The sequence below is a fragment of the Sus scrofa genome, chromosome 12 (assembly GCF_054392235.1).
Source record: "Sus scrofa isolate SSC_HxYL_T2T_F1_AM1 chromosome 12, Sscrofa_HxYL_maternal_Yorkshire_Landrace_v2.0, whole genome shotgun sequence".
Taxonomy (NCBI): domain Eukaryota; kingdom Metazoa; phylum Chordata; class Mammalia; order Artiodactyla; family Suidae; genus Sus; species Sus scrofa.
This window is the reverse complement of record NC_139394.1, coordinates 17,464,413-17,689,609: the sequence shown is the minus strand read 5'-3', so window position 1 is coordinate 17,689,609 and position 225,197 is coordinate 17,464,413. Positions and strand designations below refer to the sequence as shown.

General features: G+C 41.5%; 2 protein-coding genes, 1 long non-coding RNA gene and 1 pseudogene across 10 annotated transcripts; 1 reads left to right on the top strand and 3 right to left on the bottom strand.

Annotated features, from left to right (window-relative positions):
* Positions 1 to 4,308: 4,308 nt before the first annotated feature.
* NSF (N-ethylmaleimide sensitive factor, vesicle fusing ATPase) lies at positions 4,309 to 169,470 on the bottom strand. 4 transcript variants are annotated; one of them, XM_013980864.3, is made up of 22 exons: positions 169,334 to 169,470; positions 135,666 to 135,751; positions 134,349 to 134,448; positions 131,691 to 131,730; positions 125,458 to 125,624; positions 121,501 to 121,608; positions 120,962 to 121,037; positions 117,439 to 117,594; positions 80,808 to 81,007; positions 64,774 to 64,939; positions 63,820 to 63,894; positions 63,534 to 63,721; positions 55,849 to 55,944; positions 52,071 to 52,227; positions 47,517 to 47,650; positions 36,326 to 36,392; positions 33,546 to 33,625; positions 11,124 to 11,258; positions 9,663 to 9,776; positions 6,421 to 6,476; positions 6,162 to 6,261; positions 4,309 to 5,963 (listed from the first exon to the last, which is right to left on the bottom strand). In XM_013980864.3, the coding sequence occupies exons 2-22, from the start codon at positions 135,746 to 135,748 to the stop codon at positions 5,961 to 5,963; spliced, it is 2,301 nt and encodes a 766-aa protein (XP_013836318.1). In that variant the 5' UTR covers positions 135,749 to 135,751; positions 169,334 to 169,470; the 3' UTR covers positions 4,309 to 5,960.
* On the bottom strand, positions 158,134 to 158,247 carry LOC146398078 (U2 spliceosomal RNA; annotated as a pseudogene).
* A 1,067-nt stretch (positions 169,471 to 170,537) lies between the features above and the next one.
* Positions 170,538 to 202,063, bottom strand: LOC102165973 (uncharacterized). The gene is made up of 3 exons (XR_002337071.2): positions 201,869 to 202,063; positions 172,183 to 172,252; positions 170,538 to 172,087 (listed from the first exon to the last, which is right to left on the bottom strand). It is a non-coding gene; the product is annotated as an uncharacterized LOC102165973 (long non-coding RNA).
* On the top strand, positions 180,512 to 195,908 carry ARF2 (ADP-ribosylation factor 2). Of its 5 annotated transcripts, none has more exons than XM_021066045.2 (6): positions 180,512 to 180,581; positions 180,785 to 180,970; positions 182,910 to 183,076; positions 185,392 to 185,502; positions 192,223 to 192,347; positions 194,149 to 195,908. In XM_021066045.2, exons 3-6 carry the CDS (start codon positions 182,929 to 182,931, stop codon positions 194,308 to 194,310), a joined length of 546 nt encoding a protein of 181 aa, XP_020921704.1. In that variant the 5' UTR covers positions 180,512 to 180,581; positions 180,785 to 180,970; positions 182,910 to 182,928; the 3' UTR covers positions 194,311 to 195,908.
* Positions 202,064 to 225,197: the final 23,134 nt, after the last annotated feature.

Sequence of the window (225,197 nt, the reverse complement as noted above, 5' to 3'; positions counted from 1 at the left end):
CTGGCCCCAGTTAAGGTCATTTCCTCTGTTCTCCAAGCAGGATCATCTGAGATGTCCTGCACAGTAGGTCTCATCTACGAAAGGACTTCCTTATAGGCTTACCTTGGTCTAAATCAGCTTCTAACAAAACTTCCAGTTTTAGAAAAAAGCAATTTGGGAGTTCCCACTGTGGCTCAATGGTAATGAGGTAACGAACCCAACTAGTATCTACAAGGACTGAGGTTCGATCCCTGGCCTTGCTCAGTGGGTTAAGGATCCAGCGTTCCTGTGAGCTGTGGTGTAGCTTGCAGGTGCGGCTTGGATTTGACCCCTAGCCTGGGAACCTGCAGTTGCCGCAAGTTTGGCCCTAAAAAGCAAAAAAGAAAAAAAAGAAATGAGCAATTTGGGTAGTAATTCATTTCATAGGCTCCAGCACGTCTAATGCACAAATTCATGTCATAGACACTCAAAGATACGGCTCGAGGCCAGTAGACCACGGGATTGGCCACTGACTTAATCCCTTTCTAACCCATGTTTTCAACTCCACTTATTGGGAAAATAGGATTTGCTCTACTGAAAAGGAAACTTGACTGGAAGTGGCTCTCCCCACGAGCTCCACCTGGGAGCTTCGGAGGGGACAGAGTGGCTGGAAAGAAGAAATGATGTGCCCTGGGCTCTGGGGGCCTGGAACAGGTGTCATTTGAAGTTTTAGATGGGTGTGGGCAGAAGGACCCACCCACGGGCATGCTTCATGGAAGGGCGTGCTCCCCTCAGACTGATGCTTCAAAAGGACTCACCTGACGCTTACAGGTAACACCTTTTCAACAACGAGATGGCTGTAACTCCGTTTCACAACAGGCAATCCTTTGGTCTTCAGACCTACCCATAAAATGTCACCTTCAGTTTATTTGGCACAGGTCACATGTTTTCCTTTTTCTTTCTTCTTATTTACCTTAATTAGAAATAGGTAAATTCATCTCACTTCAGAGGGAAAAAAAAGCAGAAAAATAGAGGGGTCTGCCTTGCGAGGTGGAGAGGGGCTGCCTGTGTGCCCTGACCTTCCGTTAGGGTGACCACTAGAAGCTCATGAACTTTCTTTTGCCCATGACATGTCTTTATTTAGTACCTGAGAAGCTGTTTCCGCTGTGCAGTGAATCAACCATGGAAAGGGTCGAGCTCTCCCCATCTCGCAGAGCTGTTTGGCCTTGTAGTTTACGTAAGGCTTAATGCTCATCTACTGCACTAGCTCGGGTACTTCTTTTTCAACATATTAAACTGCCAAACATTTAGGAGTTCCCGTTGTGGCTCGGCAGAAGTGAATCTGACTAGTATCCATGAGGACGCAGGTTCGATCCCTGGTCCCGCTCAGTGGGTTAAGGATCTGGCGTTGCCGTGAGCTGTGGTGTAGGTTGCAGATGCGGCTCAGATCCTGTGTGGCTGTGGCGCAGGCTGGGGGCTACAGCTCCGAGTCGCCCTCTAGCCTGGGAACCTCCATATGCTGCAGATGTGGACCTAAAAAGACCCCCAAAAAAGAAAAAGTAAATTGTCAAATTTTTAAATGGTCCCTAATCACACTCACCAAGGCCATTTGTAATCCAGTGATTAATTCTATGATTAAAATAGTTGATAGCAGTGCTTGAACATTAGGTTTCTCCAAAAGTGCAAGTACTACTAAACATCTAAAAACAAGAGGAAGATCACCCTAAAACATCCAAAAGAAAGAAGAGATATTATGGGAAGATATCTTTTGGGAAGATATCTTTCAAAGCAATATTTTTTTTCTCTTTTTTGTCTTTTCTAGGGCTGCCCCTGAGACATATGGAGGTTCCCAGGGTAGGGGTCTAATTGGAGCTGTAGCCACTGGCCTACACCACAGCCACAGCAACGCAGGATCTGAGCCGTGTCTGCGACCTACACCACAGCTCACGGCAACGCCGGATCCTTAACCCACTGAGCAAGGCCAGGGATCGAACCCGAAACCTCATGGTTCTTAGTTGGATTCGTTAATCACTGAGCCACACGGGAACTCCTCAAGGCAATATTTTTTTATGAAGACGGAAACTATGAGAGTGTTCAAACATGAGGCACAACCAAAGGCAAAAGAAGCATAAGCGAAGGGAATGATGATGGTTAGTTTACGCTAGGTGCATCTGACGATGCTGTCCATTGAGCTCCCCTGGCCCTGGGGTGTGGATGTGCTATTGTGTACAATTGGCCAATGCATTATTTCAGCAAAATTATGGCTGTTCTACGTGTCATTATTTCTCCCAGCTCACCAAAGAACTTTCTAGGATGCAAAAAATTACCTTACCATGAATCTTACACTCCCAAAATGGTGTAACCGCATTAGCTGTATGGAGACTGTAGGCTGGGAAAATTTTAAACTTCCGTCTGCCTTGCAAACTGTCTCCACTCCTTGGGATTCTTGCCTATCACAGGCGCCATCTCCTGCATCTTAATGTCACGGTGTCCGCACAGCACACGCCCTCCGTGGGCCCAGCTCCAGGACCCAGTCTCAGCACTGCTTGCCAGCTGATGAGAAACTCTGGATCATTTTGCAATAACTTCTGAAATTTACATGCTTTTTTGAACTCTCATACACACCTTTCCCAGTCATTTCTTTGAAGAGGCTCATGGATCAAGTTGCCGGGGCAGGAAAATGAAATCTTGCTTTTACCTTCTGTGTTTGGGTTGGGTTGGTTGTTTATAGCTGACTCAGTGCTTCAAAAGTTCTGTTTACCAGGATTTGATTAATTTTACACATGTGAATCTACTTCATGACTTGTTGCTGAAACTCAGGGGAGGCTCTTCACTATAATTTTTATGGTATAAAAAGTTAGCCTTAAAGGAAAACACATTTTGGGTTTAACCACCATTATCCACTTTTTCTGTTACATTAAAAAAGAGTTGGGTGTTCCTGTCGTGGCGCAGTGGAAATGAATCTGACTAGGAACCGTGAAGTTGTGGATTCAATCCTTGGCCTCGCTCAGTGGGTTAAGGGTCCGGCGTTGCCATGAACTGTGGTGTAGATGGCAGGCATGGCTCGGATCCTGCATTGCTGTGGCTCAGGAGTAGGCCAGCAGCTGTAGCTCCGATTGGACTCCTAGCCTGGGAACTTCCATGTGCTGCAGGGGTGGCCCTAAAAAAAAAAAAAAAAGTATTTCAGTGAAGTTGTACAGATTTAGAAGGGATAAAATAGCATCCTTTTGTGAGGTTTTAATGACATCTTTTTTAAAATTTCTAAATTTATTTTTTGCTTTTTAGGGCCACACCGTCGGCATATGGAGGTTCCCAGGCTGGGGTCAAATCGGAGCTACAGCTGCTGGCCTACACCACAGCTCACAGCAACGCCGGATCCTTAACCCACTAATCGAGGTTGGGGATCGAACCTGCAACCTCATGGTTCCTAGTCGGATTCATTTCCACTGGGCCACAACGGGCACTCCTAATGACATCGTCTAACCAAAAAACAGCCTGTTAACAGTTCAGCCATAGAAGAAATCTAAGCAGCTAGGGAGTCTCCTTTGTTCCAGGCCAGGCTGCGCTGTAATCTTGAACGCTCAGATTCAAGATCTGAGCCCAGCATCGGCTTTGAGGAGCGCTGGGATGGCTTCAGCCTCTGCCTTCTCACGGCTGTGCAGGGACCAGGTTGACCTCAGGGTCATCCTCCCAGGAGGGTGTGGACACTCTGAGGTTGACCTCTCCCCACAGGCCTTGCTGATGTTCTGAGTGGCCTTTAGTCCTAACCTGAGCCACCTCTAAGGATCAGGGTTTAGGCTAAAAGATCTGATAGCTCAGAAATAAGCAAAATGGATAAAGGATACCAAAATGAACTATGTGAAGAAATCCCACTGAAAGTGTTTGAGTCCCTTGGTTTGCACGTGAAGGAGTAATTCTACTTGAGGAACAGGTTGTCTTCCTGGTTTATTACTAACCCACTTATGGCCTTAATATACTTGTGATTTTAATAAGGGGAAACAAGTAAAATAGGTGTAAAGATTCTTGTTGTACATTAACTCTGTAAAATCAGCTATTGAGCTGTTTTTTTCCTTTTGGCCACACCCATGACATGCAGAAGTTCCCTGGGCCAGGGATCAAACCTGAGCCTCAGCAGCAACCTGAGCCATGGCAGTGATGCTGGATCCTTAACCTGCTGAGCCACAAGGGAACTCCTGTTTTTCTCTTAAATTAACAATGTCTTCTAAATAATTAAAATCATCCACCTCCTCACACTAATAACAAAACAAGGAAGGGATTTTCCAAGCTCCCTCTTCATCCATTCATATCAGTTATGTATGTTGTTTGTACAAAATACGGGTCTGTAGAATGTTTTCAAGTATATTTACTCTTTATTGCATTCCTTCATTTGTATTAAACAATATAATTATATTTTTCAATATAATTTTGGACAAAACACAGAGACATAAACCTCATTTAACAGGAGACATAAGTTAATACAATGTGTGCTGCTTTCATGGGAAGAGAAAAGAGGCAAGCTCTAAAACAGGTAAGGGAATCCAGGCTACTGGCCACCAGGAATCACAGAATTTCACAATACAATCCACTTTAAAAAAAAAAAAAAAAAAAAGCCACAAAATAAGCTTGGGATGAAAATCCAAAGAAGAAAGTAGATGTGACATACAAGTCTACCAAAAATATACAGATAGTAAGATCTGCAGATAATTCACCTTCTACATGGGGACAGATGGCAGAGCGATACCCAAGCACACGGGCAACGAGCCTTAGGTAGCGTTAGGTACCTTCAGGTGGCTTCTGATTGCTTGTCCCTGAATTTTAAGCAGCAATGGGGAGAGAGTGGCATGTTCCACAATTCTCATCACCACACACGACGCGACCTAATTAAACTTCTTCAAAGGCAGCTGTAAGACAAACCACCGTTCTCTTTCCCTCGGGAAGAGGTGCGTGGAGGGAGAGGAATGCGCTTAGTGTGCTGGAATGGACGTGGAAGGACTGAGGGCTAGAAAGTGGTTTTTGGTTTTTCTGGAAAATGGTGTTTTATTTAGCGGCTAGAGAGTACAGATAACTTAAAGGAAGGCTACATGGTAAGTGGTTGGGCTAAGGAAAACAAAAGCGATGCTGAATAAGCCTTTGACATACACTAAGGGATTGCCCCATTTAGAGTTGGACACTAATTAGTGCTGCGAGGGCGGCAACTTACTTGGGTGACTCCTTTCTGTTTAGGGGTGTCAGCTTTTTCCACACGGAGCTTTCACACGTTTCTGACATCTACCAAGTGGTAATGATGAGCGCATCTCCTACCACACAGCCAACCACTTACACTAAGGGAACGTCACAGCCAGCACAGAAATACTGCGATTTTCTATTAAGAAAGATCTTCTGCTTGTAACATGGGAAACACCTCTGAAAATGATTGAGAACAGCATCTTAGAGATCCAAAGCCCTGTTTTTTTCAGGCAAAGATAACCAGCTTCCTGGGAGAACGTTTAACCAAATATCCAGTTGTCTTAGCGCAAGTATGGGGGAGGGGGAGTGGTAAGATAATCCCCTTGGACCCATACCTCTGTTCACTGCTCCTGGTTTACAGGTAGAAAGTCTTCCTTCTAATAGGCCAACTGTTGTTTTGCAACATCATCACGTTTGCTGAGCTTCTGGGTGGTGACGGCGGGGGCAGGGAGCTGAGAGCGTGTAGTGTTCACCAGTACAGTATGCTCCTACGTTTAAAGACTGAGGAAAGAAGAGTCAGCTTGCAGGGAAAGGTAAGCGCGGCATCCTAAGGCCAAGTTATACCTTCCACAAAATAGCGGAACATCTCAATAAGCACAAGGAAGGGAGTTTTATTGCACGAATCATGCAGAGTGAGCATGTGGTGAAGGTGGGGAACATTTCACTTTGTCCAGTATCTTGAGGAAGTTGAGCGAAGATCCCAGGCCATCTTCACCCTGGTCACTTCTCTTGGTCACTTTGCGTTGGAAAATAGTTCATTTTCAAAGTCCAGGGGGCTACTGAAAAAAATACCCAGAACACACACAAAAAAACAGATGAGGGTCTGCAAAAAGCTGTTGGTCACAAAAAAACACTAAAAAGCTTCTTAATGGCTTTTCTACATTTTTCTCTATGCATTTGCTATTAGATGTGCATTTCACAAAAGAAAAATGGTCACAGCTCCATGCATTTAAAAGCAGGTTCCAATAAATATGTACCATTGAGCTTTTTCCTGCACTGTGACAAGGCAGTTTTGCGAAGCAGGACAGGGAGAGCAAACCAACAGTACAACCCATTTCCTTGCTTGGTCTCTCAGACCTACAACACAGCGAAGAATTCTAATAAATGCAAACAAAGTTGTCCAAGAGAGGTTGCGAATTCAAATTCATGTGTACTTTATAGCACCTCTTAGAACAGGTGCTTGGACCTGAAAGGTCCGTAAGTCTGGCTGCTGGTTTTAAATGTTTATGTACTTACGCTCCTTCTTCTCTTAAGAGGGCCAAGAATTTTCTCACACGGTATTCAGGGTCCATCTAAATACATCAGAAGAAATAAAAAGGTTGGGTTAATGGTGCCCTCCAACTATGCGCTTACTTCCTGCCGAGAAAATGACTGGTTTCCTCTCCCGCTAGTGCTCTGCTGAGTCACAGAAATGCGTGGCCTGCTCCCTGACCAGTGTTCTGATAAACGGCCAAGCAGACAAGATCACTCGAGGCGAGTGAGTGGAGTTTCCTCGCGGAGAGCATTGTGGTTCCCAAAGACTCAGCTGGTCAGTGCTCCCAAGCGTGAGACCAGAGGGGGCCATTCCTGGGGGCGCAAGTGACGCCCAAGTCACAGGACTCAGCGAAGGCATAAAAGTGAGACCAAAACTGAAGAAACCAATTGATGTTGATTCAACCTAAAATAGTTTATTAATGCTATATGTGACACTTCTGGTTTTTTTTGGCATCGGTCTCCCTTGCATGGTTTGTTCTTTGCAATTAATGAAAAAAAAATGTGCTGAAACCAGAAAAAATGAACAGTGGGGCTGATTCCTCTGCCACGCTCTCTGGATAACCCGGTCTCCTGTGACTGAGAACGGCATCATGAGTCCCTGAAAAGATCGGGAAGTTAGTTCTGATTCAGGCTGTGGGTTCAGGTTGTTATTATTAATTATTCAATTTCATTCCATTTTCATATTTCTACTAATTTGTGTAATTCTATTTTATTCTCATTGGCCACCAGAGAGATGAAATTATGTAAAAAAAAATGATCATTAAAAACGTCTTTAATTCCTTAAGTTGATTTTTTATTGTAAGAAACACACCTAACTTTTAAAAAATGTTCCAGGGCAGGAGTCTGTTTCCCAAGAGGGAACTCCCTGCCCTCCAGGAATACCTTTCAAATGCTCAGTGCAGCTGCGGGTAAACGTGCAATTCGATTCCCCCCTCCAACCACTTTTTAAAAAAGATTTCTTCTCTTTTATCCCAGAAAAACTTCCAACAGAAGTTTCAAATGTATCAAAGTTAAGAGGTCAGACTACAAAGGACTAAGAAAAAGTGTGAATAGTTAACAAGTGAAACATTTTTCCTTTTGGGGAATAGAATTACATATGAATCAATTGTCAAGTTCTTTAAAAAAAAAAAGACCTGGCTGGAGCTCCGCTGTAGTCCGTACTTGCAGGTCTCTGCCCATTAACTCTATTTAATATGTGTGAGCAACGACTTACTGACTTGCCTGTAGCTATGGAATTAAAAGTCAAGAGAAAGGGAGGAAAAAAGTAATCTAGATAAATGACTTTATTCCCTCAGGTGACATCCAGTCAGAGCAGATCCTCAGCGCTGTGCAAGTTTTAACAGAATTGTGTATAGTGAACAGAGCGGTAACATGACTTATATTCTGCTCAACTACATGCCGCTTCACTTAGGCTCAGTCTCTCTAAGGCAGATCTAAAGAGAATTCACTCGGCTGCACGAAATCCGTTTGACATGAAGAGCTTCAAACTCAGAGGCCTATGAAGTGTCAGCCGCTGAGATGCGGCCTGAGTGCCCCGCTCTCACTTTCCACCCTCATCCACGGGAGGCATTCACGCCGCCCCTGACCTGCAGGCATCAAAGGAGGAGGAAGGGGTACGGATTGAGGAGAAAACCCCACATGGTGTCTTCTGTGCAATTATTGAAAAAGAAACTGTGCTGAAACTTAAAAAATGAAGAGTAGATGCTGACTTATTTGACAGATTTATCTTTTCCAAGGAAAGAGCTAATACATCTGTATATGCACCATTTCCAAGCATAAGCCTAAGCAAAGTGAGGCGTCTGTAACTTTAATTTACTACATAATGAAACATAAGTAAATCGGCTTAAAACAGTCCAGGTGAAAGTTCAATAAATTAAACTTTAGGTATCTGAAAGCCACAGTGTCATTTTAAAATAAATTTACCAGCAAGATTAAAAAGGATGCATTTCATGATTCCAAATTGTTATTGGTCCAAGAGCCTATTTCAGAAGTAAGTGAAACTCCAATTTCACCTCTGCCACCCACAAGTCACACTGATTGAACAGCAGGACTGAGCAGAAATACATAACCCTCAGAAGGCAGCCAGTCTGTCCGCCTAGGACCTGGGAGAGATGCATTCAACACAAGTTTACTGTGTGCCCTCCTCTGTGTCCAGCTCTGTTCGAGGGGCTGTAGATTCAATAGTGAGTGAGAGCCAAGGTCCCCGAACTCACAGAGCTTGGAAGGGATGCCGTTATTATCTAGCAAGTCTGCCAGGTAAGAACAAAAGACAAGGTGGGCACAGGGAGGGGTAAAGTTGCAAAAAGAAGAAAGCTAAGTTGCCAGAGGATGTGAGAAAGTCCCAAAGAAGCTTCATCTGTTTTTGCCCAGGCAGTAGCCTGGGGCTTAGTTTTCTATGTGATCCTGGACAATTCAACCCCGCAGCAGTTTGCCTGAAATTATGAGGAACCCAGCCAGGGGAAAATATACAGAGCCCAAGTCTAATCCATACAACTCACTTCCCCTGGCCCTTGAGGCCATCTCCAGGGCCCTTCTGGTGTCTGTGCAGTAGCTTCCTGACCTCTGATGGACAACGCCATCCCCTCTCCTTCGACAACTGGCAGTGACCTTGGATAACTCACTGACAATCTGTGGGACACTCAATAACCTCCCTTCTAAAATGAGAGGCAGCAGAACAATTGTTCTTTCAAGTCTTTCCTAGTTCTAGGATCTAATGCTACCTACACTAAAACTTAGAGTAACTTTATCTTTTATTTATTTTATTTTTGCTATTTCTTGGGCCGCTCCCGCGGCATATGGAGGTTCCCAGGCTAGGGGTCCAATTGGAGCTGTAGCTGTCGGCCTAGGCCAGAGCCACAGCAACGCGGGATCCGAGCCACGTCTGCAACCTACACCACAGCTCACGGCAACGCTGGATCCTTAACCCACTGAGCAAGGGCAGGGATCGAACCCGAAACCTCATGGTTCCTAGTCGGATTCGTTAACCACTGCACCACGACGGGAACTCCTATCTTTTATTTTTGCATTTTAAGAAGTGGGAAAGCAAAGTACCAACAGGTTACTGTTTGATCTCAGAAGTGGGCTCCTAACACTGACTTGAGTTTGGAAATAACATAAGGGAATTATAACTTAATTAAAACCTTTGTGAGAGGTAATGATAAAACCTCTCTGCATATATCCTGAAGCTTCTATGTCTGAGCCACATGGCGAAGGCAGCATCTTACCTGCAGGGACATCTCGATCAACATTAGTAACTTCTTGATCCCGATCCAGACCTTCTTCCCTTTGACTTGCTGTGCAATTGTGGTACGTTCCTTATCCTTGAAGTTGCCCAACAGCTACGTGAACAATAAAAAAACAAAAAACGAAAGCACCTCTATGAGTGCCTCAACGGCAGTAGTTAATTCTCATACTTACCCTTGAAAGAGGAGTGCTAAGAACTACCTGACTGGTTCAAGCTGATAGAATTCTCTCAGAACTTTAAAATCCAACCTGACTTTTCTGAGTCCAGTAGGTACAATTCTGAAAATGAAAATTGGTATCCTAAGCCCTGTTTTCCTATGGACGGTCATTATAATTTAGAGACATATTTGCTGGGGGAAAAAGAGCTCCAATCCTTAATAAATATCAGTTAAAATTCTTAACATTCCTTTCTAGGAATAATCTGTATGTGTCAAAGCAGAATAAATTTAATTTCTCTTACTCAACTCCAGCACAAAAACTGCACAAATAGGTAACCCAAAGACATATATCATATGGATTCTCTTCCTTTCTTTCTCTCTCTCTCTCTCTTTGCTTTTCAGGGCCACACTCATGGCATATGAAAGTTCCCAGGCTACAGGTTGAATCGCAGCTGCAGCTGCTGGCCTACACCACAGCAACACATGATCCAAGCAGCATCTGTGACCTACACCATAGCTCATGGCAACACCAGATCCTTAAGCCACTGAGTGAGACCACGGATCGAACCCGTGTCCTCTGGATACTAGTCAGATTCGTTTCCACTGTGCCACGAAGGGAACACTCGATAATTTGCTTCGTTGGGTGTTTGCCCCAACGGTATAGGTCTTGAGGATTTTAAGAAGTTCCTGAATCTACCACAGCTGAATAGTCACTGGATGTTTGCTAACAGATCTGATCAAGTCATTTGTACACACTGATATTAATGGAAAGTTTAATAAAGGACTTTAAAAAAAAAATTTAAAGACTCATTCTCAAAAAATGTGAGCAATCATTTCCATGTCATGAACTTGTTAATAAAGGTCTTTTTAAGAAGTTTCTAAGGTTTTAATTGTTATTCCAATGTATTAAACACAAGTAAATGGGCTGAAAGCTAGTCTGAATAACTGAATTTTCCATATATTGATTACTTGACTCCCCTTCCTCTATTTCACATTTCTGGTTCATGTCATCTATACATTACTCAGGCTGGGCACGAGACTATTCATTCCTGGCAGTTTGTATGCTGCTGAAACTGAGGAATGAGAAATTACTTCCCTCTCACTTACATTTATTTCTTCTAATTCCTGAAAATGATTCTGGAGGTACACCCTCGGTTCCATGTTCCAGGTTAACACAGAAACTGAACATCAGGTGCTCAGTTTGAAGGTGCCCAACACTTTAGCACTGATTCCAGCCTCAACTCCTTTCTTTAAACAGTGTGCAATCCACTGACTCATCCTCACCTCCAAAGCCTCTAGCAGCTGCTCTCCCGTGGCGATGTTGGGCACGTGGATGGTGGTGCTGAAAGCGTTAAGCATCTCCATCTCCTGAAGGACATCTTTGCGGCTAGTGGTCCCGATGATAAGAAGCTTGCGGCCCTGATCATGGGGAGAAAATGTGTTAAAACACACAGGAGAAGACTGGTTAGGAAACTAGAGTAAACCTGAACAAGAGTCATTTATTTAATTGCAGAAATGTGAATGATTACACAAAAGAGAAGGAAAAAATTCAGAATTTTGCTCTGGGAAATCTAAAAGTATCAACAACGTGACTCAGAAAGAGCATCGCTTTCTTCAGAACTTGGTCCAGAAAGAGGCAACTGCTCTTACTCCTCATTCATATCAATAAAATAATGGATGAGTAAACCAGGAAGACACACAAACCAGATAGAAAGATACCTTAGCATATGTTTGTAATTCATGTTTCACAGCGAATACGGTATATGTATGGCTGGAAAAAAAAAATGAATGAATGGAAAGTCCACGCCACCCACTTAGCAAGGCTTTATGCTTTTTAGAAGGATTAGGGTAATAATAATATATTTATGCAACAGTTAACTGTGAGAGGCACAGTGCTAAGTGCTTTACAAAATTGTCTCACTTAATATTTTAAAATTGCATTTTAATTTTTAACCCCCAAATAGTCAAGAAATGTTTAAAAACTACACCTGGCTTAGGCCACCATTCCTGCTTCCCTCTCTGAGAGGGAACCATTTTCACCTCTTAGTTTTTCTTCTTGTATTTACTTCCTGATCTTTAAATAACAAGGTTATAGTATTCTATGTAGATTTTTCTTTTCAGTTTAAATGTTATTTCCTGAATTCCTGTTATGGAAGATGGAGATTTGATATTAATTTTGCACTTATCCCCTATCTCCAATATGTCCCTTTTCATGTCCATCCAATATAGTTATTTCAGTCTTTGGTTAAATTAATTAATTAATTTTCTGCTTTCTAGGGCTACACCTGCGGCCTATGGAGATTCCCAGGCTAGGGGTCTAATCAGAGCTACAGCCACGGCAACGTGGGTTCCGAACCGTGTCTGTGACCTACACCACAGCTCACGGCAATGTCCAATCCTTAACCCACTGAACGAGGCCAGGGATCGAACCCCCAACCTCATGGTTCCTAGTGGGATTTGTTTCCACTGAACCACGATGGGAACTCCCTGGCTAAATTTATATGTAGTATTTACGATGATAATATAAATATGACTTATGGCCAAGCCATGTAGTGTACTATTAAATTCCCTTTCTTGGGCAACACTTTGTTTTTATTAGAGTTAAGAATTGCCATTTCCCCCTTTGCTTAGTTTACTAGGTGCCTATCACAATTTTATCCCCAAATAAATGCAGCCATAATATCCTTTTAATATGTTCTAACATGTTAGGGGATTTTAAAGTTTTGGGTGTTTTTTCTTGAAGACAGCCTCCTCTTGGAGGCCTCTGTTCTCCAGGCCTGGTGCACAGCTGTTACTCTAGAACTTTCCTCTCCTCTCTTACATACCCTTTATCTTAGCCTTCCTTTTTTTTTTTTTTTCCCCCCACTTATCCCCTCTTTTCTGGGGTACATATACTTCAAAAGCTTCCTGAGGAAGGGTGTATGGCAGGTGAAATTAAGACCTTACATGTCTGGACATGCCTTTATCCCACCCTTAATACTGTATATTCCCTTTATACTGGATAGTTTGGCTTGGGATAGAGAATAGGTAAGAAATAATTGTCCTCTCAGAATGTTCAAGGGCTTATTCTATTGTCTTTTAATTTTCAGTGTTGCTGACTAGAGGACTGATACTATTCTGATTTTCTGACTCATTGTTTCTAACTTTGAAAAAAGATTTAATTTAAAAGAATCTTTTCTTTATCCCCATGCTATAATTTCAGTTATGAACCTTGAGCTAAGTCTTTGTTTACTACTTTTGCTGGTACTAGATGGATCCTTTCTAAACTGGAAACTCCAGGAAGTTCCCACTGTGGCTCAGCGGGTTAAGAGCCCAACACAGTGTCCATGAGAATGTGGGTTCCAGCCCTGGCCTCACTCAGTGGGTTAAGGATCTGGGGTTGTTGCAAGCTACAGTGTAGGTTGCAGCTGCAGCTCAGATCTGGGATTGCTGTGGCTGGCAGCTGCAGCTCTGATTTGACCCCTAGCCTGGGAAATTTCATATGCTGCAGGTATGGCACTAAAGAGAAAGAAAAAAAAAAAAAAAAAAGAGCAAAACCAAAAAACCCCTGGAAACTCCAGTTGTTTAGTTCTAGGAAATATCTTGGATTACTTTTTGAAATTTCATTTAGTCCCCATAGCCCTGAACATCCATTAGTTGGATACAGTTCTACTAAGATTTTGCTTCTGTGTTTTCTAATATAAAATTTGGGTCAGTTTCAACTTTATCTTCCAAATTGTTTATTAACCCCTTTCCATAATTTATTTCTTTTCTTTTTTTTTTTTTTTTTTTTTTTTTGTCTTTTTGCTATTTCTTGGCCCGCTCCTGCGGCATATGGAGGTTCCCAGGCTGGGGGTCTAATCGGAGCTGTGGCCGCCAGCCTACGCCAGAGCCACAGCAACGCAGGATCCGAGCCGCATCTGCAACCTACACCACAGCTCATGGCAACGCCGGATCGTTAACCCACTGAGCAAGGGCAGGGACCGAACCCGCAACCTCATGGTTCCTAGTCGGATTCGTTAACCACTGCGCCAGGATGGGAACTCCCCATAATTTATTTTTAAAAATTACATCCTATATCTATTTCATGAACACTACCTTATTGTAGATCTCTGTGAATACTATATGTTCTATTTTATTTTTTTAGGGTTGCACCTGCAGCATGTGGAGGTTCTCAGGCTGGGGTCTAATCGGAGCTACAGCTGCCAGCCTACACCAGAGCCACAGCCAGGTGGGATCTGAGCCACATCTTCGACCTACATCCCAGCTCATGGCAATGCCGGATCCTTAACCTCTGAGTGAGGCCAGGGATCCACATTCAAGTCAGGTTTGTTAACTACTGAGCCACAATGGGAACTCCAATACTATGTATCAAAAAAAAAAGAAAAAAAATGTTTTCTTCTTTTCTCTGCTTTGTCTTTGTTTCCTCTGAGTACCTTCGCCTTTGTTCCCTGGTGGTTTTCCTCCACCAATGCCTGGTGATTATTGGATGACTATTCATGTTTAGGAGTTGAACTAATGACTGGAAGCTGAGTCTGAGGGCGTCATGACAGGATGACCAGATAAGACTTGGCTGATTACTAGGGGTCCCTTAAAGGTCAGGGTGTGTACATTCTTCCCAGAGAAGAGTCTTCCAGTCTCCTTCCTGAGGCTATACAGTCTCATTTCCAATATACTACATGGGAGTTGATGGGGGAAGAGGTCTGGGTACCTCCTCACTCAATATGGAAACTTCCACTTATTCCTATTTGCAGTGTGGCACCTCTTCAGACCAATCTCTCATTCAGTGTCCATTATAATCCTGAAATTACATATCAGTATTATTTCTATTTTACTGATGAAGCTATTAAGTGTCACAGATTTAACTAATTTGTTCAAGGTCTAATAACTAATAAATGATGGGGCCAGGGATGGAAATCAGATCCAGAATCCAAAATTATGTACTGCCTTTTGGAGTTCCTGTCGTGGCTCAGTGGTTGACAAAGTGGACTAGTATCCATGAAGATGCGAGTTCGATCCCTGGCCTTGCTCAGTGGGTTAAGGATCTGGCATTGCCGTGAGCTGTGGTGTAGGTTACAGACAAGGCTCGAATCCCGCATTGCTGTGGCTGTGTCGTAGGCCAGCAGCTGTAGCTCTGACTCAACCCCTAGCCTGGGAACCTTCATATGCCACGGATGCGGCCCTAAAAAAGACCAAAGACAAAAAAAAAAAAAAAAATTATTATTGTACACTGCCTTTTTTCATGAAGAAAAACAAAATTTTAAAATGTTTACTTGAAAATGTAAGAGGAATGAATTTTAAACTATGTCACTAGACTAATGATACATACTCATTCCACACCTAAGCCTTTAATCCTTAAATCTATTCACAGATCTTAGAAACTCAGGACATTAAAATACATGAGGAAACAAAAAATTATTATGTGAAAAGATTTCAAGAAATTGAAGATCAGATCCAAAACAATTTCTATTTGGGTTTGGTAAATGTCAAACCACTACTGTGAGTAAGGCATGCTGGCCTTTCTCAGTCTTCCTCATTGTTTTTGTCCATCTATTCTGCCAAGAATGGATGATGCGCCAACATAAATGGATGATGCTACCAAAGAAACAAAGCGGAGGCCTCCTGGTATAATTAGTAACTGGCATAGCAAATGCCTGTGCGAAGGCTATGAGACAGAGGTTTACCTATGAAGTATGTAGACTAAAGGTAATTATTATTCAAGAAATTGACTAGCAAAAAAATCAAAGACATTTGTCCGCACACCTTTACCAAGCTCCTCGGTGAATATGGAGCAGACCTTGTATGCAGAGGGAGAGGGCAGAAGAGATGAGTGCAGTCCGGTGTGGAAGGTGGAGGCACTGCATGCAGGGTGTCACCGCAGAGGGCAGAAACAGCTTCTCCGGAGGAGCAAGACCCGACTGAGTCTTGAGGAGTGAGGAGGTTGATTAGGGGATGAAGGGGCAGGACATTCCAAGCCAGAAGGAGCCGAAATAGATAAACCCAAAACAAAAACTGGGGTGGTGGGGTGATTACGAACACGTAAAGACACATAATAAACAGTCACAGAAAAGTGGTGCTTTGACACTCAAGCTATTTTCCAAGACGAAATTCTAGTTGTGAACCTAGGAACACATCCCCAAAGCCTCGGAGATGCCAAAAGCCACGCAGAAGGGGACGTCTTCATTACAATGAAAGGTAATGGCTACTCCGCTTTTTCTCTTGGGTGGGTTTTCAATGTTCCACGGTCCCTAATTCAAACTCCCTCATCGTGCCCCTCGCTTCCGGAGGGCACTGGCTCTTACTCATCCCAGAAAGCTGGAACCGCCGCTTTCCTAGTGATCCTTTCTTACGTTACCACTGGCTCGGCTCCTCAGAGTGTTGAAAGACTGGGAAATGTAGAGCCACTTATAATGGAGACGCTAATTTATGTTTTGCTTTTCTTCTTGTTTAACGAGACTGCAGACGCTGCGGAGAGGTCATGACCCAGGCAGGTTCAGGCCTTGACGTGTAAGCCTCTTCTTTAAGAAAAGACCAAAAAACATTACCAAATAATTAAATGGCGCTGGGTCATTCTGTATATTAATTAGTGGTAATACTTGGGAGGAAGCGTTCATGGAAAACCAACTCTCAATATACTAATATATCACATTGGAGAACATTTTGGAGAAAAAGCTGCCAGCAGCATGAAATGGGAAGGCCAGCTTTCAAAATAAAAGTAGAGGCATTCCTGCCGTGGCTCAGAGGTAATAAAGCTGACTAGAATCCATGAGGATGTAGGTTCGATCCCTGATCTTCGATCCCTCAGTGGGTTAAGGATCTGGTGTTGCTGTGAGCTGTGGTGTAAGTCACAGATGCGGCTGGGACCCAGCATTGCTGTGGCTGTGGTGTAGACCAGCAGCTGCAGCTCCCATTCGACCCCTAGCTTGGGAACTTCAGTATACCTCGGGTGCAGCCCTAAAATAAATAAGTAAAAAAATAAAAGTAGAGCTCCATCCAAGAGGGGAATGGAACGGCTACTAGCCTGAGTATGTTGTGCCAAAACATGCCCCTTGATGGAAAGAAAAAAAAAAAAAGGCAGAATGGTAACTTTACTTGGAAAAAAATTGTTCCCAGCAGACTCTTTACTGAGATTTTCTAGTCTTGATGCAATAAAGAAAAGGCCTAAATAAAATGACTATCTGCCAATCGGATTATGATAAACATTGTTCCAAGGTTAAATAAGTATTAGTTAACTAATTCTCAGTACCATAAGAAACAACTCAGGTGAAAACATTACCATGAAAAAGGCAGGGCTCAGTCAGGTGTTGATCCTTCAAAAAAACACTTCTTTACATGATGAAGAATGAACCAAGTACTAAGCAGTATCTAAGCCTTTTGCCACACAAAGGACTAACCAGATAATCCACACCCTTTCATAGGTCCTGTCCATTCATTGGTCCTAATAAACTGATTTGTAACAAAAGTTCATGTGGAAGAAAGCTTCCCCCCCTTAAATAAAAACGCCACCAGTATAATAATGCAGTGAAATGGAAGGACTGATTTTAACCTGCTAACGAAAGTAAAGTCAGTTATGCAGTAGAGAAAGGCCAATTCTTTCCATATCACTGAATATCCATATTCAATGCTAAGCAAGTGGCAATACATCCCTGGGAAGAAGAATGAACTGTGAACAATTGGAAACCCTGATATGGATTAAGAAGTAAGTTTAAAAGTGTAACTCACAACTGCTGTGTGCTGGGGGCCTTAAACTTTATTTTCTGATTGTTAGAATTGGAGGCTTTTGTAAACGAAATTGAAAGTTTTCAGAATTTAGAATTTATAAGCCCCATTAAGCAAAAGATCAAGTAATTAGCTGATCAGACCACTAACATGAATGGACTCTGCTCAGGTATTTTATGGAATTATGAGACTTGGTTTGTGGCTCCAAAGTGAGTACAATTTAGTTGGGGAGAGCAAATAAATATTTAGGGACCGCTACCAAGAAACTCGCCGGCAAATACAAACAATGGCTGAGGGGACACTGCCTGTGGAGGCAGCTTCATCAGCGTGGGGCCATCTAGGAAGACTCCTGTGGTACAGGAGAGACGCTGACAAAGAGGAGGCCCTGGAAGAGAAGGGACGGGTCCCCTACCTCCTAATTCCTCTGTGGGTGGTAGAAGCAGCAGAGCTAGAGCACTCAGGGCTGAAAATTAAATCTTTTCAGAGAGATGGGGAGTATGCAGCCCATAAAAGCAAGACTCAGAATGCTAAACTAAGGAAGGAGATTTAGTATAAAAAGCAACAGGAAACTAAAGACGGTGCTGGAGGAGGAAGGACATGATGAAGAGAAAGATGATCCTGACAGCCTCATGCTGGGCGGTCCAGCGCTCGAGAGAAAGTTGCTGCCGGAAAGACGCGGTCTCAGGGTGAGTGCGCCCAGCGAGGATCTGCACCTCTTTGCTGCCCACGCTGTCCTTTTAAGTGCAAGCCCCAGGTGGGCAGAAAGCAAGAGAGGAGAGGCAAGTTCCCTAATGGACAGGTGGCTTTTGGTGCCACAGAGAAAGCACAGGCTCCATCATTCATAGCTGGGTGGTTTGGACTCCATTACTGAACTTTCCAGCACCAGTCTCCTCCTCAACCATAACAGTGGGATTCAAAATCCTACCCACCTGTCAGAATAGAGCAGGAGATGAAGAATGCTGGGGAGGAGAGAGCCTTTGCCGTCGCTGTCAGAGGAGGCAGGAATGAAGGAAGTGAGAGCCTTGAGAGGAACCTGAAAAACCGCGCGGCCTGGGATGTCAGGAATGCATGGCATCAGGTCGGGCACCTGAGAACTCCTCTCTTCCCAGCAACGCAGGGCCCTGGCAGCCAATGGGTACAGACGGCATGTTCTCCCAGAGGCCCAGACTCCCTCTGCCACAGTGCTAGGAGACGAGAGCGCCAATCTGCAGCTTCACCAGGCCTTCGGCGAGGCCTGAAACTAACGATCACACACCCCTCGGAAGGAGCCAGGCGAGAGTGGGGGGCCTTGGCAAGAGGCGGGGGCCTCGGAGCAAGAAAGCAGCTCAGGGCTGAGGGTGTGAAGCTTTCCTGGTCAGAGGTGCTTCAGACCATCCTTGATCTTAGCTTCATTTTTGAAATGGGAGTAGTAACGGCTCATATTTTTACTCAGTGTGGTGATTCAACGCAGAGAAAAAAAATTCTGTCCACCTAAGACATTGTGCAACTTTGCCACTGCATTTATTTGCAAGTCTGAATCCTATTTCTAGTCTATCAACTCCCTGGGGGCAGAGCCCATGTTTTCTTCATCTCTGTCCCTGCAGTTCTTAGCACAGCACGCCTGGCGCACAGCAGATCCCTCCCTCTGCCTGGAATGTTCTTCCCTTGTACGGCTCTCTGCCTCGGTCAGGGCTTTGCTTGAGTGTCGCCTTTCCCACCAGAGCTACTCCCACCCATGTTTAAAAGTGCAACACCCCCTCCTCATCTCCCTTATCCTGCTCTTCCCCCCAGAGTATGGACTACCTTTCAACATATTATGTCTTTTTTTTTTTTTTTTGCCATTTCTAGGGCCGATTCTGCGACACATGGAGGTTCCCAGGCTAGGGGTCTAATTGGAGCTGTAGCCGCCGGCCTACACCAGAGCCACAGCAACGCTGGATCCGAGCCGCGTCTGCAACATATACCACAGCTCACGACAACGCTGGATCCTTAACCCACTGAGTGAGGCCAGGGATCGAACCCGCAACCTCATGGTTCCTAGTCGGATTCATTAACCACTGAGCCACGACGGGAACGTCCCTTTCAACATATTACATACTTGCCTCATAGTCTTTTTTCTTTTTTTTCTTTAGGGCCACACCTGTGGCATATGGAAGTTCCAAGGCTAGGGGGCGAATGGGAGCTGCAGCTGTCAGCCCACATCACAACAACCCCAGATCCGAGCCGCCTCTGCGACCTACAGTGCAGCTTGTGACAACCGCCAGATCCTTAACCCACTGAGTGAGGCCAGGGATCGAACCTGCATCCTCATGGATGCTAGTTGGATTCTTAACCTGCTGAGCCACAACGGGAACTCCTCATTTACAGTCTTTATTTATTTATTCTATTTACTGCTGGTCTTCCCTTAAGAGTACAGGCCTTGGGTCTGGTTTTATTGATGTATCCAGGGCTAGCATAATGCCTTGAACACAGTAAGAAGTTAATACATCTGTGTTGAAGGAATGAATGCATAGTGATCTCGGCTACGCGGGTTTCAAGGGCAGCAGATCGCCCCTTCCATGTTCCATTTTCTCTTCTGGCCCTGGAAACATGCACATGAGACCAAACGTTCATCTACAGTTTCAGAGAATCTGTACCTCTGAGCCCCAAGTGCTGAATGTTAAGATAACAAGTCAATAAGGCTTAAAGTCAATCTAGAACGAATAGTATGTATGATTCATTTACTATATAAGAGACAAAGGCTGTCCTATCTCTTTCTTTTAGCTAGTCAATCACTAAGCTATTCATAACTATTCATAATAGAGACTTCTCTAACAGAGAAATGGTAAGATTCATTAGAAGCCATTAATTTAAGCTAGAGAGATAAGTATTATAAGCATCTCCTACAATGCTTGGTTTCCCCAAACCAAGGGAAAAATTTGACTCCTGTTAAAAACAACCAGGAGTCTGGACAGTGAAAGGAGAAAAATGGGGTCTCTGAAAATGCTGCATGCATTTCTGATTTCTCATGCTCAAATGTCTGTGACTTCTTCTTCTTCTTCTTCTTTTTTTTTTTTTTTTTTGTAGTTAAATGTTTAAGTTGAATACCAAAGGAAGGATGTTTCAAATAAATCATGCTACAACGAGGCAGACAACTACACTTTAACTCTCCATTAGATTTTACCCTGAAGCAAATTCTTAGTCTCCCGTCTTTGTAACCATCCTCCTGGTGCTGCAAGCAGGGCAGAGGACAGTAAGGAGGGGAATTCATGATGCAGAAACTTCGCCCCCAATAATTTTTTTTTTTTGGTCTTTTTGCTATTTCTTGGGCCGCTCCCACGGCATATGGAGGTTCCCAGGCTAGGGGTCCAATTGGAGCTGTAGCCACCGGCCTACACCAGAGCCACAGCAATACGGGATCCAAGCCGCGTCTGCAACCTACACCACAGCTCACGGCAACGCTGGATCCTTAACCCACTGAGCAAGGGCAGAGACTGAACCCGCAACCTCATGGTTCCTAGTCGGATTCGTTAACCACTGCGCCACGACGGGAACTCCCGCCCCCAATAATTTTAAGAAATTACTATAGGCAAGAGCAGACCACTCTGGGATATTAAAGAACACGTGAGTACCAGTTTATGAAAAAGACACAGAATCATCAGATTTTTCTCCTCAGAGTAGCTCTGAAAGCTTACCTAGTTCTCTCCTTCTCCACCCCTCTCCTGCTATTTTGTAGGTGAGAAACCAGGGTGAGCTCTTGCATCCAGGCAGGGAGCTGAAACTAGAGTTCAGGCCTCTGACATTTCTACTATGCTTTGCTGTCCATTCTAAGTCATGTAATTTTTAACTTAGATAAGCCATGGCTGATCTCTTAATTATGAACTGGGTAGATATATCACCTAGAAATTATGACCTTTGAGTTCTTAGGAGAAAAAGGTTAAATAAATTAAGAAAATGAAGATGTACTGACTGTGCCACAGTATTCTTAGTGCCCAAAGATTTTGCAGGTGCTCTCTCATTAGAAACTTAACCAAGATCAGCAAATCCAAACTCCTTGGCCTGGGACTCCCAGGAGATTTTCCCTACTTCCCTCAGCTTATAGCTTGATTATTTTAATGACCCCGTGGCTCTAATCAGGTCAATTTCTTCTTTCTCGTTTGGTTTCTACCTGTACGACTTTTATCCAGAGCATTCCTCTTTATTAAAATGTTTTCCAGAGTTTCCTACCAATTTGCAATTGTCTCATATGTTCAAGACATTTCAAAACGTGCCTTCTCACCCCATTCTGCCCTCATTTGACCCCACATGACTCAGTTTATTCCTTGAGGCGCCAACCTCTCAGAACATGGATTCAATGTGCCCAGTTAAAATACTTCACTTATCTGGAGGCCAATTTGCTGGACAATTTCAACTATCCAGAACATAGCCAAGAACTAAGAAACACGCAAAAATTCTCTGACTTCTAAAATTCTCTAACTTCTAGAAGAAACCAAATAAATGCGGCTCAAATGACTTTCCTCACAGGTAGGGCCAACTTATCCATTAGGCACAGTGGGCGCAGAGGCCAGGGCCACAAAAACATTCTAATTTCTTCTAAAGTCTTTGGGAGTTCTGTGGCTCAGCAGGCTAAGGATCTGGCATTGCCACTGCAGCAGCTTGGGTCACTGCTGTGGTGGGGGTTTGATCCGTGGCCTGGGAAATTCCACATGCCATAGGCATGGCCAAAAACAATCAGAAAAAGAAAAGAAGTTTCAGGTTGAAGAAAATATTTTATTTTTTTATTTTTATTTATTTATTTTTTTTGTCTTTTTGCCATTTCTTGGGCCGCTTCCACGGCATATGGAGGTTCCCAGGCTAGGGGTCGAATCAGAGCTGTAGCTACCGGCCTACGCCAGAGCCACAGCAACATGGGATCCGAGCCACGTCTGCAACCTACACCACAGCTCATGGCAACGCCGGATCGTTAACCCACTGAGCAAGGGCAGGGACCGAACCCGCAACCTCATGGTTCCTAGTCGGATTCGTTAACCACTGCGCCACGACGGGAACTCCTATTTTTTTTTTTTTTTTGCCTTTTCTAGGGCCGCTCCCGCGGCATATGGAGGTTCCCAGGCTAGGGGTCGAATTGGAGCCACAGCTGCCAGCCTACACCACAGCCATAGCAATGCCAGATCCGAGCTGCATCTGCCACCTACACCACAGTTCACGGCAACGCCGGATCCTTAACCCACTGAGCAAGGCCAGGGATCGAACCTGCAACCTCATGGTTCCTAGTCAGATTCGTTAACCACTGCGCCACGACGGGAACTCCCTGAAGAAAATATTTTAAGTACCAAGGTTAGAAAATAAAAATTTTTAACTTTTTATGGCGAAAAAGACCCACCAATGTCATAATGTGGTCCTGCTCAGAGGAAAATGCCTCATCAGGGCCTAGTTATTCTTACTTTATAGATAACTCAGGAGGCCTGATGGTTGCCTGTTTTATTCCTTAGTTCACAGCTGACAAGACGCAGCAAATTAGAAGAGGGGGACTGTCAGAGGCAGACAGGCTGGCACAACTCACCTGGATTCTGCAAGTAGAAGCTGATAGCAAAAACCATTAAAAACGAGAAAAAGCACCAAAAAACCCTCAAAAAACAGGGCCCACTGGGCCTACTTAATGACCGCCAGGGCTGAGTCCTCTACATTCCAATAGTTCCTGCATAATCGCCGTGTGATTATGGTTGTAATGATGATCCTGACTCATTACCATAGTGCTTTTCATACTTTGTTTCAGACACCAAAGATGTATGTAGCATTTTTCCCTCTTAAAAAAGGCTAAAGTATAACAATTGATATTTAAAGACATTAAGCTTCACTCATTTGGAAAAAATGCAGCCTTTGATTTCTTAGGAATTCCTATTCCTCCCTCCAGTGAAAGTGCACATGCCGTATGAAGCCTAAGATGAGTGACTGTACACAGAACATATCCTTAAATTCCCAGGTATCGGTTCCTATGTACATAATAAGCATGTTCTAATTGTGGTGCAGGCATATCTTTCACCATCTCTCCCCGCTGCTGCAGAGCTGGAACTCATCAGAGGACAATGGTCCTGACGACGCTCCCTTTTGCTCATCTTTCCAGACCAAGAACTACTATTTGTGAAATATCTGCAGATTTTTCTCAGGTAAAATGGACCATACTTTCCTCTATATTCCACTGGAACTCACATAACTTATAAAACCTAACTACATATATCACTGTCTCTACACACCTTTCTCCCTCTCTAGAAAGAGACACCAACTAGCCTGCATATAAATGAGAAAAAAAAAAAAAAAAAAAAAAAAAAAAGCCCTCCTAGGTGGATGAATCAGAAAAAAGTAGTCTTCTGGGTCCATGTAGCCACCCTTGTCCCCATTCCCTAAAGCTCCAGCACTTCATATGAGTGAAAAGGGACCCCTTTCCCTCTTTCTCAGGGCTAGGGTTGCCAGATAAAGCCCTGAGTGTAAGTATGTCCCAAATAGTGCATGGGATATACTTATACTAAAAGAGTATTTGAAATCTTTCTGAAATGCAAATTTACCTAGGCATCCTGTATGCTTATCTACTAAATCTGGCAACCCTACTCAGCTGGGCAGTTTCACACACTAGGGTTCTCACCTCATAGGATAAGCAGAGTGTGGGCTGGATGTTAACCCCCACTTGCTACTTGACCTTGGGCATAGCTTGTGCCAAAACTGTACAACTGGATAGGCAGTCCTGGATTATGAGCTTTTTGAGGACAAGTACCATGTATTATTCATCTTTGTTATTTCTATCACGTAGAACAAAGTTTATTAACTGTACATCCTAATAAAAGCATATATTCCTTTTTTTTTTTTTTTTGTCTTTTTGCTATTTCTTGGGCCACTCCCGCAGCATATGGAGATTCCCAGGCTAGGGGTTGAATAGGAGCCGTAGCCACCGGCCTATGCCAGAGCCACAGCAACGTGGGATCCGAACCGCGTCTGCAACCTACACCACAGCTCACCGAGCAAGGGCAGGGATCGAACCCGAAACCTCATGGTTCCTAATGGGATTCGTTAACTACTGTGCCACAACGGGAACTCCCTAAAAGCATATATTCCTTAAAGAAATACTTCAAACTTTTATTATTATTTCCAAGGAAATACCTTTGGATAGAAAAGTAACTTCCCATCTCCCTCCATGAAGCTTAATACAACTGTCACCACCTATCTTGGTCAACCTTGGCCACACTGGCATCATTCTACCATCCTAAGTCCAGCCTGGAAGCACAGCACTGAGCTGAAGGCCAGGTGGATGTCAGAGGACAACTCAGAGGGTCAGGAGGCATTTACAAGCTTTTCTTCTCAGGACTGCAGGGTGTTTTACAGACCAGATCTTAAATTAAATCAGTCTTAAAAGACAAAATAAGCTTAGATACAAAGGTAGATTCATTTACCTGTTGGGCAAGCAGGAAATTAATTGCAAAGAACTGGCATTTTGACAGTTATGCTGCTGAGTTAAAAATGAAAACGGTACATACGGTAAGTTTTAAGTTTTTCCTGATTATAAATAAATGCTTGTTACAAGAAATAATGAAGAAAAACCCAGCTATAATCATACCGTCTAAGATAGTTGACATTAAGATGGAGAAATAAAAGAACTTCCTTTTACTTTTGTTTTTAATTCCCCTCTTTAAAAAAAATCATTTTTTGGTACATTTTAAAATAAACATCAACTTATGGACTAATAGGAAGTTCCTGTTGTGGCTCAGTGGGTCAAGAACCTGACTAGTATCCATAAGGATGCAGGTTCCGATCCCTGGCCTCGATTTAGTGGGTTCAAGAGTCGGCGTGGCCACCAGCTGCCACATATGTGGCTTGGATCTGGCACTGCTGTGGCTGTGGTGTAAGCAGGTGCAGCTCCGATTCAACCCCTGGCCTGGGAACGTCCATATGCCAAGGGTGCGGCCCTAAAACAAAAACAAAAAACGCTTATAGGATAATAAATGCATTAAAATACTGGGAAGATGAGCTCAAATTTCTTTTTCTTTTTTTTCCCAAAACATCTGGAGGCCACAGGTATAAGGGGAACCACAGAAAACAATCTTGGGAGTTCCCATTGTGGCTCGGCGGAAACAAATCTGACTGCTATCCATGAGGATGCAGGTTTGATCCCTGGCCTCACTCAGTGGGTTAAGGATCCGGCGTTGCAGTGAGCTGTGGTATGGGTCACAGATGCAGCTCGGATCTGGCATTGCTGTGGCTGTGGCATAGGCTGGCAGCTATAGCTCTGATTCGACCCCAAGCCTGGGAACTTCCATATGCTGTGGGTGAAGACAAAAAAGACCGAAAAAAAATTTTTTGGGGGGGCATAAATCCTCCAGTTCTTTTTTCTTTCTAACTGAAATCACACTTGGAAGGATTAAGTGGAAGGTGATTTGATAGTTATACAGGCAGTTTCTGACACAGGCTGAGTTTATATAGAGAACAGGTCACTAGCTGGATGGCCCCAGAGCTTTTCATCTCACTGCTCTCACTGGTACTTCTCCCCGTCCTTCTGTCCCATTATTCCTCCTTATTCTGGGAACTGGCACCCTTCTTCCACTTGCTCCAGGGCTGGCCCAGGCAGGGTCTGTAGGAGCAAGACTGCAGGCAGCTGGAGGGGAGGGAAGGGAAGCTGCTTTGCCCTTTCTTGCTGACATTTCTAGGGCTGGTTTCTTCTTCAGCAGCTGCCTGAGTCTAGCTCTTTTGATAAAGGTTGGTTACTCTGTTGATTTTATACATTTTTGTCAAGAGTTTTCTTTAAAGTGAATAAGAAACTAACAATTGAGTTGTGATTTGCAATTTACAAAGAATTATAATCAACATTTATCTTATTTCTCACAATGTAAATATTAGTTAAATATTACTGCTGTTCCTGTTTCACAAATGAGAAAATTGAGGCTCAGAAGTTAAATGACTAGATTCGAATCTAAGTCTCCTAACTCCTGGGCTCTTATTTACACTGCCAGTGCCAGTTCTATGTGTAGTTAAGACCCATCATCTTCGAGATGTCCACTCAACAGATGTTATCATCTGCATGTTCTAAAGAGGTCTGGAAAGAGAAAGAAAGGGCAGGAAGGAGGGAGGGAAAGGAAGGAAGGAAGGAGGAAAGGGAGGGAGAGAGGGAGGGAGGAAGGAAAGAAGGGAAGGAGGGAAAGAAGGAAGGAAGATGGGGCGGGAGGGAAGGTTGGTCTAGGCAGATTATCTGGAGCTTTCCTTGTGAAAGGCCCTCTTTCCATTCTCCAAAGCGGGAGGTAAGCAGGACTGTCAAGACGAAAACATGGTTACAGACCAAGTTGTGACTTAAAAAGATGATGGCCTTCTTCCTTCTACATTCCAGTAACTATCAGGACAATTGAGGGACTGTTCTGGACCCTTTGTTGGCTCAAGTTCCCCTTGTCAGGTCTTCTTACCCAATGGTTGTTATGCCACATAGCATAAGCCCCTAGGAATCTCCAACCATCTGTGTCTTTGTTTTGGGGACAGGAAGGTAGGACAGAAGCTGTGAAATGCTACTCTGTTCCACCTTAATTTAGAAAAAAAAGAGGCACTTTGGTCACAAGCAATGGGTGGCTACAGGAAGAAGGAAGCAGGTGGTCCAGTGCCCGGAGGCTAAGGACAAGTGTAACGGGTAGTGTCCTCGGGGTCTCACAATGGCCAGAAGCCCCGGCCCTCTCTCTACTCCTCACGTTGCTGAACTCTGAAATTCCTGTCTCTACTTCATTCCCCCTTTTACAACGGGAGCTCCAACCCCATACCAGAGTATTTGTCTTTGGATTTAGGAAGCGTCTACATTTCAGGGAATGGGAGATGAAGAATCAGGATGTCCCTATTTCTTTCCCCACGACTGCAAATGAGGGAAGTTGTACCTGGACCTTCCAACTTGGACCTCTGAACGCACTTTCTGTGGAAATTTGCCACATACAGTAGTTACATTCTCTAGTTTTCCTATCTTACAGGCTAAAAAGGTTCTGTGGACTATCTAAAGGCACCTCTTTTCTTAAAAACAACAACTGTGATTTCCCATTTCTAGTTCTGTACAACAGACTTAATAAAATACTAACCCTCTAAGAACTTTGAAACAGTAATAAAAAGGAAGAAATAGAATCTTAGATGTCAATCTCTAGGCTCCAAGCAATGGGAACAATCAAATCACACAGGACAAATGTTCACCATTTTTTTAGGATAGGACTCTATAAACTGATTTTTTTTAAAAATTTATTTTTTTGTCTTTTTAGGGCCGCACCTGTGGCATATGGAGGTTCCCAAGCTAGGGGTCTAATCAGAGCTGTCTACGCCACAGCCATAGCAATGCCAGATCCAAGCCACGTCCGCAATCTACACCACAGCTCACGGCAATGCTAGATCCTTAACCCACTGAGCAAGGCCAGGGATTGAACCCACAACCTCATGGTTCCTAGTGAGATTCGTTTCCGCTGCGCCACGACGGAAACTCCCGGATTTTTTTTTTTTTTTTTAAATAAAATGATTCTTTACAAATGACATTCTCTGTGGACAACAGCATACTCCTACTTTTCAGTAACTATGCTTTTCACTGTAAGGCATTAATACCTTCTATCTGTGCAGTCAACAGGCTTACAGAGAGCTTAGGTTAGCTGGCTGTCAACGGGGTAGTAAGGCAGGAGGAATTATCTCCATTTTACAGATGAAGAAATAGGCACAAAGGTATTAAGGGACTAGTTTAAGGCTATAAAGCCAGAAGATGTCTCAGCTAACAAGGTTCTAACTCAGGTTTTCTGCCTCCAAGTCCAACACACTGAGTAAACGGTATAGAGAGGACACTCATAACTGGATTCCCAGCCTCATGGACTCTACTGCGATGGTGTAATCAAGACTTCTCCAATGCTGACGTCATGTCATGGTAATATTTTTAAGGCAGTGAGAGAATATTTTGTCTCAGCACCATTAGCATTTCTCTATGCTTAAAGTTTAGATATTTAATTCTGAGTTATCTGAAAATGACGTGTATATATGTATATATATCCATGTTATAATTTTTGTATTAATTAATATGCATTATTGATGTGCTCTACCAAAAAACAAGTCACCATGAAAACATGGTTTTATTTAGCAGATACTTTAGCAATATTTTATAAAAGGACCTGTCAAATTTCTTTCACCGTTTTTTTTTTTTCATGTATTTGAAACTATCCTACACACACACACATTCAACTTACATAGAACTTTCTGAGATAATCTATGAAGAAAAGTATACTTCTAGAGGATTTTGTAAAATATAGTGGCCATCTAATATCACTGACTTAATAAATGGGAAAACTGGGCTATAAACTGCCAATCATCACACAAATTTCAATAAAGAAGTCTAATGCAAAAATCACAACATCAGTGATTACAATGAATGTGTCTGGCAAAATGACTACACCTCTTTCCTAAAGTGGTTATATATCTTATTGAGTCATATTGTAGTCATTAGCCAGAGTTAATTTTGAACAGATAGACAGAGAGATATTCATGTTTAGGCCTGCATGATTTGGAGTCTCTTCTATTATCTGCTCATTTTGCCAAAACAACCTAAAGCCTGAAGAGTTGCTTAATACCCTCAAGACTTCTTAATAACATATCTCAAGTAAGACTGCGCTGAGGTGTCATACAAGGATTATAGAAAAAGCAATCTTGGAGTTGCTGTTGTGGCGCAGTGGAAACAAATCCAACCAGTATCCAGGAGGATGTGGGTTTGATCCCTGGCCTCGCTCAGTGGGTTAAGGATCTGGCGTTGCTGTGAGCTGTGGTGCAGGTTGCAGATGTGGCTCAGATCTCACATTGCTGTGGCTGTGGTGTAGGTGGGCAGCTGTAGCTACGATTTGACCCCAGCCTGGGAACTTCCATATGCCTCGGGTTTGGCCCTAAAAAAAAGAAAAAGCAAAAAATCTTGAAACCCATGGAGAAATAAAAACGTCTAAGTTCCAATAAAGAGCTTACTAACAGTCTTATTGGTTCACATGTTACATACCTTTTTCACTCTAAGTCCTACTTCTTTTTTACCAGGTAATGTTCCTAAGAGCCAGAGCAGCGAGGACATTGTTTTTTTCACCAACTTTATTTTTAGCTAAAACTCTAACAACTGTTAGATCGGAGTTCTATCTTAGTAATATTGCTATGAATCTGGAGCGATATTCTTTTGTAAAAGTTTATAGTTTCCCAGGAGTTTCCCAAGTGGTATGCTATGAATAAATGATAAGTTTTCCAAGATACCAGTTCTCGTCAGCCCTTGGGAAGGCTGGGTGGCACTGGTGTGGCTGCACCTCTGGCCAGCTGTGAATGGCCTCATTCATTTACCCAAGTACATCATCAGATGTTATTTTCTAAATGCCATGACAGGAAAAAGGCTGGGAAGCACTGAAGTGAAAAAGGAGTAGTTCTCCCTAAGTTACAAGATTTTTCTGGTGCATATGGATGGCACGGTCTTCCAAGCCGGTTCCCCAGAGTGTCAGGTAAACCTAGCATGAAAGCAGTCAGGTGAATGGCTTAACTACTCTCACACTTGAGGAAACTGGGAGTTCCTTTTCAGGCACTTTGTCTCCCCCCCCAAAAAAAACCCAAAAAACAAAAAACAAAAAACAGACGGTGCCAGAAGAGACCTATGAGGAAAATAAGAAAGCAACTGGTGCTGCAGGTTGCAGGAAGATTTACCTGGCCTCCCTGCTTCCCTACTGCCTCCTCCTTGACATGAAGACTAAGGCTTTCATCCTCCTGATCCTGAAAAGCACATTCCCCTCGACTTCCATAAATCTGCACAACTTGAAAAGAGCCCCAGTGTCATCAAGTAAAAGAGATGGCTTCAGGAATCTCACTGGAAGGAGGGGTGCCTTCAAGCCTCTCACTGCTAAGCCGGACATTTCCTAACACTGGACAAATTGTACGTCCAGCTCAGGGAGGGTGAACTGCAGTGGTCTTTTACCCTCCAAGCCAATTGTTAGCTTTTCACAGGAATCAGCAGGGAAGCACATGTGAAACCTCTGTGGTGACGGCAAGCACCCCCATGCCTTGTGTGACTCTGCATGTAGATGAAGCAGGCTGGGAGCTTGCTAAGCTACTGCTGCTGAGTTCTCAGAGCAGCCCTTTTCTCCGGCGTGGCTCCCTGCTGGGACAGCCCTTTTCAATTTTTCTATCCCCCCTCGATCTCTTCTCCTGCAGAACACAGGGAAACTTGATTGAAATAAAGACCTAGGGAACATGTTTTATTTTCTCCTGTTCAATCCATTTTAGAAAAGCTTTTAATTGGTTTTAAAAAGATGCTAAACAAAATGTGATGATGTTTTTCAGTCTTCATGAACTACGGATACCACTTTTTATACTTTCAAAGGGCTAATAAATCAATCATGAAATTAACTCTCAGCTAAATTTAAAGCAAATCCACTGAATACCGGGTTCATTAAAAATCTATGCATTTACTTAGAAAAATTTAAAATTCAAAGAAAATTATCCTAGTGACTGAAATCTGACTTGCATTTTTAGTCCTACACTGAAAATCCAAGACCAAAGCTATCACAAAGGGAAAAAAGGAAGGCCTGTGAACCAGTTTTAATAAGCCAATTTACAATGAGGGAGGGAAACGGAGGAGGGGGAGAAGGAGAAAAGAGAAGATCTTGATACCTAACAACATGGTGTCCCTGAAGGGCTTCTTTTCCTGAAGCATGTACACACACGCACACGCAGCTTTTCTAGGTGAAGGCTGAATTACAACAAATGCGAAACTAAGGATTCTGTGACTGATATGATTACTGCATTGCACGCATGTACAGTTCCTCTATTTAAAGAAAAATACCTACACCATTGCTGTCTTCTTGACAGCGATAACCTTAGAGCGTTCCACCAGTCTCTGCGTCTCTACCACATTCATATACCTTTAATATTTAATTGAAAACATCTGAAAAAATCTACAAGCTAATGGTTTGGTAAAGTGAATGCTTCTACTTTAGAATGACAAACAGCCATGATATTGGAACAGCCTGAAAATTTTCCCCTTATTTTCCTGAGAGAACACAAACTACTTTTAAAAGCAAGGTGGTAAAGAGAAAGCACATTTTTATTGTGGTAACTATATGCCAATTAGAAATACTTTAAACATTAATTTCTTCCGCCACTCACTCACTTATATAGCAGGTCGTGTAGCAGTCCCGGTCAGAGTACCAAATTCTGATTAATAACAGGCTGGTAGTCTCTGAACAGAGAATCCCTGCCATCTCCAATCAGTAAGGCGGCCAGATGTTTTACTTCTTACATATTCCTCCATCCTTCCTTTCCAATACTTAGAGAAATTTGCTCCACATCCCTTTTTAATGATCCAACTCCCATTTCTAAGATTTTTTCCCCAAGCTGGGCCACGTACCTTGTGTGCTCACTCCTTACATCTAGCTCGATTATCGAATCCTCCTTTCATCATTTAAGTAGCTTCCAAGACTATCTATCCAGCTGTCTTTCTATCTGTTTATTTTTGGCAACACTTTATTAAGACATAATTCACATAACACACAGTTCACTGATTTAAAATGTACAGCTGAATGGTTTTTAGTAGACGGCAACCACCACCACGATCAATTTTAGAACATATCCATCATCCCCAAAGAAACTGGCAGTAGACACTTCTCATTCTCCCTTTCGACCCCTCCAGTCCTAGGCAACCACTGATCTGCTTTCTGTCTCTATAAATTTGCCAGTTCTGGATATTTCGTATAAATGGAATCGTATGTAATATACGATACGTAGTCTTTCGTGACTGGCTCCTTTTACACAGCATGTGTCCAAGGTTCATTCATGTTATGACATGTATCAGCACTTCATTTCTTTTCTCTTTTTTTGGCTGTGCTTGCACACATGTAATTTATTTATTGAGGTTATTTACTTTTATTCCAACAGCTTGAGATATATCTATCTACACATTTATTGAAGGAATCGGAAAAGGAAAATTATAGTCATTTCCCTAATTTCAGCTTTAATATAAGCTAAAACTCCAATGCCTAGGAATGACAGTTCATAGAAAAATAATTATAAAATATCCTTTCACAGTGCTTATGTGCAGTAAATTTTCAAGGTTGTTGTAGGTTATGTTCCTTTTCACTAGTCTAGGAAAAAAAAAAAACTCCTAGAAAATCCTGACCTCCTAAAAATTCTTTACCTTCAAACACACATATAATTTTAGCTGTTGAATTAAAAATTAGATTCACCAGCTTAACATTAAATATTTTCCATATAGCTTAGTTTATATCTCTAATTTCAAATATGAGATTCCCATACAGACATTAAGATGTTTTTTAAGTTAGTGCTTCACTCCTTTGTATCTGCCTTTGATTGGCATTTCTTCAAGGGAGTAGAACACAGAACCAGTCAAGAGAATTTGTGTCTTGTGTCATAGCCAAACATGCTCTGGCAGCCTCTACATAATTAGCATTTTTAACCAACCCTCATAGGTTAGTTTAGATGTGTTATCAAAATCACCAGTCACCAACAACCACATCAGTAAAGATGTAACCACACAAACCAAGATCCTAGATATAAAAACTCACTCTTCAAAAGTGCCAAATGACACAAGAAAAATAACTTAAGCTCATGTGTAAAAATTAAAAACAAAACAAAATTCCCTATAGGACATAAATTTCCCCAAATACAATTCTTAGGAAAACCTAAAAACAATAAATGAAACAAATGGAGACATGTTTAATCCTTTCCACATTAATATCATGTATTAATTTAATATCTCTTATGAGAGATGGAAGTGGGGTAGGGGTGTGTAATATGGTGGTGAAGTTATAAAACAACAAAAGAGAATACTAATTGAAACTGGGATTTTGAGATCCTCAGAAAAGGAACGAAAAACTTCTCTGATTACTTTTAAGAAAATCATTTACCTTAAGACAGAAGGCCAGATCAGATGACCTTTCAAAATCCCTTCAACATGAGAGTTTTACATGCTTATTCAGAGAGCGTACCAATGTATAATTTACTGAGAAAACTCTGTGAAAATGTTCCTTATATTATTTTTACCTGAGGAGGTGCTTTTTTCAGTAACACAAGAAGAGCCTGCAATACCAGATTAGAAAATCGAGGGCCAATAGGGACATAATCTGGAAGAGAAGCATTGTTATTGTTTAGAAATTCAATATATATGTGCACATATTCCAAACATTCAGATTTTTCTGCATCAACAGTCCTAAATAACAGTCATGCAATTAATGCTCAAGAAAAAATATCACCAGGAGTTCCCTGGTGGCCTAGTGGTTAAGGATTCAGTGTTGTCACTGCTGTGGCTTAGGTTCGATCCCTGGCCTGGGAACTTCCGAATGTCATGGGCATGGCCCAAAAAAATAAAAATAAAAATAAACTTTTTTTTTTTTTGAAAGAAACATCCTTGAACTGAATCTCAGCCGCAGCTGAGACCTATGCCACAGAGGAGGCAATGTTGGATCCTTTTAACCCACTGTGCTGGGCTGGGGAGTGAACCTACATTTCTACAGCAACCCAAGCTGCTGCAGTCGGATTCTTAACCCCCTGGGCCACAGTGGGAATTTCAAACACACATTTTAAAAAAGAAAAAGATCTTCAATAACTTAAATGCTTAAAATGATACATAAAAACTCTTACTGGTAAAAATTTTTTTTAATTTAATTTTATTTTTTTGTCTTTTGTTGTTGTTGTTGTTGCTATTTCTTGAGCCGCTCCCGTGGCATATGGAGGTTCCCAGGCCAGGGGTTGAATCGGAGCTGTAGCCACCGGCCTACGCCAGAGCCACAGCAACGTGGGATGCGAGTCGCGTCTGCAACCTACACCACAACTCACGGCAACGCCGGATCGTTAACCCGCTGAGCAAGGGCAGGGACCGAACCCGCAACCTCATGGTTCCTAGTCGGATTCGTTAACCACTGCGCCACGACGGGAACTCCTGTTACTGGTAAAAATTTTTAAAGTGCTTCAACTACCCATTTTGAGTTCATGGAGACATCTTTGTCTGATATTTAGAGACAGTTTTTTTTTTTTTTTTTTTTTTTTTAAGGAGGGAATACATCTCCAGGTGTACTTACTAAATATTTCCAAGAAATTACTACAAACCGTGGCAATACAGTAAGTGCACAGGTAACAAAATATGATACTAGGCAAGTAATGATAATGTAAGGAAGGTGCTTCAATATAACTGAAATGGTGGTAAAGGCACTAAGACTGGTCCTCAGAAGGTAAAGAACAGTGAACTTCTCAAAGAACTTTCTACTTGTTAAACTTCAACCAATCCTTCAAGATTCAACACAGTTGACACCTGCTTAGTCTTCTCTGCATGTTCCATATGCATCCTTGCTCTGTGCATAGAGCTGCTGTCAAAGCATCTGCCTTCTGAAGTCAAAAACGTTCCTTCCCTTTTCTGAATATCTAGAACACATGGCACATTCTACTTTGTATTAATTTTTGTCAATGTATGTGATAATGACGGCATCTTACTACTTATTTTTCTGAGCCGCTAGTAATTCTAGCACAGTGGTAAGGGGTCAGCAAATGCTTACTGAATAAATGAACAAACAAGTAAAGATAATAACTATTCACACAAGTGAAAATATACGCAGAGGGCACACATTCCTGACATAGCAGTGTTGCTATGACCACACATCTCAATTGTGTTTAGATAAAGGAATTTACACAGAGCTATGAGTATGTGCCTAAAAGCTTTTAAAGAAATAATCCCATAAACTGAGCTAAAATGTATCAAAAATAGCAAACCAAAAACTCAGGTCACTAGATAAAACTATCAATTTAAGAAGAACTTACAGATATACCTGCTTTGCTTTATAACAAACAGTGTCTTAGGAAGGAGGAAATAAATAAATAAAGGAGGATGTAAAGCCAATGTCTGAAAATCATGGGAAAAATATAGCAAGAATAGTTAACGTGCAATCATTACTAGCGCATTCCGGACCCCTTAGAAGGGGTTAGCTGATCAAGTGTTGGCAGTATTTTATGATGTTTATTAAGTTAGCAGATGAGGTCTATTTCAATCCAGTTGATTACAACACCTTGAGCCACTGTTACAAAGAATTTACTCCAGATTTATTTGGGGGGGGGCGATGAAATAAAATGTAAGTGTAACGACACTGTTCTGGCATTTACTTGTAGAATCTATCTTACAAGCTGAGTATACGAACTGTCTTCATCCTTGCTGTCTGCAGGAGTACACTTAAACTTAGGAGATGTTTAACAGACGTTTTTAAAAATTACTGAAGAGCACTTTTAACTTTCAGAGTGTTTGCAACAACATTTACCTCATTTTTGTCTTCACAATTACTTTGTGGGATAAGTAAGGAAGAAAATACAGTCTCTATTTTATATGAGCAGAAACTGAGGTACAGAGAGTTTAACTTTTGCTCCAGGTGTTACAGGCAGTCTGTAGATTTTACCCACTCCTAAATCCTTCTTTCTTTTGTTCTATCAAAGTTTATAAGTAGAAGCTCTGTAGAGGTAGTTCAGAGATATTTTATCTATATAGCAAATATATCCTTTAAAGAAAATCATTAACCATTTATTATGGGCAGGGAACTCTGTGGAAGATACAAAATAACGTAAGACAGGGCCCTTGTAGGAAAGAAGTTTATAACCTAGTTATGGTCATAAGATGTATATAAATGTATTTATACATTTATACATGTATTTATAAATATCATTGTTGACTTCAGATATAAGGTTTTTCTACTGCCTTACTGTTTATAAACACCTGTATTTTTCTCTTATGACACATTAGCTGTAATGTGACAAGGACGGAACCAATGGCAAAAGTTATGACTCACCAAGCAGCCTCTCAATGTCATCCACAACTACACAACTGAGCTGGGATTTGTATGCATCATCGAAGATCTAGAAGAAAGCAAAATCATTTATTATCTTACTGTCCGCCATAATTACAATTTCCAAGAAGAAAAATTTAGTTAATGCTGACCAACCAACGCTCAAATAAAAGATAGTAAAACACTAATTATTTCAGACTACACAAAATTAGAATTTGATATTAGGATTTCAGAATGTAAAGAGTGCTTTCACAATTTAAAAATGAGTCAAATGAGGCTCAAAGAGGTTAAATGACGTGCCCAAGATGTCACAGTTGGATCATGGCTGAGCAAGGAGCAGGGGAATGCTGTTTGCAGCTCCAAGAGCTGGAAGTGTCACTTTGGCGCATGCTGAGGAATAGCAGGAATTAATCAACTGACAAATCCATCAAGTTTATCATAATGGTCTCTCCCGTCTACGTCAGGAGCATGTCTTCAGTGCTGTGACTCAAGAGCTAGAGAGAGCCACAAGTGTCGTGTGGAATGAAACTGAATATCTGAAACGGAATATCGTCTGATTATAAGAATTGTGGCCTTGTCAAACAGGAATAACACTGAAAACACAGAATTCTGTCAACTCAGATCAAACCATAACAGCCAAAGTGTTTACAAAAGAATTAAAGTAAGGTATAAAGGATTAGATAGATGTATCTTTAGAACTAGACAAAAGATAATAGCACCTTATCTTAAGATAGCAAAGAAATGCAAATTCCTTTGTGTTGAAAGGCTAGGTTTTAAATTGTATAATTCCAAAATACTGAATTTTGATTTTGTTGACCTCCCAATTAGATACACAATTAGATATTTTCTATGTTCAAAAAGTCATTCTCAAAGGTGAACAATAAAAAAAAAGCAAAACAAAACAGCAACTCATGCTGACAATCTAGATGGTAAGTTCTTCCCCCAAACACTGTCTATTAAGGTAGGAATCGTCTTCCTTAGTATTCGGTTTTCAGGGTCTGCTGTCTTACTGGTGCTTAATAAATATTTGCTGTATGCATGAACGAATGCCTCTAATTGCTTTCCTTTGCACCTCCCAATTGTGTCAAAAATCTCATCTACCCTTTCATCTGTGGCTGTCTCCTCACTGGATTGTGAGGTAGATAAAAACTTTATTCATGTTCTCCCCGGTACCCAGCATAGATGAGTATTTAGTAATAATATTTGCTCAATGGATTCAATGGTTGAAACAACACAAGTTCTAATTCCATTTGGCCATAAGTCACTTGTCTCTCTTCTTCAGTATAGCATTTTATATATTGATTATATATTATGGATGCACTGTATTCTTCCCTATATTATACTAGATTGTAAGCCCTTTGAAGGCAAGTACTACTGAATTCATTTCTGTATGCTCATATCACTTAATATGATGCCTTATCAGAAAGTAATCAGCAAATACATACTGAAGGAATAAATTTAAATTTACACATTAAATTCAAGTAGAAATATCAAGTAAGCAGCAGACGATGCAGTCAGGACACGGAGATCATCCTCAGGGGATGACTGCTGAAAATGAGACGGATGAGATTTTCAAGGAAAAATGGTATAAACGGAAGAATAAAGGGCTGAGGACTGAATCTTGGAGTGTTGTCCTATTCATTCATTCAGCAAGTATTTTCAATTCCTGTTATGTGTCAAGCACAAATGAAGGCAATGGAGACAGTAATGAATTAATAAGCCACAGCAACTATAATAAAGCCTGACACTTTTATGTTTGAGGAAACACAAGATGATGTGGTGTTGACAGCGAGGCAGCTGTGGTAGTCACTGGAGATCCCATGCACATCCTGGTTCTCTCTCCGGCACACAGTAGGACTATAGCTCCTTACCCTCTCTTAAGTTAGCGATGATTATGGGGTTTTTCTTTGGTTAGTGAAATATGAGTGGGAATATATCACTTTCTGAAAGGAGTGCTGGATTCACCATACGTCCTCTACCCTCCCTTGGCTGTCATGGAATCACATGTGAGATGTAGCCTCTATTCCCTATTAGCTTGAGTCTCAGGGGAAACTGCAGCAGAGTCTCCCCTCTGAATCATGGCGGACATGTAATGAGAGCAAGAAATAAACTTTGCTGTACTGAGCCCCTGAGACTTTTGGAGCTGTTCATTATTGCAGCATAACTTAGCCTATCATGCCCGATATAAGAGCGTATGAAGTCAACGATGGTCACCTAAATTTAGGAAGTGACATTTAAGCTGAGACCTGACGGATGAACAATTCAGTAGAAAACAGCTGGGAGCAACTCAGTAGAAAACTGCTTTTTCTAAGCAGACTGGTTATTAGGAGGCACAAAGATGAGAAAATTCAGGAGCGCTGCAGGAACTAACACACAGTAAGAATAAAATGAAGAGGTGTCAGTGCCGGTGCTATGTGTACAGGGGGTGGTAGGTGAGAGATGAAATGGAAGAGACAATGGAAAAGTTGAGAAGCAGTTCCACTGTGGGTTCTTTGCTATTTTTTGAGGACTGGACCAATACAGTAGCCAGTGTATTATCTTACAAACGGAGGTGATTTCAAGGAGTCACTGAAAACAATGCTTTGCTCCTTAAAACATTTGTTAAGAATTCTACCAAAGGCTCTGGTGTGAGCATAGGATTCTGTCAGGCTGTAATATTGTGGATTAGAGCCACATGGGCCCAGGACATCATGGACTGGCTACTTGGAATAGTTCTACATTTTTCCCAAATCAGTCTTTCTTCCTTTCTCAAAGCTTGTAGAGCTTACTGGGCATTGCTGAGGTCTAAACTGATGATAAATTTGTTTGTAATCTCACCAACTTATCTCGGATACTGTGATTCACAAGGCATTACAAATCACTTCACAGCTGGCCGCATGGCCTACCTATAACATTTTAGAAGAAAAATACCTACAGCAGCCATTTAAAGCAGTTTTTTTTTTTTTTTTTTTTTTTTTTTTTTTTTTTTTTTAAAATAGACAGCTCTTAATGTACTCATTACTACCACAGGGAGAGGAGCACTCACAGCTAACTCTCTTAACAACATACTAACCATGACAAAGGCTATGCTATTCCAGTTGTAACTTGACCAGTTTCAGTTGACTCTGCTATAATTTAAATACACACACACCTTTCACTCCTTACACACACATTCTTTTCCATATGTAGTCACTAGTGTAATATAAGGTCATCACTCTTCCCCCGAATCCATGATTTCTGCCTAGTCTCCTCAGCCTCTTTCATTCTAAATAAGGAGATATTCAGATTCGACTGGCAAGTGTATGCGATTAGCTGTCAGACTAAAATCTAAGTGAGATATTTACATACTGAGCTAGGAAGTTCTACCATAACTTTAGGTAGATAAACCCAAAAAGGAGGAGAGGTACTAGAAGGAAAGAAGCAGAAAAAGTAAAACTATACAAACTGCCCCAGCTAGAATACAACTCAAGTGTCAAACTTGCCATTAGCAACAGCACACAGCAAATATGCAGTGCCTGCTCCAGACCAAATGCCAAAGCAACATTTAGCTAGGTGGGCCGAAGCTGGGGCTCATGGTGGTATCTCACAGACTCTTTAAAAAATTAACTTAGGAGTTTCTTTTGTGCTGCAGCGAAAACAAATCCTACTAGGAACCATGAGATTGTAGGTTCGATCCCTGGCCTTGTTCAGTGGGTTAAGGATCCAGCATTGCCGTGAGCTGTGGTGTAGGTCACAGATGTGGCTCAGATCTGGTGTTGCTGTGGCTGTGGCACAGGGCAGTAGCTGTAGTTCCGACTTGACCCCTGGCCTGGAAACCCCCATATGCTGTGGGTGTGGCCCTAAAAAGTAAAAAAAAAAAAAAATTAACTTAAATTCTGATCCTTTCATTTAGTGAGACTGAAGTATAATTGATGCTCAAGTCTTTTCTTGCTGGAGAGGTTATCAGTAGGGGATCAGAGAAGTTATCACACGAACTAGGATCCCTGAAAGGGGGGAGCTGTTAATAATCACGTTGGGACAACAGGTAAAAACCATGACTGCACAGGGCAAACTGAAGTGTATGGTCATCCAGGTTCTATCAGGGTATTTCCTGTACAGCAGGTAAAATTATCAGAATACACACACATATTCTTAGAGTCAGGTGAGAAGGCTAAAGGAAAAGACTGGGAAAAATGGAAGAAAGAGTGTGGAAAAGAGCGACATCAAATAAAAAAAAAAAGAAAAAAAAAAGAGTGACATCAAATAAATAAATAAATCAAAGAGTGACATCAGGGGAAAAAATGAGAAGCCTATCCTAGAAGATGAAGAGTATCTCTAGAAGATAGACTTGCCTGGTCCATTTCTAGCTGTGGACATTATGAGAACTGGTGCCTCCCCTCTTATGTGCAAAGGCAGGTAGTGGGTCATCAGAGACCCATCAGGCTCAAGCGGAGCCTGGGCTTGAGGCAGGGGGCATGCCAGATGCACGGTGAAAGGAGGTGTGGCGTTCCAGCCTCGGGAAGCTTAGGGGCAGCCTGACTGTGGTCCTCAAGGACTCCGCAAGCTCTCAAGGCACACAGCCCGCTTCTGGGCTGGAGACCACCCGTGTGGAGAGGTGGGGTGGCAGCTGCAGACTCTGGAGCCTACATGAATACACGTGGGTACAGGCCAGCATTAGCTCCACGTTAACCCCAGCCTTTCAGAATCACAAACCACAGCAACGTGTGTTCTAAGTAGATCCTGTCCTCCATTTTCTAGCACCTCTTTAGGGCTCTGAGATAAGTGAAGCCGAATTCTCTGGTTCTTTTGGGGCTGAAAGAGTTCATCTCCGTTCTGAAGGGGCTGGCATGAAGTACCTAGTTAGTAGGAATCTGATGACAAGAGGAATGCGATGATTTAGAAAATCTCTAATGTAGTTAATCTGTCAGCAATTAGTTGAAAACATACTCTAATCATATTTGGTAGCATATAAAAACGTAAACGAGCAAATTCAAATTGGTGCTATCAGTAATAATCTCGAGTTTCTAAAAATAGCTTGGGAGTAGACCAAGCCAACATTAGCTGTCTTCTAGTGAAACTGCCTCGGGAAGTGGACCTCAACTTTTGGCAAAATCCTAAAGCTTCCTGGAATGACCTTAATATCCCTTATTTGTTCTCCCTACTTTTCAGGAAAAATTCTTACATTTTCATGTAACATGAGCCACAGAATGGGGTATTTTTAATAATATAAAAAATCTCAAAAGTCTAAAAGTTCTACTAAAGATCTGCACCATTCTCCTTTGTGTGCCAAACAGATACAAATGTCAAAAGATAAAGTGTATTAAATAAAAACAACAAGTGCTCACCCCCCCCCACCCCTGCCCCAGCAGTACAGGGGCTTGTGGTCACTTCCGGGGTGTCCCCTTTTCTCAGTTAATAAATGCACCATCTTCAACAAATCAACTACATGATATATTAGGATGTTAACCAAAAACATCCAAATTCTGTTGCTTAGTAACTGCTGTCAAAAGATCCAATTTCCAGCTCTGCTCTTTGTATGGACTAAACCATGAAAAGAGGAGGATTAGGCACCATGATTCTGTTCTGTGCAGACTACAATTTGCAGTGGGATTTACAGGAGGATATTCAAAGAAGATTATTTCTTTCTTGCAAAGCTAGTGGAAAGGAAAATTTCTTCCATTAATTTTTAGTCCTTTAAAAACTATATTATATTATTAATGGGTATATTTTTATAAATCATTGATATTTTTACTTAATTTTGTTCAAACAAGGTTGTTGCATCAGATTGTTCTATTTCATCTCTGTACTGACTGTATACTCAGAAAGCACCAAGACAAGGTAATTAGTTAAAATCGAATTCTACTGCTTTGTTCTTTTGTTCATTTAATTCCATTAATAGAAATAGTGAAATAGGTTTTTTTTTTAAACCTATCGATGCAAAAACAGATAAAGGAATTAAAGTTTTCAAATAGGATAAAGTCAGGGTTACAAAAAATAAAATGGGGGAGAAGAGGAAGCTCTGTGGATATTCAAATATCTTAATGGAACACATGGTATGCCTCCCAGAATGTAAGAATAATACCTCATACAGACTTTGGTGGTGTTGAGGAGTTTATCTATGGAGAAAGGATTTATTGAACAAATTAAGAGAAGTACAAAGTGAATTTTAAATTAATTGAGAATAAACTACTTTCATATATATTAGCATTATCTGTATGTGAATAAGAGGCAACAGCTTAATTATAATTAAATCTCAGATACTTATTAAAGCAAGCCTTATGTCTCTCTCTACTGACAAAAACTCTTCTCTCTTGGTTTAAGTAATAAAATGGTATATAAAGATATTTTATGAAATTAACTATTCAGACCACCTTTCTTTTACCAAAATTTAATGTTATAATATTTCTGAGTTCCACAAACTACTGCCATTTCAAAGTATTTTGAAAAATCTTTAAACCTGAGCATTTAGTTATTAAAATGTACCTGAAGAAGGACTTCCTTTGTGGCTCAGTGGTTAACAAACCCGACTGGTATCCATGAGGACGCAGGTTTGATCCCTGGCCTGGCTCAGTGGATTAAGGATCTGGTGTTGCTGTGACCTGTGGTGTAGGTGGCAGACATGGCTCGGATCCAGTGTGGCTGTGGCTGTGGTGTAGGCCGGTGGCTACAGCTCCGATTGGACCCCTAGCCTGGGAACCTCCATATGCGCGAGTGCGGCCTTAAAAAAAAAAAAAAAATGCAGCTGAAGAAATAATTAAATGCCCATCTTTTACCTACCAAGTTTGCAAAAAATATCTTAACAACATCAAGTGTGGGTGAGAGTCCAAGGAAGCAGTCCTATATAATGGGACTGCAAGTGTAAACTGGCACAACTTTTCATATTTATAATTTTTTTTTCTTTTTCAGCTGCACACACGGTATATGGAAGTTCTTGGGCCAGGGATCAAACAAGATGGATCATTAGCCCACTGTGCCACAGTGGGGACGCCTCTAAAAGATTTTTAAACCATTAATATTTGTACCTTAGCAATCTCAGTTCTGGGAATTTATCCTAAGGGAATAACTAGAAATGTATGTACAATAATAATGACTGGTAAAAATAACCACTATACATTATTGAGCACATATTATATCCCAGGATTTATTGTACATAAATCACCATCTCATTTAATTGGTATTAATATATATATATTTTTTGTCTTTTTGCCATTTCTTGGGCTGCTCTCGTGGCATATGGAGGTTCCCAAGCTAGGGGTCTAATCAGAGCTGTAGCCACCGCACACCACAGCCACAGCAATGCGGGATCTGCAACCTACACCACAGCTCACGGCAACACCAGATCCTTAACCCACTGAGCCAGGCCAGGGATCGAACCTACAACCTCATGGTTCCTAGTCGGATTCGTTAACCATTGCACCACGACGGGAACTCCGGTATTAACATTCTTTTCATTTTATAGATGAGAAAACAGAGGCTTACAAGTTAAGGGATTCAAATTCAGATCTTTTTGAAAGCCAAGTCCAAATTCTCAGTAATTCGTGATGCTACTTTAAGAAAAACATAGTAAGAAAATGGCGGCAGTAATTGGCAGTTCTGCTGAATATTGTTTATAATTGTGGGAAAAAAAAAAAACTGGAAACAACCTAAATGTTCAATAAAAAGAGAATGTTGAAATGGATATTATACAGCTATTAATTTAACATAATACTGAGATACATTTTAATGACAATGAAAATTTTTCATAATATATTAAGTGAAAAAAGCAGGTTTAAAGGGGTATGTCCATTGTGATCCTCAATACATAATGTGTGTATGTGTGTCTGAGTTGAGAAGAACACTGAAGGACAAATACGGACTTTCTTCTGTGTTCTTTTCTGCATTTTCTAAGTAATTTTTGAAATTAGGAAAAGCTACATTTTGAGGGTGGGAGGGAAACACTCAAAGAAATGTCTTTTCCAAAATAATAAAAAAATTATAAATTACTTGTTCATTGGGAAAAAAAAAATCTTCCCACCCTCACAGTAAACAACAACAAACAAACAAACAAACAAAACCAGGAAGTGGGAAGTTTCTGTTGTGGCTCAGTGGTAGCAAGGAGTATCCATGAGGATTCAGGTCCAATCTCTGGCCTTGTTCATGAGGATTCAGGTCCAATCTCTGGCCTTGTTCAGGAGGTTAAGGATCCTGTGTTGCCATGAGCTGTGGTGTAGGTCATAGATGCAGCTCGGATCCTGTGTTACTGTGGCTGTGGTGTAGGCCAGCAACTGTATCTCCAATTTGACCTCTAGCCTGGGAACTTCCATATGCTGCAGGTGTGGCCCTAAAAACAAACAAACAAACGAAGGGAAGAGAATAATGGTGGGAGGTAGACTAGAACCACTAAAGAATGACATTTATATTTCATTTTCAAAAGCAAACTGAGAGTTAGCACCTTTAGATGGGTTTGAGCCCTCAGGCTTTTGTCAAGCTATCATTAGGCAACAATGTGAAAACTATTTGCAGGGAAAGATTTTGCAGTATTTCTAATATATTTCTAAGACAACCTGTGCTTCATTCTTTGTTCTGTTCTATAGTCACAGGGAATAATATTTTTCCCCGAGGGAAACTAAAAAAGTCTTATTACGAATTTATTATGCTGCTGAAGCAGAAATAATTTTTGTAACTTTAAGGGTGCATGGATGAATCCAGACAGTGAATCATGAATCCAACTAATTTTAAGTAAGCTTGTTGTAGACACTTATTTTTATATTCCTTAGCCTTCCACTCATCTAAAACCCTACCTTGAAAGCCTTCAACAATTTAAAGATTAAATCATAAGTTATTAAACCATTAATTTAACCATTTAAGCCTCTAAAATCAGCACATATTACCTTCCCCCCTTAAGTCAATTTGCAAGAGATTGAAATAATAAAAATGATAATATCTCACACTTATAAAGCAGCTTTGATGTGCAGGAGCCTAAAACACTTTCAAAAAACTTTATAGAAAAACTAAGACCATCCACCCACAACTCAGAGTACATCTGAGGTAGAAGCTGGCAGCTGGTGAAAAGCAATGGAGTAATTTACCACCTGCACAGAAGACTACTTACTACTTTTGAACAAGCATAAGCAATAGATGGAGTTAGAAAAACACAAATAGAATCAGCTGTTCAGTTAAATGGTAAGTCCAATGGCCACAGATTCCAAGGGCTATTATTTAAATTTTCACCAGAGGAAATGATTGAACGACTCCCTTCAGAGGAAAAAATAGAAAAAACAAAGAAAAGCAACTTCTAATCTACATTGGGGGTTACTGGTCCTCGTGATTCTGTCCAAAGTTTCCAGGGAAGGAGAGATTACTACTGGTTTCACCAGTAGTAATCTCTCTTTTTTTTTTTTGCTTTTTAGGGCCACACCCTCAGCATGTGGAGGTTCCCAGGCTAGGGGTCGAATTGGAGATACAGCTGCCGGCCTACACCACAGCCACAGCAACGCCAGATTCGATCCTCGTCTGCAACCTACACCATAGCTCTCGGCAACATCGGATCCTTAACCCACTGAGTGTGGCTAGGGATTGAACCTGCAACCTCATGGTTCCTAGTCAGATTCGTTTTCACTGAGCCATAATGGGAACTCCTGGTGTGTGCTTTTTTAAAAAGTGTCTTTTTCTCTTTGATCTCTTCCCCAAAGAGAAACTGAGGTAACTTCATCCTACATCTTCATAAAGTGAGGGTCTAGAGTAAGGTAAAAGAATACCTGATCTGTCTTTACTAGAGAGCAATTCGATTCTCAAGAGTCTTTCCTCTTATCCTAATTTTCTAGGATCTTTTTAACTTACAGTTGGTTTTTATGCATAAAAGATCAAGCATAAAAAAGTATGCTTTAAGTAAAGTATTCCTTTAAGCAAAAGGAATACTTTAAACTAGATATATAAAAATAATCTTTCTTCACTGTCTGGGAGTATACAAAATCAGAATATCTATGAAAACACTCAAGTGAAACAGCCATTCAGAGTGTTCATCATTGATTTTTTTACTGTTGTTTTTAATAAGCAACCACCTACTATACTAGATGCCTTACATACTGGCTTGAATGTAAGAGTGATGATCAGATGCTCTGAGTCCTTTCAGTGCTAGAATTCTATTCTATGTTGTTCTAACTTTCACCGAGGGTTCAAAGTAGTCTTATTAAGAAAGTGACACGGAGTTCTGGCTGTGACACAATGGGATTGGCAGCATCTCTGGAGCACTGGGACACAGGTTCAATCCCTGGCCTGGCATAGTGGGTTAAGGATCCAGCCTCGATGCAATGGTGGCACAGGTCACAACAGCGGCTTGGATCTGATCCTGGCCCAGGAATTCCATAGTTGGTTGGCAGGGTGGCCAAAAAGAAAAAAAAAAAGTGACAAATGGTACCTTCAGAAAGAGGCAGAAAGACGAGGACTGCACTAAATTGCCAAGCAGACTCTGATTAATATTTAATATGCCAACGTCTTTTTGTTGGGGGTTTAAGAATATCTTTCCAGTGATATACCTCTGTTCTTTCCCCAACTATACAGTCAACTTAATTGACCCCCCCAACAGTCTGACTTTGTACACTGATGAAAGAACTTAAAAAACCCCAAATGAATTTGTTCCACTCTATTCACACATTGTTTGTTTTGTTTTGTTTTGCTTTTTAAGGCTGTGCCCACGGCATATGGAAGTTCTCAAGCTAGGGGTCAAATCAGAGCTGCATCTTTGGCCTATACCAGAGCTCACGACAATGCCAGATCCCTGACCCACTGAGCAAAGCCAGGGATCGAACCCACATCCTCGTAGACACTACTCTGATTTGTTTCCACTACGCGACAAATGGAACTCCCTACTCAAACACTTTTAACTGTGATTTTCTTTCAACCAAGACAATACAAATGGAAGAAATGAAAATTAATAATATATTAAATAATATATATTATATATTAATAATATGTACATAATATATTACATAATCACACTAAACACAGCACCGTTTGGAAGATAAGGGTACTCTAATAAAAATATATTACAAAGTTAAATACTATATCTAAAACAGGTGCTGTCTTCCCCCAAATTCTGCTGATAATTCTATTTGTGAAGAGCATAATCGCAAAGGCTCTTATAATACACACACGGACATATACATGTGTGTAAAGATACGTACCGACACCCATAAACACACGCACATGCGTACATCTAAGAGATAGGAAATTAAAATGAAAGTAAAAATCTCGATACCTTCTTCATGGCCTGACACTTGGCTGTCTCAGAAAAGCCAATCATCTTATCAGGAGAACAGATCTTAATGAAGGGGAAGTTGGATTCCTCTGCAATCCTTGCAGCTAAAGCAGTCTTCCCACTGTGAGGAGGGCCTGCATAACGATACGAGCAAGTCAGGGGAAAAAAGCCAACCTAAGCAGAAGGGAATAAGACAAGTTCAAACTTTTATCCACAAGGTACTGAAGTCCCAACTAGTTGCTCATTAACATTTCCTGACACAATTTCATGGCAGACATGTTTTCTCTTATTTATTAGCAACTAAATTTAATGAACTGATTAGCATTTTGCAAAAGTATGATGAAATACATTCCTTCTTTCTTTCTCACATAACCTTAATTTTTCAAACTTCTGGCTAAATATATACAATGCAAGGGCTCTGCAGATACCGACTCACAGACTTTGAAAAACTTATGGTTTCCAAATGAGACAGGTTGGGGGTTGGGGTATGCACTGAGGGTTTGGGATGGAAATGCTGTAAAATTAAATTTGATTGTGATGAGTGTTGTATACCTATAAATGTAATAAGATTCATTAATTAAAAAAAGAAAAAAGTGCAAGGGTTCTGCTTCTTTAAAAAAAGAAAAGGCATTCAAATGTATATCAGTACTTATTAGTTTTATCAAATCATTTGTCTGACAAAAAAAATACAATCTTCTTAGGAGATGATATTGGGGGCAGTGGAAACTGCCTCATAGAAACAAATGTGATTTAGAGAGCTGGAATACTAGGAGTTCCCATTGTGGCTCAGCGGATTAAGAATCCGACCAATATCCATGAGCATGCAGGTTCAATCCCTGGCCTCGCTCAGTGGGTTAAGGATCTGGCATTGCTGTGAGCTGTGGTGTACGTCGAAGACATGGCTTGGATCCTGAGTTGCTGTGGCTGTGGGGTAGGCTGGCAGCTGCAGTTCTGATTCAACTCCTAGACTGGAAACTTCCATAAGCCGCAGGTGTGGCCCTAAAAAGACAAGAAAGCTGGAATACTAAAGACCCAGACCTTCTCATGAAGGAAATCAAATCTACAAATGTACCTGTATTTAGACATCTCCTCCTTCCCTTCTGTGTAATAAAGATGTGCCTGTCTTCCACCCGTAAGCCAACCAATCACTTCTGAGCTTCTCAGGAACCTAACATTATTATTATTATTATTAGGTCTTTTTTACAGCCACACCTGTGGCATATGGAAGCTTCCAGGCAGGCCTACACCACAGCAATGCCAGATCTGAGCCGTGCCTGTGACCTACACCAAAACTCATGGCAACGCCAGATCCTTAACCCACAGAGTACAGCCAGGGATCGAACCCGAGTCCTCATGGATAGTAGTTGGGTTACCACTGAGCCAGAATGAGAACTCCAGGAACCTAACATTACTGATTGTATCCTCTTCTCCATATGATCCACCTGTTCCCTGAAGCTACTTCAATAGCATTTAAACATGCTCTAATCTACTGAGAGTTTAATAAACAAAACAAACAAAAAAACTCTTGCTGGACTTCACACCCCTCAACACTACTCTGTCTTCTCTCCAAAATGGAACTTCTCTAAATAATCATCTATGCTGGCTTCCTTTACTCCTCACCTTCCACCCATCCTCAAGCAAACCCTATGGCTTCCATTCCCATTACATGCAATAGGCTCCCATTGGGGTCACCAAATCCAACAGTTTATGTGCTAGCCTCTTGGGAGTATTTGATCATTGACAACTCTCCTTTCTTTAAAAAGTTCTTTTCTTGGCTTTGTGACAGCACCTTCTGTTTCTCCCAACTCTCACCTCTCTGGTTACTCTTGCTCAATCTCCTTTGTCAACTCCTCCTGCTCTACTTAGTCCTTAAATGTTGACATACCTCAGAGGTCAGTTCTAGGCCCCCATTTCTTTTCAACCTACCCTTTCTGTAAGTGACCTCATCCATACCCATGGATTCAACAACAGCCTACACACCGACAACTCATGACTGCATAGGGCCAGCTAGACCTCTCTTCTGAGCACCAGACCCACATATCCACGGAGCTATTCAACACTTCCAGTTTGATTATCCTATAGGAACCTTAAACTTAACATGTCTAAAAGTGAATTCATGATCTTTCTTCCTGAAATGTACTTCTGCACTAGTGCTCCCAATCTTAGTCAATAATACCATTTACCAGCCGTGAATACTAGAAAGCTGGGGATCCTGTTTGTTTGATACCACCCCCCCACCATTCAATCTAGTTACTTACTAAGTTTCAGCTTCCTTATCTACAAAATAAGTATAACAGCAGCATCTACCTTCACAGGATTGAAGTGAAGTTTAAATAAGACAGTATATATAAAGTGCCAGTTGAGTGACTGGCAAACAGTTAAGAGTTCAAAAAATGTTGTCTTAATTATGCTTAATAATTAATTAATAATTATTATGGAGTTCTCTTGTATGTAGCACAGTGGGTTAAGAATCTGGCATTGTTATTGCAGCAGCTTGGGTTGCTGCTGTGGCAAAAGTTCTGTCCCTCGCCTGGGAACTTCCACATGCTTGGGCATGGCCAAAAAATGTAAAAAAAAAATTATAATAATAATTATAAAGTCTCTTTAATTCTACCTCCTAAATATCCCTCAAAATGATCTACTTAGTGCATCTCTCCTATGTTACTTCAAACCATAACCAGCTCTCATTAAGACTAATGCAACTCTTTCTCACCATTGGCTTCTCCTGTATATATTTGCCACTCCAATTCTTTTTTGGTTCAGAATTCTGAAACATTTAATCAAAAGAGAATCTGGCCTTTTTTTTTTTTGGCCACACTGTTGGCATGTAGAAGTTCCCAGGTCAGTGATCGAACATGCACCATAGGTGCAAGGTACAATCTGTGCCACAGCTGCAGCAACACCAAATCTTTAACCCGCTGAGCCACAAGGGAACTTCCGAATCTGGCATTTTAAAAGTCAGGTTTACAAACTTGACACATTCTCAGTATCAGCAATTTATCTACACATTGCTTAAGAAAATAGAGTCTATGAAGATATCAATAAGACATTTAAAAGTTCATTAAAAGCTACAGCAATTTGCAAGTAAGTATCCAGTTTTACTTAACAAATCCACTGAGAGCAAATTTAACTAAGTATATGAAAACAATAGTTACATACAATTCTCTGGAAATATACACTATACCTACAGCTGTTTTTACAGCTAGAGTCTTACTCCCTCGCCCCTTCTTAATTCTCAAAATGGTGAACCACTGTATGGTCCTGGATCTCCAAGCTATAAAACTGAAATATGTGTCTCTAGCATAGCAGATGGTGACCAGGAAGGCAGATCACAAAACAATCGTGATGTTTTGAAGATATAAATCTGATCATGTCACTTCACTGCTTAAACCCTACAAATGGGCTCCTCATTGCCCCTCAAATAAGAGTTTAAACCATTAACATGGTCTACAAGGCTTTGCATGACTGGCTCCCACCTACTTCTTCAGTCTCACGTTTTAGCCTATCTCCCTTTCTGGTTCAGTCTCCTTCCTTCCCAGGGCTCGTTCACAAGCTGGTTCCTCTGCCTGGAACATCGTCCCTGGCTACTCTGCCCAACCAGCTTTTCCTCATCCTTCAGGTCTTGGCTTAATGTGTTCCTCTCAGGGAGCCCCCACCCCCAGACCTTTGGAAAGGGTTGGATTCCTTCGTCATGTGGATTCATTACATTTTTTTTGTCTTTTCTTTTTTTTAGGGTCTCACTCGCAGCACATGGAAGTTCCCAGGCTAGGGGTTGAACTGGAGTTGTAACCACCAGCCTACATAGCCATAGCAATGCCAGACCCGAGCCAAGTCTGCAAGCTACACCACAGCTCACGGCAATACCAGATCCTTAACCCACTGAGCAAGGCCAGGGAATGAACCCGGGTCCTCATGGATACTAGTCAGATTTGTTTCCACTGAGCCACAACAGGAACTACAGGGATTCATTAAATTTTGCTGTTGTTCTACTAATTATAACAGAATAAACAGCTAGTGAACAGAATGTCCTTCTTTTGTCTACTTGGTAAAATCCTAACTGATCCTTCAAAGTTGAAATTGAACATCACCTCCAGATTTCCTGACCACCCCTGGGCACAATGACTTGCATTCACATACCCTTACACATACACACGGTAGTTAGGTATTTGTTTACATGTCTTTTTCCATGAACAGACTGAACTCTGTGAATGTCTTTGTATCTCTAGCAACCAGTTCAATGCCTAAAACATAGTAAGCATTCAGTGAATATTTATTTAACTGAACTGAGTACTACCTGGTATCATAGTCTTTTATGTAACATAGAAATTTAGATACAATCCTACAAGAAAACTAGTTGCTATCATTCATCAGTAACATTCTACTCCAAGAAAATTTAAATTTGTACGCAATATTGGAACATCGGCTGGATTACTATTTTCAGTGCATGAACAGGTTTAGAACTGAAAATTGTTCATTCTTCTGGAATGTGCTAAATGCTTTTATAAAAGTGCTCTCTTTTTTAACTTTTGATGCCATCTCATCATTTTTTCTCACCTTCTAAAAGGACGCTGACCAATGGTGTGCGGTCACTGTTTTTAGTCTGTTGAACCAGCAGCTCCCCATCTTCTAGAACTCGAGTAACTGGATCACCCCATTTGATGATACCATTCATTATGTAACTTGCATAATCCTCTTGGTTTGTGCCAAATGCCTATGAAGGAAAAAAAAATGGTTTAAAGCATTTTGAGACAGACAACAAGGTCTTACTTAATAGCACAGGGAACTATATTAGATCCCCTGAGATAAACCATAATGGGAAGAAATATTTTTTTAAAAAAGAATGTATATATGTGTATAACTAAGTCACTTTGCTGTACAGCAGAAATTAGCACAACACTGTAAATCAACTATACTTTAATGATAGAGAGAACAAAAAAGCATTTTGAGGATTAGCATTAAATCAAATATTTAAAGATATAAAAGATGAGTAATAATTCCTACACATGAGTGCTGTAGCAATATCCCATATTAAGCAAAACCAAAACTGTTTTGTAATTTCTCATTTAACTTTTTACCCAATGGGGAGAAAAACTGCTTTATGTGACTTAATGGAACAAAATAATGGTTTCTAGGCTCAGATTCTAAGAGAGCCCATGCTCTCATAATCCCTGAGAAAAGCTGTGTTCCAATGTGCTTGTTTCTGTAAGGGTACATGGGTTGTGGCCTTCTGTTAAGAACAAAAAGGAAAAAGAGAATATGGATTTAGAAATCAGAAGCTGTTGGCTCAGCACACAAAGATACTATCCTAACACTGGCTGTAGGTGTCAGGGATTAAAATGGGACTACGCAATGGTAATAAGGAGATCTTGTTCACATTAGCTTCGTGGAAGGGACTATAAACTGAATTGCACCAAAGTGTGTGTGTGTAAATGCAGGATTTAGAATGAGGGAGAAATGAGCTGAGGTAATGAAAGGTTAGGAAAAGGAAAGAAAAGTAATTGCCACATATAATAACTTCATTTGTACCATATATTAGGGCTTAAATCACATCCCTCTTCATTTTCAATGTCTAATCTCAAATTGTAACTCCCATCAAACCAGCTACCAAAAGTAGTCAGAAACTTTAGTACTTAATTGAACTGCATTTTAGAAGGTTAAACAGGAGAAAAAATGAGTAGGAAAACGTGACCCGATATAATGTAAAGGTCGTGTGTCTTGAGAATTTCAAACCTTAAAAAATCGCCACATCCCTCAAGTTAATTGTCCATTCCCCCATGTGTGGAATGATTTTCACAGTTCTTTAGAACCTGGACCTCACAGAAAGTCATCCTGAGTAACACCATCTCTAAACAATACACAGTGGTCTCATCAGTCTATGTTACTTTGCCACCAAATCGTTTTTCAGACCACTCTTTAGTCCTTGCATACACTAGTGCTTTGATTCATTCCTGAGGACAGAGTAAAATCCTTATTCCCTGGTCTGGATATGATAAATTCAGTGGCCCTATAAAAAGTTATAAAGGAAAAGCCTAACAGATAATGGTTGAAAGGCTATTGTAGGAAATATGTAGACCGGCTGGTTTTTGTCTTTAATTATCCCAGTTATATAAACTTCAAGCTTCACAGCAGCAGCTAAGATACCTGAACCAGAAAACAGTGACCCTCCCAAGCTACATAATATGGATGAGTCATCCTTACTTGTCCTGTCATCTCATTTTTTATTTTATCTCCCAGACCCTTAGAATAAATAAAAATAAGTTACTGCTTACTTAACTAAGTTACCTTAGTTGCTCCTTCCTTGTAGCCAAGTTATTGGTCACTAAATTTTTTTTAAAGAGATTGGTTAGGCTAGGCTCTAGTATTTTTGGTAACTATTACAAATAACAGCAAAAGATTAAACCATTTCCACCACCAAGTCACTTTGGAAAAGTAACTATTGTATGTTTAAAAGTCACAATAGTCATAATAAAGCAAAGAGGGCTAAAACAAGCTGATTTTTGTGTTTAAAGGAAATGCAACAAATAATTATTGTCATGGGTATAGAAGGAACTTATACAGATCATATAAAAATAAACAATACAACAGAAAAATAGGCCAAAGATATGAATAGCATTTCATAGAAGATACTCATATGGCCAATAAACATATGGAGAAATGCTTAATTTCACAGGTAATCAGTGACATGGCAAATCAAGACCAAAAGGAGATCCCATTTTATATCCAATGGAATGGCAAAAATTAAGTCTGACCATGCCAAGTGTTGGAGAGGGTGTAGAGAAAAAGGTCTCTTTAAGATTATTGGGGGCAGTGTTTATTGCTTCAACCATTGGAAAATGGTTTGAAATTCTTTAGTTTGAAATTTAAAATTGGACATTCAAAAACCCAACAACCCAGCAATTTTATTCCTAAGTAAAATTTCATTCTAGGAAAAACTCATTCAAGAATGCTATAGCAGCACTTGTCTGTAATAACAGAAAACTGGAAACATTCTAACTGTCAGGAAAATAGATAAATTGTGGTGGTCACACAGTAGTATGCTATCCAGCAATGAAAATAAATACGCTATAGCTACAGGAAATCATACAGATGACTCTTGATAATAAAATATGTAATAAAATAGCAAGTCTCAGAAAATTAATATATATATCATATTTTATTTTATTTTTATTTTTTTTGGCTGCAGTAGGCAGTGCACTTAGTGTGGGACTTCAGTTCCCAGACCAGGGATTGAACCCAGGCTGCAGCAGTGAAAGTGCCAAGTCCTAACCACTAGACCACCAGGGAACTCTAATATATACCATATTTTATTTTTACACACTGTAAACTGATGACAGTATGTCATGAATTAAAGATTAAGAATAATCCAATTCTGTGCACTCAAGGTCCATTAAGAAAGAAAAGCAAACACACATACCTTTTTAAGAGGCCTTTCTACAATTTATTTTTGTACTAATATAGGACTCCAAACAATGGTTACTCAAATATGAGCGGTAGTTTTATAGGAAAATGGGTTAATGATCTTATACTTTGTTCTAAAACGCCAACTATGACTGCTGGGGTTTTGAGTACATTTTAAGAAAACCGATACTTTTTAGAAAAAAGGGCACAGGGGATGGTGAAAAGTTTTAGAAACTATAGCAGTTAGAGGAACTAGAGGTACTGAGAAAGAAAAGAGGATGTCTTGGAGGAGAGGTTGGGGAAAGGCAGAGAAAAAGGAGACTGAGTTAATTGTAAATACTGTAATCACTAACATAAGAAGGCTGGATGAATTAGGTTTCTGTAGCTTCAGAAGGCCTAAGAGCCAATGAGAAAACTAATTCTAGTTCAAAATAATTTAAGAATAATTAGAAAGTCTCAAAATTGAATGGTCTGCCTTCTATAAGATGATGAGCTCCCTATCATGAGAAGTATTTCAGTAAGTACTGGTTAATGACCCAGCTATTGGAGTCACTGCACAGTTTCCTGTATTGTGTACACTTTTTGTACTAACATTTCTGATTTTTTAAAACTACATATGGTCTAACCTTTCAAAATGCTGGGTGACATATGGAGGTTCCCAGGCTAGGGGCCAAATCGGAGCAGTGGCTGCTGGCCTACACCACAGCCACAGCAACACAGGATCCGAGCCGTGTCTGCGACCTACACCACAGTTCACGGCAACGCTAGATCCTTAACCCACTGGGCGAGGCCAGGGATTGAACCTTCGTCCTCATTGATGCTAGTTAAGAGTCTTTTCCACTGAGCCACGACAGGAACTCCAAAATGGCACTTCTTTTCCTCCCAAATTATTATAATTTTTTTGGCTTATACATGACTCAATATTCATACTCACTGGTTTGATATCGTTTTCCAAAGAAGCAAGGAAGTCTCCTCTTGTCACCTGTAGGCTCTCTGCTTTCTCCATGTCCACTTCTACTTTAGTACTGGCCTAATTAGAAATGGAAACAAAATGTAAGGACTTTTAAGATTTAAGAATATTTTCAGCCTAAGAATGTAACACCTGAGGATTTAAAAAGCATATTTCCACAGATTAAAAAAAGCCTCATAGTCACACACATACTCTTTGCCTGAACGATTCCACTTTCAGGTGTTTATTCCATGAATACATTCACGAATGTGTACAAAGTAGAACTAGGGTATCTACTACAGTAATGTGTAATAGCAGAGGACTGAAATGTCCATGAAAAGAGAACCAGTTAGGTAAATTACAACACATCTTTACCAAAAAACACTGGATAGCCATTTTTTTCAAAATGAGGCACTTGGCAGAGAAAATATATGGAGAAGGTCTCTAAGAACAGTGGTTCTCATTCTTGACTACGTATCAGAATAACCTCTAGAGTCTTTACGGATATATACAGATGCTCAGCCCCACCCTTCAGGATTTTGATTAAACAGGTCCAACAGAGGGTCCAGGCATTTATAGTTTTGTTAAGTGAACAGGTGCTTCTAATGCTCAACCAGATTTGTAAACCATTATTCTAGGGGACCAAAGACCTACAACTTTGATTTTTACTCATATTGTGTGCTTGAGAATCTATGTGCCCGCTCCAAATATTCTGCTTACTGCACCTGGAGCTAACACTTAGAAGAGACATCTGGAGAAGCATCAAGGCCTTTATCAGCACCTGGAGCTGCCTGGACCTGATGAGTGATTGAGATACAAACGCACTTTTTAATTCGATTGGGCTCACTCCCAATAGCATCAGGCAAGTGAGTCTAATTTTTAAAATGGTACTACAGGTTTTTAAAAAACATATCTTCCAAAAAATCTGACTATAAAACAAAAGTGTGTTAAGCAATATCAACCTTCCAAAGATTATTATAAAATATGAGTCATGTTCCTTTAGGAACTTACTGCTGAGACAAATAAAATGACAGACATTTTGGAAAAAGTCAGTCTCGCCTTATGAGATAAAAAGAACTCGGTCAGAAAACTGGATAAAGATGGCAAACAGGACACATTTATCTCCCTTCCTGCTCCCCATGAAATGATAGAAAGTGAGAGAAAAAGGCTAAAAAGCATGGAACATATACCTGGAAGTTTTAAAGTCATCTGGAGAAAAAAACAAGAAAAGAAGAAAAACATTTTTCTACAGTTGAAGAAAGGTGTATCTCTGCAATTTAAAGGTTTCAGTGAGTGGTCAGGGTCAATGCAAAGAAACCCATATCTGCCTAGACACACTGCTGTAAACTATCAGAGTACAGAAGGTGAAGAGAAATTTTTAGAACCTTTTTGACAGACAAAAACAGGTCACCTGCAAAGGAACCAGAATAAACACCAGAAACTAGAAGACAATGTAACCTGTAACCATGTCTTCAAAAATACTTCTGGCTATCTACCACAGAAAAGGATTCTCATATGTACACGGGAGGCACAGGCAAGCATTTTCCTAAGAGTGTTATGAAATATTATTATGACTTTCTCTTAGAGTGAAGCTGAATTCAAATGACAGAAACATAGAAAATGAAGGGGAAATCTTGTCTACCTTTCAACATTTATCAAAAATTATGATAGGAGTTCCCGTCGTGGCACAGTGGTTAACCAATCCGACTAGGAACCATGAGGTTGCAGGTTCGGTCCCTGCCCTTACTCAGTGGGTTAACGATCCGGCGTTGCCGTGAGCTGTGGTGTAGGTTGCAGACGTGGCTCAGATCCTGCGTTGCTGTGGCTCTGGCGTAGGCTGGCAGCTACAGCTCCGATTCGACCCCTAGCCTGGGAACCTCCATATGCCGCGGGAGCGGCCCAAGAAATAGCAAAAAGACAAAAAAACAAAACAAAACAAAACAAAAATTATGATAGATTTCAGGACTGAAGCTAGTATGAAACTTTTTTTTTTTTAAACTATTAAAAAAGGACTCACTCAATGAATTAAAGTGAACTAAGATGGCTAGGGGATAATTTTTTTAGAGTAAGTTTTTTTGGACACTCCAGAAATTTTCAAAGTTACCTAATTGTAAATAATCAATATTAAAATTACAAAAATGTCCTGTGTATTCATTAAAATAAGTTTTCTGACTTCTCTTAGTTAACTTTTACAATTTTATCAAGATCATAAAATCTTATTTTAAAAATACCTAATGCTGAATTTTTACTTCTTCAGAAAACTTTTACTTACTTGCCTAAATTAGTGCAATTTGTTCCCACATTTTATTTATAGCAGCTAATCAATATAGAAGAGGCAACATCTTTCAGCTTATACCTGCAGAAACTAATAAACTTGTATTTCAACACCAGCAAATATCCAGTGGTCACCCTTAAATTTCATAACCTTTTAAATCTGACCTTTCAAAGTTCTTATCATTCCTCTCAAATTAAGGGTAGAATGACCTTAATCAATCAAAATTCTACTGAAAATAAGAAACAATTTTATTGAAATTCTACAAACACAAATCAACTTTGATTCGGCTGTAACGTGTGCGTGTGTGTGTCCTCAATTTATTTCCTTATAACAAATTAGAGCAGAAGAAATTTGGGTCATGAATCTTCTCTACCTGAAGCATAAATTGCTTTCAAGATAAAAACACCCAAATGTCATATGAATTTTGATTGACCACAAACATGGTTGTTCAAGCACAAATGACTTGGACATCAGGTGTTTATGAGTGGATTTTTCCCCTCGTTTCAGAAAACCTGAAAAAACAGTTAAAGGGGGAAGACTTGTTTGACTTATCCCACCTGACTTTAATTTCTTTTAAAAAGCAAAACATCACTATAATGGCTTTTTATAGTACAAAGAGAGAGCATCATAACAAACACATGAATGTGTGTACAGGTTCTATACCGATTTAAAATCATACATTTCAAATCAAATACTTATTCAGCAATCACTACTAATAAAGTTATGAACATGTACAGCAACGAGAATACCAAAACTGTGTGCCTTTTGTTCATCTGAGGATGAGTCTTGCAGGGAAAACAGTATTTAAAGACCTAGCCAATGCAGGTTTTGTTAAAATACAGAAAAGAAAGTCAATTCTCTCTTTCTCTCTCTTTTTTTTTTTTTTTTTTTTTTGGAAGTGAGGTTATTAGTATCTTAGACATCTTTCTCTTCCCTGAAGTGCCCGCAAAATCCCCTTGCATTAGACATTCCATAGATACTCTAAAAAAATTAAAAGCTGTTTGGGACAAAAGGTGTTGATCACAAGGCTGCATGCATCACCTGAAGTTTAAAGACAACCACATGGAAAAAGTGAGGGAAATAATAATAATAATAATGTCCACTATTTGTACCACTTCTTACTCTGTACAGTGGTAATGAACACTTTAGCTTTTTTTTTTTTTTTTTTTTTTTTGGCCACACCCACGGCATGTGCAAATTTCTGGGCCAGGGATCAAACGCAAGCCACCGCAGTGACAATAGCGGATCCTTAACCCTCTGGGCCACAAGGGAAATCCAACATTTTAGCTTTAAATTAGAAAAATTATAACTGGAAATAATCAATAGAGATCAGAAAACTCAGAAAAGGATGTATATGATATCTTAAATCAGCCAATAATAATAAAATCGCAATAACAATAAACATTTATATAGTTTGGAAGGCACTTCCATAAATAGTATTTGATTTCATTTTCCCCAAAACTCAATGAAACAGATAGTTATTTCCCCCTGACAGATCAGATAAAAAGAAAAGAGAAGGAACTGTAATACATATCCACACCTTCTAACTACAAAAATCTGTGACTGTTCCACTGTTCCATACTGCCTCATGTGTATATAAATCTAGCACATGCTTAGTTTCCTAGTGAGACAGTGGCTTAGAGATATTTTGGGGGTAAGATTATTGTGATAAAAATAACAAATGACTAAATAAGAGAAAAATCCAGTGGTCAATGCACATGAAAAATCTGGTAACTAATAAACTAGTTGTTGTGGATTATAGTATCAAGAAGCACTGATGTGGTCTGAGGTAAAAGATAGGTATGGTGGAGAATAATTTTCACATCATTTATATAATATTTCTTGAAGTCACCATCACTTTTTTTCTTTTCATGGTCGCACCTGTTGCAGGTGGGAGTTCCCAAGCTAGGGGCTGAATTGGAGCTGCAGCTGCCAGGCCTACGCCACAGCCACAGCAAAGACGACGGATCCCAGCCACATCTGCAACCTATGCAGCAGCTTGCGGCAACACCAGATCCTTAATCCACTGAGTGAGGCCAGGGATCGAACTGTATCCTCATGGACATTATGTCAGGTTCTTCACCCACTGAGCCACAAGGGGAGCTCTCACCATCACTTCTTATGGCATGGAGAAAGAATGGCTGAACGACAAGAGTGGATCCACCCTATAAAGGATCCAATGCCATATTTCCCACACTATCCAGATCTTTGGCATTCTTCTTCCCCATGCAGTAGTACTAGTATCCTCCTTCCACTGGGTCTCCAGTATTTTAAAGAGGTTTACCCCCTTGTCTAAAGTGGCCTCTTCCAGTATGACATTCTTAAGCAAGATCAAAGTCAATTTTATATGGTGAAATTCTGACTTAGAGATGGTTTGATTCAGCATACACATATAAGTTTACTAATTTGAAATATTTTCGGCTTTGTGGGCCATGCAGTCTCTGTTACAAATACTCAACTCTGCCACTGTAGCATGAAAGCAGCCACAGACAATACATAAATGAATGGGTGTGAGTGTGTTCCAAAAAACTTTATTTACAAAAACAGGCCACAGTTTCCCGATCCTTGGCTTAGAGCCATTGACAGGCTGTATCCAAATAAAACATACTCAACCCGACTGTTCAGGCTGTTATTATTTCCTTCATGAATTGTCATACACGTTCCCCTCTCTTGCCTTGTGTCACCAACTTCACTCCCCTAAATACTCCACTCGACACAGCTGCCAGCATGAGCTTATGTTTTAACACTACGTCACTGCCATTCCTGAACCTCTTCAATGGCTCAGCACTACTCACAGAAAAGAGGGCCATACTTCTTAGTGTTGCAAAAAAGGCTCTTTGTGCTCCACCCCCTGCTTTAGTCTCCTGACTTATCCCCACATCTCTACCTCCCCTTCCCTACATTTTATGCTGAAGCAATACTGAATTGCCCTAACATACCACGCTACTGCGTGTCTCTGCTCCTTTGCATATGTTGTTCTTTCTGCCTAAAATGCCTGACCCCATGAGGAGACTCATCCACCCAGAAATTCCTCCATGAAGGCTTCTCTCACCACACAAGTTGATTATACTTGACACCTTTGCACTTTCTTACCTTGCTTGTACTGCACATGGAGGATCAGATTGGGAGCTGCTCAAGGGCAGGCTCTGTGCCCTGGCATACTGTCTAGCATATAGTATGTGCTAAATAAATCTACTGAACCAAAGTCAATAGCAGGATCATAAATGATATATTACTATTTCAAGAAGAAAAAGAATACATCATTCTTGAAAGGGAGAAACAGAAGAAATTTAAATAAAGTATTGGTACATGAGCCAGGCATTGACGAGATAAATAAACATGGAGGGTTAAAGATTGTGGGTGAAGAAAAAAACAGCAACAGCAGAGAAGCAGAAAAATACGTTACTATCTGATGACAGTTTGGCTAACGTGTATGGAGAATATGTGGAAAGGCCAGTTTAGGGTCAGACCTATAGAGCCTGGTGAGTCACGGCAAGTGTCTGAAGAATAGAATGGGAGGAAACAGGAAGATTAATAAAACAGAAGACAGGTAGTAGCAATTAGAACTGAAAACTACTGCCGAGACAGAATTGACAAAATTTGGCAAATAGCTTGATGTAAGACACAGTAGAGTGGTAAAAATCAAAGATAATTTTGGAGTTTTAAGCCTGGGAGATTGAGGTGAACAGAGAAGTAGGGACAGGAAAGAAAGTAGTTTTTTTATTTTTACTTTTTAAGTGAATTTTGTTTTGGAATATGAATTTTTGAGACCAGGGAGAGATATGTGGTATATAAATCAAAAAGTGGGAGAAAGATACATTTAAGAGATGAGCCATAAATCTGAGAGTCATTTATCTATAGGTGGTAACTAAAACCTGAAGAGAAGGCATGGTGAAGGATCAAATGAACTTTATCAAACATCTACCAAAATAAAAGTACCTTGGTTTTTTTTTTTTTTTTTTTTACTTTATTTATTTATTTATTTTTGTCTTTTTGCTATTTCTTTGGGCCGCTCCCGCGGCATATGGAGATTCCCAGGCTAGGGGTCCAATCGGAGCTGTAGCCACCGGCCTACGCCAGAGCCACAGCAACTCGGGATCCGAGCTGCATCTGCAACCTACACCACAGCTCACGGCAATGCTGGATCGTTAACTCACTGAGCAAGGGCAGGGACTGAACCCGCAACCTCATGGTTCCTAGTCGGATTCGTTAACCACTGCGCCACGACGGGAACTCCATTTTTTAAAAAAGAAAAAAATTTATATTCCATAAGCATAATGACTGGCTCAGATATGGTCATGTGACCCAATCAGAATTAATAAAAGCCAATTCTCAGCTTTCAGCTGGAGTAACTGCAGATGTATTCTCTCTCTCCTGCTGTTGCTGAGACATTATGGTGTTGACTTAGAGCAGCCAGTGGCCACCTTAGCACAACTGAGTGGCATCTGCCTAGATGCAGCCCATGCAGGTGAATGAAAGATGAAGAAAGTCACATGGTGACATCCTCTGAGTTCCTGGATCCAGCCACATCTAAAGCAAAAGTACCAACCCCACTTCAAATCTATGACTGAATAAAATACTTGGTTTACTTAAAAAAAAAAAAAAAAGTGCCCTGGTATGTATTTCTACCAAAGTATCAACACATTATTGTACTAATTTGCAAACATGTCCATTTCTCTGACTCTGTACTCCTTGTGGGAAGAGGTCATGCTTTATTATCTTCATGTCTCCAGCTTAATACCTTGAAAACAGCAGGTATTCAGTATACATTCTTAATGAAACAGCCCCTATAATGCTAGCATGCAGAAAATCCAGCTTCCTATGATATGTTGCACGGCAACACAGCACAAGTGTTTAAAAAACTCTTCCGGAGTTCCCGTTGTGGCTCTGTGGTTAACGAATCTGACTAGGAACCATGAGGGTGTTTGATCCCTGGCCTTGCTCAGTGGGTTAAGGATCCAGCATTGCTGTGAGCTGTGGTGTAGGTTGCAGACGCGGCTCAGATCCCATGTTGTTGTGGCTCTGATGTAGGCTTGCGGCTACAGCTCCAATTGGACCCCTATCCTGGGAACCTCCATATGCCCTGGGTGTGGCCCTAGAAAAGATAAAAAGACAAAAAACAAAACAAAAACAAACAAAAAAAACCTTTTGTCTTCACATGTCTGTATCAAACAGCATCAACCCAAGGTAAGCGGGTCGGTGGTCACCAGGGAACAGATGCTACCGTTATCTCTTCTCCAGCTACTCTGAAGATTTAGCAGTTGACAATGAATCCCTGTACCTTTAACCACGACTATTACCCTAAGCCTTTGATAGTCGGAAAGGAAAGAGAAGGAATCCTGGCATGGCATTTATAGGGCTGGAGACGTCTAATCTGTTAGTTGATTTCACTGACCTTTATGTGTCTGTTCATGGCAGTGGACTGTGCTGCTCGCACCAGACCCTCCAGTTCAGCGCCGCTGAAGTTCTTGGTCTCCACAGCCAGTTCTTTAATGTCTACGTCAGCAGAGAGTAACTGATGCCCTCTCATCCTTGCTGTGTGGATGTGAAGGATCTGTAGTCGACCTTTCTCATCTGGTAAGCCTGATAAAATTGAACATAAAATACAGAGCAGTATAATCCTAGTATTTTTCTGGTACGTCCTCAAGCATGTAAATATCTGCTTCTCGTGATATACTTACCTATTTCCATTTTAACTTCCAGTCTTCCAGGTCGAAGGAGAGCCTCGTCTATCAGATCTGGTCTGTTGGTCATTCCTGAGCACAGGCGTTAAAACAAAACAACAGACAAATGATGAGTTCAAAAATAAGCGTTCCCGTCAGGAGTTCCCGTTGAGGCTCAGTGGTTAACGAATCCGACTAGGAACCATGAGGGTGTTCGATCCCTGGCCTCGCTCAGTGGGTTAAGGATCCGCTGTTGCCGTGAGCTGTGGTGTCAGTCACAGACGTGGCTTGAAGGCCAAAAAAAAAAAAAAAAGCCCATCTTAAAAAAGACTTGAGCACATAAAGCCGTGAAAAAAAAAAAAGAAGTTATAATAGGGATGCATGATCTGAAGCTCAATCCTAGGCCTACACAGCCCTGAAGCACCTCTGAGGACCTCTGGAGGCCTACAGGACTCAGTTTGAAAACCACTGCATTACACTGTGCTACCTTTTTCATCTGTGAGCTCTAAGATTATTAAAGCCATGAGTCACTAAAACCCATCTTTCATTTGTCCTATTTTTTTTTCTTTTTGGGGCCATACCCAAGACATATGGAAGTTCTGAGGTTAGGTATTGAATTGGAGCGGCAGCTGCCAGCCTACGCCACAGCCAGAGCAACGCCAGATCCAAGCTGCATCTGTGACCCACATCACAGCTCATGGCAACACCGGATCCTTAACCCACTGAGCGGGGCCAGGGATCCAACCCCTCTTCTCATGGATACTAGTCAGGTTCATTACCACTGAGCCACAGTGGGAACTCATTTGTCCTATTAAGACTAGACATTAAAATAGTGAAACTCTTCAATATCACTTGATTCTAATTTGGAAACACCGGCAAATAATATAATTACAAGCTACACAAACTTTAACTCAGAACCTATTCATCTAATGTTTTTGAAATCACAGTACTTTTTAAATTAAGCAAACATACCAATGACTAAGATGTTGTTCAGCTGCTCTACCCCATCAATTTTGGACAGCAACTGGTTGACGACGGTATCATGAACTCCCGTGCTGCCAGCCATGCTCCCTCTCTGCTTGCAGATGGCATCAATTTCATCAAAGATGATGATGTGCAAACCACTATTAGCACCAAGCTAATAAGGGAAGAAATTACATTAAAGGTCATAATTTGAATATATTATTAAACTAACCAAAAAAGCTAAACAAATCTTTCACTCCATTTGACTAATAAATATATCAAGAATAATCATGGTTGTTGCTCTCCCAAAGATGTTGGAAGCCAGTCTCAGAATCCTGCAAACTGAAGAGGCATTCTAGAGCTTCATATTTAATACACACAAAACAAAAATACACATCATATGCTGATAAAAGAGAACAGTTCATCATAACTGACTACTCATTCACACACATTTCCAATCACACTCTTTGATACAATTCTTAAACACTTCTTAAGTCAATGAATGGCAACTCCTTCCCATTTTCCTTGAGTTTGGGTGAGCGTATAGCCCCAAAAATGGTAGGATTAATGTTTGTCCTATTATACAGCTAAAGAGTAACCCCACCCAGAGGCGGACTGGGTATTGGGCAAACGGGAGAAGGTACTGAACTTGATTCATATTCAGTTATACTATATGAAAACAGATCACTTCTTCTGAAGAGTAAAATAAGAACAGACACAACTTATAAAAAGAACATAGGGAGTTCCTGTAGTGGCGCAGTGGTTAACGAATCCAACTAGGAACCATGAGGTTGCGGGTTCGATCCCTGCCCTTGCTCAGTGGGTTAACGATCTTGCCATGAGGTGCGGTGTAGGTTGCAGACGCGGCTCGGATCCCGCATTGCTGTGGCTCTGGCATAAGCTGGCAGCTACAACTCCGATTAGACCCCTAGTCTGGGAACCTCCATATGTTGCGGGAGCGGCCCAAGAAATGGCAAAAAAAAAAAAAAAGAACACAGTCAGTGGAGTTCCTGTTATGGCTCAGTGGGTTACAAATATGACCAGTATTCATGAGGATACAGGTTCAATCCCTGGCCTCGCTCAGTGTGTTGGGGAATAGGCATTGCTGTGAGCTGTAGGGTAGGTCAGACAAGGCTTGGATCCTAAGTTGCTGTGGCTATGGCATGGGCCAGCAGCTGCAGCTCCAATTTGATTCCTAGCCTGGGAACTTCCATATGCCACAGGTTTGGCCCTAAGAAGCAAAACAAAAAACAAAAAAACCAAAAAATCCCCAAACCACATTCGTAGTTACCCTGCAGCTCAGCAGGTTAAGGATCTGGCATTGTCAATGCTGCAGCTCGAGTCACTGCTATGGGATGGGTTCAATTTCTGGCCCAGGAACTTCTACATGCCATGGGTGAGGCCAAAAAGAAAAATGTATAACACAGTCAAGCAGGTCTGTCTGTTTGTATTTCTTTCCTTCTTTCTTCCTCTCTCTCTTTTCTTTCTCTCTCTTCTTTCTTCCTCTCTTTTCTTTCTTCCTCTCTCTCTTTCTTTCTTTCTCTCTCTCTCTTTTCTCTCTCTCTCTCTTTTCTTCCTCTTTCTTTCTCTCTCTCTCTCTCTTTTCTTCCTCTTTCTTTCTCTCTCTCTCTCTCTTTCTCTTTCTTTCTTTCTTTTCCTTCCTCCCTCCCTCCCTTCTCTCTCTCTGCTTAGCGGAAATGAATCCAACTAGCATCCATGAGGACGCAGGTTCAATCTCTGGCCTCGCTCAGTGGGTTAAGGATCTGGCATTGCCAAGAGCTGTGGTGTAGGCCGCAGATGCAGCTCGGATCCAGCATTGCTGTGGCTGTGGTGTAGGCCAGCAGCTATAGCTCTGATTCAACCCCTAGCCTAGGAACCTCCATATGCCATGGGTATGACTCCTCCCACCCCACTCCCCCCCCCCAAAAAGAAAGAAAACATATTTTTACTATTTAAATAGCTAACATGATTGGCTTTTATTTTTATGATGTTTTCCATTACTTTTACCCTTAAAATCCTCCCCCATTATAGACACTGGCGGTCACCCAGATTTTCTCCTCTTGTCAATTTTTACTTTACACAAAATTCTTTATTCTATCTTGAGTTTTATTTCTGTATATGGTATAAGTGAAGCAAGAATCCAAGCAGTTCTTCAAAGAGATAACTGATTCAACACTGTTGACTAAACAATCCTTTCTTCATTGAGATGCCATTTCTTCAGGCTTTACACTGTCACATACACTAGATGACTACACTACGGACCACAGTCGTGGTCTGGGCAAGTTCTTCCCTCTACACGGTCTCCTTTTATATAACTGTCTTGTTTACTTCTGGGTGATTATTAGAATCATTCTACTAAAGTAAAAACAACCTTCCCAATTAAAAACAAAAAAAAAAAGTAAAAAACAAACAAAAAAGCCAAGTTTGATTGGGATGACATTCAATCTCTAAATTAGTTTAGGAAGTACTAACATCTTTATAGCATATTCAGTTCTTAGGAAGACTATGTCTCTCCAGTTATTCAAGTCTCTTGTGCCCCCAGTAGTTTTGTCATTTTGTCATATGAATTCCTTTATAAAGATTGCTGGGAGTTCTCATCGTGGCTCAGTGGCTAACGAACCCGACTAGTATCCATGAGGACTCGGGTTCAATCCCTGGCCTCACTCAGTGGGTTAAGGATCTGGTATTGCTGTGAGCTGTGGTGTAGGTCGCAGATTCGGCTTGGATCCCACGTTGCTGTGGCTGTGGTGTAGGTCGGCAGCTACAGCCTGAGTCGACCCCTAGTCTGGGAACCTCCATATGCTGTGGGTGTGGCCCTAAAAAGACAAAAAAAAAAAAAGATTCCTAATTGTTTGTTTTTTCATTGCAGCTGTACATTGGACTTTTCCATTATATTTCAGAAACCATACAGATGAAGAAATGATATTAATTTCTGTATATTTATTTTATAACTGGCTACTTTACTCTCATTTCAAATATCAATGTTTTTTTAGTTGATTCCTTTGAATTTTCTATATAGACAGTCATATCATCTACAATACAACTTTGCATCCTCTTAAATAACAGGTATAATTGTTTTGGGGTATGAGATATTATTCCCAAAAAAAAAACATATAGAAGGAGAAAGAGAGGGCCTAAAAAATAAGAATTCAGAAGCATGAAAAATCACTTCAGCAAAAGGCCAAGAGGCAATTCAGGCCCTATTAAAAAAAATGAGAAAATTTACCTAAGATGAGAAACAAAATTTATAGTACTGTCATGACAGGGACCGAAATCCAGAAGTAGGCCTTTCTACCGAAACAGAGAAAAACCACACACATAAAAGTTGCAAAAGGAGAATGTTCTTTATATAAGATGATTTTAACCCTGACTTTAGGATGGAAAAAGAAATGTGTAGCTGGAAGGTCAGGGAGAAACAATAGTATATAAATGAGGTAAACAGAATCTGTAAGAAAGTTTTGGTGATGGAGGTGCTGATGAATAAAAAACAAAGTCCTAGGTTTGATTACAGCCTGCAAGTGGAAAGGGGAAGTTACAACAAAGATAAGAAATGTCTTTGTAGGCATGATAAGAAAGCTGCAGAAGGGAAAAGACAGAATGGAAATTTTTTTTATAAGTTTCTGCCATGAGATTAAAGTGTTAATAGGGCATCTAATCTAATTAGAAATGTCCTCCAGAGAACAAGATATAAACAACTGGACAAAAAAAGGACAGAAACATAGATTTGAAAATCATTTACAAACAGTAAAGAAACTAAACATTTACAAACTGTAGCAAACAAAATTCTGTAGGAAGATGACTCACATCATTAAGCTGGAAGAATACAAAAGCAAGACAGATTCTGTGCTACAATAACAGAAGATGACGCCAATAAAGGCCACCCAAAGAAAAGGGGATCAAGAAAACAGGACAAAGACAAAAGATGAAGTAGGAAGAAAAATGGTTCTAAAAATTACATGAAGGAAACTGGATTTGATCTAAAGTCATCTAAATATATAAGGTTTTTTAAATTAAAAAAATACAGATAAAACACTGTATGATCAACTAATTTCACTCCTTGATTTATAGCAGTTCTGCTCATAATTGCCCCAAACTAGAACAAATGTCAAATGCCCTCTAGTGGGTGAGGAGATAAAACTGTGGTACATCCATGTCATAGGATACTATTCAACAGTAAAAAGGGACATTTGATACATATGACAACTTGGATGAATCTCAAAGGCAATATGCTGAGCCAGTCTCAAAAGGTCACATACTATGATCCAATTAATATGACATTCGAAAGACAAAACTATAGGGATGGAAAACAGATGAGTAGTTACTAGGAGTTATTAGCAAAGGGACAGAATGAGGGAACTTGGGGAGGGGATGTAAACATTCTGCATCTAGATTTTGGTGGTGGTTACATGAAACTACACATATGTTAAAATTCATAAAACTGTACACCACAAAAGTCAATTCTCCTTCATAATAATAAATAAAAGACAGATACTGTATCTTACAACACTTCTATTACTTATTACTTGGAATAATGTTCATTCTTTAACGCATTCCCATGTAAGATGACAGTCATGTGTATCAAGGTTTCCAAAATTTAACTAGATTTCACTGCAATTTTTCCTGAACATAACTTACAAATTGCTCTTTCCACAAATGTTTTAAAACTAAATTAAAATCTGAAAAAGTCTCAATATTATCATATTTATTGAACAGATGTCTGATGACAAAAGCTTGCTGCTTATAAAAATTCAACACCAAAAACTATGCACCTTACCATCTGTGGAAAAGATAGAGGTGAGGAATTGGAAGTACAACCTTAGCTTTGCCAAACCTTTTTTTTTTTTTTGTCTTTTGAGGGCTGTACCTGCGGCATATGGAGGTTCCCAGGCTAGGAGTCTAATTGGAGCTACAGAGCTGCTGGCCTACACCACAGCCACAGCAATGTGGGATCCGAGCCACATCTGCGACCTACACCACAGCTCATGGCAACGCCGGATCCTCAACCCACTGAGCAAGACCAGGGATTGAACCCGAAACCTCATGGCTCCTAGTCAGATTCGTTTCCACTGCGCCACGATGGGAACTCCCTGAGTCGGATTCTTAACCCACTGCACCATAGCGGGAACTCCCTTGCCAAACATTTCTACATAGTAGAGTATTAATTCTTGCCATCTTCAGTGAAAAACAAGGACATTCCTGTTTGTGACTGAAAACCTATTGAGATGCTATATTATTTTTAATTCAAGGTTGTCTGTCAATTAGCATAAAACAGAAAGTTATTATAATGTATGAATTTCTCTGTCAATGTGCCTTATGTTGCCACTGGAACCATGACTTCCTCCTCAGTCCAACCTCCAAAATCATCTAGGTGGATGGGAAGCCTCGGACAATAAGAACTCTGTGCTTGATTTAATGATCACAGAAGCAATCTTCCCTAAACATAATTCAGTACAATTCTGACCTTTTCAGAACCCTGCTAATCTTGGGACCTGTCATCAGGTCCCTTCCCCCAACCTAGTGAGTACAATAACACCAATTTCTACAGGTGTGTTACTTAAATAAAGGCAAGTTCTTACTGCAATAAATTAGGAATCAGGTGAGGAAGATGTCAAGATTAATGTTCATGGATTAATAATGCTGAATCATCAAAAAACCCTTTACCAAAGAGTTTAAAGTTCCACAATCAGTCCTCTTCAACTCACTGACTTCTAGCTCTGCTCTTACCATCTGCAAAGTTTTTCCCTATAGAAACAGAGCTGATGCTGTGGAGCCCCTGGCAACAGCCTCAGAAAATGGCTGTTCTATATTTAACTAGTTTGACCTATATGCAAGTGTTCATCTTTGTCAGCCTGGACTGTCCAGAGCCACAGAAGCAATGCTTTTCTGTATTATGTAACACACATATACTCTCCATGGGGTCATTAGCTGACTATACCGAGCCATTTCTAGATGTAAGGACTGAAAAAAGTGTATCAGAAAAAGCTGGCTATGATTAATATCTACCTAGAAATTCTTTGCCAACTCAGTTTTATTATTAATAGTGTCATACTTAAACTGTCTGCAAGTTTAAAAACAGTACCAAAGATACCAATGCAGCCATGTGGAAACAATCACCAGAGATTTTATAAAATGCTTCTCATCTGCACCTAATGTTTAATCCTCAGTATACCATCAGGGTCTATTAGAAATACAATTCCAGTTTTTAATTTTGTTAAGCAGTTTCAGCTATTTATAAAGACTGGTATCTCATGATTTTTTCTTAGAAGTCTTTCACAGGAACAAAAAAAAAACATATTTTTTTTAAAATAAAATAAAATTCATTCTATCTTGCAACCAATATGTGGGTCCACTGGATCTTTTTATAAATCTAAATATTATACCATTTCGACAGTCTAGAAATTATGTCGACATTACTCAATTATTCCTATCTAGGCTAAAAAAGATTAGCAAAATTAAAAAAATGGAAGAATGGTGGAATTGCTCTGGAGAATGATGCAATAGTGAAATAAATATTACGTGACATCACCTGTCAGTTTTCTTATTGTTTTACCCAAAGTATTGCATCTTCTCTCAAGAAGGTATAAAAGAAGTCTAGAGATACCATACATCATCTTTGTTGTCCAATTTTAGTTTTGACTGAACACAGGTGAGAATTTAGATTTTCTTTGCTCCTTGGCCATAATGGCAAATAAAAGACTATCAACAGAGAATATTTCACAATTATTAGGTGAATCCAAAAACGAATGCAAAGAGATAGTGGCATTTGAAACCAATGAAGATGGTGAACTGGATCTCTATAAGGAAAATCTCAGACTATGTGCCTTCAGATGTCGGTACCATATTTGAATTTTCTCAAACTCAAAAATGATTGAGTAATATGTTTCTAAGGACAAAGAAAAAATATAGAGTTTTCATCTAGTTACTTATTCAACGGAAAGTCTTCATTGTGCAATATTTTTTGAGGAGTTCCCATTGTGGCACAGTGGAAATGAATCTAACTAGGAACCATGAGGTGGCGGGTTCGATCCCTGGCCTTGCTCAGTGCGTTAAGGATCTGGCACTGCCATGGGCTGTGGTGTAGGTCGCAGACATGGCTTGGATCTAATGTTTCTGCAGCTGTGGCGTAAAGCCAGCAGCTGTAGCTCTGATTCAGCCTCTAGCCTAGGAATCTCCATATGTGGCTAGTGTGGCCTTAAAAAGCAAAAAAAAAAAAAAAAAATTGACCAGCTAGGCTATCTCATTTTTCTAAAGATGAAGACAATATTTTTTATCTTTTATTTTATCTATGCATCAGAATTTCCCTGAATAGTATCTAGTCAACAGATGTTGAAGGCAGGTGTTAAAGGCAACAGGTGATATAGACATTAAAAAAATCAGATTGGATATTCTAAAAGATGTGTACAAATCTAAAACGGAAAATATTTTGCAATTATGGAGTGTCTGATGGCCATCTTAACAAAATTATAAGCCAAAGATTTTTTTAAAGAAAAAATTTCAAAATATTGTCTTGATGACGCAAATAGAAGCAGCAGAAGTAATAATAAGCTGGAAAGTATTATGGATGTATTTGAAATTTAGAATTGGTACAAGTTCATGCATGACACCTGATGAACAGTTATACATTCAGAGGCTCCCGCCCATTTTGGGTATATATCTATTGACTGACAGATCAATTGATAGATATCTTCAAACCCAGGAAAATACGGAATAAAAATTTGGTTTGCCATATTTAAGCTCTTATTAAATATTTTTGTAAATGATTTGTAAATCAACTTAAATGTAATATTTACCAAGGAGTTCTTTCAACCCAGATAGTAAACGGTTAGTAATGACCTTTTCTTGGTATGCTGAGTGGTAAAAAGATATTTGAAGCAAAAAACAATGTAGAACTAGGGATGAACTGTAAAACTGAATTGGTTCTGGGACTGTCTGAAGAGTTGTGATTAGTTATTAGACTAGCACTAAGCTACCAGGGCCCAGTGGAGCTGAGGTGGCTAAAGGTCTGAGCATGAACAAGAACTTAATGGGATGTAGGGAAGCAGGGGAGAAAACCCCTTTGTGTTGAACTAAAACGATAAAGCTCGTGACAAGTAGATTTGCAGTAGAAGGATTGTTATAAAGGAAATGTTTAACATTTATTTTTACCATCAACAAAAATAAGAAAAAGTAAGAAATGACAGGGTAGATTAGATTTAATAAAATTTACTAGATTAAAAAAATAGATATTGTATTTCTGGGTGTTATTCATGTTGATCCATATAAACCTACTATTTATTTTATTTTATTTTATTTTATTTATTTTTATGGCCTATGGAAGTTCCTGGGCCAGGGATTGAATTGAGCGGCAGTTTGAATCCGAGCTGCAGCTGTGATCTAAACCACAGCTGTGGCTATGCCAGGTCCTTTAAGTCCACTGCAGGTTTCAAACTTGTGTCTCCCTCAGTGACTTGAGCCACCGCACTGAGTTATTTTTTTTTTTTCTTTTTTAGGGCTGCACCCTTGGCATGTAGAAGTTCCCAGGCTAGGGGTTGAAATAGAACTGTAGCTGCCGGCCTACACCACAGCCATAGCAATGCCAGATCTGAGCAGTGTCTGTGACCTACACCACAGCTGACAGCAATGCCGGATCCTTAATCCACTGAGCAAGGCCAGGGACTGAACCTGCATCCTCATGGATACTAGTCGGGCTCATTACCACTGAGCTACAATGGGAACTCCTGCAGTGGGATTCTCAACCCACAGAACCACAGCAGGAACTCCTGTTATTCATTTTAATGTCTAAGATGATATTCCATTTTCTACTGAGAAGAATCAGAACTTTTCCCCCCAAAGTGGAGCAATCAACATTCTAGTACATGTCATTTTGTGCACAAGTACAAGAGTGTTTCTCTAGGGTAGCTGTCTTGAAGTAAAACTCATGGGCTTTGTGCACGTTAATTTTTGTAAGATGTTACCAAATTAATCTGCAAGACATTGCCCACTTGGTATATTTTTCTAATTTATACCATGACTAGTAATACATATTAGGCCCCATTTCTCCGCAACCTCACCACTTTTAGTGTTTACTAGCCTTTGTATATTTTATCAGGCTGTTTATAAGATGATTTCTCTTTCACTATGCATCTCCCTGAGCACTGTTTCAATTGCTTATCTTTACCTGGGTTCTTCCTCTGAGAACTGCCTATTCACATCCTTAGCCAGTTTTTAAAAAAATTACAGTGTTTGTCTTTTTCTTATTATTCAGGAGTTATTACATAGAATTTACTATAGAAGGTGCCGATTCCTTGTGGATTATATGCACTGCAAATATCTTCTCTAGTTTGAGGCATTTGTATTTAGTGTAACTTGTCTGAGAGAATTTTCTTTATATTAATGTAGCTGAATTAACATTTTTTTTCCTTTCATGGGTTTGATTTCTATATATTAATAAAGAAATTCTTCCCTAGCTTCAAATCTTAAAGGCTTTTACCTTTTTCTAAAATTTTTTTTTCTAAAAGTTTTAGTTTTGTTTTTTGCAAATCCATTTTGTAATTCTGTACAAAGTGAGATAGGCCCTGCATTTAATCTTTTTCTGAACAGAGAGCCAATGATCTCAGCCCCATTCATGGAACAGCATATTATTTCCCCTCTGATTTGTGTTGTCAGTTTTCAGATAACGAGTTCTTCCTGTGCTCTACTCTTTCCTTGTTCTGTTTTCACATGAATATATAAAATTGTCTAAATTAGTACAGCTTTCCAGCAAGTCTTGATCGCTGATGAAGTAAGTTTTCATTATTCTCCAAAATTTTCACGACTCTTTGAGCATAAAAAAAAAAAAAAAAAAAAAAAAAGGTTGTCAAATTCCGTAAAATTCCTGTTAGACTTGATTGGAAAAGCAATGAATTTACAGATTAGTACGGGCAGAACTGTCATTTTCATCATGTCGGTATTCCTGTGCGAACATGTTCTAATTTATTTATTAGCTTTAAAAAAAAGATTTTCAAAAATGTTTATAATTTTCTCCTTTAACTTTCCTGTTATATTTAATTCTAGGTACCTTACCATTCTAACTGCTATTGTAAGTGAAATTTTTTTTAAAAAGTTACATTTTCAGTGTCTTCACATTTTGAGTCTTGTTATTCCTTTTTTGCCTTCTAAAGTACTTGAGTTTTTTCATTCCTTCCACAGCTCCTCCCCATGCCTTAGAAAAGCTTGAGAACTACACACACTTTTTACATAAACATTTGACTTAAAGTTTTATATTAACATTACTATCTTCTTCCCAAATAATACAAGGGTCTTACATGGATTCAACCCACTTCCCATGTTTTGTTCCACATTTTAGTTCTACCTTAAAAAAATACTATTGTTATTTTGTACAGTGAATGCTTATTAAATTCACCTCTTTAAAATTGTTTGTTTATTGCGAAATACGGCATACATAGAGGGAAAGTTCGCCACACGTGAATGTACATCTCCAGGAACTGTTACAAAACGAACTTCCATGCAACCATAACGAGAAGCAGAACAGTACCAGCATCCTGGCAGTGCCTCCTCCTACCCTTCCCAACACCCGTCCCCGCTGTGGCCCCAAAGCAACCACAATCTGATTTTTATGGTAATTATATCTTACTTTCCTTTATAGTTTTACCAACTGAGAAGGATGTATCATTAAACACTAACTACATTTTAGTTGAGCTTTATATAAATGGAGTCATATGGTATGTAAGATCCTTTCTTATCTGGTTTCTTTTTGCCCAACATTTATTTGTGAATTTCACATCTGTATATGGCCATAGTCTGTTTATTTTTATTACAATGCAGTACTTTATCATATATTTACATGACCATGTAAATTCTAGTTGACAGTTATTCTCTTTTGGCTCCTTAAAAATGGCATTCAACCAATTTCTGGTTTTCATCATATCTGTTGAAAAGACAGCTGCCAGCTAACTGTTGCTTCTTAGAAGATAATCTTTTTTTCTCCAGGTGTTGTGAAGATTTCTCTCTCTCTCTCTTTTTTGTTTTGTTTTGTTTTCAATTGTTTATCAAGGATTATCTCTAAGTATAGGATTCTTTGGTACTTCTCTTGCTTGAGGTTCACATCACTTCTGGAATCCATGGATGAATGTTCATTAGTTTTAGAAAGTTTTTTTTTTTTTTTTTTTTTTTTGTCTTTCTGCCATTTCTTTGGGCCGCTCCTGTGGCATATGGAGGTTCCCAGGCTAGGGGTCCAATCAGAGCTGTAGCCACCGGCCTACGTCAGAGCCACAGCAACGCGGGATCCGAGCCGCGTCTGCAATCTACACCACAGCTCACGGCAACGCTGGATCGTTAACCCATTGAGCAAGGGCAGGGACCGAACCTGCAACCTCATGGTTCCTAGTTGGATTCGTTAACCACTGCGCCATGACGGGAACTCCTAGTTTTAGAAAGTTTTAACCCCTTCCCTCTTCAAAAATTGCTTTTGCCCCATCCTCTTTCTCCTGACTTTCTGGAAATTTAAATAGGTGTATTAGACCTTCTTGTGGTATTCCTCTCTCCTCATTACTTTCATCTTTTATCACCAGTTATTTTTGTCTAAAATCTTTCAGTTCACTAATTCTTTCTTCAGATATGTCTAATCTGTTGTTTAAACTTGAGTTAATGTACTGAATTTCTTGTTACCAGAATTTCCATTTGATTTTTTTGTTTCATAGTTTTGTTTCATAGTGCTCTGTCAAATTTTTCAATCTTGGATCTCTCTGAATGTGACAGTTACAGTTATTTTAAAAGTCTGTGTCTGACATGTACTCTGATGTTCATTGCAGCACTATTTACAATAGCCAAAACATGGAAACAACCTAAATGTCCATCAACAGAGGAGTGGATCAAGAAGATGTGGTACATACACACAATGGAATATTACTCAGCCATTAAAAAGAACGAAATACCAGCATTTTTAGCAACATGGATGGACCTAGAAATTATCATGCTAAGTGAAATCAGCCATACAATGAGACACCAACATCAAATGCTTTCACTGACATGTGGAATCTGAAAAAAGGACAGACCGAACTTCTTTGCAGAACAGATGCTAACTCACAGACATTGAAAAACTTATAGTCTCTGGAGGAGACAGTTTGGGGGGGTGGGGGGATGTGCTTGGGCTGTGGGATGGAAATCCTGTGAAATCAGATTGTTATGATCATTATACAAGTACAGATGTGATAAATTCATTTGAGTAATAAAAAAAAGTCTATGTCTGAGAACTTCAATATCTGGATGCCCAATTTCTTTTCTTTTTCTTTTTTTTTTAGGGCCACACCCATAGCACATGGAGGTTCCCAGGCTAGGGGTCAAATAGGAGCTGTAGCCGCTGGCTTACACCACAGCCATAGCAAGACCGGATTCAAGCCGTGTCTGTGACCTACACCACCGATCAAGGCAAGGCCTGATCTTTAACCCACTGAGGGAGTCCAGGGATTGAACCTGCTAGTCAGATTTGTTTCCTCTGAGCCACGATGGGAACTCCTGGAGGCCCAGTTTCTATCATCTTTTGTTTCTCTTTTTGTGTTGTTAATGTCTTTATGTATCTGATTGCTTTTGATTATATGCCAGGCATTGCATTTGCAAACTACAGAAACAGTCTATGGCCTTGCATGATACTACCTTCCTCCAGGAAGGAGCTACAATTCTGCCTAGGACCGCCGGCAATTTAGGAACTCTCAACCTAATTTTAAAAAATGATTCAAAACTGCTCTGTAGCCTCTGTTAAGAGCATGTCTGGTTCTGGTTAACCCTTGCTTCTATGGTACAGCCCTTTGAGGTCCCAACTCAAAATGAGGCATGTTCATCAGGTGTCCTCTCTTTGGGTGCCATGGGCTTTAATTTTTGTTCTCCTTACTCCAACTAGCCTGTTGAAAGGGCTGCAGAGCTGTTTAGCAGCTCCCTTCAAAAATGGCTAATATCGCTAGAGGAACAGTGACCCCATATACTGGGAACTTTTTTTCTGGGCCTCCATTCCATTCTCTCCCTAGATCTTATAAACTCTTTGGCATCTCCAAGCCAAAAAAAAAAAATTACTCACTGAGCTTTTCTGGTAATCTTCAGCGGCAGGCATGATTCAAATTACCTATCTGCCACTGCCAGATGTAGAATTTTCAGATTTTATTTACATATTTACAAATTTCATTACTCACCATTGTTTCTTACATCCACTATTTCCTTTTGGGTTCAATTTCCTTCAGTCTCAAGTACATCCTGCTTCACATTCTTCCAACAAGCTTCTGTGACTAGTTAATTCTATTAGACTTTGCCTGAAAAAATACCTTCATTTCATCTTACTTCTGAATGAGAATTAAGTTGGGTATAAAATTTTAAGTTGACAGTTATTTTCTTTCTTTCTTTCTTTTTTTTTTTTTTTTTTTTTTTTTTTTGTCTTTTTGCATTTTCTAGGGCTGTACCCACAGTATATGGAGGTTCCCAGACTAGGGGTCTAATCAGAGCTACAGCTGCCGGCCTCACCACAGCCACAGCAACACAGGATCCGAGCCAAGTCTGCGACCTACACCACAGCTCACGGCAACGCCGGTTCCTTAACACACTGAGCGAGGCCAGGGATTGAACCTGCAAGCTCATGGTTCCTTGTCAGGTTCGTTAACCACTGAGCCACGACAGGAACTCCTCATAGTTATTTTCGCTTAGCTCTATGAAGATATTCTTTCACTGTTTTCTGCTCTCTTTTGTTGTTGTTGAACTTTACTATCAACATAATGGAAATCCTTTTGGATGTCATCACCATTTCTTTTTCGTTGATGTTAAGATGTTTTTCTTTGGCATTCCAGTTTCACTACAGTGGGTATGGAAATAAGTTAATTTTTTTTTGACCGCACCCCCCAAAATGGAGAAGTTCCTGGGCCTGGGATCGAACCCCTGCCACAGCTATAACCAGAGCCATATCAGTGACAATGCCAGATCCCTCACCTGCTGAGACATGAGGCAACTCCAAATTTCTATTTATCTCATTTGGGTTCATGGTGCTTCATGCATCTGAGTATTCATGGGTTTTTAAAAATCAATTCTAGAACACTCTCAGCCATCCTATCTTTGATTACTGCCTCTACACTATTTCTATTTGGACTTCTCATTTTAACTCTGTTATCTCAATTTCTCTCTCACGTTTCCTATCTCTATCTCTCTGTGCCACATTCTGGGTGATTTCTTTAGATCTACGCTTCTGTTTATCACTTCTCTCCAACTGGAACTACTGCTTATGTTTAACCTAGTTGCTGAATTTTAAATTTTGATGATGACATTTTCCATTTATTGAAGTTATTTTAGCTTCCCCTGTGAGAATCCTTTGTGGCCTGGGTTTGTTAAAGTATCCCTTGGGGTTTGCTTATCTCTAACAACCCTAAGTGTTATCATTAGCCTAGAATTCCTTTTAAAATTAATTTCTCAGTTGGGGTGCCCCAGACTACATTGATGCAGTGTGTATATGTGCATATTTTTTTCCAAATGCTAAGCATGAGTCAATAATCCATGGTTTAGAATTCCCATGGGAGATTCCTCAGTTCCCAGTCCAAAACCCAGACACATAGTTAAATGGTTCTGTTATTTCTCTGTGCTGGTAGGGAGATATTTTCTAGTCATTCTTTTCATTGATGATACAGCCATTCTGAAGTTTCCAGTTCCTAGACCACACCTTCAGTAAGTTCATGGACTCATTTTATGCCCCCTAGTGGAAGCTAAAACCCAAATGCATATACTACCAGAACCAAAAGCTAAAGTTTTTTATTTTTATCACTCTAATTTTTAGGTTTTTATTTTTTTATTTTTTATTTCTGAAGACTTCCTTTTCTTTCCTGAGAGCTCACTTGTGCATTTAAAACTATTTTAGTCATATTTTACTCAGCATTTGGTGATGTTTGTAGTAGGAAGGAAGATTTTTTTCAGGTTACTGAGTCAACTCTATTGCCAGAACCAGAAATCCCATGTCACTGTTTGTAAACTTTCCTTTAATGAAACAAATATGGTAATACTAGGGTATTAGTCAAGGTTTTCCAGAGAAAGAGAATCAAAAGACTTATAGCTCTATTCCCCTGGTGCCTGAAAAAATATAGAGATCTATCCATGTATCTATCTGGAAATTAATTGTAAGGAACTGGCTAACACAATTATGGGGGCTGACAAGTCCCAAGATCTGAAGTTGACAAGGTGGAAACAAGGAGAGCCAATGGTGAGGTTCCAGTCCAAAGGCCTGTAAGTTTGAAAGCCAGGAAGAGTGAGTGTTTCAGTTTGAGTCTCAACACAGGAAAAAACTGATGTCCCAGTTTAAGGCAGTCAAGGCAGTTGGAAATTCCCTCTTATGCAAGGGAGGGTAAGTCTTTGTGTTCTATTCAGGCTTTCAACTGACTGGATGGTATATTAGGAAAGACAATCGTTTTACTCAGCCTATAAATTCAAAAGGTAAACACAACCTACCCAGAATAATATTTAACCAAACATCTGGGCAACCTTAGGCCCAGTCAAATTAACACATATAATTAACCATCACAATTAGTAAACTCTGGTTTGGTTTTTAATTAACCTTACTTTTTTCTAAGACCCAAGTCAAGCTTTCCTTTAAGACCTAACAACTTATACCTGTCACTCTATAGCTGAGCTGACTTGGTGGTAAGTCAGCTAGCTTTCTTCACATAAACCTTACATATATATAATTCTGTAAATCACTTTATGGACTTAATTTCTTTCTTTTAGGATAAATGAATTCAAGTCTCTAGAATTATTATGGGAAAAAAAGTGTCACTTAAAATACATTCATGATCTGTTCTGCAAAACCTTTGGCTTATATAATCATCATCTGTGTTTATATTATAAACATGTGGGTACTGACATCTGCTCACAGCAAGTAAATCTCCCATAATCATAGTTTGGTGGCAGAACTCAGTTCAAAATAAATTTTACCTGAAATTTTTTTCAAAATATAGATCACAGTAACAAGCTTTCCACCAAACTCTGGATTTCATTCATCCTGTAAGTGATAACAATAACAAACTTTGACAAAATTATATTAACATTACCCTCCTCTGCTCCTCTTCAGCATCAGCAAACAGTTTACGAATATTAGCCTCTGATTCTCCCACATATTTGTTGAGGATTTCTGGCCCATTGACCACTTTGGGTTCTCTTGCATTCAACATCTTGCCAATCTGTCGAGCCAACAGCGTCTTACCACAACCTGGAGGCCCATATAACAGGATGCCTTTAACATGTTTGCAACCTAAAAAGGAAAAGAAAACAGCCAAACATCAGCTACTAAAATCCAAGAAAGATATCAAAGTTTTCTTTCTTCTTTCTTCTTCATAAGCATGTTAGGAAAAATAGAGCAACAGCATTAACATATATTAATATTCAGGTGCCATAAACAGAACTGAACTCTTTTTTAAATAGAAAATCCAGAAGAAAATTCCTACACGAGTACCAATAGCTGAAGGGGAAAGCTGCCAATTAAAGGTCTTTGGAAAAGTATATTTGAACTATCATTTAGTACAAATACTTTTAACTCTGAAAATGTCTCTTTGACCTAAATACCTAATTAGGAACTATCACTTATTTTTTCATTATCCTTTAAAGTCAGGGGGAAAAAAAAAGAGATCTGTTTTTAGGCAAATTTAACCCAATGCAAATCTATTATGATACAACAGGCTATGGAAACTATGTCTTAGTCACAGAAATTACAGGTCTACCTGTCAATACAAGCACTTGAAGAAAGAGCAGACATGTCTGAGTTGGGTGGGTATAGTGCAATCCATCGGATCCAGATGGATATTACTGACTTTGTAGATAAAGCGGAATGTCCTATTTCATGTGACTATGCCAAGCAGGGCACATGCTTTCTTAGAGTCACGTGGATGAAAATGAAGCTTCAAAAGAATAGCATTCAGTTCTTCTTCTAGGAAAGCATTGCTAGGTGCCTTAAAGGCATCATTAACAATAGCAAAATAGGAGTTCCTGTTGTGGCGCAGTGGAAACAAATCCGACTAGTATCCATGAGGATGAGGGTTCCCAGGCCTCACTCAGTGGGTTGGGTATCCCACACTGCTGTGGCCGTGGCATAGGCTGGCCGCTGTAGCTCTGATTCGACCCCTAGCCTGAGAACCTTCATATGCTGTGGGTGTGGCCAAAAAAAAAAAAAAAAAAAAACCTGGCAAAATAGCAAAACTGATGATTTAGACTCCTCAGGATTTCTTTAGCCCATTCTACAGAAGCATGTACTCTATTTCTTCAGATTAGGATGAACGTTGGTTTCTGTTTACTCACTCTAGGAATTTTTATCTAACAGTTTCACATTTAAGATGCATCACTGAAAAAGCATTCTGCGAAATAATGATTTCCTAGATTTCGAGTTTTACACTCAAAACTACAGGTGCGGAGTTCCCGTTGTGGCTCAGTGGTTAACGAATCCGACTAGGAACCATGAGGTTTGGGTTGGATCCCTGCCCTCGCTCAGTGGGTTAAGGATTCGGCGTTGCCGAGAGCTGTGGTGTAGGTCACAGACATGGCTCAGAGCCCACGTTGCTGTGGCTCTGGTGTAGGCTGGCAGCTACAGCTCCGATTCAACCCCTAGCCTGGGAACCTCCATATGCTGCAAGAGCGGCCCTAGAAAAGGCAAAAAGACAAAAACAAAAAAAAAAAAGACAAAAAAAACAACAACTACAGGTGAAAAAGAAAATTTCTGGAAATGGAAAATAGTATGTTTTCATGGAAAATGTCCTCATTTGGAATGAAAGCCTTAAAAATTATACCTTTATGAGAAAATTATGACAATACATTCAATGACTCATATAAAGGAAATCTTAAAAGATGCAATCGACTCTACTGGGAATTTTAGATTCTGAGGAGGGAGACCCTTGGGTTGCCAGTACCACCATCACTTCTGTCTTTATTTCCAAAAAACAAAAACAAACAAAAAAAGCCTCCCTTTTAAATCCTTGAAAGTAATGAGATCAGTGCTTATGATTAGGTTTGTAGTGACAAGGGGAACTTAACGTAGCTGCTGGCCTATGCCAAAGCTCCAGCAACGCAAAATCTGAGGCGAGTCTTCAACCTACACCACAGCTCACAGCAACACCAGATCCTTAACCCACTGAGCAAGACCAGGAATCGAACCTGCATCCTCATGGATGCTAGTCAGATTCATTGACTGTTGAGCCATGACAGGAACCCCAAGGCTTAGAGTCTTAACCTTTCTCATTACAGAGTAAATTCTTGTCCTACGAGCTGTGGCTCATAACATGTCTCTGTCCTTTTCCCACCCTTGGAACATGAGGGGTAATGAGCATAATCCTCGAGCTTCTCCTAGAGGCCAACACCACCAAGCACTGTCAGCATTCAAGCCATTGGGTCCTACCTGAGGAGGACTTTGGACTCTGGCTCCTAATCTTCCTCTCCAGCTACTATTATGATTCAAAACTGTTCATATAAATCATAGCAGAAGCAGGTGGTGGGGAAACAGGCATGAGGAGAAGAGAGCCAGAAAGGAGAAAATGAAGACTTACTGAGTACCTACGAGTACCAGGCCTTAGACCCCCCCAGTCTCCTAACCTTTTCCAAGTTTATCAACCTTCCAATCACACTTCCTTCCACATCAAGCCATACTTTCTTTCAAAGACTCACAACTCCTTGGCCTTCTTATAGTTCTGTTAAACCTACCCCATGAGCCCTGAACACAATATAGCTTTATTGCACTACACATTGGCCGCAGAGCATGACTGGAGAAAATTACACCACTGTGCCGACTGACAGCCTAACAGGCTCAGGCTATCCAATTTCAATTCTACCCTCACTGCTTTCTCAATACTGCATGCCACCTACTTGTTTCTCTTCTCCGTAGTAACTACCCAGATCGTCACTGTTCTCTTCTCAAGTGCTATCCCACACCACAGTTCTTAGAGATGATCTAGATTCCTACTTCGCCTATTTTTTTTTTAAAAAAGGAACTACCAGGCGTGAACTCCCTTCAGCTCCCAGCTTCTTTATCTACAAATTTATCTTCAGACCTCTCCATTTTCAACCTCAGCATTAATTCTCATAGGAGGGTTTTCCTTCCTCTTTTCCAAGGTTTAAATTGTAATTATTTGTTTATATACCTTCCTCTCCATTAGACTGTGAACAACCTCAAAGGCAGGGACTGTCTCCTCAATCCTGAATCACAAACACCCAGCCTAATGCCCAGCACGTAATATACAGTCAATAAATGGCTGAATAAGGAAATTGTTGATTCTTTTCCTACAAAACTCATAGAAAATGAGAAGACGGTTTATAAAAAATTATTTGAGGCTCTTAATTTATGAAGTGTTTACTTTCATGGCTGAATTATTTAAATACCCCCCAAAATACTGGCTCAGACTTTACAAATTTGGCAAGACAAACTACATAATATATAAGTACTAGAATCTTAACTCTGCAATTGTTTTTATAGGTGAGAAATGCTTGATTTAATGTGTTTTGACCACTTTATAAGACTCAGATCTTATAACTCACAAAACATTACCATTAAATTTGAGAGAAAGAGATAAAGTGCATATCCATGGAACGTACACATAATACAGATCTCTGAAATTACAGAATCTACTCCATATAACATCAATAGGATTGCCCTAGAAGCTCTAGTCTGCATTAAAACCATAATTACTTCAGGATCTCAAGAAAGCACATCAAAAATACACATTGACGTGAAGATTTTCAAAACCCACCTCTATAAAGGAAGCAGTTACTTGAATAAGCAGTGGAAATGGGACTTTGTTATTACTATTATTATCATAGCCTCTTCTGACTTATTAAATAAGCGTTGGCCTCTAATTTTAAATGAGTCATAAAAACTCTTCATAAGTAATTCCATTCAACAAAAGTGTACTAATCTCCTGTTTGGACTAGGCATGCAACTAGGTGTTCGGGATACAAACATGAAAAAGACAGTCCCTACCTGCAGGGCATTTCTGAATTAGCAGGAAAGACAGAAATAAAAATAGGTTATCTACAATATGATATGATATTATCAGAGATACGTACGAAATGATTGTGGAACCTAGCCGAGAGAGACTGATTCTGCCAGGGTGATGGCAGAAAATTAGCCATGGACAGGGGAAGGAATAACATTCAGTCTGGGCCTCGAAGGACAGGTAGAGGCTCCTGGATAGGAAAGAGAAGGGAAACAGGGCCCTAAAGAGAGAGACTGGCATGATCAGAGGCATAGATATGTGGGTGTAGAAGCTGTCCTCTCAAAACAGCCAGTAGTCACTGACTGTGGCTGGGAGCCTTGGGGGTGAGTACCTGAGGAAGAGGCACTTGACATCATGCCCAGAAGTTTTTAATTTGTTTTGTAAAAATCCCGAGATTTTTAATCAAGAGGATAAAGAGGGATGTGTTTAAAAACTAACGCTGGCGGCAGAGCGAGGAAGGACTGGAGAACCAAGATCGGAGGGTGGAAGTGGAGTTGGAGGAATGCTCTTAACCTTTTTCTGGGGACATCGTCTCACTGGCTGGCTCTGAATTGTTGCCAATTAAGCTTTCATATCCCTCCGATTTCTTTGGAAGCACAGGACAACTGGGTCCAGAGGCCACAGAAGGCCCTCCTACTGATGTCCCATCTTTCCCCCAAGCTTTGCCAGGACATTAAGGCCTAGCTCTGATGCTGGGGAGCCTCTGATCTCTGGCTGCTGGACTGTCTGATTGCCGAACTGTACTGATTGCCATTATGGTTTTTTTTTCTTCATGTCTTACATGCCCCCTCACTATTTAGAGATCAGGTCCCTGGGTTAGGGAACAGCAAAGGGCAGGCACAGAAGGAGGAGAAATAAGTGGAACTGACTTGTTTAAATTGTCATATTCTCTCATTCTATCTCTTATTTTCTTTCCCGTGGAATAGTCTGATGGACCTCCCTCGAAAAATATCCATGTACAAAAAATTTGCATGCAATTTTGAGAACATTCTTAGAGGTCCAATCATGGAATTCAAACTAAAATTCCCTGAATGTGGAGTTCTCTTGCGGCACAGCGGGTTAAGGATCTAACGTTGTCACTGCAGTGTCTTGGGTCACTGCTGTGGCATGAGTTCGATCCCCAGCCCGGGGAACTTCTGCATGCTGCAGGTGTAGCCAAAAACAAAAACAAACAAACAACCCCCCCCAAATCCCTGAATGTATTACTAAAATAATCCAGAGACCAAGAATGGAAAGATACAGTAGATCATAAGAAACAGTAGGAAAAGAAAGGAAGACGTGAGATAATAGAAACCAAAAGAAAATAAGAGAAAGAGGAGTCAATGATCTAGATCTAAGGCATTTAGCCTGAAAACATGGGGAAAATGATTGTAACCTCAGAAAATAACCAAGAAGTTAGCAAGAGGAAAGTAGAGAGAATCATAACTTTGCTTTTGGCTTCATGGTATCAGGCAGTGATGCCCATTAAAAAATACTTGTTAAGGAGTTCCAGTTGTGGCTCAGTGGGTAAAGGACCTGACATTGTCTCTGTGAGGATGAGGGTTTGATCCCTGGCCTCGCTCAGTGTGTTAGGGATCTGACATTGCTGCAAGCTGCAGCATAATAACTCACAGATGTGACTCAGATCTGGCATTGCTGTGGCTGTGGTATAGGCCACAGCTGCAGCTCCAATCTGACCCCTTGGCCTGGGAACTTCCATACGCTGCAGATGTGACTATAAAAAGAAGAAAACAATAATAATAAATAGTTGTTGAAAGCTCAGAAAAAATAGTATAAGAACTATTGGTTCAATATTTTTGAATGCCTGCTCTGGGCACATGAAAAGCCTCAAAAAACTTTCAGCAGAGGAATGTCACAATAGGGATAAAGGCTCCAGAGACAGAGGATGAGGCTGGGAAAGAGAACATTGGATTTAAAAACCAGGAAGTTTATGCTGATCTGGGTCAGATCATTTGGAGTTGAGGTAGGAGAAGGAAGTGAAGTAGTGTAAGTAGGAACAGACTGAGATCATACTTTCAGGAACTATGGCAACAAAGAGAAGGGATTTAAGGAGATAGCTACAAGGAAATCTCTTCTTCTGAGACTAGTTAAAGTAAAGGAGAGAAGAGGAAGTGAGCTGAGGTTACATCTGTAGAGTTCTGTTTACTGTGTGAAGTAGGGGCTCAGGTCATCTACTGTGGGGTATGGAGATGATATTGGGAAACATGATAAAGGTTTGGAAAGATGTGGGGAATTGGGAAAATATGTGGGGGAAATGGGCCTGAGCAGACAGATGCCATCAGGTAAGCGAACTCAGCAGATGAAATCCAGGTCACCGAGGGACTACTGTAATTATATAGCAATTTAGAGTGTTAGGTAAGCTGCAGGTTCTTACTCAATTCTATAAATGTAAGCTCATCAAAGCTGCCATTAAGCATCTTGATTTTCGTTTGTTTTAACCATCTCTTTTTTTCAAAATTCAATCTTAAAGTCTAGCCACATGAAGTAAATAATAGTATCAATTTAATTTGAAGTCAACATATTTATAGCTTGATTCCATCACCTAATTTTCTATCCAAAAGGATCCAAAACTATCACATTTTCCCTCCACTTTCCACAAAGTTTGAGGGTTTAGTCTCCATTTCTAAGGCATTTGCATCTTTTCTCCTTCCTCCATAACTTAAAGTTATAACTAGCGTGGGCTAATCAAATATAGTGCCAAAGCATTTCTTCTTGTCATTTCCTGTATTCAGTTACTTCACTGCTTATTTTTATTAAGTGCTCCTGTTAATCATCTTCTTAAAAATATCTAATTTTTATCTGGATGAGGTACAACTATAACTACTCTGAGTTACAGTAACATAAAGGAAAATAAGTAGTAGTGAAAAGCATAATTCAAAATGGCCAAAAATGGCTTTAATATATTTGGTTTTCAAATTTAAGTTGCTAATTTTATTTGACTATAGGAGTAAATGAAGGTCTGGGATGTCATATTCTTTCATTCGTTCAACAAATGCTACAGTTGGAGGTGGGAACATGAGGCAGTTCTCTCCTGATTATTTCTACTTCCTGAGTGAAATAAAGATTCCAGATCATCAGTGGGGAGTGTAAGGATGGAGAAAGGGAAGAGGTGGTGTTGGAGGTCCAAGGAGAATGGAGATAAACTGGTCATCTCAGAGAGCAGGGGAGGAAACAGACTGACTGAAGGAAATAATCGCTTCTCAGCCCTCTTGCTAAAATCAAGTGTAGCCTAAGGACATAGAAAAAGAATGCCAGGAAATACAGAATCCAAGAACTACTGAGGGCTTGCTTGAGATGTGGCTCTTAAATTTAGAGACATCAAACACCATGTTTTTGTATTTTTCTTAAGCTACAGTGAAGGGTCTGGGTCCTGATACAGAGTAAGCAGATAGCTGAGAAACACGACACACAGAGAAGAGGAGGAGCAAGGCTGTTAAGGGAGGAGGTGAGGAGGGTAAAGGTGGTAGACCATGGACTCTAACCTTGGTAAAGACGACAAAACGGCTGGGAAGTGAGAGAGTAAATTAATTTGATCTCATGGGATCATACTTGCTGGAGTTAGGGCAGGGAGGGCGGTGTTGGAAGAAAGCAAGGGAAAAAGAGAGAGAGCTACAGAGAAAGATGCTTAAAACTGAGATCCCCAAAGTGGTTGTTACTGGTAATGGCAAAGTCTTGAGTATGACCAAAGAGTGAGTGGCTAGGATGGAGTGAAAGAACAGTTAAGTGGAAATGGGAACTCCAAAGAACTGGGAAGGTGGATTGTTGAGCAAATCACCAACCAGGATACTAAAGTCACCAGAGAAACAGAGATAAATGAAACAATGAAGATTAGAGTTACATGGGCAAGTACACCAGACAACTTCTTTATCTGGATCCCCTGTTCAATGCTCTCTAGCAGGGTTACTCTTATTCGCTTCCATTTTGTTTTCTGTGTTAGGAACAATGAAAAGTATTCATTATCTATTACTGAATCATTATGTAACAGCTATTAATAAAGGTATAAATAACATTAAAAGCTAAAGAAATAAACATAGAAAGTGGTAATGCAATAGTTTACTAAGGATTTAAGTGAACATGACATTGGAACCTCACTATAAGACTACAGTCTGTAAATAATTTTAGCAGAAGGCTTGTTTGTCTCTCATTCTAGAGCCCTTGTCATCAGGTATTTTAAATGATTTCCTAAAATATGAACCACAAAGCTGCATTTCAATTATATTTCACAATAGATATCTGTCAAAAGGATGAAAGTATGACTTGTGGTCAGGTGCCAGATAGGTGAGGACTGACTGGATTAAGTATATTAGGAAATAAATCAAGTGAAAAACCTCTAGAGGAGTTCCCATCATGGCTCAGTGGTTAATGAACCCAACTAGGACTCATGAGGTCACGGGTTCGAACCCTAGCCTTGCTCAGCGAGTTAAGGATCCGGCGTTGCTGTGAGCTGTGGTGTGGGTCACAGACACAACTTGGATCCCGCATTGCTGTGACTGTGGCCAGCAGCTGTAGCTGTGGCCAGCAGCTGTAGCTCCAATTCAACCCCTGGCTTGGGAACTTCCATATGCTATGGGTGTGGCCCTAAAAAGACAAAAGACAAAAAACAAAAAAATCTTCTAGAGAACACTAAAAATTACTAAGAGTCCGGGAGTTCCTGTTGTGGCTCAGCAGGTTAGAAACCCAACTAGTGTCCATGAGGATGTAGGTTCAATCCCTGGCCTTGCTCAGTGGGTTGAGGATGCATTGTTCCCATGAGCTGCGGTGTAGGTTGCAGACAGGACTTGGATCTGGTGTTGCTGTGGCTGTGGCATAGGCCAGCAGCTGCAGCTCTGATTCAACCCCTGGTCTGGGAACTTCCATATGCCATGCATGTGGTTCTAAAAAGCAAAAAAAAAAAAAAAAAAAAAAAAGCTACTAAGAGTCCCATTTTTCTGACTGGTGATTCTCAGACTTAGATTTCTAAAACTAGCTAAAGAATTTTTTTTTTTTAAACTGGAGATTAGTGCTATCATTAGGTTGCCTTTTTTTTTTTTTTTTTGCCACACTTGTGGCATATGGAAGTTCCCAGGGCAGATACTGAATCTGAGCTGCGACCTACACCACAGCCACGGCAATGCTGGATCCTTAACCTACTGTGCCAGGCTCAGGATTGAACCTGAGCCACCACAGAGACAGTTTCAGATCCTAAAACCACTGCATCACAGTGGGAACTTCTGGATTGCTTATTTTGCAGAGTAAAGGTTTTTTAAACAACAACAAAATCAAATCAAACCTGACATCTTCTATCACCACCATTTCATATAAGAATATATATGAAGAGTTCTCATCATGGCTCAGTGGTTAATGAATCCGACTAGGAACCATGAGGTTGCAGATTCAAGCCCTGGCCTTGCTCAGTGGGTTAAGGATCTGGTGTTGCTGTGAGCTGTGGTGTAGGTCACAGATGTGGCTTTAGATCCTGTGTTGCTGTGGCTGTGTGGCGTGGGCCAGTGGCTACAGCTCCAATTCAACCCCTAGCCTAGTCTGGGAACCTCCATATTCTGCAAGAGTGGTCTTAGAAAAGGCAAAAAGACGAAAGAAAGAAAGAAAGAGAGAGAGAGAGAGAGAGAAAGAAACAAAGAAAGAGAGAAAGAAAGAAAGAGAAAGAGAGAAAGAGAGAAAGAAAGAGAAAGAAAGAAAGAGAGAGAGAGAGAAAGAGAGAAAGAAAGAGAAAGAAAGAAAGAAAATATATATGAAAACGTAGGACAGACATAATCTCAGACTAAAGAACAGTTTTCTGTATAAATACTCAAAAGTGAGGGCTCTGGAGTTAACTTGCCTAGATTCAAGTCCTGGCTCTTCCACTAACTAGCTGAAATAATAATAGCAAGTACCTCAGAAGATTATTATAATTATAATTTTTTTCTTTTTAGGACTGCACCTGCAGCACAGGATCCGAGCTGCATCTGACCTAAACTGAAGCTCATGGGAATGCTGGATCCTTAACCCACTGAGTCAGGCCAGGGATCAAACCTGCAACCCCATGGATACTAGTCGGGTTTGTTACCGCTGAGCCACAATGGGCACTCCCTCAATGTCTATTTTGTACGTAAGTTCATTTGTATCATATTTTAGATTCCACAGATAAGCGATATCATATGGTATTTGTCTTTCTCTTTCTGACTTACTTTGTTTAGAATGATAATCTCTAGGTCCCTCCATGTAGCTGCAAATGGCTTTATTTCATTCTTCTTCTTTAGCCATTCATCTGTCAATGGACATTTAGGTTGTTTCCCTGCAGTGGCTATTAGGAAGATTATTAGCAAGATTAAGTCCCATAAGGAACTCAGAATACTTCCTGGAACAAAGAACTCATAAATATTGGCTTAATTAATATTAGCTTATTTTTATCATCTTGCTATAGAGGAGTGATAAAAGAGAACTAGACTCTCAACTGTTATGTGAGAATCAGATCATTGTTAGGTGACTGTAAAGCTTGAAAATAAATGACTATCAGAGTTCCCGTTGTGGTGCAGCAGAAACGAATCCGACTAGGAATCATGAAGTTGTGAGTTCGATCCCTGGCCTTGCTCAGTGGGTTAAGGATCCAGTGTTGCCGTGAGCTGTGGTGTAGGTCGCAGGTGCGGCTCAGATCTGGCATTGCTGTGGCTCTGGCATAGGCCAGAGGCCACAGCTCCGAATGGACCCCTAGCTTGGAAACCTACATATGCCACGGGTACGGCCCTCAAAAGACAAAACAAACAAACAAACAAAAAACAAAAGGAGAAAGAAAAGAAATGACCGTCTTGCTTGTGAAATTCTTCCTGACTATTGTGACCCTCTGGTCCCTTAAACACTAAACACTACTGTCATGTGAACATCGCAAGTTATAGTACCTGTTCCTTGATGAACCTAAACTCCAAATCAATGCCGTAGTAAACGAGTTGTAACACAGTAGTTTCACAAAGACTTTACCAGTGTTCAGTAGGTCAGGATTCTCCGTAGTTTAAATCTGTCTTCCAGGTAGATTACATCATGGTCAATCCTGAATGCTTTTCTTATGCCCGAGGCAGAATCAATCCATACCTACTTCTCAAGCCTGACAACCTCATTTAGGGTCAGTATGTAGTTCATCCATAAAAACCAAGCGACCGTGACCGTGACACATCGGTTCCACATGTCCACATCCTTCTATCATCTTTCTCTAAGGATGTTTCTTTTCCAAAGTTGCCTTTATCTTCTCAACTGCACCCATTCTCAGAGTCTTTAACTACCAGATATTAGGAAGCTGCCCCCTCCTCTTTCTTAGGGGACACACACCTCACTCTGCCAGCACTCCCCTGGGATGACGGGCTTCTACTGAGAGGAACTGGGGCTGTTTCGGCTGCTTCACCTGAAAGGGCATCTGCAACGTACACGACCAACGCCCATTCTTCGCCTCTTAACTGAAGGCAGATTAATGTGATCTATGCTTCTCACCTTAACTACCACTCTCTCAGTTGAATTGTCCACCAAGAGACAAATTCTGGAATACTGTTTGAACCCTAGGTGTTAATATTCAGTGATTATAATCATATCCTTTTGGTAGGGAGGCTTTAAGGTGTGTGCATAGCTTGAAATTATTTCTGATCTAAATGTCCAAATAGAATAAGACCTTATCCACTAGAATAAGGTTTATGTAGGCCCTCTGAAGAAAATAATACATGAAAATACACATAAGAATGTAATATACTAATTATAATCTCTTTTCTTAAAATAGCTCAATGAAAAATATGCAGCCTTATTTCTGGAATAAAATGAATAAATAGTAATGTTACCATTTACAATCTTTCAAATATTATCCATAAATGTAACAAATTTATATTTGCTAATTGCTTCAATTTTAAACAACAGTGAATTTTCTTTGTTTTCCTGAGATCGTATCAGAGGCACGGTGCATGGAGGAAAAACTGTCCGTCAACTTTTAGGTAACCAAAAGAAGAAAAAAGTTTTGCCAAACACTAATTTTGCACAAGAGTAAGCAGAATAATAATAAATTAGGAGCGATCCCTGTCAAAACAGCATTAGGATAAGGAGTGTTTAATTTATTTTGTGGGAGACACAGTCTAGAGAGAGAGAGAGAGAGAAGAGTCAAGTGAGGTTTAAAGGGGAATCCCAAGCAGTTTCCAGTTCAGATGCAGACAGATTCTAGGTGTTTGCCAGAGAGGGAGGATATTGACAGACTAGGGGCAAGTCAGGACATAGTCACAAGACTTGCAAGCCTCCCTCTGCAGTTATGCAAATCAGATTTGAATGCTTATTTTTTAATAGCTCATGGACTTGCAGAAAACATGATCACAAATCAGTATTTATATTTGATCTTTTGCTTCCAAGTTTGTATAATTCCAACTTCTCCTAGAATTCTGAGCATTTTCGTCTATTCAACTTATCCTTTTGGCAACAGAATATGATTATTATGCTACGAAGTAGTTTTGAATTTTCCAGCCATGCAGTGAGGACTTGGACCATAACTTCCATCAGCTCATAATGTAGGAGGATATTTTATTGTTTGTTTCAAAGACTGTCAATCAGCCTCTAAAACAAGTTATCTACCTTTGCTTCCCTGTGCACTTACCAAATCTTTAAGAAAAAGGAAATACTAGGAATTCTCTGGTGGCACAGTGGGTTAAGGATCTGGCGTTGTCACTGCAGGGGCTTGGGTCGCTGCTGTGGCACGGGTTTGATGCCTGGCCCCAGAACTTCCACATGCTGTGGGTGTAGCCAAACAAACAAACAAACAAAAAACAAAAGAAAAGGAAAGGAAATACTTAAGACTAAAAAATACAACTTCTGACCCTATTTGAGCAGTCAGGTCTTTGATCATCCATTCTCTGGGTTTCATTTTGTCTGGTAGAGACATGCTGTTGCCCCATCAACTTTAGAATGCCAAGAGCACTTTGAGTTCCATTAAGACAGAGTGAAAACAGCCTGTGCCCTGAGCACTAAGCAGCTGTGCAGGATGTCTACCACCTGATCGGTCAACATCCAGGTTAGTCACCTGAGAGTCAGTATAGATCCTAGCCTTAGATAGCCTAGAACTAAAGAGGGGGTATGTTCAGCATCTCTCCAAACTAATCTTTGCTCACTTCCCCACCCTCTTATACTCCCTAAGAGGGTGTGGCCTGGTATTTCATGAATTCTTGATGACAAAGATCATGCTTCTGCTATAGCAGGTCCTGCCTTGCTGCTATCTGGCAGCATGTATCTTTTTATTAGTTTCAGAATTTTATGTCTTTTCCTTTCTTCTTTTGCCCTCTGTCCCTTAAACTCATTTTACTTGCTATTCTATAAGGCCTCTACTTCAGACTAGCAAATACCTTGTTTTCTCTAGCAGATAGATAACTTCTAACTATTCTCCTACACCTGGAACTTCTACTGTATCATTCATGTTCTTCTCTTCCTCAGAAGCCACCTCTTAAATGAATGCCGCCTAACTCTGTTGGTATCTAAGTCTGTTGATACCACCTAGTTCTGGCCACAGCTTTGGGTTCTGGTCTTCAATACTTACAGTAGCAGCTGTCATACTTTAACATGCACCCACCTCCAATGGAGCTCGTTAAAATGCAGATTTCCAAGCACTACTCCCAGAAATTTGAATTCATTAAGTCTGGAGTGGAGCTAGGGAAGCTATTTAACAAGCAACTCCCGCTCTCATGATTCTAATGCAGGCTAGAGGATGCTTTGAGAAACATCATTAATAGTTACAGCTCATACTACATTAAGCTGCCTTCTAAGAGTTCTTAGGTTTTTAGTATATATGTTCTATAGCCTCAATTAAATCATAAGCTAATAAGGATACTCTACTCTCTGACAAGTTGTAGCTGTAGAAGAGCAAAGAGCTACTCTAGCAGGACAAAATTCATCAAGAATAAGGGAAGATTTCTGTACTTGAGTACAGCTGGTGGAGATATGCTTTTGTGAGAGAAGATGTGGGGGTTTTACCTAACAATAAATTGAATATGAGTCAAGACAGAATGTGGATGTCAAAAATGTTAATGCAATTTCAACCTGCATCAAAAGAAGACTGATGTTCTGAACAAAGGACGAACCATTCTGGTCTATTATATAACATGGACCATACTTGCAGTACTCCAAGGACTCCACTGATTTCTGAGTTTCACAACTTAAGGCAAATATAAACAAATGTAAAGTTCAGACAAATGAGAATTGGATGGTAGAGGCCTAGAAATCTAGTTATAAAAGGACTGACTGGAAGAACCAATCAAGCTGAGAGTTTTATTCATGAGAGAACATGAATCTGGGGAGAGTTCAGGTCTGGACAGAATAGCTTTCTTCACATACTTAAAGAGCTTTCCTAGGAAGGTAGGATCATCCTTATTCTGAATAGTCTGAGGGGGAGAACTAGAGTTTGCAGCAGAAGCTACAAGGATACACATCTCACCTTAACTCAAAGGAAGACTCAAACCAACAGCTGTCCAAAAAAGGGAATGTAGTGTTCAGAGAGAATGAGTTTCCCATCCCTGAAGGAATTTGAGCTTAGCCTAAGGAACTTTGCAAAAGTTATTCAGCAAAATTGGAGAGAAAATTCAAACTAAAGACAAGTATGTAAATTAAATTACTCTTAAGATCCCTTGCAATGCTGAGATTCTATAATTCCTTTGATATTCTCTGATACAACCAACTAGTTTTGCAGACAGTGAGCTCTGATGAAATAAACATTCCAGGATGGGAACAAAGAAAAAGACCAGAGGCTAGAAAGATAACAAAGAGGCTATTGCTATGGAAAGACATCCCATGTTCTTGGATTGGAAGATTTAAATTGTTAAAATGGCCATACTACCCAAAGCAATCTACAGATTCAATGTGATCCCTATCAAATCACCCATGTCATTTTTCACAGAACTAGAACAAATAATCCTAAAATTTTCACGGAACCATTAAAGACCTAGAATTGCCAAAGCAATCCTGAGGAAAAAGAACAAAGCAGGAAGCATAACCCTCCCAGACTTTAGACAATACTACAAATCTATAGTAATCAAAATAGTGTGGCATTGGCACAAACCAGACATACGAATCAAGGGAACAGAAAAAGCCCAGAAATAAACCCACACACTTATGTGACAATCTTTGATAAAGGAAGCAAGAATATACAATGGAGAAAAGCCAGTCTCTTTAGCAAGTGGTATCGGGAAAATTGGACAGCCACATGTAAATCAATGAAGTTAGAACACTCCCTCATACCATACACAAAAATAAACTCAACATGGCTTAATGACTTAAATATAGGACATGACACCATAAAACTCCTAGAAGAGAACATAGGCAAAACATTCTCTGATATAAATTATGTCAATGTTTTCTTAGATCTCCCAAGGCAACAGAAATAAAAGCAAAAATAGACAAATGGGACCTAATCAAACGTATAAAGTTTTTAACAGCAAAGGAAACCACACAACCAAAGGTCAACCTACAGAATGGGAGAAAACATTTGCAAATGATGAGACTGACAAGGGCTTAATTTCCAAAATATACAAACAGCTCATACCACCACAACAACAAAACCCAAACAACCCACTGGAAAAATGGACAGAAGCCCTAATTAGACATTTCTCCAAAGAAGACTTACAGATGGCCAGTAAGTCCATGAAAAGATGCACAACAGTGCTAATTATCAGAGAAACACAAATCAAAACTACAATGAGGTACCATCTCACACCAGTCAGAATAACCATCATTAAAATGTCTACAAATAATAAATGCTGAAGAGGGTGTGGAGAAAAGGGAACCCTCTTATACTGCTGGTGGGGATGTAAACTGGTGCAGTCATTATGGAAAACAGTATGGAGGATCCTTAAAAATCTAAAAATAGAGTTGCCATATGATCCAACAATCCCATTCCTGGGTATATATCCAGAGAAAATTCTAATTTGAAAAGGTACAGGAACCCTAATATTCATAGCAGCACTATTTATAATAGGCAAGACATGGAAGCAACCTAAATGTTCATCAACGAATGAATGGATAAAGAAAATGTGTGTGTGTGTGTGTGTGTGTGTGTGTGTGTGTGTAATGGAATATTACTCAGCCATTAAAAAGAATGAAATAATGCCATTTACAGCAATATGGATGGACCTACAGATTTTCATACTAAGTAAGACAGAGAAAGACAACTATCACATGGTATCATTTATATGTAGAATTTAAAATATGATACAGATGAGCTTACAAAACAGAAAGACAGAAAACAAACTGATGGTTACTAAAGGGGAAAGGGTTGGGGAGGGATAAATTGGGAGTTTGAAGCTAGCAAATTCAAAGTACTATATATAAAACAGATAAACAACAAGTTCTACTATGTAGCACAAGGAACTATATATTCAATGTCTTATAACAACCTATAATGGAAAAGAACATAGAAAAGAATATTTATATATGTGTAACTGGATCACTTTGTTGTACACCAGAAAATAACAACATTGTAAATCAACTATACTTCAATTAAAAATTTTTTTTTAATTTAAGAAGAGGCTATTGCTATCGTTCAGGTATAATTTACTGAAACTATGAAAAAGATAAGAGGAATAATCCAAAAAAGCAAAGCAGAAACAAAATTAGGAGTAATCAGTAATGAATTTGAAAAAAATGCATGCGTACATAAATACATCCAACTGATCCTTTGATAAAGAATCAAAGGCAATACAATGGAGCAAAAACAGTCGCTCAAAAAAATGGTGCTGGAACAACTGGACATCGACATGCAAAAAAATTTTGATTTAGACACAGACGTTGCACCCTTCACAAAAATTAACGCAAAATGGATCATAAACCTAAATGTAAAACAGAATTATAAAACTCCTAGAAGATAACACAAGCAAAAACCTAGATGACCTTAGGTATAGTGGTAGATTTTTAGATATAATTCCAAAGGCATGACCCCTGAAAGGAAGAGTTGATAAATTGGACTTCATTAAAATTAAAAACTTCTTCTCTGTTAAAAGCAATGTCAAGAGAATGAGAACACAGCCAGAGACTGGGAGAAAATATCTGCGAAAGACACATTTGACAAAGCATTATTATCCAAAAAGTAAAAGAACTCTTTAAACTCAACAATGAGAAAACAATCCAATTAAAAAATGGGCCAAAGACCTCAACAGACAGTTTACCAAGTAAGATATACAGACGGCAAATAAGCTGTGAAAAGATGCTCTGCATAACATGTCCTCAGAGAGATGTAAATTAAAACAATAGTGATATCACTACACACCTACTAGAATGGCCAAAACCCAGAAGACTGACAATACCAAACGCTGGTAAGGATAAGGAGTATAGCATTCTCATTCATTCATTTTGTGGGAAAGCAAAACAGTACAGGCACTTGGGAAGACAATTTGGCAGCTTCTTACAAACCTAAACCTACTCATTCCATTCAATCTAGCAATTGCGCTCCTTGGTATTTACCCAAAGGTGTTGAAAACTTATGTCTACACTAAAACCTACGTACAAATGTTTACAGGAGCTTTATTCAGAATTGCAAAACTTGGAAGCAACCATGATATCCTTCAGCAGGTGAATGAATAAATAAACTGTGGTACATCCAGACAGTGGGATATTATTCAGGACTAAAAAGAAATAAGCTATCAATTGATAAAAAGGCATGGAGAAACCCTAAATGCATATTTACATTATGGAAAATACAAAACTATAGAGATGGTAAAAAGATCAGTGGTTGCCAGGGATAGGAGGGGATGGCACAGAGGATTTTTAGGGCACAGAAAATACTCTGTATGATACCACAATGATGGATACATGTCATCATACATTTGTCCAGACCCAGAGGATGTACAACACCAAGAGTAAACTGTAATGTAAAATAAACTATGAGTGATCACGTGTGAAAGTGGGTTCATCAGTTATAACAAAGGCACCACTCTGGTGGAGATGTTGCTAGTAGGGAGGCTGTGCATGTGCAGGAACAGGGGTTATAAGGGAAAATCTCTGTACCGCCTACTCAATTTTCCTATGAGCCTAAAACTTCTCCAAAAGAAAAATCAATTAAAAATGCATGTAAAGCACACATGATATGACCAACAAGGGATTAATATCCAACATAGATAAACAGCTCATACAACTCAACATCAAAGAAACAGACAACCAGACTGAAAAATGGGCAGAAGAACTGAACATTTTTCCAAAGAAGAAATGCAGATGGCCAAGAGGCACATGAAAAGATGCTCAACATCACTAACCATCAGGGAAAGACAAATTAGAATCACAGAGATATCACCTCATATCTATCAGAATGGCTATCATCAAAAGGAACACAAATATGTTGGCGAGGATGTGAAGAAAAGGGAACTCTTGTACACTGTTGGTAGGAGTGTGCAACTCAATTCCTGAGTATAGAACCGAAAAAACCCCCGCAAAAACACTAATTTGAAAAGATACATGCACCCCAATATTCATAGCAGCATTATTTACAATTGCCAAGACATATAAGCAACCTAAGTGTCCATTTAACAGATGAATGGATAAAGACACAAACATACATACACCATACATTGGAAAACTAGTTAGCCAAAAAAAGAACTAAATTTTGCCATTTGCAGCAACATGGTTGGACTTGGAGGGCATTATGCTATAAGTTATGAAATAAGCCAGACAGAGAAAGACAAATACGGTATGATGTCACTTATATGCAGAATCTAAAAATTACAATATAATGCAAATGAAGCAGCCTCACAGATACAAAGAACAAATTAGTGATTACCAGTGGTGGGGGGCACTATAAGGATGGGGGAGTGGGGGTATGAACTACTGGGTATAAGATAGGCTCAAGAATGTATTGTACGACATGGGGAATACAGCCAACATTTTGTAATAGTTCTAAGTGGAAAGTAACCTTTACAAATTGTATTTAAAAGTAGAAAAATTAATAAAAAGTAAAAGAAAAAAAAAAGCATGCAAAGCAAAGGAAAAAGGGAAGAAAACATGACACCAAAGACCTAGAAAATAAAGGTGGTTGGGAAGAGATAACTATTTGTGGGATGGAGAAAAATGTTTAATAAATGTACCAAAGTTTTGAACGTTTCGAGAATTCATTTCAGTAAGAATTCTCATAGGAGATGGTGAAAGCGCCTGGAGATACAGGCGTACATTGTACACAGTAAAGGTGACCTAAAAATCACCTCCAAGTGATTGGATAAAAGGAATCAGCCTCCAGAAAACAGTGAAGCTTATGGGTAGTGTGGCTTTACATCTAAGCTGTGAAATTTAAAATAAAAAATCCAGTAATAAATCAATTTATTTAAAATGCTGAACCAATAAGCCTAAAAGAGCACCAGACTGGGAGTAAGACAACCTGGATCCTAGCCGCTGCTGTGATTCTAGTTTAAATCCTTTATCCTTCTGGGACCTCAACATCCTCAGCTATAAATTAAGAATGACAAACTTTTAAATAAGCTTTTCCTTAACTAGGCATATCTTTATGTAAATATATTTGTTAAGTAAGTTTCCGTAAATTTGAAAAGTGTCAGACTAGATAATTCCTATGGTCTCCTCCTCTGACGCAGTCTAATTCTGATTCAAATATACAGCTACCTTAATGTAGTGGAATCTAATGTATCCACAAATATACTGTCTACTTTTGATTATCGCAGAGAGAGGAGTATTAAATAATACAAAATGAGTGACAATCCTTTTGAGAAAATTTCATACCTTGACATCAGCAATTGAGAGAAGAAACCAAAGGGTCTAATAGCAAGATAAGCAAAAACCGGGAAAGGACTGAATAATTAAAGCAATAAATATAACTAGTATCTTTATCTGTGTCTATACTTCTAAATGATCTTTTCCTCCAATTCTCAGATGAGTTGCTAAAAATAGAATGAGCCCACAAGTTCAACCCATTTGATTTTTTAAAAATTCATTTTTAGGCAAAATGATGAAAAGGAATCTTTTGGGGGGGGTTCTTTTTAGGGCCTCACCCGGCGCATGTAAGTTCCCAGGCTAAGGGACTGGGAGCTGCAGCCACCACCTATGCCTACGCCACAGCCAACGCAGGATCTGAGCCACACCTGCAACCTATACCACAGCTCACCGCAACACCCGATCCTTAACACACTGAACAAGGCCAGGGATCCGAACCCACATCCTCATGGATACTAACTAGTCGGGTTCACTACTGCTGAGCCATGACGGGAACTCCCAGAATCAGTCTTCTGACTGTGGCAATAAACTATCATCTGCCTGTCTTTATGTTACACACAGTATCCCACCTGGAGCCATTACTACATGTAAGATGAACGTGAATTTGAACAGCTGAGTTCTATGTCATTTACTACGACGTATGGTCAGCCTTCCACAGCCAGATAAAGAAAGATCAGAGTACAGAGAATTTGTAACTCAGTAAAGTGGGTCTTCCTACCTCCCTTGTTCTAAGCTCGTCACAGCTACAGTTGTTGCCCAAATGATGAGTTACAGAGGAAGCCAAAGTGATCAGGGAGCAGAGAGAAAAGCAAGACGAACCAATAAGGAGACGTTCTGTAAAAGTCCAGCAACACAGGAAGAGTGTCAGGCAAAAAAATTGTAGTTGTGGGTCACCATGGACGTGTCCCTGGAATGCATAATAATCTGCAATTTGGATAATTCTCCTACTTATATGTGAGATTTGACTAAATATATCTAATGTGTGGATTAGCAGCATATTAATTATAGGTTTATCCTATAGTAACCATTCATTATCAAAAGTCTCTTAAGTCTTGCTAAGTTTTCTTCCTCATGACAGGATCCTAGGTAGATTTTAAAAAATCAAAGAACTTTAAAAAATTATATCATTGTGGATAAATTTGAGTAAATACATGTATAAATAATATAGGAATTCAAGCTACAGATGTGTGTACCTTTATATATCAGTTTTCAGTCACTGTGGAATAAGAACAGGACTCAAATTATTACTTGCCCAGAAAAAAGATATTGTATTAAAGCTAGAGGTATTAGTAAGGAACTCAAAGTCACAAATAAATCTTTTTAGTGTTGGATCCATTATCTACAATAACTTTCAATGTCAAATTTTACATTATTAGTAAAATGGTACACAGAGGGATTTACGCTAATTCTTTGAAAAACTTGAAAGAACACCATGTTAATTATTTTAAAAGCAAAATTCAAATTTCTTGCAGGTTTTTTTTTTTAATTATGAACATATTATCAAAAGTAGATTGTTCCTGAAATTCCCACTGTGGCTCGACGGGTTGAGAACGCAAATAGTATCCATGAGGATGTGGGTTCAATCCCTGGCCTTGTTCAGTGGGTTAAGGATCCGGCATTGCTGTGAGCTGCAGCATAAGTCACAGATACAGCTTGGAACCCACGTTGCTGTGGCTGTGGTGTAGGCTGGCAGTTGCAGCTCCAATTCACTACCTAAACCAGGAACTTCCATATGCCATAGGTGTGGCCATAAAGAGAAAAAAAAAAAAAAAATAGTAGATTGCTCCAAGTAACAAATTACCTGGAACTCTAAGAAAAGCCTTTTTTGAATCATGGCAGAAGTACTCTACTAAACAGCAATGTTTAACATTCTGGGCAGTTTTTTGCTAATTCTTCCACTTCCCATCCTACAAAATCCTATTTTCTATTGTGTCTATCAAGATGGTTGTTTTTCCTGGTTAGTATATCACATATATAAGAAACTGACAAGATTTATAGAAGGAAGTGATAGAGCATTTATCAGCTCTTCTCTGATGGAATGCAATAAGACGTAAGTATAAATCAACCAAAGCATGAGTTCACAAACAATGAAAACATATTTCTAGGTGTCCCCTTGACTACCTTATCAACAAACACTGTTCAAAATGGGCGATTACAAAAGAGGATAATCTAAGGCGTAAACTATTTTCAATAGCAACAGAAGTTTAAGATAAGGAGATATATATCTAAACATTTGATTAAGAGTAATGGATTAAAGATTTCTGTCCTTTGTAAAAATAACGTTTGGCAATGTATTCATACCGACTACCATCTACATAGTGTTTCACAGGGAGCAAGGTATTATGTTAGAAAATTTACACACATGAATGCCATACCGACGATAAAATTACAAAGTAAGTAATTTTGCAGATGAAGGTGCCACGCCTCAGAGAGTTTAGGACCCAGGGCCCTTAAGTATTAAGAGGCCCAGGGCCATGGGAGGATACGTGATAATGGCAGACTCAAAGCCAGCCTTGTTTTGGTGTGCCTTTTACTGCTGAGGAAGAGATGCTAATGTACCAGTACAGGGCTTATCTGGATACATCTTCGCTAATACTATTCATCTAAGAAAGCAAACAAAACCAAACAGTATCCATGTGTTCCGTCCTTGGGAGAATAAAAAAAAAAAAAAAAAAAAAAAGCCCAAGATACACTATTGAGAAAAAAACGTCACAGAACATAGACTAGGATGATTCTATTCACACAGAAAAATAAATCTGTACAATGACTACACTCAGTCAAAAATATATGTGTGTATAGATGCTAAGGAAAAGATTCACACCAATCTCTTCTGCACAGTGACTAGCTCTAGGAAAGAAAGCAAAATTAGAGTGAGTAACATGAAAGGAGATTTCACTTTTACTCTTCCTGTGTTGTTTTATGAGGATCCATTACTCTTACAATTTGTAAAACAGAAAATGCACATATTTGTGTGTGTGTGTACATACAATTTGACCTGATGTCCTTAAATCTGAACACTTGTGACAGCACTTTCAATTCTACATAAGAACAGCATTTCTCAATGAAGTGGATGATAGGTGATAAGTGCCTAAGCAAAACCCTCCCTCCCTTCTTATTTCTATAGTCTAGTTCCACTTGGGGCCAATACAAGAGGTCTTCCCTAGATTGAGAAGGAATCTAAGGGGATCAACACAGATTTAGTGATTTTTATTTTTTTATTTTTTATTTTTTTTGTTTTTGTTTTTGTCATTTTGCCATTTCTTGAACCGCTCCTGCGGCATATGGAGGTTCCCGGGCTAGGGGTCTAATCGGAGCTGTAGCCGCCAGCCTACGCCAGAGCCACAGCAACGTGGGATCCGAGCCGCGTCTGTGACCTACACCACAGCTCTCGGCAACGCCGGAACCTTGACCCACTGAGCAAGGGCTGGGATCGAACCCGCAACCTCATGGTTCCTAGTCGGATTCGTTAACCACTGCGCCACAACGGGAACTCCAGATTTAGTGATTTTTAAGCGACAATGGCTGGGGTCCTTCCTCCTTCAATGCATCTGCTGCTTCCCCACATTGCCCACGTTGCTAATTTGGTTCCCAGTGTACCTTACAATGCAACTTACTTGACACAATACCGCTCTCGGATGTGCAAATAATTCCCAAATACACTGTAAGCATGTTGAGGGAAGGATGTGGTGTTCTACAACTGAAAGTGATCAAATTCTTGACATTTATTTGTTTCCTGAAAACTTATACTCTGAGCCAGGCACCATCAGAGAAGCAGAACATACACTAGTAACCAAATAAATAAGGTCTCTTCCTTACTGAATTTATATTATGCTCATGGAGGGTAGGGATATGGGGTGGGAAGAGGGATGGAATATTTGTAATAAGCAATTTTGCTAAATGTAATTATGCATAAAAGAACATGGAATTACTGGAACACCTAGGAAGAGCACTGAAGTCAAAGGTTTTTTTCCTGAAAAAAAATGAGATCAAAGCTGAGGCTTAAAGGATGAACAGGAGTTGGATAAAAAGATGGTGAAAAAGTACCCTGGGACATAGAGGTAAGAGACAGTAGCATGGCAAATTAGAGGAACTGAAAATAGCACAGGTTGGCTGGAACCCAGAGCATGAGGGAGGGGGCACAGACTGAGAGAAGAGGCGGGAAAGTCTGGCAGGGGCCAGAGACCACATAGGGCTTGTAAGCTGTGGAAGGAGTTAAGGAGAGCTACTAAAGAGTTTTAACCAGTGGAGTGACAGGATCAGACTTGCCTTTTTATAAAAATCGCTCCAGTTACAGTGTGGAGAATGGATTAGAGAAGGGCAAGGCTAAAGGCTTAGGGAGCAATTCAGGCAAGAGATAATGGTGTCCTGAAGGAAAGCAGTGGCGGGGGAGATGGGAGAACTGGCCAGATTTGAGATACTGCGGAGACTGAAGCCCTGACGGGAAGGAAGAGGTGAGGGGAGGAGACGAGTTAAAGAAGGTGCCCAGATTCTCAGCTACAGCAGTATCACCTGAGACGGGAAACAGAAGTAGGTTTAGGGAGGATGGAGGGGGCAGCTGAATGAGTTTATTCAGAATTTGCTGTATGATTATGAGATAGCCAAGAGGCTATGGTGCTAAAAATCCAGAGCTCTAATTTAAGACCATGATGGAATATGCATATTTGAGAGTTAATGGCATCAAGATACTAAGTGAACCTATGGAAACGAATGGGATCAATTTGAGGGAAAACAATCCCAGAATGAGGAAAACAGTAGGTCTAAGACAGACTCCTGAGGAACCTCATTGTAAAGGACACAAAAGAGACTGAGAAAGGACAGCCAGAGAGCTAAAAGGAAGACCAAAAATCCTTGGATTTACAGAAACCAACTCAAGAGGTTATTCTGAGAGAGTGGTCCACAGTGTGCTTCGCAAATGCGTGTAGACTGACTGAAGCTCACCTTCAGGAAATAAAAACATCAGCAGTTCATTCTCTATCCTCACTTCAGCTTCCAGTTTCTTTTTGTGGCAATGAAAACAAATGCAATGCTTATTCTCCACTCCCTCCAAAAGAAGTCCTCTTGATTTACTTATTTCTAACACTTTCTCCCTGAGACCTGAGTCTCACCAATTCTGTCACCTCAATAACTAACCCCCAACCTCTGCCAGTTCCGTCTTCATAACTGCCTTCACATCCTTTCATCCCTTTCCGTTTCCATTGCCACCTTCCTAATCCAGGTCCCAAGTACAACACAACTGGACAGTTATGGTCTACTGGTCTCCCACTATCTCCTCTTTCACGTCTTCTCTAAGGCAATGCTTTTCACACAGAATAACCACATTAATTATCTAAAATATTAACTTTGTTTTATTTCACTGCCCAAAAAAACACAACCCATTATATAATTGTTCAAAAATTTCATTCATTTAGCCAGTGTTAATGGAGAGCTGTGCTTCTCAAACTATCTATGCTATAGTCCAGGGTTGTTTTTTTTTTTTTTTCCCCCTTCTTCTTCTAAGTTTTCAATCAATTACAGGCCAACATTTTCGTAAAATACAATTTTAAAAGTCATGGTAATATTAAATTACTAAAAAAAAAGTTTCTAAATTCTCACTCTCAACTTTAATATTTAATCTTGTCATGGTTTGGTAACAACAGTTCATGGTCCAGCAATGATCTGTTGACCACAGTCTAAACAGCCCCAGTACTGACAATACATGGATGAAAAGACATTACAGTGGTGCGTTCAATGCAGGGCGATTTTGCTATTCAGGGGAGACATTTTTGATTATCACACAGTAGGAAGGAGGGAACTACTGGCATTGAGTGGACAGAGGCCAGAGATGCTACTAAACATCCTACAATGAACAGGAAAGGCCCCCTCACCCCCCAAAAGGAATTATCCAACCTAAAATGTCAAAAGCACCGTAGCTGAGAAACCCTGCCTTACGAGTATATTGCAGATGAGTAACTGGATGACATCAAGAACAGAACTTTGAGGAGTTTCCGCTATGGCACAACAGGATCGGGAGCATCTCTGCAGTGCCAGGACATGGTTCAACCCCTGGCCTGGTGCCACGGGTTAAAGGATCTGGCATTGCCACAGGTGCAAAGTAGGTTGAAACTGTGACTCAAATCTGATCCCTGACCCAGGAACTTCATATGTTGCAGGAGGCCAAAAAAGAAAACAAACAAACAAACCCCAGAGTTTTGGATTAGAGGAGTTAATATTGTTAATAAGGCCATACTACCCAAAGCAATCTACAGATTTAATGCGATCCCTGTCAAATTACCCATGCCATTTTTCACAGAACTAGATTAATTAATCCTAAAGTTTATACAGAACCATTTAAGCCCCAGAGTTGCCAAAGCAATCTTGAGGAAAAAGAACAAAGCGGGAAGCATAACCCTCCCCAATCTCAGACAATGGTACTGGCACAAAACCAGACATATAGATCAATGGAAGAGAATAGAAGGCTCCGAAATAAACCCATACACCTATGGAACAACTAATCTTTTTTTTTGTTTCTTTTTATGGCCAAACCTGCAACATATGGAAATTCCCAGTCTATGGGTTGAAAGCTAGCTGCAGCTGCAGGCCTATCCTACAGCCACAGCAACACAGGATCTGAGCCACATCTGTAACCTATGCCACACTTGTGGCAAAGCTCGGTCCTTAACCAACTGGGTGAAGCCAGGGATCGAACTCACATCCTCACAAAGACTATGTCGGGTCCTTAACCCACTGAGCCACAATGGGAACTCTGGGACAATTAATCTTTGACAGAGGAGGCAAGAATATATAATAGGGAAAGACAAGAGACAAAGTCTCTTGAGGAAGTGGTATTGGGAATGCTGGACAGCCATATGTAAATCAATGAAGTTAGAACACTCCCTCATACCATACACAAACATAAACTCAAAATGGCTTCAAGACTTAAGTACAGGATATGCTACCCATAAAACTCCCAGAAGGGAACATAGGCGAAACATTCTCTGACATAAATTGCGCCGATGGTGTTCCTTAGGTCAGTCTCCCAAGGCAGTAGAAATAAAAGCAAAAATAAACAAATGGGACCTAATCAAACTTATAAGCTTTTGCACAGCAAAGGAAACCATAAACAAAACCAAAAGACAACCACAGAATGAAAGAAAATATTTGCAAATGATGTGACTGACAAAGGCTTAATTTCCAAAATATACAAACAGCTCATACAGTTCAACAAAAAAATAGACTACCCGATTGAAAACCTGGCAGATCTAACTAGACGGTTTTCCAAAGAAGACATACAGATGGCCAATAAGCATTTGAAAAGATGCTCAACATGGCTAATTATCAGAGAAGTGCAAATCAAAACTACGATCTCACACCAGTCAGAATGACCATCATTAAAAAGTCTACAAATAATAAATGCTGGAGAGGGTGTGGAGAAAAGGGAACCCACTTACATTGTTGATGAGGATGTAAACTAGCATAGTCACTATGGAAAATAGTACGGAGGTTCCTTAAAAAACTGAAAATAGAGTCGCCATATGATTTAGCAATCCCACTCCTGTGCATATACCCAGACCAAACTGAAAAGATACGTGCACCCCTATGTTCACAGCAGCACTATTTACAATAGCCAAGACATGGAAACAACCTAAATGTCCAATGACAGATAAATGGATAAAGAAGATATGGTATGTGTGTATGTATGTATGTATGTATGTTTGTTTGTTTGTATGTATACACACACACAATGGAATATTACTCGGCATTAAAAAGAATGAAATAATGCCATTTGCAGCAACTTGGATGGACCTAGAGACAAATACCATATGATATCACTTATGGAATCTAAAATATGACACAAATCAACATTATCTATAAAACACACCGATACAGAGAACAGACCTGTGGTTGCCAAGGGGGAGGGAAGGATTGGGAGTTTGGGATTAGCAGAGGCAAACTATTATATATAGGATGGATATGGTCCTACTGTATAGCACAGGGAATTATATTTGATATCCTGTGATAAATCATAATGGAAATGACTATGAAAAAGAATATATGTATAAGTGAGTTACTTTGCTGTATGGCAAAAATTAACACAACATTGTAAACCAACTACATTTCAATAAAATTTTAAAAACAAACAAACAGAGCTATATTCTAAGTATACACAAGGTGCAGGGGAAACATAAGAGAAGCACCTGAGTCTGTCTGGAAAGTAACGGACAGTACTTACCAAAGAAAGTCCTCATCTCCTGATTCATAGCTTTCCACAACCTAACTCCAACTGAACTTTTTTTTTTTGGCTGCCCCACAGCACATGGAGTTTCCAGGCCAGGGATCAGACCCGAGCCACAGTCAAGACCGAAGCCACAGCTGCGGCAATGCTGGATCCTTAACCTGCTGTGCTGGGCCAGGGATCGAACCTGGGTCCCAGTGCTCCCAAGACACTGCTGATCGATCCCACCGCGCCATAGCAGGAACTCCCCAACCTAACTTTTAAATCGAATTACCTGCTCCTTCCCATTCTGCTAGACTGGTCAAAGCTGTGAATTCTACACCTTATTTAGTCTGTTGCTCTTCCCAGGACATGGACAACCATCCCCTCCTCGCCTCCTGTCCAAAATCACTCAGCATTTAAGTCCTCCCTCAAGCTCTGACTCCTCCACCAAGTCTTCTGTGATCCTCTCTTAAAATTCCTGAAGGATTTACCATCTATACCGCTCATTTAGCACTTTATCACATAACAGCTTTTGATATTATTTGTTAGGTGATGTTGTTGAACTTCTAAAGGATTCTTTGAGTTTTAAATTTATGTGCCATCTCTAAGTTGACAGTTCACTTGAGACAATTTCGACGGGCGGTTCGGGGTTTTTGGAAGCATATGTTATATTTGGAATGGATGAGCAATGGGGCCCTACTGTACAGCACAGGGAACTGTGTATGACTGGGTCCCTCTGTTGTACAACAGAAACTGAAGAAACATTGTAAATCAACTACACTTTAATTAAAAAAAATGCTATACCCATAGCAACTACTACCTCCCTGTATTATGCTACAAAAGGTGACAAAAAAACACATGAAGAAAGCAGAGTAATTAGGTATTAGACATTATAGTCCTACCAGCTCTTCATGTCTTTTGAGCTCATGGCAATTTGAATCTATCAGGTTACTAGAAAAGTACTTTATTGATGAATCTTAAATGTCTTAGTTCATTCACTCTCACACACTCCACACTTACATTTCTTAATCCAGGCCAAGATAAGTCCACAGAACTCGGCCACATTTGAGTTCCAAAAAATTTACCACAAATAAGAAAATTAAGGAAACGCAATTGAGACAGTAAAAAGAAGAAAGGGAAGAAGAAAAAAGAGGGAAGGAGGAGGAGGAGGAGGGGGAAGGAGCAGGAGGGAAGAAGAAAGATGAGAAAGACAGGAGAAGGAGATAAAGAGGAGGAGGAGGAAGCAAGAGGAGGAGGTAGTTTAACTCTGTCTTATTTATTTATTATTATTATGTTTTTTTGCTTTTTAGGGCCTCACCCATCGCATATGGAAGTTCCCAGGCTAGGGTCTAATTGCAGCTGTAGCCACTGGCCTACGCCACAGCCACAGCCACAGCCACACGGGATCCAAGACACATCTGAGACCTACACCACAGCTCACGGCAATGCCAGATCCTTAACCTACTGAGCGAGGCCAGGTTTTTTCACTAGTTAGGTTCGTTAACCACTAAGCCATGATGGGAACTCCTAGTTTAACTCTTTAACAGAGGAAGAGAGTCCAGAAAAGTTTAAATCGTTGTCTGGTATCTAAATGCAAGTCAGATTTCTGTACTATACTCAATATGTAGAATTCTACCAAATCACTAAAGTCCTGAGTAATTTCTGAATACCAAGGCTGTCACTTACAAGTGCATATAGGAAATGGTAAGCCAGATCTGTAACTCTTCAGTGTTTTAATAATTCCTCTCTTAGTCTTCACCCCCCCAAAACCTATTATATCTTTGTTATCACAACCTTTATATATGTGGAAAGCTTTGTAAATTTGAGAATTAATTCAGGAAGAAAGGCAAAAATGGAACCTATGTACGCATAAGATATTCTCTGACAAAATTCAAGGTTTATTGACTACTTGAGTCTCAGCTTCATCTCATCAATATTCAGAGAGGCAGTTCAGAATGCAGACTCTGCAACCAGATTTCCTGATTCTGAACCTCAGCTCTGCCACTTACTAGTTGTACAAACTTAGACGTTTCCTACTCCTTTAAAGGCTCCTGAACCAAGTTCTAGTCCTAGTTCTTTATGTGACTTTCTTAGTGACCTTGGGCCATAGTTTCTACACCTGTCAAGAGAAAGAGCCAGGGAACTGTGCTAGATCAGTGGTTCCCAACCAAGGATGACTTTGCTCTTGGGGACATTTGACAGTGTCTGGAGGTACTTCTGGTTGTTACCACTAGGGGTGAAATGAGAAGTTCTACTTGGCATCTAGTGGGTACAGGCCTGCGATGCTGCTGAACATCCTACAATGCAGCCAGTGCCCAACGCCCAATAATTATCCAGTCCAAATGTCAATGGTGACAGAGTTGAAAAATCCTTGGCTCTAAGTCCCTCAAAGACCACCTCCGAGGTCCCCAAGAAGTGTGAGAAAGTCCATTTTAGTGGTTTTATATGATGGGCTTTCATGAAAGAAGAATAGAATAATATAAAAAGTTAATGCCATAGACTTTGAGGCCAGATTGCCTGGGTTCAAATCTGACTCCGCCACTTACTAGCTTGGACCAATTACTCAACCTTTCCAAGACTCCGTAAAATGGGGACAATACAGTACCTCATAAGGCTGTTGTGAAGGATTAAATAATACGTGTAAAGCATTTAGAACAGTGCTTGGTTGAAGTTCTCTGGTGGCTCAGCAGTTTAAGGATCTGGTGTGTCACTGCTGTGGCTCTGGTTACAGCTGAGGCACAGGTTCAGTCCCTGGCCTGGGAATTTCCACATGCCACTAGAGTGGGAAAGAAAGAAAAGAAGAAAGGGAGGGAGCGAAGGAAGAAGGAAGGACGGACAGACAGTGCCTGGTCCCATATACGTATTAGCTAACGTCATCATCACCAACCTAAATATGGCAGTAAAATGAAAAACAAAAAACAAAAACACCAACCATTTCACTTTAGGAGTTGCATGAGTTAGATTCCTCAGTGAAAAGGTTCTGAAGACTGAACAAATTCAAGCGCAGTTCCCCACATGTCAGAAACTCTGCTCTCCCTCAAGTCCCCCTTCTCCCACTCTTCCCTCCAATGCTTCCACGGCTGCTTGAAGGCTGGGATGCAAATGCTCTTCTAACGGTTTGAAGGGAATACAAACTACTTTTATCCATTGCTATAATGCAAAAGGTAATGGAAGGAAGTAGTTTGTATCATAATGGGGAAATTGTTTTCATCTTTCAGGAGAAAAGGACGGGCATATGTGCCTATGCTCTGTAAGGAGCTGCCACCAAAGCCCTCGGATTCAGGCCTTATCCCTGAGCTCTTTTCCACAGAAACTTCCCGAAGCGGGTGAGGCATACCTGTTCCCCTGCTCCCTGGCTGTGCCGACAGGAGAGCCACCGCAGCCTGTGATAGTATCTTTTTGTTTGTTTTTTAATTACACGAGTAGAAATACAGTATCACAGTTAAACATGCAGAGACAGAGGTACACAGAGTAAAAGAAGAAAAATCTCCCTCTCTATCCCATTGTAGCTTTCCTTTCACAGAAGAAAACAATTTTTTTTTCCAATTTAATGCATGTCCATAGAGACTTTTGTAATGCATTTACTTTCAGGTTTTTTCAAAATTAAAACATATCTGTGCATTTAAAGATGTATCATTTTAAGATCTGCTTCACTGTATCCACAATGAGGACGGAAGGATGCAGCACTGTTTGTTTAGTCATTTCCTTCCTGGTAAACGCTTAGGTTCAGACTTAGACTTCAACTTTAGAGCGACCCAACCATTGATTCATAAGTAACTCAATTGAAGTTGTCAGCAAATCTAATCCATTGGTGACTCTACAGTCAGCTCTGCCTCCCTGACATAAATAATTTTTAAAAGTCTGTTTATAAATTAAAAATGCTAACTGAATTTACATATATTTGACTCTGAAATATAAGCATAATTACACTCTTTCTATTCAATGTAAGTAAGTTTAACTTGAAAAATTTAAATCAATGGAAAAATTAATTCAAGGTTAGATCTTGCAGTTTATAAAAAGGCACCTATAGTTTTTCTTGTAGGGTGTCTGCTCTATCTCTGAATTCTGCTCTAGAGATTTTAGAAATCATAGTCAGAAGCCATTTTCTTCTTCTAATTTAAAAGAAAATTCTCCAAACTGAAGTTAGAATTAGTAAATTATTAAATTATTACTTCTTGATATTCAAGTACCATCTACAAGCACTTTGTGGAAAAGCAGAAGGGGGAAGTTTTGCATCTCTAACTAGTGAGCAATTGCTTTCTTTTCCTTTCGTAATAAATTACAGGCAGACTTGAACAGATGTCAGGTTGGCATTCAAAACCTAAAATATAGCTGAAAAGCAAGTTATGACTAATACAAGGAAAAAAGATGAATGTCAGAAAGCTTCATTTTTTTTTTTTTTTTTTTTTTTTTCAAATTTCAGATAAGCTCTTTAGCCTTAGGGTTCCTTTTACAGAGCCCTGGAGTTTGGCGAGATGTCTTAACCCCCATTTAAATTGCAATCTCTCCTCATGAGTGGGGGTGTGAAAATGCATTTTAACAGTGTCAGTGTTTATGTTAATCTTAGCAAGAACTCCCTCTCTCCCAAATAGGGCATGTACAAAACCTTAGCGCCCTTTCTTCCACTGTGTTTTACTTGCACTGTTCTTAGCATGTGAAAGGTGTCTGCACGTGATCGAAAGGCTCCTTATCTTCTGTACCTCACAGAGTAACTGCAGTTTCACTTGTGATATTTCCTCTAGAATTCCAAAAGAAACCTTAAAAATACAGACTGAAAATGGGCTTAGGGAGGGAGGCACAGAAAAGGTGGCCAAAAAGAGCACAGCATCAGTTTCAAAGAAAGGGGGTGCAAGACCATAAACAGTGGCTTTGCTCCCCACGGGGTGGCCTGCCTGTCTACGAGGAATAGGTCCACCCAAAGACAGAATGAGGCTCAAGGCCCTAAGTCTCTACAGCTTCCCCTTCTAGTTCTAAAGCAGGCAATTCCTGCCAGAGCCCCCTTTTCCTCGGATACATGTAAACCTAGTCCTAATATTACATCAGGAGACAGTAATTCTTTAACAATTACTCCACTGTTCTTTGAAAAGGATTTATTGTTGCTTTTGAGCTGATATTTACAGTTTAGAGAGAATTGCCAAGGATGCGGAAAAATGAAGTTTCTTTGTAGAAACTATCTTTTCCAACAAAAGGGCTATAGTGAGAATTGAGGAAATCAATTCATTATTTATCCAGAGCACTCTCCACAAAACGGCACGCAAAGGAGTGAGTGCGGTAAATGTCTGAACAGAAGTATATGTGTTTGGGTTGACACCTGAACGCCCTCAAAGACCGCCGAGTTTATTCACTGATACCTACAAATGCTGCTTTTGGATGCCCACATTTCCATCCTGGGACACAAAAGTGCTTCTATTATCTCGCAAGGCAAAAACTTCAGGTCTTTCCTAACTAAACGGCTGTCATTGTGGGTGTTTAGAGGGCTTCTAACTAAAGAGCTGTCGGGTATCCACGAGGCATGGGTTTCCTTGCTAATGCTTTCAAGGAAGAGCTGCCCGCTGCGGGTGTGGGTAAGTCCAACCGTTAGAGATGAGGACAAAGTGAAGAGTTACTTCATAATGTGTTCAGAAGAACAAGAACAACAAAAATCGAAACCGATTTTCCCCAAAGTAATCTCTTTGCCTCCTTTCACATATGACCTTTCTTCCACTGCTATATGTGACTTTTTCCCCCCTTCAAGGCCTTCCTTGACTTTAATTCTGTAAAAATATTATGACAAAAACAGGATGGTGTATCTACTATGTACTTGAAAGTGTTTCAAGAGAGAAATTAACAAATTGGAAACTCTAGACACTTATGTCACATATATTACCTCATCTGATCCCTATTTTTTCTGCATACTTGTGCCCCTCTGGTTAGTCCTCTAGTCTCTATCTCATTGGTAACATTCTGTATGCATCTCAGCTATATTTCCAATTCTGAAAAGTAACATGAAATTTTACAAGCAAAAGGAAAGAACGATATTCCCTAGAAGCATAATTATCAGTCTCATAAACACAATGACAGAAGAGAATTCTAAATTTATCACTTTGTGAACTTGAAACTTTGATATATAGGCAAAAAGATCCATTTAGTTAAGATTCCTGTTTACAAAGTAGACATAACTCTAGACTCCATGGTAAAAGACAATGATTTGGTCTCAAGCCAAAAGTAAAAATGTTCTCTGCTTAAAACAAAATAGTCCCATAACCTACATCAATTATTCTTTTCTAATCACTATTTTTTTCCATTTCGTGTGATTTAACCAATCATATTCAGCATTCAATAAGATTCCACAACCATTCAGTTTAACTATTTAGTTAACAAAGAGCAAGGGAAGAAAAAAAAAATCAGCCAATTTCGTTCCCACATGGCAGGGTAAAACACAGGGTATCTATAAAAAGGATCTATCTGGAGTTCCCAGGTGACCTAGTGGGTTGAAGATCCTGCATTGTTACTGCTGTGGCTCAGGTTTGATCCCTGGCTTGGGAACTTTTATGTGCTGTGGGTGCAGCAGCCAAAAATATTTTTTTTAAAAAAGGACCCTGTAAGGTTATTTTATATTCTACTTAATGTAGCAATTTGTACTTTAAATACCTTTATCAAAGTCTAATAAGAATTTTATAACCATACTATAGAGGTCAGTGAAGTATTCTACTCTGTACTTCCCCCAATATTCAAAGTAAAAAAGAAGCCTCTATTGGAAAATAAGGAAAGACACATGCATATAGGAGAATTATTTCTCTGCCATTTTACCATAAAAAAGTAGCATAAGGACACTGAGAGTCTTCATCCAAAATAAAAAAAAAAAAGTCTTTAAATTCAACCCTAATTGAAGCCAAAATACCTTGAGACCCGTTGTCTTTTAAATCAAATTGGTAACACATGCTTCTTGATGGCAAAAAGCCACAAAGAAAAAGAAAATACTACTTTTTAAAAAGTAAATAACTCATTTATACCTAACTAAATTAGTGTAAAAATGTTAGAAAAATAAATCCATAGAAAAGGTTCTGGATAGTAGTACTCACAAAATTGAAATTCAAAGTCCCTAGTTAAAACACACACACACACACACACACACACACACTAACAACAACAGAAAGCACACTACATATAATTCAACTAATTTCAATATGGACTGCAGAGACAGATTAAATTCACTCAACAATTCCAAATCTGTTTTAATTTTAAACTCTTCAACAGCTGGCAGAGTCACAAATCGACCCACACGAGTTTGCTCCTTTATGCATTATCTTTTCAACCTCAGACAGAGGTCCTAATGAGTAGGGTTTGATAATGCACAACCAGGAAACTATTTCCTGAATAACCGAATCCTCAGAAAGTCCTAAGCCATGAGAAAACATTTATAATATAATTAAAAGATAAAACTTACAGAAGCAGTTATTTTTCCATTTGTTGGCTAAGTATGTATGTTTAAAGAAACAAAATCATTAGATTTCTGTTTGGGGCCAGGCTTTAAAACCAGCAAAAATATTCCACAAGAATAACTGAGAACATTCGGATCACCCTTCAATCGCTGCTTAAACCAAAATACACTTAAACGATATTTCCATGTCTTGATTAAAATCTTCATGGATTTATTGTGCCTCAAAATACATAGTACCAAGATCGTGAATTACATCTTTTTTTTTTTTTTACGATTTTCCAAATTAAAATTCTGTTTTTTATGGACTTGGCCTTTGTAGCTCTCAGATAAAAAAGTAGGTTACTGCCGTTTCAAGGTGTCTAAAACTCAGGTGATGAGGGTCTCTGTCATTTTCTCTTAATCCAATTCCAAACTCGACCTTTAGCCAGTGAACAGGTGTGTGCTGTGCCTGTAATTTTTCAGGGTGAACGGCCAGGCAGAAAAACTACCAACAATAGGAGGCTGATAGAACCTAGCACTTAGTGCCTAGAAAGTAGTTCTTATCCCCACCATGATGAATATACTTTTATCTCCCAGTAGCAATTTAAAGATAAAGAATGATGGAGGTGAGGGGAGTATTGTATTCCTTTAGGTTTTTTTTTTTTTCTTTTTTCTTTTTGGATACTGTTTTTAATACTAATAGCCTGCCAGAAGCTGTTATGTTATAAATTCCTTTCTCAGATATTCTGCGGCTCACATTCCAATCCAACCTATGATATGGATATGAGAACAGTCATGGCAGCATTGCCACTAGCGCAAGTAAAACCATTTCACACACAGATAAATTAAATAAACCTTCAAGAAAAAAAGTGATAAGTGACTAGTGCATTTCTTTGTATGCAGTAGGGAAATTGCTATGTATATCCTGCATTTGTCCTTCTGGACAAATTTAAAACATGCCAAGTATCCATTTACTAGAAGATGTACTAACTGGGTAATATAACAGTACAATAAAAAGAAGCAACAGCTAATATTAGAACAATGCCCACAGTCTACCAGATAATGACTACTCAGCAGGGTAAATCTGATCCACAGTGAATCTTTAGAGTCAGGTGAAATTTCTAAATATGTCCTACCAAAAAACTCATAAATGTACAAGTAAAATGAAATTTCTAAGTATGTCCTTTAAAAAAAACATACTTGAATGAATAAATGGAGCAACCACAAATATTTCTATGACTTCCCCATAAAATTAAAATGTAATTCAAAAATTCTAATATTTCAAAGACTTTTTAAAAAAACTTTTTTTGAAGAAGTCAAAAACAAAATATTTGTTAGGACTGAAAAATAATTTCAAAACATTACTGAAAAGAGACTTCGTCATATTCATTAAAAAAAATACAAGATTTTTATCAAATTTTCCTTTTTAAACTCACCCATCTGCTCCACAATCTCGGGGGGAAATACTCGAGAAGCAAATGCTCGTCGAAAAATATCTGAAAATTCCTTGTCCAGACCTCCTATTCCCATTTTTTCAAAGTTCCAGTCAGGATTGATGATAGACTGGCGATTTTCCTTGGTTTTAGCTTTGCCTATGTCAAACAAAGATAATCAAATGTGAGACAAGAACTTCATCACTAAGTATAAAAAGACAGAGCTCCCTGGGCAGCCTCGGTGAATAAAGAGAAGCTACCCTTATACAAAGATGAACAACATGCTCTTAGCTGATTTTCTAATAAGGACAAGTTTTGCTATATTCACTACTTCATCTGGTCCCCATTTAGGGTAAAACACTTATAAAACGATTAGTGAGGTTCATGCTGTAATCAGTTCATGGAGTTTGGCCTTATTAACTGCTAATCCTAAGTTAACTAACTTGGTCAATTGGAAGAAACATCATATGCATATCTGATGAAGAAAACACCAGGTGCCAGAAATATGACTAAAATTGAGGAGTCCCTCGAGGCTCCTAAAGCAAGATTTTAAAATATATGTATTTATCTAGATTAAGTTTATAACTAGAAATACAACTCCTCAACCTGAAAAGATGCACTAAGTTTGAGGTCTTATTTGCTTCTTTGTCATCTGCACACAAAAGGCTAAAATCATCCTAAAGATTTTAATGATTTCAAAATTCATGTGTTTAAATTCTTTTGCAGATACAAATTATCTACCTTAAATGTCATAGTGCCCCCTAAAGTAACTCAAGAGAACCATGTTAACCATCTCAAACACAAAAGAATAAAAGTGCCTTAGTACATTCTACTATAAACAAAACAAGAAAGTAATACTATAGTTTTTTTAATTAGAGAAGAAAAGGTCACATAGAAAAAGTTTATCCTAGATGGTAATTTTGTCAGAGTTTTGTAGACATAACATTTCCTCTGTGAAGCGCTCAAAAATATTTTCTCTTACACTCTACTGCCCTCTTGTGGCTAAACATACTGCATGATAAATCAATATACAATTTGACTTCCAAAGAGGGGGAAAACATCAATCACAACTCTGCATGAATGACTTAGAAACACCTATATTGTATGAAAGTCATGCAGTTCTCTTGGATAATATACTTCAACAAAATGTGTACAAAACATACTATACAGGAGTTCCCGTTGTGGCTCAGTGGAAATGAATCTCACTAGAATCCTAGAGGATGCAGGTTCAATCCCTGGCCTCATTCAGTGGGTTGGTGATCTGGTGTTGCCATAAGCTGTGGTGTAGGTCACAGACATGGCTTGGATCTGGCGTTGCTGTGGCTGTGGTATAGGTGGGCATCTGTAGCTCCTATTCCTCCCCTAGCCTGAGGACTTCCATATGCTGCAGGTGAGGCCCTTAAAAAAAAAAAAATACACAAAGAAATCACTTCAGAAATGTGTTGGGGAGTTCCTGCTGTGGCGCAGTGGTTAACGAATCCGACTAGGAACCATGAGGTTGCAGGTTCGGTCCCTGCCCTTGCTCAGTGGATTAACGATCCGGCGTTGCCGTGAGCTGTGGTGTAGGTTGCAGACGCGGCTCGGATCCCGCGTTGCTGTGGCTCTGGCGTAGGCCGGTGGCTACAGCTCCAATTCGACCCCTAGCCTGGGAACCTCCATATGCCGCGGGAGCGGCCCAAGAAATAGCAACAACAACAACAACAACAAAGACAAAAAAGACCAAAAAAAAGAAAAAAAAAAAAAAAAGAAATGTGTTGGATCAATAATGGGAGATTATGAGATATCCTACATCCATAAAACATATATAGTCATTAAAAATTATACTGCAGAAATGTATTTATTAAAATGATTGAAATACGTAAAGCAAAAAAAATTATAAAACAGTATGAAAATATCAAATTTAAAAATTTTAAGGTGAGTTGTTTTTGAATGAGTGCCTATCCATATTTTATGAAATATTTTTAGAATTAAGAAAAAATGATGAGGAGGAATGATAATTTATGGGTCATGAAAAAAAGCCACACATTTGAAGTTAAATAATTTTGGATATGATAGTATGTAAACCAATGAAAATCCTCTACTTTGTACTGGAGTAGACATAAACATAGTTAAGTCAACCAAAAATAAGAATTACTAAAGTTTCCACTGTGGGACAGTGGGTTAAGAATCTAACTGCAGTGTCTCAGGTCACTGCAGAGGCATGGGTTTGATCCCCAGACCAGCGCAGTGGGTTAAAGGATCCAGCATAGATCACAGCAGCAGCTCGGATTCAGTCCTTGGTCTGGGAATTTCCATATGCTGCATGTGTGGCCATGAAAAAGAATAATAATAATAATTTTAAAAAGAATTACTATATAGTTATTCTGGCATCATTATTCTGGTGATTTACTGATTTTAAAGACCAATCTGCGTTACTTTAATATAATTAAAGTAGGGTTAACATGTAAGAGTCAGACCGAACTATAAAGTTATTGGAAAGACTCTTTACCTGCACATTCATCATTTAACTCATCACTAATACAAGTGATGCTAGTACCACATTTAACACACAACCAGCTGAGGGACATTCTACAAAATAACTGACCAGCTCTCATGGTTGTGAAAGACAATGAAAGTCTAAGTATTGTTTCCACGTCTTGGCTATCGTGACTAGTGCTAAGGAAATGTCAGACATGGGACAGGGCTACGGAGACTAAACCACTAAAGGCAATGGGGGATCCTGAATTAGATCCTGAAACAGAAAAAGGACATATGAAAAGACTGGTGAAATCAAAATAAAGTCTGTAGTTTAGATAACAGCAATGGAACCATGTTAGTTTAGTTTTGGTAACTGTACTACGGTTATTTAAGATGCAACATCAGAGGAAGCTGGTCCAGAGTATGCAGAAACTTTCCGAACAATTTTTTTTATAACCCTTCTGTAAACCTGAATTTATTTCAATATTAAATGTTTAAAAAGTAACTTTATCTGTATCTTTCCCTTATTTTTAGTGGTGTTACTAGGAAATTAAAAATGACGTGTGGTTCACATCATATTTCTATTGGATAATGCTGATCTAGTGAAGGTTTTAAATTTTTTTCTACATCAGCACATCTGGCAGATATGAAATGCTCTGTGATTTTGTGATAAGCTTTCTTTTTCCTTTTTTTTTTTTTTTACCATTTCTTGGGCCACTCCCGTGGCATATGGAGGTTCCCAGGCTAGGGGTCTAATCAGAGCTATTGCTGCCAGCCCATGCCAGAGCCACAGCAACACGGGATCCCGGCCGCGCATCTGCGACCTACACCACAGCTCACGGCAATGCCAGATCCTTAACCCACTGAGCAAGGCCAGGGATCGAGCCCGCAACCTCATGGTTCCTAGACGGAGTCGTTAACGACTGTGCCACGACGGGAACTCCCCTGTGATAAGCTTTCTAAAGAGAGTGTCCCCATTCCCCCTCCCCACTTAAAAATCACGACAGTCCAGTCGCATATTATAACAGAGATAGTCCCACTTTATTCAGAATCTTCTAAAAACGCTTACCAATAAGATTGAGTGATGAATTTTCTGCTTTTTCAAATGCAACTTGACTATTTCCAACAACCAGTCCTACTTCAATCTGTATAGAAAGACAATAATTAGTAATCAAGAGCAGATTTCTGCACTTCTCAAAGCAAAGCAAAAAGCAAAGAGGAAAGAGGTCTCTCTGAGCAAAGAAAATTGTCCAAATTATCATCCAAGTTACATTTACTTTTGTCAATTGCCTTCTACTATTTCTATTTTATTTCAATGCATATATCTTTTGATACCACCTGTCATCATTTATTTACAATAAATATCACGTTCATTCAACCAGGATTACAAGTACATATACAAATTTCAAGTTACTATTAGATCTGCAAATAAGTATATTTTACACTATATTTCAATAACAATGCTGGCTTTCAAAGCCATTTTTCTCCCTACTATCTGAAAAGAAAAAGTATATAATATGAAAGAAATCCCCGAGGAAGAGAATCACCAGGAAATTTATATTAATTTGCACAATGCACATCATAAAGATTACTAGAAACAAGGCATACCTTCTGCCTTTTACCCGTCCCAGGCTCTCCCTTCAGGATGCTTGGATCCATGGCTTCAATGTCCTTTACCAGTAAGCCAAAAAGCTTTTCATTGAAGCTGAACACGAGCTATATAGAAAACAAGTACGGGAAGAAGAATCACTTCATGACATAATGGCTTGATTCTCACATCATCGCCAGTATTTACCGAATGCAGGCAAGCAGCTTTCCCTGGTATATTCCCTCCTAAATCCTCCCCACAGGCAAACTACCCAGACAGTCAAAGAGAGGAAAAGGAATGAACATTTATTGAGTATTTGTTATGAACCAAACAAACACTACAGGAGGTTCTGTGTTTAATATTCACAAACGCTCTTGGAAACAAATTATTCCTGTTTTACTAGTAGGGAAACTAAGATCCTATAGTCACAGTCAATAGCAGAGCCAGGATACATGCCTGGGTGTGTGACTTGAAAGTCGTGCTTTTCCACAACCAATACAAAACGCCTGCCATACAAGTGCAGAGAGAGCTTCTGAGGGCCCAACACTCCCCCCAAATGCTGAGTACCTTCTATAAGCCAGGTCTTCTTCTAGGAACTGGGGTATAACAGTAAACAGAATAGGCGAAGCTGACTGTCTGTCAATCCTGCCACTACCAATTACTGCAAATGAGAATAAATTCTAAGAAAAGTGATTTGGAGTAAGATATGTATTTCTTCTCTGTATGACAGAGGATTTTCTTTCATAGGTTTGGAGCCATCTGCATGCCACTGGGCTTAAAATTAGTACAAATTCCCAAGCATTTTCTATTAAAATGCAAGGGCAAAAGTATAAACAATGAAGTTTAGCCAGACAATTAGAGCACAACTATCGTCAAAAAGTGCCAGAATCGAGAATGACTACAATAAAGCCCAACAGGTCAACAAATCATCAGCTGACTGTCTTCTTGGGGAGCCTCCTCAAAGTGTCTAATCCAAAGCAGCAGCGCACTTTACTGACCTCAAAGTACGGAACACACATGGCATTTCTTTCTCTTCAACTAGAAAGTAAGCTCTACGAGGGTAGAAATTGTGTCTGTTTTGTGAACTGCAGATCCCCAGGGCCTAAAATAGTATTTACTGAACATGTGCTAGGTGTTCAATAAATATTTAATTCACCAACTGACTAATGGGTTCTTGTCTCAGCTACACCCCTGGCTGTGAAGCCTGGGCATGTGATGGACCTTCTCTGGACCTAAAATCCTTCGTTCGCAAAATGAGGAGGTTAGAAAAGATAATCTCTGAGGTTCATTCCAATTCTAGTACTCTTGAAAACATTAACCAATACATAGCATCTTTTTCTGTCCTGTGTATCAGTAATTCATGCAGTTTCCACTTGGGAAAGTTTGATGTTATGATGCATGGGTTATCCAGATCCTTCGAGTCTTCTTCTTCCGGACAGTGACGCTCCATGCACTCCCACAGGTCTTTCACCACTCCTCTCTTTCACCACTTCTCTCATTCCCCATCTTACAGACCTTCCCACATGAGAGACACATGAACAGTCTATGGAACTCATTAGAAATCAGAAGGCTATGAGCTGGGACTCTCAAACCCTTTGGTCTTAGGATCCCTTGAATATGTCTAAACATTTTTGAGGATGCCCAAAATTTTGTGTATACAGATTGTATCTGTTGATATTCACCATATTAGAAATTAGAACAAGAAATTTTATTAATTAAAAAAGAAATAAATACATTATTGTTAACACAAATAACATAACTTTATTTTTTTATTTTCTATGTCTTTTTTTTTTTTTTTTGTCTTTTCTAGGGCCGCTCCCTCGGCACATGGAAGTTCCCAGGCTAAGGGTCTCACTGGAGCTGTAGCTGCTGGCCTACTCCACAGCCACAGCAACGCCAGATCCGAGCCACGTCCGCGACCTACACCACAGCTCACAGCAATGCCAGATCCTTAACCCACTGAGCAAGGCCAGGAATCGAACCCAAAATCTCATGGTTCCTAGTCGGATTCATTAACCACTGAGCCACAACGGGAACTCCCCATACCTTTATTTTATTTAAAAGATTCTAAAGGAATTCCATCAGGACCACCATTTGCGAACAGCTGCTATGGAGCTATGGTAGGAGGAAGGAGTTAGGAATGATTAAGAAAGTCACAGGAAAAGAGACCAAATGTAATGGTACAGCAGTAAAAGAAAAATGATTTATGTGTACAATGAGCAATTTATCAACTTATACCTTAAGTAAAATTTTTATTTTATTTTCATTGGTAGATTTTTTTTTTTTTTTTCCCTGCACCCACGGCATGTGCAAGTTTCCAAGCCAGGAAATGAACCCAAGCCACAGTAGGACAACACTGCTAGGCTATCGGAGAACTCCTAAGTAAAATTTTAAAAGAACAGAATTTCTTCCTAAGGGGTTAAACAATATGTTATTAACTAAAGTCCAAAAAAAGGAGTGATGTAAACAATGTCATTTTCAAGAAGAGAAAATTTGAGCATCAAAAGCTCCATGATAGGAGTTCCCGTCGTGTCTCAGTGGTTAATGAATCCGACTAGGAACCATGAGGTTTCGGGTTCGATCCCCGGCCTCACTCAGTGGGTTAAGGATTTGGCGTTGCCGTGAGCTGTGGTGTAGGTTGCAGATGCCGCTCAGATCCCGCGTTGCTGTGGCTCTGGTGTAGGCTGGTAGCTACAGCTCCAATTCAACCCCTAGCCTGAGAACCTCCATATGTTGAGGAAGCGGCCCAAGAAATGGCAAAAAGACAAAAAACAAACAAGCAAAAAAAAACTCCATGATAAAAGCTGAACATGCACGTGTATACCCATACACATACCCACACACAAAACTTCCTTAAGAGTTTCTCATAGAAATCCATAACCAAAGTTAAGAATTATCTTTCTGGAGTTCTCTAGTGGCCTAGCAAGTTAAAGATCTGGCATTGTCACGACTATGGCTCTGGTCACTGGTGGGGCAGGTACAATCTATGGCCTAGGAACTTCTGCATGCCGTGGATGCAAGCCATAAAAAAGAGGGAAAAAAAGAATTACTTTTCTACAGAAATATATCAGTAAAAGAGAAAGACATTCAGAGACAAAACAAATGCCCCACTAGAAGAAAACAAGTAAGAAATTAGGGACATACATGTCTACAGTGTTTTCAAATTTACAGAGGGAAAAGCTGCTGTAATTATATGTGACATTGTAACCTAAAAGCTACCTTAGAGGAGTTCCTGTCGTGGTGCAGCGGAAACAAATTCGACTAGGAACCAAATTGTTTCAGGTTCGATCCCAGGCCTCGCTCAGTGGGTTAAGGACCCGGTGTTGCCATGAGCTGTGATGTAGACTGCAGACTTGGCTTGGATCTGGCGTTGCTGTGGCTCTGGCATAGGCTGGCAGTAACAGCTCCAATGAGACCCCTAGCCTGGGAACCTCTATATGATGCGGGTGCAGCCTTATAAAGACAAAAGACAAAAAAAAAAATTAGGAGTTCCCGTTGTGGCGCAGTGGTAAACGAATCCCACCAGGAACCATGAGGTTGCGGGTTCGATCCCTGCCCTTGTCCAGTGGGTTAACGATCCGGCGTTGCCGTGAGCTGTGGTGTAGGTCACAGATGCGGCTCGGATCCTGCGTTGCTGTGGCTCTGGTGTAGGCCAGTGGCTACAGCTCTGATTCGACCCCTAGCCTGGGAACCTCCATATGCCGTGGCAGCGGCCCAAGAAATAGCAAAAAGGCAAAAAAAAAAATAAATAAATAAATAAAAAAATAAAAAAATAAAGAAATAAAAGCTACTGTAGAATTTTTCTGAGCAGACTGCTGGAGGTTCTGCATATATGTTTCCCTCACTTTTTAATCATTCATCTTAGAAATAGCTGTTTATATGCAAAGCTTGTTTCAGAATTTTCAATGTAGAACTGATTTTGGACAACTGCAGAGATTAGAATGCCTGTAAATGAAGGAAATGAAAGAAAAAACTACCTGTTGTGCCACTGAGAACGCCTGGTTGTTGAACTGCTGAATAAATTCTGCAGCCATCTTGTCAGTATCATAAGGGTTGGAGTCAATACTTTTTTTCTGCAGGAAATCAATCTCCATGGTCATTGTGCCAATACATTGTTTGGCTTTGTCAAATGTATAAGAGGACACTGGGGGGAAAAGAAGCATTTCTTAAAGCAGAGAAACACCAAATAAAGTAACTAAAACTTTCGCATAAATGAATTATTACAGAACTTGATCACGGCCTTCGGTGGAAGGACACATAGGAACAAATTTTTTAAAATAATAATAACAAACAAACAGCAAAAAGACAATAATAATAATAATAATAATAACCACTAGAGGTGTCTTTTCCCTGAATTTATTAGAACACTATTGAACAGCACTCTCCTGTACTTTTACCCCTCACCCAACTTTTCTGGGGACGTTACAGTCCTCCTCACACAGCCTCTGCATCTTCTCCCCTTTTATTAAACAGAAGACAAATGACAGGAGGGGGAAGGAAGTCCCAGTGGAGTGGGCATAACATGCTGCTTCCAAAAAAGATTTTTGCTTGACACAAGAAAGAGCTAAGGTGAGAGATGTGTGGACTCTTTTGTCCTAACAAACTAGAATGCAGGCAGGACCAAAAAACAAACAAACAAAGAAAAAACACTTGAGGAAAAAAATGTTTACTAGAGGGGATTTCCTCCAGGGGAACTCAGAGTTTGACATTTCTTTTTTAATACTACCAGAATATTTATTGAGGATCTATGATGTCCAGGGAACTATAGTAAGCTCTACATGCATAATAGGACAAAGACCAGGTTTTTAGCTCATCCTGGTATTAACAGTGTCTGTAGGATGCCTTATATATTCATGAACTGTTTAAATGAAACAACAGCAACCAAACACCTACAGTCTTCAGGCTAATAACAAAGTGAGCAAGACATAGGGACTCTGGAGTCTGTGTTTCAAGAGATTCTGTTAGTAACTAGAAGAATCTAAGTAAATCAGCTAGCTCTCTGTACCTGGATTTGTCACATCTGTAAAATAAGACTTGGAGCTAGATAAATCTTCATGGTCTTTGCATACTCAATTTCTGTTCTAAACTTACTTCTTACAGTCTAACCACTGGAGTTATATACAAGGATTTTCTAAAAATCCTTTGAACGAAATTGCTTGAGTAATCATATTTTTATATTTTGGTTTGCCATCATAAAGGGGACACATATTTTAAAGATAAACACTATCAAAAGCAAAATAACAAAGAAAGCAGAGTGAGGGCTGGAAAATTCACTGAAGACTGAAAAATAAGTTCAAATCTTGGCTGAAAGTTTCAGAATACACTCCTGCCTCCACTTCTGGGTGTTCTGTCTAACATTCCCTAGAAAGTAGAGGTTACATTCTGAGTAACTTCTATAAGCAAGAGAGCTTAGTTGTTTCTCCATATAATGAAGATATTTATAGGATGAAATATTGATGTGAAAATGAATACATTGATTCAGCAATTTCATTAACAGGTGTCTGTCCCAGAAAGACTCTTGGAACATTTGCCTGAAAAAGAGATTTATAGGGAGATTCACCACAGCATTATTTCTAATAGTCAGACATTTTAAAAAATGCTGATCAGCAGGGAAATAATGAATAAAATGTGGCATATTTATAATGTGGAATAATGTGCAGCAATTAAAATTAAAACCTGATGCATATTTAATAAAGATGAATGAGCCATTAGAACATAATATTGAGTGAAAAAAGTACACTTCCAAAAGATCTGCAGAGTACGACAACATTTCGTGTATTAAAGCCTCTAAAATAATTCCGTAACGTCATAATGCATATACAGGTCGGCATATGTATATGTGTGTGTATTATATATATGCGTGTGTGTGTGCGCGTGTGTGTCTATGTGTGAACCATCTTTATATCAAGAAATCTGAATAAGGGGAGTTCCCGTTGTGGCTCAGTGGTGAACGAATCCAACTAGGAACCACGAGGTCACAGGTTCGATCTCTGGCCTCGATCAGTGAGTTAAGGATCTGGTGTTGCTGTGAGCTGTGGTGTAGGTTGCAGATGTGGCTTGGATCTGGTGTTGCTGTGGCTCTGGCATAGGCCAGCAGCTATAGCTCCGATTAGACCCCTAGCCTGGGAACCTCCATATGCCACGGGAGTGGCCCTAGAAAAGACAAAAAAATTTTTTTAATTAAAAAAAAGGAAATCTGAATAAATGTATTAAAATATCATCATTACTGACTATAGTTTTCAAATGCATTTTAAGGTCAATGTGCCACAGCAGGAAAGACCAGGCTGCTACAACTGCAAATGCTCAGGCAGCACCATGGACAGTTTCCCAGGCAGCACCATGGTCAGCTCCATCATCAGCCCCAAAGGGACAGAGGCCCTGAGGGCTTCAACCAGGAGTAAAAGGCCAGAAGGTGGAGAAGAGTTGTTTTTGTTTGTTTGTTTGTTTTACGACTAATATCAATTTAATATCAAACAATTAAAACTATTTTATAAACAAAAAAATTATAGCCAATGCTTTGCATAAACAGACATGACAAAAAGACACGTAATGGTCAAAAACATGTTAATTGAACCATCTGCAATATTTAGTATGGCATTCCAGATGGAGAGAAGACCAAATGATTCCTCTAGAAGATTCCCTCAGACTAAAATCACTGACTTCACTAAAGAATTCTCCCCTTACAGACAGAACTCTTGTTCCACAATCCTTGAATTAGCACTCCCCTTCAGACCAAAAACTTCCTATCCTCTCTTTGCCTATATCTCTACTTACAAAGAACCAGCTTTCTACCTTATGGCTACATCATGGCATCAATCAGGCCCCCAAGCCCTTCCTTGACTCAAGCTTACTCTACCTTACCACCACCTGAATACTGAGTTTTATAATTTTGCCATGGGTCTGTCTGATTTGCCTTTTAAAGAACTGACTTTACCTTCAAGATAAGCTTTTCTGGTGGTGGGAGACTGTTTAAACATAACTTAAGCCACAAAACACACTTCTCATTTCATCAAGATTTATAATCTTGAATTTTCACTTTTTTACAACAGAATTTATCTACATTAAAGGTTAAATTTGGCTGTGATAATCTATGTGGGAAAAGGATCTGAAAGAGAATGGATGTGCATACATGTGTAACTAAAGCACTTTGTTGTAGAGAACAAATTGCCACAACATTGTAAATCAACTATACTTCAATAAAACTCTTTAAAAAGTTGGGGGGGGATGGTTAAATTTAGGAGTTCCCGCAATGGTGCAGTGGGTTAAGAATCCTACCACAGTGGCTTGGGTTGCTGCAGAGATAGAGATTCAGTCCCCGGCCTGGCAAAGTGGGTTAAAGGATCTGGCGTTGCCACAACCGGGGCTTGGATTTAATCCCTGGCCCAGGAGCTTCTATGTGCTGTGGGTGCAGCCATAAAATTAAAAAAAAAAATTTAAAAAACCTCTTTAGGAGTTCCTGTCGTGGTTCAATGGTTAACGAATCCGACTAGGAAACATGAGGTTGTGGGTTCGATCCCTAGCCTTGCTCAATGGGTTAAGGATCTGGTATTGCTGTAGCTGTGGCGTAGGCCAGCAGCTGTAGCTCTGACTGGACCCCTAGCCTGGGAACCTCCGTATGCTGTGGGTGTGGCCCTAAAAAAGACAAAAGACAAAAAAAAAAAAAAAAAAAAAAAGACAAAAGACAAAAAAAAGAAAGAAAGAAAATTAGAAACTAAGCTACATACACACCAATTTTCTCATTAGATTTAACAAGTGTTCATTTTTATTTCTGCCAGTGTCTACAAATAGGGAACCCTGGCTTCATCCACTAACCTACTTCCCTTTGGTGCCAAACCCCTCCACTGTCTCTGCTTCTCACTATGCTTCAGGTGAAGAAGTGATAGTTAAGGGACTCACTTATGTCAGTGTTTCCAAAAATATGGCTGGTAAGAACTACTTAAGGGTGATTGTTAAAAACACAGATTCATGAATCAGACTCCCTAAGAGAGGGGCCTTGGAATGTTTTTTTTAAAACAAACAAACAAACTCCCCAGGTGTTTCTTTGAGGCAAGTTTGGAAAGCACTAATTACGCAACCTTATCTACCAGCTACCCATATCTAATCTCCTTTGTTTTCACCCCCGTCAATAAACTTTTCTCTCTCATCCTACTTCCACAAAGAAAGGCCAAATAAAGGTAATCCCAATATTTAAGTTCCCTTTAACTTGGGGAAAAAGCATAAGTTGCCATTTCCTAAGTAAAGAACAGGAGGGGGTTCCTGTTGTGGCACAGCAGAAACGAATCCGACTAGTATCCATGAGGTGTGGGTTCGATCCCTGGCCTCAATCAGTGGGTCAGGAATTTGGTGTTGCCATGAGCTGTGGTGTAGGTTGCAGACGCAGCTTGGATCCCACGTTGCTGTGGCTGTGGTTGCTGTGGGTAGGCAGACAGCTACAGCTCCAAATTGACCCCTAGCCTGGGAACTTCATATGCCTTAGGTGCAAAACTAAAAAGCAAAAAAAAAAAAGTACATCTTTGTTCTTAAGAAATACACTCTAAAGCATTAGTGGTAAAGAGGAATGATTTCTGCAACTTAATCTCAAATGATTCAGAAAAGTGTGTGTGTGTGTGTGTGTGTGTGTGTAGAGTGAGAAAGAGAGAAAATGATTTTTAAAAATGAAATTTGATGAGCTCTGGATAAAAGCAGTACATAGGAATTCTCTGTATTATTTCTGTAACTTTTCCATAAATATAATTTTTAAGTTTTAAAAGCAAGCAGAAAAGACGCTGACTCAATTACACTTGCACTTTCTTTTTTCCTCCTACCGCATCCATGAAGTTGAATGAAAAGATTCATACTCCATTTTCCCTATTTTGTCACAATGACTAAATACAATGCTATTTTTACTTATTAGCTCCTTGGTTTATAATCCACAAATGGCTTAGTCTTATTTTTTCCCCTTAAATCATAAATCACTTTCCATGCCCTTCCCTTGATTGTTTTAAATACAGTTCATTTTTTCATTTTATTATTATTATTTTTTTGTCTTTTTGTCTTTTCTAGGGCTGCACCTGCAGCATATAGAGGTTCCCAGGCTAGGCGTCAAATCGGAACTACAGCTGCTGGCCTACACCACAGCCACAACAACGCTGGATCAGAGCTGCATCTGCAACCTGCACCACAGCTTAAGGCAATGCCAGATCCCCAACCCTCTAAGCGAGGTCAGGGATCCAGGTCGCATCCTCATGGATACCATTCAGATTCGTTTCTGCTGCGCCACAATGGGAATTCCACCCTTTCTTCTCCTTACCCTAAATCTGATTTATCTCTCCAACCAAGCACAGAAGGAAACATATTTTATGCAGTAAAAGAGAATCACCAAGTAATACCAACAATTCCTCTTCAACATAACTTAGATAGAAAAATTTTTCAGTAGCTGTAATTTCACAAAGTACTCTTCAGCTTAGTTTTAGGCCAAATCAAATAATCTCCCATCTATTTTCCTTCACTCCTGAATTCTGCCCACTCCTCACTATGCTCCATGATGACACTGGAGTTCTTTTCTAAAGACAGGATTCTGATGGGCTTATTCAGAAATTCTTGGGAGCTCTAAGTGTCTTTGTGTAAAATCCAAAAATGTCAGGATGTACTTCCAGGCTTTCCACTAACCACATACTACTTTCACCACTTAATACAATCCAATCAGCCCAATCCTTTCAATCAGATAAACATGCTGCCTGAGCACTGCCTACAATGTGCTTGCTCCCATCTCAATGCCTTTTATTTATTCACTTCTCATTTTAAAAGCCTTTCTTGTCTCTATGTATCATGTTTTTCCCCTACTTCATCACGCTCAGAACTCCAGTGCCTTGAAAGAATTCTCTAATTTTCCAGTCTCCAATCAATCCATCCCCTCCTGTTCTATCTCAGCACTTTTACGGAGTTCCTAATGGTAATATCTGTGCACAAACTTACCTTGTACATTTTTTGTGACCTACGAACATACGGATATTCCTTTCCCCACATGACTGTAATTTCTAGGCAGAATAACCAGTAGATAAACAGGTAGGTACAACTATTTACTCTCCATTCTCATAGATCTAACCGGTAATAGGGATGAAAGTTCAATGGCCTCACAACCAGTCACAAAAAATTGTACACATCTTCCCAACTATGAGAAAATCATAAAGAAAATCTACCACGGGTAGCTAAAAAATATATATATACCTACCTTCTATTTCTTGCCCAATAGAAAGTCCAGCCCATTTTCGCTGTAAAATAGAACAACAACAACAAAAAAGCCACTTAACACCAAATCGACTAAATTAGAGAAAGGAGAAGAGGATTTCTCTGAATTTTAGAAACATATCCCAAGCCCAACACATGGTGGGCATGTTGTTAAGTATTAAATTGTGTCCCACAAAAAGATAGGAGGTCTTAGCCCCTGGCACCTGTGAATGTGACATTTGGAAAGGGGGTCCTCAGAGATGATACCAAGTTGAGTCACATCATTAGTGTAGACCCTGAGCCAGTATGACTGGCTTCCTTCTAAGAAAAGAGGCAGCCACACAGGGGGAGTCATGTGACAATGAAGGCAGAGACTGAAGTGATACATCTACCAGTCAATGAACATGAAGGACTCTGTGCAACACCAGAAGCTAAGCACGGAACAGATTTTCCTTAGTGCCTTCAGAGAGCGCATGGACCAGCTGACACCTCGATTTCAGACTTCCAGCCTCCAGAACTGTGAGAGAATAAATGTCTGTTGTATTAAGCCACCCAGTTTGTGGTACTTTGTTACAGCAACCCTAGGAAACATATGCTATAGTTTATATCCGAACATCTATTCCAAAAGCATATAAAGCTTGCCTTTTTACAGTTAAGCTGGCGCCTCTGAGCAAGAAGCTCCTGCACGTGATATAATGCTCTGGAAGGCCTCTGTAGTATCAGTGCTATACATGTATTGTGGTTAGTTATACTGTTGGTACAGTATCACAAAAAGAGGTCTGCTTCATGAAAACTAAATTAAAACTCATCAGATAATCCATACGGAAACCCAAGCAGGGATTCAAATCATTAGATGATCATGACTACTCTCTGTGTGCAGAGCCAAGAGTGTCAGGCACCTGCAGCGAGACCTTACTTCTCCTCAGGTCTCAATCAGTTAAAATGGCAAGAATGTACGGAGGCAGGACGAATTGTGTTTAGGCAGGAATTCAGGACTGGCTAGGTTTAGATTCAAAATTCGTAATTATACTGATAACACTCCAAAGAACAGCGAGAAAAATAACTTTGGGCTGAAAATCAATAGTTTATCTATTCATCCGAACTGTGTGGATTTTGTGGTGGGAACTTAAGAAGATGCTGTGCTTTGAGTATGTACAATAAGTACTCTCCCTTCCAGCTTTCTCACCACAGATCACCACTTCCCCCTCCTTTCTGCCCTTCACCTCTCTCTTCTGTAAAACTCCATCCCCCTTCCAGCCAACAGAACATTTAGTAGCATACTGGTTAAGCCCAGGCTTTGAGTCAAAAAGCAGCCACATTTAGGTTCTGCACTTCAATCCTAAAGAGGATAATATCAGTATCTATCACTTGGGGTTGTTGTGAGAATTAAACAAACAAACACATACAAAAGTACTCAGAATAGCACCTGGGCTATACAAAAATGTCAGGGAAATTTTTGTTTGTTTGTTTTTAGGACCACATCTGCAACACATGGAGGTTTCTACCCTTGGGTTGAATCAGAGCTGTGGCCACTGGCCTACACTACAGCCACAGCAACGCAGGATCCAAGCTGCACCTGAGACCTATACCACAGCTCATGGAAATGCCAGATCCTTAACCCACTGAGCAAGGCCAGGGACTGAACCTGCATCCTCACGGATACTGGTCAGATTCATTTCCACTGAGCCACAACGGGAATCCCCGAAATTTTTTTTTTAAGCAGAGAGACAAGGAGAAATAGTCAGAGACCCCATTTCTGACCACTAGAATCCCAAATATAGCTCTATAAAAGCTGGTAAACTCCAGAGCAGCCCAAATCTTTCATCTCTAGAAACAAATGTGAAAAATAGTCCTGATATTGGAGAGGCACCAAATAGAGAGGAGTGGCAGTAAGTGGAGATTTCCCATAATTTTTGAGGGATTTAAGAGATTTTTAATAGCTCCCTAACAAGTGGGGTGGGAGGGCAGAAATCAATGCTTTAAGCATACCTCAAGGAGGTGGGGTTTGCACTTGCTTAGTTTAGGACTGGGGGCCAGCAGCATGAGTTAGACGACAAGGGAGGAAAGAATACACACTAGTACTTGCAATGCTCCTACATTACATATTATGTGTCTGCGACAGTGCTAGGCAATTTCCCCTCCACAGAATCCAACAGTTATAAATATAATCATTATCCTTCCAGTTTTTACCGAAGCCCAACAAGTCTGGTATAATTTCACATAACAACTACCCATATCGTGTTCTTTAGTCTAACATCATTGCATTTTATGACATGCTGCCTACTGCACTAAGGAGGCAGATAATATTACTGTATTTTAATACTGCTACTATTAGATGTCAATTTTACAAGTAAATGCTATTTTTATATATTTTGTTACCCTGCTAATGTTAAAATAACCTGACACTTTATCTAACAGCTAACTGACATCACTGCAGAATATTTTAAAACGGGGCGGGGGGGCGGGTGGAAATCAGGGCAATAAAAAGCAGACATAGCAAAAATTGGCAATTAAGATATATCTTTACATTCCTTAAACAACACCTGGATGGTTTCCTCAATATGATTCCATACAGTTATAGGGTGAGGACAGCTTTCTTTAACTGAATTGATTCCGCTACGACTTCTGAGAACAGAAGAGAATGAATGCGTATGTGCGTTACCTGAGGTAAGCTGAACGCAATGCTCCCTGGAACCACAGACGGGTGGGTCCTCAGTGTGAATGTGTACCTGTGGTTGGGGGAGGTCCTCACGACCACATGCCTAAAAGACGGAAATCCAGTCAATACTCCACGCCGAAGGAAAGAAAGAACACCAGCTCTAAAGGTGTTCATTTCCAGCAACTGATGCTTGATGAGTACCAGGTGGAAACATGACATTATACAAGTCTGGAAGAAACAGGATCACAAGTTTCATTCCCCCAAATTGCCAGCAATTCAAAATGTCTTCCAGTCATAAGGACCACCTTGGGCCAAACGGACATCAAGCAGAATCAGGACCAAGTTCAAGAGAGTACATACCATCCAAAATATCAACCCCGTTACAGTTCCAGAACTAAAGTCAGCGGACCCCTAGCCTAGGAACCTCCATATGCCACGGGTGCGGCCCTAAAAAAAAGGAAAAAAAACTGAAGGCAGTAATCTAGAGTCCTTGATATTAAGCAAAAATTTGCTGAATTTCTTCTCCTGAAAATTATTTTACATCCTGACTAGACTAAAGGAAGGCGAACCAAAGACAGAGGAGCCAGGATATAGCAATCCAAAACAAGTTAGTTTTTAGGATGACTCATTAAATCTCTTTGCAGATCCCCACAACAGGTTGAAACAATAATATCCTATAAAATTAAAAAGGTGGTAAAAATAAAAACCTTTCATAAAATATATAAGCTTTCATATAGATATCAGTATCTACTATTTCAAAGCATTTTCTACCAACTCACCCTGCTCAGAAGGTTATCTGTAAACAGATGAAATATAGTTACTTCATGATAATCTCCTCTACCAAGAAACTATCAAGGACTATGTGTGAGATAGAGGCTTCAAACTCTGTTACAATAGCACTTTTTTAAAAATTATCTTTTCGAACATAGTAATTTTTAAAATATGGAGTTCCCGTCCATGGCTCAGTGGTTAACGAACACGGCTAGTATCAGTGAGGGCGCAGGTCTGATCCCTGGCCTTGCTTGGTGGGTTAAGGATCCAGCATTGCTATGAGCTGTGGTGTAGGTCACAGATGTGGCTGGGATCCCACGTTGCTGTGAGCTGTGGTGTAGGCTGGCAGCTACAGCTCTGATTTGACCCCTAGCCTGGGAACCTCCTTATGCTTCCGGTGCAGGCCTAAAAAGACTAAATAAATAAATAAATAAATAAAAATTTAAAAAAAAATTACCTACGAATATTTAAAATTAAAAAAAAAAGCGCACTCTAGAAGTTTCTAAAATACCACTTAGCATGTTAAAAGAAAACAAGTCAGATACTCACTGGCCAGATTGGAAATCCTTTTCATTCACAACAGCACAGTTAGATAAAGATAATTCATCTGTAGGACATCTTGCAGCTTGCATACTCTATAGGAAGCAATCATTAGGAAAATAATATTAAGTCATCATTTATTTTCTTAAGAAAACACTTTATACCTTCCTGTCCTCTATTCCCCATCACCTGTAGTAAACACTTTCTGTTTTGGACTCCCAGCACCCCTTCCTCTATGGTAAAAGCAAACCCTGCCTTTCAGAAGCTGTTCCTTCCCCAATCCATGTGCTTTTGCAGGACTGCCAATCACAGAACAGAGTCCTATTCCATCCAGAGCATTTTATATAGACAGGCACTAGAAGAAAGGCACTCTCTCTTGCACCACCACCACACAAAGGAAGACTTTCTGCTCTAAAAGAGTAAAACTACCACAGAGAAAGCAAAGGCGACAGAGACACAGACAGACACCTTGAAACTCAGACCTGAAAATGGAGTTAAAGCCCTTGAGATCAGTTCTGAAAGTTGGCTGAGTCAGTAAATTCTTTTTTGCTCAAGCTTATTTGAGTTGGCTTTCCATTTCTTCCCCCCAAAAAGGATTTTGACCGAATAAAAATGCAGTGGTGTAAGCTCAATAAATCTGATACACTGTATCATGAAAAAGTATCTCTTTATAAAAGATCTTGGGAGTTCCTGTCGTGGTCCAGCGGAAACGAATCCGACTAGGAACCATGAGGTTTCGGGTTCGATCCCTGGCTTTGCTCAGTGGGTTAAGGATCCGGTATTGCCGTGAGCTGTGGTGTAGGCTGAAGACTTGGCTTGGATCTGGTGTTGCTGTGGCTGTGGTGAAGGCTGGCAACAGCTCTGATTAGACCCCTAGCCTGGGAACATCCATATGCCATGGTGTTGCCCTAAAAAGACAAAGGACAAAAAAAAAAAAAAAAAAAGAGAGAGAGAGAGAGATCTTGGAGTTCCTGTCATGGCTCAGTGGTAACAAACCTTAAGATCCATGAGGACGTGGGTTCCATCCCTGGCCTCACTCAGTGGGTTAATGATCCGGTGTTGCTATGAGCTGTGGTGTAGGTTGAAGACACAGCTCAGATCTAGCATTGCTATGACTGTGGCATAGGCTGGCAGCTGCAGCTCTGATTCAACCCTTAGCCTGGGAACTTCCATATGTCAAGGTGCAGCCCTAAAAAGCCAAAAGTGAAAAAAAAAAATATTAAAAGGCTATGGACCATAGCTCCTACAGATTAATAAGGAAAGCTATCTTTCAATTACCTCTCAACAAAAATAATTACAAGGTATATTTAAAATAAAACAGCAATTAACAGTCTTTTTGATCAACAGCTACCAGCAAAACATTCCTTCATGTAAATCAACTACAATTAAAAACAAACAAAAACAAACAAAAAATCTAGTGGTTGAATGAATGAATGAAAGGATGGATAAAGCTGTTCAAGAGGATTGTGCAACCTGGAGAGAGTATCTGTTGCCACAGAAACCTAATAGGAATTAAACTGCCCTCATTGGAAAAAACCCAACATTCCTTCATATAATGTATTTAAGCAGAAATCATTTCACCAACCTCTAGGGTTTCCCAGTTAGTGAAATATGTCTCATAGTCTGTTCATGACTAAAGTGCTCATTCTTGGAGTTCCCGTTGTGACTCAGTGGTAATAAACCCGCTATTATCCATGAGGACGCGGGTTCAATCCCTGGCCTTGCTCAGGGGGTTAAGGATATGGCTTTGCTGTGAGCTGTGGTGTAGGTCACAGACATGACTCGGATCTGACGTTGCTGTGGCTGTGGCGTAGGCTTCCAGCTGCAGCTTCGATTCAACCCCTAGCCTGGGAATTTCCATATTCTGAGGGTGTGGCCCTAAAAAAAAACTAATAAATTAATTAACTAAATAAAATAAAGTGAGTGCTCATTCTTTAAACCTCAACCCAAAGCTGGTTCTTCTTAAATTTGTCTCCCAAATACAAATCTATAAAGGAAAATAAATTACTCCTTGCCTTGCTTTTGTTTTAACTAAAAGGTTAGTTTCAACATAGCTACCTTAGTTGTTCAGAGCAGTGGTCTCTAAAGTTGGATATGTGCATCTAAAGGGTTTGCAGTATAATCCTTTGGAGTATAAGGATATTAGTACTTCTATTTATATTTATCTTACACCCATCTTTATTAAAGATGAATCCCATGCTAAGTGTATATTCTGCCTCAAGATATAACCTAATGACACTAATAAGGTCTTTACAATCTGCCAGGCCTTTAAAAATTAAGTATTCACAGTAAGAGAAAAATTTCTATAATTTTTACACCTATGTTTAAAGTCACATCCTACTGAATCTAGCAATTCACAACACTAAATTAAAATTAAAGAGTTGAAACTGCTAAAGTTTCCTGAGAGAAAAGACAAGTAGCCATGGCCCACAGTTAAAATGGCTGAAATGAGATTACGGAAAATAAAATGACAAATTGGCATTCTTTCATTGCTAAATACAAGCAAAATCTCTTATAAAACCCTGAAGAGCTGAAGGTATCGGGGAGGGCACATTCTCACAGAGGGTGGGAGGTTTGCTATATAGTTGAATCAAAATATATATATTTCTTTCACCTTAGAGGATTTGCTGGGTAATTTGCAAAACACACCAAGAACTACAATTTTGTGAGTCACTAATGGAAAGATGTACTGAAAAGGATACAGTATAAATTGTAAGTGAAACAATATGCTTTATGGTCAAACTGTAACCAGTGATGCCTTGGATGTTCTGACTGGAATAAAAAGACTAATTCCAGGAGTTCCTGTCGTGGCGCAGTGGTTAACGAACCCGACTAGGAACCATGAGGTTGCGGGTTCGATCCTTGCCCTTGCTCAGTGGGTTAATGATCCCGCGTTGCCATGAGCTGTGGTGTAGGTCGCAGATGCGGCTCGGATCCCGAGTTGCTGTGGCTGTGGCGTAGGCCAGTGTCTACAGCTCCGATTCGACCCCTAGCCTGGGAACCTCCATATGCCGTGAGAGCGGCCCAAGAAAATGGCAAAAAGACATTAAAAAAAAAAGACTAATTCCAGAATAAAGTTACAAAGACAGCATCTTACATCAAAGTCGTTTACTGCTTTATTCACAGGCAAGCTACCGCTGCGTACAAGTCCGAGCCAGAGGCGTCGTGCACAATGTGCTTCAGGATGTCACTGAGGTCAGCTTTATCAAAACAAGGCCCTACCACATAGAATCTTTCCGACACTCCATAAAAGCCCAGGAAGCAGCATCAAAAAAATGTTTAACTACATGGGGATTCACTGCTTACCAAAAGGTAAAGAGCTACCAAGAAGATACTTAAAAATTTAAAAATTCACTTGGCTCCTATAAGATAAAAATGAACAAAAAGTAAAAAAAAAAAAAAAAAAAAAAAAAAAATCCTTTGTGCTAATGAAGAGAGTATTTCAAAAATGGTTAATAAGAAACATTTCTGCTATGGAAAAAAATGTGCGTTTATTACCTAAAAACAAAACAAAACAAAACAAACCCTCTTATTCAGTATGCTTTAAAAAGTTAGAAACACGCGTTGCTGTGGCTCTGGCGCAGGCCGGTGGCTACAGCTCCGATTCAACCCCTAGCCTGGGAACCTCCATATGCCGCGGAAGCGGCCCAAGAGATAGCAACAACAACAACAAAAAAAGACAAAAAGACAAAAAAAAAAAAAAAAAAAGTTAGAAACAGAATTTTCTAATCTTTAAAAAAAAAATCATCCAAATGACTTTCCAGTGATTTTTAACCCATTTATTAGTACTATAAAAGTACAATACATTCTGACTAGTCTTCAAGAAAAACTGAGAGACAGAAATTCACCAACCTGTTTCACACATTTCAATAAAAGATTTCCATAAATGGGAGATAAATCTGGGGGCAGGGGGAGGATACCATGATTTCAAAAGTACAGCTAAATTCCCATTTTTATTTATGCTTTGATGGCCACTAAAATCAAATACTGAAAAACCCCTGAATTTAGAAAGAGACTTCTGAAGAGTTTTACCACAAAATATTAATCTAAGATTTCAAAGAACAGTAAAGCATCGCTTTGCTTCCTGTATTATTAATAAATTAGGAGAATTTCCTACAGTTCACCTTACGCTCATCCTTTTTCTTTTTTGTGAATGTTTTACAACGTATATAAACTATTAAGTGTACCACTTATAAATAAACAGGTATACATATTGAGGATACAAGATGAAAACATTTTTTACTTAAGGAATTTATGATAGAATGTCTGGAAATCACTATTTATTTTTACTTTTAGGGCAGCTCCTGTGGCATATGGAAGTTCCAGGCTAGGGTGTGAATCAGAGCTGCAGCAGCAGTCTTCGCCACAGCCATGGCGGCACTGGATGCAAGCCACAGATGTGACCCACACTGCAGCTTGTGGCAACACCAGATCCTCAACATGCTGAGTGAGTCCAGGGATCAAACCCACACCCTCATGGACACTATGTCAGGTTCTTAAACTGCTGAGCCACAACTGGAACTCCTTGGAAATCACTAATTTAGAACATGACACAAATAAGGTCGAGGTCATAAGTTTGCCTTCTGAATAAGAGGTATTTTTGCCCACAGTCACAGTCTGGCCAGCCGCCTGACCAAAATGCACAGAACTGTGTTTCGCAACTTACCCGGGGGTCTCTTTCACCTACAAGTTTCTTTCTTTTAGAGTCTCTTTTCTGTAACTCTGAGCCCCTTGCCTAGCCAACTTCTACTCAATTCTACAATTTCTCAGCTCAGACATTACATTTTCTAGAAGGCCTTCTTAGACACCTTCACCTCCAGATAATGGAGGTGAAATGGAAGAACTCAACTGTATTGATACTGTCTGTTTACACTGTGCAAAAGGCAGAAGCTTCTCAAGGACTGAGACTGTATCTTGCTTGCATCCTGGTTCCCAGAGCTAAGACAGGGCCTGGCACAGTAAGTGCTCATCAAACATGTGTTGAATAAATGAACTTAGGGATCAATACAATCTATCTCAACTGCAGAATAAACAATTCCAAGAACATGTACACAAAGGACACTTCAAGGTTATTTTAACAATCTCTCTCGGAATTCCCGTCGTGGCACAGCAGAAATGAATCCGACTAGGAACCATGAGGTTGCGGGTTTGATCCCTGGCATTGATTCAGTGTTGCTGTGAGCTGTGGTGTAAGTCAGAGACGCGCCTGGGACCCAGCATTGCTGTGGCTGTGGTGTAGACCAGCAGCTGCAGCTCCCATTCGATCCCTAGCCTGAGAACCTCCATGTGCCACGGGTGCTGCCCTAAAAAAAAAAAAAAGACAAAAAAACAAAAAAACAAAAAAGAAAAAAAAAACCTCTCAACTGCAGAATAAACAATTCTAAGAACATGTACACAAAAGACACTTCAAGGTTATTTAGTGATACAATTTATCTAGTAGTTTAAAATTATACAGAATTGATGTAGCCAAAGTTATTTAAAAATTTACAAAATGCTAAGTTAACCTTTTCATTTATAAACCTGTTTATTGCCAAAGAGTTGGTGTCCTTTAAAAAAGAGTGAAAAAATCTGTAGAAGTCATCTGGCTGGGCAACTAAAACAGATGCTGTGAGCAAAAGGCCTCCCTACTGGAATCTAGAAGCATCTGTTTTCATGGCAAGCCAAGCAGGGTATCTCATTTTCTCATCAGAATATAAGTCCCTATAAATAGTAGCTGTTTACTTACTACAATAATGCCAAGGGAAAATTCTGCAATTTTTCTAACATCGACCTTGCCTCTAGGAAACAATGATAAAAAGCCCAGCCACAGCTTTTTTGAAATGAAACATAGCTATTATGAAATGAAAATACAAAATTGATAGGTAAATTTTATTATGTTTAGTTATCTGAGTTACTAGAACATTTGACTGTCTGAAGACTAAAATGTTTTCATTAACAACTTGAAATGTAAAAAATTATTAACTCATTGCCTCTCAAAAGAATGAAAATCTCAAACCTTTAAATGGAAACTTCAGCGAAAGTAATTATATCATTACTTATGTGAGAGCCTTTTATTTTATTTATTTATTTATTTTTGTCTTTTTGCTATTTCTTTGGCCCGAAACTTCAGCGAAAGTAATTATATCATTACTTATGTGAGAGCCTTTTATTTTATTTATTTATTTATTTTTGTCTTTTTGCTATTTCTTTGGGCCGCTCCCGTGGCATATGGAGGTTCCCAGGCTAGGGGTCGAGTCGGAGCTGTAGCCACTGGCCTACACCAGAGCCACAGCAACGCAGGATCCGAGCCGCGTCTGCGACCTACACCACAGCTCACGGCAACGCCGGATCGTTAACCCACTGAGCAAGGGCAGGGACCGAACCTGCAACCTCATGGTTCCTAGTCAGATTCGTTAACCACTGCGCTACGACGGGAACTCCATGTGAGAGCCTTTTAAGAGAATTGGAGATGAGGCAGGGCAGGTAACCAGGATTTCTCTGGGTCAACAATGCACAGTTTTCAAATTTAAGTAACATATTTTCATCCAAAGCTCCACTTTAAAACTTGGGTTTTTTTTTTTTTTTTTTTTTTTTTTCAGGGCTGCACCTGCAGCATATGGAAGTTTCCACTCTAGCGGTTGCACTGGAGCAACAGCTGTCAGCCTACACCATAGTCACAGCAATGTAGGATCTGAGCTGTGTCTGCAACCTACACCACAGCTCATGGCAACACTGAATTCTTAACCCACTGAGGGAGGCCAGGGATCACACACACATCCTCACGGATACTATTTGGGTTCATTTCCACTGTGCCACAAAGGGAACTCCAGGGTTTTTAAGCATATGTTTTCTTGTTTACCAAAGAATTCAGCAGGCCAAAACAAGTAACAAAAGAACCCAAAACACTTAAGACCTGACTGAGAGACCTCACTACGGAAAACTGTGACACTCATGAATCCAACGGTCTTCTCCGTGCTGCTTTAGGCCTAGGTTACAACTCCCTTGAGACACGAATTCCCCCACAGGAAAGGGAAGTAGCACAGAAAATATGAACTTGCCCAAGATCCAGCTCAGCTGACAAGGCTCACTCAAGTATGTCTTTCCTCAAAAATAATATTTTAAAACTGCACTGTTCAATAAAGTAACCATTAGACACATATGACTATTAAAATTAAAGCTAATTAAAATTTAAAAATTCAGTTCTTAGAGGAGTTCCCATCGTGGCTCAGTGGAAACAAATCCGACCAGGAACCATGAAGTTGAGAGTTTGATCCCTGGCCTCGCTCAGTGGGTTAAGGATCTGGCGTTGCCAAGAGCTGTGGTGTAGGTCACAGGCATGGCTTGGATCAGGCATTGCTGTGGCTCTGGTGTAGGCTGGCAGCAACAGCTCCGTCTCAACCCCTAGCCTGGGAACTTCCATATGCCGCGGTGTGGCCCTATAAAGACAAAAGACAAAAAAAATTAAAAATAAAAATTCAGTTCTTCAGCTGCACTAGTCACATTCTGAGTGTCACATGTGGCTATCAGTTATCACTGCAGAACATTTCACTGCAGGTGCAAGCCCCTAACAGTGGGAGAAAGAATATCAGTAATATGGAATTACTGTCTCCAGGCATATGGAATTACTCTGTGCTATAAACTCCCGAAATAATTTCTGTTAAAATTCTGAAGTCCTGTGGGATTAGAAGTAATCAGTGGAAATAAGTTAAACCTTCAAGTCCTAGATTAATCTCTCAAAGAGTCTAATCTGTAGGGATACCCTTCACATCATCATTTCAGACCAATAACTACTCACATAGATGAACCTCCTGACATCCCTTAGGGCCTTAAAATTCCTTTACAAATTTATATTGAAAAAGACAAAAAGTGAGTTCCCCTTTTGGTTGTTTGGGAGGAAAAAAATACGAAGAAAAATGTAAAAGGCTGACAATGCTAAATACTGGCAGAGATGTAATGCAGTTTCTTATAAGGTTAATGTGACCAAGCAAGTCTACCACTACGTTTCTAGTCAAAAGAAATGAAAACATATACACAGAAAGACTTGTACACAAATGCTCATAGAAGCTTTATTCATAATAGTCAAAAACTGAAATTATACAAAGATACATCAACAGTTGAGTGGATAAATTGTGGCATAGCATACAATGGAATACTACCCAGCAATTAAAAAGAAACTACCTACTTACACATGCAACATGAGTAAACCTCAAAAATATAATGCTAAGTCAGATGTGACAAGGAATTCATCATATATGAGCCTCATCTTGAAATTAGATGAAATCCTAGAAGAGCCAAAATTAATCTAAAGTAACAATTCAAAAAAAAAAAAAAAAAACAATGAGTGCCTATGGTAGGAGCTAAACGGACAGCAAAAAAGCTTGAAGTAATTTCATGAGATAATAGAAATGTTCTATATCTTAATTATATTTTATTGTATATAGTTTATACCTCAAGAAAGTTAAGAAATGTTCTGATTTTTTAATGGCTGGGCAATCTCCAATAAGTCCCATTGCAATCATAGGATAAATGTTCAAACTAGAAAATACAGTTTAGGTAGATGGTCAAAATGGGGCCTTAACATCCATGCAACAAAGGCCTAGACTTTCCTAAGTCCATACTCAGGTATGCCCACTAGAAGAGAGAGATAACTAAGCCTGCTGAACAGACTCGGTTCACTCCCCAAACAGTCCTCATCTAGCTGCAGCAATAAGAAAATGGCCAGATCTACCTCTAAAGGCCAACTGTAGGTTGCTGACCATATCGGCCTGCTAGGCCTGGGCACAGTATGGAAAAGAACCTACAGCTCCTGGCACAAATGTTCTATGCTAACCGCCAGATTGGCAAGTCTTCTTCCCAAGAAGAGTAAAATTGTTCTTCCCTGTAATAATTTTTCCATTAGGAGGCAAGGAAATTTACCTAAAATTCTACTCTCCATACAGCCAAGAATGGAAACATGAGGACACAGGAAGAAATGCATACCCAGCCACACCTACGTAGGAGGACTAAATAAGATCATTCTTATTGATACAGAGTAAATACTCGATAAATCTCAGCTGTTCTTATGACTATCATAGAGACATTCAATAAAGAATTATTTGTAATAGCCCCCCCCAAAAAAATCACAAACCAAAGCTAAATAAATGCCATAAATATAGGAATATGTTTAAAACTACCACTCATGCAGTCTTTAAAAGGTCAAGGTATCTCTGTATGTACTGACAAAGGAAAACATCCAAAATACAGTGCTAGGTTTTAAAAAAGATATAAAATAGTATGTAGAGTAAGTTTTTTTTTTGGGGGGGGGGTGCTGCACTCTCTGCATATGGAAATTCCCAGGCTAGGGGTCGACGTGGAGCTGCAGCTGCTGGCCTACGCCACAGGCACAGCAACACCAGATCTGAGCCATATCTGCAACCTCCACCACAGCTCATGGCAACACTGGATACATAACCCACTGAGTGAGGACAGGGATCAGAACTCCATTCAGTAGGAAATTACAAAATATGACAGTCTGAAGCACAGAACCTTTTGATAAATATACAAAGAGTTAAAATTTATTTATACTTGGCAGATTAACCAATGACTCAGCATCAAAATGAACAGTAAGTCATAAGCCAGTTAACTGAGTCCTTGCTCGGTATAATTTCCTCTCCAATACTGCTTTAATTTGGGATAGTTCATCAATGCAAAGTAATTTAAATAAATTACTTTAAAGTTTGGAGAAGTACCTGGAACAATACTTAACACATAATAGGCACTCAATAAATATTCGTTGAATTTAAAATTTTTTGGAGAATTATATCTAGAAAGTTGAAGAAAATTAATGTCTCTATCAACAGATAAGTACGTATGTAGTCGACCCTTGAACAACATCGGGGTTAGGGGCACTGACTCTACCCCAGTGGAAACCTCAGTTTGGGAGTTCCCTTCATGGCACAGGGGAAATGAATCCAACTAGTATCCATGAGAATGTGTGTTCAATCCCTGGCCTCGCTCAGTGGGTTAAGGATCCAGTGTCGCCCTGAGATGTGCTGTCGTCTCCAGATGCGGCCGGAATCCTGTGTTGCCGTGGCTGTGGCGTAGGCCAGCAGCTGTAGCTCTGATTTGACCCTTGGTCTGGGAACTTCCATATGCCATAAGTGCAGCCCTAAAAAGCAAAAAAAAGAAACCACAGTTTAACACTTTTTTCATATTTATTGGCTTGCCTCTATGGAGCCACCAGTGCAATCCCCAGCCTGGCACTGTAGGTTAAAGAGGCAGCTTTGCTGCAGCTGTGGAGTAGATCACAGCTCTGGCTCAGATTTACTCCCTGGCTCAGGAACTTCCATATGCCGAGGGGGCAGCCAAAAAAGAAAGGAAAAGAAGTCCACAACTTGCATGTAAGGGAACCCAAGCAGTGCAGTTCGAATCCCATGTTGTTCAAGGATCAACTATAATCAAAAACCTTGCTATAATTAACAGACAACAGATTCCCTTTACAACAGAAACAGATTTTTTTTTTTTTTTTTGGTCTTTTTGCCTTTTCTAGGGCCTCTCCCCCAGCATATGGAGGTTCCCAGGCTAGGGGTCGAATCGGAGCTGTAGCCACTGGCCTACACCAGAGCCACAGCAACAAGGGATCCGAGCTGCGTCTGCAACCTACACCACAGCTCACAGCAACGCCGGATCGTTAACCCACTGAGCAAGGGCAGGGACCGAACCCGCAACCTCATGGTTGGTTCCCAGTTGGATTCGTTAACCACTGAGTCACGACGGGAACTCCCAGGAACAGAAAATTCTTAAGTATAGAAAAAACTTTAGCAAAAATGTGGAAGACCCATATGAAAAAAATCAACAGAAGCACGTAAAAGAATATCCAACTAAATGTAGAGATGTATGACTCAATATTATAAGGGTATCAGCAACTCCAAATTAACCTATAAATTTAATGTAATTATAAGCAAAATCCCAAGAGGACTAAACTGTAACTGGCAAAGTAAATGCAATACGCAAAATGAAAGGGGAAATTTTTTTTTTTTCCATTTTGGAAAGAATTAAAAATTCTTTCAAGAAAAATTTCAGAAAGAATGAGGGAAACTGGCCCAAGAGATATCAAAATATGCTGTATACAATAATTAAAACAATGTAGTGTTAGCAGAGAACTAGTTCAGTGGAGTAAAAAGAAAAACACCCAGAAAAAGAACCACGTGAGAACCTCACACCTGAGATTTAGAATCAGTGGGGAAAAGCTGAACTATTCCAATAAATGGCATTAAGACAACTGACTATCCACTTGGAGGCTGGGGTGTAGGTATTAATAATAAGAGCTAAAGTGTTTTGAGAGCCTATTATATGCCAGGCCCCATTTTAAGAGCTTTACACACCTGCAAGCATCCCAGCCCACAATTCTCTTTCCTACTGCCAAAATCTAAATAACATTATTTGCCTCACCCTAGCTAACATTTTTGTTTTCTCATAACACAAGAAAATTACTTCCCTCTAAATGATTTTTTAAACATGACTCATTCTGAATTCTGTACACTCAGAAAAGAAAAAAAAATCTCATTTTAAGGTGAATAAACTAAAGGTTGTGTTTTAATCCTATAGCTAACTCTAATTTCATTGAAGCACAGTGTGGCTCTATTTGATCCCATTCACGGATCACAGCATTTTATTCTTAACCTTACAGAAGCACCTTAAGGCGCATACCTCAAATGCATAGGAAGGTTCGATCACCCGTAGGTTTGATCCCAACCTGCCCATCCAGCTTTTGTTCTTTCACCTCTTGGGTCCCTGCCAGTAAGCCTCTCTCCTTCCGGAGACAGGTCCACACCTCTCACGGTGATTTAAAAAGCAAAAGTTTCTTAACTTTCTTACCTCAAATTGTCAACCTTTTCTCTCTTCACTTTATAACCAAACTTCTCAAGTCTCCCTTCCTCGCCTCTCATTTTCTCATCCTATGGCAATCTTCTTTAAAATCCTCTCCAGCAACCACTTTACTGTAACAGCTGTCTTCCACATCACCAATAACTTTCTAATTGCCAAAATCAATAGTATTTCCCTCTCCTCAGTACTCACTTTTATTTGTTTCTTGGGCTGTCTTCACCTCTGTTAACACTATCATTATCCTTTCAATTCATTCAAGCTCACAATTTCAAAGTCACTCTTCCCTTCACCATCTAACACACACACACACACACACACACACACACACACACACAGGAGCCAAGACCTATTCTACTTCTGCACTGTCACTTGCATGTGATTTCTCCCTTCATCCTCACAAATGCTGATCTAACTCAGCCCACATCACCTCTCTCCTAAAGAAAACTGCAATAACCTAACTGGTTTCCCTGACTCTACTTTCCTTCTCCAATTCAGTCTTCCCTCTGCCACCAGACATGACCTACAACTAAAAATGTGATCCCTAAATAATAAAGCCCAAACTCCTTGCCTTTATACTCATGACCATTTATGACCACTATTTCAATAACACCTGCCACGCCGGCCCCATGTACATCATACTCCTAACTCCATGTCTTTGTTTACACTATCCCTTTTGCTTGAATTCCCTATTCCAAACCCCTTCCACCTATGGAAATCTTACCTATCTTGCAAAGCCAAGTTTATGAAACTCCCTGGTTCCTAGTAAGACTGAATATCTCCATATCTGTGCTTCTTCAACAGCTTTTTTTTTTCCCCCAAGCCCAGAGCATGCAGAAGTTCCCCAGCCAGGGATGGAATCCGAGTCACAGCAGTGACAATGCCAAGTCCTTAACCACTAGGCCACCAGGGAACTCCTGTGCTTCTTCAGTAGTCTTACCACTACTTATCACCAGCTGCCTTAAACTATTTAGTTGAGGACCATGATTCTAAGCTCTGGCATGCCTGTGCCACCCAGTGTATGCAACATGTTAGCTGAAGTGTTTATTAGTATTTTTTGAAATATTCTTCCACTCTGGTCTGAATATTTATCTTCTCAAAATTCATGTTGAAAGATATACAGGTGGCCAACAAACACATGAAAAAATGCTCAACATTACTAATTATTAGGGAAATGCAAATCAAAACTACTATGACATACCACCTCACACCAGTCAGAATGGCCCTCATTAATAAGTCCATAAATAACAAATGCTGGAGAAGGTGTGGAGAAAAGGGAACCCTCCTACACTGTTGGTAGAAATGTAAATTGGTACAACCACTATAGAAAACAGTATGGAGGTTCCTCAAAAATCTAAATATAGAACTACCATACCACACAGCAATCCCACTCTTGGGCATATATCCGGACAAAACTTTCTTAAAAAAGACACATGCACCTGTATGTTCTTTGGAGCACTATTCACAATAGCCAAGACATGGAAACAACCTAAATGTTCATTGACAGATGAATGGATTAAGATGTGTTATATATACACAATGGAATACTTTTAAAAAGAACAAATAATGCCATTTGCAGCAACATGCATGGAACTAGAGGCTCTCATACTAAGTGAAGTCAGGTCAGAAAGAGAAAGACAAATACCATATCATATATCTGGAATCTATTATTGGCACAAATGAACCTTTCCACAGAAAAGAAACTCATGGACTTAGAGAACAGACTTGTGGTTGCCAAGGGGGAGGGGGAGGGAGTAGGAGGGACTGGGAATCTGGGGTTAATAGACAAAAACTATTGCCTTTGGAATGGATAAGCAATGAGATATTGCTGTATAGCAATGGGAACTACATCTAGTCACTTGTGATGGTGCACGATGGAGGATAATGTGAAAAAAAGAAAATGTATATATGTATGTGTGACTGGGTCACTTTGCTGTACAGCAGAAAATTGACAAAACACTGTAAACCAGCTATAATGGAAAAAATAACAATCACTTTAAAAAACTCCTATGTTGGAGTTCCTGTCGTGGCGCAGTGGTTAACGAATCCGACTAGGAACCATGAGGTTGCAGGTTCGGTCCCTGCCCTTGCTCAGTGGGTTACGATCCGGCGTTGCTGTGAGCTGTGGTGTAGGTTGCAGACAGACACGGCTCGGATCCTGCGTTGCTGTGGCTCTGGCGTAGGCCAGCGGCTACAGCTCTGATTCGACCCCTAGCCTGGGAACCTCCATATTCCGCGGGAGTGGCCCAAAGAAATAGCAAAAAGACACACACACACACACACACAATTCCTATGTTGAAAACCCAATGCCCAAGGTGAAGGTACTAAAAGGTGAGGCCTTTGAGAGGTGATGAAGTCATGAGGGCAGAACCCTCATCAACAGAATCAATGCCTTCGTAGAAAGAGGGCCCAGAGAGCCAGCTTACCCCTTCTAGCATGTGAGAGGTCTGTGACCTGGAAGAGGGCCCTCACTTGACGTGCTGGCACCCCGATCTTGGACTTTCAGCCTCCAAAACTGTGAGAAGTAAATTGTGGTTTATAAGCTATCCAGTCTGGTATTTTGTTATAGCAGCCCAAACAGAATAAGACAACTTCATACAGCACAAAATTCATCATTTTAAAGTGTACATTTCAGTGGTTTTAGTACACTATTTGTGCAATCATCACTATTATCTAGTTCCAGAACACTTCCAGCCCTTCATAAAGAAACTGCACCAGGAGTTCCCATTGCGGCTCAGCGGTAACAAACCCAACTGAGAGCAACATCGGTTAGATCTTTGGCCTCGCTCAGTGGGTAAAGGATCCAGAGTTGCAGTGAGCTGTGGTGTGGGTCGCGGACACAGCTCAGATCATGCACTGCTGTGGTGTAAGCTGGCAGCTACAGCTCCGATTCAACCCCTAGCCTTGGGACTTCCATATGCCACAGGTGTGGCACTAAAAAGCAAAAAAATAAAGAAACCTTGTACCTACTATCAGTCAGTCCCAGTTCTCCTCTCCCTCATCTCATGGCAATCACTAATCTACTTTCTTTTTTTTCTTTTTTTTTTGTCTTTTTTGCTATTTCTTTGGGCCGCTCCCGCGGAATATGGAGGTTCCCAGGCTAGCAGGCTAGGGGTCGAATCGGAGCTGCAGCCCCCGACCTACGCCAGAGCCACAGCAACGCGGGATCCGAGCCGCGTCTGCAACCTACACCACAGCTCACGGCAACGCCGGATCGTTAACCCACTGAGCAAGGGCAGGGATCGAACCCGCAACCTCATGGCTCCGAGTCTGATTCGTTAACCACTGCGCCACGACGAGAACTCCACTAATCTACTTTCTGTCTCTATGGATTTGCCTATTCTGAACATTTGATATAAATAGCATCATACAATCTGTCATCTTTGTGACTGGCTCTTTCACTTAGCATAATGTTTTCAAGATCATCTATGTGGTAGCATGTGACAGTGGCTGGATCACATTACATTGTATGGAAAACCCACATTTGCTTTATCTATTCACTAGCTGAAGACCACTGGGCTATTTCCACTTTTGGCTATTACGAAAAATGCAGCTATGAACAGTCAAGTACAAGTTTATGTATGAACATATATTTTCAAGCTACTTGGTTATATAACTAGAAGAATGGCAGATTCATTCTATGTTAACTTTTTAGAAACTGCCAAACTGTATCCCACAACGACTGCACCATTTTACATTCCTACCATCAGTGTATGAGCGTCCCAAATTCTCTACATCATTGTCAAAGCTTTTTCTTTCATCCACCCTTCCTAGTGGATGTGAAATAGTATCTCATTGTGGTTTTGATTTGCATTTCTCTAATGACTATGAAGGTGAATATCTTTTCATGTGCTTATTGGTCATGTGCACATCATTTCTGGAAAATATCTATTCAAATTCTCTGCCCATTTAAAAAAATGTTTTTTTTTTTTCTTCCATTGCTGAGTTGCAAGGGTTCTTTATATATCCCGGGTACTAGATCATTGTCAGACATATGATTTGTTAAGTATTTTCTCCCATTCTGTGGGTTGTCTCTTCACTTTCTTGACAGTGTCCCTTGACGCACGAAAATTTTTAATCTGATGAAGTCCAATTTATCTATATTTTTCTTCAGTTACTTGTGCTTTTTGTATCGTATCTTTTAAAAAAAAAAATCACTATTTAATCCAAGATCATGCACGTACAGAAATTCCCAGGCTAGGGATCGAATCTATGCCACAGCAGTAACCAGAGCCACAATAGTGACTATGCTGGATCCTTAACCTGCTGAGCCACCACATACCTCACCTCCTCTTTCATCCATTCTGAATTTATTTTTTTTTATATATATATGGTGTGAGGAAGAGATCCAAATTCATTCTATCCAGTTGTCCCCACGTCATTTGTGAGAAAGACTACTCTTTCCCCCATTGAATGGTCTTGGCACCCTGTTGAAAATCAATTAACTATAAATGTATGGACTTTTTCCTGGACTCTTAATTCTAGTCCATTGGTTTATATGACCCCTTCTGCCACTGCTACATCATCTTGACTACTGTAGTTTTATAGTAAGTTTTGAAATCAGCAAGTGTGTTCCTCCAACTATATTCTTCTTTTTCAAATTGTTGTGGTTAAAAAAATGGCTTTGCAATTCCACATGAATTTTAGGACCAGCTTGTCCATTTCCAGGGGGAAAAAAAGCAGTTCAAATTTTGATAGGGGTTGAGTTACACTGAATTTATAGATCAATTTGGGGAGTATTGCTATATTAACAGAACTCTTAAATTATTTACTTATTGGCCACACCTGTGGCATATGGATGTTCCTGGGCCAGGGATCAAATCTGAGCTGCAGCTGCAACCTACACCATAGCTGCAGCAATGCTGGATCCTTAACCACTACACCAGGCCATGGATCAAACCCAAGCCTCAGCAGTGACCCAAGCCACTGCAGAGACCAAGCCTCAGCAGTGACCCAAGCTGCTGCAGAGAAATGCCAGATCCTTAACCCACTGCACCACTGCAGTAACTCTCTATGTTAATAGAATTAAGTCTTCCAATTCATGAACAGATTTTCACGTAAGTTTCCTTCTAAGGTGTCCTTCCAATTATTTGATCTTTAATTTCTTTAACATGTTTTGCAGTTTTCAGTGTACAAATCTTATAAGTCTTTAGTTAAACTTAGTCATAGGTATTTTGTTCTTTTGATGCTAAACAGAATTTTTTCCTAATTTTATTTTCAGACTGTTCATTGCTAGTGTATAGAAATGCAAGTGATTTTTTTTACCTTGATCTTGTATCTTATAACTTTATGGGATTCATTTATTAGCTCTAAGTTTTTCCTTGTAAATATTTCAGAATTTTCTATATATAAGATCATGCTACTGTACAGCAGAAATTGACAGAACATTGAAAATCAACTACACCTTAATAAAAAAATTTTTTAAGATCACGCCATCTGTATATAGGCATAATTTTATTTCTTTCTTTCCAGTTTGAATGGCTTTTTTTCTGTTTTCTTGCTTAACTGACCTACCTAGAACCTCTAAAACAGTATTGAATAGGTAAGAGCAGACACCCTTACCTTTTACTGATCTTAGAGCAGAAAGCTTTCAGTGTTCACCAGTAAGTCAGCTGAGGGCTTTTGCGTTAGTTGAAATTTAATTGTTGAACTGAATTTTCAGAGTGCCAACTCATAAGGCTGCTCTGAGAACCTAACAAAAACAGATCTGTGAAGGTGTTTTCAAAACTGTAAAATACCATTTAATTTAAGGTATTCTTATTTAGTAACTTAGCGCTCTTACTCTGAAAAGTTTACTCCAAACATTCTTAAAGAAATCAGGGAGTTTCCGTCGTGGCGCAGTGGTTAACGAATCCGACTAGGAACCATGAGGTTGCGGGTTCGGTCCCTGCCCTCGCTCAGTGGGTTAACAATCTGGCGTTGCCGTGAGCTGTGGTGTAGGTTGCAGACGCGGCTCGGATCCTGCGTTGCTGTGGCTCTGGTGTAGGCTGGTGGCTGCAGCTCCGATTCGACCCCTAGCCTGGGAACCTCCATATGCCGTGGGAGCAGCCCAAGAAATAGCAAAAAGACCAAAAAAAAAAAAAAAAAAAAAAAAAAAAATCAGAACAATGTTTGTGAAGCTTTTTTTTTTTTTAAAGTCCCAATATCCTGATGGAAGTTTGGCACCTGTGCTCTTGTGAAGGGTGAAGAGAGAAGACTCTTTGGAGAGGGAACCAGAACAAAGATCCCAGGCCTAGAGCCTCTCCCCGGTACCAATCCCTAAGTCTCACACCGATGGACCCTTCCCCTACCAAGACACAGGGCATTCAGGAAAGCAGAGATGCAAGAAGCACCATGGTACACAACAAAGAACACAAGTTTTAGTGGAAAAAGTTAGCTATGATACCAATTCAGAAGCAATGAAAAAAAGTGAGACACCTGAAAATATGAGGTCTAATAGATGTCACACCTTCAAAACTGATGTTAATCTGAGTCACTATAATAATTAAACATGCTAGGAGTTCCCATCATGGCTTAGTGGTTAAGGAATCCAACTAGGAACCACGAGGTTGCGGGTTCGATCCCTGGCCTTGCTCAGTGGGTTAAGGATCCGGCGTTGCCGTGAGCTGTGGTATAGGTCTCAGACGCAGCTCGGATCCTGAGTTGCAGTGGCTCTGGTGCAGACCGGTGGCTACAGCTCTGATTAGACCCCTAGCCTGGGAACCTCCATATGCCACGGGAGCGGCCCTAGAAAAGGTAAAAAGACAAAAAAAAAAAAAAAATTTAGACATGCTAATAATTCTGTTCTTTTCTTCTTTTTTGGGGGGGGCTGCACTCACAGCATACATATGGAAGTTCCCAGGCTAGGTGTTAAATCAGAGCTACAGCTGCTGGCCTACACCACAGCAATACCAGATCCAAGCCCCATCTGTGACCTACAGCACAGCTTATGGCAACACCAGATCCCCGACCCACTGAGCGAAACCAGGAATCAAACCCACATCCTCATGGATACTAGTCAGATTCGCTTCCACTGCACCACAGCGAGAACTCCCTAAACACGCTAATAATTAATGATGCAAGTGCTTCCTATACTGAGAGGTTTCTCATTTAATAAATTCAACCTAAGATAAACATAAGTATATATAATGGTATTATTTACATTTTTATTTAGAAATAATTATAAATAATTGAGTCAAAATAGGCTGTTAGCAAGCAAAAAGAAGTCACCAGTCACTTGTTCAATGGAACAAATACCTAAAGAATATCTATCATGTCCTACACACTATGCTCCATGCAGATGCTCAATTAACAATGAAGAAGTGGCTACTTTTTAAATTTTTTGGATAATGAATATTTATTTTAAAATTAAGATATAAAACACCATGAAATACCATGTGCCTATAACCTAGTTTAAGAAAAAGAACACTTCCACTTCTTTAAATCAACTTTCTAAAAAATTTTTTTTGAAGTATAGTTGATTTACAATGTTAATTTCTACTGTACAGCAAAGAGATTCAGTTATCCATATACACATATCCACTCCCATATAGGCTATCACAGAATATTGAGTAGTTTCCTGTGCTATACAGGAGGTCCCCACTGACCATCCATTCCATACACAATAGTATGTATATGCCATCCTCAATCCCAGTCCATCTCTCCTTCCCATCCCGTTTGGAAAGCATTAAGTTTGTTTTCAAAGTCTCTGTTTCTGCTTTGTAAGTTCATTTGCACCACTTTTTTAGATTGCACATATAAGTGATATATGACATTTGTCTTTCTCTGACTTCACTTAGACCTTCTCTAGGTCCATCCATGTTGCTGCAAATAGCATTATTTCATTCCTTTTTTATGGCTGAGTAATATTCCATTGTATATATGTACCACATCTTTTTTATCCATTCCTCTGTTGATTGACATTTAGGTTGCTTCCACATCTTGGCTATTGTAAACAGTGCTGTGATGAACACTGGGTGCATGTATCTTTTCAAATTATGGTTTTCTCCAGATGTTTGCTGGATCATATGGTAGTTCTATTTTTAGTTTTTTGAGGAACCTCCATACTGTTTTCCATTGTGATTGAACCAATTTACACTCCTACCAACAGTGCAGGAAGATTTCCTTTTCTCCACACCCTCTCTAGCACTTAATGTTATAGACTTTTTGATCATGGCCATTCTGACCAGTGTGAGGTGATACCTCACTGTAGTTCTGATTTGCATTTCTCGAGTAATTAGCAATGCTGAGCATCTTTTCATGTGCTTTTTGGCCATCTGTATGTCTTCTTTGGAGAAGTATCCCTTTAGATCTTGTACTCATTTTTAACTGTTTTTTTTTTTTTTAATGTTTAAATCAACTTTTTATTGAAGAAAAGAACATACACTCTACGTTTTCAGCTCAAGGAATCTTTACAGAGTGAACACACCTAGAGCACTCACACCCAGTTCAAGGAAGAGAACATCACCAGGAGTTCCTATCGTGGCTCAGCAGAAAAGAATCTGGCTAGTATCTGTGCAGACAAAGGTTCGACCACTGGCCTCGCTCAGTGGGTGAAGGATCCAGCATTGCCGTGAGCTATGGTGTAGGTCACAGACCCAGCTCGGATCCCTCATTCCTGTGGCTATGGTGTAGGCCAGCGGCTACAGCTCTGAGTCGACCCCCAAGCCTGGAACCTCCATGTGCCTCAGAGCGGCCCTAAAAAGACCAAAAAAAAGAAAAAGGGAGAGAAAGAGAGAACATACCAGCATCCCATACTATCCCCTCCTAGTCACTAGCCTTTCACCTTCAACCACAGATAACCACTATTTTGTTTTTCCCACTAAAGATCAAAATCAGATTAGTTTAGCCTATTGAAAACTTTACATACATGGAATCATACAGCGTTTGTCATGTTGTGTCTGACTTCTACCCTTCAATATTATAATTGTGAGACTCATCCACACTGTTGCATATAGCAATAGTTCATTAATTTTCCTTGCTTTTTATAGTATATAATTACATAAATACACCATCTTATTTAGCTATGAGTTGTTTCTAGTTTTTAATTATGAATACTGTTGCTAAGAACATATTTGTACATGTTTTCTGAATAATATATGTGGGCATTTCTATTGTATATCTATACCTCCAAATGTACACACACTCCCTCCAGTAGAATTGCTGGGTGATAGGCATATTTGCACATGTTCAGCTTTAGGGAATTTTACCTAAGGTATACAAAGTGGTGTTTTGATATAAGTATACCTTGTGTAACGATTACTACAAGCAAGCTAGTTAACATAACCATCACCTCACAGAGTTACCATTCTGTGTGTGTGTGTAACACTTAAGATTTACTGTCTTAGCAAATTTTAAGAATTCATTTATTTATTTATTTATTTATTTTTAGGGCTGCACTCACAGCATATGGAAGGTTCCGGGCTAGGGGTCGAATTCGAGCTATAGCAGCCAGCCTACGCCTTAGCAATGCCAAATCCGAGCCTTGTCTTCAAGCCACACCGCAGCTCATGGCAATGCTGGATCCTTAACCTACTAAGCAAGGCTAGGGATAGAATGGTATCCTCATGGTTACTAGTCTGGTTCACTACCACTAAGCCACAAGGGAAACTCCAAGAACACAAAACTTTTATTTTTTAATTTTTTTTGTCCTTTGTCCTTTTTTTTTTTTTAGGGTTGCACCTGCAGCATATGGAGGTTCCCAGGCTAGGGGTTGAATCCGCACTGCATCTGCAACCTACGCTACAGCTCCCAGCAACGCTGGATCCTTAAGCCACTGAGTGGGGCCAGGGATCAAGTCCACAACCTCATGGTTCCTAATTGGATTTGTTTCCGCTGAGCCACTATGGGAACTCCTAAGAATACAATACTTTAACGATAATGACTATGCTATCTAGCATTTCCAATAGTTTCTATGGAAAAGTCAGTCAGAATACCTAATCTGCTATATTCGCAGGAAATAGCTATGCTTTTTTAAACGTTTGAAAACTGGATATAGGAGAAGGTACTAAAGGAAAGACAATAATCCTGAAGTCTAGAAATAACAAGGCTGATTACACATATGGAAAGAAATCTAGGGGGGAGAGAGTAAACAATTTGTAAGAAACTAAATTGGAGAGCTCAAAATCTTAAGTCAGCTTTAGCATACATCAGCATCACCCAGAAAACTGTTAAAAGACTGCAGGGGCCCCACCGTCAGAGTTCTAACTTCATAAACCTGGGTGGAGCCGGAGAATTTGCACCTCTAACAAGTTCTCAGGTAATGCTGATTGGCTGGTCTGTAGACTCCATTTTGAGAACCACTGTACTAAGAGAAACGTCCTAGAAACAGAAATGATGACAGGTTCATTTCATTCTACAACAGATGAGAAAAAATACAGAAAAGAGGCTTCAATAATGTTTTTCGTCCATTTCATCCTTTAACTTGGCAAATATAATTAAGGTTATTTCAATGCTTGATAAGCAGTGATTTTTTTCTTCTTCAGCATAAGGAAGTTCCGGGCCAGGAATCAAATCGAAGATGCAGCTGCAACCTACACCACAGCTGCAGCAAGGAAGGATCCTTAACCCACTGCACCAGGCTGGGGGTCAAACTCGAGTCTCAGCAGTGACCCAAGCCACCAAGAGACAGCACCAGATGTTTAACCTGCTGTGCCACAGTGGGAACTCCCCCAAATCCATTTAATATATTGTCCTCAGAGGACATATCAGATATTAAACTAGTAAGAACAGATAACTATACTTGATCTTAGCCAAAAGACTTAGAAGCAATGATGAGCAGTAAATTGACTGGAAGTCTACATAAAGTAGTTATCAGACTCACTATGTGTAGGTCGAGATAAAGGACTCTATTGGAGGCCAGCAGCTGTCTAACTAAAGTAATACCTTGGCCTCTATTATTAGTGGCCCAGATAAAAGAATAAACAATAGGACTAATAGCTGGGCAGAGAACAAAACATTAAAATTCCAACCACAGACATTGTCCACGATGATAATTTATTGAAATCTTTGGAAATAAACAATCACTCATCTATTTAACAATCATTTACTGAATAATTCCTCCATATCAGGCTCTATTCTAAACAGTGGGATCTAAGTCTGATATTCTCTCATAAAATTTTGTCAATATTATTCTCTAGGAGAAGAGTAACTAGGATAACTAAATTGTTTTAATTTCCTCACATAGATTTTTTGGGGAGACCTGGAATTAGTAATAATGTCTGTTTTCATTTGGTTGTCAAACCTAAAAGCATGTTTGTTCATATGCACATCACACTAAAATCACTTTAAAATTTTAAAAAATCCAACCAGTGAAATTCTAAAGTTCTCTTCATTATTTAGTGATTTTAAAAATCAGTGAACGTTGGATTTCAAAAACGACTTACTTCTCACTTTAATAATTTTCTCATTTTCCCCATTACCAAAGATCTATATAGCTAGCACAAAATATCAGAACTTTAGCACTTCATTCCAAATTTAGCAAAGGACCACAACACCATGCATTACTCATAAACAGCTGGTGCTAACTCATTTGATTTCAAATTTATAGAGCACGAAGTTGTGATAAATTATTAGCACTTTTTGTCTTAATGTCAGGAAGGAAGAGAGGAAGAGAGGGAGGGAAAGAAATCAGCTCCCTAAAGAAATTCAGCTAAATGTTATTGAGATGATCTTTGTATCTACTCTTATAAAATATAAGGGAAAATGTAGGTCAAAATCAATGGCAATAAGGATAAATTTAAAGATAAAAACTGTTTTAAAGGAGGAGAGATTAAGTTGCTCCTAAAACTCATATGGAAAAGGCCCAAACAATGCCAAATGAAGAAAAATAAGGAGGGAGCTAACTCTACCAGATAGCAAGGATAATTTTAAAGCTATGGTAATTAAAACAGTGGTGTTGATGCATGAAAACAAAATAATGACACTAAAAAAGAGTCCAGATTTACTGTGAATATAAAACAGAGATAGCATTACGAGTCAGTGGGGAAAAGGATAGACTCGATAAAAGATACTGGAACAACTGGTTATACATATGGAAAAGATAAAATTAGCATCCTAATTCACACCAAACACAAAAATAAATTCCAGATGACTCAAACACCAACATGTGAAAAGCAAAATATTATACCTTATAAAAGAAAATCCAACACCAAAGTGGAAAAGGATCTCTTTTAAACATCCAAGCACACTAATTGCAGAGGTTTGAAAAAGTGGTAGTTACAACTACAATAAAATTTAAATCTGAAACTCTATAAACATGAAAAGATCATCACTGAACAGCCCAAGAGAAAAAAACTGGCAAAGGATACACAAAAGTAATTCACAGAAGAGGAAATTCCAGTGACCGATATGAAAAAATGCTCAACTTCAAGAACAGGGGAAAAAATTCAAATTTAAACAATAAGATAGTTTTATACCTATTCTATTGTAAAAATTTAAATGCCCGCAATAGTAAGTGGAGAGGCCACGACTGACAGGTACTCATATACTGCTGTAAGAGTGCAAACTGCTATAATTAGGTGAAGATAAAGGTAACCAACCACCCAGCAATTCTTTTTTGTTTGCTTTTTAGGGGAACACCCGAGACATATGGAAGTTTCCAGGCTAGGGGCTGAGTCAGAGCTATAGCTGCTGGTCTACACCACAGCCACAGCAACCGGATCCCTGACCCACTGCGTGAGGCCAGGGATCAAACCCGCATCCTCCTGGATACTAGTAGGATGCGTTTCCACTGCACCGCAACGGGAACTCCCACCCAGCAATTCCATGCAGCAATTCTACAAAGGCTATATGCCCAGATCTCCAGACATACAACCTAAAAAAAAAACCTCTTATACACATATATAAGGAGACATATATAAGAATGTGGGCAACAGGACAAATAAAATTGAAAACCACCTAAATTGTCCTCTGATAAGGAAATAAATAACTGTGGTATATTTACAAAATAGAATATCACTTGATAAACAGAAAGAACTGGTTTTATATAATATCAACATGACTAAATCTAAGTCATCATTTTAAATGAAAAAAGGCAGGATGCAGAAGGAAATCACAGTATGACACCATTATATACATTTTAAAAACATACAAAATGATATGTTAGTAATGGGTACAAACATGTAGATGGAAACCGAATGGATTTATACCAAAAGGATAGCAGTTATTTTTGGGAAAGGTTGGCAGAATCAAGAAGGGACCTGAAGGGAATTAAATTGGCTCTGTAATGTTTTATCTCTAAAAAGAGATAAAGCAAGTATCATAATATGTAATACTTTTTAAATATGGATGGTGAGCACACAGACATATGCATATGTTATATTATTTGGTGTACTTTTCAGCATACTTGAAACCTCTTAAGGTATGTATGAATTATATTTGTTTAAAATTTATAGAGCTAAAAATAGTTACAGTCATATAAGGAATATTTAGTTTTTATCATAAAAAATAAGTTGGAAAGGATGAATTTAAATCACTAGGAAACTGCAGGCGGTGTAAGGTAGGTCTCAAAGCCCACTGAAGGGCATGAACACTGAGGTTTAAAAGACTTCAATACAAGGTCTTTACCTAAAACACCAAACCCAGAGAATGGACCTTTAAGAATAATGTTACAAAAGAACTAGAACAAACAATCCAAAAATTTATCTGGAACCACAAAAGACCCAGAATTGCCAAAGCAATCCTGAGAAACAAAAACCAAGCAGGAGGCAGACTTCAAGCAGTATTACAGAGCCAGAGTCATCAAAACAGTGTGGTACTGGTATCAAAACAGACAGACCGACCAATGGAACAGAATAGAGAACCCAGAAATAAACCCTGACACCTATGGTCAATTAATCTCTGACGAAGGAGGCAAGAGTATAATATGGGAAAAAGGAAGTCTATTCAGCAAGCATTGCTGGGAAACCTGGACAGCTGCATGCAAAGCAATGAAATTAGAACACAGGCTCACACCAGGCACAAAAATAAACTCAAAATGGCTGAAAGACTAAAATATAAGACAAGACACCATCAAACTCCTGTAAGAGAACATAGGCAAAACACTCTCTGACATCAACCTCATGGATATTTTCTCAGGTCAGTCTCCCAAGGCAACAGAAATAAGAACAAAAATAAACCAACGGGACCTAATCAAACTGACAAGCTTTTGCACAGCAAAGGAAACCATAAAAAAAAAACAAAACCAAAAAGACAACTTACAGAATGGGAGAAAATAGTTTCAAGTGATACAACTGACAAGGGCTTAATCTCTAGAATATACAAGCAACTTATACAACTCAACAGCAAAAAAGCCAATCACCCAATGGAAAAATGGGCAAAAGACCTGAATAGACTGTTCTGCAAAGAAGACATACAGACAGCCAGCAAGCACATGACAAAATGCGCAACATCTCTGATTATAAGAGAAATGCAAATCAAAACTACCATGAGATACCACCTCACACCAGTCAGAATGGCCATCATTAATAAGTCCACAAAGAACAAGTGCTGGAGGGGTTGTGAAGAAAAGGGAACCCTCCTGCACTGCTGGTGGGAATGTAAGCTAGTATAGCCACTATGGAGAACAGTTTGGAGATACCTTAGAAATCTATACACAGAACTTCCATATGACCCTGCAATCCCACTCTTGGGCATATATCCAGACAAAAGTTTCCTTGAAAAAGACACATGCACCTGCATGTTCACTGCAGCACTATTCACAATCGCCAAGACAAGGAAACAACCCAAATGTCCATCGACAGATGACTGGATGAGGAAGATGTGGCATATATACACAATGGAATACTACTACTACTCCACCATAAAAAAGAACCACATAATGTCATTTACAGCAACATGGATGAACTAGAGACTTTCATACTGAGTGAAGTAAGTCAGAAAGACAAAGACAAATACCATATGATATCACTTATAACTGGAATCTAATATACAGCACAAATGAACATTTCCACAGAAAAGAAAATCATGGACTTGGAGAATAGACTTGTGGCTGCCGGGGAAGGGGGGAGTGGCGGGATCGGGAGCGTGGGGCTATTGAATGCAAACCATTGCTCTTGGAATGGATTTACAATGAGATCCTGCTGTGTAGCATTGAGAACTATGTCTAGATACTTGTATCTCAACAGAACAAAGGGAGGAAAAAAAATGTACACATGTAAGTGTAACTTGTTCCCCATGCTGTACAGCAGAAAAAATTTAAAAAAAATTTTTTAATTTAAAAAAATTTAAAAAAAAGAATAACATTACAGCAACTGACTATCGTATTGCCAAGGGTTCACTATTCTGCCATTTCAAGAATTTTCAACAGTGAGATAATATAATTTCACCTTACACCTCTGCAGCTTGATTTAAATACTTGAAAAAAAGAATACATCCATCTTAATCATAAAATCTTTTGGGTTTCAGAAAGAATAACCTATTTGAATAGTGCTGTAGAGTTCAATTTTATTTTCTAAAATGTATTGCACTTGAAGATACTTTATAAAATCTCTACTAGGAGTTCCCATTGTGGCTCGGTGGTTAACACACCTGACTAGTATCCATGAAGATGCAGGTTCAAATCCACAGCCTTGCTCAGTGGGTTAAGGTTATGGCATTACCATAAGCTGTGGTGTGGGTCAAAGATTCAGCTCAGATCCCACGTGGCTGAGGCTGTGGCCGTGGCCGTGGCATAGGCTACAGCTCCGATTCGACCCCTAGCCTGGGAACCTCCATATGCTGAGAGTGCGGCCCTAAAAAGACAAAAAACAAAATAAAATAAAATCTCTACTAGAGTGATACACAACAAGATACTGCATACAAGACTGCAGAAAGCTGATATGCTTCAGGCAGCAAACTATTTTAGGAAATGGGACTACGAAACATTTTATATTATTTGTTCTGATTTATGGTACTGCCCATGAGCTGTTCCCAATTTAAGACTTGTGTTCTAAAACTTTATCTGAAGGTTGGTTATGTGGTAAAGATGTCATTCACCCATAAAATGTTCTAAATGGTTGGGTTTCTGGACTAGGCTACAACTTCTTCAGTATAATGACACTTAATATAAGAGCCTGTCCTAGTCAAAACACCGTATTAGGTAAATTTTATCTCTAACATGTTTCAACTCCTAAGAAAGTTCCCTCCCTTAGAGTCCTATTTAACATCATCTTACTCCTATTTCTTAAAACAAATTACCTCAACTAGGTCGAAGACTTTAGGAAGAAAATGATCCATTGGTTTAATTTGCATTAATGTATGTGTATTTTCAGAAGGGGATGGCTAAATCTCCAGTAAGTGAGATTTCTGGCAATTCTAAGAGAACCAAAAAGGTCAGGTAATGTGGAAAACCTTTCTTCTTCTCTTTCCTTTTTTTTTCGGGAGTGGGGTGATGGTGGCAGTATAAGGGGCCTGGAAAGCAACACCAAACAGAGCAGCTTTACTGAAGAGCTACTCCCTACCTAGAGTCAGCTCTCCTAAGCTAGTAAGGCTACATTTCAGATTTTTTCCTCTGCTTCTGATTTCATGATTCCAGAGCAGCTCCAGCCTGAGAGTTCTGAAAGACCGGGTGGAAGCCTGGGGCAGTGGCAGCCATCTGTATGTGGAAGTCATTTGTAAATTTAAGGCTATATTCAATGTAAGCATAGGAATTATTACTTTAGAATGTAATTTATTACTAGCAAAAATTTAAAACAGCTGAGAAAACCTATTACCTAAATGAATCTTTTGAAAGACCAAAAGGAACCAGATATGTTTACTGACCATCTCATAAAATGTATACAACTTGTTATTACACATCTATAGATATATAATAGTGTGGGGGTTTTTTGTGGGTTTTTGTTGTTATTATTGTTTTAATGTCCACATCAGCGGCATATGGAAGTTTCTGGGCCAGGGACTGAATCTGAGCTGCAGCTGTGACCTATGCTGCAGCTGCAGCAATGCCACATCCTTTAACCCACTGTGCTGGGCCAGAGGTGGAATTTCTACCTCTGCCAACCTGGGCCATTGCAGTAAGATTCACTTTATCTTTTTTTTTTAATTAAGAGTAGAGTCAATTTACAATGTTGTGCCAGCTTCTACCGTACAGCAAAGTGACCCAAGCATACACACACACACACACACATATATATATACACATTCCCTTTCTTATACTTCTTAACCCACTGTGCCAGAGTGGGAACTCCCATATTTTTCTCATATAATACACTGAAACAATAATGACAAAATTTACTTTCTTTTAGGTTCTTTACTTTTAAGATTAGGAGCTTCAAAGTATTTTAGGGATTAATCAAGATCTGATGACCTAGATGCTATATATTAAATAATATCACACATTTTACTCCTTAGTTTCCCAAATGGACTAAATACAATGCTTTCTTTTTTGGCCAAGAAAAGCAAAAGACGAGATATGCAGGTTACTAATGCTACCATCAGCAACAGTGATACATCAAATCTTCAATGACAAAGTGAAGATAAATATATTTACAAGACGTCAGAATGCCAAAATTAACTAAACTCACCAAAAGCAGTTAAAACCACACAACAGCTTTTCTCTGACAAAAAGGAAATACAGAACCCATTGTAAGAATAATATTACAACAAGGCTGAATCTACTTGTTAAACATGGATAGGTAGTTGTTAGATAATTATAGCTATAGGAAGAAATGATAAGACAATCAGACATGGGCCAAAGGTATTCAGATTTTCTGAAAGGTAGAAGGTAGTTTTTGAAAATTAAACTTTGACAGCAAGCTCTAAAAAGTTCTAGCTAAGGCAAATCTACTCTTCTTTATACCCTTGCAACTAAGGTGGTGAACTGACCTCAAGTTCTCTAGCAGGATGCTCAAGGGCTATTTCTTTTTTCTTTTTTTTTTTTTTTTTTTGTCTTTTTGTCTTTTGGGGGCCATACCCGTGGCATATGGAGGTTCCCAAGCTAGGGGTTCAATCGGAGCTGTAGCTGCAGGCCTACACTATAGCCACAGCAATGTGGGATCCAAGCCACCTCTGCGACCTACACCACAGCTCGAGGCAATGCCGGATCCTTAGATCACTGGGCAAGGCCAAGGACTGAACCCACAGCCTCATGGATGTTAGTCAGGCTCGCTAACTGCTGCTGAGTCATGATGGGAACTCCCCTAAGAAGTCTTTTTTTTTTTAGAGCCACACCTGCAACATGTGGAGGTTCCCAGGTTAGGGGTCAAATCGGAGCTGCAGCTGCTGGCCTACACACAGCTACAGCAACTCAGGATCCTTAACCCACTGAGCGAGGCCAGGGATCGAATCAGCAACCTCATGGTTCCTAGTTGAATTCGTTTCCGCTGCGTGGTGACGGGAACTCTCAAGGTCTGTTTCCGACCCCATCCTATTCTACCTTTTATTAATGACTAGAATGGAGACAGAAGCCATGATTATTAAACCTACAGATAAAACAAAACTGGAAGAGAGAGCTACTATGTTGCATAATATGAAAAACTCAAGAAAACCTTCAACAAGTAGCAGAAATGCCCTGACTTAAGAAAAGTGAATTTTAAGGAGGATAAGTGTAAGGTTTTACACTTATGTTCAATAAAACAATTGCATAATACCTAGAATGTGCAGGAGGAGAGGGAGGGGCTGACTTTACAAGAGCATGAGAGTTGTAATGACTGTACACTCAGTACAGGTCAAGAGTGTGATTTACTGCAGAAAAAAGCAAATGCAGTTTAAGCCTATATTAATGATGGCAGTGTCCAGCTTAAGAGAATAATAGTTTGAGTATATTCTTCGTTGCATTGTCTTAAGACTCTTGAGCACATTTTGGAAGAAACAGACAAAATAGAACCTTTACAAATGAAGGTAGCCTAAATGATGAAGGGTCTGGAATATAGGATATTTGAGGAATTAGAGATGTTTACTTTGCAAAAGAGAAAATCTGAGTGACTATATAACCTGCTACTGCTACCTGTCTTTTTTTTTTTTTTTCCTTCTTTCTTTCCTTTTCTTTTTTTTCAAATTGATTGGCAGCACCCATGGCATGTGAAAGTTCCAGGGCCAGGGACTGTACCAGAACCCAGAGCCGTAGCAGTGACAATGCCACATAGTTATGCTGTAGCCTACAAAGGAAGTCCATGTAATTTGTTTTCTAACAGTTAGGGAGCTATCATGTGGAAGAGAAACTGTGTTTATTCTATGCAGCTCTAAACAGCAGAAATAAAATCTATTTATAAAGGTTACATTAAACCCCAAACAAAAAAGATTTTTCTAATATCACAGTAAAATGGGCTAGCTTCATGGAAATGCACCCTCTATCCCTAGAGAATTAAAACAGAGATTAGATTCTTTTTCGTTTTAGGGCTACACCTGTGGCATATGGAAGTTTCCAGGCTAGGGGTCGTAGATTCATTTTCAACAAAACTGTATTGAGCAACTAGATTCCAGGCAGGTGTAAAGCACAGATGATGATAGTGAAAAACTACAGTCTCTGCTTTCATGGAAGGTAAAGTCTAGTTGCAGAGAGAAACAATCACTAATAAATTTTAAATGACAGATAAATCTCTAAGGAAAGGAATATAGTTCTTCAAGAGCATATTAACACAAGATCCTGACTTAGTGCCGATCCAAACAGGCTTCCCCTGAGTAGCTGAGTGATCTATGCGTAGGAGGTAAACGATTATGAGCAGAACATCACATCACAAAGAAAGGACACACATGCAAAGACCTTGCGGTAAGAGGTTCAAGGAATAGAAAGGCTTATATAACCTGAGCATAAAGAGTAAGCGGGTGAGTAGAGATGCAGGAGCAGAACCACAAAGCATTTTAAAGGCCCAGTTAAGGACCTGATCTCCCAAAAGTAAAGAGATGCTACTGTGGAGGGTGTAAGAAGCAAGGGGCATGGAAGGGAACAATGTGCTGAATGGCAGAAGGGGACCTCTTGGTCCCACAGGAGTCCAAGCCAGAAATGATAGCAGTTTGGGAAAGGCGAAAATGAAGTTGTAGAGAAGTGGACAGACTGAAGGGATTTTCAGGATGTTACAGCGACAGAACCCACGTAACTAGTCCAGGGATGATTTGGATATAGTTTAAAGCAGCAATGCTCGAGGCAGATTCTATGGCCCTACTAATAGCCCCCCCCTTTTTTTGAGGGAGGGGAGGAACAGAACTCAGTGATGGATTTCACTTGGAGGCAGAGGATATGGTGAGGGATGTATTAAGAATGACCCATTCCCAAGGTTTCCAGCCTATTTAAGCAGATGTATTGTAGAGCCACTGATTGAAATAGGGAAAGTACTAATTAGGTGGGCTAAGACCAGTGGTTTGAATTTGAACAAGTTCAGTTTGAGGTGCCTTGGTTTTGAACAGTCAGTTTGACCTATTGATTTGAAACTTAAAGAATAGGTCTGGACTAGGAGTAAAATCTTGAGAATCGTTGCCATATAGACAGCCCTTGAAACTGGGCTTAGACCAGATTGCCTGGGGAAGAAACAGTGAGGAGAGAGCCTAGAGGAATATCTGCATTGGATAATAGAGGAGAGGAGGGTGAGTCTGCAAAAGAGAGGTCTGACTAAAAACAGGAGCGAGGCTGAAGCCATGAGAAGAGCGTTTACCACGAAGGAGGCAACCGTCAACGATGTCAAATGCTCTTGAGACAGCCAGGAAGACAAGGAATGAAAAATGTCATTAAGTTTAGGGACATGTTTCAGTGAGAGGAGAGGGTCAGAAATCAGAGTGCAGTGGGCTGAGGGATGAGGGGGTGGTAAGCAACTGGGAGACAGATACATGGAGACAACTCTATCAAGATTTCTGGCTGTAAAGTGGGAAGAGAAAAGGTGACAGCTGTGTGGATGGAGGAAGGATGTGTTTTAAGATGGGAAAAGCTTGAGTTTGTTAAGAGGGAGCAGGTGGGGATCCTTGGAAGGTGGGAAAAGGCAGAATCTGAAGCACAGGTGGAGGAAGTAGCCATTGTTAACCTGGGGAAAAGAAGAGAAAGAGGCCTCATTAAACGACCTTTAAAGTCTCTTCTCACTCTAGAAGCTCCTGACTGGCGATTTCCTTCAGGAAGGACATCTGCATGTATGCATAATCTATGCAAACTTATTCAAATATACCAGTAGAAATAAATCAGTCAAGCACATGCTTATCCTCTAATGACGCAGTTTATGTCCCCTGGTTTGCCACCAGTGTAATCTCTGGACAGAATCCATCCCTTAGAGAGGTTTTTGCTCCACGCACACTGCAGTACAGCACAGAACCACCCTATCTCCCCTCGTCAAACCCATACTACACCGCGATCTCAGAGGCTAAAGGAGGAAGTAAAATTTAAAAGCCTGAAACTACAACCTATCCTGCTGTATTCGAAACGACTGTCATTCATAAAAGCAAAACGCGACACCTCAAATCCATCCCCACTCCAAGCTAAAGGCACTGCTGCCTGTTCCGGCAGTGACACGTCCCCCAGATGGCCGGGTTTAACACTAAAAGTCATTTGCACCCCCTCCTCCTTCCCAAGTCCTTTCATTGTGAAAAACCAGAAATGGGCTCCTAATGGTCCTTGCCACAGCCCTCGCCTCAATGCAGCAGACGGATCCCCCGCAGTTATTCCAGAGGTGGGACCTATTTAGCCCTCGAAATGGGGTGCTGAGACCCCCCGCAGCCTTTAGTACGGGCTGGGACTGCCATGACCCTGCGGCTACCTTGAGAAGCTGGGGGACAAACCCCAAGGGATGGAAAGGGAGAATTAAGGGAGACCCAGGAGATCCGGGTAGCGAGGGGGTCACCTCCCCTCGAGCTTCCTAAAGAGGCTGGAGTTTCTGAGCAGGGCTAATCCCCTGCCACCGTTTCCCCATCCCACCCTCTCTGGCTCGCCGCCCCTCCAACGCCGCCTCTGCTCAGACTCACACCCTTCCCCTGGTGCCGTCTGGACCTCGAGGTGCCCGCGAACCCGCACCCTCGCCTCGAGCCGCGGCTCCGGGCCGGCACTCACCCGGCCCGCCATCTTCGCAGACGCGTCCAGCTCTGCCGCCGCAGCTGGGCACTCGGCAGAGACCGCCCCCGCCGCGCGCGCGCCCGCCGTCCGCCCTCGCGCAGGCGCGCAGCCTTCTTGAAGCTGCGCGCGCGCGCCTGGCCGCGTCCCCGACGCCCCCGCCTCGCAGGGCGCGCGCAGGCTTGACAGCCGCCGAGGGCGCGGGGGGCGGAGGCGCCATTTTGAACGCGAGCGGCGGCGGTGGCGGGGCTGCGACTGTCTTTCTAGAGAGTAAGGGTCCGCTGGCGGCTTTCTCCAGCGGGCCTTATGACAGCTGGCCGTTTTCGCCGAACTTTGTAGCATTGACTTCGATGCTTTTAAAGACCGAGCCCTTGCTTACCTCTTTGCAGCTGCAGTTTGCCCTTTATTGGCCTTTTAGCTGTATGCTTCCAGGCCCATTTAAATATGAAAATGTCCATAAGAGCACCCAGCGTGGGTACCAGTCCTTTTCTCTTGGGGAGATCAGGAATGAGTGGTTGGTTCTGAATTCAAGTTCTGCGTGAATTCAGGATTTTCTACATACGGGAACCTGTTTCCTAGCTCCTTTAAATAATCAACCTCAGCGTTCCCATTTAAGTTAGGCGTAGCCTGGAAAACTCTGGTTAAGATTAATATTTCTTAACGTGTATTCGTAAATTGTGACAGTTCTTTATCTCTGCATATTGTATTATTTTATTATTAAATGTATTTATAAAGGTAACTGGTACCTCCAATGACCTTTAGGAGTTCCCTTGTGGCCCAGCAGGTTAAGGATCATGGTTGTTACTGTTGTGGCTCTGGTGGCTGCCTGGCTCAGGTTCGATTCCTGGCCTGGGAACTTCTGTATGCCATGGGTATAACCAAAACAGAAGCCCTAAATTCAGCTTTTTTCTTTTCTTTTTTTTAATCTTGGTATTTCCCTTCTACCATACCATTTCCTCACTGGGATCTCACGACTGATAGTAATAACCACACACTATAAGAAGAAAGTTTCTCCCAAATAGTCTCCCTAATGCTTGTTTGCCCCTACTATCTTTTATTTCTCTTCATATTTACACAAGGCTATAAGAAATGATAGGATGCAGCAGAAACTGACACGACACTGTAAATCAACTATACTTTAATAAAAATAAAATTTGAAAAATAGAAATGGGAGTTCCCATTGTGGCTCAGCAGTAAGGAATCCGACTAGTATCCATGAGGATGTGGGTTCGAACCCTGGTCCTCCTCAGTGGGTTAAGGATCTGGCATTGCCGTGAACTGTGGTATAGGTCGCAGATGTGGCTCAGATCTAGCACTTCTGTGATGTTGGCTGGCAGCTGCAGCTCCAATTCCATCCCTAGCCTGGGAACTTCCATGTGCCGCGGGTGCGGCCCTAAAAAGCAAAGATTAATTAATTAATTACAAATTTAAAGAGTAAAAAATAGAGATGTTAGGGGTTAATTAGGAAAAAAAATAGTTTTTTCCAACTTGAGGAAAGGAAAGAAGTGGAAGAGCTGGGCATGCTTTAGTGATTTACAATGAAGCACTAATAAAGACAAGTGACCCGAAGATGGCCCGGGGATAGAAGAAAAAAATCAAGTGAGTTTCATAAACTTTCACACTGCACCGGAGAACCAGAATGTGCTGGTGGATAAATCAGATGTTAATTAAATCATTAATGGATCAGAGGGTTTATCAGGAAAGACAGGGAACTAGTTGAAATTTGATCTATTAACTTGGAAAAGCTATAAAAACAATTAGATTGGGAAGTCAGAAGGTTTAGATTCTCACCCTGTTCCTCTCTCTGCTACTCATTCAACATGTTGCTCCCTCTACCTCTGTGAGCCCCAATTTCCTTATTTGGAAAGTGAGAGGTATAACTCAATGAGCTTAACAGGTTGTCTTACATTTTTTTGATACTTTGAATCTATAAACCAAAGAGATTTTGCCCAAATAATGACAAGATCCAGAAGATGACATTGGCTCTCAGTGCAATGATCTGATATTATTTTCAAGGCCAGAGAAGAAGCAAATGTATTTATCTAGACGACTGCTTTGTTTTCTTGTTTTGCTGGATACGCTAGACTCCAAGTAAAAATGTCTTCACTCTCTCCAACCAGGAGGAATGTTTATCCTCTAGGAAAGATCGTTTGCCGGAGGCTGGAGAGGGTCCACTGTGTCAGCTTAGGTGCGTACCTACCCAGGATAAGGGGCCCTTTTTTATCCTCTCACCAGTAGAGGAAATTCATTAGAATCAATGTGCACAGCCCTCTGCAGGGTCAACCAAAGAAATCAAAGGCAGACATCAGCTCCTGCCCTGCAGCATCCAGTTGGAGGGGAAGGATTCTGAGTCATTGCTCCAAGTTGTCACATGCCTGTACCTCCCATCTGTGCCTTGCTCTAATATTCAAGGTCATCTTAGAAACAGAGTGGAAATGATTTGGCATCATCTTCTGAGCCATCCTTGCAGTTATAGTTGATCAACAACAAATATTTTTACTGCCCCAAATCCATTCCCCCCTTTTTCTGGTCACAGCTCCCCGAGTTCATGCAGCCTTGAACACACTGTCAGACAAGTTACCCTGCCCTCCCCTGGCCCAGGAGGGAGCACAGAACCCAGGCGCAGTCAGTCGGATGCTCCCCTTCACAAGCAGCTTCAATCTTGGCCATCCTGAGGATGAAAGGAAATCGCAAGAGCTGATTTACCACAACAGCGACATCCTGAAAAGACCATCCACCAGATGGATCTAGACCCCTGGAGTTTACCTGATGTCTGTCTTGGGCAACATCTGGTTGTCTCTCTTTGTCTTGATGTCTGCGACTCAGTCATTCTTCCCTAAAAAATAAAAGAAAACAAAACAAAATAAACCCTCTCTCAGCTCATCATTGATCCCTGCTCTCCTTTCAGTATGCTCTCCTTTCACAGTGAGAAAATAGGTAAGATAGCTTACAATGATTTAAATTTAACCCCAAATCAAGGATCCAGCCTTGCCGTGAGCTGTGGTGTAGGTTGCAGATGATCCTGCGTTGCTGTGGCTGTGGTGTAGGCTGGTAGCTACAGCTCTGATTTGACCCCTAGCCTGGGAAACTTCATTCGCCCCAGGTGCGGCCCTAAAAAGAACAAAGACAAAATAAATAAATTTAACCCAAAATGTAGATGACTAAGATCATTTCCCAAGGTCTACAGGGCTTTTTCCAGGGGCGAGGAGGTGGATGATGTGGGACTAGGGATAGGCTCAAAGAGGAAAGGGCTACCAGGTACCTTAGAGGTGAGGAGATGATGACATGATGAAATGGAGGTAGCAGTACCCAGGATAAACATCAGTGAGGCATGTGGGGAGAGGGGAAAGAGTTTGACCAAGGTCAGCTCTTGCTGAACACAGCTGTGTGACCCACTGGGATGGTTAATTTTATGTGTTAATTTGGTGGGGCAATGGTGCCCATTGACTTGGTCAAACATCATTCTGGATGTTTCCACGAGGGTATTTTGGGATGAGATTTACATTTAACTCTACGGACTTGGAGAAAAGCAGATTGCTTTCTGTAATGTGGGTGGGCCTTGTCTAATCAGGCCTCAATTCTCCCCCGAGTGAGAGAGAGTTCTCCAGCTGACTCCCTTTGGATTTGAACTGCAACCCTTTCCTAAATCTCCAACTTGCCAGTGTCCTCCATCAGATTTTTGGACTTGCCAAGCCTCCGCAATCACATGAGTCAATTTCTTAAAATAAATTTCTCTATATATACACATCCTGTTGGTTCTGTTTCTCTGGCAATTCCTGACTAATATGTCATGTTTCCTGTCAGTGACAAGAAAGTGATCCCAGGTTTTATGTAGTGAAATTTGGTATCACCTGTTGCTCCTTGAAAGGTAACTAGCATCTATAGGTCGTGGCCTGAATCAAAGACTTGAAGACACCAAGGATATAATTCTATGTTCAAATAAGTGTTTAATCACTTATTAAGTGATATTTAATCACTTAATAAGTGCTCCATCGGAATAGGGCTGAATACCTTTGGGACATTTTGGTTTTAACAGTGATGCTAACAACTTGACTGGGCAGGGAGTGGAGGTGGGAAATAACTCGTCTGTGTTTTGAGGAGTGAGAGCAATATTAAGCTACATTAAAAAGAGAATTGGTTCACTATGATCCAGTTCATTTAACAAAGCAATGTGACTTTTTGGTGATTTCCACATTAGACAAAGGAAAATCACCTTTAGTCTTTGGAAATTCTAGGGTTAAATAAATGTCACTGGGGTCAGAAAGACGTTTTTAGTTACTTCAAGGTGTGGGTTTAACAGATCTTCCAGCAGGAATGCATGCAGGTGTTTCAGAGCAGAGTACTGCATTGAAATCACCACTGCATTGTGAATGTCAGAAGGCAGCCTCCGGGGTGTGTGTGTGTGTGTGTGTGTGTGTGTGTGTGTGTGTGTGTCCCCTGCACCAGCCCCTTGCAGAAGACATCGTTGTGAAGCAGACCAAGGTGGTCTTCATAAATCTTTTGATTCCCTTCCCTCTGCACCTCCTCCTCTCGTTCCCAAGTTCTTTCAGCATTCATCATCACCTAATATATTACTCTTTCCAGGAATATATACAATTTAAGAGACTACTGCCCAGAAAGCAATAAAGAAACAAATCTCTAAGGGCAAAATTTCAGGCAGACATCTCTATGTGGATATCAATTCTTATTCTTGCCCTTCCAATCATAACCCACTGTTCAGCCAATCATGCCCTCAGCCCAGGCTTTCAGGGAGCCTTGCTGAAAACTTCCTATTATGGCCCAATCATTGCCAGTTTATGAAATGAAGTTGCCATCTGCTTGTCTTTTTGTCATAGAAACCTATTTCTCAACATGATGGATAGGACTTGAGAAGAGAGCAAAATGGAGAAAGAATACGTCTTTTAAAAGAAAGGAAGACCAGCTGATGCAATGCAGCATTTTAGCTGCAGTCAGGTTTTTTATGGTTGAGTTATTATTTTTGATGAATATATCTGTTCTCTTTGGAGGATCAAGGACAAACACCTTTAGTCACAAAAATCAGTTCATTCTGGAGAGTCTGAGTGGGCGGGAGATAGGATCCTCTGTGGAAAGGAACGAATGTTGCTATGGAAACCAGATGATCCTTTAGTGTGAGCCCCAGTGCACTTGCCAGGATGCCTAACCCTGCAAGATAACATCGTGGGTCCAGAGAGCTGCCTGCATCTCTTGGAAAAGGAATCATTCAGATACTTGGTCTGATGCGCTTTTATGCATCTCAAGAAAAGGAAGTCAGAGTCTCCCGGGAGGGGCTGAGTTGCCTAGAACCTTGGGACATTTAGAGGCCCACAAACCACATTGGGGATGACTATATTTTCTGCTGAGAAAAAGCGAAGGTGTGTTTTCTGGGGATGAGTTTACTGGAGAGGTTTGTTTCTAGGGCAAGGAATATGTACAGCAGGCCAGACCAAGGGAGGGAGCCAAATCTCTTGAGCAGGAGCATGACCAGAATAGAGAGATGAGTTCAGCAACACAGGGGAAAGATGGTGATTCTGGTATACTTTGTTTCATTTAAATTCTCTAAACTTAAATGTTTCCATGTGAGAATTAGATGAGATCATTATCATAGAGCACCTAATATATTTAGCACCTGACCCAGCAGCTATAAGACAGATACTACCATTACCAAGAGTGCTATAACTGATACTAATAACACTATTATCCAATTTTATTTGAATTTCATTTTCATATTAACCAATTTTAAGTTGAACTCAGAGGTGGGGGAGGGGCAATCTCCAAATAAGATATTTGTCAGGGTGAAATTATCTCTCTGCTTCTCCCAAGAGCGCTTTGTACTTTCTGTGCTGCAAACATAACATTATAGCGATGAGAAGTGTTTTTCATTAAGGGAAAAAAATCCCACTCAACCAATATTACCATAAACAATTTATATTTATGGAATTGCCATGGTTTGTACTTGTTAAATTTCCCCTGAGCAGTGATCATGATTTCTATTAAGCTTCCTTCGTAATTACGAAAATTTTATATTTAAAAAAAAATAAGTTGACAGTTTCCTGGTGGCTCAGTGGGTTAAGGATCCAGTGTTGTCACTCTGTGGCTTGGGTCACTGCAGTGGTATGGGTTTAATCCCTGGCCCAGGAACTTCCACATGCTGCAGGTGGAGACGAAAAAGAAAAAAAGCTGTTTTGCATTATAAAGTTAGCACATTTTCTCCCTATCAGTTAAAAACAAAAACCAAACAACAAAAAAAAACCACCTCAATTCCTGAATACAATCACTAGTGAATTAGATCTATTTTCCCTCTAGCCTCCCCCCATATATTCCTTATACATATTCTTATTATTTTTTTTTTTTTGTCCTTTTTGTCTTTTCTAGGGCCGCACCTGTGGCACATGGAGGTTCCCGGGCTAGGGGTCTAATTGAAGCTGTTGCCTCCGGGCCTATGCCAGAGCCACAGCTACGCCAGATCCAAGCCGAATCTTCGACCTACACCACAGCTCACAGCAATGCCAGATCCTCAACCCACTGATCAAGGCTAGGGATCGAGCCTACAACCTCATGGTTCCTAGTTTCATTAACCACTGAGCCACGACAGGAACTCCCATATTCTTATTTAAAAAAAAAAAAAAAAAAACTACAGGTTTTCCTTGATTAACAGTGAGGTTATATCCAAATAAACCCTTCATAAATTGAAAATATTATAAGTTGAAAATGCATTTAAGGAGTTCCCGCCATGGCACAGCAGAAAAGAATCTGACTAGGAATCATGAGTTCGCAGATTCGATCCCGGGCCTCTCTCATGTGTTAAGGATCTGGCGTTGCCATGAGCTGTGGTGTAGGTTGCAGATGAGGCTTGGATCCTGCATTGCTAAGGCTGTGGTGTAGGCCAGCAGCTGTAGCTCTGATTTGACCCGTAGCCTGGGAACCTCCATATGCCGTGGGTGTGGCCCTAAAAAGCAAAAAAAAAAAAAAAAAAAAAAAAAAAAAACCAAAAAAACAAACAAACAAAAAAAACGCTTTTAATACACCTAACCTACAGAACACTATAGCTTAACCTAGCCTACTTCAAACATGCTCAGAACACTTACGTTAGTCCACATTTGGGCAAAATCATTTCACACAAAGCCTATTTTATTTATTTATTTATTTATTTTTGGTCTTTTTAGGGCCACACCTGGGGCATATGGAGGTTTCCAGGCTAGGGGCCAAACAGGACCTGCAGCTGCTAGCCTACACCACAGCCACAGCCACATGAGATCTGAATCGAGTCTGTGAACTGCACCACAGCTCACGGCAACACCAGATCCTTAACCCATTGAGCAAGGCCAGGGATTGAACCTGCATCCTCATGGATGCTAATCAGATTTGTTTCCACTGAGCCACGACGGGAACTCCACACAAAGCCTATTTTGTAATAAGGTGTTAAATATCTCCTGTAGTTTATTGGATACTGTACCAGAAGTGAAAAAACAGAATGGCTGTCTGGGTACATACAGAGTGGTCATGGCTGATTACCCTCAACCATGCTGCTGACCCACAGATCATGAGAGCTATTAAACATGATACGTCACTGGCCCAGAAAAAGATTAAAATTCAAAATCCAAAGTATGGTTCCTACTGAATGCATGCTACTTTCCCACCATCATAAAATGGAGAAATTGTAAGTCAGACCATTGTAAGTTGGGGACCATCTGCTTATATGTATAAAATAAATATATATGTATATATATGTATCTATATGGTGGTAATCCTTTAGCAAGTGAGTGCCTTATGGACTGGAGGATTGTTTTATTCTCAGGCATAAGGCAGCTCATTAAAATATAGCATATTCTTGGGTTGTGAGGGTTGGAGGCAAAAAAACCCTTTATTATTATGAACCTAAACATTCTCTCTGTAGGTACAAACGATGACAGGTTTAAAAAAAAAAAACCTTATCTTTGCTATTTCAACTTTTCTTGAGATTATGATGACTCTATTCAAATAAACTTCATAGTTGCTGGCAAAACCAGTTTATATCTTTTCTTACACGTCATCAGGACACAATTAGGTATCTGTAGTACATGAAATAAAATACTAGTAAATATTTGGAGAAAATAACCAAATAAAGAGCTGAAAATTAAACCAACATGAGAGATTTTTGTTATCAAATTAGTAAATAAAACAAAAACACTAAAAATCCTTTTTTAAAGAACAGCTTATCAAATGATGAAGTAAGGATGGCTTTCATTTGGTCGATAGGAATGGAAATTTGTATGATCTACTCAGAAAACAGTTTGGCAAGTAATGCGTATCAAGAGCCTTAAAAATCTTAATGTTTTGATCCAGTGATTGCACTTTTGAAAGTTTTTTTTTCTTTTTTTGCTTTTCAGTGCTACAGGTGTGGCATTATGGAAGTTCCCAGGCTAGGGATTGCAGCAGAGCTGCAGCTGCCAGCCTATGTCACAGCCACAGCCACACCAGATCCGAGCCACACCTGAGACCTACACCACAGCTCATGGCAACGCTGGATCCCTAACCCACTGAGTGAAGCCAGGGATCAAACCTGAATCCTCATGGATACTAGACTGGTTTGTAATTTGCTGAGTTACAATTGGAACTCCTCTCTCTCTTTTTTTTTTTTTAATTAGCAAGGAATGAAGTAAAGAGGGGGGAAAGATGTTCACTGCATCATAATTCATAAGAGAAAAACTTAAAAACAACCTAAATACTGAAATGTGAGGAAATAAAAATTCATGTTCTAAGGCAAATCAAGGAAAATTTAAACATAAAATTTTTTTCTCTGCCCTTTGGCCTTTCTCCTCTACTGTGCATTGTGTATGCATTATGCATCCACCCAAACTCCCTACCAGCAGAAATGTCTACTCAGCTATAAATAGCAACATTCTCCTAGCACCTACAAGACAACTCTTTGGTTTTTTTTTTTTTTTTTTTTTTTTTTTTGTCTTTTAGAGCCCACACCTGCAGCACATGGAGGTTCCCAGGTTAGGGGTCCCGTTGGAACTGCAGCTGCTGGCCTACGCCAGAGCCACAGCAACTTAGGATCCAAGCTTCATCTGTGACCTACACCACAGCTCATAGCAACGCTGGATCCTTAACCCACTGAGCGAGGCCAGGGATCGAACCTGCCTCCTCATGGATCCTAGTTGGGTTCCCTAACCACTGAGCCACAACGGGAACTCCTACAAGACAACTCTTTAGAGGATAGCCTTTCTCCTTAATCTTGTAAGGGACCATGATGACCCATGACCCACTCCTCACTTCGCACATGTAGAACTGGATTGTGTAAACTGTCAATAATATGTCATTTAATGTATAGCCCTCTGTCTCAAAAATTTTATGTACCTGTGCTTTGACTTTTAAGGGGCAGAGTTCTTGGAGCTCTCTGAGAGGCTGTTCCCAAGGTTATAATTCTCAATTTGACTCGAATAAAATTTTCCATTTTTTCTTAGATCAACTGATTAATTTTTCATTGACAATTACATGAAAATGATTAAATAAATCAGGATATATCCATATAATGGGATATCACACAGCTACCAAAACTGTTAAAGACAAAACAAACAAACACAGAATTCCCTGGTGGCCTGGTAGTTAAAGATCCAGCATTGTCACTGTTGTGACTTGGGTTCCATTCCTGGCCTGGGAACTTCCAAATGCCATTGGCATGGCCCTCCAAAATGTTTAAGACAAATGTTAAACACTCTGGAATATACTCATTAAAATATTAAGTGGAGGGAGTTCCTGTTGTGGCTCAGTGGAAATGAATCCAACTAGTATCCATGAGGATACAGGTTTGATCCCTGGCCCTGCTCAGTGGTTAAAGGATCCAGCTTGCTGTGAGTTGTGGTGTAGGTCTCAGATTAAGAGGAAAAGAAGACTGTATGTATTCATAATCTGAACTATGTAAAAATTTCATGGAAAAATGACTGGAAAGAAATAAACCAAAATGGTAACAGTGACTGCCTCTGGATAATAGGATGATGGGTGTTTTTTTTTTTTTTTTTTTTTCTCTTTTTTGTCTCTCTCTCTGGTGGGGAGTGTCTTTTTTTTTTTATTATACTTTAAAAAATTACTATAATTTTGTTATAGTTAGGAAAAATTATAATTTTAAAAGAATCATGTAGAAAAACCTCTCATACTTTCTTGTATTTACTGTCATATATATATATACACATACATACACATATACAGTCATCACGATCAAGAAAGTATTTGGTTAAAAAGATTAAGGCGTCAGACCTGAACTTAAAACTCTGACCTACTATTTCATTTTCCTCTTTGTAAAATGGGAATAATAGTAGATTCCAGTTCACGGAGCGTTATATCATGCAGGTCAAGTTCTCGACATATTTCCTGGCACATATTAACAGATGTTAGTTTTTCCTAAAATGCACAGTTATATGCCATTTACGGGCGTTTGTAAACTTTTCAGTGAACCAAGTTGGCATTAGGTGTTGAGTTAATGAGAACACTTCTCAAGACCGTGGTCCTGAGCATCTGAACGAAGGTGCAGGTTGCTAGCATTTTTCCCAACTGTTGAAAATCTGTTCAAAAACAGGGCGGCTGTCTAGCTTCACACTAAATAGGAAACCTTCCTTATGTCTAACTCTGGTGTCGGCGTCTTGGTGTTTCCCACACAGACCAACGCCCCAAACTAGTTTCTACTTTTAGCTCAACCAAGGCAAATTTCCTTAAATAACGCCCAGAACTTGGCCACGCCCACATGCCCGCACCCAGTTGGTCCGAATACTCCCTGGGTTCGTTCAATCCGTGGAAATTTTCCTAGTTGATTGGCAGAGCAAATCGGAGTTTTTTTTTTTTTACTTTTTTGATTGGTCACGAGCAGCACTGGGACGGGGCACATGGGCGTGTCTCGCCGGGACGCGGTGCGTTGTCATTGGAGAATGAAGCCGGTATTTCCAAAGCTTCGTGCCGTCGCCTAGGTCCCCAGGGGCGGGTGTCCGCCCTCCTAGGCTTTTATTCTCCTTGGCATTGGTCAGACTTGTCGTCACTCACGGAACTTCGAGCTCATTGGTAGAAATAAACTCCAAGAGTCAGGGAGTGATTGGTTGGTTACTGTTCCCGCCCCGAGCCTGTCGCCATTTTGCGGAGGGGATCCGAATTCTTAAAGGCAGCGGTATTGGTACCAGTGCTTAGTTCGGCGGCAGGTGAGTCACAGGCGAGGGAGAGATGGCTGAAGGCCTGGCTGGATTTCCGCACCTTTAGAGGTCGGGAAACTAGACAGCAGCAGGTGGCCTTCACAAAGCGTTTGGGTTCCCTGTCCCTTTTCCGCCCTATGAGAAGAATGGCCAGGCTGCGGGGATCGAGAGACTTGGCTCTCATCCTCTGCTGGGCTCTCTGCTCTCCCGAGGGCCCGCAGTTCGAGAGGAAGAGGCCTGGAGGCCAGGCAGAAGGGACACTCGGAGGCCTTCCCTGGGGACCTGGCGCGTCTGCTCGCCCGCTGCGCACGCCCACTTGGCCACTTGCTCCGGTTCTTGTCCTGGACATCTTCCCGCAATTCTCCCTGATGGACAGTTGGTGCTCGTGGGAGGGGAGGGTGAGCGTGCCAAAGAGGCGCCAGGGTCGGCAGCGTCTTCCAGAGGGTCTGCAGCAGCTCAGCAGATGAGTAGGAAAAAAGAGAGGCCGGAGGGAGAACATGGGATGTGTATACTGTGTGCGGTTGGGAGGAGGAATCGAGTATTTGCTTCATAGGACATGCAAGTGGGAAGTAACCTTCCTTCTCCCAGCATGTTCCTCACTGTTTTTCTCATTTATGAGATTTGTCCTTTTTCGGAAACAAAGACAAAGACTCTTTAGTTTGTCGCCCAACAAGCTTTTTGAGTACTGCAGTGCGTTGTATTTCTATATACTTACTCTGTGCGGCTCTTGTAAGAATGATTAAAACATTGAGCATCATTCTTTGGTTAGAGTAGTTTGCCTATACCTAATTTATGTGCAGGATAAATGCTCTGCTCCTTTTCTCAGGTCGTAGAATAAAACGATGTGTGCTTGGACATCATCCATGAAGTTAAGCTACTGTAGGACAAGGTTCAGTTTTAGAGGTGGGGCCTCGAATTTGGTGACCTCCCCTCTGAGGTCCCTAGGGTTCTGATGAATGGGAGATGGACTGTTCTTGTTCCATCTTATCCCTGCTCTGCCCAGGAGTAAAGTTTTCCTTTGGTTTGCAGTGGAAAGGGAAACAAGGGTTGTATTCAGTACTGCTTCTAAGTCTTTAATTGGAATGTCAAGCTCACACTTCAAATAGGCTGATTCGTTAAAATTAAAGATGTAAATTTCGGCAAAGCCAATCTGTCTTTGCTATTAGCTTCTTTTATATAATCTTTCATGCACTCGACTGAAAAATAAAATACTGAACATTTATGCAGTTAGATGTCAGTACACCTTTTGGGGAGTAATGACTGGGAAGGGGCACGAGGAAATCTGGGTACAACAAATCATTTTTTGATTTGGTTTATGACATTTCATTGAAGTAAATGTTATCATGTATGTTTATATCTATATGTAAATTGTATTATTTTCCCCTCTTTCTGGCTGCCCTGAGGCATATGGAGTTCCCAGGCCAGGGATCAGATCCAAGCCACACTTGTGACCTGTGCCGAAGCTGCAGTAGTGCTAGATCCTTTAACCCGCTGTGCCAAGCCGGGGATCGAACCTGTGTTCTGGTGCTACAGAGATAACCACTGATCCCATTGGGCCACAGTGGGGACTCCTATATCTATATGTCAAAAAAAGTTAAAAAAATTGATTAAGGCATTCTCTGGTAGTGTAGTAGGTTAAAGATCCATTCTGGCCATTGCTGTGGCTCAGGGCACTGCCCTGGTGCAGGTTTGATCCCTGGCCCAGGAATTTCCAAATGCTGCTGCTGGCAAAGCCAAAGGGGGAAAAAAATTAAGAGTAAGGTGAGTAACGGTCAACTCTGGATGCTATGGTATATTTGCAACTCTTTGCCTAGTTAATTTCTCTATTAGCAGTGTAGTTTCCCAATGCTGTATTTCCTCACCTCTGAAAATTTTTCCGGGTATTGATATGATCTGCTAGCCAAAGGCAACTACTGAATTTCTAAGAGATGTTACTATTTAACCTGACTTAAAGACTTTGCTTCACATTGTGTAAAATAAACTGGTTCTCTGCTCTTAAGTTCTCATTTCAGAAGTATTAGTGGTATCTGTTGTGTCACAGCTTCCGTACTTCAGATAACTAAAGCCTGCCACCATTGAGACTGTGCTTCCACCTATCTCACTTGGATGCTGCAGTGGAAAAACTGAAATTTTTGGCAGGGCATCAAAAGGCTTAGTTGAGTTGCCCTTTGAAGACAAGATACTCTGCTCTTTATTGGCCAAACGATACTTAAAATTGTTTAATTTTTACGAGGCGCCACCTCTATTAGAGACTTATATTTCATGTATATACCTTGTATTTGTATGTCTGTATTTCTGCAAATAACAACTACTTGACTTGCCTCTCTTTTCCTTCAGGTAACAGAATTCAATTACAATGGGGAACGTTTTTGAAAAACTCTTTAAAAGTCTCTTTGGGAAAAAAGAGATGCGGATTCTGATGGTGGGTTTGGATGCCGCTGGGAAAACCACCATCTTATATAAGTTGAAGCTGGGAGAGATTGTGACGACCATCCCTACAATCGGTATGTTGACGGCCTGGGACAGGACCGTTTACACTTTAATACGTTACCTTTTATACATGTCTTATTTTATCGCATGTTTCTTCTTGAAAATCTTGTCTAAGAGTGTAAACTTTTAAGCCAGGTAATACATAATTTTCCAGTTGCTCCCTGGCACGTCTGGCACATTGCTAGGATTACAGGGGAGTCATATGATTACATTTAGTTGGAAGAAATGTAACCTATCCGCTTAGCGAAAAAGACGACAACAGTCATGAAAGCAGTCCGGGCAGTTATGCCCTTCATTCCTCTCAGTTAGCAGGTGTCCCAGCCGAAGTGTGAGATGGGAGCTAGGACTGTGGTTGCTTCCTCTTCGGTCTTCCTTCCAGCTGGCCTTTCTAAGTGGAAGCATCTTTTCACACCGAGTGTGTTCCCAGTGTATAAAGATGTAGTGTGATTTTTTTTTTTTTCCTTCTTCACTCCGGCTCGTGCCAGCTACTTGAGCTGGTGGTCAGCTGAAGGATCTGATTTGTTCCAATGCTGGAGGACAATCTGGCGGTGTAGTTATTCCTGCAAACCCACAGTGTATTTTGTCAACTATTTAAGGCTTTTGCAAGGGCAGTTTTGACAGAACTTAGTCTTTGCCTTATGGATTGCCTCCAGCCAAACTCTTGGACGAGAAGAGGCTCCCCAGGATAGCATATGAATGTGAGTAGTGCTCCAAATGTTGGATTAGGCATGGGAATGGACCGATCAACTTCCAACTTGGGCAGCAGCTGCAGAGATTGCAACATTTAAAGGAGGAAACCAGATGGAGAAAATGTTCATACCCGCAATTTAAAAAATGTTACGGTCCATAATGAAAACAGCATAATTGCTTGGTTTTCTCCAATTATAAAAATAATTCATGCTTCCATAATGTAATACATCAAAAGACATGTAAGCAGGTATTAAAAAACACTGATTTTGGTGACTATCTTTGTGTTGTTTTCCAGCTTACTCTGCCTTAGACAATGTGTTTGGATCTCTTTCTATGTCATTTCCTCTCTGCAGACTGACTGCTTTCCTGCCTTCTTCCTCCCTCCCTCCCCCCTTTACGTAGCTAGTGCCAGCTCATTCTTTTGGTCTCAGTTTAAGCATCATTTCACAGGGACACCTTTCCTGACCCCCTTGGATGGGTTTTCCCCTGTTATGTTTCCATAGCAACCTGAAACTCTTAGTAACTCTCAGCACATCTGTCATTGCTTTCTCATCGTTTCTCTTCCAAAAATGTAAATGAGAGCGGCGCCACGTCTGCCTTGTTCACCACTCTCCTTGGGTGGTGGATGCCTGGCACATAGTGGATGTCCAGTAAATATTTGGTGAATGAACTGAATACCGATCTTGTGGTAGATTGTTAAACTCATGGCCCCCAGTGAATCATGCCCCTCAGTAGCCACACCCCTGTGCAGTCCTCTTCCACAGTGATGCTGAGCCTGGCCACGTGGCTTGCTTTGGCCAAGAGAACCCACATCCTCTAGATACTAGTTGGGTTCTTAACCCACTGGGCCACAACGGGAACTCCCCAGAAAGGGTCTTTTTGGAAAGACGTAAACAACCTAAGCATGCTGCGGAGAACAGGCTGGAAGTTTTGGAGAGGGGCTGAAAATAGAGTAGAAGCTCCCAGTGTGGATGGAACTGGCACTGGATAGATGCCCCCTTCCATTGTTCCAAGCGAGAGGGAGAAAATTATGGGTGAAGGGGTAGGTGGGTTTCTCCACTGGGTCGTGGGAGGTGGAAGCATTCCCACTGGTGGCTTCTGTTTGCCCTGAGGTATGCCATAAGATCTGCAGGGAGAGTTCCCATTGTGGCTCAGTGGGTTAAGAACCCAACGTAGTATACATGAGGATGCGGGTTTGATCCCCAGCCTCGATCTGTAGGTTTTAAGGATCTGGTTGCCGCAAGCTATGGTGTAGGCTGCAGATCTGGCTTGTATCCCGCATTGCTGTGACTGTGGTGTAGGCCTGCAGCTGCAGCTCTGATCCGACCCCTAGCCTGGGAACTTCCATATGCTGCAGGTGCAGCCCTAAATAGAAGAAGAAAAAAAAAAAAAAAAAAAAAAAAAAGATCTGTAGGAAGAGAGGGGAGGTGGAAGATTGGGGAAGAGTAGCTTTGAGACACCTGTCGTGATGAATAGGGGAGCAAGCTGACTAACACATTCTGTTTTGTAAGCTATAGATCTTTGACTGGCAAGTTGCTTTGTAAATTAAAAACACTGTCCAAATGTTAGCTGAAATTATTTTGAATTGTTGAACCAGCAAAAGTCTTCATTAAACATTTTCTGCCTCTTCCCAATTTAGGTTTCAATGTGGAGACGGTGGAATATAAAAACATCAGCTTCACAGTCTGGGATGTCGGTGGCCAAGACAAAATCAGACCTTTATGGCGACATTATTTCCAGAACACACAAGGTAAAGGTTACCCGGTTTCTAGCCTTGGGACCATTTCTGTTAGGCGCATCTAAAGCTGGACGCTTGAAGCAAATCCTTGTGGTGCTCGGCTTTATTTGGACTGTCAGTCACTCCTTCTCTTCTGATGACCCACTTATACTTACTGGGGAGGTCTCTTTGAGAAGCAGTCCCTGCCTTCCTTGGAAAAGTGCTTGGCCTTTAATGCCTTACATAGGACTTGCCTCTTAATCCAGAACAGTTTGAAAGTGGTTGTCCTGGAGTTCCCGTCGTGGTGCAGTGGTTAACGAATCCGACTAGGAACCATGAGGTTGCGGGTTTGGTCCCTGCCCTTGCTCAGTGGGTTAACGATCTGGCGTTGCCGTGAGCTGTGGTGTAGGTTGCAGACCCGGCTCAGATCCTGTGTTGCTGTGACTCTGGCGTAGGCCGGTGGCTACAGCTCCGATTCAACCCCTAGCCTGGGAACCTCCATATGCCGCGGGAGCAGCCCAAGAAATAGCAACAACAACATCAACAACAACAACAAAAAGACAAAAAGACAAAAAAAAAAAAAAAAAAGAAAGTGGTTGTCCTAATGACTTTTATCTTTTTAGTTCAGCGAAAGTTATATGTGCCTTGGTTAAAGTACCGATTTTGGAAGAGTCTGAATTCATAATTTGAAACTCTTTTAAACCTGTTGAGAATATCTAAAAATCATGCCTATGGCAAGAAAAGAGATAGAACAGGAATGGCTGGAACTCCAAATCCCAGCGTCCCGTGTGGCTGCAGTCCCTCCCTGCTGCCCTGTTATTCTACTAATGCGTGAATAGACATGAATGTCCCAGATCACTACCTTATTTCCTTACCATTGGTTTCTGAAAAGTCAGGGGTTTAATGTGTCCCACTCCCCTATTAGCCTGAGTTTTTTTCATTGATTATATTATATTTTATTTATTTATTTATTTATTTTTTTGTCTTTTTGCTATTTCTTTGGGCCACTCCCACGGCATATGGAGGTTCCCAGGCTAGGGGTCGAATCGGAGCTGTAGCCACCAGCCTACGCCAGAGCCACAGCAACGCAGGATCCGAGCCATGTCTGCAACCTACACCACAGCTCACGGCAACGCTGGATGGTTAACCCACTGAGCAAGAGCAGGGACCGAACCCGCAACCTCATGGTTCCTAGTTGGATTCGTTAACCACTGCGCCATGACGGGAACTCTCATTGATTATATTTTAGATAAATGGTATCTTAAAGGATATTGCCGATCAAGATATCCATAAGCTGTTGACATAATTTTCACACCCTGATTGTCATGTAAAATCATACCCATGTGGCATCTACATAGTCATTTTAGAATGTCGTGGTGTTTTCATTGCATATGTTTCATAGTAAAGACCTGTATTTGTCAGTCTCTTTCAGTCTCTTTCAGACCAAATACTCAAGCTGACTGTCCCTTTATATTATCTATGTATTATTTATCATTATTTTAGCTATTGCCTTAACGCTTAACTCTACTTGTAGTTATTCCTTCACCCTCTAGATTTAACATGCCTTTCCTCAAAATCACGCTTTTTTTTCACTTTTGTTAGTGGAAAATTTAAAACAGAAAAGAAAGAGTATACATAACGAATCCCCACGTAACCATCACGCAGCTTCAAGTTACTGACATTCTGCCCAGAGTGTATTATAGCAAATGCCAGACTTGATGCCTTTTATTCATACATCCTTAGTGTTCATTTCAAACTGATAATGCCTCTTTGGGGGGCTGTGTTCATGGCTTGTGGAAGTTCCTGGGCCAGGGACTGAACCTGTGCCACAGCAGTGACCCAGGCCCCTGCAGCGACAACGCTGGATCCTTAACCCATGATGCCACAAGGGAACTCCAATAATGCCTTTTTAAAAACATAATCTCTATGCATTATCACACCTCCAAAATTAATAGTCTTTCTTTAATGGCTGGTACCCTGATCCTTATTCAAATTTCCCCAATTATATCAGATATATCCTTTCCACACTTGGTTTGTTTGCATCAGGAATCAAAGTTTACACACCATGTTTCATTGTTATGTCTCATTAGTCTCTTAATCTACAACAGTTTATCTCTCCATTTTCTTTTTCTGTCATCACAACTGCATTTATCAGCTGCAGTCCTTCTAAGCAAAGCATTCCTTCATCAAATATTTGGTTTCTCTTAAGTATAGTTTGTATAAGAAATCAATGTTTCCCTTCATTGATTTTTCCTTTCCCTTCATTGATTTTTCAGAGAAACAACCTGATACCCAACTTTCCATGACTGACACTTAGATTTTTATATCTTTGTGTTTCAGTCCATTGCAGACAGTACAACTTTTGACACTCAGAGGGTCCATTTAATCTGGATTGACAACTTGCCATATTGTTCAAACTATTGCAATTCCTGTGTGGGTTTGAACCACAGCCTTGCTATGAAACCTTAAGAAGGTTATCTTTCCTGTCTCAATTTCCTCATCTATAAAATAGAGGTGATACCTCTTGTGCTGGATCATTTGGCTTAAATGAGGTTGATTTTATAAAATGCTTAGTTCTACGGTTGGAGAGTAGTAGGCACTCAGATAAGAGCCTGTATTAGTTTAAGTTCTTCAGAAAAATAGAACCAATTGGATGAATGGATATACATACATAGATATTATATGTATATAATAAATCATATATATAATATTATATATACATAATAAAGATTTATTATAAGGAATGGGCTTACATGGTTATGGGGGCTGAGTAGTTCCAGGATCTGTGTTTGGCAGGCTGGGGAACCAAGAGAGCTGATGGTGCCAGTTCCAGTTCAAAGGCGGAAGACAGATATCCCAGCTGGAAGTTAGAGTGTGAATTCTCTTAATTTTTTTTGTTCTATTCAGACCTTCACTGGTTTGGGTTCGGGCACTTGGGGAGGGGTGTCTACTTAGTGTCTTGATTCAGATGTTAATCTCATCCAGAAACACCCTCATGGACACACCCAGAAGGACTGTTTGACCAAATGTCTGGGCACCCTGTGACCCAAGCAAGCTGACACATAAAATTAACTGTCACAGAGCCCAAATTAGTAGAGGTTTTATGTCCTCATTCCCTAGAAAGTTTCCCTTTACCCATCCTGTTAAGAGCTGTCACACTCAGTCACCAAATTGAAATGCCTTTTTGTTTTCAATATTCTGTTTATAACAAGCCTAATTTTACTGAACTTTGGTAACTATTGCTTTGATGGTGGGGAACTGGCTATATATTCTAGGACCTTGGGGTGGGTCATTTATTTATTTATTTTTTTGTCTTTTTAGGGCCGCACCAGCAGCATATAGAAGTGCCCAGGCTAGCGGTCCAATTGGAGCTACAGCTGCCAGCCTATGCCACAGCCACACCAGATCTGAGCCGCATCTGCAACCTACACCACAGCTCACGGCAATGCTGAGCGAGGCCAAGGATTGAACCCGCATCTTCATGGATACTGGTCGGGTTCTCAACCCAGTGAACCACAACGGGAGCTCCTGGGGTGGATTTAGACTCTTCATATCAGGAAATGGGGACTGTTTGAAGACTGGATTTGCCGTCTGGTGGGTCCAAATGTTTCAGCCCTTAGTAATCTTGGACATTGCTCTTATTTTTCCTGCCAACTTCCCAACAGTCAGTCTGTCTAGTATGTTGAGTTGGACAAAATTAATGAAAGCTTAGCTCTCACATAAAATGGTCCATTAGTTTTAATGTGGAAAGATTTTTCTCCCTTGATTACAGGTTCAGTTATTTTAATTTGCTAAATGGCAATATATTTATATGGTTAAAACTTTTAAGAGAAATAAAAGTATATAGTGAAAAGTCACCATCTCATTCCCGCCTCCTAACCACCCAGTTCCCCACCCATAGACAACCATCTTTGTTCCTTGTGTATCTGTCCAAAGATATTTTGTGCATATACAAGCAGCTGTAGATATATATCCCTCCCCACTTTAAAAAACAAATTACGGTACACTATTCATGTGTAAATTTGCCTTTTCTAGGTTTTCTTAGTTCAAAAGCATAGTCGGTCTGATGCTAGGTTCTTTTGTTTCTCACATAAGGATTTAAATAAAAACAGAGTATAAAATGGGACCTATTTTTTTTTTTTTTTTTGTCTTTTTGCTATTTCTTTGGGCCGCTCCCGCGGCATGTGGAGGCTCCCAGGCTAGGGGTCCAATCGGAGCTGCAGCTGCCAGCCTACGCCAGAGCCACAGCAATGTGGGATCTGAGCCGCATCTGCAACCTACACCACAGCTCACGGCAACGCCGGATCGTCAACCCACTGAGCAAGGGCAGGGATCGAACCCGCAACCTCATGGTTCCTAGTCGGATCTGTTAACCACTGCGCCACGACGGGAACTCCGGGCCCTAATATTTATAAAGCCTTATTTTTATTAGGAATGACAGAGGGGTCAGCTTCCATCCTGTTATTTTTGAATTGGAGACTAAGGATCTTCTCAAATTTGAGGATAACTTCATTTGCTTAGATATGATCAGAGTCCAGAACTTACTGGCAGCCTCTCAAATCTTTGGGGGGAATTTTGAATGTTCTGCATTTTTTGGTCTCATGTGATGTAACAGACATGACTTTGACTCTCATGTAAGCCCCAAACATCCTGAAGCCGTGGGAGCTCCCGCCTGTCGGAGGGAGCTGCTCTGGCAGCTGTTGGGTGGGCCTGGGGAGCAGCAAAGGAGAGGGCCAGCACTGGTGTTCCCTCCTAGACCTGCTTATGAGGGGGCCTGGGGAGCAGCAAGGGAGAGGGCCAGCACCGGTGTTCCCTCCTAGACCTGCTTATGAGATCTTGTTGTCAGAAGGAAGCCAGAGGTCATTGGAACCCACTACCCTTTTCCTGCCAGCAGAGTCCCTTTTGCAGTGTCCCAAGTGGCGGCTTAGCTGCACACAGATGTCTCCAGTGACAGGTGTGCCTCCTGAGACAGCCCACTGCACCTTCAGTTCTGTTGACCCTTTATCACCTTGACCTCCTCTATAAAACAAGTTGGACCTCTCTTTATGTCATAGCTTTTAGATATTTGAAAACAGCTCAGTCCCCCCAGTGAGTATTTTCCCAAAGTAGTTTTCCCAGTTATGCACGTTATTTTTCCTGTGACAAGGTATCTGATTCCTCTGCCATCCTAGCCATTCTTTGGATTCCCCCAGGTTGCTTGTGTCTTAGAGTGTCGGGTCCACCACTGACCACCTAACTCTCACTAATGTACAGTAGAGTCGGCTTTTTATTGCCCATATTTTAGAAACTGAACTGCTAGCACTCCAGTTGATACAGCCTCGGATCAAATTAGTTCTTTTGGCAGCTCCCTCCCGGTTTGTCTCATAGAGAGCCTGCTGTCAGCTAACCACCAAGCTGTCATCACCGTTACTATCACGAGGACCACTGCTAAGAGTCCTCCCCATCCTGGTCTGGATAGTGACTCCTGGGCACCTCGTCCAGCCCCACCTCTTCCTCCAGCCAGTGTGGCAGTGACCAGGCCTGTGCAGGTTTCAGCCACCTTTGCCCAGAGACGACTGGGGTAGTACCTTTCTTCGACCTGCTCTTGCTTCCTGGGATTTCTGTGCTGCTGTGTAGTGTGGGATGCTGCAAAGACTCCTGACACCAACCACCTGGTGGTGGGCCACACGTCACAGCTTAAGAGCTCAAGACTCTCAGACACTACCTCAAATTTGGGGCTCTGCAGACCACCCTCCCTTTTTTTTCAGCTGGCTCCAAATGTGGCACTTCCCACTATCCCCTCAGGGTCAACAATTCATTAAAACAACTCACAGGACTCAGGAAAATGCTATACCCAGGATCACAGTTTTGTTATAGCAAAAGAATACAAAGGAATCAGCCAAGGGAAGAGATGCACAGGGCAAGATCTGAGGTCCCACACCCAAAGCTTGTGTCGTGCACAGAGCATTGGCAACCAGGAGGGAACTTACCTGAACTTGGATGTCCATAGATTTTTATTGGGTCTTCATCATGTAGGCATGATGTAGAAGTGAAGTGATTAAAAGTGAGCCTAGGAGGAGTTCCTATTGTGGTCAGTGGAAACAAATCTGCCTAGTATCCATGAGGATGCAGGTTTGATCCCTGGCCTTGCTCAGTGGGTTAAGGATCTGGTTTTGCCATGAGCTGTGGTGTAGGTTGGAGATGTGGCTCGGATCCCGTGTTGCCGTGGCTGTGGTGTAGGCCAGCAGCTACACCTCAGATTTGACCCCTACCCTGGGAATTTTCATATGCTGTGGGTGGGCCCTAAAAAGATGGGGGAAAAAAAAAAAAAAAAAGAGAGCCTAAGAGTTCGTGCTGTGGTGCAACAGAATTGGCGATGTCCCTGTGGTGCCAGGACGCAGGTTCGATCCCTGGCCAGGCACAGTGGATTAAAGGATCTGGCATGGCTCAGATCTGATCCCTGGCCAGGTAACTCCACATGCCACAGGGCAGCCAAAAAACAACAGCAACAACAACCAAAAAAACCCTAACCTTTTCTGTGTTCTTGTTTCCTCTCTATGTTCTTGTTATTGATAATCTGGTAAAGGGCTATGATGCCTCTGAAAAAGGCTAGCTGCCTGTACAGCAGGCTTCCCACTTCTAGCGATCATATACCCTTCTGTATTGATTGCTTTCGGTGAAACCACACTCGTAAGCAGGGAGAAGCTGTGAGGACATGTAAACAGCTGCCCTTCCCAGGTTCTGATTACTAACACACTTGCGATTTCTTTCCAGGTCTGATTTTTGTGGTCGACAGTAACGATAGAGAGCGGGTCAATGAAGCCCGAGAAGAACTAACCAGAATGTTAGCTGAAGATGAGCTCAGAGATGCAGTTTTATTGGTGTTTGTAAATAAACAGGTATGTCACTGGCTTTCTGCATATTTAATTAGATGCCTGCTTCCCTGTCTTCACTTCCTACCATGACCCTCCCCTTCACCTCCTGTTTTTCTATTCGTTCACTTGCTCAACAAATAGCCACTGACTTTCACTAAGATCCAGACATCATTTTAGGTATTGGTGATATAGCAGTGAACCGGACAGACAAAAATCCCTGTGTTCATGGAGTTTACGTTTTAGTAGGGAGAGAGTCAGTCAATAAATAACATGTAATATGTCCAGGAGGAGTTTTCTTGGAGGAAGGGCCAGACGACATCTGAGCAGAGACCGAAGTCCAGCAGGCAGAGAGCCAGGCTGTTCTAGGAACAGCAAGGCAGCCAGTGCAGCAGGGATGGAGTGGGGGGTAGGGGGAGCAAAGGAGAAGATGAGATTGGATCAGATGGGGCCTGTCGTTGGAGAAACTGTGTAAATATAACATAAAGCAGTAAAAAAGGAGTGGGAGGAGGAGGTAGAACCATGCAGCCTCAGGACTCAAAGCTGAACCAAGTGTGGAGGAGAAGGCAGAATCCTGTGGACTGCTCCAGCCTGGATATCCATCGTCACATTATGATGTGTTTCCTTCCACTTTCTCCTCCGTGACGATGTTTGTTATATAATGGAGATCGTATTGTTTGGGTGGTGCTGCATCCTGTTTGTCACTTCGGATTTATTCAAAGCATTTTCTCTTGTCATCTAGCTCTTTGTCAGCACGATTTTCAGGGGAGAGTCGATCTTCACTCACTCAGCTATGACCCTACCACTAGGATCGATGTCAGTTTGAAGGTCACTAGTGAACGTAACAGACTTTCCTAAAAGAAAATAACACTTGTGCTTTTCAATTATAAAAACAGAACATGCTCATGGTATAAACACGCAGACAATTCAGAATAGCAAGTGAAACATTCTAGCCCCACTCTTCAGGGTAAGACATTGTTAAATTTCTCATACTTCTTTCTAGAGATGTAACTCCCTGTGCCTATATAAGCGGCGATTATGTGATTATATTCATATTTCAGTTCTGGAGATCATATTCTGCATTGTTTTGCAACCTGCCTCTTCCCTTAGCATAGCTTTGATGTCCTTCCGTATCCTTGCAGCCAGATCTGCCTTGCTCTTTAATGCTGATTTATTCCAATTCAGTCTGACCTCACTACATGCCAGGCACAGTTCTAGGCACGTGGAATACATCAGAGAACAAGCTAGAGATCCCTGCCCCAGTAAAGCTTGCATTCTTGTTAGGGGAGGCAGAGAATACGCACACTGAAGTCAGTTTTATGATACAGTAACTTGCGGTGAGTGCTGTATTTAAAAAGGTGAAGCAGGACAATGAGGAGGGGTCACAGGGGCTTAGGTCACCAAGGCCTCACAGAACATCCTAAGGGACCCCAGGAGATGGAGCTGTCGCAGGGTTTTGATCTTTCATTGACTGTGAGGTGAGAATACACTCCCCGGGAACAAGAGCGGAAGTGGGGGAACCAACCAGAGGTCATTTCACTAACCCAAGGGAGAAATGATAGACGATGGTGGGAGCAGGGCACAGCTATGGAGATGGTGAGAAGTGGCAGGTTCTGATATCTCTGAGGATAGAGCTGGGGGCATTTCCTAGCGTGGAGTTGTGAGAGGAGAGAGAGAAAAATTTGGGATGATTTCAAGGTTTAGGGCCTGAGCCACTGGGAGGCTAGAGATAAGCTTGCGGGTTAAGAGCAGGTTTGGGGGAAAAGCTTCATATTCTGTTACGTGGATGGAACATTTATAAACTGACGTTTGAATATTCTCTTTCAAGGATCTTCCCAATGCTATGAATGCAGCAGAGATAACAGACAAGCTCGGCTTACACTCCCTCCGCCAGAGGAACTGGTACATTCAGGCTACTTGTGCCACCAGTGGAGATGGGCTTTATGAAGGCCTGGACTGGCTCTCCAACCAGCTCAAAAACCAGAAGTGACGGGAAGCGCTCCGTTCCCTGTGCATCATGGCCAAAGCAGCTGGCCTCTCTGTGTGCGTGTGTGCGTGTGAGGAGCCGAGTGTGGGCGTGTGGCCGGGCGTGGGAGCAGCTTTCTCACATGGTGCCTTATACATGTGCTAGGGAAACCAGTCTTACATGTTATGAACAACGAGTGTTACATTTTAAATGCTACCTTCCATTTTAATGGCTGTGATGGCCAGTTTGGCAGTGGATGCAGGGGTCCAGGGGGCTCCGTGCACAACAACCAGAGTGGCCTCGAGATGGGAAGAAGGCGGAGGGTGGGCGGGGGACCGAGTTCGTTTGTGCCGTCCTGGGTCTGGCGTCTCTGCCCACCTGGGGTCCGCTCAGACTTTGGCATCCTTTTCCCATCACTGCCAGAGCTAGCAGCTCGCCTTTCAGTGCTTTGAAGCAAATGGTCCTCAAGAGAAAAAGGCTCTTGCTTCCTGCAGGTAAGAAGTTCAGATTTGAACTTTTCCCTGAAGCGATATTCTAACCTGGATTTCCTGGTTTAATTGAAAGGAATCGGTGGTCTTTTTCCATGAGGGTATCAGGACCTAGAAACTCTAGAAAAGCATCCAGTCCTTTCCTTCTTTGCCTCTTAGTTGCCAAATGGAGACCCTGGGGTCGTGACCCCAGCACGCAGCAAAGGCTCTTCCCCGGGCTCCACAGCCACACGCGCAGGGTCCAGTTAAGGCAGGAGGTGCTGGTGGAGCCTGTGTGCCTGCATCACCGTCCCGGGCTTCAGGCTCCTGAGACCGCTGCTCCCACGTGTCTGCTTTGTGCTGAATGTTCTCCGCTCACAGCTGGACGTTCCCTCCTGGGGTGGAACTGTCGCTGTGTACAGTGTCTCAGTCCAGCCTTCGGTTTGGATGAGCTGCTGTTCCCAGAACCACACGCCTGTGAGTTCTGTGCGTCTGTCAGAGAATCAGGTGGTCAACACGGGGGGTGAAGCTCCCGGCAGCCCCTGGTGTGGTCCCCGAGGTGGTTGGTGCTAAAGTTCGCTATGAAGAATGTCTCGTCCAGACCACTCTCCGTAGCCCTGACTCCCTCGTCTGGCTGGGAGTAATGTCTTCGGTGGAAAGATGTCTTAGGTTGTCCTCAGAACAGTCGGAGAAATGGCCCGGAAATGAGCTCAGTCACTCGGTATCTAGAGCACTTTTGCCCAGACAGCTGTTGGCCAAATTTGCACCGAAGCTCTTCACTACTACCTTTTAAAATTCCTTTGCCAAGGAGGAAAATGTTAGGTGAATTTTAACAAAAGTAAACCGTGTTTATTGACAGCAATGAAGTAGCTATAACTAGGAAGAACTTTCATGCCATGATAAATGTGGGATGTAATGTTTTTCTTTCAAATAGTGACTTTAAAGAATGCTCATTGTACTCCTGGCTACAGAGTCCAGATTTGATTTTTACTCATGGGGTTAAGTCCTGAGAAACATTTAGACTGTACGCCTCAGACTGGCAGGACCTGTGTCTTACACTTTTGTATTTATGCTCAATACCGTGTGCCTGGTACAGCACTAGGCCTGGGTGAACACGTGTTGATTGGCTGGACAATAAAGACCTTGCTTTGGACAGAGGGGAGGACAGCCATCCATGTGCTTCTGGATGTCTTGAGCCACTTTAAAATCCCTTTCCCTCTCCATCTCAGCCGACTTGCTGTTGAGAACCCCCACGGCACTTGTGCAAAAGGCAAGAACTGCAGAGGTGCTGTGCTGACCCTTCTGCCATCAGCAGTGCTTCCCACTCTTATCTTACGGGACACCTTCAGCTACTGCCTTTCTAGGACTCTGGAGCTGGTGATTTGGGAAAGGCTGGGGGGTACTTCAGTGTAGTAGCCTTGAGCAAAGACTAGGGTCCCTGAAAGCGTGTTCACATCCCAGCTGTGCCCCTCACCAGCTGCTTGGCCTCAGGCCTGTTACACTTTGCTTCCATATCTCTGAGCTTCAGTTTGTTGAGCTGTTAAGTGGGGACAGCTATTCAGAGGGTTGTGAGGTTCAATGTCTCAGACCTCTGGATGCCTTACCCGATGTTTTTCTGGGGATCTCTTATTAATGTCCAAGCTTGAACAGCATGCTGGCCACAAACTAATTAGCATTGAAGTGGGATGAGATGGGGGCTATGTTTAATCTTTCCTGCTCTATTTACCTCCTGATCCTACTGAATCATCTGTCCTTTCCTAACCATGGGAGATGCTAATAATACTAGCTGGGATGCTTTTTTTTTTTTTTTTTTTTTTTTTGTCTTTTCCCCATTTCTTGGGCCGCTCCCTCGGCATATGGAGGTTCCCAGGCTAGGGGTCTAATCAGAGCTGTAGCTGCCAGCCTACGCCAGAGCCACAGCAACACGGGATCCGAGCCACGTCTGCAGCCTACACCACAGCTCACGGCAACGCCGGATCGTTAACCCACTGAGCAAGGGCAGGGACCGAACCCGCAACCTCATGGTTCCTAGTCAGATTCGTTAACCACTGTGCCACGACGGGAACTCCGAGGGATGCTTATTTTAAAAAGCACATTACTCTGTCCCATGCTCACTTTGTTTTCTTTTTCTTTTTTTTAATGTGATTTTTAAACTATACTCAGAGTTGTGCAACTACCACTAGTCATTTTAGATGTGCTCATCAGCCCCCAAAAGAAACCCTGGATCCATTTCCTATTCCTAACTCCCCTGTGGCCTCTGGCCACCACTAATCTACTTCCTGTTTCTATGGATTTGCCTCTTCTGGGCAGAGGAGGGACCTGGGGAGCTGGTAGGTGCTTTGGGAACTGCTGAGGTGCTATTAGCCTGCCCCAGTCCTAAAGCACCAACCTGATGACAGATGAGGCAGAGCCCCAGGAAAAAGACTGCCCTATAGTTAGGTGACTGGAATGTATTACCTTGAGAGGGGAAGGGATGCTTCTAATAATATGCAGGGGCACGGGGCATAATGGGGGATGAATGGTCGCCCAGTCACCCTATCAGAATGGTGAGAGCTCTGAATCTGGAATCAAAGGCCAAGGCTGAAGTTATGGCCCTGTCCATTCACTAGCTGGATTCAGCTCGACTCAAACTGACCCTTGATTTCCTTGGGTACAGCTCTCTGTGAATACCAAGAATATAAGGGTAATGGGGGGTGGTCCACAAGTCAGTCCTATACATTGTAGATCATGCAATTTGATCTCTTTAAAATAACGCCTTAACAGGGCTAAGGACATTTGCATGTGAGTTGCTCAAGACAAGTGACTTTCTACTGTGGAGGTAGGTTTCAAGTGAGGTGAAGCATGACGCCTTAAGGTGACCTGAGTCCTTTGTCCACAGATATCTGGTGGAGGTTATCAAACAGTACACAGAAAATTGGACAGTATGCTCTGGAGACCCATTTTTTTCACTCGACATTTTTGATATTCTTTTCACCTTTTTTGGCAGCAGCCTTATTGAGATATAATTCACATACCTATACAGTTGGCCCATCACAGCTCACTGGTTTTAGTATCCTCACAGATGGTGAGACAGATCACTGCAATCAATTTTAGAACCTTTGCATCACCCTGAAGAGAAAGCCTGCAGCCTGTAGCAGTCACTCCCACTTCACACCTCCCAGCCCTAGGACACCACTAACCACTGGTCTGTCCTTCACCACCTGGTGGTCTTTGAGGAGTACCACACGAAGCACTTTCCTCCTATTTTGATTTTTATTCTTTTACTCTAGTACATGGCATGGGAAGGCTTCTAGGAGGATCCTGTGGCCAACATGCAAGCACTAGATGGACCACTGCACTAGGTGACCTCCAAAGTGCACCCAATCCTTAGACCAGTTACCAATTTGGCCAGTAAACAGCTTGCTGCTGCTCACTGCCACTAGGTGGTGCTGCTGCTCCATCCCACTGACACGCAGCCCTGGCTGGGATGGACCACAGGGGTTTCCAAGAGCAGGAGCCATTTATCTACTTTCCTGGACACCAAGAGTGCCCCAGAAAACCACAGCCAGGGGTATGCCTGGAAGAGAAAGGCAAGACAGGCACCCAGAGCACCAGGACTCGTTGAGTGCCGATAATAATAAAGGCGGTAGCAACAATCGCAATCACGAAGCAATAATCTCTACTATTTACTGAGCATACTGGGTACTGTTCTAGGCACTTTACATACATCATCTCTAATTGTCCCACCAGCACGGCATATATATTATATCTGCATTGCAAAGAGGGACATCAGCATTCAAGAATACGAAATGACTTGCTGGAGGCCCCATGGCCGTAATTCAAATGCAGGTCTGGGCCACCAGGGACACGAGTCCTTCCAATACATACTACTGCTGTGGGCTCTGGCCTCCAGAGTTTGGCAGAGGGGGAGGGAAGGCAGCAAAGTGCCCAGAGGAGACATTGGGGAGGGCCCCAAACCAGGGATACAGAGCATCATGTGCAGAACTGTGTCAACTGACACACCTGGGCAGTGAGCAATGGATGGAGGGGAAGAGCCAGGGCACAGAGATGCATTCTGAGGGCAGGGGAGACCTGGACCTACCCTGGACGCTGATAACATTCTTGGAAAGCAAAAGCAATAATCAGTGTCCTAAAACAGGACTATGGATGGTTGCATAACTATAAATTTCCTAAGAACCATCAAATTGTCTACAATGGGGGAATTGTACGATCTATGAATATTGCCTCAATAAAGCTACATGAAGTATATAATCATGAAACCAATAGCGATGAAGGTGCTGAGTTAGTAGATCTTAGCAGTGCTGTAGGCACTTTGAGAAGAGAGGGAGAGTAGCCTTTCAGAGTAGAAAACCTGACCCATGGCTGTCCAGCATCTGCTTGAATGCTTTCAATGTTGGGGAGCTCAGTACTTCATAAAGCATAACTCTAATCTTTAGAAATTCAAAATCTCTCTCTTGTCCTTAGCCTGTTGTGTAGAATAAACCTTGTTGCTTTGCCATATACCATCTCTTTCGGTGCTCAAGGGCAGTCATTGCATTCCCCCAAGTCATTTTTTTTTTTTTTTTTTTTTATGCCTGCACCCACAGGAGTGCAGCTGTGGAAGTTCCCAGGGCCAGGACTGAATCTGAGACACAGCTGTGGCAATGCCAGATCCTTGAACCCTGTCAGGCCAGGAATTGAACCAGCATCTCCACAGTGACCTGAGCCACCACAGTCAGATTCCTAACCAACCATGCCACAGCAGGAACTAGACCCAAGTCATTTTTATCTTGTATAAAAATCCCTAAGGTTTTTCATGTGAAAAGATTTTCAGCCTCTCCTGTTCTCCTGGTAGCTGTCTGCCATACTTGCTTTGATCTGTCTGCACCCTTATTGAAATGTGGGGGCCAGTGTTGGCCCCAATATTCTCTAGATGCCAGCCCAGTACTATGATTAACAGATTGGATCCTAAAATCAAGGCTTTCTGGGTTCAAATCCTTGTTCCACTACAGGCCAGCTGTGTGACCATGGTTAAAAGTATCAACCTTTCTGAGCCTCAATGTCTCTGACTGAGTTGTTTTTTTTTTTTTTTTTGTCTTTTGTCTTCTTGTTGTTGTTGTTGTTATTGTTGCTATTTCTTGGGCCACTTCCGCGGCATATGGAGGTTCCCAGGCTAGGGGTTGAATCGGAGCTGGAGCCACCGGCCTAGCCAGAGCCACAGCAACGCGGGATCCGAGCCGCGTCTGCAACCTACACCACAGCTCACGGCAACGCCGGCTCGTTAACCCACTGAGCAAGGGCAGGGACCGAACCCGCGACCTCATGGTTCCTAGTCGGATTCGTTAACCACTGCGCCACGACGGGAACTCCTGACTGAGTTATTGTCAGGACTGTATTGACTCTCACCTTCTGAGGGGTTCTGCTTGTCAGACTCCTTTAGGTGGGTTTGGCCTGGCTTGGTGACGGCTAGAGCAAAGGAGAGCAATGCAAAATAGCAAGCTGGGACAACTGTTAATCAGCCCAGTGGATACACACAAACTAACAGGGGAAGGAACTCTGCCATCTCTGCCTGCAGGGCTTTCCTCCCCCTTGAGCTTAGTTCCCAGGTGGAGGGGGGGGGGTGATGGGCGGGGCTACCAGCATCAGGTGACTGTCAGACTCAGAGGCCCAAGAAGTAAGTTACTCACAAGTAACTCCCTTCTTTTTTCTTTCCTCAACATTTTATTTGAAAGTTTTCAAAAGTTGAAAGCAGTATTTAGAAAATCTTCACCTACATTCAACAATGGTTCATTCATTTCAAAATGACATGCACACATTATGACCCTTCACACCTATGAATTTTAGCACAGATCTCCTGAATGTGAAGACATTTTAAACATAAACACAAGATTACTGTTACACCTAAGAAATCTGTACTCACTGTCTAATATCATCTCATTTCCACTTCATATTTAAATTTCCTCATTGTCTACCAATGTCTTTTATAGTTTTTTTTTTCCCCCAAACTGGAATCCAATCAACTTTTACCTATTACATTTTTGGGTGGCTGCACCTATCGCATGCAGAAGTTCCTGGGCCAGGGATTGAACCCAAGCCACAGCAGTGACAATGCCAGATCCTTAACCCACTGAGCCACAAGGGAACTCCTGTTGATGTTTCTTTAATCTCTCTTTTTTTTGGGGGGGTTAGTTTTCAAAAAAATTTTTTATTGAAGTATAGTTGATTTACAATATTGTGTTAGTTTCATGTGTACAATATATTCTTTAATCTGTTTTAATCTACAGCACTCTGTCCACCTTTTTCTTTCTTTTTTTCTTTTCTTTTTTTTTTTTTTTTTTTTTTTTGGTCTTTTTAGGGCCACACCTGCAGCAGATGGAGGTTCCCAGGCCAGGGGTTGAATCAGAACCACAGCTGTCGCTCTACACCACAGCCACAGCCACGCCAGATCTGAGGCACGTCTGTGAACTACATCACAGCTCACAGCAATGCCGGATCCTTAACCCACTGAGCAAGGGCAGGGATTGAACCTGCATCCTCATGGACCCAAGTCAGATTCATTTCCGCTGAGCCAAGATGGGAACTCCTGGCCACCTATTTTTTTTTTTTTTAATGTGATTATTTTCCAAGAGAGTGTCCTTTGAATCTCATTCTGCATCCACTGCACAAACCCCTCCCCCAAATAATTCCCAAGGCAAGGCTAACTGGGGGACTCCGCCACTCAGTTATTGTTATTCCAGGCCTTTCCCGTTAGGATCCATTCACTTGAGGAAGAGACCCTCAGGCTGCAAACACCTAGGGCGGGTCAACATAATTCAGCCTTAGTCAGGCCTGGGATTCCATTCGGTTGAATTCTAACTAGATTCACCGCTCACCTCCCCCTGAGGGTCCCAAGAATGTAAACACCCTGCAGATTCTTCCACTAACACGGTCTCTTAGGATGTTGCCTTCAAATCACGGATTCCACACGTTATATTTCCACTCAGTCTTACCTACCAACAGACCTTTCCCTCTTCCAGCACAAGAGACAGCCTTTGTCATCAAAACTACATAAGAAGTACAAAGAAATCATGCATGTAAACACAGCACAGTGCCGGCATACAGTGAGTGGTAGGGAATCTCTGATGGAAAGGACCCACCTTGGTCGAGGATAATCGCTTGCAAGAGCTTGTCTCACAACAGGAGGTCCTGATAAGGAACATGGTGCTGCTGGTGCTGATGCTGCGAAAATGGAATTCTGGAGGGGCCAAGAAGAGGAAGGAGACACCATCCCTTGGCGTGTCCTGCCAACCTCTGAGAGACCCTCACACGGGAGTCCATCTTGATTGAGAGATGCGCGCGCAGCAAGGAAGGGCCCTGGGTGGGACCAAATACGGGCAAGAGCAGACTGATTGGCCAGAAACAACCCGGAACTAGCCCCACCTCCATGAGGCAAGACTGGCAGCCAGAGAGCAGCCCTCCCGGGTTTCCCTATCCTACTGCTTTCGGCGTAAGATACTGTTTGCCAGTACCTTTGCCTCAGACAGTTCTTTTCCGAGTGTTAGACAAGAGCCCACGCTTGGGCCCTGGAAAGTGTCTCCCTTGCGGTAACAAACATTCAATAAATACAAGCTGTGGTTGCTGGGGCAGAGCACACTGGAACCCTTTTCCCTCCATTCTCCTGTGCAGAAGTTTGCCTGTGCAGAAGTTTGCCGCTGTGTTTTGGCAGCCACTTCATGCTGATGAAGCACCTTAGCTTCTGAACATTTCAGACCTCTTTGTCAGATCTCTTTTTTTTTTTTTGTCTTTTTGCTATTTCTTGGGCTGCTTCCGCGGCATATGGAGGTTCCCAGGCTAGGGGTCCAATCGGAGCTGTAGCCGCCGCCGGCCTACGCCAGAGCCACAGCAACACTGGATCCGAGCCACGTCTGCAACTTACACCACAGCTCACGGGCAACGCCGGATCATTAACCCACTGAGCAAGGGCAGGGATCGAACCCGCAACCTCATGGTTCCTAGTCGGATTCGTTAACCACTGCGCCACGACGGGATCTCTTCTATGGGCTGCGGCGAAGCCACATCCGTCTTCCACATAGTGCATGATGTTTGTCTCTTCATTTCATCTAGACCCTGGCCCCTCATGCTGCCTTCACTTCGAATCTTGGATTTTGCCATTGAATCTATCAGTTCTCCCTCCAAGTTTTGCTTTCTTCAATTAGATAGCCTGACTCATAAATCACCATCTCAGTCGATAATAAGACACTGAATGAGACTAGGGCATGCCATCAGAAACCTCCCTCCAACTTGACTCATTCGTGTAACGAATATTTACTGGTCACCTGTAACGTGCCCTGGAGTGGGCACTGCTTGATTCTTCAGATTTGGATATTCAGCCATATACAATTTGGCTAGTCAGACTTTAAATCCAGCCCTTGATCTTCATCTTGCCTCTCAGAAATCCTGGAAGATTCTGTCAGGTGCTTTGCTAAAATTAAGTATAAAATATGTATAGCAATGCCTTCATGTGCCAATCTATCAGTAATGGAAAGGAGGTCAATTTGATCAGTTACCTTAACAATCCAAGCTGGCCATGAATAATACCTGCCATCTTTGATGGCTTAAAACCTAGTTGACTGCAGATAAACATCAGACATACCAATCTGTAATTTCTGGAATCCATTTTCTCTCCTAAATCTGGGCAAAGTTTCCCCATCTCTAGTTTATTCTACTCCTCTTAGCTTCCTGATTTCTCAGTATTTACCAATAGGGGTTCTACACTTGTATTGGAAACATTTCAGATATATTTAGTTGGAATCGAGAGCTCATGCAAAGCGGTGGACTCAGATTGAGGGTTGCAGTGTCTATCTTGGGTCCCAGTTACCCTATCATCATGTTTGTTAATCTTTCCAGATGGAATATTATTCTCTTTAACAAAGGAAATGGAAGAAAATTAGGAGAAATAACACTTTAACTTTGTTCAGGCTTTTATGAACATCATGTCATCTGCTTTGTTATTCTTACTCTGAAAAAAAAAATCTGTTATGTTATTCTTACTCTGAAAAAAAACTAGCTTTTAAGGACTGCTTTTGTTACATTTATATTTTTTTAAAAGCTCTCACTGTTCTGGGATTCAATACTACTACTACTACTAATCTGAATACCACTTGATATTTATTGAAGATTTACTGAGTTCTAGGCACTGTGCTAAATGTCATACACATGTTCATCTCATTAGTGACTTTCTGAAACTATCCATTCTTACAATTTGTCCTTTAGTTTTTCTCATTCACATGCTCTTAAAATCTGAGTCTAGCCATGAGCTTCTGGTGCGCAGCCCCGAGCATTTCTTTTTCTCCTTTTCTTTCTTTTCTTCTCTTTTTTTTTGCTTTTTAGGGCCACACCTGTGGCATATGGAAGTTCCCAGGCTAGGGGTTGAATTGGAGCTACAGTTGCCGGCCAACGCCACAGCCACAGCAACCTGTGGTCCAAGCCAGGTCTGCGACCCACACCACAAGTCACGGCAACGCTGGATCCATGACCCACTGAACGAGGCCGGGGATTGAACCCGGATCCACACGGACACTGATCAGAATGCACCACAACAGGAACTCCCCCAGGGTTTCTTTAAAAGCTGCAAAGCTGTGCCTCTACTTTCTTCTGGGTGGGTGGGTCCTGCCTCTAAAGCCAGCACAATCCAGGTACCAAGTTCTGCCTTCCAAGACCTGCAGGAGGCGTGGTTCCCTGGGGCGGGATGGCTGAGGCAAGGTCTTGACTCTGGGTAACTGATGGCTTTATAAGGGAAGAGAGAAGCTACAAATTAACCAAGGAAGGATGCAGAAGGTGAAGAAGTAGGTCGAGCATCAGCAGAGGAAGGAGCCCAAAGGTTAAAGTCCGAGAAGCTTGGGCATGCTCAGGGAGCAGAGAAAAGGAAGTCATTGCGGGCAGGGGTTGTAACACTGCCATTCACCTGTGAGGGTTCATTTTAATGGACTGGGCTAAGGGAAGCCCAGCTGGCTGGTAAAATGGTTTTTCTGGGTATGTCTGTTGAGGATGTTTCCAGAAGAGATTAGCATCTGACTCTGTAGATTGAGTAGAAAAGGTTCATGCTTGTAAATATGGGCAGGCATCGCCCAATCCACTGAGGGCTAGAATGGAACAAAAAGGTGGAGGAAGAGCTAATTGGTTCTCTTCTTGAACCGAGACATCTGTCTTTCCTGCCCTGGGACATTGGAATCAGAGCTCCCGGAGCTTGGCCTTGGATGCTATGACTCACCGGGCTGACCATCCTTTGGCCTCAGATTGAATTATACCACCAGCATTCCTGGTCTTCCAGCTCCCAGACAGCCTGTCATGACACAGCTCAGTCTCCACGATCATGTGAGCCAATTCTCATGATAAATTTCTCCTCACCTATCACTATATACCCTATAGGTTCTGTTTCTCTAGAGAACCCAATACACAGTCATTTCTTTTCTTTTTTTTTTTTTTTTCAACAATGAGGGTCAGAAATGAGTCCAGAGAAGCAACTCTCTCCTCTCTCACCCTGCTGAGGACTGAGGCTGACAACAACTTACAGGATACTCTACTTGTAACCAAATGAGTCTTTTGATTTCCTGAGAGCCAAATTTCTTCACCCGTCCTGGTTCTCGACTTGTCCCATGCTATGATCTGCATTAAAAAAAAAGGAAAGATTTAACCATCTCACTGTGCTGTTAACTCTCTGAGATAAGGGATCATGTTTTTGTAAAATTCCCTCCCAGGATCCAGCACTGGGTAAGGGTTTAGCAAATATTTGGTGATTTAATGAATGAAATCAAAGTGATCTCTTGGGAGTGCCCATTGTACCTCAGGGGTAACGAACCCAACTAGTATCCATGAGGACGAGGGTTCGTTCCCTGGCCTCACTCAGTGGGTTAAAGGATCCAGTGTTGCCCTGAGCTGTGGTGCAGGCTGGCGGCTACAACTGCAAGCTGACCCCTAGGTTGGGAATATCCACATGCCTCAGGTGCGGCTCTACAAAAAAGACAAAGCAGGGAGTTCCCGTCTTGGCGCAGCAGAAACAAATCCAACTAGGAATCATGAGGGTGTGAGTTTGATCCCTGCCCTCCATCAGTGGGTTAAGGATCTGGTGTTGCTGTGAGCTGTGGTGGAGGTTGCAGACGTGGCTCGGCTCTGGCGTTGCTATGGCTGTGGCATAGGCTGGCAGCTGTAGCTCCGATTGGACCCCTAGCCAGGGAACATCCGTGTACTGTGAGTGCAGCTCTAAAAAGAAAAAAAAAAAAAAAAAAAGCAAAGGAACAAAAAACTAAAAAAGCCAAGTGCTCTCTTTCTGTTCTTCTGGCTGGGTAGAGGTCCCAAGGAAATATCGTTTATAGGTCTTTCTCCTTTAACCACCCCCACCTTAGAAATTCTCTACGATGCATCCATTTTCAGGTGTGTGGATTTCCAGGCAAGGGTTTTGCAAACACAGACCACTCAATTTATTGCTTGTTTATCTAACTAAAGACCTCAGAAGTGACTAGCCCCCCAAAGGAGCAAGTTTTTCTCTTTTAGGACTTCCCAGCCCAAAGCAAATGCAGTGAGGCTGAACATGCAGAAGGCAGCTAATAAGCACTTGCTGACTAATTAGAGGGTATAAATATTCAAAAATATAAATTAGAAAGAAAGAGAGCTGCATTACAGATAATCAAATAACAAAGTTATCTAGAACCGTAGAACCTACCTCTACGAGCTCTGGGTATGGGAAGAGGCAGCGATAGCTGCTGAAGAAGCTCTTCCTTGTAATTAGGCTTCCATCAGGATTATATCGCAATTAGTCTGGGATATTATAGCACTCACCTTCTCTTCTTGGAACACACTCCTGGGGATTTTTGGTTGGGCGGTAAAAGCAGGTTGTCCCAGGAAAAAATACATTCGCCATGAGCCACTTCTGAGTGAACGCTCCCCGTGTGGCTAATGGAATCTCAACCATCATCGTAAACTTGATTGGGTGGCTTCGTTTTGTGTCGATGACACTTAAACACAAGCTCGAGGATGTGGATGGCCCATTAACAGAACATGGCTCAGGAAATTATAAATTTCAAATTTCACAAAAATCAGTGATTTTAGACAACTCAAGTGTCTTCCCCTCATTAGGGCAGACAACCTCAGCCTCCAAATTCTGGCTGACAAGGACTTGCTGCGGAGACAGGCACCAAAGAGAGTAAAAAAATAATAATATTCTCAATTATCTTGCCAGTTATTGAGACATTTAAAAAAGTCTACCTTACCCGCCTCAACAATCCCATTTCAACAGCTCAGCTTCATGTGTTTTAATCTACTGACAGACCCAGGAGGATGGGCTGTCTGGAGATGTTGGCTCTCTCTGGCTCAGCTGGGTACAGTTTGTCAGGTTCAAGGGCCTCTCTGCTTGTGACAAAACAAAGCCACCAATTCTTGCTCTCCAACCCCTCCAACCAGCAGATTGTCACTTCATCTCCCATCCACCATGCTTCTTCTCTTTCTTCTGCAAATAGGAGAGACAGCTGTAGTACACAGAGTTTTTTGCCAAAGAGCCCATCTCTACTGCCAACTAGTTAGATTCGAGCTTTCCAAGGCTCAGTTTCTCCATCCATAAAATGGGTACAATAATATCCTCCCAAATCACTCAGAAGGTTGCTGGAAACGGGTGGCGCCTATGCGACTGCCCTAAACTTTATAGAACTGTCTGCGTGCTGGTTTGTCACTCAAAATCATTACCAGACGCCCATCCACTGTCAGCAGCTCTCAGGACCAGCCCCAGTAGCTTCCTTGTCGTTGTAGGGCTCTCCTGTAGATGGCGCTCTGGCCCAGAGCATTCTGCTAGCGATAAACCCTGGCAAGTGGGACTACACCTGGGAGTGTGGCAATCAGTGGGTCCACCCCGAGTTTCCACTTCCTCTATGTCCTGGGTGTGTGCCCCCACAAAACATCTCCCACCATCACTTTTGGTTTCTCATAGGGGCAGTTTCCTGCTAAACCCACAATCTTCTATCTCTCCTTTCCTGCCCTTTTCAGTGAAAGAAGCAATGTGTATTGCCGGTGTTCTCTGTCCAGGCCTCTCCTGCCTGGCCTTGCCCTTGGACCCCTGTGAACCCCTGCAGTGAATCCCATCCTTTTGGGGCATTTTAGCGCCTAGATGGCTCCTCTGGGCTCCATGCGCTATGACGAGGTTGCCAGCTCTGCTCTTGGAAACATCCTTGTCCTGACTTCATTTCTCCTCTGAGATGAAGTTATGCAGTTTGAGACAGTATCCAAGTCAGTGCTAAAAGGGGGGAGCCCCAAGACCCCCTGCGTCATTAAGAAGACAAAGGCTAAAGGGTAGGGCTTGGCTCCACCATGGCAGGTTGGAATCCCAGCCCACCACTTAGCATTGTGTGGTCACAGGATGCCCTAAGCCCCTCGTCCCTTCTGCACACAGAAGAGAATGATACCTGCGCTCCAGGATGCAGTAACAGAGACTAAAGGAGGTGAGTCATGCAGTGAGCTTGGCAGAGTGCCAGGCACACAGTGGTATTCAAATGAGGGTGATTACTATTCAATGAGGAGCAGAGGTGAAGGGTCAGGGACATCAGACCAGAGAGAAGACAAGGTCAGCTAATAAGGGAGGACCGTGGGAGGGAAGTGACAGGGGGTTCTGGAGAGGAGGGTTTCTCGGTGGCCTGTGAAAGCCACTGTGGGAACCTACCCTCACTCAGCTGACTCCCAGGGTCAGCCCTGCTGGCAGGGCTCTGGCACTGGGCAAAGTGAGCTGACCATCTGGCCAGCTGTTTTTACAACAAAAATAGCTGGTATCAGAAGCTTTGCAAACCAAGCTCCTTTGATCCGCAACTGGCATCGGAAGCCAAAGCCCCTTGGAGACCACCGCACTCTGATCAGCAAACTGCAGGAGCCAGTGTGTGTGGGATCTGGTCTGCAGGAAGCCTGTGCCGGGGCCAGAGAACCAGAGCCTGCGCTGAGCAAATCCCGAGGCGTTGGGCACAGTCTCACCCTCCTGATCAGTGATCCCTGTGAGTGACAGAGCTGTCACCCCAGAGGTGTCGCCTCCTCTGTTCCCACAAAGATGCCTCCCTACCTCTGCTGCAGTATTTCTCATGCTGCACAGTTAGAAGCACGCGTTCTGAGCCCAGACTCCCTGGGTTCATAGCCAGTCACTAGCTGCACTAGCTGCATGACCTTGGGCAGGTTACTTAACCCCATTTTGCCTCAACTGCAAAATGGAGTTCTTGTGAGGGACTATTGGGCTAATGCATGTCAGGTGCTTGCAACAGGGCCCGGAGTTTAACACCTGTCCCCGTAGTTGTGATCTGGGATGGCTGTGTGCCTGGGACCCCTCTGTGACTGACCGTCTCATCTCTTTCTTTCCCATTTAAAAATTAGTCAATATCCCTGTCTCCCTCTCTCTTGCTTTCCTCCTCTCTTAGCACACTTTTTTTTTTTTTTTGCCACACTCAAGGCAGGAAGTTCCTGGGATCGAATCCAAACCACAATTATGACCTAAGCCACAGCTGTGGCAATACCAGGTCCTTAACCCAGTGTGCCACAGCGGGAACTCCACGGCACACTTTTCATTCAGCCGACATGTATGACGTGCCTGCCATATGCCAGGCCCTGGGGAAGGGAGGGTGTTGGGGACACAGATGTAGAATCCATGGTCAGCCATGGACAGGACTCTCCAAACCCGACTGCTTAATCAGAGCTGTGACCTGCCCATCCTGATGCTGTTCTTAACCACCAATGCAATGAAGCCGGGGCTCCCAGGCCCTGAAGACTGGTCCAGCCCAGCTCCCACAGAGACAGGGCTGCCCTGGCCCTCAGCCTCCAGGGGGTGCTGGTGATCCTGGGGGAAGGGGGATCTTCCTTCCTGAGATGAAGTGGAAGAGGAAGTCAGGCTGGGAGTGAATGGGGCAGATGGCTGACATCCAGGGACAGCGTGCCCCCTGCCCTGTGAGTGACACAGCTGTCACTCACAGGACACAACAGAATCATGCAGGACCAGACACTGCTGTCTCTCCCAGGCAGGGTGACACATGTCATGGGGGTCTGGGGAGCTCTGAGGGAAGAGATGAGGTACCCTCCCCTCATCAGGTCCCGTCCCCCAGGGTCACAGAGAAATGTTCTTACACACACCTGTGCCTTTGCCCAGGCCGTTCCCTCTGCCGAGCCTGCCTTCTTCTACCTCAAGCCTTCTCTATCTGACACCATCTCCTGTATCCTCCCGGGTCACCTCCTCCAGGAAGCCTTCTTTAGGGCTCCAGGGTGGAAGGAATCCTCGCCTCCTTGACGCTGCTCTGACTTCCACAGTGGCCACAGCGAATGGTGGTTATTGGTTTAGGCGTTTGCTTCCCCTGCCACACAGACTAAAGACCAGGTCTCAGCTTTCTCTGTATCCCAGCGCCAAGCACGCAGTTGTCACTCCACAGACGTGAGCTAAGGAATGGCTTGTCATTGCTGCCACCATCCACCTCTGCACAGTCTCGACATAAGGCAGGATGCAGTCCCTGCTTGATGCCTGGTCGAGAGCCACAGAATCGCTTTAGTGAGGGGTTGGGGTTTGGAAGGCCAGCTGGATGGAAGGATCTGGAATGAGGGGGAGCTTTCCTATTGAGGACCAAATCTAAGTTCTTTTTTCCTAAGAAACTGTTTGGAATTGTCTCCAAATTACACAACGAGTTTGAGCTAAGCCTCTTATTCCCATCTGAGGTGACCCACAAAACGTGAACTGCACCCACCGGAGGCGGAAATGAGACACAATTTTCCAGGCAGAAACCCAGGGAGATGCTCACAGACAGGGAAAAAAAAGCAAGTATCAGTTTAACTTCGGTATTGTAATCAGAAAATGTTCCACATGTTTGCTCTTAAGATGGAGAACCGAGAACAGAAAATAACAAGGAATGAAGGAAGGAATCTCCTGTGCTACGTGATGCCAGTGAAGGAAGAAAGATGACGAGGAAGAGAGAACAGGACGGGGAAGGAAGGAGGCCGATGTGCAGAAATAACGACGTGAAAGAAAGGAGCGGGGCCCCGAGAGAGGACACAGAAACACACAGATGCACGACACACACACCCAGGGAAATCAACTGTACTCCAACACAACTTAAAAAAAAAAGATACACACACACACACACACACATTATCTCAGCAAAGACTTGCTTTCTAAAATTTGTTTTTATTTGTTTGTTATTGTTTTTACCATTGAAGGGAGAAATTAAAAAATTTTTTTTTTTTTGGCAAAGCTGGACCCACACCACAGCAATGACCATGCCGGATCCCAAACACACTGAGCCACCAGGGGACCCCAAAGGGAGCAATTTTGGACACATTTCTCGTTTTCTAACCTCTAGAATGAAAAGTTGTCAATGAGAAGTCTGATGCCATCCTTAGGGCTGATCTCTTTTTTTACAATCCGATATTTTTCCGCCTCTGGAAACTCTTAATATCTTCTTTTTTTGGTCTTTTTGTCCTTTTTAGGGCCGCACTCTCGGCATATGGAGGTTCCCAGGCTAGGGGTCAAATCAGAGCTGTAGCCGCCGGCCTACACCACAGCCACAGCCACGCCAGATCCGAGCCACGTCTGTGACCTACACCACAGCTCACGGCAACACTGGATCCTTAACCCACTGAGTGAGGCCTGGGATCGAACCTGCAACCTCATGGTTCCTAGTCGGATTTGTTTCCACTGTACCATGACGGAAACTCCTTAATATCTTCTTTTATCTTCACTTGTATTACCACGAAAGCAATGTGGGCCTCCATTCATTTGTGTGTTAGATGCTTAATGGGCTTTTAAAATCTGGAAATTCAGGTCCTTCAGTCCTGGGAAATTTTTTGGCATTATTTTTTTGGTAATGGATTCCCTTCCATTTTCCCTATTCTCTATTTCTTTTGATGGACCTCCTAGGTGGATCTTCTACTTTCCCTATTTTTTTCTCACTCTTATTTTCTATGCTTCTTAAAATTTTGGAGTTTTTTGTTGTTGTTGTCATTGTTACTGTTTTTGGCCATACCTGTAGCATGAGGAAGTTCCTGGGTCAGGGACTGAACTTGCACCACAGCAGTAACCAGAACCACAGCAGTGATCACGCTGAATCCTTAACCTGCTGAGCCACCAGGGAACTCCCCAGCCTTTTATTTTTTTCCACTTTATGAAAGAATTCCTTGCCTTTATCTTCCAAACTCTTCTACTATTTTATTTCTGTTATTGTATTTTTAATATCCAAGGGTTTGTTCCTTTGTTTCTGATTATTCCTTTTTTTTTTTTTTTTTTTTCCTTTTTAGGGCTGTACCCATGGCATATGGAAGTTCCCAGGCTAGGGGTCAAATTGGAGCTGCAGCCACAGCCACAGCCGCACCAGATCTGAGACATGTCTGCAACCTACACCACACCTCATAGCAACACTAGATCCTTAATCCAATGAGCGAGGCCAGGGATCAAACCCTCATCCTCATGGGTTCGTTACCGCCAAGCCACAACAGGAACTCCTGATTATTCCTTCTTTTATGACAGTATTTTGGGGGTTCAATTTACATATCATAAAATTCATCCATTTAAGTGTATGATTCATTGGTTTTGGTGAATTTACAGAGATGTGCAACCATCACCACAATTCAGTGTGGATTATTCCTTCTTGTATAATCTTTTGCTCTGGTTTCATGGGTGAAACATCTTCTCTCTGAAGATATTCACAACCACTTCTTTGATGTTTTCTTTCCTCCAGGTTCCTCTCTTTGGTTGTTGATCAGCTTTCATGCGGGAGACGTGCCTTAAGTTCTTGGTTATCTCCTCTGCAGTCCACTAATATTTAAGACTAAAGTATTAAGAAGCCATCTGGACACTCCGGGTGCATGGGTGTCATTTGTTAATTGATGAGCTGCGCCATAGGAGTCATGCAAGGGACCATTTCTATGGAGTTCCCCAAATGTCAATTGCAGTAGGTCTTTTCTAGGGGCCATTCACCTTCTCCAGAGAAGAACCCAACAACCTCTTCTCGGAAGTGGCGGTGGAGAGGGTGGGGTGGAGTAGCGCAGATCTAGTTGCCAATCGCCTTGGAGCTGTGTGGTGACGGGGACTGGAGGTGCAACCATTAATGACAAGCTTTCATTTTAATGGTCCTGTTTTCCCTCTCTCTTCTCCAGTTCCTGTTGATCTGTGCTTAGAGTCTCAATTTCTCCGCTGAATAAACCTCCCGCTGGGGTAGGGAAAAGTGGTCACCTGGCTGCACCAAATGGGCCTGGGGGCTTGGGGCATCTTTCTATGGATCCCCCAGTTTCCAGTTAGGCTGAACCTGCCCGGTTTCCAGTTCTACGACTCCTGCCTGTCTTTCACGGTCCCCGGTCGGTGCCTGCAGTCTCTGTGTCTTGCCAAGTTTCCGAAGCTTGAATTGGCTCCGTTCTCATTAGCATCCCCCTGTGCAGGCACATGCTATTAGATTTCTCAGCTCTGATAATTCCTCCACCCGCTTTCCATCTTCCAAAAATCTGTGGACATCTTTTGTCTTCTGCTAGTTTTTTTTTCTCTCATTCTTGTCATTCTTGTTGGCTTATGCCTTTTTTATACTTTAATTCATATTTTAGTGGAGTGTTAGGAAGAAACAATGATAAATCCATGTACTCAATTTGCCGGGTTTAACCTGAGATCTGGGACTAGACTTTCCATGCTATATTGTGTTTCTGCCTCTATAGACATAAGGAGAAACACGGGGAGGTCTCCTGTATGCTATCCTAAATATGCTATGGATTCTCTTCTTATTAGAGTGATCTCTCTAATCTGGGTCACTGGTTCTTAAAAAAGATGTGGGAAACTGAGGGAAATCGTGAGAAAGGAGCCTAAGATGATCAAGGGGATGGACTTTGGCTCCAGGGGACAGTTTGAAGGTGCCGGTGATGTTTAACTGGGAGAGGAGGCTCAGGGATGCTTGGGTTATTCATTCGTATTCATTTTCCTTAAAGTGGTTTCTGTCCCGATACCTCTCCTACTCTTCTATTTCGTGTTGGTATGAAGTTGTAAGTTGCTATAGGAGAGGCATCCTAAATTTGGTGGAGGGGAGAGTGGGGGAGAGACCAAGATTGTATTAATCTGGGTAGGTCAGACTACACTGCAGTAACAATTAAAGGCGACATTTCAGGGTCTTAACACAGAAAGGTGCAGTCTTCTCTCATTTTGCCATCTTATCCTCCTTGGTTGCTCCCTCCAAGAGGTGGCTCAGGGACCCAGGCAACATGCATGTCGTAGCCATACCATCTGAAACACATGGTTTTCCAAGGTGCTGGGGAGAGGAGAAAGAACTGGAAAATAACATGTTTATAAGGGCCAAGACTGGAAGGGGTTTATATCCTGTCTACCCATATCCATTGGCCAGAATCTGTCCCATGGTCCCAAATTTCCTGTAAGGTAGGATTGGAAAGGTGGCTTTCCTGTGTGCTCTGGAGGACAATGCCATGTGGTAAGGATGTTGCATTGCCTCTGCATCTGGCTACTAGGTTTTCTGAGGGAGATGCCAATATTCTTAGGGGGAGGGGAGACGTGGTTCACAAAGCCTGGAAAGAGGAAATGACCTTCCATTTAAGAAGGAGGCAGCATTCAGACATAAGGAGAACTTTTTTCTTTTTTTAGGGCACACCTATGGCATATGGAAGTTCCCAGGCTGGGGCTGAATCAGGGCTGCAGCTGCCGGCCTACACCACAGCCACAGCAATGCTAGATCTGAACTGCGTCTGAGCCCTAAACCACAGATCATGGCAACACCAGATCCTTAACTCACCAAGTGAGGCCAGGGATCGAACCTGCATCTTCACAGAGAAAAGGTTGAGTCCTTAACCTACTGAGCTGCAACGAGAACTCTGTTTCCCCAACTCTTCTTTTTTTTGCCTTTTTTCTAGGGCTGCTCCTGTGGCATATGGAGGTTCCCAGGCTAGGGGTCCAATCGGAGGTTCCCAGGCTAGGGGTCCAATCAGAGCTGTAGCCACCGGCCTACACCACAGTTCACAGCAACGTGGCATCTGAGCAGCGTCTGCAAGCTACACCATAGCTCACAGCAACGCTGGATCCTTAACCCACTGAGCGAGGCCAGGGATCAAACCCGCAACCTCATGGTTTCTAGTCGGATTCGTTAACCACTGAGCCACCACAGGACCTCCTGTTTCCCCAGCTCTTAAACTTGGCAAAAAAGTTGTTGAAAGCCTATCATGTACAAAGCACTGCCCTTCAATACCGGCCTCGATCACAGGGCTGAGCTGGGCACCAGCTCAGGGTCCTGACCTGAGATGCTCCTGGGTCGGTACAGGGCCATCTGTGCAAAGGGGAGAAGGATGGGCACAGAATGCCAGGGGGCGAGCAGGACTATGTGTGACCTGGGGACACAGGTGGTCATTTGTGGACATCAGGCCCCTGTGCTCAGAGGAGAAATCTGTGCTGTTCTCTGTCTTGCTTCTAAAAGGAAATGTTCCCACAGAAACTGCACAGGGAGCTCGGAAGCCTGCTGTGGACTGGAAGGCTCGGCTGTTTCCCGGGGCCCCTCTGTCAGACACATCACTCCTCTCACGGGGCCGCAGTCGAGGGCCACCACAAGTCAGCAGTCTGCACTCAGACACTTGGTCTGGAGCCCAGCTGTCAGCCCTGTCCCAACCCTTGTCCCCGGCACTGTCTGGGCCTTTTTGAGCTGATCGAACTGCAGTGTCTGGAAAACTCCAAGATCAACACTAAGTCCTGCATACAACCTCCAAGCGTTTTCTTTTCTCTTAAGAGTTTTTAACAAGCGCAAAGTCACAAACCACCAGGGACTTCTGAGGCCCCCTCTCTAGTCAGAAGACCGGGCCATGGATTCATTGGGTGACCTTGATGCACACTTTTGTCTTCCTGGGCCTCTTTCTCCTCATTGAGAAAATGACCCCAGTGAAGGGTGATTTTTGTCACTGAGGTCAAGGTCAGTATGGGTCTGGGGTGGGGAGGGGCCAATGGCATCTCACCGTCTAGCCTGAGGTTCAGCTGCACACGTGCCAGCCAGGGGTCTCAGTCAGGTAGGCAGAGTGGAGATAATTGGGCAGGTAGGGTTCTTGGAAGCCCCGAATTTGCTCTATGGTTTATGATGTTCTCGTGTGGTTTGTACCGAGCCAGGGCCTGGTAAGGCTGGACGGAAGGAATCAAAACAATCAACTTAAAGTGATCTGCCTGAACTTTTTTTTACATGGAGACGCACTGTGCTAAACACGGACCTGAAACTGCATTTTAAAAGGCTTTTTCAATGAAGCAAATGCGAAACCACTCATGTTAGATATACCTGTGCCAGAGGACTGTTAGGGGGAGAACAGGGGCTTTCTCAGCCAGAGAAAGTGGGCAGAGGAAGAGGTGGAGCTAGCAGGGTGGCCAGAGAAGGTCTAGGGATGGCTGGCTTGGGTTTCCCTCCAGGTTTCACAGTGACCCCAATTTCTACCCAGAAACCCCAGAGCCCTGCTCTCTGCAATGTACACAAGTTGCTTCCCAGACTTTCTGGGTGGACCTCTAATTTGGGGTCTAAATGCCTTTGAGGCTTCACTGATGGACTCTGGGAGACACCAAACCCATTGATATATGCAGCATTTCATGGGTGTGAAACTTTTCATGTAGCTGGGCTTCAATTTTTTTCGGCAAAGAGGGGCCTGACTTTTCACCTGATTTTCCAATGGGTTCAGGACCCAGACCAGAAACCCTCACTCCAGAGCATGCTGCGGGCAGGAGAAGGTGGGCAGCTGGGTCACCTGGAGGGCGGGAAATATAGGCCAGTCCCAACTTTAGAGTGAGCTGGGTCCCCAACAGAAGATGGGAACTTGAGCCTCAGAATGCATCTTCCTTAATGAGGTCTGCCCCTGTGGTAGCCATGCTCTCTGCAAGGAGCAAGAGCCTCCTATGGGTGGACCCTTTTGGAGCCCCAAATTGGCACTATGCAGGGTGCGGGGGACCTGGGAAAGATTAGATACAGTTCTTGTCTGCCTGTGTGGGACCCCCAAGTCTAGGGGACTCAATGCCCAGAGAAATGACAATACGGTGTGGCATGCTCTATAAAGGAAGGCAAAGAGGGAGTTCCTGTCATGGCTCAGTGGAAACGAATCTTATTAGCATCCCTGAGGACGTGGGTTCAATCCCTGACCTCACTCAGTGGGTTGTGGATCCTGCATTGCCGAGAGCTGCGGTGTAGGTCACAGATGTGGCTCAGATCCCACATTGCTATGGTGGTGGTATAGACCAGCCCCTACAGCTCCGACTCGACCCCTAGCCTGGGAACTTCCACATGCCACGGGTGTGGCCCTAAAAAGCAAAAGTAAATAAATACATAAATAAATAAAGGAAGGAAGGTAAAGAAAGATCAGGCTGCACTGAGAGAGGAAATGTTCACTTGGTCTGGAGACTGGAAGGTCACCCTGGGTGGCGGGGGCACGGGCCTCGGAGCCCCAAAAACTGGGGAGTGAGTCCAGGCTGTGTGTCCTCTGAGAACCTGTTTCCTTTTCACTACCATGTAAGAACTATTCACAAAGTTGTTGGGAGAGTCAAATGCAGCCATGCTCACACAGCACATCCATGGACTGGGTCTTAGGGTGGGCTTTGGTTTTTAGAAAGACGCAGGAGAAGCGAGGGCAGCGTGGGTAGATGCATGGCTTGGGAGGGTTCTTTGCACCGACTCAGCAATGCTTCCTGCTATGATCTGGGGAGACCTCTCCCTTTGGATGGTCCTGTCCCGTGCAGATTCAGTGACTCAGCAATTCTTGATTCGACGTTACCGTAATTCAAACATTTGTGCTATTGGTGATTAAGGAAGAGGACTGTTTACGATATAGGTTGCTGATCATCACAATACTTGTTGGTATGAAAAGATGTTCAACATCACTCATTATTAGAGAGATGCAAATCAAAACCACTCTGAGGTACCATCTTACACCAGCCAGAATGGCCACCATCCCAAAGTCTACAAACACTAAGTGCTGGGTGGGTTAAGGATCCGGCGTTGCCGTGAGCTGTGGTGTAGGTTGCAGACGTGGCTCGGATCTCGCGTTGCTGTGGCTCTGGCACAGGCCGGTGGCTACAGCTCTGATTCGACCCCTAGCCTGGGAACCTCCATATGCCGAGGGAGCGGTCCAAGAAATAGCTAAAAAAAGATTAAAAAAAAATAAATAAATAAATAAGATACCACTCCTTATCGTCTCCCGGGGAGGTCCCCAATTTGTTCGTCCCTTTCCTAATTTGCATAACAATGACACATCTACACCTGAACTGTACTTCAAACTCTCAAGCCCCATCTTTTGATTCCTCCCCTTCCTCAGTTCTCAGACCCTCAGTCCACCTGTGCTGCCGGAGATTCCTGTTCTTTTTTTTTTTTCTTTCTTTTGGTCTTTTTAGGGCCGCTCTTGTGGCATACAGAGGTTCCCAGGCTAGGGGTCAACTTAGAGCTGTAGCTAAAAGCCTACACCGCAGCCACGGCAACACCATATCCGAGCCGAGTCTTATGACCTACATGGTAGCTCACGGAAATACTGGATCCTTAACTCAGTAAGTGAGGCCAGGGATCAAACCCACATCCTCATGACACTAGTCAGGTTCTTTTTTTTTTTTTTTTTTGCTTTTCAGGGCCGTCCCTGTGACATATGGAGGTTCCTAGGCTAGGGGTCGAATCAGAGCTACAGCTGCTGGCCTACATCACAGCCACCACCACAGTGCAGGATCCGAGCCACGTCTGCGACCTACACCACAGCCCACAGCAACACCAGATCCTTAACCCACTGAGTGAGGCCAGGGATCAAACCTGTAACCTTGTGGTTCCTAGTGGGATTCGCTTCCACTGCAGCAGGACGGGAACTCCACTAGTCGGGTTCTTAACCTGCTGGGCAACAACAGGAACTCAAGAGACTCCTGTTCTGACTCTGGAAACAAGAGGGGCTTTTGTGGGGGCTGACAGCATCCTGAGAATTGAGGCCCCAGCATAGCCTTGGATCAGCTTCAATCGACTTTCCACTTTGCAGCTATTCTCAGTGAGGGACTGATGTTTTATTCAGTGTGCTAAATAGCTGATGGGAGTTGAGTGTGGTGAAAGACTGCCCTGGGAATACGCCCCCAGGGCCTGGTGTGAGGGGAAAAAGAACGAAAGCCTGGCTCTTCTGGGGTGGAGGGGGCCCCTCGTCCAGGCTCCAAAGCCTTCCACTGAAGCTCTGTACGAGGCAGCCCGTGGCCAGCACGGTCCTCTCGGTTCCCACTGAGGCTTCCCACCCCCAACCCCACTCTAGCCTGAAGACCTCAACTAATACATGGGCTCCTAGATTTGGCAGCTTGGCTGCCCACTGTGCACAACCAGTCACTTCCTTTATGTGGGCCTTGATTTCTCCATTGGTAAAATGAAAGACCCGGGAGTTCCCGTTGTGGCACAGGGGAAACGAATCTGACTAGTATCCATGGGGATGCAGGTTCGACCCCTGGCCTTGCCCAGTGGGTTAAGGATCCTGCATTGCCATGAGCTGCAGGGTAGGTTGCAGGCAGGACTTGGATCTGGCATTGCTGTGGTTGTGGTATAGGCTGGCAGCTGTAGCTCTGGTTTGACCCCTAGCCTGGGTACTTCCATATGCTGTGGGTGTGGTCCTAAAAAGACCAAAAAAATAAGGGAGAGACCCGACAGTAGCAATGGTTTTCAAACTGTGTCCCATGGAGCCTAGGATTCTGTGAGGGGCAGGTGGCTCCCAATCCATCATCTCGGCTTAATCAGCGTGGCCTCGCTTGCCTTCACGTCTCTGGGCTCCACATAAACAGACCGACATTCTGCTGCTAAAAAGTAGTTTGAAAATCACTGGCTTAGATGGTCTTGAAGATGCTTCCCATTCTGGTTTTGTCTTCTATATTCTGTAGTTCTTCAGCCTCTGTATATTTTTTTCAAATCCAGCCTGTGTGTGACTCAGCCTTGAGTTTTTCCTTGGGCTTCTGAAATTCAGGGCTTAGGATCTGTGTTTCTTCTAGGACAGAGGTAGGTGGTGGCCACTGGTCCTGTTGACTGATCTGGTTTTTTTCAGGGGGAGCATCTCCAGGCTGGGTGGGTGGGGTTTGGGTAGGGGCAAGGAGGTTTGAGTGGACACCAAGAGCCTGTCAGGGCGTGTGTGTGTGTGTGTGTGTGTGTGTGTGTGTGTGTGTAAGAGAGAGAGAGTATACACGTATTTTACACCAAGAAGAAGCCATCTGCAAAGAGTAGGAACTCATGTCACAGTCCCTGTGACAGGCCTGCATGAGCTCAGCAAATTGCCAGGCCCAGGGACAGTGAAAGTGGAGGTCGAGAGGGAGCCACTCATGAGGGTGTTTTCTGGATATCAAACTGACCTCCCACGACTGAAATTGGTACAGGGCAACCAGTACACATGATTAATGAGCTGTCATCTGGATAGAAAAGAAGCCTCCTTGGGACATCTCTTTGAGAGCCGGAAAAGTGCCAGGAAGACAGAGAAAGTGGCTGCACTGGAGGAGCTAAGGTCATTTCTCCTGGAGAGGAACAGGCAGGGGGGCGCGGTGGGTAGATGGGGGGTGTCTGTTGGGGCTCAGGTATGCAACTATCCCTGGAACTGTGATGCACATCATCTGGGTTTTTTTTTTTTTTTTTTTTTTTTTCCTTTTTGCTATTTCTTTGGGCCGCTTCCGCAGCATGTGGAGGTTCCCAAGCTAGGGGTCTAATCGGAGCTGTAGCCACTGGCCTACGCCAGAGCCACAGCAACGCAGGATCCGAGCCGCGTCTGCAACCTACACCACAGCTCACGGCAACACCGGATCGTCAACCCACTGAGCAAGGGCAGGGACCGAACCCGCAACCTCATGGTTCCTAGTCGGATTCGTTAACCACTGCGCCACGACGGGAACTCCTCATCTGGGTTTACCGTGAGAGAGAGGTAGGTCTCTAAATCATTTCCAGTCCCTGAAGCCCTGACTCGAAGCTTCTCAGGCCGGAATGTATTACTGTGGGAGCACCTCCAGTGACTGGCCATAAATTGTGGTACCAGGGCCACTCTGGAGGCACTGGAAATATTCAAAGGGAAGAAGGAAGAGTTGTAGGGCAGGAATGTGGGTGTGAAGGGCGTCCCCGGGGAAGGGAGAAACAGGTGGCTGGGGTGAGAATAATGCTCCCACTCAGCCCTGCCCTGGCTTTCCTTAGCTGTGGATATTTGGCCCAAGTTACTGTTGGGGGACCACTAACTGACACTGCCCACCTTGGCCAGGCACAGTAATAGCTGGTTGCATGAGTTGTCTCACACAGGAGGCCCCAATAAGGAATACGGTGCTGCCCTGAAGACTAACGGGGGAGATTTGGGAGGGGCCGGTAGGAGGGAGGAATGACCAACCTCCCAGAATCCTTGGCGCTGGAATCCATCTTGGCTGAGAGCTGCGAGCACCTTCAGGAAGGACCTTGAGCCAGACCAAGTATGGGCCAAGCAAGACGACTGGCCAGAGACAACCCAGAAACGAACCCCATTTCCATAAAAACTGAGACTGCAAGCCACACAGCAGAGCAGTTCTTCTGGGTTCCCATACCTGTTGCTCTTCGCCCAGGTGCTCCTTCCTAATTAAATCTCTTGCTTTGTCTTCACATGTGTCTCCTCGGACAATTCATTTATTAGTGTTAGACAAGAGCCCATCCTCGGGCCCTGGAAGAAGTCCCCCTTCCTGCAACATCACCATGCAGGACAAAGGGCTTTGCAGCCAGACAGGGCTGGGTTCGAATCTTAGCCCCACCAATTCTTACCTGGATGAACTTGGGCAATGTATTTGAAATCCTGAGTTTCATTATCTGTAAAGTGGAAAATAATAATACCTGTGGACGTCACTTTTGTTGCCCATCTAAAAGCGAATTTCTCCTCTATCCTTAGATTTTTGTTTAGATGGAACGTGCTCCAGGGAGAGGGTCCCTCCTGAAACCTCAGTGGATAAAGTACAATTGGTCTAATCCAAGTAAGGTCATATCATTTTCTTTTTGCTATCGATTGGTTCAAGGGTGGGCATGTGATGACCCAGTTTTAGCTAATGAGATATAAACAGAAGGCTATTGAGGGACTTTTGGGAAGAATTTTTCTTCTTCACATTCCAAGAAGTTCTAATTCCATCTTCTTGTCATGAATGAGGCTGAGTGTGGATGTGATGCTTGGAGCTGTGGCAGCCATCCTGCAACTACAAAGTAATAAGCCTGAGAAAGAAAAGCTAACACAGCTTTTCTGTGGGGGTAGTGCAGAAAGAAAGAAGAAGACTGGGTCCTTGGTGATTTTGTTGAGCTGCTGCATCAACCCTGGAATCCTTCAGACTTCTTTTCTGATCTATTGAAGAAGCTTCATCCCATAAGACATTAGCAAACACACTGCTACTTACAGCTACAGCATTCCTTCCAGTAATGCGCAGCGATCTTGGGGTTGTGAGAATCAAATGTGATAATAATACATGGGAAAATTCCAAGCCCAGGACTTGGCTCAGAGTAGGTGTTCAATGCATGCTAGTTTCCTCCCTTTCCTGTATTTTCATGCCTTAATTTTAGATTTTGTTTTTCTAGTCTACCAGCCTCACAGGATTGTGGTAAGAAACAAATGAGATAATTGCTATTTATTGCCACAATAATGCTGTAGTAACAGATAACCACAAGACCTCCGTGGCATACCACAAGAGACATTTCTCTGGGTCAGCCTTGTGAGGCTGGCTCCCTCACAAGGCTGGTGGCTAGCCGGTTCTCGGCTGAGGCAATGGGGACCGTGTACCCTGCTTTCTCCACAGGGCAGCCCGGGTATGTTTAGAGGGTGACAGAGGAGCAGGAGAGGAAGTGGAAGCAGGCAGCACTTTCTCAAGCCGCTGCTTCCTTCCTGCTGGCTAACATCCCACTGGCCAAAAAAAGCAGCCTGGCTGGTGGCCAGCACAAGGGGGAAGGGTAGAATGAGAATACCTTGCCCCCAATGGAGCTTATTTGCATAACAAAGCGAGGGGTGAAGAAATGGGTTAGGGCGGCACTCATGGCATATGGGGGACCCTTTGATAGAGGCCAGGGATCGAGCCTGCTTCCTTGTGGATACTAGTCAGATTTGTTTCCGCTGAGCCATGACAGGAAATCCTGGGCTAGCTTTTTATCTTCCTTTTTTCTGCAGTCTACCACAATAATATATACCAAAGGACTCTGTAAATTGCAAAGGGTTCTACAGAAGACTGATAATGAGGATAACAATTTAGACAATGGCCAAAAAGGAGGAATGTTATATTAAATGTCCAGAATGGGCAAATCAATAGAGTCAGAAAATAGGTCAGCGGTTACCTAGGGCTGGGGCATGATGGGGAGTTTGGGGGGTTGACAGCTAACAGGTGCAGGGTTTCTTTTGGGGGACATAAAAATGTTCTAAAATTGATTGTGGTGTTGGGTACACAATGTTGTCAATATACTAAAGGCTGTTGAAGTATATAGTTTAAATGGGTGAATTGCATGGTATGTGAATTATATCTCAGTAACGCTGTTTTAAAAAAATAAACAGTGAGCTCCTGCTGTGGCACAATGGGTTAGGAATCTTAATGCAGAGGCTCCAGTCTCTGTGGAGGCATGGGTTCCATGCCCAGCCTGGCACATTGGATTAAGGATCTGGCTCGGATGCAATCCCTGGCCCGGGAACTTCCATGTGCTGTTGCCACACACACACACACACACACACACACACACACACACACACAAGAAAGAAAAAAGAAAAAAAGAAATAAAGAAAAGGAAGGATGATCCTGGATTAAGGAGAGGAGCAGTGAACCTCCCACTTCCTACAAAGCTGCCAGGGCATCACCATGGGCAACCATAGGAAACCAACTTATTAAATTTTTTTCCACCATCCTTGGAAATAATCTCTGACTTTATAAAGGATTTTGTGCAGAAAATAAGATTCCATTTACAGCAATTCACTGTATAGCCAACTTTAGGGCAGCAAGCCTCCCAAGCCTGGAGAATGGCTGGGGGTCTCAGGGTGTGCAGGAAGTGAAGGCTGTTCCCTGGCACCACGTGGAGTGTGGGAACACCAGCCCCAGGCCTGTGGAGGGAGGAGTCTTCCTCAACACTCTTAGGGTCCCTGGCCGAGGCTGAGGATGAAACTGATAAAGACAGAACAACAGGAGAAAAGCACACAAATTCATCTAACCTAAGTTTTATGTGATACCATCACCCGTGGCATATGGCAGTCCCCAGGCTAGGGTCAAATCAGAGCTGCAGCTGCCGGCCGACACCACAGCCACAGCCACACCAGATCCAAGCCGCGTCTCATCTGTGATCTACACCACAGCTCACAGCAATGCCAGATCCTTAACCCACTGAGTGAGGCCAGGGATCGAACCCGCGTCCTCACGGATACTAGTCAGATTCATTTCCTCTGAGCCACGATGGGAACTCCAAGAAAAAACTCTTACGAATTTACACTGGAGGGATGGTGGTTACAAAGGAGCACTTCACCCTCCTGCCAGACTGCAGGCTTCTCATGGTCCCCAGTGGGAGTGGGGAAACTATCAGCTGCTGATCCCATGAGGGAAGGGACAGACTTCCGGCGCGGCCTCCTCTCCAAACCCCATTCTGCCCACTGAGCGGGGGCTCAGAAAGCACATTCAGTGTAGAAAAACCCCGCCGTGCTGTTCCAATCATTGGGGGGGGGGTTGCTGAGGGAAATTGTCTTGCTGAGAGAACTGCTCCCATTTTCATGCTTTTGCAGAAAGGGCTGCTACAAGTGAGGGACACGGTGGGAGGGGGCTGGAGGGAGATGGGCCTGGGGGCCAAAGCACCTTTCTTTGTCCTGGGCCTCACCAGGGGCAGGGGAGACAATCTGGCCCGAGAACCACTACCCCCATCCAACGGCACCATGTTCCACGGCAGGAAACCAGGGCCCAGGGAGAAGAAACAAGCGGTCCAAGTTCATACCATCAGTCTGGGTTGGAGGCTCAGCAGGGTGGCAAAGTAGCGTTAGGATCCCATCCATGACCTGAGCCAGCCCTCTGCCGGGATCTGAGCTGCCTCTCGGGGCTAGAAAGAGGGCATCTGCTATCTGTCATCTTTCTCCCCAGCTGCTAGGTGCAAGATGTGATGCTGGGGGCACCATGAGGGCTCTCTGCAGAAGGGCCATATCTATGGCAATTGTAAATGCAGGCTCTAGTGGGAAACCGAACTCCACTGACTAGCTGTGTGACTTTGAGCAAGTGACTTTACCTCTCTGAGACACAGTTTCTCCATTTATAGGATAGGGCCAAAAATACCTTCCTTGCGAGGCTGTTGTAAGGATTAGTAGAGATGATGCATGTAAATGTTTAGCATTTTTCCTGGCGTAGAATTAGTGCTAATAAACAGGAGTTATTACAGTATTTTTAGTTCATCTTGGTATTAGATCCACTTCTGAGCCTTCATTATGTGTGGTATTCTTAGCGAGGTGACAGGCAGGAACCCTAACAGGTAGATGGAGGGTATTCCAGGCACAGGGAATGGTTGAGGAAAGGCC

Coding starts and splice junctions, on each gene's coding strand:
- ARF2 (XM_021066045.2), top strand. CDS start 182,929: ATGGGGAACGTTTTTGAAAAACTCTTTAAAAGTCTCTTTGGGAAAAAA. Junction 183,077..185,391: donor GACGACCATCCCTACAATCG/GTATGTTGACGG, acceptor TTCCCAATTTAG/GTTTCAATGTGGAGACGGTG. Junction 192,348..194,148: donor TGGTGTTTGTAAATAAACAG/GTATGTCACTGG, acceptor TTCTCTTTCAAG/GATCTTCCCAATGCTATGAA.
- NSF (XM_005668696.4), bottom strand. Junction 121,609..125,457: donor CGTTCTCAGTGGCACAACAG/GTAGTTTTTTCT, acceptor TTTTCTATATAG/CTCGTGTTCAGCTTCAATGA. Junction 63,895..64,773: donor GAACAACATCTTAGTCATTG/GTATGTTTGCTT, acceptor GCCTGTGCTCAG/GAATGACCAACAGACCAGAT.